This window comes from Carettochelys insculpta, chromosome 17 (assembly GCF_033958435.1).
Source record: "Carettochelys insculpta isolate YL-2023 chromosome 17, ASM3395843v1, whole genome shotgun sequence".
Classification (NCBI taxonomy): Eukaryota; Metazoa; Chordata; order Testudines; family Carettochelyidae; genus Carettochelys; species Carettochelys insculpta.
In genome coordinates, this window is record NC_134153.1 from 9,208,265 (window position 1) to 9,474,600 (window position 266,336).

General features: G+C 45.2%; 3 protein-coding genes across 5 annotated transcripts; all 3 read left to right on the forward strand.

Annotated features, from left to right (window-relative positions):
• Positions 1-41,805: 41,805 nt before the first annotated feature.
• Positions 41,806-168,568, forward strand: RBBP8NL (RBBP8 N-terminal like). Of its 3 annotated transcripts, XM_075011863.1 has the most exons (15): positions 45,979-46,080; positions 115,672-115,892; positions 136,408-136,571; positions 139,566-139,608; positions 141,513-141,608; positions 143,409-143,521; positions 146,439-146,511; positions 148,453-148,619; positions 149,650-149,732; positions 152,251-152,414; positions 155,370-156,222; positions 157,131-157,251; positions 160,196-160,257; positions 162,154-162,280; positions 167,589-168,568. In XM_075011863.1, the coding sequence occupies exons 3-15, from the start codon at positions 136,499-136,501 to the stop codon at positions 167,717-167,719; spliced, it is 2,106 nt and encodes a 701-aa protein (XP_074867964.1). In that variant the 5' UTR covers positions 45,979-46,080; positions 115,672-115,892; positions 136,408-136,498; the 3' UTR covers positions 167,720-168,568. The 3 variants fall into 3 exon arrangements, with proteins under 3 accessions (XP_074867965.1, XP_074867964.1, XP_074867966.1); XM_075011864.1 differs by lacking the exons at positions 45,979-46,080; positions 115,672-115,892 and adding an exon at positions 41,806-41,906; XM_075011865.1 differs by lacking the exon at positions 115,672-115,892 and having other exon boundaries at positions 46,021-46,080.
• Positions 168,569-179,175: 10,607 nt separating this feature from the next.
• Positions 179,176-227,763, forward strand: CABLES2 (Cdk5 and Abl enzyme substrate 2). Its single transcript, XM_075011966.1, has 9 exons — positions 179,176-179,654; positions 208,069-208,161; positions 211,334-211,411; positions 213,767-213,875; positions 214,570-214,732; positions 217,341-217,444; positions 220,395-220,501; positions 224,909-225,113; positions 225,627-227,763. Exons 1-9 carry the CDS (start codon positions 179,176-179,178, stop codon positions 225,765-225,767), a joined length of 1,479 nt encoding a protein of 492 aa, XP_074868067.1. The 3' UTR covers positions 225,768-227,763.
• A 3,518-nt stretch (positions 227,764-231,281) lies between these two features.
• Positions 231,282-235,720, forward strand: RPS21 (ribosomal protein S21). The gene is made up of 6 exons (XM_075011707.1): positions 231,282-231,305; positions 232,217-232,313; positions 233,707-233,770; positions 234,796-234,867; positions 235,409-235,464; positions 235,654-235,720. Exons 2-6 carry the CDS (start codon positions 232,264-232,266, stop codon positions 235,661-235,663), a joined length of 252 nt encoding a protein of 83 aa, XP_074867808.1. The 5' UTR covers positions 231,282-231,305; positions 232,217-232,263; the 3' UTR covers positions 235,664-235,720.
• The last annotated feature ends 30,616 nt before the right edge of the window (positions 235,721-266,336 follow it).

Sequence of the window (266,336 nt, forward strand, 5' to 3'; positions counted from 1 at the left end):
AGTGTACCATGTTCCCTTTGAGTGTTCTGGTCACTTGTGATGCATTTAGCACCTGGACAGTGCCTGATGTCCCCTCTGCAGCTTTTGTGAGCCCAGGAAATGTGCATGGTGAAGGTGAGCACAGATGGGTGTCATCAGTGATGTGGGGTGGGAGCCTGATCAGAGACACTGCATTTTTGCAAAGCAACAAGAAAAGAGGAGAAAGAAGTTGAGTAACGTCATAGAATTACTCTTCCAGTCTCTTTTATTTCTCACATCTGTATTAAAACCCTGCCTAACTGGATAGCTATTTATGGTCAGGAAGCTGTCAAGTAATAGTCCCTTAATATAGCCACAGACTAGTACAAGGCTTCCTGGAGCTGCTGTTCCTCCTGCCAGAAGAAATGGATCACTCGATTTTTATTATAAACAACAGGATAAATACAATTGAGGGCAAGTGAGATCTGGCATCAAATCATGTCTCATCTGAAATAGAGCATGGAACCTTTTCCTCCATTTAATTCTTGTTGGAGAGAAAGCAGATGCTGTCAGCATCTTGGGCAACATTAGTCCCCTTTCAACTTCACTTAACTTCAAAAGTGACGTAAATATCCATTCCCTCTCGGAAGCTCACTACCACCAGGCTTACATTGGCTTTGCCCTTTAAAGAGGCCAGAGCCTGCAATCCAGTCGTTTATCTAGAACTGTAAAGGAAAATTATTTAGCTGTTTGTTTCGGTTTAATGCAAAAGTCTTATTTGATGTCCAGATTAAGTTACGCATCAGGGCTGTGCAGTGGGTGGAAGAGACACCTTCCCCCGCTCACACCCCGACCACTTGTAACACTCCCTTGTTACAGTAAGTTAAGAATATGGGGAACCTTGCGCAGAAGGGGTGGGGCTGAGGACAGCCAGCTCCTAGCACTGCCTAGAAGGCGCCATGCCAGGTTATCCCAGCCCTTAGAGCTTCCTGGCTGGCACCACACAGCACTCTGGGGGAGATTTAAAGAGCCCAGGGCTCCAAGCCCTGCTGTTCTTGCAGTAGCAGTGGTCATGGTAGTGACCAGCAGCCCTGGGCCCTTTTGAATTGCCAGAGCCCAGGGGAAATGCCTTCTTTGCCCTGACCCTGACCGCCTTGCCCGTCAGCGGGCCTGGTTCCAAATGAACCATATGGGTGATGTCATCCACTGGTGTAAATCTGGGCAGCTCTCTTGACCTCATTGAATCTGCTCTGATTTACACCACCCCATGACGTGGCCTGCAGTGTCTCAGTGCTGTGCTGGGCTTGGCATCAAGCATTCGGGACTCTCAGGAGACACATGCCTGACAGGCCTCGTTGGCTTTCCCTGCTCATCAGCACCTGCCAGCAGAGCTGTCCCTATCAATGCTGGTGCCCTCTGCAGCCCAGAGCTGGCTACCGCCTCCATGAGGGGAGCAACTGCTCCATGGGGGAACATCTATGCTGGGTTGGCTGGACCAGACACTACTGCTGCAAATGGCGTCCGGTCTGGGAGAGCTGGCACCACTAGCCAGGAGCAGGGCAGGGGGGAGGCTCACCTGACCACCTCTGGGGCAGTGGTGAGTGGCACGAATGCAAGCAGAGCCACAGAGGGTGGCCACGCAGCTGACTAGAGAGAAGTGATGCTCTGAAGGAGAAGCAGCCACTTCTCTCCAGCTGCCCAGCTGTGTGGTCACACTCTGCTCCTCCTGAATCTCCTGGCCTGAGTTCATGCTGCTCGCCGCTGCTCAGTGGGCATGGGTCGGGTGCAACCCATGGGTGGGAGGTGGCCAAAGGATGAGGCTGGCCACTGGAGCCCATATGCAGCACCAAGCTGCACAGGACACCATGAAGTTTGGGGGTTGCCCTGCCTGCTAATCAGTGCTGCTTTCACCTGTCTGGAATCAGGGCTTAAAGACACCAGCTCCCCAGACAGAGGGTCGTGGAGAGACTGATGGGGTCAGTGGGCTTCAGCTGTATTACTGAGTGTGCTCAGTACCAGCCACCCTGCAAATCGGGGGTGCAGGGGAAGGGGCACGTGGCCCCGCCCCCCATTGCCTCTGACTCAAATGCACAGAATGAAGGCTGCTCTGGGCCTATTGCAGGTGAAAGCAGAGCCTCATGGATAGATCACTGCCACTGCCTCAACCTCTGCAACTGTAGCAGTGTAAAATCATGCAAAAACAGAAGTTCTGTTGTTTCTGATTCCTTTGTTTGCAGCTCCCCTCCCTGCCCCCGCCATCCACGGGCAGGCCTGCCAGAACAGGGGAACAAAAGGGATGATTGCATTGGGGCCCAGTGGATTTAAGGGGGAGACCCCAGGGCTGCTGCTGTCACTGCCACTGATGTACCCCTGCCCAGGTCCCAGGCCCTTTTAAATACTGCTGCTGTAGCAGAGTGGTAGACCTGTGGGGGGCCTGGAGCTCAGATTCATGGGGCTGCAAGGGGGGATCAGGGCCTGCAGGTTATAGCTGTGTGAGTGAGCAGGGAGGTGTGAGCCAGGCTGGGCAGGAGAGGGGACAGGCTGGGAAGAGAAGGAGGGAGCTGAGCTCTGGGGTAGAGCTGGGTTCAGCACTGAGGGAAACAAGGCCGAGTGGGTTAGAGGAATTGGCCTGGGAAGGAAAAACAGCAGAAGGGAGGGAAGAGAGGTAAGCAGGTATGGCTGGGAGATGGGCACGGGATTCCTGGGGGGGCTGTGATGGGGTGGACTAAGCCCCGACACGCTCTAGAGGAGGTCAGAGACTTTGCCACACCCCGCATAGAGCAGACAAGAGCAATCATGTAGCACATTACAAATCATTGTGTGTGCCCTGTTCTTAAAATAGAGGTTACAAAAAGTAAGTTTAATGTTATTTATTAAGGACCATCTTGTATTCACATGCATTGCAGCTCTTGGATTATTGAGCTTTTTACCAAATTCAAAAAAATCACTCTCCTTGCTGTTTTGGTTGCTGACTCCTATGCTAGGCTATGCCCACAGCTCCTCCCTACCAGCCTCTCCCCAGAAATATTTGGCAAGCTTTTGTTCTCATCAACACGCAACTCCCCTGACCTCAGCTCTGGCTGGTCACATTCAGAAAAAAATTTCCTCTAACCCACAAGACTTTTTTCTATGTCACCATTTATGATGCCGCTCACTGACTCAATGGAATGAGTTTCCATTGAGTCTGTCTTCACCCTAGCAATAGAGGAAGAGTTCATCCAATGACATGTACCAATCCTGCCAGTGCACCCTCTTCTTCACTTGCCAGCAAGTGAGATGAGCTGTCAGATAAACTATGAAAAACGGTGGCCAAAGTTGGTTGCATAGGGGTGTCTACCATGAGCTCAGTGACTCACTGACACTGTGATTCAATGTGAAGAAGTGGGTGTTACCCATGAAAGCTCATTACCTAATATATAAATTTGTTAGCCTTTAAGGTGCTACAGGACTGCCTTTTTTTTTCTATCTTAACCCAGGTGACTCTGTTCCTATGAAAATGGAGCACTGGTGTTTGGAGCTGTGATTTGCTGGAGTCCTACCTCCTTATTAAAGGTCGGGGACAGAATAATGTGTCCTGGTCTGTTTCACACACCCCAGAGCATAGCTGCAGATGCTGTCAATCAGTAGAAATGAAATCACAGCTGAGTTTCTGCTCTGTTGGCAACAGACCTTTTGGGCAGTGCATTGCTCCTGCACTGTGTGCTTGTAGAATTGGTCCTGCAGGGACCTACACACAAATCTGCTACCAAGTCAGCTACGGGGGCGGGGGGGTGTGGAGGCAAGACCTGAAATTCAGCACAGCCAGCTCAGTGCTATATGGCCATGGAAATGATCCAGAGAGGCCCATTACCCTAAGACCATAGGGCAATGTATCACATTAGCTCCCTCCATCAGGTCATGAAAGAAGGTGGAGGATTGGGGGCAGGACAGGACAAATTTGGAGGATTATGGGGGCCCATGTCCTCAAAGATTAGTAATTCCCTCTGAGTTCATTGGGATCTGGGCCTGGATGTTGCCAGTGGATGATGTCAAACACAGCCCTTGCCACCAGTGGAAAAGCAGCAATTTTACCAGAAGCTCATCCTTGTAGAATTGCTGCCCCATTACCTGCAGGGGGAGGGGGCTGAAGGTGCGCAGTGGGAACAGGAGCAAGGGATTGGAGTTAGATGCAGCCAAAGCTCCAGGGGCAGGTCTGGCCCAACCAAATAGGCAAATGAGGCACTCCCCATGGGTGCCAGGCTTTGAGGGGTACCAGATTAGGCAGAAGTTAAGTTTGTCTCTATTCAAAAAACCATATGAATATGTTCTCTCTTGTAAACCAAAGTATCAGTATTGCACTTGTAAACCAGTGCCTCATTGCCATGTCAGCAGATGAGTTATATTATTTATTTCATATTGTGGGGCAGGGCTGTGCAGATAAAAAAGGGTTTAAAAAAGGTGTCATGGCATAGCTCAAAAGAACGCTGCCTGTGTTTGTTGCCTGCGGATAGGGCCTGGCAGTTCTGTCATGCTCAGTAGGCCAGTGATGACGAGTCATATCGAATGGTGGGAGGCAAGGGAGGAGAGGGACAAGATCATCATTCTCATAGAGCACCAAGAACACTTGAGCCGGCCTTATCCATGGGACATGCTGCTCCTATCCAGTGGAACTGGGTTGTCCTTTGCAGGTTGTCTTGAGTTCTAGTCCCAGATCTGATGCTCTGCATCCTTGGACAATCCTCATCCCTTTTCTGTCCTGCTGTTTCCCCTCCAGCACTCCCCATCTGTCTTTTCTAGTTGGAGTATAATCTCTTCAGGTCAAGGACATTTTCTTACTACGTATGTGCAGCACCTAGTCAATGGGGCACTAATCCCAGCTGAGGACTCCAGACAGTTCTGTAATACCACCAACATTAAGCCTTAAAAATCTGTTGAATATGACACACAAAGAGAAGATTAGAGCGTTGCTTCAGAGCAACAGCCACCATCTAATTATATTCAGTTCCCCATAGCTGTGAGTCACGTGAGAGGCAGGTTTTCATCCCTGTCCCAACCAAGCATTGCTGGTTCCCCTGGTGTGGCTTCCGTGGAAGTAGCAGGGAGTTGGGTAACTAGAGTGCTACCCTGCCAGTAACCATCTGTTTGGCTTTGTCTACTGGTGCACAGCTGCTTTTGCGCTCTCACTTGCCATTGTTCAAAGGTCACCTGGCCGGATGAGTTTACGACGTGGCTACAATGAGCCGTTTAATTTTGCACATTCTGCAGATGCCATGGGCTTTTCACCAAGTCAGCAAGTAACTAATGAAATACTCGAGCCACTAATAAGTTTAGGGTCATATTAAGAGTACAATAAAACCATTGCGCACCAGCACAATTGCTTTCTTTCAGTCATTTCCTTTATTCTTTTGCATCGAAGGTGGAATGATGTCACTACATTTCTGGTTGGAAAATTCACGCCCTACACTTTCTACTTGAGTGTAATTTTTACAGTGGGCCATAGCGAGTCAGGATTTCATGATTTCACTGCTTTGCATTCGGAAGGCCTTTCCTGCAAGCTGTCTGACAGTTCAAATGTAAATGAGCACCTGTTTGAGGAGTATGGCACTTAGAAAAGGGGTCACCCAATAAAGAAGTATGGTTAAACTTGCTCATTGGAAAGCCTTTCTATAAATAATAGGGCCAGGTCTTTAGTTGGTGTAAATGGTGTAGCTCTGTGGAAGACAATAGAGTCATGCTAATATATACCAGCTGAGAAACTGGCCCTTAATGTTTCAAAGTGTCTGGTTTTGCGGAGGCTTCCCTAGCAGTGGACCAGAGGAGCCATGCTGGTCAAGAGGTGCAGGCTTTGGAAGAGTTAAAGAGCCAAGTGCACACCCACATATGCCCTGCAATCAGCTCCAGAGCTCTTCCCCAGGAGCGAACACGGGCACCACACCTATTCCCGCACTGCAATACAGGTGGCCTTGTGACTGCTGCAGGGGCTGGAATTGTCTCGAGATTATAGTAGTAGCTTCTGAATGGCTCCAGAGCATTTCTGTGGCACAGTCAGGGGAACTTTTTGGGCCTCGGGCTGCCTTTTTACTCCCAGAAGGGTCAGGACTGGGGTGGAAGGGGAATGGCTAGGGGCTAACCTCCCCCAGCCAGCCTTTTAGCACCACCCTCCAACCAAGCTACCCAGGCCCAGAGTACCTGCCCTTTTGAACCACTGCGCCTCAAAGCAGTTGCCTTCTCCTCCTCTCCCCCTTTTGGGAGGCGTGGACATGGAAAAATGAGTTCCTGCTCTCTGGGCTCATTCTCCTCTCCGCAGTTATTCAGGCTGGGTCTGGGTACTAAATAGGGCCTAGGTTAGCTGTGTCAAATCTCAACCAACCCTCCCCTGGGCCAGCATTTTTGGTTTCATTCTCGGCCAGGTGAGTAAAAAATTTCCTCTGCCTGAGATGCTTTTGTATTATTACTATTATTTATTTGGTCCCATCCTCTGCACTGCGAAGAGCTGGCAAAGGAGCTGGATGTCTCTGTCTGAGCTGCTAAATATTCATGCCAGTTGTGAAAGGCAGAACTAATGGGCCTAACCCAGGCCTGGAACAGGTCAGCCAGGCCCAGAAGAGGCTTCCCCACCTAGCCCTCTAGATGCACCTCCATCCTCTCCAGTAGCACCTTGTCTGGACTTCCTTTGACATCATTCTGCTGTGGGTCTGTAATGGAACCAATGGGCCTAGAAACGCAGTGGTGTCCATGCATCAGCATATGGGGGCATCAAAGTAGGGGGCCAGAAATTTTAAGTTGCACAAACCTGTCAAACCCTCTTTCACAATGCAGCAGGTTTGAGAGAGAGCGACAAGAGCAGTCCTGGGAGAAACTCTGATTTAACTGAAGTCAATGGCAAAAGTCCTAACAACTTCATTGGGTCCAGGGTTCCATTCTCAATGCAGTCTCCCACTTCTGGTTGCACCCTAGGCCGGATACAAAGCCCCTTGAAGTCAGAGGGAGCATTTGCATTGCTTTTAATGGGCTGTGGATGAGGCTTGATAAATCCATCACTTTCGAAGGCCTCACTGGATCTCAGCACTCAAAGGATAGTGTTGCTAGCTGCTAGCTGCTTGTCCCTACTGAACCTACACTGCATAGTTATTTTGCTGATGGCCTTTCTAGTCCACACTGAGTTCTGAGGGCCCTGCCCAATTCCCCATTTCTCCCTCCCACACAAACTCCCTCTTTAATCTCTTTTTTCACATGAAGCCCTCATTACATTGGATGGACCTGCCTCTGAGAGTGTGATGCCCCTCCCCAGGTATTTGTTGAATCTGATCATCTCACCCAGGGCTGCCTACATCCTCACCTCGGCCTCTGTCTGCTCAAGGGAAAGAGCCAGAGGCCAGTGCTGACAATCAGTCAAACCCTGCGTGATGGGTATGCAAGAAGATCTTTCATGTCAGGTTGCCACAGCAGGACTGAGCCCTGTTGTGTTTTTTTTTTTTAATCTTGTGTCACTTGCTGATAAGCGAGGTGGGCTTCTAATGTCTGTGTGCCCCAACTTTGCTAAAAGCCTGGTTTACAAATCGAAACATTGCCTACAGATTGGCACTCACACTGAGGTTCATGCCCTGCAAGTGCGAAAGACAGGACAGTTCCAGACCTGTACATATTCCTGTCTTATGTGGCCTGGTTTCCAAAGCCCTTAATGGCCTTGTTCATCCTTGATTCTTTTATCATTCAACTAAACTAAACCATAATAATAATAGTAATAATAATAATAATAATAATAATACCAAACAGGCTGGTGTGTTCTCGTACAACACGTGTACAACAACTTTGAAGAGCAGTGACGCATATGCCTCATTGATGCCCCTGAAAGGAAGAAAGCAACAGCAGCAGCCACACCAACAGAGCCAGGACAATTCCCTTGCCCCAACTGTGAACATTTATGCTGTTCAAAGCTTGGACTCCTCAGCCACATGTGAGTTCACAACCGATGAGCCTGTGCAAGCTCACGACATCATCATCAGACATGACGAACTACCTACTACTATTACTACTACTACTACTACTACTACTACTAATAATAATAATAATAATAGAGGAAGAAAGGAAAATAGGGAGGGAGCACTACATTCCAAATCAATGTGCTGCTCCATTAAAAGTCACAGCTATTTACTTCCGCTGTTGATAAACCTGATGTGAATATTTAATCCTTCCATTGTATGCGCTGCTGAGGAAGATAAACTGCATTGTCCTTTCACTGCAGGGGTGTAGGGTGGGAGAATTCTTTCTAGATACTGGTTTTTTTTCCCCTGGGGTGGTGGGGGAGGTGTTTCTCCAAGTGCCTTTTGTTTGCTGTGAATTTACATTGAATTGCCCAGAAAGCACTTAGTGAAGGTGTGCTCAAGCAGAGCACCTGAAGAAAAGTGCTTTTATATCAAAGTGGAGCCTTCTTCAATGAAAATTTGCTAGAGGTCCTACAGTGGAAGGGCCCTGCTCTGCCTTCCTCCTGGATTCAGGATCCTGGATTCCAATTTTATTCTAACCAAAAGTGGAGTGTGGCAGACAGTTACTGTGCCACTAAGGTAATAAGTCCAAAGCAAACCAGGAAAAAGAGAAAGTGCTGAATTACCGAGATATTTACATTAAAGCCATAAGATATTCTGGTATCACAGTACCTGATAATGTTACAGGGCCACATTTTTTGCATGGGCAAGCTGTTCTTGTAGAAGTTTTTTCCATGTCACAAGTACAAATTCGTGTTGGAATCTCAATCAAGGCTATGAAGGGACAGCAGGATGTTCAAATATGCTCTGTATTCCCTTTCAGTTGAGTGGGAGCAGAGTTAGACCAACACTGCAGGCATTGGAAAATCTCACCTTCTGATAAGAATCCTAAAGGGCTGTGAACAGATGTTGCTCTGAAGTGAATATTTCATCTTGTCCTTGTGTGGGTTTTTCAAGACTGTTGGAGATGAGAAAGGCAGAAAGAGAACACAGGAAGAAAGGGAAAGGAATAAAGAATTAAATGATTAAAAAGCAGATGCCCAATTATTCCAGGGGAAAAGGCACTGACCTTTTCTGGGTTTTGAAAGCTTTAGGGATGCATTCCAATATTACAGGCTAAGTGTAGTATAGAAAGACAGGTAGGGTAGATTGGAAGAAAGAAAAAGACAAGTGGGTCCATCTTTTGGAATGATTTTTCCTCCAGCAGTATATTTAATGCAGTCAGAGTAAGAAAAATCTTTCTCTGTGCTTGTGTGAGTAATGTTACTCATATGCTTAAGCATGTGCAGCATCAACACAAGAAGAGTTGTGTGAACACGCACAAGCAATGGAAACACGGCAGCTTATTATTATCGACATAACTGAAGTTGACTTAACTCTATAGTGTAGAAGTGGCCTTAATCCAAATCCCATAAAACCTTGGCAGGATGGCTGTACACTCCTATACATTTTTAGTTACCCAAGTAGTCATGTTCCAGTACATATTTGTTCACAGCACTTTTCCTTTCTTGTTGAACACCTCGCGGGGAAAAGTTTTCTCAGTGTGTGTAATTGTCCATGAAGAGCAAACAAAAGAAGTCCAAACTATCACTGGAAGAAGATCAGGCTTTATTCTTATTTGCTGTGGGACCACCCCTACTCTGATTTTGATGTGTGCTTTGAAATGGGCCCCAGCAAAACCCTACCACCACTATCCCAAAAAAATCTCCCTGGATTTTGAGAAGTTCAGCATCTAGTTCTGAGTCTTGCAGCTTAAGACTTGGCCTTTTTATAGCCTAAAAACAAGACCATGGAGGAAATTTCCAGCCTATGTCCCTATCCCACACCTAAGTTAGTATTCCAAAGTGCTGCAGGGAAAGCTAGCATCCAGAGAACATCCCTGTAGAGTGGCCTGAAAGATCAATTAAGGAAAGAAAGGAGCTGGGGGAAATAGCCCTAAAGCTACAGTATTGTTATTTCAGGTGTAAATATCCCTTTCCATCTGTTCTCTCTCTCCTTGCGCAATGAAAGCAAATGGCTGCTGATTGTGACATTCATGTAAATGGTAAGCACTTAATCACAGGAATCAAGTGCAGCATCTGACTTAAAGTCTCTGTTTAAGTGAGACATCCTTCCAGGGTCTTGATACTGAAATAATTAAGAGGGAAACATATGCCCAACACTCGGGGAAAACACACACATCTCCTTGAACAGCAAGACTAGCTTGAAACAGCGAGGTCGAATCTGTGATGTGGGTGGGGAGGCAGGAAGGGGTTAATCATTTACCCTCTCTGGGACAATGGCTGCATTAGGACCAGTGTATGCAAAGGATCTACCAGCATATAACCTTTAAGGTGGAAAACTAAAGCTCATGTGGTACCATATATTGGCCTTTTTGGGGAATGGCACATTCAAATGCATCATTGATTGTTTTGTAGGAGAGTATGGACATGCGAGTGCTAATGACCCCGGCAATTTGATTATCACAGACTATAGAATCATCGAGCATTGGAACTGGCAGGGAACTCGAGAGGTCATCGAGTCCAGTCCCTGCACTCACGGCAGGGCCAAGCATAATCTACATCATCCCTGACACGTGTTTATCTAACTTGCTCTTAAATATCCCCAGTGATGGAGATTCTGCAGCCTCCCTAGACAATTTATTCCAGTGTTTAACCATCCTGACAGGAAGTTTTTCCCAATGTCCAACCCTAAACCTTCCTTGCTGCAATTTATGCCCATTGTTTCTTGTCCTATCCTCAGAGGTCAAGGAGAACAATTTTTCTCTCTCCTCCCTGTAATACTCTTTTAGGTACTTGAAAGCTGTTCTCATGTCCCCTCTCAGCCTTCTCTTTCCCAAACTAAAACAACCTAGTGCTTTCAGTCATCTGTCATAAGTCATGTATTCTCGACCTTTAGTCATTTTTGTTGCTCTTCTCTGGATCTTCTCCAATTTCTCTACGTCTCTTCTGCAATGTTGTGCATTGAACTGGACACAGTACTTCAGCTGGGGCCAAATCATTGCAGAGTAGAACTTCTCGTGTCTTGCTTACAACAGTCCTGTTAATGCAGCCCAGAATCAGGTTTGCTTTTTTGCAGCAGTGTCACACTGTTGATTCATATTTAGCTTGTGGTCCACTATGACCCCGAGATCCCTTTCTGCCGTACTCCTTCCTAGACAGTCACTTCCCATTTTGTATGCTGCTGGTGATACTCCGCTGTTTGCCAGTTAGCCCTGCTGTGTGTATATAATAAATTGAGGAGATTTGTATGTAGAGATCACACTGTGAATGTGATCACAGGGCCTAACCTTGTCATCTTTCTTCCCTGGTTAGTAACCCTCCAACAATAAACAGGGTGTGGAGGGTTTTCACAGCAGACTATCCTCAATGTGCATTTAAACAGAAATGGGAGTGCTCCTCTTAGCCTCACAGCTTGCATAGGAGTTTAGTGAGAAGAGTGTAAGTTTGTTTTTTCTGCTGTCTGAGAGCATTTAAAATATATTATATCATCATAAATTAAGCACCTTTAAGCAACCCATCTCTAATCCATCAGCTGTGGCTCCATTGGCAGCTGCCAGCTGATGAGACACCACTGAATTTGTTCTTCAATTGCTGCATGTAATAGATAATGTGGATTTGGCCCAGCTCCTGAAAGGTATTTCAGGGACAAAATCCTATTGAAACCAATGGGAGTTAGGTCCCGAAATAACTATCAGAATCTGGGCCTTAGGGCCTCTCGAGCTCAGACAACTGGTCTCTTGAGTGCTTTCAGGCATCCCATGGACGGGAGGCTCCTGGATGTATAATATCATATATGGCTAAAAAACGAGCTGATTGTTCACAAGTATCAGAGAGGTAGCCGTGTTAGTCTGTAGCTTCGAGAACAAGAAGTCTTGTGGCATTGATACTGGGCCATTTCCACCTTGCTGAATAGACCTTGTCAGCTCTGGCCCTCCCTTTTACTGGGACCCCACTCTTTAAATACCCCTCTGAAACCACCCCCTCCCCCACTCATGCATCTGACGAAGCGGCTCTTTGCCCATGAAAGCTTATGCTCCAAAATATCTGTTAATCTATAAGGTGCCACAAGACTTCTCATTGTTCTCCAATTGTTCACAGGCTGTGCTGAGGAATACAGCAAATTTTCCATTGGTCTGAGTGGGATTTACTTGAGGTTCCCTAGTAGCTGGGGAAAAAACCCTCCTGCTTTTAAATTCTGGATGCAAAGCCCAGAGCAACTCGGGAGTGTCTCAAAGCCAGACCTGGATTCTGGGTCAAAACCCCAAATCTGAACCCGGACTAAGTCTGAATGCAGACACAAACCCAGGTTTGGATTTCAACTTAGAGCTTCAGGCCCATCATCAGTCCACCTGGAAGCTCCTCCAAGCCAGAGACACCCACAAATGTCATTGTCATTAGCTGGGGGTGCAAGTGCTCAGCTGTTCTCAAGAAAGAGACCCCAGAACAGACTGATTTTCTGTTTCCAGAAATGAGTTTTTCTTTATTGTCTTCTTTCTGAAATACATGTAGAACCTTGCAAGAGACAGGAGTGACTGAGGAAAGCAGCAGGCCCTGTTAATTCCACAGAGGAATTTCCACATGCTAATGGTAATAAAGACTGAATTTTAAAGGCCCCAGTCCTGTTATGCTGTGCGCAAAGGCCCTCACCACCTCTTATGAGATGCCAACACTTTTGCAGCCCAGATTCCAAAGTCGTCCTCTTACTCTTTTCAGACTTCCAGCCCTCTGCTTTTGTTCCTAGCCATTCTGACACCAAAAAGTGTTTCTGGCAGCAGTCATGAAGCACAAAACTTCACCTGATGTGAAAATACAACAAGAAAGGCTGCAGCCATGTAAAATACTAAATATTAATAACTCACTTCTGAGCTTCAGGTTTTAATCACAGTGGTCGCACCATGAAGGCCTGACATAATTGACTTTGACAGAGTAGTGAGGTGAGTGCGCCACTACTGAAAGGAGAGGCTTAAGGCAGGCTGGAGGGAGCCTATGCAGCTCCAACAGCCAATGAGTGATGGGCTCCTAGCCAATCAGAGGGCAGCTTGCTGCAGCAGCCCTGCATATAAGGAGCTGCTACGGGAGAGCTGTGTCACTTGGGTCTTGGCCAGGGAATGGGGAGGACCAGCTCAGAGTGAGAGCTAGCACCTTAGATAGGGCAGTGCTGGGCAGGGTAAGGGGAGATTGGAGAAGCATCCAGGCTGACTCCTGCTGGGCTGCAGGCCCCAAGGTAGAGGCCCAGAGGTGCAAGGGGTCACAGTTGAAGTGACCCAGGGAGCAAGGCAATGCCTGGAGATGACTAAGCTGCTGAGGCCTAACTGTGAGAAATGAGGCCACTGGGGCCTCAGTGACTGGGCTGCTGGGCCCCAATTTAAAGGACTAGGTTGCTGGGTCTGACTAGGGTTGCCAGACATCCTGCAATGTGTGGGACAGTCCCGAATTTCCATGAAAAATCCTACCTGGTGGTAGCCTCCCACCCACAGGGCTGCTGGTTTACACCCCCAACCCTAGCTGGGGATTCCCGCCACAGGACTGCTGGTTTTCCTCCTCCCCTACCCCAGCGGGGGATTCCAGCCATGGGGCTGCTGGTTTTCCTCCCCACACCACCCCCCACTGGATCTTGGGGCTGCCTGTCCTGGAAACCCCCCCAAAAATCTGGCAAACCTAAGCCTGACTGACAGGGTGACTAAGCTGCATAGGGCTACTAACAGGGGGAGCTGCTATGGGGCAGGACATCTTGGAAGAGGGGCAGGGCAGGAGGCGCCGTCACACAAGGTTATGTGCTTTTGTGTAAAAATGTCTAGCTCAGATCATGGTCAACGACTTTCTCATAGAACCCTGTGTTCCATGCAGCCCTGGACCACAAAAGGCCAGTATGGAATTCGCAAGAGAATTTTGAATTCATGGCAAGAAATTAAGTATCTGGGAAGGAAAAAAGCGAAATGTCACTAGAATTCTGTTCTACCTACCTGTCTCTCCAGGTTTTTCCAGTGCTGTTGACCACCACAATATTTGACTACGTGGTCCTTAACAAACTCCCATGTCCAAAAACACTTGAAAGTTGGGAAGAACATTCAAAATTCAAATCTAGCTCCAAAGTTTCACAAGTGGCCACTACCATTCATAAAAGGAATGAAATCCTGGCCCCACTGTAGTCAATTACAGCTTTTCCACTGACTGCAATGGGGCCAGGATTTCACCCAATTACCTTAAAGTGATGTAATAACAATAACTAATGAGGCTGCACAATGCCGTTCTAAAAAAGTTACCCACCACATCTGTATTTTACCATTGGATAAACTGAGTTACAGTGTGGTTAAGTGATTTGTCCAAGGTCATACAGCAAGTCAGTGGCAGGAATTAGAACAGCACTCGGTTTTCCTATCTCTGTTGCTATGGTCTAAGCACTGAGTGAAAGAATGAGGCCACAGTTCTGAAAAGCATGCAGCCCGCAGTGGTGCATATGTCGGGGGTGGGGATGCTATAACAGGCACGATGCTTTTCAGTTGATAGCTGTGCACATGGAAGTTTGCCAACCAAGTGAAGGACCTGGAATAATCCCATTGCTTTAGGCAGTGTACCTCCCTTCATTTAAAAAAAGAAAAAATCTGTCCTAGAATGCAGGATGTGAGCTGTTGCTCAGGACAGACAGTGATCGATACCGTAAGTACCTCCGGAGTCTATATTAATACCAACAGCTTTCGAGCAGAACTTCCCATGAACTGCAGTGGGGAGTTCTGCTTAAAAACCAAGAGTTCAACATGGCACTTGCTTATTACCGTTTGAAGTGCCTTGTGTTGTTTCCAAAAACAAAGGTGATGTTTAGGTCAAGTTCTGCTCTATTCTTATTAAAACACCCACAATACACTGGCAGTAAAGAAATCCCTGTCAAAAATTAAGCTGTTCCCTATTAGATTTCCTGATGCTCAGCCAAGCACTCTTTCTTTCTGTCTAAAAATATTATTTGGGTTAAAAGGCAACCACGATCCTCCATCACTTTGTAGCAAAAGAGAGGATTTTTTAAAAAAACCTAAATTTGGAAAATATTTAATAACAAAAGTTGCCTTAATTTAACAGCAGCTTTTATTAGAGTGCACTTGTCCAGTGTGATTAATGGGCATTTTCCTCTGAAACTATGGGAGTCTTTCCCAGATTCTGAGAATGAGTAGGTTCCTTCAGCTTCTACAGGATTTATTGGTGAGAGACGTAATACAATTCAGCACAAACATTTTAACCTTTCCATCTAAAACACAGAATTCAACCGTTTCCTGCATGTGCATAATTGAAAAACCTATGCTTTCCTGGGTCAAGCTCTCTGAATCATTTTATGTCTCTTTGCTCTGATTGACTCTTTTAAGAAAACACTGCAGGAGAGTACAGCCTCTTGCAGATAAATCAGAAATGTTTACTTTATGAACAAGGGAGGAAGTTAAATACTCAAATAAAGTTATGCCTCTGCGTGCCAGAAGCTAACTGCTCTCTTAAATTTTCTTGTCGTCTTGAAAGAGTCTTTAAATACAATTTATGACCTAAAAGAACCTTTACACAGTGCTAAGATCCCCATGGTCCCTCTGCCTCAACTTCATGTTCTCTGCAACATCTTGATATAAGGCTCCTGTTTGAGTCCTAGGAGAAACTATAATGTTGCTTACATGGAGTGGGGGGGCATGGCTGTTACATCTCCAAGGTGCAGCCACTAGAGGGGGACAAGGAGCCACAACATATTATGATGAGTTACATGTTTTCTTCCAATTGCTCCCTCAAGAGCGTCACATCCGTTGATTTAATTTTGCAGTTGGGATGCAAATGAACTGAAATCTAAATAGAGCGAAGAGATTACTGAATTGTACCTGGTTTATACTGCAGTCACAGGGGATCAAGAATTCAATACACTTTTGATGTTAAGCACAAAGTTACTGACTTTGTTATTGCATATTTAGCCTGTCTGTAAGGGTTCCTGTATATTTAATATGTGGGTGTATGCACCTCTATCGTAAAGCTAAACATGTAATATATTTAAATACAGGTATATATAAACAGAGGTCTACAGGTTGAACCTCTCTGATCCAGAACTCTCTCATCCAGCAACAATCCAACATCTATAATCTGGCATGATTTTAGTTACCCAGGCAACCACTTACCATGGGCGTGGCCAAGTTTACCATGGTCCCATAAAGTTTGTTTCCAGTCACCAATCCTGGCTCTCAGTGCTCTGTGCTGTTATTTAGCTCTAATTTACCCCAAATGTCTTCTAAGAGCCCAGTAAGTAGTGGAAGTGTTGGTAATGCTGCTAGACAATATTGACCTCACACGGTTTGGCACTGGTCAGGTCCTGAGAGTGCCAGACTATAGAGATTCAACAGACACAGGATCCTTTTTCCAATTATCTTATGATGTACTCACCCAATCCTGTAAACTCTTAACACCAGGTGTAGCTGTTACCTCTTTGAGAAGTCTAGTTAACTTTAATTGGTAGTTAAGCTCAAGAGCCAATGGTAAGCACTACAGCTGGTATGTAACACTTGGACTGGTCTAAACTGAGCCTAAGCAGCAGGCCTTTCAAGGAACTAGTCTGATTTTCAAGTTTACACTGACACATGAAAATTGGCGAGGTTCGTCAGCTGTTTGATTGCAAATAGTTTACAAGTCTCCAGAGCTTACTCAGATATTGCTGTATTTCAGAGGACTGTTTCTCTATTTCACAGGCAGACAAAAGCTAAGCCTCAGAAGCCCCAACATGTATTTAGGGTGACATTGATCTGGGTGTAACATGAGGCCAATGCACTACTTACCTCCCCTTAAACCTGCATGAACGGGCTCAAGTGGTTCATAGGTTCACTAAGTGAGATCATAAATGATTGAAAGAGACACCAGGCAGCTCCTAAACAGTTCAGTTCCCCTCATCCAACCTTTGGAAAAATTCATATCCAGTTTGGTTCTCATTACTGCCGCTCCCATCCGTCTCTAGTCCCTCTCCCTCCACTCCTGTAGTGTATTAGCACCTGCTTTATTTCACTGTCTTGTTATAAATTCTTGGCAAATTTGATTAAATTTTTCCTTGAATTAAAAGTAATAAAAAAGCAGGGAATGAATTAGCCTTGCACAACCCACACTCCTTTCCTCGATCAGGAGTTTCTTCAGCATTTATTCCACTGTAATAATGAATAGCCACAGTAATTTGACTGACACGTTAAATATCCCGACTTGAGTCAGAGAGATTATAGGATGATAAATATTAAAAGGCACATGTAAATGGTTTGGATTTCCTTTTCCAACCCTGCTGCTCCGCTAACGATGCACAGAAGGTCGCTTGCTGCTCTGGCTGCCAACTCGAAAGCAGAGCTCCTTGGGTAAACGAGGCTGGTGTTGGAATGCCGCGATGGCTTGGCTGCAGCATTCCTCACTGAAGCATATGGCTTTAATGTTTCTATGCTCATCATGTGGCATGGGATATTTCAGGTTCATGTCCAAATACACTTTGACAGATAGCTTTAAGTATTAAACAAAAGAGAACCACAGCCTCCTTCCATATCATATGGGCAGGGCGGTTGGATGCTGGAATGGGGCTGCTACACTTTTGGGAATGTGACTCATGGTTTTTGAGCGGCTGAGGTGAGCAACCCCTTCTTGTCAGACTCCCTTGGGAAAGCAGAATACGGACACTCAGCCGGGTCACTGGTTGGACGGACATCATTGTGCCCTAGGAACTTCTACGCTGGCAGCAGGAATCCTTGCCACAGCTGGATCTCTCTTCCTGACAGCCAGCGGCCTGCTAGGCTGGAGACCTCCCCTGCCCCTAATTAAAAGAGTTGGCCAGAGCGGGGAAAGGCTCCTTCAGTGCTGATGCTTTTCTTTTCTTTCTCCTGCTTTTAATTTAAAGGGGCAGTGGTGGTCCAGGGAGAAAGCAAGATCATTGTAGGGCAGGTCTTCTTGATGTTAGCCAGGGGTACTCCTGTGGCAATGGGCAGGACCATGCAGTAGTTAAAGCACTTGGGGTAATCTGGGTTCAAGTCTCTGCTTTCCCCACAGACTGATGGTAGGTGAGTCATTTTGCCTTTCTGAGCCTGACTACAAAAAACCAAGCAAACCAGGGATAAAACCACTTCCCAGTTCACAAGAGCATAAATCCAGTAAAAGGTTTTAAATGGGGGGGCGTGTAAATATCAAACGCTAATGGTAGAAACTCCAGTGTGACTCAGCAAGGGAAAAAGAGGAGTGGGAGAGCTCTAGAAGATGGTGCGGTGAGGTATAGGGAAATTCACTTATACATATCTCTATCTTCAAGGCCAGAAGTTCCCAGTCTGGGGCCTGTAAACCCTGGGGGATCTGCAGGGGTATAACCGGCATCCATAAAAAAATATAAATAAAATGATCATAGAAAATAAGTTTTAAATAAGTAGCAAAGTTACAATCAATTATTATTTTAAATTAATTTTTTTCCAAGAATATTATTAATGGCTGCCCAAAAACCAATGTTGTGGTTTCCTTTTTCATTTAACTAAGTGCACATAGAGACTAGAATTGCCTTTGATGGGGATCTGTGAATGGCTGTTTGGGGGGTCTGTACATGGTTTGGAGGGCTGTTTGTGGGAGTCTGCACTAGTGAAAAGGTGGGGAACCACTGTTGTAGGCAATTCCCAGCAAGGAGTTTTCCCTTCTCTTTGGCCTTCTTCTGTGGAGCCAGCATCCTAAAAGCAGAGGGGTTGTTAGGTCCATGGGGATCTGGTGAGCTCTTGCTGGATGGCTCTTTTCTTGCATTAGGGAAAACATATGTGCTGTTTGTACAGGTGCAAGACTCAGAGGGGGGAATTACTGTGGGTACAAATTTCTCTCCCTGGCATCCCAAAAGAGCCTGGACATAGAACGTAAAGCAGAGGTAGTGAGTGTTAGGAATCATTATAGCAGGTGAAAGGATGTATGAGGACAGAGAGGAGGTTGCTCCCATGGCTCAGCCTTGCCTCCAGCACATTCTGTGCAAACGACAGGCTCGCTATCATATGCTAATATTGGATTATGGTCATTACACTGTATAATGTGTTACTGATAAGGGGAGATTTTTTTTTTCTGTACCAGGCTGTTTCATTTTAACACGTAGGTGTGTCAAGTGACAGGACTATTTTTCCTGCTGCATCAGACTCTCACTCCACAGAAGCCAGCGATAGGAGCCTGTGTGCACATGGTGCAGCCAGAACACAGAAAGGAAACTCTTTTTTTTTTTTTTTTTTTTTGGGGGTGGCAAGATCCCTTAGGACACCATGAAACATGCAGATAGATGTACCTGAGATGTGAACAGATTGGAAATTGATCAAAGTAGTTAAACTGCTTTGGGACAGGGGCTGTCATTTACTATATGTTTGTACAGCACCTAGCACAGGGAAGATCAGCCTGATTGTGTTCCTTAGGTACTATCACATACTAATACTAATACTAATACTAATACTAATACTAATACTAATAAACCGAATTAATCAATATATCAACTTTTCTAGCTGCCTCAATATACAAATTGCTATAGTGGGGGGAGAACAGTCTGTTCTCATTACAAATGTGTATCTTCTCCTGGTATTAATGAAAGTTAATCATGTCTCTGGGCAGGATATCATACCTCTTAATTGTCTCTGTGCTCCTGAAACCTATCTCCTGCACTGTTCTATACAGGATGCATTAGAGGAAAGATGAGTGGGGAAAATAGCAAATTAGGATGAAAAAGCCATACATGTGATGGTCTGAACCAGACTCTTTGAGCATTATGCTTATCCTCTCAAGTAGAAACATGTCTGTGTGCATGTGACTTGCACTTCTGGCCAAAGCTAACCAAAAAACTGCAGCTTCCAGTTCTAATAATTTTGACTGATCACAATGAGCAAGTCACAAACAAGCCATAAACCAAGGCTTATTTGGAAAAATTATATGGGGCATCATTTTGAATAGTAAAAGATATTTCAAAATATTGGCAAAGGAGGCAAAATCTACTGCATAAATTATACCTCGTTCACACTTTGCCCAGTTCTACCTACAATAAATGATTTTTTGGTGCACATTAGTGGAAGTGATACGTTAATTCTGCTTTGCAATTCCATTAAAACCAAAGGAATTTTAAAGAAGTGGATAACATGATGCTTACTCGAATGTAGTAGCTCTTTTTGAATTGAGTTCTAATTAACTCATGAAATAAAATGCAAAAATACTTCATGGTTAACATTCCACAACATTTCCTCCTGAAAATCATTCATTCTAAATGCTTTTCTAACCCTTTTCACATCCTTGTCAATACTACCCACCAAAATGACAGAGGAGACAATAGCAACTAAAAATACCTCAAAGACAGGAATTTACCAGGAGTATTTTTAAGCTTAGTAGATGGCTATGTTATATATAGTAAGTGAGGGTAAATAGGTTTAGTTATATGAATGAAAGTCATATTCTTAGCAACGTTTAGCTGAATAATTAGTTTAACCTATTTAAAAATGTTTAAAAAATATTTATTGTTGTGCACTCCACCTTTGTGCTTTTGGCAAAGATCTCCTGTGGGATTTGAAAAGATTCCCATGAAAGCTATTGTGCCAAATGAGTTGTATACATTGGGCAATGTTTCTACAGGATTTCTCTATAGTGGGGGTGAGCAACTTTTTTACATCCAGCACCACTTTTTGTCCCTGCAATCAGTAGGATGCTCCAAACCTATCTAATGTCATACAAACGGATGGAAAATTCGGTTATGTTCCTATGAAAAAAACCCAAAACCTTTTGGCACACATACAGAAAGAATTGTGTAGAATGTAGAAACTTTATTAATCGGTAAATAAATGTGAACGCACTGACATAAAAACAGTAACATAGTTCAACATTTTTAATAAGATGGATGAGCCTGAAGCCTGGTAGTTGACCATGCCCTTATGAAATTTCATGCCCCCCCCCAAGGGGCCCGCCCCCACTTTGCACACCCCTGCTCTATAGACGTCCATGAGGATCCACAGAGGAAAATGCTGGATTATAATTCTAAGGGGAGCTGCCTCAGTGCGGTTCCCATGTGCTTGTGTGACAGAAGAGAGTGCCCAGGACTTTGATTCTGAAAGTAAATCTGGAAAGTTTGACAAGAGTGTGTCACTCCAATTCAATCGCTTTCCCAGTTCAAATTTCATAGCCGATCCACTTGTTTTCCTTCCTGCCCTGCAACACATACTGCAAGGCTCATGGACTGGTGGCGCTTTCAGCGCTCATGCAAAAAGTGAAGCAACCAAGCAAGGTCTGCGGTTCCCTCTGCTGAATCCATCTGAGACAATGAAAAACATTGCAAGGGCCAAATTCCCTGTGAGAGAGGCCTAAGTCACAGGACCCATAGCAATCAGGCCATTGGTGTGCACAAATGGCTGTACATGCCTGTACTAGCTTTGCTCACACCTGCGTGAGCAAACTGTGCTTATTGCAGCCTGCAAAGGAGGCGCCTCTCGGTCAGGGTTTCACCCTGCATGTCTTCCAGGATGCTCCAGGATCTTGTGTAGATGCCCACCCAGCACCCACTGAAGGAAGCGTTGGGCTCCCCTGGAAAGAGGGCTGCCGTATCCTCCAGAAGCAGTCCAAACTGCTGCAGCTGTGACAGCTGGGTGACAGGTTGGGGTCTGAGAAGGGGCAGTTTTGCCTGTATTTGGAGGGGATGATTAAACTGTCTCCAGAGGGCTTTTTGAAAAGTTGCTTAGGCTTCGTCCACACTTGCAATTGAGCCATAAAGCTTTTGCCCTTCACAGGAGCTTAACCCTTTCCACTCCACCCCCCACCCCCGCCAACAACAGTTATACTGTCCAGTAGTGCCCACAGCCTCACCAGCCCCCCACATGCAATGTGGGAGAGGGGCAGCCAGCTCTGGACTCCTGTAAAGGGCGGGGCGGGGGTGGGGGACAGCCAGTCCTTAGTGTTCACCCTTCCTCCCTCTGGCTGTCGTCACAGCTGTCCTGAGTGTGCTCCAGTGATGATTTAAAGGGCCCAAGGCTCTGCCAGAACCACTGGCCTTTTTGACTTGCTGGACCCCTGGACATTTGCCCCCTGCTTCCCCCCCCAACAGACCAGATGCTGCCTCAAGTACGAGTATAAACAGTGCTTCACTGGCAGGGGTGCTCTCAGTCCAATATAGTAAACACCGCTGGTAAGGGTGGAAAGGATATTTTCAGCCATTGTGCCGACAGTGTTTACATGGTCTGACTGTCAGCAACAGGGCTGGATCGACACAGCTGTGTTACTAAAAGCTGAGTAGTGCAGAGCTACCCAAAGCGAGGGGCATTTCCTGACAGTGTCCAGTGTCAATCAATAACGATCCACCCTGGCCTGGTACTGGACCACTGAAATCCAAGGGTGTTTTGCCACTGAGATGATTAAGAGTCAGTTCAAGCTCATAATGTCTAGCTCAGCTCTTTGTGTTTTTTCTAGAGATCCCTTTAATCCTTTAGCAACAATCTGTGTTTTCTAATAAGCTTATGTCTAAATCCACTCACTTTAAGACCATGACAGGAAAAAGGAATACTCCTTATAAACTGTGGCCAATTGCAATCTTAGGACCACTCACTCAGGAACTCCCTGGTAATAGTTGGCTCTCAAAGACTAGAGGAACAAAGCAAGAGAAGAACAGGTTTCCATCATGGTGGCTCATAGAATATTGTGTTATTACTCATGCACCTCCATATAATTAATCATGCTTTGCATTATTCAAAGGCAAACAGAGTTTTGATTCATTATCGCTTAGACATACACAACGCTGGAGACACATCAGCTCTGTCAGACACGGTTAATCTTTGCTTCGGTTATGTACATGTCTGGGTATCTGAATCACGCAGATGGCAAACATGCTTCTAAAAGGTTTGTGCCACTAACTTGTTCATAGGGGCCAGATTTGCAAAGGGGCTTAGGCACCTAAAGAAGCAAGCAGCTCATGGGCTTCACAACAGCACCTAGCTAGGTGACCTTGGTTGGGCAGTTTTATAAGTCCTCCCTTAGACATTTTTCAACAACTTTTGGTGCCTAAATCCCTTTTAAAATGTGGCTGTAGAAGAGCGTTCCCTGTAAGCTGTGCACTTGTGCAGCCACTCTGGAGAGAGTCCAATGCTGCCCAGCTGGCTATTAAAACTCCTACAGGTAGGTTTTGTTTCTACAGGTCATGCACCTCTGCACACGCCTTGGTGCACACAAAAAAATTTACTCCACACATGGAAGGAAAAAGCCTGCACAGGGATGAAAAAGACGAGGGGAATCATTGCATGTGAACCCGAGCAAAACATGCACATTTGCTTTCTCTTCTCCTGCTTTTACATTTACAGTCAGTGAAGCACTCATGAAGCATAGCAGATCGAGCTCTCACACGGACCCTGCAAGGAAACCACAAAAAAGGAAGCCCTCAGAAAAAGTGGGGAAGAGCCACTGAGATTGAAGGACAACGACTGGAGTACTCCTAGAGTCAGCTACAAGTTTTGTCCCAAGCCAGAGTGAAGTGAAGGAGACTTGTAGATGACCTCTGCTCCACTTGGAGTACAAGGGTTTAAGTCAAGTCAAGAAGCGCTCATGAGACACATCCCATAGTCCGCACGGGTAACTGGAGAGTTCGGTTTATGTAGAGACTCGTTTTGGGTTACAGCATCACAGTGCATCTCACTTGCATTTTAAGGGGATAAAACTATAGTTTAACTGCAATGACTCATTTATTCCTTGGACTCTTTAAGTAGAACAGGTTAAAAAATCTGATTAAACAAATTATCTTTGCCTGCATCAAAAATTTTCTTGGAAACTATTTGGGTTTTCACTTAATGAAGCACAAAAACTAAAGATTTCATTTGCATTTCATTGCAACACAATTCTCATTTTTGGTGAAAACAGAATTTTTGGAGCAAAAATGCCCATTTAATCTAAAAGCCATTTTCAATAGGGGTGAACTAAACAACAAACTTTAACCTGACATTTATCCATCAGGCCTTCTAAAAAGAGCATCACTTAATACCAATTGTGGAAGTGATTTTTCTGATAAATTAGAAACTGAATTAATAATTGCAGTCTCATCAACTACTAGAATTAGTGTCGTGGTGTAATGGCAATAGAAACGTGTAAATACCTAGTCAATAGCTAGCTACGAAGCTGCATGCAAAATCACTGTGACTGCCTGCATAGTCAGGGTGACCACACTCCCACTTTAGAATCCTGAATATATGGGTGAAAGTCTGAGCCATGATTTTTAAATTAAATTCTCCGAATCCCTTTACTTCTATGTTCATCTAAAAAGGAGAGTCCAACTTCCAGCTCAGCAGTCGGAAGGCTTTGTGTTCAGATGGTAATATTTTGATTATGAGCGATATAAAATGCAGCTTGCTTTATTTCCTAATTAATGGCAGTACATATGGCAATACTAAACCCGATTGCTTCATACAGACTTTTATATTTGCTTGGAGGCATTTTTCAGAAATATTTCTAGTGTCGCCGGCAGAATCTCTTATGGAAAAGGACCAACTGTATAACGATTTATATCATTTAATAAGAAAGAAAGAAAGAAAGAAAGAAAGAAAGAAAGAAAACTCACAGTACTCAAAGATACAGAAACTAATATAAACTAGCTAATAAGGCCTCTTTCTGATGCAGATGTCTTTTGTAAATAATGGAGACACAGTAAGTCAGTCCCTCTGCCGCAGAACTCATTAGAAACATGTACATCTGCCCAGAGCAATTACTTTGATTATTCCCCTGTTTCTTTTTCACAATAAATATCCCCAGAGCCAGTGGAGTTGCAGCCATTCCACTAACTTGCAGATAAATGAGAGTACTGAAAAAAGCTGCATGCGGTGTATTTACTGCTTCGGATCCCAGTCTTGTCATTATATATACCCACTTTCAGCCAAAGCAATCGCCCAAGTGAGTGGACAAAATAAACCCATTCCAAAAGGTCAAGATTTAAACCTCCACGTCCATCTGGAATGGGAGAGTTAGTGGGATGGCCTGACCCCTGATTATTTGGTATGTATTGTGTTTCATCCAGGTTTGGGAAAGAGCGCAGAGCCTATTGAATAATAATAATGATAATACAATAACATGTAGCTCTTCCAGGGGCCCTTTCATCTGTAGATCTACAAACACCAGTGTACATTTGTGAGTGTGTAACTGGTGAGCGTGTAAGGGGTCACAAGAGCAATCGAGGGAGAGAAGGAAGCCACTCCTCCTTCGGCCAACCAAACCCTCTCTGCCAGCAGCCGGAAGGAAGGTGATTTGAAGCCTCTATAACTACCCCACACCATGGAAATATGGAGGATGCCTCTGTCATGCCATGTGGCAGCAGCTCACAACCCTGAGCACCAGCCTTAGGGCAGACACCCCAAACTGGTGGTGTGTTCTATAGATTTCACGCCCCCCAAGTGACAAATGTGCACTTTCATATATGCCCAAAACAACTGCACACCTGAGGATCCCAAAGTGCTTTACAAACAAGAATTACTTAAACCAGATAACATGCTAGGAGGAGCAGCAAGAATGTCTGCTGGGATAGCCACCTGGATATGTGCAGACTAGAAGGACTGCTTCTCTGGTCTTAATCTCCTCCAACCCCTACAGGTCTTCTCGGATTCTTGGCCGTCTGGTGGGCACGTGGAAGGACTTCGGACAGCTCCTGTGGAAGCGGAGCAGCATTTAGGGCTAACTCTGTTCCCCTCCATCGAACCTTCAAGGGCTTTTTTGCTTCTTTTTACTAATGGTTCTCCCTTCCCTTCACACGGTGAGTGTGAGGACGCAGGACAGTTATCTAACATTAGTCCTATCTCATATAGAAGGAAGTGCTGGATAAAGAATGCAGGCACGGCCCCTACCAGTAAAAATGGGAACCAACAATCAAGAAAGGGATCTGATTTGAAAACCATCAAAGAATATTAGGCATGAGAGGTGGGGAAGGTTGTAAAGAAATACTAACCCTGGAGGCTTTCCCTGCAACAAACCCTGTTGCCAGCTCTGTACACATATCTATATTAGAGACACCATCACTGGCCCTAACATATCAACCACACCATCAGGGGCTCATACACCTGCACATCCCTAATGCGATTTGTGTCACCATCTGCCAGCAGTGCCCCTCTGCCATGTACTTTGGACAAACTGGACTGTCCCTGCACCACAGGATGAATGAACACAAATCAGACATCAGGAATTGGAACACACATAAACCCACAGATGAGCACTTTAACCTCACAGGACATACTATAAAGTACCCTAGGTAAGTATATTATTACAAAGAGACTTTAACACCAGATTACAAAGGGAGATATCTGATTTGGAATTCATTTGAGAGTTTGACACCTGTAACCAGGGACTCAACAAGGATCTCAATTATCTTGCGCATTACAAGGACAATTTCTCTACCTTTGATACTCACAGGAATGGCACCCATCCCACTAATTTACTCTTCTCAGAGGCCCTCTTCATGATAAGTGACTCCCCGCTCTTCCTCCCCCACTACTTTTCTTTTTCTCTTTTTTCTTTCCCTGCTTCTCCCCACCCCCACACTCCCTGCTTTTTATATTTTGCTGATTTCTCAGTTCTGCTCCACAATCTGAAGAAGTGGGTCTTACCCACAAAAGCTCATTATGTAATAAATAAAATGGTTAGTTTTTAAGGTGCTGTGGGACTGCTTTCTTTGGTTTGCGAAGATACAGATGAACGCAGCTACTGCTGTGAGTCTGTATGTGAAGTTCAGATTCATCTAAAGACTTCCCCCTAGACCAAGAGGTTCACCTGTTAAGATCTAGCTCATCTCCTGTGCTTTTCTGCTCCATACCACATCATCATTTGGGAGATAAGTTACCAAGAGCTAAAGGGTCTCACTTTGAGGACAGAGTGGGGATAATTGTTGCAGCTACTTAAATAGCCTCATTACTTGAACAAAGCCAGAAATTAAGGGCTGCCTAATAACAGAAGAGGGAAAGACAAAGGTGCTTCATTTCTAGTGATTTTACTTGAGCTTAAGAGTTACACATTTTATTGTAAATGGCTTATTAAAGGGTCCTGTAATATTCATATGTTGGTGATATATTAGGAATGGTTTATTACAGTTATAAATGGCCAACAGCTTCTAGAATTGTGTGGGCTTCATGTTAAGAGACACTTCATTATAAATAAGCTGTTTAGGGAGAAATGTGAGGCACTTGAAGCAAAAACATTAGCAGCAATTGTCAAGTTTTTATCACAGTTCTTTGTGGCAAATGCAATAGGCCAGACCAAAGACTCCAGCCAAGCAAAATTCCCATTTGGCTTCACATTTGATGGGGGCCTTAATCCTGCAAATACTTAAGCCCAGGCTTGATTTTAGACCTGCTGAGCACAGTAGCCAAAGGGACTATTTACCACATGAAAAGCTAATGTGTCTCAACCTTAGCAGGATCGGAGCCTGAGCGTGAGTTGTGAGTGTGGCCTGCAGTTGATAATACAATGTGCCTATACACTGAAGTAAGATTCCTATAGCACCTTATCACATGCCCCACCACATACTGTAATATTTAACCTGGACTCTGAAATTCAGAGCCAGATCTGACACGGAGCTGTTTGCAATAGTTAACAGAGAAATGTAGGCCGTGTGAAGCTTGGACTACAGGTTGAACCTGTCTTGTTTGGTATCCTCAGGACCTGACTGGTGCCAGATGAGAGAATTTTCCAGACCACAGAGAGGTCAATATTGGCTAACAACGTTACCAACACATCCACTGTTTAATGGGCTGTTAGAAGACATTTAGGGGTAAATTCCAACTAAATAACAACATGGAACACTGAGAGCCAGGACTGGTGCCTGGAAACAAACTTTGTGGGACCATGGGAAACTTGGCCACACCCATGACATCTGGTCATCTGGCTAACTAAAATCATGCCAGATTATAGATCTTTCTGGACAAGAAAGTGCTGGATTAGAGAGGTTGATCCTGTACTTCATTGTTGCTGTTGTTGTGTATGAAATTGAAGCACATGAGCCTGTTTAAATACAACTACACAGTACTTTGGATCATCACTCTCTTTAGGCAGAAATACTGGTACCAATGCCTGCACTGAAGGCATGGAATCTGTGAGTCTGGAGAAGACATTTGTGCTCTCAGCTGAAACTCCGGAAAAAGTCAAATTCCCTCTCCCCTAAATTGTATAGAAAATAAAGTCCAATTTAAGGAAAAGACAAAGAACAAATAACTATGACAGAAGAGCAACAAAATTAAAATTGCATAGTAAAAACATACATCTACTATATATTTTAGAGAGTTTGTCTATCCATCTGTGAGACTGGTCAAGGACTCCACCTAAAGGGTAAGAGCTAGGACCACCAAACTTCGTATGCAGCTGCCTCTTACCATAACTTTAAGCAATCTCAGGGTTTGGTTGTGTCAGGACAATGGGATGTGATGTTTTGCATCAAACGGAAAGTGGCGGGGTAAGAGCAGGGACAGTTATAGTCACAAATGACCACAGGGGTGCAGCAAGTGTCCCAGCACCAGGAAGTAGCCTTTGGCTGGCAGTCTGGCCCCTGCCACTCTGGCCTGCCCTGGGAATCAGCCACCAGCTGAGCCATGTGACCCCTGCCACCACAGGACAGCCCCCAGGAGAAGCTAGCAGGTGGTCTGGGCAGCTCCTGTGTCCTGGAAAGTAAGTCTTCCAGTGTAATAATAAAAGGAAGGTAGAATTCACCTCAGGCTTACTTGATTATATCATCTGCCTTCTATTTCCATCATTTTGGCCAGTATTTTTAAAACTCTTATAAGTAAACAGCTGAGCCAATGACCCCAGACAAACAAGAGGAGGACTAAAACTAACAGAAAGGCACAAGAGTTCAGGACCATGATGAAGAGGCACACACCATGGGAGTCAGCACTGGGAGAGGTAGGCAAATAGACTCAAATCCAACTATTTTGAAGATAAGATGGACTTTCCCTCTTCCAGTTTGCTTTTTGATCTTCCTCCTTCCAACGGCGTTTTGTAAGGGTATTACATTCAGGTAACCAATTTATCTACCAGACACAGGGCAGCTGCTGAGCGACTCACTCCTGAAACTGGCTGTGCTTACAGGGTTATTTTGTACTTGGGGTGGTGGGGCAGCTGTTTCAGGTGCCAAAGGAAGACTAATACTTGATGCCTGCGTAGTGCTTTATGGTTCAATCTAAATTATGTTGTCTTCCAATAATGTTTGCTTAACTACAGGCCTTTCGTTGTTCACATCATTAAGGCAATGGCAGGGAGACATTGTCTCCTTGGGAAAGGCTGGCAAATGGGGCCGAGGAAGAGATAAGGGCAAAACATTATCTGAAGAATATGAAGAGCAAAGACCCTAGGATCATTTAACAAAATCCACTTCACTCTCAACAACACTTCATCCACTGAAGATTCAAGACACAATCTGGGCAGGTTTGCTCAGAAGGGTTAATCTTTATGAATAGTCCCGAGAATGTCCTTCAACGGGTATATAAACTAGTTCAAAGGTTTCCAAGAAAAACAGCATACCATAAACCAAAGGGCAGTGCTAATTAGAAGCAATGTAAATTACTGTTAAAACAGCAACAGGCTCATAAGGGCAGGGGGGTTAATAACAGGAAATTAAATTTCATGTAAGCTAACCTATCATAAAACCCATGCTGGCACACAGGGAAGCAGTAGGTATAGACAGTGGGGACAAGACAGAGAAGCAAGCATAAATCACTGTCTTTTACTAACCCACATTCCCTGTTTATGGTCAGTGTTTCCACAGGACTTTTCTTTGGCCAGGTCTACACTAGGCAGGTAAGTCAATTGTAGATACACAATTCTAGCTATGGCAATTGCTTGGCTAGAATTAACTTATCTGCTATTGAATTACCTGGCCATCCTCACTGAGGGAGGTCAACAGCAGAAACTCTCCCACCGACCTCCCTTACTCTTTGCGCTATTGAGGAGTACAGGGGTCGACTGTTGACCTCAGAGAGTTTGATTTCATGCAACCCAACCGCTGTACAAAATCAAACCCCAGAAGACTGACCTGGCCAGACCACTGCTTTGCATAGTATAGACACTCCCTTTGTTCCTGGTCATTATAAACACACTTGAAAGAAATCCCGCTTGCTCGTTTTTTGCCCTTTGCTACTTCTGTCATGGAACTGACAAAGGAGTTTCTCCTCAGATAAGGGACAGAGAGCAGGTAAATGGCTCCCCAGTGATTAACCAGCAAGTCATTGGCTGAGGCTGGGGGTGGAAATGGGTGTGCCTGACTCTCAGACCGCACCTCAAATCACTGGACTCATCTGCTACCCCCACACACTCACTCAAATGACAGTGATGAAAGGTGGTGACTATTATCTAGCCTTATAGTTTAGGAAATGTAACAAATAATTAGAGGAGTGGTGGGTAGCCTGTGGCCCATGGGCTGCTGACAGCCCATTGGGGTTCTATGTGTGGCCCACAAGACATTTTATTTACTGTTGTCATGCACAGGGTTGCCGGATTCCTCTGGCTTCCATCTGCACCATTTTTTTTCCTACCAATCTTACTGACGTTTAACCACACATGAAGTGAGGGGCGCACTGGTGGCACACATTGACTGTTACACTTGTACACTCCCACAGCAGCCAATCAAAGTGCTGCTGTGGTTGAATCAGCACACCGTGCAAATCCTAGGTATGTAAGCACAGTTAGCAAAAGTAATGCATCCCAGAAAACTATCTTGATTACAACAGTGTTGTGGCCCACTGAGATGAGGTAGCACCATTCATGAGGCCCACTCACTAGTCTAGGTTGCCCCTCCCTGAGTTAGAGTCTGATTTTAATTTGTACAGTTATTTGTGCTTATTTTAAGTATTTTTATTTTTATCCATTTTAATGTTTGCAGTTACACAAAATCATAGCTTTTGTACATTTGTTTAGATTTGTATTGTTTCAAACTTTTCGTAAGTGAGAAATCCTGGAGGAGAGGCTCAGACAATAATTATCCAAAGACAGTAAACACAGATTCAGACAGTTAAACTTTTGTATCCAGTAATACACAAATTGTCAACAGCACGTGTCAAAATAGACCCAGAAAATGTATTTAAATCGAACTCCAATAAGCTCTCACACAGTGTTTTTCTTACTTTCCCTGTCAACACATTTATGCTATACTTGTTGGAAATATTTTGCAGGCATATATGAAGTGAAATTGATGTTTACCAACATTTACTGATAAAAATCTAGTTCTTACAAACCTACAGACCAAGGACCTCATTGCTAGCTTCCATTGTAATCTCTGCTGCAACTTACCTCACAGCACTTTGCTTCTTTATAACTGTTGCTTTTATTTGGGTTGCTTTCCTCAGTTCCTTTTGCTTCTGTGTGGCAGTAGTTTTACCATGATAGATAGATAGATAGAGTTAAGATGACCATCTGTCCCATATTAGGAGGGATGGTTTCACATTTGGGATGCCAAAAAGGCATCCCTACTCATTTTTTAAAAGGGACTAATTGTCCCATATTTGGCACTCCCCCACTGACCTTCTCCCTGAGCCTTGGGAAAGCTGGGGTGCGTGAGTGGCTGCCACTTCCCCCAGGGCTTGGGGAGCGCTAGTGGCTGCTGCTTTCCCACGTCTCCTGGGGAGCGCTGGGGGCTGCCACTTTCCTAGGCTCCTGGGGAGGGCTGGTAGCTGCCACTTCCCGAGTGCTGGTGGCGTCCGCCTCCTTCCCGGCTCCCAGGGGCTTGGTGGAGGCAGGAGGAGCCGCCTCTCCACTACATACCTCCCTGTCCCGTATTTGTACCCCACATATCTCCCTGTCCCATATCTAGGGCGACCATATTTGGGACAGGGAGATATGGCCGCCCTAGATAAAGTGATGGGACAGTTTCTCCACTGGAATCAATTGTTCTAACTCCACAGAAGTCAATGACAATGAACTATGAAATTTTACACTAGCTGAAGATCTGCCTCAAAATATCAAATACCTTCTCTGTTTGTTAATATCGTCTTAGAATGTCTCATCCATTTCTCAGCAACAGAGAAATGGGCTTTGAAAGAAAAGTCATTGGACCCAGTGTTTGTCTTAGGGTATGTCTGCACAGCAGCCTTGTTCCAAAATAGCTTATTTCAAAATAACACTGTTGCACACAAAAATGCATTTCAAAATAGCACTTAGCTATTTCAAAATGCATTATCTACACACAGCTGTGCCTATTTTGAAATTGAGCCCTTGAATGCACCACGGCTTATTTCGAAATAGGCTCTATTCCCTGTCTTAACAGCACCTATTTCGAAATAGGCAGGATTCCTCATGAAATGAGGTTTATCCATTTCAAAATAAGTCAACTACCATTTTAAATTTATTTCAACATAGCAGTTACATTGTGTAGACCCTAGGATAGTTATTTTGAAATAACAGCTGTTGTTTCAAAATAACTTTGCTCCGTAGTCCTACCTTTAGGCTGTGTCTACACATGCCCCTCCCTTTCGGAACTGGTTAATGAGGCACTGATATGAATATTCAGCACCTCATTAGCATAATGGTGGCCAGATGCTCTTTGAAAGTGCTGCTTTCGAAATGGAAACTGGCCGTGTACATGTGGGCACTTGGAAATGTGTTTGACTTCCAGTGTACCTTCCGAGCAAACCCTGTGGGGCATGCACATGTACAGGGGGGTCCACTGGCCCCATTGATCCTCCTCCCTCCAACTGCCTTCTTCATGCAATGTGTGGGAGGTGCTGGCAGGGAGCGGGGAGAGTAGGGATGGGGTGGAATTATGTCTGGGGCCAACAGGTGAGTTGCCCCCTGGAACTCCATGGTACTACTTGTGTGAGCAATAACTGTTTATGGGGCAATTAAGGGTTGCACAATTTCATCCAGAGCTGGGTCCATGACACCAGTGCAGAAGCAGGCTACAAATAATGGAGTCATGTAAGTGGCTTCACACAGGTTAGACAGAGGAACTGAACTCTGCCTGGGGTATCTCCAGCAGGGCCACAATTGCTCCTGGAGCAAGTAGCCCAGACTGTGGGTCCAAAATGTTCTACCTTCAGTCCCCTCTTTGGGAACACTCCTGCTGCGCCTACACAAGAGGGTTTTTACCACAAAACTGGGCTCTGGTTGAAAAAAACCCATGGAGTGTCTACACACAAAAAGCTCTTTGGCGACAGACTGTCGACAAAACCCAGCACATCCACAGGCAGTGCTGTGCCTCAGTGTGTTCAGGATAACACCTTTTTCGACAATTTCCTATCAACAAAAAAGCTGTTTCATCGACACAGGGGTCCTCCATGGGGCCAGCCAACTGGACTCAGGAGGCGTCCACTCCACTGCAACCAAGCCTCTATGGTCTTTGCCACCAGCCACTTTGAAAGGTACAGGAAGTCCCAGAAGCTCCGTACAGGAAGCTGAGGGTGTGCATACAGGCTGGCAGCTCGCGGTCAGCATTGTGCCTCCGCAGCCACACCTGATACTGAAAAATAACGGCAGAGGCTGCCCGAGACCCCCCGGTCCCTCGCAGGATGCTGTCAAGGGGCCTCAGGACCCACCCTGGGTGTTCAAAAAGGGGGCCCCATCATGGTCCAGCCCAGAGCTCCAGGACCTGCTGGCTCTCAGGGGTGAGGAGGCCATCCTCCTTGACCCCACGGCAAAGCACAGAAATACTCTGGCTATACCCAACTTGCTGGAGCCCTGGCAGAGCATGGTCACCAACCCACACCCTCCGCCAGGGCTATGCGTGTGCCTGGGAAGCATGGCAGAGGTTTGGGACAAGGATGGCCACCTGCCCTTATTATAAGGAGTTGGACCAGCTCCTGGGAGGTGAGGATGGTGCCCCCATCTGCGAGACCCAGGACAACCAGGGAGGAGCCCCACCCTGATGCAGACTGTGTTTCAGGACCTGAGAACCCAGACAGACCTGCTGCAGGGGTGTCCCTGAGTCCAGCCCCGGGATCATAACAATAGTCCTGCACTCAGGCCCCTCCAGTGCCACAACATCAGCATGGGCATCTCTGGAACTGTTCATGGACCTGTCTGGTGAGTATCACTTGTGTCACCATGCATTGGGTGGAGGCCGGGGGGGTGAGTGGGTGAAGGGATGGGTTCTGGTGGGGAGGTGGTAGGGTGGTGTCCCCTGGGGGTGCCCTGGGGATGGTCATTGAGGGCTGCAGGTGAAGCTCTCCCGTAGGGCCTCCCGGATGTGCACCCAATGCCTGTGCACCTGGTGGATTTGGGCCATGCCTGGCTGGTCATAGGCACTGGCACCATCCAGCACCCACACCAGGAGGAAGTCCTCTCCCTTCCTTTCCACCAAATTGTGAAGGGTGCGCAGATGGGCATGTCAAAGGGGACATTCTGCTCCCCCATGACCAGCCATGTCAGGAAGCAACAGAATCTTGCCTGCAGGTGCCTGAAAGTGCACTCAACTGGACTGCATGCCCAGGTGAGGCGGACATTGAAAAGTTCCTGGGTGGGGTCCAGGTGGCTAGTGTAGGGCCTCATGAGCCTGGGCATCAGTGGGTAGACCACATCGCCCACCGTGCACAAAGGCATGTCCACATCCCTGATGGCCAGGTCCTGGAGGGGGACGCAGGTGCCTGCCTCCAGCCTCCGGCACAGGATGGATTTACGGAATGCCCTGGTGTTGTGAGTCCAACCTGACTATCTGACATAGAAGTCCAGGAACTGTCCACCATGGTAATCCACCAGGGCCTGCATCATGTCAGAGTGATAGCCCTTATGACTGAGGTAGCATGTGGTGCTGTGGTCCAGGACCAGGATAGGTATATGGGTCCCATTCAGCACCCCGAAACAGCTGTGGAAGCCAGGGGCATTGAAGCCAGCCACAATGGCATCCAAGTCAGTGATGTGGATGAGCCTCCAGACCAGGATCACATTAATGTCCCTCACTACCTGTGAAGGGAGGAGACCAGAAACACACGAGAGACTGGGGGGATAGCACCCCTAGACCCAGCGGACTTTCCTGCCCATTCCTGTCCCCCCTCAACCACAGCTTTTCAGGAGCCTGCCCTGGGAGGTTGCCCCCACCCCAGCAGCAGGGCTGTGTGAGGGTGGGGCAGCATGGTTCCCTGGGAATGGGGCCATGCCCCAGCCCCTTTCCCCTCCCATCCTTGCCCCAAAGCTCTTCCTTGGGTGGGCCTCACCACCCTGTGCACAGTCTGGCTACGTCTACACATGAACGCTACATCGAAATAGCTTATTTCGATGTAGTGACATTGAAATAAGCTATTTCGATGAATAATGTCTACACGTCCTCCAGGGCTGGTGCCGTCGATGTTCAACGTCGATGTTGGGCAGCACCACATTGAAATAGGCGCTGCGTGGGAACGTCTACACGCCAAAGTAGCACACATCGAAATAAGGGTGCCAGGAACAGCTGCAGACAGGGTCACAGGGCAGACTAGCGCTTCCGGGGCAACAGCTAGCCGCTCCCTTAAAGGGCCCCTCCCAGACACACTCAGCCTGCACAGCACGCGGTCTGCAGAGCCATAGGCACACACGCCTCGAGCGACGCAGTCATGGACCCCCCAGCAGCAGCAGCAGCAGCCAGAGGTCCACACAGCCGCCCCTGTAGGAGCAGTGCTCGCCCTGCTCCATGCCATGCAGGAGGCAGCTGAGCACCTCCTTGACACAGAGGAGGAGCTGCCCGCAGGGGAGGAGGATGCAACCCCCCAACCCTGCAGCACCCCACCCTGGCCCCTGCCTCATACACCGCCGGCTGTGGAGCTACCCCACCAGCACCAACTGGTGGGAGCGGCTGGTTCTCGGAGAGTGGGACGACGACTGCTGGCTCAGGAACTTTCACATGAGCTGGCAGACATTTCTGGAGCTATGCCAGTGGCTCACCCCCGCACTGAGGCACCAGGACACCTTCATGCGGCGTGCCCTCAGTGTGACGAAATGGGTCGGCATCGCTGTCTGGAAGCTGGCCACTCCAGACAGCTACCGATCTGTGGGGCAGCAGTTTGGCATTGGCAAGGCCACCGTTGGGGCTGTCCGCATGGAGGTCAGAGGACCCACGGGGGGATGGGGAGGCAGCCCTGGCAGGGGAGGGGAGGGGAGCCCTGGTAGGGGAGGGGAGGGCAGGGGAGGGCCACACACACCCTGCACACCCCTCATTGGTGCTCTCCCATGTGCTTCCCCTGCAGGTTGTCCACGCCATCAACGCCATGCTCCTCCACAGGCTCGTGAGGCTTGGGGATCTGGATGCCGCCATCGCGGGGTTTGCCACCCTGGGCTTCCCCAGTTGCTTCGGTGCTCTGGATGGGACCCACATCCCCATCCGTGCCCCAGAGCACAGTGGAGGACGCTAACTAAACAGGAAGGGCTACCATTCTGTGGTCCTCCAGGCCTTGGTGGACAGCCGGGGCCATTTCCTGGACATTTATGTGGGCTGGCCTGGCAGCACCCACGACGCCCAGGTATTCCAGAACTCGGGCCTGTGCTGCCGGCTGGAGGCGGGGACCTACATCCCCCAGCGGGAGATCCCTGTGGGGGACACCACCATGCCCCTCTGCGTCATCGCAGATGCGGCATACCCCCTCCGGCCCTGGCTCATGCACCCGTACACGGGCCACCTGTCAGCCAGCCAGGAGCGCTTCAACATGCACCTGAATCATGCGCGCCAGGTGGTGGAGTGCACATTTGGCCGCCTCAAAGGGCGCTGGAGGTGTCTCCTCACTCGCCTTGATGTGGGCCCCACCAACATCCCCCAGATTGTGGGCGCGTGCAGCACACTCCACAACCTGGGTGAGAGCAAGGGGGAGGCCTTCTTTCAGGGCTCGGCTGTGGAGGCTGGCAGGGCTGATGTGCAGCCACCCGCTGCCCCTAGTCGCCAGGTGGACCCCAAAGGGACCCGGGTCCGGGAGGCCCTGCGGGGCCAGTTCGATGAGGCCGTGGGGTGAACGCTGGCAGCCCCCCCCCCACTGCACCCCCCCATCCTCCACAACACTCCCGGCCCCTACGCCCACACCACAGAGCACCCAAGAGCAGACCCCCCCCCACTTTTCTTGTAAATAAAAGCAGACATTTGTTTGTCAGATATACGTTGAACTCTCATTATTATTATCTTAACTAACTATTTACAGGCCAAATAAATATTACATATATATATATATATATTATAAATCAGATAAGATGAAAGAAAAAAAGGGGAAGACAAGGAAGGGGAGAACTATGTACATGGGGGGGGCAGGTATCAGCATAACAACATAACAACAGGGGTCTAATAGAAACTATTTACAAAAGAAGATAAAACTGAAGGGGATATATACAAAGGGGGGGGAGGCCACGTCCTGGGCCCCACACCCCCTAATGTCCAGCGCTGGGGGTGGGCGGCCACAACCCACGCCTCAGCCTCAGCCGGGGCAGGGGCTGGCTGGGGTCCAGGCGGACCGGGAGATAAGGCCAGCGGGTGTCAGCTGGCCCCAGGTCCCCCTCGGCGGAAGGGCCCTCGGTGGCGGGTGGCGGTGTGACGGCGGGTGGAGCAGCGGGTGGAGCAGGCAGGGCGGGCAGAGTGGCGACTGGCGTGGCATGGGGGGCCAGGTAGTCCGCGATACGCTCGAATGTCCTCATAAAGACCCCCCATGCCTCCTGGTGCCAGGCCAGTGCCCGTTCCTGAATTTGAAGGCACCGCTCCTCCACCCGCAGGTGCTGCTCGGCGACCTCCAGCTGCTGATGGTGGAGGGCCAGCAGCTGGGGGTCCGTCGCCGTCCAGGAGTAGGGCTGGCTTCACCGTCGTCCCCGCCATGGGGCTGGTCGGTGCTCTGCCAAGGAGCTGGCCTAGAGTGATGGCCCCGGTGGGCTCTCCGGAACCACTGACACCTTGCCAGCGCTCTCCAGTCCTTCCAATGGTGCAGCTGCGGAACACGGGGTGGAAGAAGAGTGGAGACAGCCGTTAGTGTGGGCCTCGAGCCGTGGCCCTTGTCCCCCCACCCCTCTGCTGCAGGTTCCCCATCTCCGTCCCTGGAAGATGCTGATGATGATGATGATGAGTGTCCCACCCCCTCCCCCCGGGGGACCCTAGGTTCCGCTCCCCCCATCCCCAGGGATGGGGCATGGCATTGTCCTGCTAGGGGGGCAGGAGCTGATGTACTCCTGTGAGGGACATGCCACTGCTGTCCTTGGGGCCATGGTCATCTGGGCATGTGGAGGGCCCTGGTCATATCTATTACCCCCACCCCTCTACCCCGGGGGTGTGCACCGGGGCGGGTACATACCTGATGGTCCGCTCCCACGGTCGGGGGACACCCGGTGGGCGGACGCCCTGCTGGAGCTCCCTGATGGCAGCACGATCCGGAGCCCTGAGTCGCTGGAGGAGGACTCCCCCTCCCCCTCCTCCTCCTCCTCCAGTGCCCCAGGGGTTGGCTCCTGGGGGGGCCCCCGGGGTGCGGGGCTTGCCTCCGGGGCGGACTCCGCCTCTGGGGCCTGCTGGGGCTCGTCGGCCGCGGTATCAAGAGTGGCCAGAGGGGAGGAGGTGTGCCGGGGGGCCCAGGATGGCCCTGAGCTCCCTGTAAAAGGGGCAAGTGACGGAGGCGGCCCCAGATCGGCTGGCTGCATCCCGGGCCCGGGCGTAACCCTGCCGCAGCTCCTTCACTTTACTGCGGACGTGATCCAGAGTGTGGGCAGGGTGACCCTGGGCGGCCAGGCCCTCGGCCAGCCGAGCGAACGCATCCACATTTCGCCTCTTGCTCCCCATTACCTGGAGCACCTCCTCCTCACTCCAGAGCCCCAGCAGGTCCCAAAGCTTGGCCTCCATCCAGGAGGGTCCCCGCTGCCGCTTCACAGCCTGGCTGCTGGTCTGGGAGCCCTGGCTCCCCTTGGTGGGGGTGCCCTGGGGGCGCTTAGGGGGCTGGGGGGTGGCCATCGCAGCGCTGGGGTGGTTCTGGTGGCTGCAGAGGAGCGTGCAGACTGTCCGTGTGGCTGGGCTGCCGCCTGCACGCTCTCTCAGCTTCCTGCACAGGAAGGCAGGGGGCGGGGACCTTTAAGGGGCCGCTGCACATGGCGACCATCGAGCTCAGGGGCTGGAGAGAGCGTCTCTCAACCCCTCGGCTGATGGCCGCCATGGCGGACCCCGCTATTTCGATGTTGCGGGACTCACAACGACTACACGTTCCCTACTTCAGCGATGAACATCGAAGTAGGGCGCTATTGCCATCCCCTCATGGGGATAGCGACTTCGACGTCTTGCTGCCTTACATTAATGTCAACTTCGAAATAGCGCCCGCCATGTGTAGCCGTGACGGGAGCTATTTCAAAGTTGGCGCCGCTACTTCGAAGTAGCCAGCACATGTAGACGCGGCTTCTGTGGCCCAGGAATGCCTTACCTGCATAAGTACAGCCTGTATGGTGGACTTCCTGATGCCAAATTGGTTGCCCATGGAGCAGTAGCTATCGGAGATGGCCAGCTTCCACAGGGTGAGGGCAACCCACTACTTGAGGGGGATGGTGAGCCACATGTTGGTGTCCTGTAGTTGGAGGGTGGGAGTGAAACAGATGCACAGCTCCAGAAAGGTTTCCTTCCTGATGCAGAAGTTGTGGATCCACTGCTGGTCATCCCACTGCCCAAGACCAGCCAGTCCCACCAGCTGGACCTCGTGGGGCTCTGCCAGATCTGCCTGGGCACCCGAGAGGGCAAGGGCTGGTGGGGCACTAGGGCACTGTGGACAGGCTCTGCGGGCCAGCTGTCAGGCTCTTTTCGCCAGATGTGGTGGAAGAGGCCTATCAGGATCATTGGCAGGGCTGGCTGCAGCTGGTCATCAGTCCATGGCAAGCCCAGGGCTTGCTCTGGCATGTAGCAGTCAGGAAAAACCTGGATCTCGCACAGACAGCTAGCGAACCCTGCAGGAGCTTTGCTTTCCCTCAAGGAAGTAGCCTCAGCCTGGGCAGAGAACATGGGTCGAGGGGGGAGCCCTTTAAGAGTGAGCCTGGCCAGATCCACTTTTATGTGTAGATGCAATCTGTCAACAGAAGTTTTGTCGGGAAATCCCTTCCGACACACTTCTGTCGATAGACGTTTCTCGTGTAGATGTAACCTCCCAGGGGCTGCCTGGGAACTGGGTGTGTATTGGGCTTACTCCTTCCATTGGCACCTTTTAACTACTTAGCTGAGGGCAAATGCCCTGTTTCCGTCATACAGCCCCAGTAAATCAAGCCTTTGATAGTCACCAGACTCCATAAGTATTGATGGGAACCTAGGGCTTGGAGCCTGAATGATCCCATGGTTGTAGCCCCAATAATGCATTCCTTTGAGTGCATGATACCTACCCTATGGGGGACTAGTGTCCCACAGAATCATAGTAACCCCCTGCAGCGGGATCGATCACTGTATTTTTAGCAAATTTTCAGCATCCAAGAGCACTCATAATTTTTTAGATAAAAGGTCACCTGACTGCTCTGTCATTGTGGTACTGAAAGGATGGTTTAATCCTTAGCAGTTCGCCATCCCTGGAAACAGGAGAATGGAATTAATTTAGCACCCAAAAGCCTCTCCGCTGCTACATGAACAGCTATTAGCGTGAATAGCCATTAGCCTGTCTATGGGGAGTGAATGAAGACCCAATCAAACTGACATTGTTTCAACACATTTACTTAATTAGTTTCTCAAGATGAAGTTTGGCTTTGTCTGATCTTCAGGAAATTGTATCTGCCATTTTAATGCAATCTGTGGAGCCCTGGGGAGGTGAGAGACCCTAGATCCTCTCTGTCTGTAGTCAATTTCACGAGCTGGAGTTCCCCCTGAGTTTTATTTTTTTTCCCTAACACTTCTCAAGATCCAGCAGTTTTAGGATTAGAACCAGAAATAGCAATGTTTTTTCTTCATTATTTCTTAAAAAGGGAACAATTTAAGAATAAAAACTATGACAGGGCTGTGGAGTAATATTAGACACTTGAGAAAATAAAAAAATTAAAATATTTTTACTTTCTTTGGGCCAGATTCTCTCTTGGTTGGTGTTACTTCCCTGAAGTAAACAGAGAGACACTAGGAAAGAATTTACTCCTGTGCTTTCTTACCTACAGACACAACTGCTCTTTGCTTACCTCTGAGTAAGAGATCTCCATCTTCATTGGAGAATACCTCTATCAACTACACACATAGTTACAGTGATGGGAACAAGAGCTTTGTGTTTTCTCCTGTAACAAGGAACTTTGTCACTTTAAGGGCAGGCTTGGGCCAGCCAGCCATTCCAACTGGCTAACTCCAAGGTTTTGCCTCTTTCAGAACAGCCCTTCTGGGACTTGTAGTCCTCAGAAGAATCACATGATCAAATTGGACGCAAGCCCTGCTGGGTAATGGGGGTAGGCTTATATAAGCCCAGCGCTTGTAACTAGCCTTGGACTGTGAAACTGAAGGGCTGATATAAGGTATACTTCCTCCACTTCCAGTCCAGGGATGTGGCCTGTGGGAGAGTAGCAATTTGTTGGACAGAGATGGGAGGAAAAGACCTGAATTCAGGAGAGGGCTGCAGGTGTTCAGTGGAGGACTGCAGAGAGGAAGGTTTCAGAGGACTGAAGCAGTGATGGTGTAACCCACACACCTATCTGTGGTTAACTGTACCTAGACCACATCACAGAGAACGAATAGGTGTCCTCTACAACCTAAGCTGAGCCTGCTGGCCTTTAGCCTGCAGTAAGCTCTGGAGGTCCAAGGTTTGAGTCTGCCTGTGGGCAGTTACATTGGGAGCCTCTGAATAGGTAGTTGCCTGTGATATAAAGTCCCAAGACTTGAGGCTGGAGTATAACTGACCTGGGCTTCCCTGTGGGGGTGTGTAAACACCCTCAAATGAGGGAATGACTTGTAGAGGAAGATGTAGTTGAGGGAATGGTAATTTGGTGCTCTGCCTTGTAGAGGGGATGAGAGAGGCTGTTGGTCAACACCTGTGGCCCAGGGAAGAAGACTCCTGGACTTTCCTTCCTGCTAGCAGAAAAGGGCTTGATGCTGGCCAAACTACTGCTAAAACCTTCAAGTTCCTGAAGCTACTAAGCGCCTGATGTTGGCTCAAGACAGCTGCAGTTACACTTAACCAACAAGGTAATGTGATATCTCTTTTTCATATACACACTCCCTTTGCTGCTTGTAGCATGTGGCTTAATAAGAGCGATGACAAAGCAGGAAGCTCAGGTGGCACTTTAAGCTGGTAGTCATCATTTGACAAGCAGCTTTTCTCTTCATTTAAAATAGAAGTCCACGAGTGCTGGGTAAGACTAGGCCTTGTGCATGCAGGTGTTGCATAGCCTCTTCTTTCCCCCTCATTGTGGTAAACTCATTTTGGTTCTCAGCAGAATCTGACCACTGCAACCACTGGCCTCTCTAGACAGAAACATTTGTGTCAAATTGCATTCTGTCTCTGATGCTTCTGCAGTATCAGGCACTTAGACTAATTAAGGAGTGTTTAATTCATCAGTTTGAAGCTTTGTGCAATAAAAATCCAAACTAGGGCTGATTTGGATTCTGCATCTCATTTTTATCCAACCCTCAAAGTGCTGGCTTACTTGGATTTGTCTTATTTAGTCAGTTCCTAGCACAATGTCCCCTCCTCCTGAGTGGAGCTTGCAGGCCCTACAATTAAACTACATTTTAAAAATATTAAAGTTTTGTGTTTTAAAAAAAAGCTTTTGTTTTGTTTTGTTTTTTTTTAAAACTGCTCATTAATTTAAAGGGTCTTCTCCTTGTTTGCCTTGCAAAATGAAACCCACAGTTGGCTGTAGGGGAAGGGCCAGTCTTTTAAGCCCAAAAACTTGGGGATGGTTGTGATCAGATATGTGGTTCTAATGTTGGCTTTCATGAATCTTAAGGATGGCATGAACAGCCCTGACTAAATTCTTCTAGTATGGTATTTGTAAGGCACTTGGAACAATGTATGTTATAGCACTTTCAACATAGTGAGTGCTATGTGATGGACTTCTTAGTTTGCAACAATGTACTGATGTAACCCAGTGAGTTTCTTCTTGTAAACATCCTTCCTCTTGGAAGAGGACTGAAAGAAGAGATCTCATGTTGTCAGCTGCTGTGCTTTTAGACTGGAGTCTATGTATTATTGTGTTAGTGTCACAATGAGCTATTGCATAAAGCAAAGTTAGTGGTAAATAACATAAGTGGTGAGAACTTCCAGGGCCAAACTCTCCATGTGGACTTAAGCTGGCTCCATTTGCCCTACATAATTTCTGCCTGTGGAGTGTTTACACTGAGATGTGACCATAGCCTTCTCAATTTTCTCCTTAGTGGTAGAGGTCCTGGATTCACCTATAAGGGTGTTTGTTGCTTCCACCCAAAGAAGCAAAGAGGGCCTGACCCTTGGGAAAATATTCTACACACAATCTCATACAGAAGTCAGTCACAGGATGCAAAAATGAAATCACTGTCCCTAGTCCCAGAGTAATAAAAACAGAATTGGGGCTTTGAGGCCTGAGGGACTCAGCATGAAGGACAACTGAAAAACATCAGGATAATAAAAGACAAAACCAGCCACATGTATATTCTATCCCTCCCAGCATGTGCAGCCTGTAGAAGCTGTTTAATGTGCAGTTCCAGCAGCTGCCTAGACAAAGAGTGAATCTGGGATCAGTCTGTGATGGGTGGTGCAGCACAAAGAGTAGTATCAAACTAAATGGGTCTTCTTGCAAAGTATCCAAAGCAAGAGTGGTTGGATTGTCTCTGAGGCTCTCCCATCTGGATTCTAACGTGCCGTTAAGGTGGCTGTTGATTGCCCAGCACCAATAGAAACACCTGTGGGAGCTCTGCTAATCAGCTGGGCAGCTCCTGATATTTTGGAGCATAAGCTTTCATGGGTAAAGACCTGCTTCATCACCTGACAAAGTGGGTCTTTACCCACGAAAGCTTGTGCTCCAAAATGTTAGTCTATAAGGTGCCACAGGACTTAGTCTGTATCTTTGAGAACAAGAAGAGCACTGCTATATCTCTGATACTGTGCTCAAAGGCAACCTGGGGCCTGTCTTACAGTGGTGAGGGGTGATGTCTGCGCAGAGGAGATGCAGGGAGGGGCGCAGCATGAGCTGGCTTCATTAGACTTCCACATTAGTTGTTTCATACAGCTATCCTTAGGGAATCAATGGATATTTAATGACTATTTTAAACTGCTTCTGTTTGCTGCAGTAACAATTGACTTTTTGAGGGGCTTTTTCTATTACCACCCACTGCCAAACTTAAATATTTTAATTTTGTTTCCAGTCCTTTCATGACCAAACTTCTACCAGCCAAAGTTCTTAATTCTTGGTGTGTGTATAAAGCATGGCAAAGAATTTCTTGTCTGTAGTGCAAATTTCTCAAACACACGTTCTTTTGTCACTTTTATAAATGTGACTGGGATATAGGCCAGGTGGGAGCAGCAGTCACTTGTATGTATCCTATGTAGTTCGATGTTTGTTCTCTTGTAGGCAGCTAATTACCAACTGGAGAACTATTGTGATGTTTGATGCTGTGTTACAACTGTCTGTTCTATGCTGGAAAATTAGGTCAGCTTCACTCTGTCCGTCAAGGATGTGAAAAATCCACACCCTGAGCAGTATTGTTAAATTGACTGAAGTCTCATGTAGCCGGGGCTACCACCTCTTTGAAAGATGGATTATTTAAACTGTCTCTCCTCAGAGCCAGATTACACTGAACTATGGCTAAGCAAGAGAGGGCCTGTGTTCCCTGTAAGCTGAGTGCTTGGATGGCCATCCAAGAGATTCAGGTGCCACCCAGCTGATTAGCAGAGCACCCACAGCTGCCCACGTGTTTCTACTGCTGGTGCTCATCCACACATGCCTTGGTGCATATAACAAAATTTATTCTGCCTGTGGATGGAAAAAATTGGAGGGAACACTGGAGAGGGCATATGGAAACTTCCCCTGCCATGCACCACTGCATGTGACCCAGGCACTTAGTCCTTGAATTCATTCTGTATAAATACCTAGAGCTTCTACAGCCAGCTACAATGCTAGAAACCACCTGGGCAATTGCCCCAGCCCTCATGGTGCTGGCCAATCGAACAACATGTCTAAAAATTGTCCCAAGCTGTTGTGTATCTGCCCTTCCCTTCTTTTAAAGCAACACTAAAGTAATGGTTAGCAAGTTTCGACCTGGTTACTGTCACTGTACTGACACTGTGGGCCATATCCTTCAGCCTTTGCTCCCATTTAAATCACTGGATCTGCTCCTTTGAATATGGGCTACATTCCCTGTGACATGAAGGGCTTAATTTATGCATGTTATAGATCACCCATTGAAATTGCATTTCCTTCTTGGGCTTTCTCAGCCCCCATTGTGTTTAATTTAGATGAAAATAATTCATATGACCTATGTGTTAAACTTAGCATTGTATGCCCAGCAATTGACTGTGAAAGGAAAATGAGTATCTACATAACTGTTCCTACCCAGTTCTTCCTAACGGGGGACAAAGGATTGAAAGAGAAGCTGCTTATCTATAGGTGCCCTTCACCTGAGTATTTCAATACCTCATTGAAATAACAAACATCTCTATCCTTCTGAATTGGTGTAGTATCACCCCACTGGGTGGCTTCATTATTCCTGTAGAACACAGCTGGAGGTGGAGCTTCTAGTAGTGAGGGGAGGGGGCTATCTGAGTCTTCTGTATAAGCATTCTAGTGCTAAGGATGGGATTGTCAAACTTTGTCTTTCAGTGGGACTTGTGCTCCTAAATCCCTTAAGGTCTCCTGAAAACCCACACCAAGCCTCAACATACAGTTTATTTCACTTTAAAAACCATTTAACTTCATGTTTTTAATCACTGAATTATACAAGAGGTGCATGCAGGAGAGTGTTCTAATCTTGTTTCTGACATATCCTGAACTCCTTGGGCCACCTCTTTTTCTTTTTTTTTTTAAAAATTAAGACTGTCCATTTGATCCTGCCTGTCTGGAATGTGGAATCTTTCTTCTCTTTCAAGAGTCGTTTATATTACTTGGTTTGCCTGGCCTGGATTACAGCGAGCATGCTTGCTAACTTGCATTATCGTAGAGGCATTAAAAGGCAAAGCAGAGATGGAAGCAGGACGGGCAGTGTTGAGTGATCTTTGCCAGGCACCCTGCTGGTGTTGCCAAAGCATGCAGAACTTTGCTGTGGTGTTTGTCTTCAGGAATGCTCCAAGTGCAGTCATGTCTTCCACTACCCAGGGTGTGGGAATGTCGCTTCTAAACCCAGGGAGAGCACCCCAATGTGAGCTGACAGCCACTTCAGCAGTCAGGTCAGGAACACCATTTTTAAAAATAAAAGATTCTGTATTGCGCAGGGAAAGGATGATTTCCCAGCGAACAGTTCAACACTTTTGATGTGCCTAGTTATTTCAACAGGCTGATGGCCATTTTCTCCATGAAAAGGACTTTGTAATTCACAAGGCACAGTTTTTCTTGACATCCTCTTTAGTCCAGGGCACATTGACTAGATGCATGTCAACACTTCTAGCTTTTTAGGATGAGCACTGTAAAAGTGACATCCATGGCTCATACCCCTCCCCTATAACAATGTCACTTCTAGGTTTGCAGTGTTGGTAATTGGGACCATTTCAGAGAGACTGGAGTGGGGATTCTGCTTTTTCAAAGAATCTGTTCATTAAGGTATGTCCTTATTTAACATGGTCAGTTTACCATTCATAACTACAGCATCTGAGCACCTCTCAACCCCTAATGAATTCATACTTCTAACACTTACCTGAATTAAAGAAGGTTCCACCCCACTGTACAGAATGGGGATGGAAGCATTGACTTGGCTCCAGTCTGACCTAAAACCAGCAAAAGTGTTGCACATATAAGCTCTGGGCCATCTGATGGGACATCAGAGCATCTTTAGTGCATTAGCAGATGCCCTATTAATACAGAGCTGTGGATCTGGGCTGGGAGGTTGACATCCAGATGCAGTGTAAATATTCCATCTATTACTTGGAAAGCCGTGACTGCAAAGCACTTGTAGAAGCCAAGTATTGGCATTGGAGCCAATGTTTGCTTTGAATTTCATTGGAAAAATAGTATATGTGGGGAGGAGCACGGGGAGGAGGGAACAAATATGTTCAAGTAGCTTTTTGGTTTTTTTACCAGTTCTAAGCATTAGTTCCATGTGTTGATCATAAATGTACTTTTAAGTGTCTCTGTAAATGTATAATGAGTGTTCACTGGGAGTATCTAGCATACTTGGAAGGGCTGTGGTGAATAGTAGTCTGGTCCTACTGGAGCATTTATTTTGGCTTCCATGGGAGTAAGGACAGGTCTCGACGAGTGTGGCATCCATAAGGTCATGTTGGCCCGCCAGACGTGACACAAACACAGTGGCTGTAATACATGAACAGTGGTAAGAATGCTCTCTCAGCTACACAGTAAATAGCATCTCTTTCTGTAGCAGTTCTTGGATCAGTCACGTTAAAAGTAATCTAAGTGTTAAACTCTTCATTTGGAAATTAAGCAAAATGAACCAAAACTTGTAGTTTTGATGTCCACACAAAAGAGTGAAAATCCATTCTTGTTCCACGCTTTGGTCCCCTGCTTGGGGTCTGTAAGGTGTGCATTTAAAGGTGCCTAGAACACTAAACAAAGAGGAGGGTTGGACTTTAAATTCCTCCATCCCAGTGTCTCTAAGATCATATCCCCTGCAGTTTGGACTAAAGAGGTGCAACTAGCAATGTGCACCAAAAAGCTACACTGTAACTCCCCCACGTGGATGCTACAGGCACAAATTTAAAGGTCCCAAGTTCACACTAATTTAGTCCTCAAAATGTTAAAGCCTGTTGACTGTTAGAACACATGTTTTTGTCTGCATCACATCTCAAAATAGACAAAGTAAATGTCCCTAAATTAAGCCATTAAGTTCTCGAGCAGCATTTTTCTTTTGTATATGTTGATCTTCTGTGGAAATGCTTTTTGTCGGTTTCTATGTGCCCAGTGAAACAGATGGGTTTACCAGTAAAAATCCAGTTCTTTCAAGCATATTTATTCTTCACATCCAAACTTGTACATCTTGGATTTCATCAACATGGCAGAACCAAGATCAATAGGTCAGGGACTGAATGGTCAGAATGCTTAAGGGAATATAGTTCCCCTGATTAAAACAAAGTGCCCAATACGCTAAATTTTCCAAAGTTGAATAGTGACTTGGATGCATCATTTCTTTGGCACCCAGTTCAAGATGCCTTAAAGAGGCCTGATTCTTGAATTGCTGAGCACCAATCCTGTGAAAACCTGGCACCTTCAGATGCCCAAGTGGGCATTCAAAAATTGAGGCACCAAATTCATGTTGTAATTAGAAGGGATAGGCACTGATTTTTTTTCTGTCCTTCCTTATTCAAGATGCAGCTTCTTTGTCTCTGTTCCAGTTTCTCTACCTAATACACATGACTGAGTGAGTGACAGATTATGTTGTCAATCAAAATGCATCTAGGGGATGACTTGGATCTAATATCAAGGGTAAAAATAGATTGTTACAGGTATGGTTTATCGGGGAGCACCAAAGTGACAGGCAGGGGATGCTGCAGGATTGGGGGGGAAGCACATTTCCGGGGTGGCTTGTGCCAACAGTGTGTGGCTCCCAACCTGTTCTGCTGGCCCCACACTCTGCCCAGAAGCAGCACAGGCATATGCCATCCCTTCAGCTTGCAGCCCCTGAACAGAAGGGAACAGCAGAGAGCCTTTGCATGCTGCATTGCCTGCATGTGCCAGCCCTGCAGCCCCAGCTCCTATTTGGCCAGGAATAGGGAGAGCACAGGGTGGGGTAACTGACCAGGACTACCCTAGCTCTGAGCCCTCCTCCACACTACCCTTATCCAACCCCAACCCCCTGCTCTAAGCCCCACAGTGCCAGTGCAACAGTATCTAAAAGAAACTTGTTACTTTCACCCGATACTGAGGTCTTTTGAATACAAGAAGTACCCTGGAGTGCTGGACGGATGGCACTCTTACATACACATTGAACCCTTTCAGAAGTTACAGGGAGTTCTGATAACTAGCTTCAGGCCACATTCTACCCTATCAGCATGGGAGAAGGTTAAGGAGCCTTTTTTGTAGGACTGCTGTAATGAAGAGGCTGGAAATGCAGGACTCCAGAGTGGACTGAAAGCACTCTTCTCCAGCCTCCTATTTCCCTGGCTCTGGGTGGCTGCCCCCCTTAAAGAGGGTGGAGGAAGGATTTTGCTTTTCAAACAAGTACTTCATAGCCTGTGGAAGATAGAGCTGAAGAAATAGAACACATATTGATCATCAAGGACAGCATGGCAGGTTAATTAAATAACTTCAGAAGTGTTAGAAATATAGGTTGGAACTAAACAGAGGGAAGAGGCAGCTCTGTAATTTGTCTCTTAACGGAAGAGACTTCTAATTATTGACTCTGTTCCAAGTTCCCTGAGGTTGCCATATTCTGGAGAACATTAAGTGCTATACTGAGATACATGTATGCATATTCATTAAATAACAATGTTAAATCCCAGCCACTTGGATTCACCACTGTGACTACAGAGCGTTTGCCTCAATTGAGTTCAAATATGTTGCCACTTGTCCATTATGTTTTCAGTGTAATGGCAAAACGGAAGACCAAATGTAGATTATTAATGGGCTGCTGTGAAAATGCATCTGACTAACTCAGGCATCTTCAGTTCTGTAGCAGGAGGAGCCTAAGTGTCATCAGAAGCCTGTCACATATAGAACTTAGTTAAATGGGACACAAATCATACACAAGACTTGCTGATGCCGATAAAGAACTGCTCAGCCACATGCGCGCATGACTCTCTTCTGTTCTGGTGCTTATGCTGCTGCCTTTGCCGTAGTATCAGAACTTTCCAGAAGCAACTGGAAGGACTAACTGCTGTGACTTGTCCCCCTGAGGCTACCTGCGTACAGTGCAGTGCTTGCGTTTAGAGGCACCGGGCTGTACATGTGAACTCTCTGTCTTTCATTGGCTCCAATTTTATTTTGCCATCTGCTGGCTTCGGTGGGAGTTCTGTAGGTGAAGTGTCTCCAGGGTTAGGCTGGAGGTCAGAAAGTAGCCACCTCTCTGGAAAGAGCAGCACTACTCCCTTAAAATTTAGTTTTGGGTGAACTGGCTGCAAGTATCTTGGATTCAGCTGGGTAGGACCTGATGGAGCTGATTTCTGAGTCAGGGGGCAGAGTCAAGAATGCAGCTCTGTCTGCATGAGACCTTGTAGTGGCCTAGCTGTACAAAAGCAGCAGCACCACTGGAAGATCTCTTGCCTAGCTACTTTACACTGAAGGGAGACCTTACGCATTGATGTAACTAATGCACCTTGTGCCCGAGTGCTGGCTAGGAAGCCTGAGCCAGAGCTCTGTCATGCCAGCTCCATCAGAAGGGTTCACTGGAGCTGGCTGAGTAAAGCCAAGCCGAACCAAAGGGCCACATGAGGAACAGCTACTGGCCCCATTTAGCCAGGGTGCTACACAAGGCTGGCAGGAAGGAGGAGCAGAAGGTTGGACTCCCCTGCTAGCCACGGAAGCCAGCAGTCCCTGAGGCCACAGGTCTCAAGCTCTCTAGATAGAAGATGGTGGGAACTGACACAGTAAAGAGCATGAGGGATTGCATCAAAGCAGAGGTGCCCAGCTGGCTTGTGGGTGCAGAAGTGGCCAAAGGTCCTGCTACAGCTGCCAAAGGGGCAGTATCTGTCAATTGCTGTGCACACAACCACTTATCTCCCTCAGCCAGGGGAAGTGGGGTTCAGACAACTTCTTAGATGTTCCATGTAAATGTTGGTGTACATCTTTTGTCCGATGCTCACCTGCTCTAAGACTACTAATGCACAGTGGACATCTGTTTCTCAGCCACCCAGACCCCAGCGAACCCTCTGCCCTCCCTCAGAGCCCTGCAGAGCGGCATTCCAGGGCAATTCAAAGGGGCCTGGGGCTTCAGCCACTGCACCTGTCACAATTACCCTCTTAACCCTGTCCCTAGGCCTCCTGGTGTCTCCTTTCCAGGTCAGATGGTCGAAGCCCTTTGTCCTGATAAAAAAGGGTTTTGAGATCAGTAGACTCATATTTACTTTACTGGTCTCTGACCCATGCCCTTGTTTTACATGAGTGGGTGCCCGCTGCTTCCTCAAGTGGCTTGGCTGTCCTGGGACACAGTGCACATTGAGCGTTCTGCACACTGCAGAGGACCCAACTGCAATGTCTTAATCCAAAACCTGAGAGTCCTCTGATCATTCAGTTACGTGTGGCCATTCTCCTATTTTAAAGGTAGAGGCTAGGGCAGGAGGATGCTACTGTGAAGTACTGGAAGCAAAATGACTCACTCCTGTTGAGTAAAGGTCAAGAGTTCAGGCTCCTACTTCAGAACAGCTGTGAAGCTACAGACCAATTCACTGAAAACCTGTGAAACTGCCCATCCTGTTGCATCAAAATGTAATTCATTCAAAGGGCCTGTTCCTTGTAAGAAGCTTCTGCTGTCCTGAAATGGTATGCAGGAAATTAGAAAGCTCTCCATGATGATATATAAAGTAGGTTGTGATTAAAAACAGCATGGGCCTGATTCTCAGCTCATGTAAAAGGGCATGGTTTCCCACTAGCCCCAGCTGAGAATCTAGCCTGGTTTTCCCATATCAGAGCTATTCCATTGCATTATTTTCTGTTTTACTTCATTTCCTTTTCAGATGATCAAATACTAGGCTCCCCTCCAATTTGAATTAGACAGAGCAAATGTATCTTTGGTAGGCTTGTTCTTTTTAAGCAGTCTTTAGTTAGCTACATTGTATCACAGATGACCTCATAAAGTTAGAGATTGATAGTGTGTCCTATTAGACAATGTCACATGGTGGGGGGGGGGGGGAACGTGGTATTTTGGTCTACTGTACACCCCTCTCTTCCATTGTCCCTTCTTAGAAGGGAATAGTGGTCACTCCCCAGAAAGACTACTAAAAGGCCCCAAATGAGCAATCCCTAGGGGAAAAAAAAATCAGATGACAGCAATCACATAGTACATGCAACATATGATTAGCAAGAGGCACCCATTCATTGAGGTACTGTTATTCCACAGCCGCCACTCCCATTGTTCCCTGGGCTATAAGACAAAGGGTTAAGTAAATGTTTTTAGAAGATAAGGTGCCCTGTTGACAACCAGCAGGCTCCAGTGGTCTCAGCAGGATCTCTCTCTGCTGTGATAAATCGGGAGGGTTTCAAAGTGAACTCAGGAGACGCCGTGAGAGGGAGGCTGCCGATGTTGCTGGCAGCACGGATGGAATCTGGAGGTGTTTAACAATCCCACGCTGGTGGAGAGTTTTTAGGTGAAGACTGAATGTCTAGCCAGAGGAAAGTCTACTGGCCTTCGTGACTGGTACGCCCATTCCATAGTGACCTCTATTGAAATGCATCCTGGATAAGGGCTGTCTGGGGAGAGTTCATCCTCTGAGTGATGTATTTATTTTTTTTCTTAAGGGAAAAGGAGAACCTGTGCTAGCCTTACCCCTCTGGCTGAGGGACTTTAAGCTGATCCTCTTTGGGGAAACTGTATTTGAACAGTGGCTCTTTTCTTGCACGTCTGTATTGTCCCAATCATTGGCTTGTCTAATCCTCAGCTAATCTAAATAGAATTTAGAAATGGTGCTGGAGGGAGACAGATAAATTAGCTACGTGATTTAAGCACTTAAGTTACTTCTGAAAGTGAAACTTCAGTTCCTCTGAAAACTTTTACACAATCTCCAAATCTGGACCAGGATATGAACTTCAGTGTGCAAGTGGGGCTGTTATGCAAATAGATTCAGGTCTGGAGTCTTGTCACTTAGCATGTGGTTGATCCCGTGCCTAGCATAAAGGTAGGCATTGACCTGCCTGAGGCCTCTAATACTCTGGAAACATCATCTGTAATACACCTCCAGCATGAGCAGTGTGCTGTACCCACCTCCTAGGGTGAGTGTTAAGGCTCCTTGTCACTCCTGGGGGGAATAGCATCACTGACAGTCTAGCCATTTAAGTCATCACATGAACACAGCATTGCCCACAGCACCAGGAATTCAAATGAGGTGGATCCCTCCCCTCAAAGTTACAAGGCTGCCCTAAAAATTGAGGTTTAAAAAATCATAATTAGGCTTTCATTGGCATTCTGGTTTGTAAGCCCTGAAGAGTCAAGATTTTCCAAGCTTTTCTCAGTAGCAGTGAGGATGAGAATCTTTCTCCGGTTTAAAAACAGAAAGAAAACAAAAGCCAGTGGCCCTCATAATGACATGACTCCAGGAACGGGGTGTTATAGTGAACAGCAAATATAAGACTCACGATAACATTCAAGGTCTTATCAAAACTGTCTTAATATCTAGTTGATATACAGAGAGATGCCACAAAAGGTGTTTTCTACATGCGCTAAGCAGAATGCAGTGGTGTTCTCTGGAGTTCACTCAGGTAGACTGTTCCTGATTGGAGCCTCACTCGGCTGTGGGATTGCCAGAGATGGAAAAAGTACCCAGAAAGTTACTTGACTAAAAGTACAGCTGCTTTGAGGGGAATGTACTTAAGTACAAGTCGATGGTGTCCTCCTGAGAAAACTGCTTGTGTAGAAGTGCACAGGCATGTGCGTGCACACATGTTGCATCTTTATTGTACTCGTGTCCAGTAGTGAAAGCAGGTGCACTTTTAAGTAACTTTCTGTGTACTTTTTCCACCTCAGGGTATTGGGATCTATTATATTTACTTTAGTGTCTTGAGAGCAAATGGAGGGACATAAAGGATGTGTCAGTGTAAGGCACAAGGATAGAACAAAAAGTTTTGAGTATAAACAAAATGATATACCTAATAGCTACCCAGAGACTCCAATGTTAGCTCCCTTCTAACCCAATCCACAGAGTTAGAAGGGAGTGCAAGGGTCATCTAATCTAATCCCCACTTGAGATGCAAGATTTTTTGAGTCTAAATGGTCCAAGACAGATGGTTGTCCATCTGTCTTTTGAATATCTCCAGTGAAGGTGTTTCCACAATCCTCCTAAGCAGTCTAGTCTTAAACAGAGAACCTGTTCAATTGAAATTTAGAGAAACACAGTGATCAGCACTCCACTGCCTTGCACTTTGTGCTGTCTCATATGCTGGTGCCGAGTAGGTGCAAGATGGTACCATTCTCCTTTGGCAACATCTCAAACCCACTCTGCACTGTCAGTGAAAACACAAAGCACAGGCAACCCAAATTCAGGCTACAAGGAACTGATGGCAGTTCTGGATGTCTTCCATTGAAGACTTTCTTCACTACACAACCATCTTGTTCCAAACTAGCCCACACCCCAAATCCATCTGAACCACAAGCCTTTCCTGTCCAGTCTCCCACTGCATTGTGATCAAAATGCTTCCATCTATGAAACATCATGAAAGGATCCATTGGGTGTGATGGGAGAACCACTGCTCAGGACAAACTACAGGGAGATCAAGGAAGAGCAACAAAAGTGGGAGTGGAAGGATAGTCTTATGGGGCACATTGAGTGGAGCTGTGTGTAACTCCAGGAAAGGCCAAATGAGTTGGAACATGAGAAGTGTACGCATTTGATTATAGACACCAGGTGGAAGAAGAATCTTTTAGCATATGAAGGGGCTTGATGGCATGAAACTAAAAGAAATCTAGGCTGAGTATCAGGGAAACCTTTCTGGCAGCAAAACCTGACACTGATGGGATGAGCACATTTTCTGGGACAAGATTAAAAGTAGAATGAACAAAGCCCTAGAAAATGTAGCAAAAAAGATAGTGCTGGCCTGTGATTGATTGTAAAAAGCAGACAGGGAACTTAATGGAATATCCTCAGTAGAAGCCCAGCCAAACAACTGATCAAGAAAAGCTTAATGGCTTAGATTTTGTTTGTGATGCCAATACACACCCACTTCTGGAGTTTGTGCAGCATTGTTTTCTGCAGTGTACTGAGCAGCCTAGATTTTTAAGCTATTCTGAACCTAAGCCTGGGAAATGAGCCAAGAGAGGTTCAAGCTGAGAGCAAATAGGATTTAGCAATCAGAAGAAGGAAAGGAATTTTGATTGCAATTTTATAATGTTCAGAAAATCTGCAGATAAACTGGGAGATGCTTTAATAAACAGTTTGAGAGATTAAAATTTAAAATAAATCTCAATTAAGTCACAACAATGAAAGAGTAGCACAGACCATTGCAGTTAGAGGAAGTCAAGGGTATTGTAGGTACTAAACAGGAGGTTTTTCCAACACAACCTGAGAAGGAGGTGAGCAGGGAACCCTTTTGTTAAGCAGTAAATTAACAGTAAAAACAGGAGCAAAATCAAATAATGAGCTCCAGAGTGTAGAGAGTTCTTCAACTAATGAAGCGTTCACCAAACATATGGACAAAGCAAACTGCTGAAAACCCCAAGTAAACTAGGAGACAGCGTAATGGTCTGATGTAAACAGTGTGGCTTGTAATTCCATATTTACAGAGGATGAAAAGATGTGCTTTGAAGGCTTGGCTTGGGTTGTGTGGCCAGGTATGGCATGACAATAGTTGGACAGTGTGCAGATATTGCACCAAAAATGCCTATCTAAAAGATTAGAAACCATCTAAGGTTTAAAAAAAATCACCCTTGTGAGCATTCAGAAAGAGCTAGACATCTTCCACCTATGTGTTTAGTAACTTTCTCGGGGAAACAAGGACTTTTTATCAAAAAGAATGTGTAACAGAACTACAGAACACCAATGACTCATGAATTTAATCATAGAATTTAAAGCCAGAATGGACTACCAGGTCCTCTGCCTTCACCTTCTTTTGTATCACAGGCCATCAGTAACACCCAACATCTGCACACTAAAGCCAAGAACTGAAATTAGACCCAAGTATTACAATCCACAGGAGGCTAGACTAGTGTATGTCTCAGGGAGAGAACAGCATGGACTGAGGTGCACCAATGCTTGAAGGTGTATCTTGTTCAACCATTTCTTTGACTGATGCAAGTAATCTTCACCTGCATGCTGCAGAGGAAGGCAAGACCTCCTTTCCCAAGGTCACTGCCAGTCTGACCTTCAGAAATTCCTGCCTGAACTCCCCACACTGTCACCCTGGGTCTTGGTGATCTTGTGACCCTGAGTGAGCAAGAGACAGTCTGCAAGTAAAAATCTCCAGTGGCACGTCAAAGCCCTGGACCTCCCCACCCCATGTGCCATCCAGCTGTGGCTGTTTGATACTTCAGAGGAATCCAGCATATGTTGTGGGAGGGGAGGATTTGCTTCCTGACCCCTGCATGGAGACACCTGAAGCATGAGCTGTTAGGACCATGAGACATAAACTAGAAGTGATCCCTGGTCCTATCCATCACAAACAAGCTCATCATTAAATCCTAGTCATGCATTTATTCAGTTCTCCCTTAAAGCTAAATAAAAGGTGTGCTCCACCCCACCACCACCCAGCAACTCCTACTGGGGCCAGAACCTCACTCCGCTGGCAGTTAAACATTCTATTTCCAGTCAATTTGTTCATGGTCTGTTTATATCCATTTGTTCTTATGTCAGCACTGTCCTTGAGCTTAAATAGTTGTTCACCCTCCCCAGTGTTTACCCGCTTATATATAAAATGAGAGAGAACAATCCACTCTCAGCCTTCTTTGTGCTAGGCTAAACAAGCCAAGTTGTTCCAGTTTTGTCTCACAAGATTGGCCCTTCATTTCTCTGATCATTCTAACAGCTCTTCTCTGTACCTGCTGCAGTTTGAATTCACTTTTCTTAAACATGGGTGACCACAGCTGTACACTCTGTTCCAAATGAGATCTTACGTGTATCTTGCAGAGTAGAATTCATACTTCTGTCTCTACTGGAAACATCACCTGGTGTATCCTAGACTCACATTTGCCTTTTTTTAGAACCTTCATAAGACTGGTGGGTCATATTCTTCCTGACCCACACATCTGGCCTTTCTCCTCCTCTGTTGCTTCCAGTTGATGAGACCCCAGTTTGAAGTAGAAATTATTAGATGTTAAATTTATGACCTTATCACATTCCCGAATGCAACCAGACCAATGAGAGGTTGTGTCCACCTGCCCCGCAACCTTGAATGCCTCACCATGCTTTGCAGTGGTAGCTTCCAACCTGGGCTGCTCACATACACCAAGCAGCACGTAAGTCACACCCGGAATGTAGGTATAGAGCTGCAGCTCTGGTCCAAGAGCAGAGACCCCAGCTGCCTGTCAGCAACACTCTGGTCAGGCTGTGGTTTCTACCAGTGTTGGTTACCACAGTGTTGGTGACTAAAGCACTCCCAGACCTGCATTTTCTTAGAAAACGTGTGATCTGCTCTGTCCAGCTACTATGGGGCTCATTGGCCTTATAAGAAATCAATATGCAACAATTTGCTACTTTAACCACAGCTAGCAAACAGCTCAGTGTAACCACAATACTCAATTATTTCAAATTGTATTAAGTTTATTTAATAATAAAGAGATTTTGAGTACAAGTATAAGGAATTAGGGTCAGAAATGGCTATAAGCTGGGAAGAGAAAATGATTTTCTAGTAGCTAAAATTTAACAAACAAGACTTGGCTCAAGGTAAAATTTGTACCATATATTCCTGCAGCACTGCTGAACAAGTCTCAGGTCAGGATCCCTGTCCCAACCCTACCCTAAAGTTAAAGGGCAGGTTCCTTTAAGTGAGAGAAACAGTATCTTGCCCCTTTGTTTTTGTAGTCTAGTTACCCTTTGAGATGCATTTCTCTGTAGACTGCTGCTAGATGAAGTTCCTTCCTGGTAGTTGATGCAGTCTTGTAGTAAAAGGTTGCTTACTAAAATGCAGATCTGTTGCTGCTCCCCTTCATTGCCAAATAATGGACACATGACAGGTGATGGCCAGTCGTCTTTGGCTCCTGGCTAGAGATCTTAGCTTGTCCTTCGTCATTGAGAAACTGGGTTATCCCCTCATGCTGTCTTGAGGACCTGATTTATTACTTTAATGTAAACTGAGGTAAACACGTTCCTTTGCTCAAGATATGTCTTTAACAACTTTAGTTGCAGCCATGTGGATTTAAACGTGCTAACAACATTATGCACAGGGAATTCATTACTTATTTATAAAGTTGCTGCACGCATTTAACTACGTGATGATGTTGACCAGGGAGTTATTGGTTTTCAAATGGTGTCTCTCATAGCACTCTTTGCACAAAGATTATTGCAATAGTGTGTAGGGTGTGCATACAGGGCTGCTTTAGATCATGCATTGTATTGTAGCTTTTCAGCCCATTTGTCACTACAGTCTTCGAAGTCATCCAGGTCTTCCTGTCTAATGTTCCAATTCTCCTCCTGCATCTATGATGTCTTCCCCTACATCCACATCAAATTTCGTTATCATACTCCTAATTTTTTGTGCCAAAGTCATTAGTAAAAATGTTGAGTAAGGTTGGTTCCAAGACTAAACCTTGAGGAGCAACTCTAACTCCTTCCAGACAGTAAAGAACCTTTCTTATGAGCTGCGAGATACAGCTGGTAGCGCTTGCAGACAGCTCACACAGCACAGGAACTGCAGAGGGCTTGGGGGGAGTCATACAAGAAGTAAAAAGCTGGGCTAAAGCAGAAATGGGTTTCAGCTAGGCTGCCTACCTTGACTAAACCTAATCATGAGCAGAGGTGGTTCGTGGACTGATAATGAAGTAGTCTGGACAAACCAAAGCGTCAGGTCAGGTGTGTAGTCCTAGGGATAGTCACAGATTGGAGGGCGTTCAGACTGCATCCAATTAAAACTTTGCTGAATAGTACAGTATTCGCCCTTTGCCCCTGGAATTGAAGTGGAGCTCCTGAGCTTTTTAATCACACAATTATTCATTCGAACATGAAATATATTTTTGGTTCAAATCCCATCCTCTCTGGTGTATCTGTTGATTAGTGAATGTGAGTCAGATCATTCCTGCTTATCAACCTTATGGGGCTGTCACTTACAGTAGATGTGAAACTACTTGAGCTGCTCCTATTGAAATTAATCGAGCTCCTGGAACCTGGGGGGCACATTTCCCTGGTACAAACCCTACCTCCAGTGCCTCTCGTGGGTCTGGAGACTGCATCACTTACCTTTCATAAATTCTGGATCTATTTCTTGTGCTTGAACTGAATCTCTCGCTTTTCCTTCTTCCACCCACGTCAAACCCCCTTACACCATCAGCCTGTATCCAGGATGATGTGCACAAATCGAAGGGATGGGACCTATTGATGTGGGGAATATTTCCACTGGGTGATTTTTTTTTCCTTCCACTCCGCAAGAGCATATCTAGCTGGGGTACACTTTAGCTCAGTCCTGCACAGTATTTAGACACAAACCTCATCTATCCTAATTTACTGATGTATTTTTAACTACCAGTGTTCCTCTACCCACTTCTGCATTTGCATTTTGTACTGCTACTGCCACCCCATTGCAGCTAGAGGTCTTCCTAACTAGAAGCAGCTGTCCAGGCGAGCCTCCCACATTCATCCATAGCTAGTAATCTCACAGAGGTACAGAGATGTGAAATTAATCTGGTTTATGTGCAGCAGCCACACATCTGCTTAAGCAAAGGCATATGTGTCACTTCTGCCACTCAACAGGTAAGAAACAAGGCTGTCATCTTAGTGCCTGGCTGTACAGCAAGAGCTGTCCACAGGCTATGCTATGCAGTATAGTTTGACTTCAGCTGTGGGGGGAACCATAAGAGTGAAGAGTAGCACAAGCTAGCAAACAGATGAAAGTATCTGGGTCTGTGCCAGGCTGGTATTACCTACACCAGTGGTTTTCAGAGTGTGGGTCATGACCCATTTATGGAATGTAAGGCATTAGGTCGCCTTGCTCAGCATCCAGGCACTCTGGTCAACACAACTGACTGGGGCAGTAAAAATCCCATCAGCTGTGCTGCCCGCTGAAGGCTGAGTCACAACCCACACTTTGAAAATCATAGGGCTAGTCCCTCCCTGGTCTGCTACCATGCTGCATCCCAGAAGTGACCAAGCAGCAGATTCAGCTCTTGGGCAGTGGGCCCTGGCCAATGGGGACTAAGGGGCTGGTGCTCGTGGGTGAGAATTGTGCAGAGCCATTTGCACACTTCTTCCTAGGAGCTAGGCCTGCTTCTGGGTGCTGCACAGCCTGGGGTGCTAAGACAAGTAAGAAGACATCTTTAGCACCCTCACTGTGATGCTGCCTGTGAGCTACTGGCAGAAAGCCTCAGCCCCACACTCCAATCCTCCCTCCATCCTGGAGCCCCCTCATCCTTACCTCCAGCCCAGAATCTTGTCCCCTCCCACATTCCAATCCCCTGTCCACTTAGAGCCTCCTCCCCAGCTCTGTTGGCTTGTGGGTATCAATTTTCTTCAACTGGGCCACCACAAAAGGTTTGAAAACCTCTGCCCTACACTGAAGCCTGTTCCACCACCATTTTGACTTTCCCATACTAACTTGGGTAAAATAAACAGCGCTCAGCTTTAGTGGCTGGACAAGTGGTCTCATACCATGCCCTTCAAAACCTTGTATCTCCAGAGTAGCAGCAGCATGGCAAAGCAATAGTCTGAGTTCATGCTGACTGGTGCCAACTTGATGTTTTATATTTCCATTGTTTCCTCATTCCCCATGCCTCTCTTTCAGTCATTCCTTCACATACATATCCCATGTACTGTGATACTTCCTTCCCCTTCACAGTTTGCTGTATCCTCCCCTTACATTCCTATGCTATCAAAACAAAACAGCAGTCATGTAGCACTTTAAAGACTAACCAAATAATTTATCAGGTGATGAGCTTTCATGGGACAGACCCAGTTCAGATCTGGAGAAGTGGGTCTGTCCCACAGAAGCTCATCACCTAATACATTATTTGGTTAGTCTTTAAAGTGCTACATGGCTGCTTTTTTTTCTGATAGAATAAAGACTATCACAGCTATCTCTCTGTCACTATTCGTATGCTGTGCTCAGATTATCTGGTTGTTCCAGCTAAATGCTCAGCAGTGCAGTAGTTAACTATGTCAACCCTTTGCCATCTTTCGGGTTCAGCGTTAACAAGCCCTTTGAAATGAAAGGGGTGTTTTGTGCTTCTAGGACCCATGGTTTTAGATTGTCTACGGGCTCATACAAACAGCTGTACACTATTACCTCCAGTTTCGCCTCTTCAAAATTATCTTCACAATTATGAAAGCCACAAACAGGCAACGAAACGTGTTTATGAAATATTGGCACTTTTAAACAGTGCTAAGGAGCACACTTCGCATGTACAAAGTGAAGCATATTACACGCAATAGTTAATGCACAGTTCATTAGCTTTACCATCCCTCCTTATGATCTGGACAAGTAGTGGAACACCCTTGCAGGGTAAAGCAAGGCACCCAATAAAGGGACCACAGCCACCGAATGAGTGGTAGAGCTGGAACTAGTAGCACGAGATCCTAACTCCCGATCCCAGGCTCAGTCACCTGGAGCATACAGCCTCGTACAGTGCTACACTGATCAACTCCCCAGGTGTGTTCTGGGAGACTGTTTTCAATCACTGCCCACTGGTTTTTGGTGTCTGCAAAGAAGGATGGAAAAGCAGACTAACAGCTGGTTCCTGCCTGTTTAGACAGCTCTGACAATGCATCCCTCCTTGTCAAGGTGACAGGAACACACAGCTGCCTAAGGGTTACAGAAGTGTCTATTCTTTCCCAGTGACATTTATTGTGAAATATCTGAGTGGGGCTGTGAGACATGCAAGGCTTTCTCCCTCCTTATCAGGCGACCCTGGTCAGTGTCCTGCTGTCAAGGACGACAATAACTTATGTCAGAACTGCAAGTGTTTACTTAACTACCCCAGCGACTGGCTCAGCTGAAATCAGCCAGACTGGCTCCTTCGTCTAACTGGCTTTTTCCTGCTAATGGGGAAAAATGAGGCACTGGCGCTATCACCGTTCTACTGAGCCACGTCAGGCTCTGGGAAAAAAAAACAATGCAGAAGGCGTAAGAAGTGGTGCCATACATGGAACAGCCCAGTCTCTTGTGGCCACACTCAAGCTGGCATGAGAACGCTGATAGTCGCCACTATGGATATGTTCCTGCAACTCTGGCTCAGATGGAAAATTTAAAGTGCCAGCTCGCAAAAGTCAGTGCTGCTCTAACACGTGACCTCCAAAATCAATCCCTTGTTTGGATGTCCAGGTATCTGTATAGCTGCTGAGCTGATGTGAAATCAGTGAAGGAAGCCATACAAACAAAATTCCCTCTTATAAATGGTATAATATTGCTTGAACAGACTTAGTGCTGAGTGTGGAATCTGTCTCTGGGAGCCTGGATTCTAATTTGGACATGTGACTGTGCAACACCAACAGGTGGACCCAAACCTGAGACCTCCTAGAGCTTAGTCTATCAGCTTGAGCTAAAAGCTAGCTGGTTGTCAGCTAAGGCTGTAGAGGGGACTCCTCCTGTCTCTCTAAGCAGTCTAAATGCCACTGTGTGGGACCGTGGATCACACTCAGAAGGCATGTGGTTTACAAATGCAAAGCAAGTGAACAATTTCAAAACCAGATGGGTTGGAGAGAACCACAGTGAGATCTGTGTTGGAAGAGTTCATTTGAGAAGTGGGGTTTTTTTAAAGGGGGGTTTGTAGGAGGAAGAAAGCACAGTGCACAAAAAAATGTGGAATTGTTTCAGGCTTAAGGAATACCGATGCAAGTTCTCATCCATGATTCCACTGGAAGCTGTGATTTGAATAAGGTCTGCAAGATAGAGTGCTATAAAACAGTGATAAATCTCTAATTCATCTTTGCTCTTGGTGGTCACATTGAGTGGTATTTAACTATTATGGCAAATATCCTCCACCACGAAAGCCCAGTGCCCATAAAGACTTTGCCCAACTTCTGCAGGGGCTGATTTTTTTTTTTTTTTCCCCCATTGGTGCTTTGTATCCACATCTTCACTTGAAGTCTATAGGAATGTGGCACCTCCTGAATATTGGGCTCATGTAATGAAAACCCATGCAAGCCCCAAAACAGACCTTGGGGACTGATCCAATAGCATCACGAAAGAGGAATGAGAGCTATGAGTACATCTGGACTAGAGACCTGGTCTATTTTCCGTAGATTTAGTTTTATAAATTTCAGAGGAAGGTTTGTTGTTCTCTTGTTATCCAGCCAGTCCTCTTTCAAGGCTAAAAACTGTCACCTGAAATACAGGGCAACTTTCAGCTTGTCACTTTGCATTGTACCTGATGAAGGCAAGATGAGTATATGTATGATTTGCTCGGATGGCAGCTTCTCTCCTTATACATGCCCATGAGGGGCAAACTTTAAGTGGTAGCTGCCTTTCTTAAACTGACCAGTTATCATATCGCGCAAGGAAGCTATTAAATACATGCACAATAGATTAAAGAAACCAGACTTATCTCTCTAAATGAGCTGTTATTGTTTTAAATTAGATTCTTTCGTAACCCAGGGCATGCCTCAAATATTCCACTGACTGATTATATTTTTCTGGACAAATACTTTTGTGAACTGTCTTCTCTCTCCACTCAGTAGGAAATGTTCAAAGGCTTATTCCTCCACTCAGAAGATACACATGGGCTGAATGTAATCAACTGGTTAGAACCAAAGTCTGAGACTATTAAACTGTGTACCCACCCACACTGTTCGTTCAGTGTGCTCTCAAGTCCTGCAAATTTTCAAGGACCTAAGGCCTGGGCTACCTTTGGGTGGATGGCAATTTGCATTTTTGCACTTCCAAAAGGCATTGTGGACATTAATGTGAGTGGCTTAGCAATCACAGATGCAAAGCTTCAGCTACATTTCCTCAAGCCAAATGTGCATAAAATTAACTGAGTGCAAATTTAGCACAACCGACCTGCAAGCATCTATAAAAGTGAGGTGACCTTCAGAAGATCATCTCCCTAACTTCTTGATGCATTAGTTCCCCTGTCTAGTCAATGCATATAGCAACCCTTTGGGTGGCCTGCAAAGGGTATGAATATGGGACTTCAGCTCCAAAGCAAGTCTGTCAGAGGCTCACAGCTCGAGGCTGATAGCCTCTTATGTAATCCAGCCACAAGAGAGTAGAGACACCTATTGAACATATTCATACTTCCCTCCCTTTGGAATATCTGATTCCTGGGAAAAAATTGTATAGATTCATCAATTAGGTTGCTGCGTATCTCTGCTATAAAAATACAGTGGCTTTTATTAAATTGTATTCTATCTTCATTTTGGATGTGTGTACTCTTGAACAAAAGATTGTTAGAAATATTATTGGAAAGAAGCAGACTGTTCCTGAAATCAATAGGCATGACCCTATGTGCTTTGGTCACATCAGCTGTAGCTATGAAACTAAGCTTGAGGAAAGTTATTATGGAAGAAGTGATTGTAGGTTATGGTAATGGGGAATGCCCAGTGAAGAGAAGAATAAATAGTATGAAATATCTCATTGGAAGATCATGCTAAGTGTGGGCAGTTAGCAATGGATTGAGGAAGGCTTCAGAAGCCTTGCTTTTTCACCTGGGAGTAAACCGACTTGGCTTATCTACCACCCCCTTCTTTCAGTGCATTTGTTATTAGGTGGAAGTCTTAGGGCAATTCTTAAACTCTTGGAAACCACGGAACACCAAACGGCATATTTTTTATGCAGAACACCAATGAAAACTTTCTTAAAAAAAAAAAAATCAGACCCAAAAAAAAGCAACATATGCAGCAAAAACAAAATAATTTAATCAGGTATCAAGTGATGAAGTAACATTGGATCTAGTAACACCTCACTAACAGCCACAGTTTATACCCCAGGAACACCAGTCCTGGAACCTTTCCAGCCAGCTTTGTCCGCATATCTTCTCTGGAAATACCATCACTGGACCTAACCAGGTTACTCACAGAATCACGGGCACTTTCTCATGCTCCTCTACTAACATCCATATATGCCATCATGTGCCAACAATGCCCAGATGCTTTGTATATTGGACAGACTTCTAACTCCCTTAGACAAAGGGTCAACGGGCACAAAACAGACACCAAAACACTCCAGATCCACAAACCAGTTAGTCAACATTTTAATGGAATGGGGCATTCTGTCAATGACCTAAAGGTATGTGTGTAACTGAAGAAGAATTATCGCACCGTTCTGGAAAGGGAAGCAGCCGAGCTGGCTTTTATATTCAAATTCAGCACATTAACACATGGTTTAAATCATGATGGGAACTTTGAGTCACTATAGGGGCTCGTCTGCATACTTGGCTCAATCTAATTCTTGACCTTCCCCCCGACACCCCTACACTCTCTGATTTGTTCACCATGATTATCTTTTTCTGATTTGCGCTCCTTGCTTACTGTTTTTGGTTCTCTGTGCCTTAAATATTGAGTCTGTTCTGGTCTGGTTATGGTCTGAAGAAGTGGGTCTGTCCCACAAGAGCTCACCTAATAAACTATTTTGCGAGTCTTTAAAGTGCTACTTGTTTGCTTTTTGTTTTGATTGGATCTAGTGTTAGTAACCGCAAATATAGCCTTATTGTAAAACTTTGATTTATTTTTCCAAGTGCTTGTGGCACACATGGGAGCTCGTGGAACACCAGTGAAACACTGTCTTAGGAGTTGAGAGAGAACATGGTCAATTGTTAAATGGTCAGAGCTGAGGTTGGTTTGGCTTAGTATTTGGCCTAAATGAAATGATACATATCTGTTTGCAAAGTCCTCATTCTTCACTTGTAATTTGTTTAAACAAATGATTCAAACAAATTCAGAGTTCGCTGGCAGCAACCCAGCATGAAGGAGGAACTAACTGAATAAGGCAAACCTATGCAGCCATGCAAGGGAGGAAACTGATTTCAGATTCACATTTTCAAGGGATCATAGGCAACAGCGAGAGATGGGAGGAACCAGCATTCTACCTTTTGGAAAGCCTGCAGCAATTGCACTTTCAAACCCTTACAGGAAAGGAGCTCCCTTAAATTGCTCAGAGCAATACATCTGTTACAGGGTGGACAGTAGTGTACTGTGTGGTCATTAATCCACTGTAAGTGAACTAAACTAGTGGATCACCCATGCTCCCAAGTTAACTGGCTTTGGAAAGTCTAGTCCTTGCTCTTGGGGCAGAGTAGCAGGAAAGCATGGAGCATGGGCTTAGCAAAGCAATCTCATTACCATATAAACTCTCTTGAGCACTCAAGAGCTACAGATCTTTACAAATAACAAGTCTTAAGGTGCCTCCTCCCCAAAGCAGAGCCCATCACTTCTGGCATGTCTGAAGTTTGTATTTCAGGCTGGACAGAGTCCATCCTTTCCTGTCCTGTCCTTACAGCTGATGGTGGTCAGAACCCCCTTCTCAAGCAGGTTGTTTCCTCTGGGTACAACAATACATGCTTAGCTGGGAGCTCAAGGCCCATTCCCCAACATTGCTTGCCCTACCTGCTGGCCACTGTATGTGGGTCGGTGGAAGTGGGAGGGGAACACTGCTGCACAAGGGAGAACTAGTAGCTGCTTCATTCAGTCTGGCTTCAGATTGTGGTCTTGGTGGCTGTCGGTCATTCAGGAGGTGTCCAACACCTTTCCTTCGCAAAGCAGATGTCAGCAGCATACAGCATAACAGGCAGACTTTGGGGCATGCCCAGGCTCGGTGTAACTCGCAGAAGGAGAGGTCACATCTGGACACAGATGTCACAATTTCTAACAAAGCGTAGTGAGCTGCTCTCATGGCCCTTCCTATTTTGCACACTCCTGGGAAGCACAACTTTTAGGCTGCCCCAGGACAATGTCTGGACCGAAGGAACAGATATAAATCCATCAACTCCGAGCAGCAAACATAATCTGAAAAGGTATTTGTATGTTAGCAGGCTTGATCAGAGGGTTCCAACCTCTGTGCCTTTCTTCACTGACTGCAATGGGAACTGGAGTAGCCCATAAGGCAGGGATGTGTGCATGCTGTGTACCAACTCTGAAGGCATTTGTGAAAGACCGCAGTGTGCACCCTGTTGTACCTGGGACAGGGTTGCTGAGGGGGTGGGCAGGCTCAGGAGGTAGTTGCCCCAGGGCCCAAGGGTTTAAAAGGACCTGGGGCTCTTGGCCTCTTAAATTGCCACCAGAGCCCTGCATGGCGCTCTGCAGGCAGTGCTAACAGCTGGCTACCCATAGCCCCGCCCATTCCATCAGGGGCCGTGCCTCCTCCCTGGGTCTTGGAGCTGAGCCTCCCTTACATCACCCCCAATCTGTCAGCAGCCCTGACCTGAGAGACCACGGACCCTTGCCGCCTGTGAGAAGTGCATTAGCAGCTAGCAGGCCTAGTCTGTAGCTGACTCATCTCTTTCAAGTACAAGGAGATTTCTTAAGTGCAGCCTGATGGTATGAAGTGTAACTCCTCATCTCTCTCACTCAAGAGCCAGCGTCACAGAGCCCTGAACATGGCAGGCAATAACACGGTCCCAGTGCTTGTTCCGCCAGCTCTGACAGAGGCTCGCCAATGCAGACGTACAAAAGACTTCTTTTTAAAAAAGAAGATATTAATTATGCCTTTGATGTTGCATAAAAACAGCACAGCTTCTGCTTCGTCTCTAGGGGCCAATTGACAATTGTTTATTAGTTTTCAAATAGCTGAAATTCATGTCAAACATTCTGCATGTTAGAAAAATGTTTATGAAGTGTTATCATGGCTTATTCAACCACAAATGTTTGGGAAACAAGTATAAAATTATAAGGGACCACACAAGGCTCTGAGCATTCTGATCATGACAAATACTTCACAAAGCATTGGTAAAAAATCATGTCACTTTAATCCACATACAGATTTCAAACCGATTAAAATATGATCAAGATATGTCAACTTTATATGATCATGAAGCCAAGTGAATGGGCAATGTGTTTCTCATTTAATTTAAAGGACATTTCTGGGCAATGTTGCTCATGGATGTCAAATGACTCTGAGGCTAAGTGTTGATCCTGCACTAAGCACAAGATCTTAAATTCAGAGTGGGGAATTTCCCAGTATGGCTACAGAATCCCAGCTGGAGCACTCAATGGAGAGCCCCCAGAATCCCCTGAGAGAACTCAGGATTATTAGTTGTACATCGTTATCTTTATAATGTGCAAAACTCTGCATTATTATGTATAGTTACCAAGCCTTGGCAAATTACTAATCTGTTTTCAGACTTAAAGTCTATCAAAAGTAACAGGTTTATGTTGTGAACAAGGTGAAGTTTTAGTCCTTCTGATTCTTGAGTTGCAACTTTAAACCCAGTAGTTTCGTTTGCAGCCAGGCCTATCTGTGCTCCTTCCTCCCCCCACCCCCCCGTTCTCCATATCTGCCATGAGTGGCCAGTCCTACCCTGTGCCTCTGCATGTCTGCCACTTGGGCCTGGGAACAGCATATAAAGCTGTCCCACCAACGCCGAGGATGGAAAAGCTTGCATTGTCCAGCCCCTCTCTTCACAAAAGCTGCATCTCCTCGGATCTGATCATTCTGCAACTGATCTTTCTCTGGAGTTTAGATGCAGGATGAGAAATTGGGTAAATAAATATCATCTTATTGAAAAAGGGGAAATTATTATGGCAGAATCTAAAGGCATTGACCAAGTCTGAAATCTCATCACGTTAGGTTGCTAGCCTGACACTTTAAACTATCGTTATCCAGAAAAGCTTGTGTGATCTAAATTGACAGCGCTGAAAATGTGGGAAAGGAAATGGGCATGGGAGTGATGTAATTGTCCATTGTCAAAGTGCAAGTTAGCAGCAGAACTGAACTAGTGCCCTAGTTCCCTGGCCAATCCCTGGGCCACTCAGCCACAGTGATCCCACAGCTAGCTCTATCTACCTATTGGAGGCCAGGCTGAAAAATTCCAGGATGAAAGCATTCATTTTGTGTCCAGAGCACCGTTAGGGAACAGATCTAAGTTGTTTCACGCCATCACGGCACTCAGCAAGAGGGGAAATGCCTGCTTAGTCTTTCCAGTGGTTGACAGAGAAATGAGAGAATGGTCAATTGTTGTTTTCAGCAACTCACATTCAAAATACTTCTCTGCACTTATCAAAGTGAACTCAGTCTTGGTTTTATTATGTGGAAACCAAGTGAATCCACTTCGTATTCCATGACATTAGAGTATATTTCTTCTGACTGTTCATGCTGCGAGGCTGCTTTGATAGCACACTCCATTTCTTTCAAGACATCCAGACACTAGTCAATTCCCATTGACTGTATTAATAAAGGTAATGCATGGGGATTTATAAAAACAAAGCAAATAATCATCTCGTAAGGAGTATATAGCTGCTAAGAGCCCATCTATTGGCAGCAGCTCCTGTTAATTTGATCGCAGGTTAGATAGCTTGCACCTCTTATCTGCAAATCTACATTCCAAGCAGAGAATCTGCACTCACTGATTCATTCCCCAGAGCAATTTCTTTTCCTTTAACATTTATATTTGACCGTTCAGCATGATTTCTCTCCCTTATTGTAAAGTTGTCTTTTGGCACACAAGTGCAGTTGTCTAAGTAGTTTCCTTCACTGTTTTGCAATGAAATTTAATTTTTATTTTCATTCATCTCCACCAGCCTCCCTGGGGGTCCTGATCCTGTTTCCATTCCAAAAAATCCCAGAGGCTCCAATCACGTAGAAGAGGAGAATAAAGTGAAGAGTTCACATTGAATGGCTTGAAACAAAACTGCAAGTTCATATGCAAAGGGGTGACCCATTCCCATCAGGGGACCAATTAATAACTCTTTGCTTTTTTTGCTCTGTTCTTTCCACATCCCCTTAATCTGAACACTTCTTTCCTTTCAATCCTAAAATTCTTGCTTTTAATATTTTGAACTCTGATTTCTCATGAAACCCCCAGTATTAGAATATCTCTGAAAAAACATACCATTAATAGATCTTTATTATGTGTAGCTGATCCTCAATGCACAGGCAATGACTTTTTTATATTCCCTGCTTGTCACTGAGGCATCTGTTAAGTCATTGTGTTTAAGGCATTTTGTTTTGACATGATATCCTTATTTGTTACCTTAAAACTTGGGTTTTGTTATCTGTTATGTCCCAATAGACAACACAGCCTTAATCCTGGTTGTAGAGCTTCTCCTGTCATGATTTTTAAGCAATATAGGGCATATCCCTCTCTTCCTCCTGCCCCTCCAGGAAAAAAACCCTGGATTGAGTTATCCAGACTGACAGCAATTTACAATCCCATTAATGGTCATATAAATTCCAGTGGATCAAGGAAGCCTCTAGTATTATATTCAGACACCGCTAATAGGCCTGGGATAACTGCCATTGCTTGTTTTTGTGTTATGAGTCTGTTTATCTCTACAAGTAAGCAGTAAAACAAGTTTTCACAGTCTGTCATTCAGAGGCCCAGTAATTGCCCATCCCAACAGCCATCAGGGGGTCGGAGGCGGCAGAACTCACTTCCTATCAGAGGCGACTGGTGCCGGGATTTTTAAAAGGCGCGCTGGCAGTGTTCCCTGTAAGTCGAGCACTTGGGTGGTTGCCCAGGAGAGGTTCATGCGCAGCACAGCTGATTAGCTGAGCACCTAGTGTCCCACAGCCAACAGCTTGCGTTCCTGTTGGTGATGCACAGAACAAAATTTATTTTGCCCATGGATGTTAAAAATGAGCGAATACCGGATATGGGCTAAGAGCCCCCCTCCACTGCTTCCCAGCTCATGCCCCTCCCCCTTCAGCCCCCACTTACGTCTTCCCGTGGAAGTGCTGTACTGCTTCTGGAGGACACAGAGGCAGTGTCTACCCTTGCTCTTCTCCAAGCGGCACAGCCTAGGAGTAGCACTTCTGGGCCATGCTGCTGTTGGGGAGGGGCGGGGACTGCTCCCATAACTCATCCGAGGTGGTCTGGTGCTCACGGTGAATGCAGGTGGAGACATGGAGGTGCACATGGCTCTCTGTGCATGCCCTGGTGTCGCCTATGCTCCCTATATTTAGTGAAAGCAGTTGTCCCAAAGACCCATCAGTTCCTTAAATCCCTTTGCGGGTCTTGCTTTCTGATCTTTACCCCACATCCATTAAAGTCCATTATTCCCAGTGACTGAGCCAATGGCTCAGACCTTTGGTGCAAAGGGCTTGCCTACACTTGAAAGACTACGACAGCACAGTTGACCAACTTCACTGTAGCTGGGTGTTCTCCTGTCAGTGTAGCTGACCCCATCCCCAGGAGGCAGTATCCTGGCTCAATGAAAGAATCCTTCCATTGACCTGGCTCTGTCTACAAAGGGACTTAGGCTGGTATAGAGACACTAGAGGCGCCATTCCTACCCATCCTGGCTAATAGCTATTGATGGACCTAACCGCCACAAATTTCTCAAGCTTTTTTGAATGTTGTTGAAATCCTGGTCTTCACAACATCCTCTGGCAAGGAGTTCCACAAGCCTCCCATGCGCTGCATGAAGAAGAACTTCCTTGTGTTAATTTTAAACCTGCTACCCATTAATTTCATTTGGTGACCCTCAGTTTGTTATGGAGACAAATAGGTTTCCTTCTCTCTTTCCACACCTATCATGATTTTAGGCCTTTATCATATCTCCCATCTCCTTTTTAACAATCTGAAAGTCTCAATCTTTTTAATCTCTTTATATGGCAGGCAACATAGTGTAACTATCTTCAGGCAGGCTCAAACCTGGGACCTTTGGAGCTTAGTGCAGGCACTTCTATAGCTTGAACTAAAGGATTATCAGCATAGGCTGTAGAGAACACTTATTCTTTCTCCGTGAAGTGGTCTAGGTACCACTACATACGACAGTTACCACACACAGGTGTGTGATACAATAGCAGAGCAGAATAAGAAACCAATAAAAAATAAAACGCATTTTTAACTTCATCTTGCAAGGAGGAGTAAATTTAACACTTGGGACATGATGCATAGGGGACTTAGATACAGCCGTGACCATTACTAGCCTGGCTGCATCGCTGCTGACAACCTTGTGAATGGTTGTTGTATTTGAACCCAAAGCATGTAAAATGGCTTTGATGTCGCTGATATCCAATTATTTAAAAATGAATATAGTTTTTCTCAGTCATTAGAGGGAACTGGCTAGCAAACACTATTTTCATTCATGCTTATAAACTGCCAACCAAATTAGCATTTTATATCCTCTTTAGCAATGGCAAGTATCATTAGCTACAATAATTTTTAATAAGCTTTGCAGATTCCTTATTGATAGACATTCACAACAGCTAAAGGACAGTGTGCAGATAAGGTTGTACACATACAGGCAGGCAACTGCACCTAACTGATAGGCAATCAAATCTCTCCCTAGGTTTAAAAAAAAAAAAAAGTTTACATAGGACCTAACATACTTATGCTCTTACTTCAGCAGAGTTAGCATGTCTGCTGCCATAGCTGACCTAGCACTGTTGACAGATGTGCAAAGAGTTGTGCCAGTGTCTTCTCTGCTGTAGCTGCAGTTAGTGTTTGTGATGACTCCTGACCAATAAACAAGAAGAAAATCAACCCTTGGGTGTGGAGGGGAAATGAATCAGTGTTTCCGGTTGAAAATAACTAACTTAAAAGGGAAGATTTAAGCACCTTTTGCAAACAGAGGTGCAGTGTATTCTCCCAGGGGGACCTTTTCAAGGTTCTGTAAAGGGGCAGAACTGGACCTGATTCATCAATGAAATTCCTAAATCTTACCCTGGAAAAAGTTGGCAGTCTGGGGGCTGACTTGAATCCCTCTTCAGATGCCCCCTTTCCCCTTGCCATGAATTCTGAACAGTGATTTACACTTTCTCTTCACAGGATGCAGGATTCAAATTGATATTGGTTCAAAAACCGCTAGAGTGTCGTGGTTTCAGCAGAATTCTGTGTTTTCAGCTTTCCTCGGAAGTGTTATAGTCTTCAAGGAAACTTCAGAAGACCTGAGTGTCTCTAACTGTAATTATAAATTCACTCAAATCCACCTTACTTTTACTCAGTGCCTTTTTTGTTTAATAAAAGAGAAAGAGGTGCTGGTACTCAGCCAGCTCCCTTCCCCCTTCTTCCAGCCAATCCCGTTGCTGGGGAACTGACAGGAAACAAAAGCACTGCCTTTACTTGTGCAAATAATGTCCCAGAAAAGCCTGTGGGGTTTTAGAATAAGGCAGGCAGGATTTGTCCCCTTTAAAAATTGCTCGAATGCCCCCAGTGCACCCTGCCATTAAAGTATCTTTAACAAAGGTGTGTTTATCAATATGCCACAGCTCTCTCAAAGATCAAAATTAACATTTCTAAATTCCTGTCATACATCCTGCATGGAAAGAGAAAAAGGAGATTCTCTTTTTGCATAAGTAATGAGGAACAGTGAATGTGCAGGAGGAGAATCTGAAGTTTAGTCCCTGTGCTGCTGCAAAAGGCCAGGTGTGGAATGAGCTGGTGAATTTCTAGGTGGCTACAGGTTAGTTATATCTCTGTGTGATACATGTATTATGCAGCCTGTGAGTACCTCTTCTGCTGTGTGTTACTGGGAAGAGGCTGTTGCATGGATATTGTAATTATGACCACAAAAAAAGCTGTTTCTCATGAGAACTTCCAAAATGGTGAAGGTAGAGTTTTACACTGAAAGCAGAGATTCAGCTGCTTCATGTGTAATAAATGCACTTTATCCTCTCTAAAACTGTATTTGAATATATTAACTATATTGCTGACCACAATTTTTTACTATATTTGCTTTTTTATTATTGACAACCCAACCCGCTCATAAGAAATATTCCACCATAAGAAACCAATTCACAGCCAATCTGTCAGGATTCATCTGCTTCATATAACACAATTCCCATTTTGCTAAGAGTGTGTGTTTAAAGATGATTTTCCTTGAAAGATTCCTGCAATATTTCCAGCGTCAGCATGGGCATGCTGTGTTTGAGAAATCGGTAAGAATCAGATTATAATTAAGTTAGGAAACATGGACATGGGAACACATACATTGTTAGGCAATTTTACGAGGAAAAGTGACACTTTTTGAAGATTTGGCTTGTTTTTCTGCTTCCAAGATGTCAATTTAAAAAAAAACAAAAAACCTGTTTTAAAAGAAACTGTCAATTTTTCATTTTTAATGGAAAAATGCAGTGTTTTGATCAGGATGGCATTTAAAATCATTATCAAGTTTCCGTATACCAAAAACCAAGCTTTTGGTAAGTGAGAAACTTTAAACTTCACAATTTTGGTGGGGAAATGGACTCGCATCATTTGCAACAAAAACAACTTAGAATTATTTTCCACCATGTCGGTATTTCATTTTGCCAGGCAGCACTAGCTAAAGCACAAGGGCTGACAGTAACACACCACAGATGGAGTTTAGCTAAGTGGATGAGACGTAACCTATAATTATATTATGAATCCACGTCTACAGTCCTATCAGGTTCTAACATTCTTCTGTAACACGGGTTGGCCCCACAGACTGGCATCCTGCTGCTAGAAATATTTTTCTTGGGGCACAGACTAGCTATTAGAGACCTACCTTGTGGCAGGAGTGGTATAGTCATAAGGGTACAACTTGCAAGTGTGTATTGCAAGTATTCTGAGTTTACCCAAAAACGTTCACAGAACAACATGGCTGAATCTTAGCAATGATCTGGCACTATGGAATCTGGCACCATAACCAGGGTTGAAGGAGTAGTCAATAAATTCTCTCCTTTTCCCTTATATGTCAGGTCCTGGGTTATCTGGATCTCTGAGGCAGGAATGATCAAGAAAAAAAGACAGCTCTGTTAGAGAGCCAGAGTAGGCAGAAGAGTAGAGTAGTGAATTAGTGGCTATTGCAGGGAGGTGATTTAAAAGGCCAAACTCCTCCCTAGCAGGTCTTGTTGAAGAAAATTTGTCTCCAGAACTTAGCTACACAATCTTTAGCTTTTTCACAGCAAGTGATCAGCCAGAAGATAAAGCAGCCCTGAATTTCCAGGACACTACATCAACCCCAAAGGTTTCTCCTTCCCCTTCTTCTGCAGCAGACGTCTTATGCGCTATCCACAGGGTCTAGATGATTCATTGTGGCTTACAACTCCCCACTGTTGTTGGCTCTCCCACAAGAGTCCAGACATCCCTTTCTCACTAAACGAAGAATCTTCTCAATTGCGTACACTTTTTCATAAATTATTTGTGGATGCTAAGCTTTCATGTCTGCAGTGTACACCAGTGGCACTTGCAGGCGATTGATTGCATCCACTGTGTTCCAGGGAGCAATTTGATTATGATATAATTAAGCCTGACAAGGTTATCAGATTAACCTCTACAAAATTGTAAAGTACTTTCCTTCTTGAGCAGGTTATAAATGAACCACCTTCTGAGAACAACACAGAAAATCAGCATGGTAAAAATACCAAAGGCTCAGTGCCGTGAGTGAGGAGAGAGGCAGAAGTCCTACCCCTTTCCAGTGCATGCCACGTTGGCAGGTGTGAATGATGAAGGTAGACTTGGGGGGTGGGGTGGGGGGCCCACTGGCTTTTGTGTTAGATTAGTTTTCAGTTCTTTTTGCAGTATGCAGTAAATTCTCATACTCAATCAATTGCCCCAGTTTCCAACCATCTTTCTGCAGTTGATATTGTTTTATAATGGTCGTATCACCTTGCGGGTGATAAAACTTAAACTTGAGAGGGGGTTGCGCTTCAGACAGTGCTAAGAACCAACTGCCCCAGCCCTGCTCTTTCCCCCTGAGGCTCTGCCCCTTCCAGGGCATGGAGTGGAGAACCCCCCAGGCCTGTGGTTGCTATCAGCCCCTCTGCACTAGCCTGCTGTGCACCAACTTGCCACTGCACGCTACAAGTTCATTAGTGTACTTCAGTGTACTCCTGTTATGGAAGATTCCATGGGGCAAGCTATTGCACTGTAGATTCATACCCTGGCTAGCGGGGCACTACCTCAATGTGTAGACAAGTATGTTCTCAGCTGGCCTTTCACTCTTACCTGCGTGCGCATGCGCACACACACACACACACAGAGTTCTTTCACATGGTATTGGACTTGGTAGAAGAGAAAATAGTGCATGTGATGGTCTATCCAAGGAAGTGCAGCTGGAACTGACTGCTCTAATTTGGTACACAGCAGATCAGATCAGCAGCAGTACTGCTCAATAGTTCATGCACTGATTAGAAACATAAGGTCAGCATCTGCAGCCAAAACAATTCTTCTGTAGGTTGAACCTCTCTATCTAAAACCCTCTTGTCCTGTATTATCCATAATCTGGCATGATTATCATAGGTGTGGCTAAGTTTTCCATGGTCCCATAAAGTTTGTTTCCAGCCACCAGTCCTCGCTCTCAGTGTTTTGTGCTGTTATTTGGCTGTATTTTTCCCTAAATGTCTAAGAGCCCAGTAAGCAGTGGAAGTGTTGGTAATGCAGCTTGGCAACATCGACCTCACGTGGTCTAGCAAATTCTCTAGTTCAGCACCAGTCAGGTCCCCAGGGTGCCAGACTAGAGAGGTTCAACCTGTACTGCCTTGTTCTGTCTGGTATGCTGCTGAGCCATATATCCTGTGTCTACGTTTGCCTGTCGCTGAAGTTTCTAGGCAAGTATCAGTGCTAGACCCTACAATTGCAATAGTTGAAATGGTTGATATTCCTGCAGTATGTGAGGCCATCTCCCTAATATTTAACTTGGACTTTTAGTAGGGAGGGACAGGATTAACTAAGACTTCGTGCAGGCCTAGCACAACCTGGTGGGCTCTTGGGACTGTACTTAGAGTGACTGAAGTGATGTATGTCACACATGAGACAACTGTTTAAAGTGTCATTTTAATGACTGCCCCATGCATCTATGGTCCTGGCTGTGGTCACTGGGTCATTGGAAGGAGATGGTGATCATTGCTCTGAAGACACTTCATTTGTATGGGGCCAGAGATCATGCTTAGAGCTTCTCTCCAGCACTGCTGGGCACAGCTGCTTTGACAGATGTTTTTATCTATGAACTTTTTTTCTTTGGTGGGAGGAAGAGAGAGTTTGTTTCTGTGCACTTCTGTGGAATCAAAACAGAAACACCCCAGACGCAATGCAAGTTCAGGAGCCGAGAAAGTGCCATGGTGGGAAAGGAGCACAAGACCATCTGACATTAGTTCTCCCCAGGCTCACATCACTTTAACACCTTCTCTGACAGAGGGGGGCCAGGCAGTGAACAAATGTGCTTGGAGTCCTTGGGGAAGGTGCCCTTAGGGCTATTCTACTCATAGATTTACATTGAAATTACCAAGTCAGTTTAATTCGGGCCAATTCTACACTTGGCCAAAAAGTCAATTTAAGATATGCAGTTCCAGCTATAACAATTGGGTAGCTGGAACTGACATATCCTAGATCTTGGGGTTTTTGTTTTTGTTTTTGTTTTGTTTTCCTGGACATCCACACAGGAGGCGGCTGACAGGGGAATTTCTCCCTTACCTTTGCTTATTTTGGACTAGAACTGTTTTATGCTCAAGTAAGTGACTTTCACAGGTTTTGTGTATAAACTGTCCTTAGTATCCATGTGATAGGTAGGGTGTACAAGCCTAGAACTGGCATGTTTCACAGTACTACCTCAAAGGATTTCCCAACACCACCTACATAAATGCATGTTTCTTTATGTACTGTTCCTATTTTGTTTCGGGAAGAAGGGTTCTTTCAAAAATGGGGTTTGTTTTTGACGGAACCCCATCTACACAGATGTTTTTGATTCCAGAAAAGGCTCTTCCGGAAGCGAGATTTCCACATTCTTGTGCAATGAGGCATGAGATATGTAAATCTGTGCTTCATTTGCATTTCCAATCTCTTATTTGCGTTCCGCTTCTGAAACTGTAATGAAGTATAGACGTAGCCTTAAAGTAGGTCTACAAAGCAAAGTTATTTCAAAATAACGGCCACTATATCAAAATAACTATCCTAGTGTCTACACTAGGCAACCGCTATTTCAAAATAATTTAGAAATAGCGGTTGACTTATTTTGACTTTGGTAAACCTCATTCTATAAGGCATAGTGCCTATTCAGCAGTAGCATTTTCAAAATAGGCTATTTCTTGTCTAAAAAGTCCCTATTTCAAAATAAGCCATGGTGTGTCCAATGGCTCTATTTTGAAAGAGGCTCTGTCTGTAGATGCTGTATTTTGAAATAGTTAAGTGCTATTTCTAAATGTATTTTGTGTGTAGCAGCATTATTTTGACATAAGCAGTTTTGTAAATTTATTTCAAAATAAGGCTGCTGTGTAGACATACCCTGATTGATTAGCTGTCTCCAACATTCTTTCTCTGAGTAGAACTGCATCAAAAGACAGTTGTCATGCAACGGCTATACACAATGCCTGAGAGCCTGAAAGGGGAGTCATACAGGGTTCACATCTGGTGGTACAGGAGGACATAAACACAACTGGAAATCATGTTAGGAGAAAGTAGCTACTTACTTTCACCCCCTGATTTCTTTGATGTTTTTCAAACCAGGACCTTGCACAATTATGTTGTGGGGAAACAATTGGTTTGCCTCTGTGGCTGAGTCCAGTGGGTAAATTGTTAGATCTCTGCACTTCTGCTCTTGCAAGTTCCATCCTCTTCATTCTTTCAGAGAGGGGTGCTGGCCAGTAGGGGTGCTGTTGAACAAGATGTGACTCCTCACTTACCCCATGTGCAAAGCACAGATTGTCACACCAGAGAGGAGGTGAGTGTGAGTCTCCCACAGGGCAGTGCAGAGTAGTTGCACTAATGGAAATGGTAAGCGGCTGAAGGCAGCAGGGCTGAGGTGCAGGCGTGGAGTGAAGCTGATGTGAAGAGACTGAGGAATGGATGGTGGGGAGCAGGAAGGCTGGACCAAATAACCAGTCAGCACAGGGCAGAGAGTCAAAATGCTAGAATGTTCCCAGTCCACATTAGCCCAAGTTGATGATAGTTTGTGTAACTGCCCTCGTTGTTAGCCATCTTGGCAAAGAGGACTGAACAAGCCTGGAGAGTGAATCACTTTCTTCACCACTCGAGGTGATTTCCCCTCAATTTCTGCCAGAAGAAATGTGAAGCAAATGTACAGAATAGTGAGGAACGTGTTACATTGTCCATCCTGCAACTCTTCTGTGTCTCTAGAGAGGTCATCACGCTGTCACCTATGCGGTGTTTTACCAGACATCAGTTCATTAAAAAATGGCAGGAGGGATGCAAAGAGTGTGTGTCCTGGAAAAAAAGCAAACATCTGAGTCTGCTTTTCCTATTCTGATGGAGGGGGAAATGGAAGCTAAGATGCAGGCAGGTCAGAGCAGATAATTAGCAAGGTTGGCTATAAGACAGCACGAGGTTTGCAAATTCTGTGCTGAATGACATCTGTTAGGGGAAGCTGAATCTCCTTTTACTGTATCGACTATAAAATAAAAACCCCGCTGAAGCAAAATGAATTCAGATTTTAAGTTTTTTTGATTTTGCAGTAAACCTAAGTTCAGTAAATTGATTTTCACAGCCATAAAAGCAGAACAGTCATAACCCCAAAAGCAATAACGATTTTACTGCTATTTAGAACTTATATTTTATTTCTAGTCTTTTTCTTGGATTTGCCCTGTGGGGAAACGTTTTATGGGCAGCTCTGGAAATGAGCAGAGTGCAAATATTTTTATTTTTTGCTTGGCCTCGACATTTTGATGCATCCCCCTGAGACCAAAGACACTTTTTAAAAAATACAGTGCGGCCTTGTTTAACAGCGACTGCAGCCAGTTTCCAGAGAGAGAGCAGCCTATCGACTGCTTGGTCATGAGGCACAGTGACCACTGGGCATATCAGATTGGGTTCAGTGACAGAGAGCCTGAGCCTCTGCCCCAAAACGACCACCTTTTTTAGGTTCACAAATATTTAATTTGATTGTAAATTACTTTTCGGTTTCATGCATCCAAGCAACTCTTGCTTCCGGCTAGAGAGCAGAGGCAAAGCTGCTGGAGCACCACAAGAAATAACATCTGCATATGGGCTGATCCTTTTGCTGTGATGATGATGTAATTAGTCTTACAGTAGTGTAGCTTCACTGGGCCAGAGTCTCAACTAGTGTAAAATTAACATAACTCTACTCTCTTCAGTACAGCTATATTGCTGTACTCAGGTCTGTTCATTTGGGGGGGCAGGTAGGGGGGCAGAGGAAACAAAGGGGACAGTTGCCCCAGGGTCTGGCAATTCTAAGAGTCCTGAGGCTCCCAGCCATCACCACTGCTACTGTGGTCACATTCCTGGCCTCCTTTAAATCTCTAGAGTGTTGGAGCACTGCACTGGGTTTCCATGGGGCTATAAGGTCTGGGAGGACAGGCCCATGGTCCAAGTGGTGCTAGCCCCATCCCTTCTGAGGGCCCAGAGCCGGGCCCACAGAGGCCGTCAGCCCTGTTGGCTGTGCTCCACTTGATGAGCTGGCCCATTGGTGTAAATTGTGAGCAGCTCCAGTTAAGGCAGTGTCAGAGAAGACTTAACAGGATTCATGGTATTTGCATTAGAAGCAGTGAGACTTCTAAGAATTTATAATCTTTCTAGGGGAATTTGTTATTGATCAGGATCCACTGGAGGAGGGTATCAAGTATCAGAGGGGTAGTCGTGTTAGTCTGGATCTGTAACAGCCACGAAGGGTCCTGTGGCACCTTATAGACTAACAGAAAAGTTTTGAGCATGAGCTTTCGTGCGCACAGACTCACTTCATCAGCTGCTGGTCTTGGAAATCTGCAGGGCCAGGTATAAATAAGCCAGATCAAGGCTGGGGATAACAAGGTTAGCTCAGTCAGCAAGGGTGAGGCTTACTACCAGCAGTTGATCTGGAGGTGTGAACACCAAGGGAGGGGAAGCTGCGTTTGTATTTAGCCAGCCATTTGCAGTCTTTGTTTAAGCCAGAGCTGCGGGCATCGAATTTGCAGATGAATTGTAGCTCAGCAATTTCTCTTTGCAGTCTTGTCCTGAAATTTCTTTGCTGTAGGATAGCTACTTTTAAGTCTGCTACTGTGTGGCCCAGGAGACTGAAGTGCTCTCCTACGGGTTTTTGTGTATTGCCATTTCTGATGTCTGATTTGTGTACGTTTATTCTTTTACGTAGAGACTGTCCAGTTTGTCCGATGTATATAGCAGAGGGGCATTGCTGGCACACGATGGCATAAATTATATTGGTAGATGTGCAGGTGAATGAACCCACGATGGTGTGGCTGATCTGGTTAGGTCCTGTAATGGTGCTGCTGGTGTAGATATGTGGGCAGAGCTGGCAATGAGGTTTGTTGCATGGATGGGTCCTTGAGTTAGAGTGACTGTGGTGCGGTGTATAGTTGCTGGTCAGGATTTGCTTCCAGTTGGCAGGTTGTCTGTGGGCAAGGACTGGTCTGCCTCCCAAGGCCTGTGAAAGTGGAGGATCATTGTCCAGGATGGGTTGTAAATCCCTGATGATGCACTGTAGGGGTTTTAGCTGAGGACTGTAGGCGATGGCTAGTGGTGTTCTGTTGGTTTCTCTCTTGAGCTTGTCCTGTAGTAAGAGGCTTCGTGGCACACGTCTGGCTCTGTTGATCTGTTTTTTCACTTCCTCAGGTGGGTATTGCAGTTTCAAGAATGCTTGGTAGAGATCCTGTAGGTGTTTGTCTCTGTCGGAGGGGTTGGAGCAAATGCGGTTATGTCTTAATGCTTGGTTGTAGACAATGGATCGTGTGGTGTGTCTGGGATGGAAGCTGGAGGCATGAAGGTAAGGATAGCGGTCAGTAGGTTTACGGTACAGGGTGGTATTGATGTGGCCATCGTGTATTAGCACCATGGTGTCCAGGAAGTGGATCTCCTGTGTGGACTGTTCCAGGCTGAGGTTGATGTTGGGGTGAAAGTTGGAGGGGCGCCTGTCTTTCTCTGAACCCTCCCAGCACATAATTAGGGCGAATAAGTTTAGGCCAGAAAAACAGAAGAGGACCCCTCACCCTAACAATAAAGACAAAGACCTATATTCATGCCTGCTCTAAATCCAGAGGCATTGGTGGTGTTACAGCCTGGCTGAGTCTGAGGGCAGGTTTATGCTACAGGGCTATGTCAACCTAAGGTATGTGACACCAGGTATTTGAATAGCAGAGCGGGAGTCAACATATGTATGACTGGGTCAAGTTTCTGCAGGGTCTCCACTGCAGAGGGTTGACAGGAGAAACTCTCCTTTTGATTTCCCTTATGCTGCTTGTTCTGGTGGAGTACCAGAGTTGATGAGATAGTGATGATAATCAGTTTAGTTGGTCTTTACTAGACCCACTAGACTGACTCCACGGGGATTGATCGTGTAGCAACCATTTCCATGTAAATGTAGACCTGCCCTGGGTCTCAAGTATATGGTGATATTACTGTGATAAATTATCTGCCCCATGCTCTGCTCAGTAATAAAAGCGAGAAGTCCTGTGGCACCTTATAGACTAACAGATTTTTTTGGAGCAGAGCATAAGCTTTCTTGGGCAAAGACCCCCTTTGTCAGATGCCTCATTACCCTCTTCCCTCTGCTCATTAATGCTTCTCCAAGATTAAACCTCTGAGCGGCTCTGAAGAGTCACCATACCTCACTGAAACACTCATATGGCAAATATGTTCCCCCACCCCTGCATGCCCAAATGGGGTGTTTCCCATTGCAATCCCAGTGGTTGTGGTGTATTGTGGGCATTCATCACCCTGGATCAGTGACAGATTTAAATTTTGGTAATGTGTTACCTTTATGAGGCCTACAGAAGGAACCAATGTGCCTCTTAAAAGAGGCAATTCTCAGAATCTCTATCGAACATACAGCACTTGCTCTGAGCTTTGGAAGGGAAAAGTTCTTCAAGATGTTTTTAAAAGTTTGTCACCTGTAACTTTCTCCTCTTGTGACTCTAGCGCAGTCTCATTCATGATGATAAAGGCAACTGGCTTTATATAGTAAAATCATAAAAACATAGGACTTCGAAGGGACATCTGCTGAGGCAGCATCACATAAATCTACATCATCCCTGACAGATGTTTGTCCAACCTGTTCTTAAACCCCTCTACTGATGGGACTCTCACAACCGCCCACAGAAACCTATTCCAGTGCTTAACTAACCTTAAAATTATCCTAATTTTTAACCTGAACCTCCCTTGTTGCAGAAAGGCAAGTATTTCTTTTCCTACCTTCAGTGGACAGGGAGAATAATTTATCACCATCCTCTTTATAATAGACTAACATACCTGAAGATCATTATCATATCCTGCTCTCGCGCTTTTTAAACATGCCCAGGTTTAACCTTCCTCACAGGTCAGATTTTCTAAACCTTTTTATCATTTTTGTTCTCCTCTGGACTTTCTCCAGTTTATCCACATCTTTCTTACAGTGCAGCTCCCAAAACTGGACACAGCTCTCCAGCTGAGGCCTTACCCATACTGAGTGAAGAACAATTGTGTCCCATTGCTTACCTATATGTCTGTGAGTACACTCTGTTATGTCTACACAGCAGTGTTATTTCAGAATAAGCTATTCCAGAAGAGATTTTTCCAGAATAGTTTATTCCATCTACACACAAAATGCATTTTAAAATAGTGCTCAGCTATTTTGAAATAGGCTGTATTGTGTATGGACTCTCTATTTCGAAATAGAGCCATCAGACACACAATAGCTTGTTTTGAAATAGCCCCAATTCTCTGTCTACACAGCCCCATTTTGAGATATCTGTTTCAAAATAGGCACTATTCCTTATGGAATGAGGTTTACCAAATTCAAAACAAGGCATCTGCTATTTCAAATTTATTGTATTTTGCAATTTATTTTGAAATAGTGGTTGTGTTGTATAACAGTCACTGTTTCAAAATAACTTTGCTGTGCACAGAACCCCAGACTGTTCTTAGCCTTTCCCACAGCTGCATCACATTGGTGATTCATTTAATTTGTGATCCACTATAACACCTTTCCCGTACTGCCATCCATTTTGAACTCGAGCATTTGATTTTTCCCTTCGTAAATGTAGTTCTTTGCTCTTACTTGTATTGAATTTTCATCTTGTTGATTACAAGCAAATTGTCTAATTCATCAAGGTAATTTAGACTTCTAATCCTGTGTTCCAGAGTTGTTAACCCCTCCCATTTTGGCATTGTCTGTAAATTTTATGAACATACTGTCCACTGCATTACCCAAATCATTAATGACAATATTGATTATACTGACCCATTCATGACCACAAGATAAGGCCTCCCAATTTGACAGCAAAACATTGAGAACTACTCTTTTTGGCTACGTCTATAATACAGCCATCTGTGGACAGAAATTACCATCGGAAGAGATCTTTCAGTAAAACTTTTGTCGATTAGATCACATCCACACAAGTGGATCGAAAGAGCAATCCAGTCTGTCGACAGAGAGCAGCCAGACTACCTGGCCACTCCCTTGACAGAAGGGCCAATCAGAAGCTCAGCAAACAGGGCTGCATGGTGAACCATAAGTCCTGTCTGTCGACAGAGGTGTCTTCCCCGCCAGCCCCAGTAGGGTCTACATGACTTTTTGTTGACAGTTTGTTGACAAAGGAGTTATTCTTCATTGTGGAGAGGCAGAACACTATCGGTGGAAGTGCCGAGTTTTGTTGGCACTGTCAACAAAGTGCTTTTTGTGTGTAGATGCTCTGAGTTTTGTCAATAAAACCCTCTAGTGTAGCCATAGCTTTGACTATGGCCTTTCAATCAGCTATCGCCCACTTTCTAGTAATTTCACCTAGGCAACACTTCCCTAGGTTTTTCTTATGAGACTATCATGGTAGTTTGTTAAAATTAAGGTATATCACATCTACTGCTTCCCCTTCCTGTACATCCTTTATGTCCACTAGGCCAATAACTTTATTGAAGAAGAAAATTAGTTTGTTTTTTAGCATGTGTTCTTGACAAATCTATGTTGGCTAATTACTGATAAGGCTGTTGTCCTCAAGGTGCTTACAAAGTGATTTGTCAAATATTTGTTTCAGTAGCTTTGCAGGTATCAAAGTTAAGCTGACTAGTCTATAATTCCTTACATCTTTGTTCCCCTTTTTAAATCTTCCCTGTGCTCCATGAGTTCTCAGAAACAATCGCTGAGATTGTTTCAGACTAGGATGGCTTTCACTGGGCCCTTCTGACGTGAATACATTTAGTTTGTCTAAATATTCTTTAACATTCTTCAGTTTTGGTTGCAGTTCCTTCACCCTTCCTGTTAGTATTAATTGTATTCAGTATCTACACAATATGCAAAGATATAAGAAAAGCAATATTTATACAAATGCTACCAGTCTCTAAAACATTTCTAAAACAATCTTTCTGTAAAACACATGGCAAATATAGATGCTTTGATTTAGTCTGAGCCAAATGACACCAGCATTTTGCCACACATGAGTAAAGGGGCCAGTCTATGCCCATGCCAATAAAATATTTTCAAAATGCCATTCCACCTTATCTATTTTCTCTTTTGCCTCTTTTACATAGAGACAACTTGAGTATTTTCATTATAAGTGAGAGACAGAAGAACCTAGAAGTCTGAGTTCAACAAACTGTCAGAACCTGATCCCTTGGAAATGTTTTGGCACTTTGTAAAGTTTTGTTTGCTGAACTGGGTGTAACCTGTACAATGGTGAAGAATTAATCAGCATATGAGATTTGGGTAAAACATACTTTACTGCACACACGTCATAGTAATTTCTTCTAGAGCACAAGGTATAACACACACACACACACACACACACACACACACACACACACACACACGCCCCTCCTGTTCTCTAAGCCAGCTCATTACTTAAATGAACTACAGCACAGTTGTTGGGAAAACCTTTTTCTAAGGAGTACCAACTTATTCAGAAGTTCAGGCACCTTATCTATGGACTACCATTCTCGTTCATGGTTGGGCAGGCTCCTCCCTTTTTTGCTGGTGATCCTGTAACAACTACAGCAATTGCTTCAAGGGAGAGCAAAATTTGGAAAGGTGTTAAACTTCCTTTGAGGTCACACAGCTGCTGGAAGCAAGATGGAGGCACCAATACATTGTGAGCAGTCAGCTGCCCCCAACAGAGAGCTCTACCCACCCTATTTTGGGAACTATAGGCCTGGACTTTCAGTTGAAGAGAACTAGTGGGGTTGTTTTCATGGCACCTGCCATTGGCTCTGCAAAATGATATGTTTAATCCAGCCTGCCTATTTGGCCTCCACACAGGAGCTTCTGGGCAGGCGGGGGGTGGGTCCATTTCCCCATGTAGCCCTACTTCTGGAGGTGAAGTCCTAGGTCAGGAATGTCTTCACTAGCTTCTCCTCTTTCCCTCTATGCTCCTGATCCTTTTACTCAGAAAACTGACCTGGACTGTCAGTCAGGGTAATTTCCCATGCAAGCTGGTCCTGGGCTTCCAGATTCCCACACCATTCCTGGGACTCCACTATAGACTCTTCCACTGTTGTTCCTCTGTCTCCTTTCTGTGTGTATGTCCACTCTTGGTCAAGATTGCAAGATATGATTTGCTCATACCAGCACCCTTCCATGAATTTCAGGGGAGTCCCTGCTGTTTTGCGCTGGTGTAAATAAGGGTAGCTACAGGCCTCCAGGAACTTGCTTGGTCTATTTGGTGCCAGCTCAGGAATTGCCGTAATATCAACAATGTTTAATAAATGAAATTTTTAATTCATGTGCATGTAACTTCTGCTCCCCAACCTTCTGCCTTGGGGCTGCCTGAGGAAAGCCAGTCCTGGCCCTTCAGAGGCTGTTCCCAGATCTGTAGGGCTGCCAGCAGACACCAGCCCCAGCACTGCACAGCTGGCCCTCAAGGAGATTGCTGGGGGGGACTCAAGCTCTGCTGCAGTTCCCCACCATATACACCCTATGCTGCCCAGAGGACACAGGCTGCACCCTCGCACCTGGCTCTCTGGACTGGTGACATCCCTCATCCTGCTGGCTCAGGAATGTTGCTGGACCAGAGTGCCATGTTTAGAGGAGTTTCAACCTGTACACTGCTGATCCCATTAGAGACCATATAAAACTAAAAAAAGTTAGCATTCATAAAGGGGTTTAACGGACTGAGCATCTCAAATGGTAGATAACATTAGTGTTCAGTGCTCAGCTTACTAAAAAAGCCATGACAGGGAGATAAAGGTAATGCGGGGGATGCTTTTTCTAACTCAAACCAAAGCTGACTTGCAGCAGGAGTAGCATCTGGTTTAGGAACCCAAAGCCCAGAAGATGATGTCCCCTCAACTAAAATAAAGCCCCATTTGTTTGACCAGCTCCTATCTCAGTTATACCTGTGTAAATTGGGGGTAACTGTTCTCAGCTGATGCAACTCATTGCGCTAGACAGCTCTTAGTCAATATTAGGTTTATACCTGTGTAACTAACTCCATTGATTTCAATGGAACTACAACAGATTGGCCCCATTGTAACTGGGAGCAGAGTGTGACCCAATGCAGTTAAAATTGAAGTGAGATCAGAATCCTTTTTTTCACGTTTCAAAATATCCATTGGCAAGGTGACAGGCGTACTCTTTATGCCCTATACTCACATGCGCAGAAGTGAGCTCATTCTTCCCTTCCCTTCTTGGTTACTTTTCTAAACGATGAGGAACCTTTGGCTCAACTCTGCTTCAATAACAGGAAGAGTAATGAGAAAAATCAGAGCATGGGAGAATATTAGATCAAATGCCCAAATGGCCTACAAATTTGTCCATTTTTTAATGTTCTCCAGTTGCTAATTTGACACCATTTGCTTCCTGCGCTGCTGGGTCTGGCACTGCTTTCTGTTAGGTGATATTTAATCTGGGTGGCGAATGTTTGGCCTGAATTTGTTTTGTCTCTAATCTGTGGGTGGCGTAAGAGCAGCTTGCCAGGAATGGAGGCATTTTTAGCCCTTCCATGCCAACATGGGGAACAGGATTCAATACTGAGCTGCTTATCTCTTCCCATGACGCCTGTTATCGCTCAGCGTGGCCGCACCCTGACGTTAGATGTCTATGCATCTCTACACCACATGGCCCATCTAAAGGGGTTCTGTAGTTAGCCCTCTGCGGCAGAGGGGAAGGGGTGTTGCATTGTTTGTGACTGTCCAGAAGAGCTATTGGCCAGGGCATGTTTGCTTGTTTAACAAGTATTCTGCCAAACAGAAAGGCACCCAAGAGAGCGCAAATTCTAAGGGCTAAATTCTGTCCTCGGCTGCCTCTCGTCGCCCTGTTAACGACAGAGAATAGGCAAGGGGAGAGTAACTGAAAATAGAATTTAGCCTCAAGGCTACACTTCTACACTAGAAGCTTGTGCTCACTGAGGTGCAGAGGCAGCATACAGCCAATGAACTACTTTAACAGTCAACCCAAACAACATAGGCCTGTATTTTTGCCTAGTGGGAGCCACGTGTTTCCCTGTGTGGGCTGGACTCCATGATGGCATGTTAGAGACATTGCTTCCTATGGGTCACCCTTTGCAGCATGCTGGATCAGGCAGGCAGTGAAGCCAGTGAAAGGGGGATTGGTCAGAGTCCTTGCTCTTTAGTGAGCATGACAGCTGGCATAATGGCCCCTAGGGGACTGGTACAACAGTACCAAGGCTGTTATATGTTGTGCTGGGTCAGGCTAAAGCAGCCCTCTGGGCTCAACCATCAACCCAGGTACTCCTGTTTCTCACAAGGAGTAAGAGAGGTTGACGGGAAAGCCTCTACTTCGTGAGATAACAGCCAAGTGGCTGGTAGTTAAGGCTGTATATCGGACTCATTAGTCTTTCAGTAAGTGGTCCTGGTGCCACTAGATGGGATAGTCCGCCTCACCCAGAAGGGGTGTGGGTTATACTAGCATCAGGATTCCCTTCCTATGTGCTCAGTTTTTGTACTGGCACCCGATTTGTCATTTCTGAGCATCTTCCATGTAAACTGCAGCAATGGCAAAATCCTGAGAGGGTAGGTGTTTTGGTTTATTTTGGTCAGTAGACATTTGGAAGAAGGTTATTTCAAGTGTAATTTTTCCCATGGAAATTTTTCTGACAGTACAATATGCAGAAAACAAAACCAAAGTCTCTCCCTGACATCCAAGTGGCTACATATGCCACAGAATGCAAGATGATTTCAAAGGCACTGTTTCTCTGGCATAAATGTTTGCAAAGAAGGATGCTTTTTGGTCTCAAACTCACATAAGAATGCCTGCTCCTTGATATTGAAAGAAAGCCAGAGGATCTGTGTTGCTAAGAAAGGGAGTGCTAAGGATCGAAAGATAGACTTTTTTTTTTAAAAAAAAGTATACGGGGCTTTGAATGGAAAAAGAAGTCAGCAATAATATTTATTTAAGGGTAAGAGTACTTAAGGGCACTAAATTATATGGTCAAGACTTTTGTCCATCTGACAACTTTCAGTCAATTGATTTCCACACTCAAGCCATTAGATGTGTCTGTCTATTTTGCAAGTGAGCAACCAGAGCTGGCCCAAGTCAGCTGATTTGGGCCTGAAGGGCTGAGGCTGTGGGCTGCTGTTTAATTGCAGTATAGACAGTCAGCGTTGAGCTGGAGCCCACGCTTAGGGGCCCCATGAGGAGACAGGATCCCACAGCCCTGGCTCCAGTCAGTCCAAACACCAACACCACTATTAAGCAGCCTGTAGCCTGAGTCAACAAACATATGCCTGCTGCAGGGGTTTAACTGAGGGACTTTAAAGAAGGGATGTGTTGGGATGCCTTTCTGCAAAGTTCTTAGCCTTGTGTGTGCCCTTCAACATAGAGAAAGAACAGGGAAAGTCACTGGAAATGAATGCAACCTTCACTCACATTAGTGAGCACCAGCATTCCCTGTAAGCTGAGCACTTGGGTGGCCACCTGCGAGACTTTCAGGTGCTGCCCAGCTGATTGGGAGAGTGCCCACTGCTGCCCAGAGCTGGCAGCCTGTATTTCTAGTGGTTTTGCACATCCACTTGTCTTGGTGCACATAATAAAATTTATTCTCCCTGTGGGTGGAAAAAATTAGCGGGAACAGTGTTAAGCACCATCACACACATTCTCCCATTGACTTTGTGCCTGAGCATCAGCACTCATCTATATGAGCATGGCACATGCAAGCACTTCAGGAAGCAATTAGGAACCCAATCTGGTTTCCCTTTTACTCATGCAAAACATCTTTACTTGTGTGTCCTTTCCTTGCAAAAGTAAGGAGCACAAAACCAGACCCTTAAATTGCCAGGTGTTGTATTCCAAACTGTATTAATGCACAGTCGATAAACCCTCGGGGTCCAGAACGGTGTCCCTGTTCTCTGCATTGCAGATGTGGTATAGGCAGCTGCCAGTCCAGTGCATTCAGTAGCATTGCATTTAAGTAGCCCTTAATCTCACACGATGACCAAATCCCAACCTTCCTCGCACCTTCAATGAAACCAGTGAGGTTGCTGAGAAGAGAAATAAGGTTTGTTCAAAGATAGCTTGGCTTTCTCCTCACAGCCTCTAATGATAGGGCAAGAAGCAATGAGCTTAGTTTTGGAGTGGAAATTAGGAAAAACTTCCTAACTGTCAGGGTGGTTAACTACTGGAATAATTGTCTAGGGAGGTTGGGGAATCTCCAGCATAGGAGATATTTAAGAGCAGGTTACATAAACATTTGTCAGGGATGATGCTGCAATCATGCCTTCTGGTAGCAGTGTAGGCATGCTCTCAGTTTTGTATTAGGGGGCCAAATCCTGCTCAGTTATATATATACTGCCCCTTTATCAACAATGAGACAGTATGTGTGCTGGAAGGCAGAATCCATTCCTACAATCACAGAGCTCGGATGCTGCTCTTAAGATTTCACATTTCAAAGTGTGTCAGGCTTATGTGACGTATCACAGAGAATTAGACAATGTGCCATCTATCCAGATAAATTAAACAAGATACTGGAAAATTGATCCACACAGCCTTCCCCCCTCCCCAGCCCCGCCCCCCCACATCTAGGAAGGAGTATTGCAGAAAGGGATCTAGGGGTCCTAGAGTACCACAAGCTAAATACGAGTCAACAGTTAGCTTAAAAAAAAAAAAAAGCAAACTTCATTCTAGGATGCATTAACAGGAGTGTCATAAGCAACACCTGAGAAGCAATTCTTCTGCTCTGCACTGTGCTGATTAAGCCTCAGCTGGAGCATTGTGACCATTTCTGGAGACCACATTACAGGAAAGATGTGGAGGAATTGGAGAAGAAATGTGGGGAGAGAAGAGTAACAAAAATAATTAAAGGGCTAGAAAACACAGTCTAGGAGGGACAGCTGAATGAACTGGGTTAGTTTGGAAAAGAGAAGACTGTGCAGGGACATAACAATGTTATAAGGAGGAGGGAGAAAAATTTTCCTTGCAGCCTCTAATGATAGGGCAAGAAGAAGTGAGCTTAGATTTCAGGAAGGAAAGTTTGGAGTGGACATTAAGAAAAACTTCCAAACTGCCAGGGTGGTTAAACACTGGAATAATTGTCCAGGGAGGTTGGGAAATCTCCATCATTGGAGATATTTAAGAGCAGGTTAGATAAACATCTGTCGAGGATGATGTAAGTCCTGTCGTAAGTGCAGGGGACTCTGAACTCGATGACCTCTCAAGGTCCCTGCCAGTTCTAGCATTCTATGATTCCATGCATCTTCTGCTCCTTTAAACGAGACACCTTCCTCAAGGAGACGTACAACAGAAATTCTTCCTTTGGCAATTGGCGAATAGTTCATCATTTTCACTGGCTTCAAATATCTTTGTAGAGCTAAGTGCAGGATTTCATATAGAGTTAAATCAGATACCGCTGAAGCTGATGTCCTGTTCTTCCAACTTGTTGCTCTCTCTGACCACATTAAAGATTTGTTGAAATTTACTTTTTGACCATGTATTTTAAGTGTGACTGAAGAAGTATTTCTATTGAAATTTGTTGTGGCAGATGCTTTTTTCATCACCTATAAGTCAGACTGGGATTTGGCTCAGTATTTTTATTCCTGATTTTGGCTGTTGTACGTGACGGGTGAAGCAGGACTAGAGTAAGTAAGTAAGAGTAGCTATTCCTGATGAGGTTTTCAGAGTGCAAATTCTAAGCCAGTTTAAAACAAAATGAAAAAAAATACTATCTTGCTGTTTAGCAGCAACTTTTATCCACCAGTCTCTAAGTGCTTTACCACAAGTAACCAACTGCCCCTGCCAGATAGGTCAGTATAGAAGTCCCTGTTCTTCGGGTGGGGAAACTGAGGCACAGAGCTGTAAAATGACTTGCCCAATGCTGCATAGCAGCAGGCCTATGGTGGAGTCAAAGTTAAATTCCATATCCCTGGAGTCTCCCTAGACTTCAATAATACCTCTTCCTTTAGGATTTTGGCATGCTGTGTGTCATTCTGAATGAGGAAAGTCTAGGACAATTATTTCTGGCTCCAAAGGCTGTTAGTTATAAAGCGGGGGAAAAGATCATTCAGAAAGGAGAGAACTCCACCGTATGCAGACATATATTAATAAGTAAACCATTTGTCTGATATGGACACAAGTGCAATTTACTGGTATTCAGGCACATTACACTTCAGTCCTACCACTCTGCTTTATCTGTCAACCAAGTAACACAAACATTTATGAAACTACGTTTTTAAGGCTTTTAAAGGTGTATTTAAAATGTGTTTTCTTTGAAGTCTTATCTTTGCAAGCTCTCGTGTACTGATAAAAGCCATGTTTAGCTGTCTCTCAAGAAGCTGCCTTGAATACTGTCTGTTCCAGAGATATTTCATTCTCCTGAGTAAGAATGACAGGGAAGAGCATGGAGCAAGCAACGGGAAGCTGATAAATATTGCCTTATATGCGGTACTTGTGTGTTTTCATGCAACGTGCTTTATGTTCGCTTTGCCAATGTTCCTGTGCAATAGAATGGCTGTTCTTGCAAGTGACAGTGTCAAGATCTGCAGACATTTGCTCTGCTGGCATAAGCCATCTTGTTCTTTGTGGAGTAGAATTTTCTCATAAGGAACTCAGACAGAATAAGTCTGTGTGTGTATGATTTACTTCTAGAAAACACCAGCCTCATCAGTCATGTTGTCTAAATGATAGAATTTATGGCTGTGATGGACCATGAAGAGGGTGTACATTATGGCCATGATGGACCGTGAAGATGGTTTATGGATATGACTGGGGAGTCAGGCCCCAGCATGAGTTGGGTTTGGGTTCTGGTTCATTTTGACACATGGATCTCTTCTGGAACAAAAGTCACACTGACTGGCAGTTTATAAAGAAAATGAAATGAGTCCCTGGATTAATTTCAGCATATTGCAATGTACAAACTGTAACTTGGGTTACAGTGATTCTCCACTGATAGTGAAGTCATGTATTTCACAGAGCCATTTAACTATCTCCAAGGCATACTTCCACCCTTTTTTCCCGCGATTTAAAATAAAGACACTGTCAACAGCTGATTGCTCATGCGTAACTCTAGAATAGCAAGCCAGCATGAATACCCCTAGGCGTTATCCTTCTGTGCATAGGGTTGGCCAAAAGCCCTCTAAGTAAGTGAAAAGGCTCCAACTGATTTCCACGGGCCTTGAATCAGAGCACAAATACCAGCAAAACTTTAATGGCACCAAAAGGAATTTTGCTAGCAACATAAACAGGATGGTCAAGCCCACAGGGGCAATTAATCAACAAAGCAGATTCCTTTTTTGAAATTTCCAAGCAGTTTCTACAACGCGTGATAAATGTACTGGTGATCCATACCTCGGTAATTGCCCCTTTAATTACAGGCAGTTCTGGACAGGTCACAGTTATGTTCATTTGGTGGAAAAACTACTTTAGTAAGGTGCAAATATCATACCCTTAGCACTCTTTGCCTTTCTGGGGCCCTGCCTGATTCCTTACAATAGTATCTTGCTAGTAACCTCCAGCCTGACCTGGCATAGAGAACTCCTCTCTGGAAAGCAGCCATGTTCTTTCAAGCTGGAGCTCAGTCACCCTTTTGTAGTGACTTTCCTTCATTTTCTTCCCCAAAGTCATCAGGTATGACTTGTCAGAACACAGGCTGAACCTGATACGCCTTTGGCAATCTCCCGAATAAACTGCTTTAATAAAAAGAAAGCTATTTTGTAAGGAAGTGCAGGGGGTGGAGGCAGCAAAATGCCAAAGTGAAAGTAATGTATAGGCAAAGGGATCATGTGATCAAGGGTGGCAGTTGAGGTGTTAGGAACACAAACAAAACATAAATTACCCCAGTCTGAGCAATCAGGCCAGACATCAGAGATGAAGGCGATTGCTAAAGCCTCTTACCTTCAGGTTTTATTTGCGTATTCATTTCTTTAAAGACTGCAAAGAATGGACACCTTTCCTATTAGTGCAAAAGATTTAACCATACTTGGTCCTTGTACAAAGCACAGCAGGTGAGAAAGATGGATCAAGCATTTGTTAGAGTTGAGGCAAAGTAGCTCTGAGGGCTGGACAGTGGCATCAGTTCAGGTGTTTCTTAGGAGGGAAACAAATTCCAGTTCCCGTCAGGGATGCCATTCCAGTCTCTGTTATGGGCCAGTGCTAGCGGAGGGCTCCTTCCCCCTCTCTTATCCACACAGCACATGAGCCAATACTGCCAGGAGTTGAGTTCTCATCAGATTCCCCTATACTCTGCCCTACCGTAGGAGACTCTCTTTGTATCAATTTGCACACCATTTGGCCCAGCTGTCTTTCCATCTGGATGAATGGGCAGATGGGCCAAATTTTGGTGGCTTTCCCAACCCGTGCACCTGGTCACAGCTCCACTCAGTGAAATTTGGCGTGGCCTCCTTTCCTCTGTATAGCAGGGAGGCTGGTTGGATTTCAGTGATATTGTGACCACGCAACCAGAACGAGGCTCACGGGACCACTGCTTAAAAATTTTTCAACTAGGGCCACCTGGCTGTGCAACCTGGAGAATATTGAACAAATGCAATGAACTTGGGCAGGAGAGAGAGATGTCCTCCCCCCAGAACCTAACCGATGGCCCTACGGCCAGATCAGGACTCTTGCTGCACTCACATGTAGAGTTTTAGACCCCCTCCCTTACTCTGTGCTTGTGCCCATATGCCAGGTGAGGGGGGAGAAGATTCTTCTCCTTCACATGCATTGGTTGATAAGGAGAAGCCATAGCCTTGGGTCCACCTCCCGCCATCAACATGACAGCTAGCCCGCACAGAGGGAAAAGCAAGCTGTACTAGGAAGAGGGCTGGCCCGGGGTTAGGCTTTGCGAAGCAATAGGTAAACAGGGACTAGACTGGGCCTCTGAGCTGTAATCCAGGCCCTGATATGCTCGTAGGGCAGCACAGTGACAAATTGCTCCTTTATTCTTTACAGACAGTAAATGTCCTGTCTAACCCTGTGTACTTTGCTATGGTTCCTTGGAGTATCCGGGCTAAGATCCTAAGTATCACTGTGTAGTAGAATCACATGCATGGCTGAATATAGCTATACAGGGTTAGATCTACTTTCATACAGAAGCATAGGAATAATATTTAATACTTTTCATCTTCCAAATTAACTAACCATGTGTGAGAGAGCTAAAGGTACATAGACTACAGAAGGTCGACCCGGTCAGGGTTAATCTTCCGGAGACTGATTTTGCATGCCTGGTAGAGATGTGTGAAATTGAACTATCTGGGATCAGCAGTCAATCCCTGTACTCCTCAATATCGTGAGGAGTAAGGGAAGTCAAGGGAGAGTTTTTCCCATCAACTTCCTTCTGCAAAGAGAGCTGGGTAAGTTGATGAGTCAATTCTAGCTTTGCAATTGCCAAAGTGAGAATTGCATGTCTGCTATTAACTTACCTGCGTAGTATAGACCGAGCCTCAGTAAATACTGAAACAAGCTGTCTAGTGTATGTACATACTTCTCCCACTTCTTGACTTGACTCTTTATCATAGACAAAATCAAGCTGCTTCCTGATGAAGGTTCTTCTGTAGTTGAAGTGATAAAGGTTGAAAAAGTGAGGCTTCAGGTATAATCTTGAGTGCCACCAGGCAATTCTGAATGGCCATTCTGTATTCCAGCAAAGTTACCTCTGTGAAGTCCTAGGCAGCCATCCATTTCTTGCCACATTATTCTGCCTATTTAATAAATAGAGTGCAGAACAGAGGTTAAGAGAGTTCCCCAAGACCATAGACATAATCTGTGTTACAACCAAGATTAGAAATAAGATTCCTGCTTCCTGGTCTGGATTTTAGGCATGAAGGGAACGAAAGAATCCATGTCCAAGTTCCAGAAAGATGCCTATTTTGCTTACATCAAAAGCCCAGATGGACACATGCTCTCCGTAAAACTTAAATTAAGGTCTGCTTTTATTGCTGCCAATTAGGCAGTAAGGAATTAAACATAAATCATCTGTCAGTACAATTCAAACATTGCAAAAGCAAAGGCTTCTCAAGGATTGTCATTAGAGACACAGCAGACTAGCAATTAGACTCTTGGGACACATCTGGTCACAGAAGAACTTTAATAGAATTTACTCCCTAGTCTAGAAAATAGTTTTCAATGTTGACCACCCAACATGTTCCAAACTAATGGAATCATGAGGTGGGACTAAAAATTGTGAGGGGGAGGGGGGTGGGAATAAGCTGTTTGTGGGGAAGGGCAGCAGGACTGTGCTCGTTGTTTAAACTGGGTTCTTCATATTTGTCCTCCCCCCTGCACCCTTTTTTTAAGCCTTTAGTATATGCTTTCAACATGAAGGCTAGAAACTTCTGTTTTCTTTAAATGGAAGCTGATATTGTCTCCAGGAGCTGGTCTTTGGTATGTTTTCTTGTATTTGGGGGACTTGGAATAAAATGCTGAGAGTTAGCAACACTGAATTTCTTAAAATAAATGTAGCCCCAATTCTGGCCTCTGCTTGGGTCCCACTGACTGCCTAAAGCAATTACTTCTTTTCCTGTAGTATTGCTGCTGGTGGGTGAAACAGATCAGCTCCGTATAAATAAAGTTTCTAAAATCTGGTTATCGCATTCAGATGCTTTAAGGACATCTGGAGTTTAGCACTTGACTCAGGACAGGTCAAGCAAAAGTAACACTGAGTGAGGAGCAGCTCCCATCTACCAACTACAATAGATGCTAGAGAGGAGGAAAATAGAGAGAAAATTGATCTTCCAGTGTTAGCAGGTTCTTTGACATTTAAACACCACTTCGGTGCTCTTCGGAGACTGAACATATTGCAAGGGTTAATACATTATGCTCTGCCAGGGTCCTGTACAACGTGTTAATTCTTAGAATTTCGGAATGCTGCCTAAAGAGTGGGACAGCAAATTAAGATAATATTGTGGATTTTCTTCCAAGCAGCTCTCCCAACAGTGAAAGTAGAGAGGGAACAGGACTTTACTCATGGGAGTGGTTACAAGGGGGAACTAGCCAGCACAAGGACTTTGGTAGGGATGTGCAGAGGCTTTCACGCTTAGGGATTAGCAGTGAGTTATTGACACAGCTGCACTTAAGATGTATTTTTAAATTCTATCCAGGACAAAGCTGGCTGAAAACATTTGGATGGAACAAGCTTTCCATTGGAAAATGCAGTTTTATCAAAACAAATGTTTTATAGAAATGTGCTGATTTTGATCACATCTTTGCTGGATAAATGTTTAAAATGAATCTTTTTGACCTCCTTGTTCCATTTCAACCTTATTATTTAGATTAATTTTGTTTTGACTTTTGTTATAAACATAGTATTGGGTTAATATTTAATATAAACAGAATGTCATATTTAATACTTTAGTCTTCTTGGGAAATCAAAACCACACAAAAACACTTAATATTTCTCATTGCAGTTCATTATTATTCATTCAATTCAGAATAGACTTTCTTACTGATTCAGGCCGAGGTGCTATTGATATATTAATTACAGTGAATAAGCTGGCTTCAGCTACAATTTTATTAGGAAAATGTTGAAAACCTGCTAAAATGTGCAGATTTCTTATTCCGTTTTGAAGAACAGAACCCATTTCAGTGGAAAAATATGGGAGCTGGGCAAAGCATTTTTACTGTGAGTTTCTTCCATGCACTTTTGCATCATTTGGAATTGGCAGAAACCTCTGTGAAATTGACTCCATTTTTATAAAACTATTTCATGAGAAATAGTTTTTCATTTGCTGAGTGTTGGGGGGAAAACCCCAAAGCAATTTTCACGCAGAGATTCACCTGTGTGAATTTCAAGGAAAACACTGAGGCAGAGGAAGGAAATGTAGTTTAAAGGACAGGTCACTTCATGGGGACTTGGAAGCTGTGACTTCAATTCCTGGTTGAGGCAGAGACTTCCTGTGTGACCTTGGACAAGTCACTTCAGGCCCATCTACAGAGGGCAAGGAGGGCAAAGGGGACAGTTTCCCCAGGGCCAGGGATTCAAAAGGGCCCAGAGTGCCTGCTGTCATTGCCACTGTGGTGGCTGTAGCGATGCCTGGAGCCCAGGGCCCTTTAAATCGTGGCTGGAGCCATGTGTGGCATGCCCAGTGTAGTGCTGCAGTCTCACTAGGGAAGGGTAATCCCGTCCCTTTCCACCAGAGGCCCTGCTCCTTTCAGGGGTGCTGACTTTCCCGCCCTTTACCTTGCACAGGGGCCCAGCAAATCTGTGGGCCCCAGAAAGTCACTTAATACATCTGATTTCTCCTTGTAATGTAGGGATAGCACTTTCCTGCTTCAGAGATGTGTCAGTAGAATCCATAGCTGGACACGCCAACAGTAATGTGACAAGGGCTATAACAGTGCATAGAGACAGGTCTACTCTGCTAATCATGTAGGCTAGAGGATGTTGCAGAAGTCTTCAAACCAAGAGACCTTGATCTCTTTTTCCCACCTGTTACCACATTAATATTTGGCACTGTATAAGCATTACTTAGTGGGCAAATGTAATTAACTCCCACACAAGCAGATGCGAATTCTCCTATCTTGTGTATCACCAAGCATCACTGAGTGCCCTGCTAGGGAGCTGTATGACTGGAGTTCCTGAGCAACTGGTCCAAACTAGTTTTTCTGCCTGTCTCAACTTATTCATGCAATGGATTTAATCTCTTTTAGTAAAGCATTTGTTATCCCTGTATGCTTCTGTCTTCCAAAGACTGTGCAGCCAGCTTCATGCCCTGCTAAATTCAGCTTGTTCTTTCTATGTGCTCAAGTTACTCAGTGGAAATCTTTCTGATGTACTGACAGCAGTCATTAGTAGATTGATTGATTGCAGGAAGTCTGGTATGAAAGTACAGCCATGAGATACTGTTAAACACCTCCCTCCAATTCCTCATGGGAAACATCAAAAACTGTACGATAACTTTGCTTTTACAGCACACATTTATTTTTCCCTTCTCTTCTCTCTTTGCTAAGAACATTTGTATGAAATCTGGATTGTACTCCTCGTCATCACTTCCTACCATTTATTATTGCCCTCACGTTATAATCATATACTCCTTAATTTCCAGTTCAATGCAGTTGACTGGATTTTCAGAATAGCTAAGTATTCATGAGCGGAGATAGATGTTTTAAAAGACCTGACTCAGGCAGGTAGAAGCAGGTGAATGCTTAAATCAGCAATGTCAAAAAAACTTAGACCCAGAATTTGCTTTTGTAAAAATAAGCTTTCACAAAGCTTAACTTAAGCTTTCACAAAGCTTAACAGACATGTTTCATCATTATTTTACATTGCAATGGAAAGCAAGTGGACTCAATTTCCACACCTGTGCATGTATACAAACTCCAATATATGTGTGCCAGCCTTGATTTGAAGAGGAAAAAACCATGTTGCAGTATTTACAGTCCAAGCATGACAGCACCCTTCTTAAGCCTGAGTAGTCAAAAACAAAAGTGAGACATGGTGAAAATGATTTGCCTGTTTCTATTCTCAAATTCTGGGAAATACATTTACAATGAAAAGAGATCAGTAGCTAGCCAGATGTTTTATGTAAGAAATAGTCAAAATATGATGGTGGGGAGGGGCAATATTTTAAATAGTTTTCAGTTTTTCTCCTTTTTTTAATTGAAATTTCAAGTGTCAATAAAAAAAATTGACGTTTCAATTTTTTTAAAAAATGTCACCAGCTCCATCAGCCTTGCTATCGAAGTGCAGTAGATCCATCCACGGGGGAGTCATTGTCATTTACTACTATTTGTTCACTTATTAGTGTAACTGCAGTGGCTAGTTTCCAAACCAAGTCCCCACAGTGCTAGATGCAATAGAAATATCTATCAAAAAGAGCAATTCCTGACCTAGAAAGCTTAGAATTAATCTGAGTTCTAGTCATGACCTTTCCAATGAACTATCTTTCCAGTGAGCAATCAGGTAGAAAAGATTTCACAAATGCTCACAGGAGACCATTTAAAATGAAGAAGGCAATTAAGGTTGAGTAGGGAGTAGGGTGTATTACAAATTGTTGTAACAAGGCATAAAACCAGTGTCTCCCTTATGTCCATGGTTGTTAGTGTCCAGCAGAGTTATGAATTTTGGTTCCCAAGCTTCACGTTGTGCCAGTTTCCACAGAGGAGGAGGAGTGAAAGGTCCAGGAAGGACAACAGAATTGCCAGACACATGGACAAAATGGGGGGCTCTGTGCTTATGGGAGGGGTGGGACCTCAGGCAGAAAGGGGCGGGGCTAGGGCCAGACTTCCACTGTCGGTAATTCAGTGCCACCTAGGGTTCTTGTGATGAATTAAAGGGCCTCAAGCTCTGGCCACTGCTGCTACCAAAATAGTAGCAGCAGCAGCAGCATGGAGTCCTATCCTCTTTTGAATCATTGGTCCCTGGGGCAGTTGCGCACTATTCCTCCACCCCACTCCCATAAGCAGACCTTGAGAGACTAGACCTGGGTGACTGCTTTGAGAAAATTACTCGCAGGTGGGCCATAGGTTGCGTTTGTCTTTCATCATTTTCCATGTGAGCTCATTGAAGAGCACAGCATTTTCTGATTTTATGTCAACTGTTGATAGGCCAGCTCACAGAATACATTTGTCCCTTATGTTTAACAATCTGTCCCACCTTGCATTTAGCTCAGAAAGACATTCTGTTTACTATCGCCAGACCTGAGTAGGAGCTCTTTGAAACTTGTCCCTTCCACAAACAGAAGCTGGCCTAATAAAAGAGATTCTTCTTTGAGTGATCACTCCTCTCCCCTCTGCCGTGAACCCCTTGACCTGTGGGATGTCATCAAGCACCAAATCCACCTGCAAGCCTCCCACCTGCCAAGGGCTCAGAACAGCCTGGCCAACCACCTCAGCTGCTCTTTTAACATCCACAGGTGGTTCCTCAGGACAGATATCATTCTCTCCATCTTCCGGAGGTGGGGGTTATCCCTACGTGGGCCTGTTTGCCATGAAAAGCAACAGGATGTGCCATGAGTTCTGCTCCTTTTGTAGCAACAGCTGCAGCTCCAGCATGGACAAGCTCCACTTTCTGTGAACAGGCCACCTGCTTTACACGTTCCCTCCCTTTCCCTGGTGCACAAAGTCTTTCTAAAAAATTTGGCATGATGTGATCTTCATTGCTCCAGTGTGGCCATGGCAACACTAGCTCATGGTGCTGCTCAGCTTCTTGGTAGACACAGCCATAGCTTTACTGCTGTACCCCAACCTTGTCACCCCGAACCATGGTGGGTTGAGCACCTGAACCTCTAGTTTCTCCCCACCTCACAGCATGGAGACTCTATGGCTAAATCCTCAAGAGCTTGGGTGCTCAGGCTCAGTTAGGGAGGATCTCTTGGGTAGCAGGAACCATATGCTAGGGACACATACATAGCTAAGTGGAAGTGCCTCTTTCTTTGGTCTCTCTAGGAAAGATTTTGGCCTCGAGTCTCTGCTACACCCTTGGTCCTCAATTACCCTTTACACCTAAAGGACCCAAGCCTGGTCCTGTCATCCCTTTAGGTTCATTTGACTGCCATTTCAGTTTTCATGGGTCTCCTTTTGTGGACTCCGCGTGAGGTGCTTTTTCAAAAGTATAGAATGGTTGTACCCTCAGGTTAAACATCCTTTACCTCCAGGGGACCTCAGCCTGGCCCTCTCCCAGTTCATGGGGTCTCCTTCTATGTCTTTGACTACCTGTCCCCATCCTATCGCTCATGGAAGGTCACCTTCCTAGTAGCTATAACTTCAGCCAGGAAGGTTTCAGAGCTCCAGGCCCTGTCTCTGCACCCCCATATATGGTGTTTTATAAGGACAAAGTTCAGCTCTGTCGCCATCCAGCCTTCCTGCCCAACGTGTTCTCCCATGTCTATGTGAACCAGGACATTTTTCTGCCTGTTCTTCTCCAAACCACATTCCACTTCAAGGGAGAGCTCCCTACACTCCTTGGATGTCGGGAGGATGTTAGCCTTCCACATTGAATGCACCAAGCCCTTTCGTAAGTCCCCAAACTGTTTGTTTCATTTGTATAATGGCTGAGGGGCTGCCTATCCCAGCATCTTTCTTCCAGGGTCACATTCTGCATCAGGACACACTATGCCCCAGCCTTGACAGGTCATTCCACTAGGGCACAGGCTTCCTTGATGGTATTCCTTGCACAGGTCCCTATTCAGGACATCTGCAGGGCTGCAATGTGGTCCTCCATCAAGAGATTTGCAATGCACTATGTCATCACCCAGCAGGCCCAGGATGATGTGGGGCTTGTCAGGGCTGTCCTTCAGATGCCTACATGGTGATCTCCAACCCTTCCTCCCAGGTACATTGCTTGCATATCACTATATCACTCAAAGAATTAAAAATGGTTACTTACCTTTTCTGGGTATTTCTGGGAATGTTCTGGGTCATTATAGGGGCTCTTTTGCATACTTGGCTTAATCTAATTCTTGACTGCCCCCACCGCCCCTTCTGCCCCTCTACTCTCTGATTTGCTCACCTTGATGATAATTTTCTGATTTGTCAACCTTGATTACTATTTTTGGTTGTCTGTGCCTTAAATATTGAGTCTGTTCTGGTCTGACTATGGTCTGAAGAAGTGGGTCTGTCCCATGAAAGCTCATCACCTAATCAATTATTTTGTTTCTCTTTAAAGTGCTACTTGCCCGCTTTTTGGCTTTAATAGTATATCGACTGGCACGGCTTCCTCTCTGTTACTTACCTTGGTAACTGTTGATCTTCAAGATGTGTGCCCGTGTCTATTCCAACTCCCACCCGCCTCCCCTCTGTTGGAAAGCCAGCAACAGGGAACTGAGGGAGTGGATAGTCAGCTGAGCTCTGTATACTGGGCCATGTAGGTGCTGTTCCAGGGGGCTCCACAACTGTCCCAATGGATAATGCTAGGTAAAAAGCCTTCCAACAATTATAGATGCGGTGCACGCACACCTGTTGGAATGCACATGAGCAACACCTCTCAAAGAACAACGTTACAAAGTTTTTTATCTCCCCCATTTTGTCTCTCTGAAAATAATATTGGTTGTCATGTTTTGCAGTGTCTATGTATTAAGCTAGTCACTGATAAGGAAATCTCTGTTTTAAAAATATGTTTTAATCTGGCAACAAATTATTGTGGGTTTTCTCAGATTTATTAATGTGGAGCTCTTAGCTCAGGGAAATGACACCCTCTGCCCTGGCTCTAAATGTTAAAGGATTTGCTAATTTTTCCTCTTTTCCATTACATATTTATTATCTGAGCAGTCCCATTCCAATCAGTGAGATTGTTCGTCATTGAAAAGTTAAGCATATGGCTCAGTATTCCCTGGGTCAAGCCTATAAGAAGACAAGCAACTCAGCTTATTTCACACCATCAATACTCTTGGAAAGGCTTCCCCTCCCCCCAGATAAATTGCTGCCTTTTTCATTTAAGTATCCTCCAGTAAGAGAGAACCAGTGAACTAGAAATACAGGGTGTGTACAATGGTACACGGGATGGGTTAAAAATCCTGATTTAGAAACAAAGTTTTGGAGGATGTTCATAAAGGTGTTTGAAGAAACTCATTCCCACCTGAACCCAGTGCCAATCCCACAAATTCAGGCCTGCACTTTAAAATGAATGTACAGATGGCCCATTACCAGGAAGCACTGTACAAATACAGGATGTCAGTCTTGTACGTGAGGGACATTAGTGCCAAAGCTCTTTCCTTGGCTGCTGTTGATATGTAAGAGTGATAAAACCTGGGAACAGACTGATGGTGCCTTTGGTACTTTGTTCCTTTAAATACCAATGCCTCCATCTTATCTGAGAAATCACTTTTTACTTAGATGCAGGAGAGGACTACAATAAATGTGAAGTTGTATAGACGTTAATAGTGATGGTCAATAATTGATTTTTTGTCTTGGCCTTTGCCTGCCACATTCTTACAGGGTCTTTGCAGTTCATGAAAAAGAACCAAAACTCCCCTCCACAATGCGACGTCAGGTAATCAAATGACGTCCTGTACCGGTTCAAATGCACGCAAGCTCATCAGACATCCAGTCAAAGGGCTCAGAAATGACAGAATGGATCTGGAGTAAAGCATCCCAAGCAAGAGCATGTATACTCCAACATGCACCTGCTGAAGAGTCTTTGTTAATGTTTCTTAGGGATCTGAGCTAAACAAAGGACAACTCTTCTTTGCCCAGTACAGATCTCATTCATAGGCAGAGCTGAGAAAATTCTCAGGATCACTCTGGAAGGTCCGGAGTTGCGGTCCTTGATTTGCACTGTGGTTTATTTTTGAAAGTTAGCTAGCAACCTCTGGTGGATAGAACTTGTAATATACAATCATCTACCAATCGCTGCCTGGTTTTCCTTCTGCATTAAGAACACGACAGAGTTTTTGCTGCATCAGTCTTAACGGAGGAGATTTTCATTAGGAAATCCTTCTATTCCATTCTCTGCAGATACTTAGACTGCTCTCCTTGCCATTTTATCTGAGCACCTTCTCGATATGCACTAATTAACATGACTAACATCTATCAGACATGATTTTGTTCTTTCCCCTCAACCTCTCCCTAGGAGGGAGAATTGTGCGTCTGTTTTTGATGGGGTCTGTGAAGGACTGCAAAATTCTTCATCCCAAAATGGAGATGCTACAAAAAGGATCCATGTCTTATTCATAATCTTGTCTGTAACTCTTTTCATGCTGAAGGTACCCCAAATACTTTACAGTTACTTACATCTAGTCCCTTTGAAATTGATCCACTTCCTGGATGGGAAGAAACTGAGACACAACCAGACCTGCGAATGGAGTAGAGAGCAAAAGAGTCAATTGCCCCGGGGCTCTGGTGGTACAAAAGGACCCAGAGTTCTGATCACCCCTGCAGCAGCAGCAGCAGCAGTGGCCAGAGCCCTGGGCCCTTTAAATCACTGCTGGAGTGCCACAGAGTGCAGTCTGGACAGTGCTGGGGGAGGTGTGCTGTGATGCCAGCAGCACTGAAAACTGGCTGCCCCAACCTACACCCCTTGCAGCAAAGGCCCATGTCCCTTCTGTGGGTGTGGAGCAAGGGCCCAGAGAGGCTGTCAGCTCCACTACACACACCTCACTAAACAACCGTGGAGGGAGGGAAATTTTAGCCAAGAACGCTTAGGGCTGGCTAACTGTTTTCACAAGAGTGCTGCAGAGTGTTTAATGTCTCAGCAGCCCAGAACAGGACTCTAAATTGCTACCTGATCAGAAAGGCCTAGTGGTAGGAAGGAGCTGAAGTGAGTTTGTTGTACGATGCTGGTTCCAGTATCTGGTTCCATCTCTGCATGATACTGGCTCAAAGAGCTGAGACCTAGCTCAAATGCTTGTTCCACCACACCAGCCATTCCCCCTCAGAGCAAACTGGGTGGTGTTCATTCTCCCTACTTCTCAAGGCTAGCTGAGCCGGTTCCACTGGTGTTTGAGTGGCCCTGGGAAGACAGCAGGTATTATTCTGACGTGAAGGTGGGGGTCAATCAGGAGAGTAACTACTGGATTTCATGGAGCTACAGCAGTGTTAGTGAGATCAGAATCAAGCCCTATAATAACTATTCTGCACCTGAACCTTAGACCATGAAGTCATGGAACGTCTGAGGAGCGTATATCACTGTGTCACCAGCAGAGATCACATACAATTTAGAGATGGAAGAACAACCCTGGCATCTAAGGAGATTCCCTTCAGAAATTCAAGAGATGCTGTGAAGTGGGATTTAAGGAGGGATTTGCAGGAGACAAGATGGGGCTTGACCCATGGGAAGTGGAATGCTGCTGGGCCAAGATCTTTGATTTAAAAATTATCCATATGTTCAAGCCCTCTGACCAGGATGTGAACCAATGTCTCTGAGTTGAGCTTCATTTAAACAGGCTTAGGTACAGCACTTCCTTCCCATCCCACCCAGTTTCCATGAAGATGTGTAGCATTAACTTAACTTACTTAAAACCGTGAACCCCAAGTGGGGTATAGGTCATCCACAAGACTCCTCCACCTGGTTCTACCTTGGGCAATGGCTTCAATCTGGCCCCATGAATATCCCAGTTCTTGTGCTTCCGTGACTGTAGATCTCCTCCATGTTATTCGGGGTCTTCCTCGGCTGCGTTTCCCCGAGGATTCAATTTTAGGGCATGTCGAACAATTCTGGATAAGGGTTTCCTCAAAGTATGTCCCAGCCATCCCCATTTTCTCCTTTTTATTTGGATCCCCACTGGCTCTTGGCCTGTTCATGTCCACAGATGTTCATTTGTGACTTTGTCTTGCCATCTTATTTGTAATATGTACCTCAGGCATCTATTCAAAAGCATCTGCAGTTTGCGTGTTGAGGACTTTGTGGTGCGCCGTGACTCACAGGCACACAGCAGGACGGACTTTACATTTGAATTGAAGATTCTCAGATTTGTTTCGACAGAGATGTTGCGTGATCTCCATACTGGCCACAGAGTTTGAAATGCTGCTGTGGCTTTGCCAATCCTGGATTTGATGTCTAGGTCAGTGTCACCATCTTTATTCACAGCACTACCTAGATAAGTAAATTGTTCGACGTCTTCCAGGGTCTCTCCCCCTAAAGTGATGTTGTCTTGTTTAGTGTGGTTGACCCTCATAGTTCTAGTTTTACATCTACTGATTTTCAGACCTGCCTTTGAGGCAGTGCTATCCAGTGCTGCAACTTTGCTGTCCATATGCTCATGCCGATGTGCCAGGAGAGCAATGTCATCAGCAAAATCGATATCCTCTAACTGACGAGAGAAGGTCCACTGAATACCTCTCTGGTGTCCGCTTGTTGTTTTTAGCATAATCCAATCCATAACTATAAGGAAAAGGAATGGTGAGAGTAGACATCCCTGTCTCACACCAGTTCGGACAGTGAAAGATTCCGTCAGAGTGCCATTATGTACAACCTGTCAAGTGGAGGGTTCGTAATTGGCTCAGATGAGATTAATGATTTTTTGGGGAATGCCATGATACAGCAACAGTCTCTGCAGTGTATTTCTCTACAATATCAAAGGCCTGTTCAAGGTCTATAAAAGTTATACACAGTGGGGAGTTCCATTGCAATGACTGTTCTGTGATGATCCTCAAGGTCATTATCTGGGCTACACATGATCTCTCTCTTGGAAAACCAGCTTGTTCATCCCTCAACAGCCTGTCAATCTCTGCTTTCATTCTCTCCTACAGGATCCTGTTAAAGACTTTCCCAGGAATAGACAGCAGAGTGATACCTCTCCAGTTTCTGCATTCATTCAAACTTCCTTTCTTGGGTATTTTAATTATATGTCCATGTTTCCTCAGTGTCCCATATTCTGCCAAAGAGTTCGTACAGCATGTCCATGGGGGTTTCAAGGTCTACCTCCACTGCTTCTGAGGAGATGCAGTCTGGCCCTGGAGCTTTTCCACTTTTCAGCAGAGAAATGGCCTTCTTTATCTCCTCCTTAGTTGGTCTGTCTGTATTTATTGGTAGTGGTATTGAAGCTGAGGGTAAGTCTCTGGTGGATCTATTGGTGCTGGGTGGAAATGTTCTTTCCATCAAGTAAGTTGCTCGGCTAGATTTGACAAGACTCTCCCATCCTTGTCCTTCATGGGATGATCTACTGTCCGTCTTGCACTTGCTAACTTCCTTGTGATATTACACAGTTCTTTTAGATTCTTCTGGCCTACGGCTTGCTCGGCTTGTTGTGCTAGTGCTTCCACGAAGTTCTTTTTATCCCTCTTTATACTTTTCTTCACTTCATTGAGTAGCATACCCTCATAAATTTGAAATGGGATTGGGATCTTTTTAATTCCCACTGATATGATGGACTGTAAGGCTCCCTTCATGCCGCTTAGGTTTATGATGTCAATAAAACTCCTGGAGCCCAGGCTGACAAGGTCTGTGATGATTGATAGCCTGTAGAAATGTTTCTAAAATCGCCATTGAAATGCCAATTAATAGGAAAAAAAATGAGTAGACTAACAAGGAATGTTACATAGAAGCTGGGAGTCTGACTTCAAACCATGAAACAAAGACATTCAGAATTCAATTCCTTCATTCTACATCATCCCTGATGGAACAGCACAAGTATGAGCTGCTTTAGATCTATTTGTCCATATTCGTTAGGTATTATTTGTACTCTAACTGTGGTGAGGGACGACAGTCATGGACCAAGACCACATTGTGCTAGATGCTGTGCAAACACAGCGTGAACAGGTGATCCTTGGTCCAAAGAGATGAGACGCAAAAGCGTAAGATGAGACAAGCAGTGGAGAGAGGCAGACAAGTACAAGAAACCAATGAGATATTGTCTGATTCTCAAACCTAGAGGGATAATATGGGCTGGAAGCAGGGCTGTCTTCATAATTTGAGGCCCTATGCAGTAATAGTAAACTGATGCCTGTAGGCCCAATGGCAGCTGGGGAGGAGGGTGATGAATTTTTAGAGAAGTGATTTTATAATCCTCCACAACACATGAATGAAATGTTTTTTAATCAAATTTTCACCTAAGGTCCTGCAGACTAACACAATAAATCCAGAAAACTGACAGTCTCTATCTGGGATTGGCCAATGCTTTTTAAATGGCTTTGTTAGCATCTGCATGGCTCTTTCACAGGTTCCATGTGCAGCTAATAGGCCGGGCAGCTTTTTCATTTAAGTTAACTAGATCCTCTCCAGAGGAAGCAGAGCCAGAGAACAGGGGTACAAAGAGGCGAGGGGGTGGACATTAAGACCCAGTAGTGCCCCCAAATTTTCAGGTGCCCCACCACGCACCTGCATATTCTGTGTGTCAGTAACGGTGTTCCTGACTGAAAGACATTGCACTGACTGTCTTTTAAAATATCTCAGTCAGAACCTTAGAACCCCGCTGTGCTTTCAGGAATGACCCTGTAAATCCAAAGTGATTCCTTTGGAGACAATTGTTCCAGTGTGACTGGCAGCAGCATTTGACCAAGTGTGAGAATTTTGGGGGGGTGGGCTGGGGCACAGGGAGGGGAGTTTTCTTGCCCTTTGAGTTAGTTTGGAAATACTGCCATCCACTTGGATGCTACAGTCCATTGTGGGCTTGACAGTGCATCAGCTCTTTTGTTTTTCATACTCCTGTCCCACGGTCCCATACAGCAGCATTCTCGGAGTGTCCAGTGGCACTGTCGGAAGTCACATCAGCTGCTTTATAGTGTTCCAGTATGGTGGAAAGAGAGCGCATTGAGAACAGTAGATCTTGCATCCTATCCACAGATTAGAGACTCAGTGAGCACTGGTAAAATCTCATTGTATTTACCTGAGTCACGGTAGTGCAACATTTCCAGTACTTGCCATGGGAAATACTAACAACATTTCTCTGAAATAGTTGTCAAGAGTTTAATAATGTCTCCTCTCATTTCAACCGTGCAACCAGCCCTGCCTGACTACAGGGCTGCTGTCTGAAGGTTTTCCTGAAATCCAACGCTCTGCCAGGCTGCTCCACAGCAGTTCCTGCTGAATGATGCTGGCCCAAGTAACGATCTTTCGTCAATACTATTGCCTTTACTTACACTACTGGGTACATGAGCCCAGCCTATTTCGCTGTCAGTCCATCGACACATCCCTCAACAAAACAGAATCATAGAACACTGGAACTGGAAGGGACCTCAAGAGGTCATCGAGTCCAGTCCTCCACCCTCATGGCAGGATCCAGTGCCGTGTAAACCACAGTTTGACAACCTGTGGATCCTGAGCCACATGTGACTCCGAGTGCTGCCGCCACTGAGTCCTCTTGCAGCTCCAAGGGCTGCGACTACTTAAACAAAACAAAAAAGTTCAGTTACCAGCTGTTAAACCAACTGAATTGAGGGATATTTTTTTTTGTTGTTGTTTATATGGCGGCAGCCTCTGGAGCCACTGAGCAGTCAGCTGTGGCAGGGAGCCCTGGAGGAGAAAGTTGTGGCAGGCCAGGGAGCCCTGGAAGAGAGCTGGCAGGCAGGGAGCTGCAGGGATGGGTAGGTGAGCTTAAGAACATAACAGCCATACTGGGTCAGACCATAGAAGCATCAAGCCCAACATCCTGTCTTCCAACAGTGGCCAGTGCCAGATGCCCCAGCTTGCCCTTACGGGAGCTGTGCTGCGGAGGAGGAGGCAGGATGGAGCAGCCACGGGGAGGCTGCGGCCATGGAGGAGCAGCGGCAGCACACAGAGCTTGTTGACAGGCAGGTTAATCCTGAGGATGGAGTGGGTGGGTTTGGGGCTGAGAGGGGTTAATCCTGAGGATCGGGTGGGTGGGTTTGGGGCTGAGAGGGGTTAAGCCTGTGGAATGGGGGACACTTGGGGCAGAGTGGGGTTAAACCTGGGGATGGGGGATTCAGTTTGAGGCTGAGGCAGGGAAAGCCTGGAGATGGGAGTAACTTAACTTTCTGACTGGTACAAATCATTGTGTGTGCGCTGTTCTTAAAATAGGGGTGCCAGAAAGTCTGATTTGATGTTATTTATTAAGGACTGTCTTATGTTCACGTGACGTGCATTGTGGCTCCTGAAATATTGCTTTTGTAACTGAATTTGGGGGAAAAAAGTCTCTTCTTGCTATTCTGGTTCCAGACCCCTGATCTAGATCATCCCTGGTAGATACTGATCTCGCCTGCTCTTCAATATCTCTAGTGATGGAGATGCCACAACTTTTCCTAGGCAATTTATTCCAGTGTTTAACCACCCTGACAGTTAGAAAGCTTTTACTAACATCCAACCTAAACCTCCCTTGCTGTAGTTTAAGCCCATTGCTTCTTGTTCTATACTCAGAAGCTAAGAACAATTTTTCTTCCTCCTCCTTTTAACGCTCTTTTAGGTACTTGAAAAGTGCTATCATGTTCCCTCTGTTGTTTTCTCTTTTCTAAACTAAACAAGCCCAGTTCTTTCAGCCTTTCCTCATAGCTCATGTTCTCTAGACCTTTAATCATTCTTGTTGTTCTTCTTTGGACCTTCTCCAATTTCTCCACATCCCTCCTGAAATGTGGTGCCCAGAACCAGACACAATACTCCAATTAAGGCCTAATCAGTGCAGAGTAGAGCAGAAGAATAACTCCTCATGTCTTGCTCACAACACTCCTGTTAATGAATCCCAGAAGCACGTTTGCTTCCTTTGCAACAGCATCACACTGTTAACTCATATTTAGCTTGTGGTCCACTATGACCCCTAGGTCCCTTTCTGCAGTACTCCTTGCAAGACAGTTGCTTCCCATTCTGCATGTGTGAAAGTGATTATTCCTTCCTTTTGCATTTGTACTGATTTAAACATCACTGCATTTACCTCAGACCATTTCTCCAGTTTGTCCAGATCATTTTGAATTATGACCCTATCCTCCAAAGCAGTTGCAACCCGTGCCACTTTGGTATCATCTGTAAATTTACTAAGTGTACTCTCTCTGCCAATATCTAAATCGTTGATGAAGATATTGAACAGAACCGGTCCCAAAACAGACCCCTGCGGAACCCCACTTGTCATGCCTTTCCAGCATGATAGTGAACCGTTAATACCTACCCTCTGAGAATGGTTATCCAAACAGTTATGCACCCACCTTATAGTAGCCCCACCTAAGTTGCAATTGCCCAGTTTGATAAGAAGATCATGTGAGACCGTATCAAATGCCTTACTAAAGTCTAGGCATATTACATCCACTGCTTCTCCCTTGTCCACAAGACTCGTTATCCTATCAGAGAAAGGTAATAGCCAACATGGATGTGTAAAGAGCAAACCATACCAAACCAGTCACCTAATTTTCTTCCAGGTGTTTGCAAATGAATTTCTTCATTACTTGCTCTATTTTCTTTCCTGGAGCAGAAGTTAAACTGACTTGTCTGTCACTCTGGGGGTGGTTATTATTCCCCTTTTCATAAATGGGCGCAATATTTGCCCTTTTCTGGCCTTCTGGAATAGCCCCAGATTTCCAGCACTTTTCAAAGATGATTGCTAAAAGCTCAGTTACCTCCTCTATCGGTTTGTTGCATATTCTAGGATGCATTTCATCAGGTCCTGGTGACTTGCAGACATCTAATTTTTCTAAGTAATTTTTAACTTGTTCTTTTTTTCTTTTATCTTCTAAACCTATCCCCTCCCCACTAGCATTCACTTAGTTAGGCATTCCTTCATCAGACTTCTTGGTGAAGACTGAAACAAAGAAGTCAGTAAGCACCTTTTCCATTGCCAAGTTTTCTGATGTTATTTCTCCCAAAATAAGCTATCTGCAGGGAATGAGCAATGGTAAAAGGGGACAAAAGAGGCTTTGTAGCTCTTTGTTCTTTTAGAATCCTCCTGTGGGGCTATGGGTCAATAGTAGGGATCCCTGAGTCATCTTTTTATAGCCCCTTTCCACGAAGACAAGCAAAGTGTTCCATGAGAACGTGGTGCAACAAATAGTCCTGACAGGTCCCTCAAGGACCACAACTGATTGGATGGCTTGTTTCCTTAGCCTGTTTCTGACCTGATCCAGGCGTGTGACTACGCTGCTTGGAAATGGCAGCACCTCCGCACCCAAGGCAACCTGGCATGACACCAGCAAAGGGTGAATTCAAGTTTTGCATCCGAGTATGGCATAAGGAATCGGTAGAGGCTGCCAGCATGATGAATTTAGGAACATCACCATGGATGGCTAGTACTGAAGCAGACTCTCTTGATGAGCCAGATCCTCAGCTGGCGTATATCAGTGTAGCAACATTGACATCAATAGACCTCCGTCCGTTTATACCAGCCGAGGAGCCTGCCAATTACCTGAGGGCTGAGATCCTCTGGGTAGCTACAGGACAGGTCTGAAAAGGACAAGAGCAGTGTAGTCTTCCCCACCCTGGCTGTTCCAGCAAAATACTTCTGCCCTATTTAGAGGAGCCTCCTTCGGGGACAACAGTGGAGTTTAATCTTCCCGCCCACTTGGTCTGGAGCTTGTCTGCACAGTTTGCACCAGTTGTGATGATGGCCTTTTGTGGGTGTTTTATTTCCTTAGACCTGTGGTGTTCAATACACTAACCACTAGTCACATGTGGCTATTTAGCCAGTTGAGAGTGACTAGTTGGCTTGAACAATAAATATATTTTCAGACAAACAGATATTTTGGAGCATAAGGTTTCATGGGCAAAGACCTGCTTCATCAAATGCATCTGGTGAAGCAGGTCTTTGCCCATAAAAGCTTATGCTCCAAAATATCTGTTAGTCTATAAGGTGCTACAGGACTTCTTGTTGTGTTTGAAGATACAGACTAACTCGGCTACCTCTCTGGTATAGTTTCAGAATAATGTGGCTAGTTTGCTGTAGCAGTAGCCTCTGTAGTAACTACCTCTTCAGAACTGGCTGGACACCACAGCATTAGATAAATGTTTTCATATGCCTTTAGCTCAATGGATGGCCTCTGCGGCTATGTAACCTGCAGGAGACCTTTTTGCCATGTCCTTTAGATGCAGAATCTCCAAGCCTACTGCAGAGGCAGTTACTCTGAACTGAAATACAACAGGGTAAGTCTACGCTCAGGAAATAAGTCTATTTCAGGTATGAAATTCTAGCTATGGCATTTTCACAGTTAGAATCAATGAATCAGAGTCAACTTACTTCTCTCATGAAGTCTGAGCCTCTCTCATCTCACCATTGATGTCCCTTACTCCACACTAGCGCATGGACTACAGGGGTCGATGGCCAAGCCCAGAGAGGTTGATTTTTGCCACGTCTTCACCAGACATGCAAAATCGAACTCCGGAAGATTGAACACCAGCATGTCGATCTTCCAGTAAGTCTAGGCAAGCCTTTAGATGCAGAATGTTACAGGAAGCAGGTCCCTGTTTGCTCACTCTGTCTTTCTCATAAGCTACGTCTACACGTGAATGCTATTTCGATGAATAATGTCTACACGTCCTCCAGGGCTGGTGCCATCGACGTTCAACGTCGACGTTGGGCAGCACTACATCGAAGTAGGCGCTGCAGGGGAGCGTCTACACACCAAAGTGGCCCACATCGAAATAAGGGTGCCAGGAACAGCTGCAGACAGGGTCACAGGGAAGACTCAACAGCAAGGCGCTCCCTTAAAGGGCCCCTCCCAGACACACTTGCACTAAACAGCACATGATCCACAGAGTCAACAACTGGTTGCAGACCCTGTGCATGCAGCATGGATCCCCAGCTGCTGCAGCAGCAGCAGCAGCCAGAAGCCCTGAGCTAAGGGCTGCTGCACACGGTGACCATGGAGCCCCGCAGGGGCTGGAGACAGCGTCTCTCAACCCCTCAGCTGATGGCCGCCATGGCGGACCCCGCTATTTCGATGTTGCAGGACGCGGATCGGCTACACTTGCCCTACTTCGACGTTCAACGTCAAAGTAGGGCGCTATTCCCATCTCCTCATGAGGATAGCGACTTCGACATCTCGCCGCCTTATGTCGATTTCAACTTCAAAATAGCGCTCGCCACATGTAGACATGGCGGGTGCTATTTCGTAGTTAGCACGGCTACTTTGAAGTAGCCGGCACGTGTAGACGCAGCTATACTGTGTCTCGCTATCCTTTCTTTCTACTCTCTTCTCCTTAGTCTGGAGTCAAAGTCCTTTAGATTGTAAATGTGCATTTTGCACATTTCCATTGTCCAACAGAGCAGCCCTCCGGAAGCACATCAGTCCTTCTGCGGTGGAGAAATCAACTATCAAGTAATCAAGAAATGCATTTTGGTTTCTTGCTTGTATGCAAGAACTTATTTGTATAATGAGCTATTTGTTTTCATATAGGGAGAAAAAGACAAGATTTCTTCCCCCAAAGCCTTATCTGTGCTATTATTTTTTGCAAAGCAGCCCACTCTGGTATTGCCTCCAACTCTGTCGGTGGTGCCAGCAATGGTGGAAGCTCTAAAGTTTTCACTGTGACACCATCAAGACCTCTGTGGCCAAGGACAGGTGGGCCAGGTGATTAAAAACATGGTCCCATCCACACTAGCATTCTCACTGATACAAGTGTATCAAAGGCGGCGCAACAAGAAGCGCTTAAGAGCACGTGGTTTAATGCAGGGGTCTACAACCTTGCTGAGGCAAAGTGCCGAAATTTGACCTTTTGACCTCTATGTACAGTCCACGTGCCAGTGATGCTTTTTAAAGTCACGAATAGTCCTATTTACAACAGCTTCTTTGCTAAATAAATTAAGATGCAGAACTTTACCATTTAGGTGGTGGTTGGGAGCATTAGCTGGTCTTTTGTTAATCTCCAGGTGACATGGCTTTGAGCAAGCTCCTGGCTGCATGGGGGAGGATGTGTGGGACTGAACTCCTGCCTCATGTACCGATGAAAATCTGCTCGCAGGCTGCTTTTGGCACCAGTGCCTGGGGTTGCTGACCCCTGGTTTAGTGGATTGTGCACTGGCTTGGGAGTCGGGAGACTCGTATTTGTAATCTTAGCTCTGCCAATGGCCTTGGGTTGGCATGCTTTGGCTCTGTGCCTCAGTTTCCCCACATGCACATCCCCTTTGTCTGTCTTTTCATTTAGATCGTAAGCTCGCTCTGGTGCACTAACTATCTCTGTTAGCCCAACGGGCGCCCTCCACCTCGTTTGGGGCCATGTGACTATTCTATTATTAGTAATGATTTTCCCCCAACAATGTCTAATGTACACAGAGTGGGGGAGTCAGCAACCTTTTAAGCAGCTTGTTCAAACTTCCCGTGAGTAGAAGGGTTAAGCAGGATGTCACTGCGCTTTCTCTGGAAAACAGCTGTGTTCTGTAAAAAGCAAAGAAAAATTCCTACTTTAATGGCCTTATTTAAATGGGATGGTTTGTTAGCATGGTTGAGTTCAACCAACAGCACAAGTTGAACTGTAATTGCAGGAAAACAATCAAATCTCTATCTGAGTTCATAACTAACTGGTCTTGCCACTTTTTTGTATTATAGCAGAACTTGTTTGGCAGCTTTGACTAAGCTGTGCTGCCTTTCTGCTGCTGGGTTAAAGAAACGGAAACCTGTAGAGCAAGTTGGACTGCAAAGAAAAATTATGGTTTATTGTCTGTGCAAGTTCACCGGCACTGCTCCCTTCTATCTCCTGCCTACCAACTGACGGGCGATTGACTGTGACTTAACGCAAGCGATGGCCAGATGGGTCGAGAGAGACGAGCAGCGTGAGTAACATTGTGCGTGGAGTGACCTCTATCTATCCAGGGCATCCTGGGCAAAGTCATAGAACAAGGAGGGAAAGAGCGAACTAGTTTTGTGCCCACAATGGAGGAAGGGTGACAGAGGAGAGCACTTAAGCACTCAGGACTATTGAACTGCTGGCACTCAGTGCCTTGTATCAGGTTCTGTTCAATGTTTAACTGAATGCGTGCAGTTGTTCAGGAATTTTGGGCTGTAATCCAGGAGGGGTGAGGGAAAGTTCCCCTTCCAATTTTGGTAGGAGGTCTAGAGCAATTTGGATTTCTACTGCATCAGTCTGCTCCAGAGGTGGAAAAAGCACCCAAAAGTTGAGTAAAAGTGCTTTCACTTCCGGATGCTTGAGTACAATCAAGATGTGACACGTGTGTGTGTGTGTGTGTGTGTGTGTCAAGTATCGGAGGGGTAGCCGTGTTAATCTGGATCTGTAACAGCAACAAAGGGTCCTGTGGCACCTTATAGACTAACAGAAAAGTTTTGAGCAAGCATCTGATGAAGTGAGTCTGTGCTCACAAAAGCTCATGCTCAAAACTTTTCTGTTAGTCTATAAGGTGCCACAGGACCCTTCGTTGCTCTGGGTGTGTGTGTGTACTTTTACTCAAGTAGTTCTCCAAAGGGGCAAGGGTAACTTGTACTGAATTATATTTCCCCCAAAACTTCCGTACTTTTGCTCAAGGCACTTTTGAGGTACTTTTTCCACCTCTGGCCTGCTGCAAAGTGAGAGGGAGACAGCTTGGCACAGCACTTGAGCTACCCACGCCAGCAAAGATCCACTTTGAGATACAATTCGATTTCCCTGGATTTTGGGCTTCGTTGTCCACATCGGTCTCTTTGCTAAATCATGCTGCAGCTGGTCAAAAACTGGAGGGCAAAAAATGGGGGGATTTTCACACACCAAAAAAAAAGCTTGAAAATGATCTTCCCTGTGGGTTTTTCAGCAACATCAGAAATTTTGGTGGTCCCTGGCATTTCCTATTCAGAACCTGTAGATCAAATCTAAATCAAGCTGAAATAAATGATCATGTCTCTCACTGGAGCAGGGTCCCCAGCAGACTGCTGCAACCTACACAAACAGAGTGGTTCGTGGGTGCCAGTGCTTGAAAAATGTATGGGGACTTCTGGAGAACCCCTTGCAGAACAGCATTGGGACAGGATGGAAGAAGTGTTAAAACGCTAAATTTAAGACAGTTGTCGTCTATTGGACGTTGTGCAAAACAGCTGCTGTGGGCACTGAGTCATTGTCTACTCCAGCCATATCTCAGCTGCTTTACTGAAGAGGTAGCATGGATGCCACAATCACAGCTTTGCCAGAATGATTTGATTTTGTGGATTTAAACCTCTGGAGAAACAGTACTCACTCTTCCACCTTTTTCTGTTTCCTTTCTGTGTAGCTCTTACAGCTCACAGCACTGCACAGGTATGTCAGGGCTCTAACAGAGCATGCAGTGTAGGCTGGTAGATGGAGCATTGGGTTGAGTTTTGTAAGAGCTAGATTCTTTTTGCAGCTCTGATTGAACTTGGAAAAGTGGCTTCCAATGCTCTGTGCCTCAGTTTCCCCATCTGCAACATGAGGGACAGTGTCCCATTGCTCCATTTGCACTTTTTAAAATGCAGTAAGTTTTGTAGAAAGCATTTAGCTGACCCAGCCAAACTGTGAATGCACTTGATAACAAATAGTTTAACGCTGATCATTGGGGTTTTCTTGTCTTCTTCCCCAGCCCTGAGTTATTTGTGTGTCTGTTCCTGGAGAGAAAAGAATTTGGTCTCCTTTTTGCTACAGGGAACTGGGAGTCTAATTGCAGTGGTTTCTCCCACGCTCACAATGTGGTGAGAAGATTCCCATACCCACTGCACATCCCAGAGTAGTATCTTGCTGTATCTGTTGGACAGTGATCGTGGGGCAGTGAAACCACTGGGTGATTACAAACTTCCTTAAAGCTTCTGATTGCTTTGCAAACATGAAAGCCCCAGATTTGGACTCTTGTGCAAGGAGCAGTCATGGGACTTTATGCACAGTGCTTCTGTGAGGGTGTTTGTCTGGGATCTTCCCTTTCCTCTTCCCTCGCTCTCCCTGCAGAAGCAAGGAAGCCACTGGGGCAATTGCTACTCTACCAGCAGTTGTCTACTATAGCCTCTCTCATGCTTGACTGTTTTGCCCAGGTGAGTGGGACTCTCCCAGCACTTTCTCCCCTCCATTCTGTGTGCTTGCAGGACTCAAAAAACCCTGCCAGTGTGCAGATGTTGTGTGCCCTACAAATGCCTATAAGTAAAATAGCCCTTTCCACACCTGCAAGGAGGGAGCCAGGCTTTGATACCATAGCATTACTCTTCCCCATCCAGCCTGTGTGGCAGGGTAAGCATTATTATCCCTAATGCTCAGCTGGGGACACTGAGTCAGGTAGGTTGGTTGATTTGCCCCAGGATACTGATGAAGGCAGTGTCAGAGACGGGAGAAGAGCTTGGGGGTTTCTGCTCCCATTTCTGTGCTCAGCCTAGTTCATGCACCTCGTATGTCCCCCAGGCAATCTGTAATGAGGCTGTTGACATGGAGAGGCCCCGTTCATAAATGATGTCTTGTAAAATTAAAAGCATACATTAGACTGAGCATTCGCAGCAGACAGGAAGGCCAGTGCAGAACAATCTTCATGCACATCAAGCCATGGCAGTGATCCTTCTCCAGGATGATACCCCTTAAGGATAAGCTGCACTCCCACTCCATCTCTGCAGTAAATGGAAGCCCACGAAGACTGGGGGGAGGTGCCTTAAGCAAACAGTCTTTTTCTGCTCTCCTTATGTCAGTGTAAATTATCAGTAGTCAATCCATTGGTGTCGGTGGATTTGCTCTGGTGTAAAACAGGTGTAAGAGAAGGGAGAGTTGGGTCGATCAGTTTTTAAAATCCTGGCACTACTGAGGTGCCTTATTAATGGGAGCCTTAAGAGCTCCTCCAGTGCATAGGCAGGGGACACCCAGGATTGAACCTTGAGGAACACCCGAGAAACTGATGACTGTCCATTATCTTCTGTGCCATTGGCTAGAAGGGCACAAGCAGAAGCAGTGACAACCTGCTTCAACAGGAGAGGCTCTTGCAAAGCTTTTCTTTCACACTTTTCAGATGTCACAAATCCTTATATGAGCCATCTGTCATGGTGCCCCCACGGAGAAGAAATCATAGAACTGTGCAGAAGAAAGAATGAATGTGCTGGAATTCAGGAAATCACTTTTAAAATGAGTGTTGTACTAGTCAACCAGTCTTTGTCATATTCCTTCATGCAAGGATGCATTTTTGCTATGTGTTAGCTACAGGTTCCCACTGCTCTGCACCTTCTCTGTTGTGTCCTCCACTTTGCTATTGTTGCGCTAGGTACATGTCTGGGGGATTTTTAGTCAGAAAAGCTATTTAATTCCTAGAAGGAGGAATGGCTGGGTTTCCAGGTGGATTGTGTCGAGAGAAGCCCAAGCTGCTGACTTATTGGATTTCAAAGCCCCAAAACTCTGCAGCTGTTTTCTGGGAGTGGGTTGCATTGTGGCACCTCGTTATAATGTCCCAAACAAAAACTAGCCACCAGAGCAAATTTGTTCTCAGGCACCTATTCAAATCTCATTGTCCCAGAAGGAACGCTGGAGGAACAGGACCTCAGTGAGGTACATGTAAAATCAGGGCTGCTTGGCAGTGGTGGGTTAAAGGGCCTCCTACCCTTTCGGTAGTTCCAGACATGCTTCCTTTCCCTAATTTGAGTAGAGAATCTTCAGCCTGGGAAGCACTTTGGTCACCTAGTCCAGTTCTCTGCAATCATGAAAAGAGGAAGGCTATCTCTACGCTAGACCAAGAAAGTCAACCGAAGATACACAATTCTAGCTATGTGAATTGTGTAGCTAAAATCGACATAACTGTGCTTGACTAACTTGTCTGTCTATACAGGGGAAGGTCCACAGTAGACTTTCTCCCTACGATTTCTCTGGCTCCTCACATCTTGCGATCAATTATGGGGTCGGCTGCAACCCCTGAGAGCTCGATTCCCTGCATCCAGACTAGGCACATGAAATCAAACCCCCGAAGATCGACCCTGAGAGGGTCAAGCATCCATGGTAGCATAGATAAGCCCTCAGTTATTACCTAGACAATCCCTGACAAACGTTTGTGTAATCTGCGCTTAAAAATCTCCAGTGGTAGAGATTCTACAACTTCCCTAGGTAATTTATTCCAGTGCTTAACCACCCTGATCATTAAGAAATTTTTCTTAATGTCCCATCTAAAACTCACTTGCTGCAATTTAAGCCCAATGCTTCTTGTCCTCACCACAGAATTTAAGGAGAAATTTTTTTCTCCCTCCTCCTTGTAACAACCTTTTATGTTTTTGAAGATGATTATCATGTCCCATCTCGGTCCTCTTTGCCAACCCAAACAAACCAAATTATTTCAATCTTCCCTCAGAGGTTATGTTTACTAAACCATTAATCACTTTTGTTGCTTGTCTCTTTTCTCGGGACCTTCTCCAGTTTGTCCACATCTTTCCAAAAATGTCACACTCAGAACTGGGCAAAGTACTCTGGTTAGGTCTAACCAATGGTAAGCAAGGAGGAAGAATTCCTTTTGTTTTTTTGCAATAATGTTACACTGTTCATTCATATTTGGCTTGTGATCTACTATGAGCCCTAGATCTTATTGCAGACAGCTTTGCAACAATGTCGTTTAGCCATAGGATTAACTGGCTGTTTTACAATACACAGTGTAAATGACACAGCTAAGGCACCTGTTTGGCAAGATACTTACGCACACGCTGAACTTAAAGCATGGTAATTGTCCCTGTGATGTCATTGGGACTTTGTGTGTGTTTACAGGTGGGCATGTGCTAAGGTATCTTGCTGAAAAGGGGATATAATTTGTCTGGCAGGGTCAGGAAGAATAGGGGCAGAGAAAGCCTGGCCCCCTTAAAGCCTTCTTCAAACATGGCATAATACAAATGTCTTTGCCTCCCAGAATTGGGTGAGGAAAGGGAAAGGGGTGAACATGTTCTAACCAGCCAGCAAATATGCAGTGGATTAGGACAACCTGAATTTAGCAGCTGCTTAGACAAGCTCCATCGTACTGTAGTAACTTTGCTTTGGATGTTGTCTTGTTTTTCCAACAAATGCAAAATCAAGCCCTTTTTTTTCCAAACCAGAGAAGTGAGCCATCTTACCCGCAAGCAGTAGAATCTCCAACTTCTTTCAACAGCAGCTGCACATGCCCCCGCAATGGACAGACAGGAAGGGCACTGAGCACCATGCATCAAAGGCGCTCAATCAGGCACTCATTCTCGCTACCCACTGCCACAAAGCTATTCTTTTTCCCAGCCAATTGAGGCACAGAGCAATTCAGTGGCTTGTCCACGGTCAAACTGCTGAGTAAAAAGACAGAAATAAAACTCAGACAACTTTACTCCCTGCCCTATGCTCGTCCCACTAGACCATAGTCCCATTACCGCCCTTAACACCTTGCTGGATCAGATGCTAAATTCAGCCGTCATACCTCACAAACTACCCAAAAGGTCCATTTAAAACAGGGATTCCCAACCTATGGGTCAGGACCCAAACCTGGGTCTCCAATATATAGATATATATTTTTTAAGGGCCACTAGCTGGGTGGCTCTGAGCCACATGTGGCTTTTTAAGGAGCCATTTGTAGTTCCTGCCACTGCCACCGCTCACGTCTCTGGCTCCAGTCCCTGCCCTGCCATGCTGAAATGGAACTCAATTTAATTGGTTCAATGTCTGGCCATTAAAGCAATTAAATTGAGTCCCATTTCAGTGTGGCAGGGCAGGGAACTGCCCACGCTGCAGGTGGGGGAAGGGAGTAGGAGGGCTGGGGGGAGCTGCATCGAGGAGGCAGTGGTAGCAGTGGTGGCCAGGTGAAGTAGCCGGGGGGAGCAGCAGCAGCGCTCGTATGAGCTAGGTGGGGGTACATTTTGAGGCTGCAAGGGGCAGGGGAGCAGTTTGGGGCTACGAGGGGTTTAAGCCTGGGGGCAGGGGAGCGAGGGGTTTAAGCCTGGGGGTTAGGGAGGGGTGAATCAAGTTTTATTTAAAAAAGAAAAAAATGTCCCAGGAGAGGAAACCCCCTGCCTTGGGTCACAAAGTCTTACTGACTTGTCAGAAAGGGTTGCCATCTCAAAAAGGCTGGGAACCGCTGATTTAGAACCAAGAGCATAAATCAGAACTCTGAGTCTCCTGTTAGCATTAGAGGGATCCTGTGAAAGTGATGGGGCCGCAATCATACAAAACTTTACCCAACACCGGAGGCGCTAGTATATCTTACTGTGAGGAACTGCTTGGGTGCTCTGGTATGTGTGTGGTGTATGTGCAAGGGCCAGGCATCTTTATGGGCCTGTGGCCCTGTTCTGTGTTTCGTGCCATCACATTCCATTAACCTGAAGGAACATGCCGCTAATAAACAGTCCGAATGAGGTATGAGAGCGGGAAGGTTTTTCTGATGCGTAGCATCTCTGACAGATCACAGCAATCTGTTTCACAACCACCGGCATGAGCAGCCCAGGGAAGCGGTGAGTGCAGGGGTGAGGTGAGGATGGAAGGGAAGGAAAGAACATACCTTACCTACCCCAGGCTGGCAGCCAAGGTTCTGTGCCAGGCAGCAATTGAGAGCACATTGGTGTGCTCACAAAGAGAGAAGGGTTTCCTGCCTAGTTAGTCTATTGCTTTTGCTGAACAATAAATGCCCCCTCTGCACTTCTTACTAAACAGATTGCGGGGGGGGGGGGTTGTGCTGAGTTTATTTAAATAATAATAATAAATAAGCCAATAGGGTGTTTTATCTCATCGAAGCGCTTTCCTTGCACTAACCGTTTACACTGCAAGCTGTAGACTAGGTTTCTGATTTGCAGCTCTCTTGTCACTCTGGGAATGCTAACCTTGATGTCACGGTGATGGACAGCAGTTCGGGCAGCTGTACCAATAAGAACAAATGTATCGATCCGAGCCAGGGGGGAGAGGCCACATTTGGGGTACTGCATCCAGTTCTGGGCCCCCTGTTTATAGAAAGGATGTGGGTGCATTGGAGCAGGTCCAGCGGAGGGCAACAAAATGGTTAGGGGGCTGGAGCACATGACAGACGAGGAGAGGCTGAGGGATTTGGGCTTATTCAGTATACAGAAGAGAAGAGTGAGGGGCAATTTTATAGCAGCCTTCAACTTCCTTAAGTGGAGCTCTAAAGAGGATGCAGAGAGGCTGTTCTCAAGTAATGATGGATGGCAGAACAAGGAGCAATGATCTGAAGTTACAGAGGGAGAGGTGTAGGTTGGATATTAGGAAAAACTGTTTCACCAGGAGGGTGGTGAAGCACTGGACTGTGTTACCTAGAAAGGGGGTGGAATCTCCATCCCTAGAGGTTTTTAAGTCCCAGCTTGACAAAGTCCTGATTGGGATGAATTAGTTGGGGCTGATCCTGCTTTAGGCAGGGGGCTGGACAAGATGACCTCCTGAGGTCCCTTCCAGCCCTAGGATTCTCTGAGGGCAGGGGGAATGTGCCTGGGGCTGTTTACCCTCTGTTTTGTGAGCAAGAATGATGGGGTATGTTCCCAGATTCTAACCTCTGTCCCCATTAAGGGGCAGGAATATTACTTAACAAAATAGTTGGATTTGGGGCTATTGAGTGAATTGGAATCTGTCCTTGGCTCTGCTTTGTAAGTCTGGAACACTGCACAGGTTCGACCTCTGAAACTCAGGGCTCACTGGTCTGACAACATCCATGGTCTGGGGGGATCGTGGATGTTGCTGGACCAAAGCCCAGTGGCTGGGGCAGGTGTCAGCTTTGAGTTCATGTCTGGGAGCCACAGCTGGGACCGGGCAGCTGAGGCCAGGCTAGGAGGCTGGTGAGGGCTGGACCACTGTGGCTGGGAGCTGGGAAGCCTTTGGAGAGCTGTGGCTGGGGGTCTGGAGGCCTCCAGATATCCATTGTCTGGGCTGGACCACTGTGGCTGGGGATCAGGAGCAGGGGAGCTGTGGCAGTGAGGAGTAGGTCTGGGAAGCTGCCAGCGACTGGAGAACATGAGCCTGGCAGGGCCAGGATGTCAGAGGCTAGGGGGCCAGTGGCCAGGGCTGTCAGCCAGGAGTGGGCTGATGCCCCAGAGGGGCCAGCAGACAGCAAGGGAGCATTGACCTCCCTTGGTCCAGCAAAATTCCTGGTTTGGGACCACTCAGGTGCCAAGGGTGCCAGACCAGGGAGGTGTAACCAGTAGCACACAAAATTCTTGCAAACAACACTGAAGACAAAAGCCACATCAGTTGAGGATTTTATTATCTGTGGTGTATCCAATGGGCAGAAATTTGTTCTGTTTATTTGCATGTTCGCTATCTAGAGTCGAGATGCACTAGTATGTCAGTGGCGTGCAGCAACAGAGGTTGCTGTAAGTTGAACTTCTCTAATCTGGCATCCTTGGGACCTGACCGGTGCTGCATGAGCAAATTTGCCAGACCACAGGAAGTCAATACTGTCTAGCAGCATTACCAATGCTCCCCCTGCTTACTGGGCTCTTAGAAGACACTTCAGGCTAAATTAGAGCTAAATAACAGTACAGAACACTGAGAGCCAGGACTGGAGGTTGTAAACAAACTTGATTTGTCTGCAGAAAAGTTGGCCACACCCATAAGTGGTCATCCGGCTAACTAAAATCATGCCAGATTATGGATGTTGCCAGATGAGAGTTCCAGATTAGAGAGGTTCAGGCTTCAGTTTGTAGCAGCACAGATGCAATTAATTGTTGTGACAAACATCTTTCTTCTTCCTTAATTATACAATCCCAGGCATTACTTGTAAAATAACGCACATGGGGAGCAGAGTACGAGCTGGAAGGAGGTGGGAATTGCATTTTGGAGCCCCATGGAGGCCATTTTTCCCAGCTGTGTTTACCAAATTGGCAAGACGCACTTTTAATGCTTGCAATTCAACTGTGGGTGCCTAGCAAAAACTTAAGCTGTGAAAAGCTTGGCTACCGATAATTTTATTAGCTGCAGTTGGGCACAAATTGTGCGTGCTGAAAAGAGGGTGAGGGCCAAGTGGCTTCAGTAGAATGCAGTTGTTTCCCCCTCCTGAATGTTCTTGCACCTTCCCTCCCCCATTCTCTGCAAGTCCTGTTTGCATACAAAAACAAATATGCCTATGTGGCATTTGGCATGCAAGAGGATTCTTGGCCTTCCGATAGCCTGCTGTCGTCGTATGGGGTTTAACTGGTGCACAAGCACATTTGCAGGAATCTGGTTTTAAACATGTGGCCCTTAGAAATGATATTTTAAGAGGCTGACACAAATTTGGAACAGGCAAACCGCTCAGAGAGGGTCAGACTCCTCCCTAGATCATACAGGCGTCTTGTCCAAAAACACGCCTCTGCTACTCGAGCTGAAGGAGAATCTCCATTATTTCTTAGCAGTATGGGATCTATGGGACAGAGTTGAGATGTGATTCTAACCACAAAAGAGCAATACAATAATCTTCTGCACCAAAAAAATTACAATCTCTCCCTGTGATTGAATGAGTTTAACTTGATAAGACAATGTGTATATTGCCCGATATTGTAGTATGCATTGTTATCAAACTTACTCAAAGTCTTTCCAGGTTATTTTCAACCTGATTTCCAGAATAGAGAAGGTTAGTTAAGGAGCTAAGGGTTAGAATATAGGTGCTCTGGTGCTCTGAATTTTCTTCCTTCTTTTGCTCCTGCCTCTCTCTGTGCCCTTGGGCTTGTCCTTAATCTTTTGCTCTTAGCTTAACCACCTGTAAAATGTGGGTAGTAACAGTTCTCTACCCTCTTCACAAAGGACTATGCGGCCTTGTTAATTAATATATTAAACTTCCAGACTCTATCACCTTTATCCAAACTGATCCTCTCTGCGCCTGCATTCTCCTCCAAAGCTCACTGAAAGCAGGGGAAAGATTCCCATTGACTTTAATGAGCTTTGGTTCAGATCCCTGCAGAGGATAGCCCATGGTCTGTATTTAATGGTATGCTTTCCCGAGGAAAAAAGCACTCATCCCCACATGTACCATGCCCATTCATTTCTTATCACTTTAGTACCTGTCTCAACCTGCCAAAGGCTCAGCATGGGATAAAGACCCCAGGGGAAAAGCATTGGTGCATGGAGCACCATAAGAAAGGGAAGCCATTTTTCTAGAGCAGGTAGAACATTTTCTGGCAGAATCTTTTTCACCCAAAAGTGTTTCAACCAAAGTACCGTTTTCCACCAGAATGGTTTGAGGTCAACCCAGTTTTGCCCCGTGCCTGCCCCCTCAAAAGCAAGTGTTACTGTGTTTGACATTTGTTTAATTTTACACTACAGGCTGAATCTCTCTAGTCTGGCACCTCCAGGACCTGGGGCCAAACCAGAGAGTTTGCCAAACCACTGGGGGGGTCAATATTATATAGCAGCATTACCAACACTTTCACTGATTACTGGGCTCTTATAAGGTATTTAGGGGTAAATTACTGCTAAACAGCAGCACAGAACACTGGGAGCCAGGACTGGTGCCTGTAAGCAAACTTTATGGAGCCACAGGAAACTTGACCACAGCCAGGCTAAGTAGACATCTGGCTGGCTAAAATCATGCTGGACCACAGATGTTGCCGGGCCAGAGAGTGCCACATTAGAGCGGTTCAACCAGGACAAAATAAATTTAGAAGCTGCGGTCGCAATGAACTATTTCAGCATAATAGAAACAGGCCATTTCCATTAACCTGAGTAGGGTTGTTTGAAATTTTCTGCTGAATGCTGTTTTTTAAAAGCTCTTTCCAACTGAAAGCAAATGTTAAAGCTGCAACATTTTCCCCAAAACAGAAACTCTGATTCCTGTCCAGCTTTACTCGTTTCCCTAGGACAGCTCTCTGCTGTAATAGTACTTCAGTGCTTTGGCTATGGTGTGGCATGCAAGGTACCATCCTTCTGCTCCATTACTATCCATGGGACTGCTCCAGTGAGAGAGACTATTGACACGTGTAGAGCTGCAGCACTGGGCCCAAAATGAGGAGTCTGCCTTTGTGAGGGGAAGACATGCAAAACTGTGCTGCTGTACTGCAGCAGAGATCCGGTAAGTCAATTGAACAATAAAGGATCTTACCTGCCACAGTGGCTGCATGCCCAGAGTTGGGGGCAGAGCTAACAGAGCAAGGAGAAAACACCAAACAGACTTTGACGTGTTCCACACTGGTCAAAGCAACACACAGGAATGGGTATGAGCAAGCCTGAAAACCAGTGTGCATTTTTTAATAATTGTTCCCATTGCTGAATGAGAGCAAAACAGATGTCACAGGATTGAAGTGAATTAATGAATGTGCAGGCTGGGGCTTGAAAATTCGGCTTTCTCTGACTGGATTTGCTTTTGGTTTGCTCCAGCACTAAAATACAGAGTGTAAGTATATCAGAGCAGCAACTCTGCCAAAGCCTGCTGTTCCATGCAGCTCCGGCTGCAAAATAACTGTGTTGCCATTCGGGTTTAACTTGTTTTGAAGCAAATGTGATGTAATTAAATGCCTCAAAAGGAAGGTGCTGAGACTTCAACCCAGCAACAGTTTGTTTTCATGGGGATCTTTAGCACTGGTGTGGCTGCACTGGGGCAGAATCCGAGTGAGGAGGCAGTGAATGGATGCAAGTTTTATTTTACATGGAGGAAGTGAATCTGCAGCAGCATCTTGAACTGATGGGGCACCATCGATGTCGCTATACAGGTGCAGATAAAACCAGTGCCTGTTCTATACCTCTCCACCCCTTATTCTCACCAGCTCCAAGTCAGGTGAAGGCCCAGCTGTGTGGGGGGCGGTAGCATTTTGCATCACAAAGAATCCTGATCCCAGGTTAGGCAAGCCCGGAAGTTACTCTTCTTGCTGCTGCTGCTGCTGAGTTCTTCCCTGGGCCTGTGTAACACCAGTGCGCAAAAATACCTTGTAGCATGCAAACCAGGAGCACCCACTGAGGGCAAATACCTAAAACGGAGGGTGCTATGGCTTGGCCCCATCAATGGCTTGCCTTTACGGCAGCCTTTACACTTGGTGGCAGGTCGACATGGCAGAGATTGATATTCTGGTGTGGACCTGCTAAACTGAATACTGAGAGAACCCACATTGACCATGGTACTCCTTGTAGAGTTTCTCCCATTGACCTCCTACTCTGGAGAGGGGGAAGAAATTCGACGTGAGATATATCAACTCTAGCTATGCTATTCTTGTAGCTGGAGTTGCAAATCTTAGGTCGAAGTTCTCCTTTTGTGGAGACCCGCCCTTCGTGTCCCTGTAAGTCTATTGCAAAAATAATGAATAGATAACCTAAATGCCCAGCAAAGCTGTAAAGGATGCAGTGCATCAAAAAAACAAAACAGTTTCTCTCTGGACTACAAAGTGCTTCTGCTGGCCCTGGCCCTCCCTGAGTGATCAGCCAGCCTCTCTCAGTATAAATCTAATTTAGGCTTCTAAAACTAGAGAACAGACAAGGGAAGCCAAGAAATGAATGTCTGGCTAGCCAGAGAAGTTCTTGTCTAGTAAGCGTATATCAGAAGGCCTCTGCATGCGTATTAGTAAATCCATTCTGACACCAGAGCACTCTTGAACTGCTGATGGTAAAACCTGTGGCTGCGCTCAGCAGATCCCACAGTGCTAAATCCTCCAAGTCCTGGAAACATCTAGTTAATTTATATTTTAAATACATCAGTTTCTTCAGCTATGTGCTTCCTTTTGAAATCAAACAATGCGCTGGGTGGAGTTCCTGCCAGTGGCACAGTCTGCCATCTGCAACCAGAGCTTCATGGAAGTCCTACCTCTTACAGAGTCCCATAGGGTGTGCTGCTCCCTTTGAATGAGATTGACACTGCCAATAAAATTAATGATAGGCTAGAAAATGCACCAAGAAACTGGAAACCACTCAGGGTTATGGTGTCAGAGATCCAGAGGATATCCACAAATCTGATAACTGCATAACAGCAGATAGTTCAGAGCAGAATTACCTGATTTACTTGAGCACTACTTTTGCCAACCCTCCAGGATTGTCCTGGTGTCTCCAGGAATTAAAAATGAATCTTGAATGAAAGATTTAGTCATGTGATGAAACCATCCAGAATTCATCCCACCAAAATCAGCCCCCCTACTGAGCACACATAAGGCTTGTAGATGCAAGCACAGGTCGAGAGATGGTAAGGGAGCAACACTAAGGCCCCCCATCTTTCCAAATTTGGTAAAAGATTAAAAGACAAATTGTGCATCTGTTTCAGTAATTGGGGAAGAAAGTGAATATGAATGCTTTGAAGAAGCTGCTGTGCCTTTAAATGGAATGCTGGTTGTAAGCTAATGTCTGTAGAAAAGACCTATAGAATTGAATGGTAAGGGGGAGCTTTCCTATTGGTCTATTGACCCAACCTGTACAATTTATTAGAGAAAAAATAGGTCTACTACAGAATTCTATAGGATGGGTCAAAAACCAATAGGAAAGATCTCATTCTCTATTGGATTCCTCTGTTTTTTAGAACAATGTCTACAGAAACCTGCCAGCTTTCCCACTGGGGATACACTTGGCTAGAGCAAGCCCTTAAGACAAGCAAATAGACACCAGGGACTTGAAAGGCATTCTGCCCATTGGCACCAGGCTTGAATTTGGCTCCAGGACTCCAGAGAGAGAAGAGGATGTAGAACCGTCCCCTCTAGGTCCCCCCCTTTGGGGCAAGACCACACTCTCCCAGGGCCCAAATGGAGTCGTTAACGCTCTGGGCCCTGCTGCCGCTGACTCTCCTGTAGCTCCTTGCCCTGCCACAGCTGAAATAGTAGAACTGACTTCAGTTGGTTTAATTGCTGGATCTCTCCCACCACCCTGCCGGCTGTTTAAACCAATGGAATTTAGTTCTACTGTTTCAGCGGCAGCAGGGCAGGGAGCCACAAATGACTCCTTAAAGAGCCTCATGCGGCTGCTGACGCCTGGCCTAACTTCAACACCAGAAAGATACTGGAACAAACTATTAAGCAATCACTCTGTAAACACCTAGAGGATAATAGTACTAGCCAGCACGGATGTGCAGTGCTTAGTTTTTGCTGGGGCTGAGCCCTGACACCTCTAGGCTTGGCTGTTCATAGCTTCAGCGCCTCTGGCCTGGCAGCCTCAGTTATGAAAGTAAAAAAAATTGTCTGAGCCCTGGTACCTAACTGCTTGAGACCCTTTGCTTAAAATTAAGCATTGTGAATTTGTCACAAACAAATCAGGCCAAACCAGCCTCCCCTCCTCTTTTGACAAAATTATTGGCCTAGTAGGTAGTTAGAACAGATGTGATATATCTTGCTTTTAACAAGACTTTTGACCTAGTCCTACATAACATTTACATAAGTATACTTGGGAAATGTGAAGAAGAAATTATTCTAACGTGGGTACCCACCTGGTGGAAAGACTGAAGGGGCAATAGTTCACCATTAAACTAAGGGGGAGACATAGCTAGTTGACTCCTGCAGGGTTTGGCCTGGGTCCAGTACTAGTCAGTATCTTCATTAATGGTTTGGGTAATGGAATGGAGAGTGCACTCATAAAATGTGTGGGTGACGCTAGGCTGAGAGTCATTACATGCTCTTTGGATGACAGGCAGGGCCCTAACACTCTTCTCTGCTCCCCTCCACCGTGGGGGGCCCCAAAATTTCAGGGCCGGGTGGCAGCTGCTCCCCTCATCCTATGCCGATGGGATGTCCCTGCTGATGGGATTAGAATTCAAAGCCACCTTCAGCCATGAGAAAACTTGTCTGAAATCAGTGAGATAAAATTCAATAAAGGCAAGTGCAAAGAAGGAGAATGCAAAGGCACAACTAGCAATGAGGAATAACTGGCTAAGTGATTGTCCTGTGGAAAAGCCCCTGCCAGTTACAAATTTAATATGCATGAATAATGTGACTCAGTTTTGGCAAAACTTATTCTGAGGGTGTATTAACAGAAGTGTTGCATGTAAGACACAGGAGGTTGTTGTCAGCACTGGTGTGTTCTCAGCTGGAGCAGTGTCCAGTTCTGGGTGTCCTGCTTTAAGAAAGATGTGGACAAATGGCTAGAGTCCACCGGACAGCTGTATGAATGCTAAAAGGGTGAGACATCCTGACCTCTGAGAAGAGGTTAAAAAAATTGGGCATGTTCGCCTTGAGATAAGAAAACTGAAATGAGGGAGTTGTAAAGAGGACAGTGATCAATTGTTTTCTGTGGCCACTGAAGGCAGGACAAGAAGTAATGGGATTCAACTGCAAGGCAGCTTTAAGCTAGACATTAGGACAAACTTTGTAACTTCAAGGCTAGTTAAGCTCTTTGGAGTTCATGTCACTGAAGGCTTTTAAGAACAGGTTGGACAGATAGTCAAAGATAGTCTAGGTATACCTGGCCTGGCCCAAGCATGGGGACTGGACTAAATGACGGCTCCAGGTCCCTTTCAGCTCTACATTTCCATTATTCTGAGTCTGGTTTTCATTTCCTTCTGAAGTCATCATGGTAGGGTTCTATAAAAGGGAAAATCAGAGTCCCTTGTCGGGTTTGTTTAATACGACTTCAGGGAGGCCAACAGCCTCTGCAGGTCCCTGGACAAGGTGCAGGGGGGCAGCTCTGTGCTCCTGAAAGGGGTGGGGCCTGGAGCTTGTTGTCCCCCAACCTTATTGCTGCTCAGAGTTCACAGCACAGGGCTCCAGCAGCAGTTTAAAGGTTCCAGGGCTCCAGCCACCTGTGCTCCTGCAGTAACACTGGTTGCAGCTGGGAATCTCAGATCCCTGTAAAGGGCTAGGACCCAAGGCAACTGCCTCTTTATGCAGTCCTCCCCAGCCCCCATCAGCCCTGCATGAGATTACCACATTTGCAAAAACAAACCAGTCCCAGATGGCAAGCTGTGTCACACGTCATAGAGGGGAGGGCTCCTGAAACAGAAATGGGCTCCTGGAATCCAGCCCCCATCCAAGTTAAGTGCAGATAAGTGAAACGGTATCATCCCAGCTCCTCGCTGGCCTCCCTGCAGCCCTGAGAGGCAGCCCTGCCACAGCTGCATTGGAGATCTCTGAGGGGCCAAGGGCAGCTGGGAGAATGTCCGTCTGTGGGCTGTCGTCTACGCTCCACATGAATATGGGAAAGTGCAGCACACAGACCCGGGTCTGTAAAGCACATTCCCCAGGCTCTTAAAAGCACTTAGCCCAACTTGTGTGTCCGGAATAACTGAATACTGGTTGTTATCACTCGCTTCGTTCTTCCCTCATCCAAGGCTGACTACCATTAGAATCATAGGACTAGAAGGGACCTTGAGAGGTCAGGTCTAGTCCTGTATCCAGCACTCATGGCAGGGTTGAGTATTATCGAGACCCTGAGCAGGGACCACAAGGCATTGCCTGGCCTGAAATACGCCAGATCACTGACTCTGTGCACCATGAAGTTACCAGACTTTTCTAGCAACTTGATTTGTTTACAATTGTTGGCACTTTTTTTTTTTCCTTCCAAAATAATGGATCCAAGTATTTAAAAGCGGGTCCATTAAAGGAGTGAGGCTGAGCCAAACCGTTATTTCCTCTGGCACTACTTTTGATGCAGGAGGCCAAGGTAACTCCCACTGTTTGCACGAGCGGTGATGTGTAACAAGCATGCTGTCGTCTTGTATTTATAACCTCGTGTTTCAGAGGCAGTGGGAGGTATGATACTGAAAAGACAGTTGTCTGCCAGGACCTGAGGAATGGGAAGGGGAAGTCAGCTGGTCTTTCCCAACTCTGCACCTACAGCAAATGCTTCCTCAGCACACTACAGTTAAACCTTACAGCTATGGTTACGCCAATGAGTTTTTGCCAACAGAACCCTGGTTTTCTCAACAACACTGGTGGAACATCGACAAAACTCAGCACTTTCCGCCTCTCAGCCATGAACGTAACAGGGCTGTTGACAGATTATGTCGACAAAAAGCCATGTGAAGCTCTAGGGAGCCTTCTCGCAACAGACAGGGCATCCAGAGCAACGGGCAGCCCTGTCTGCTGTGCTTCCGAGTGCCTGTTTTGTTGAGAGAGCAGCCGAGCGCTCTTCCAATTAGCTTTTGTGTGTGGCCACACTCTGTCAATAGAAGTTTTGTTGGGAAATCTCTTCTGACAGTAACTTCTGTCGACAGAGCACCATAGTGTAACCAGAGCCTATGTAACCACCCACAGGCGGAACCTGGGACCTCTGGAGTTTAGTGCAGAAGTTGTAACAGTTTGAGCTAAAAGCCATTGGGCTCTCAGCTAATGCTGTAGAGGAGACTCATTACTTCTGTCCGTAAGTGATCTAGGTGCCACGACGTGGGACAGTGAACCACACCCCTAGGTGTCTGGGTTACATTACACTTAGAGCTTTAGCTCGTCAAAGAATTTTACAACCAGATAGAAATTATTCCTGAGGAAGCTGCAGGTGGGAGTTTGCCATATTCTCCCGATGCATAGCCTTTCCAAAGCAATCCCGTGACTCAGGCTGAGCGTAGGTCTCAAGAACAGAGCTTGGCAAATAAAGTTTGTTTTTTAGCCTCTGGCATTTCTAAAAATGAGGGAAGTTGTTTCCAGTCCAACTGAGGAGGAATATGTTCAGCAGGTCAAAAATAATCATTTTGATTTTTAGCGATAAAGATGGTTTCTATTTGAGATAAAAGGAAAGGCAAGTTCTAAACAAAGAGCCGTTTTGCATCAAACAGTTGAACCCTTTTGTTTTGAAAATGAAATAAAACATTTTGGGTTTTGTCTCAGTTGTTTTGGGGGTTGGGGCAGGGAGGCAGACTTTTTTTGTAATGGAAAATTTAGCGAAATAGACTCATTCTCTAAGCATTTATTTGTCTCTGACTCATCATCTTTTGCTGAAAGAAAAGTTTTAGCTGACAAAAATTCACACAGCTCTCCTCGGGTGCCCATCCCTGCTCTGTTCCTTAGACCATGCTGCTTTTCTGCAGCAGCAGTTTGAGCTGAGGAAGGTTTGCTGGCACTTTAAAAGGAGGGATCCAGTTCTGCACTAGAGGACTCAGCTGTAACTGTAAATGACTGATGTCATTTTAGAGAGGCTTTGCTGAGGTAATCCATGTGTGACTTACACACACTGTTTATTAGAATACTATTATTGGGGCTTAACAGCCGTATAATAGATCTGTTCCTAATTCTGTTTTGTGGTTATTAATTTCAAATAAATGTTAGTTATGTGAGCCATAACTCCCAGCAAAGAATGTGATTAGGCTACCTCCACGTGCCCTTTGGGTGTGTTACACCCACTAAGACAGGCAGGTACACCTTCATAACTGGGCTTCAGGCTGTGGGTTATTTATTGCCTTGAAGAAGTGGTTGCAAAAGCAAATGATCACTTTAAAGCACTTCCCTGCAAGACCATGTGATCCTTGCTGGTTATGGAGAAAGTGAGACATTGGTGCTACATCTACACTAGAGCACCCTTTCAAAAGGGCACCATTCGAAGCAAGTAGCCGAAAGATGCCCTTTCGAAGGGGAGCATCTTCACAGGGGCTGGTGCTGGCGAGTCGTGCCGTCGAAAGGGCCATCTGCCCTTTTGAAAGGAGCCAGCAAGCCCTTTGAAAGAGAGCGTCTACATGTACCCACGGCCTCTTTTGAAAGAAGGGGCCAGGAAATGCCGCATCCAGGGCTTTGTGGCGGATAAGCCCTTGTGGGGTCATAGCTGGCCCCCACTTTAAAGGGTGCCTCCCCAACACCCCTGCCCTGCACAGCACGAGGCCTGCAGAGCTGGTACCAGCCCTGCAGACACAGTTCCCCTAGGACAGAGCATGAACCAGCAGCAGCTGGAAACCCTGCTTGCTGCCGCCAGCGGAGTGGGCTCCCTGCTGGCCACAGCAGTGGTGGCCATCCTGCAACTCCTGCTGGGGGAGCCCCCCAACGGGCAGTCGGAGATGCTCCAGACTCTCACCTCCTTTGTTGTCACCCCCTCATCTGGGTGCTCCACCAGCTCTGGAGCTGCCCCCACCAGTCCCCCACCTAGTCATGGGAGAGAGGGACAATGACCAGTGGCTCCAGAACTTCCAGATGCAGTGGCAGACCTTTCTGGAGCTCTGCCGGTGGCTATTCTCTGCACTGAGGCATGAGGACACCCGGATGCAGCACGTCTTCCCTGTGAGAAGAGGTTAGCAATTGCTGTCTGGAAGATGGCCACTCCAGATAGCTACCACTCCGTGGGACACCAATTCAGCAAGGGCATTTCATCTTCTGTGGCAGGTGGTAGGTTCAGCTGCTATAGTTACTTTTTTTGTGATGCTGGTTCTTCAGTCAGTACCTTTACCATGCGTATACTAAACATGCCTCCCACATAAATGCAGGCATGGTCTATCACTCCTTTCCTCCAACTCACCAAAGTTGCGTCTACACGGCCCTGCCCTTTTGGAAGGGGCATGCCAAAGAGCAAGATCAGAAATGCAGATAAGGTGCAGATTTAAATATCTCATACCTCGTTTGTATATTCCTGCATGATCTGGCATCCAAAAGCCAAAGCAGACAAAATAGGAAGAAGGGTGCTTTTGAAAGGGGGATTTCTTTTTGAAGGAACCCTGTTGACATGGCTGCTTAGTCTTCCAGAAATGGCTCTTCCAGAAGCCAGATCATGTGGGAATGTGCAAATGAGGTGCAAGATAGTTAAATCTGTGCCTCATTTGCATTTCTATCTCACTCATTTGCCTGCCCATTCCTAAAAGGAGGGGCCATGTAGATGCAGCTTTGAGGTGTATCTACACAACAGCCTTATTTCGTAATCAGCTATTCCAGAAGAGCTTATTTCAAAATAACTCTGCTACCCACAAAATACATTTCAAAATAACATTTAGATATTGCGAAATAGAGCCATTGGATACACTATGGCTTATTTTGAAACCAGCTCTATTCCCTGTCATACCATACCTATTTTGAAATAGACACTGTTCCTCATAAAATGAGGTTTATCTCTTTCGAAATAAACCAACCGCTATTTCGAAATAATTTTGGTTGTGCTGTGTCGATGCTAAGAGAGTTATTTCAGAATAATGGCTGTTAGTTTGAAATAACTTTGGAGACTGAACCTGAGAAGGCAATGCCAATTGATCAGCTCTATCTGTAGAGAAAGGACCAGCTGTTTAGCTGAGCCATTATTGGGTCTCTCTTTCCACGCCACAATTTTGCAGTTACGAATAATTCCTAGTCCTCCTTTTATGTAAGGAACTAATTGCGGCAGCAAAAGTCATGTCATTTGAGTGCTGAAAGCTCCAAGTTTGCAGATGCTGTCAGGCACCGCGACGTTTTGAAGCATTGGTGCGTGCAAGTTGCAGCGCGCAATTGTGCTTGCCGTTATTTGCGCCCCAAACAATGAGAGAAGCCAGGCTTTGAAATCTAAATCCAAATGTATTTGCTATTTTTGTAATGGTTGAGTAAACAAGGTTGCTTTCTCCGCTTGTTGTGTTTTTAAACCTTTGGTTAAATGTGAAACATGAGATACTGGGGGGACACTCCACGTTATCTTATTGTGTGTGTTTGTTTCAGGCTAAGAACTGGCCAATAAGAAAACCAACAGCCTTGATCTGCGAGCAAAAGATTCACATATTCCCCACCCCACGAGGCATGTGGGAAGACCATGAACATGGCCACAGAAAGTTTTGCAGACTTCTTGAATAAACTCAAAGAAATTCACGAGAAAGAGATCCTAGGTAAGAAGAAGCTCAGGGTCCTTTCTGCAAAGAGGCCGAGTACGTTTCTTTTTAAAGATTAGAGTGAAAATGAAGTCAGACCCTTCTGTCTAGTTCCAAATAACCTGAGCGGGGCAGGTGCATATGCAGATTAGAGAACCTGGGAAAGGAACCTACAGCTCAGCTGGAGTGTTATTTATATGGGCCAATGGGAAGCATGGAGGCAGGGTCAGATAACGAAAATGAAGGGGCTGGTGCTATGGATGCTGTGTGACCTTTGATGTTCAGGAAGCGCTGGGGCTTCAGATGTTGCAGGATGCAAATCTGAGCATTTGGCAGGAGGGGTTGGTGCCAATATACGAGCACTACTAGAATAGCCTGGGTGACGGTGTACCGGGCGGAGCCCTGCGAGTCTTACAGAATGTTAAGATTTACTGTGGAAATCAGCCACATTTCCCCTGTGCTTTGGAGTCCTTTCCACCTGGTATGATGCAGTTCTACTCCCCTCACCAACGGACTCAAAGAAGTGCAGAGTGAATCTTCACAAAAATACTACCATCCCAGCAAAACACGGCATTAAGGAGCCTGCTCCTTTCACCTGCTTTCTTCAGGGTCTGTCTGAATTTCCTAAGTTGGAAGCACTTGCTGTTGTCAACTGGGCCTTCAAACTGGTCTAGGAGAACATGTCTAGGAAATAAATAAGGAGTTGGCAGGAAAGCATGAATGGGAAGCAGTTTGCCTGTTAGGATACGGATATCTGCCTTCAGGCAGGTAGTCATTGCCTTGTCTGGCAATACCACTGGACTTTCGTAGTCAGCCATTCCAGATGAACACTAAAAGTGGTGCCAGTCTAGGGAGGTCAGAGGTCATCGGCACCTCCAGAGGAAAGTGGAACCACTCGGGGACAACAGAGTCACTGCTTGCTGGGAAAAGCGGAGCTCATGGCAGCGGGAGAGGGAGGGGAAAGCAAAGCTCCTGGCCCGTAGTGACCTCCATGGGTCCAGCAAATTCCCTGGTTTGAGACCAGTCAGGTCCCAAGGGTGCTGGACCAGGGTGGTTCAGCCTGCAGTAAATGAACAAACAGGAAGAGGAAGGAAGCAAAGATCCCTCCTGAAAAATAGCTCAGCATTAGCAGAGGTGGGAAGTCTTTGTTACAGTACAGGTTGTACCTCCCTCCTTTGGCACCCTTGGGACCTGAGTGGGATTTGCTGGATGAGGGGAGGTCAGGCCTCTTGGCTGCCCTGCAGTGGAACCACCAGTCTGCTGGTCTGAGTCCCCTCCTGGTGGCCACAGGCTCCCTGCCCTCAGGCTGCCTGGAGCGGGGCCTTGCTCCTAGAGCGCTCACCCAGGAAGCTCCTAGACTCCGCCATCCTGGCCAGGTTCCTCACGGCCACGGGGCTGCTGGTGAGGTTTTGTGCCCCAGCGGGGCTCCCAGCTAGGCCTGGGTCCCCCACATTGGAGCTCTCCTACCCATAGAGGGGCTCTCCAACCTGACTTCCTGCTCTGGTGCTGCCCTGCAGAATGCCACTGGGGCTCCCTGCCACCAACAGGGCTCTGCTCTTGCCCTGCACAGCTGGAGCTCTCTGGTTCAGGTGCTCTTTGGTCCAGCAACATGTCAGGTCCTGCCTGATGAGGGATGTTGCTGGACGAGAGAGTGCCAGATAAGAATTTCAACCTGCAGTTTTTCTTTAGAGTATGTTATTAAAAGGAAGGCCATCAAGAAAAGAAAACATATGCCACTATGTTCCATTGGTCTAGTAGTACAGGCATTTCCAGCATCAACTTTCTGGACAAAACTGTCATATTTTACACAATCCTGGATTATAAATGCAGTCCGTCTCCCTGTAATTCTATACCTTGCAACGTTTTAAAGCCGTGGCTCGCACATTTTCCAAGCTACTCTATCCCTTTCAGGAGTTTGATTTGTCTTGCGTGCCCTTAAGTTTTACTTCATTTAAAATCTATTTGCTTATGAAATCATATATTAAATGCAGAAGTTTCACAGCATGGTATTACTGACAAATTGCTGACATTCCCATTTTTACCATATAATTATAAATTAAGTCAACTGGAATATAAATATTCAGTGTGTAATAATTTTAAATTTTTAAATTTAAATAATTTTAAATTAATTTTAAATTTGTGTGTAATATATAGAGCAGTATAAACAAGTCATAGTCTTAATGCAATTATAATTCGTACTGACTTTGCTAGTGCTTTTTATGTTACCTGTTGTAAAAAAAATGGTTCAGGAGCTACATAAAAATTGGTTCAGACTGAAAAGCATGCAAATGAAACAAAAAAAAAAGCGTGGGGAAGGGTTGGGGGAAACAAAATACGTTTTTCCAGGTTTTCATTTGGTTTCATCTTGGAGTGTTTTATTGACCTGTTTTGGTTTTTTACACATAAATAGAGCTAAACTTCTAATGGAAGCATAATTTCAAAATGAAAAATCTAAATGTTTTGTCTATAATCAAATTTTTTCAGCCAAAAACGATTTTCCAAGTTCAATCCAGAATTTAGTGACCTAAAAATGCAACAACAAAAAATGAGGCAAATTTACACTGCACTGAAAATGTTTTGCCCTGCTCTAGCAAGAATTATGTTTTGTATTGAACTCAAAACAAAAGTTAAAGTGATTAGGCAGCTTTCATTGTCCCAGCAGAAAAGGATGCAAAAATAGTAAATGGGGAGAGCAAATATATATTTTTTTAATTATTTCACTTCCAAAAAACTAATAAAATGGGCAAGTAATTTTGTTTCAAAATTGCAATTTTAAAACTATTTCCCTTTATCAGCGGGGTAGTCATGTTAGTCTGTACCAGCAAAAACGAGAAGTCCTGGGGCACCTTATAGACTAACAGATATTTTGGAGCGTAGGATTTCATGGGCAAAGACCCACTTGGTCAGATGTGTGCCATGCTCTGCTAACAGTTATGACACTACATTCTGTTTCTAAACTGTCACGTAATTTTCGGTAAGTACTATCTCCTGAGCCTTCATTAATTATTCCAGGATTGCAAGCCAAGCTAACGGAACTGACAACCGAGAAGTGTCGGTGAGTAAAGCAAGTTTTGTTCTATACTCTGAGCTGTGGTCGTAAAGTTCTGTTGGAGGGGTAAGGACGGGCTCCACTGGTTACTCATAGCACTGAAGGCATCTGCCCCAGGCTGGAGACACCTTTAACAGCTGTTAAAAAAAAAAAAACCCACAAACTGGAACTAAAAATCAAGTCCAGTAGCAAACTCACTGTCTTCTTTGACTTTAATCCTTAAAGCAATCAGCCCTGTCCAATAGAAGGGGCTTGATTCATCCATCTAGCAAGGGTAGATCAGGGTTATCAAGCTGTCTGCTCAGAATTGATGAGGATGTGCGCTCGGGCACATGAAGAACCTCTTCTGAGCCTCCTGCATGGGCATGGTATAAGAGTTTGAAAACTTTTTACAATGTATCCAATCAAATTAAACCAGTGACAGTCTTCTCCAATCCCCTTTCCACTCTGACATTTTTTAACTTTTCTGTATGTGACTTTGTAATGTCACCAGGTACACACAGATTGCAGCGGGGGTGGGGGTGTTTTTCACTGTTGCATAGGGGCTAGAGGGATAGCTCAGTGGTTTGTTCATTGGCGTCCTAAATCCAGTGTTCTGAGCTCAGTCCTTGAGGAGGACGTTTGGGGCAAAGAGATTTAAAAAAAAAACAAAGAATCTGTTAGGCAGGGGACCAGACTCAATGACCTCCCAAGGTTCCTTCCAGTTCCATGAGATGTGTATCTCTCTAGTCTGCCTTGGGACCTGTCTGCTGCTGAATGAGAGAATTTGCCAATCCATGGAAGGCTGGTATTGTATAGCAGCATTACCAACACTGCTACTGCTTGCTGAGCTCTTAGAAGACATTTAGGGGTAAATAACAGCACAGAACACTGAGAGCCAGAACTGGTGGCTGTAAACAAACTTTATGGAACCATGGGAAACTTGGCCATGCCCATGATACAGGGACCCCCGGCTCAATAAAATCATGCCAGGCTACGTGCGTTGCTAGACAAGAAAGCAAGAAATTAGAGAGGTTCAACATGTATCACAATATATACAGCCTTCGCAGCATTTAATTCTGATATAATTTTGATGGCTAATATCAGTGTTTATTTTTAAATATTTTTTATTTTTTAATCCATTTAAATTTTACAATTGTGCAAAGTTACAGTTTTAAGCATTTTTTTTCTGATTTGTATACCTTTCAGGTTTCACAGTGGCAGGACATTATGTGGGAAGGCATCAGACAATAATTAATGGCAGGAAACAAGAGTCAAAAACACCAAGTGTCAGTATTATATGCCAAAATATACACAACAAATAGTCTTAAATTCAATTATAATGAATTCTCAAGCCGCATTTTTCTTACTTTGCCTATCTGTATATTTTGATTATTACCAACGGAAATATTTTTTATCAGTTTGTGTGTGTGTGGTGAATTTAACATTTTAATCAGCAATTACCAGTTAAAATCTGTTCTTCCCAGGCTTAAATATGTGGAACTGACAAACTAAGTAGTAGCAAAGATGTTTATCCTATTAAAATTTTCATTACCTGTCCCTGGGCACTGTGTCAGATTCCATCCCTTGTTGTTAAAACCGTCTTTCACTGGTGCTCCTCTGGTTCACCCGTTTTTGAGCTCAGAGGAGGCTGTGACCTTTTGTGGTCCATCCTGTTTCTCCAAGGGGACTTGCTAACCTGACACCAAATTGCTTTGGTGCTAGCATTCAATAAGTTTGTGTCCCCATCCATCGAATGCACCTACTGCTACGTAGAGCAATAGTAGTTGAGTAATAATAGTAGTGCCTGTGGCAGGACTGGAGTACTGTATGAACGCTGCCTGCCGACAGCACATTGAGAACAAAGCAGCAGGAATTTGGGGCAAATTTAGTAACCTTCTTGTTTTGTCCCATGCTGTCTCCTGAACTAGTGATGCCCAGAGAATTGAAGAGCTGTTTGCTAAAAACCACCAGTTAAGGGAACAGCAGAAGGTCCTCAAAGAAAATGTAAAAATGTTAGAAAACAGGTAAGGCAGGAGGGGGGGTGTATTTTGTGCCCCATAATGTACATGTCTACACAGAACTCCCTTTCCAATGTCTTTGCAGTGAGTGGAATACAACACAGGAGAAAAGTGAGAACCTATAGGGCCAGTCGCTGCTCTCACTCATGCCAGGGTAAATGCAGTAGCTCCTCTGAGAGGAGTGGAGTTGCTGCATTTGCAGTGATGTGATTAACAGACGTATCATGTGTAATGCACCAGAGGCAATTGTCCCACTCTTCTTGGTGTTGTTGAGACCTTAGCTTAGCTGGACTATACTGGCTGAATTTGGCAGCCACATTTGAGGAGTTGAAGAGTCCAGGGGAGAGCAACAAGAAGGATAAAAGATGTAGAAAACCTGACCTAAAGGAACGGTTAAAGAACTGGTCTTGACTGTAGAGGCACCTCCAACTATGAAAAGTTGTTATAAAGACAACAGCGATTAATTATTTGTCATGTCTGCTGAAGGTAGAACAAGAAGCATAGGAGGCAGATGGAGTGCCCTTTTGGGGAGGCCAGCCCCAGCTCTGCCCCTTCCACCCATGCCCCTCCACCCCACAGCCACAGCCCCAAGGACTCCCCCCTCAGCTGGAGATGCTCTGCTCTGGATAGAGCCCTGAGGACTGCCCCCTTATTCAGAGGAGCCCCAGGACTCCCCTCCTTGGCCATAGGAGCCCTGGGCCAGCCATAACCCCAAGACCTTTCTCTGGCTGGAGAAGCCCCGAGGTGGATGGAGCCCTGAGATCTCTTTCCCATAGAGCCTCAAGCCCCCAAGTTGGTTGAATGTGCTTCAAGTCAGCCAGAGTCCCAAGTACCTCCCTTGGCAGGAGGAGCCCTGTGGTGGATGGAGCCCTGAGATACACCCCAGTCCATGACAGGAGCCCTGATACTCCCTTCCCCCTGAAGCCATGAGACCTTACTTCAGCTGGAGTAGTCCTGAGCCAACTTGAACCCCAAGGCACACACCGCCTCACAGCCAGAACCCTGAGACCCCACTCCTGACCCTGAAGAATCGCAGGACCCTCTCTCAGCTGGAGGAACCACAAGCTGGCCAGAGCCCTCAGACACCCCTCCCCAGCCCCCCGAAACCCTGAGAGCCCCCATAAAGTGGAGGAGACCCTTGCTGGCTAAAGCCCCACACTCCCCTCCCTGGAGTATTGAGCCAACTGCAGCCAGGCCACTCCTCCCCTCCCCAGAACCTGTGCCACCTGGAAAAAGACATGCGTCACTTCAGGTCTCTTCTACAGAAGAAGTGTTTGCTATGCTCCAGGCAGGTTCCAGGGCGTCTGAGGAAGTGGTAGCGGGTACTGCCTCCACATCCACTGAAACTTGAGTAAGGCAGGATAAATCAAAAACTCCCACCCAAAAACCCCTCAATGGGGGGTTCTGCTGTCGCAGGGGAGGTATTACACCTGCTGCCAATCACCAGTTGTAATAAGTTGTCATGACCACAGGGTAGTCGCCCAAAAATTCTGAAGAAACTCAAATATGAAAGTGTAGATCTAACTCTGGTATGTAACCTGTTGATTAAATCAGCCCCCTATCATGTCACTGGAAGATAGCTAATAAATCCATGATATAACCATGCTTTCACTACTGAATTTTCTCACTGCACTAGACATGTGGATTTTTGCCTGGCATATCACTATCATGGTGTAACGAATGGCAGATTTGACCTCATCCTGATGCTGTAGCTCCACCTCCAAGTGCAGGTGGGGTTCTGTTTCATTTGCTCATATAACCATGGATGGGTAACTTAACTGCTTGACTCTGTGGTTTGTCGTTAAGGCTGAGAGCAGGGCTCTGTGACAGATGCATGGTTGCCCAGGAGCTTGCCAAGAAGAAGCAGAATGAGTATGAAAACTCCCACTTCCAGAGTCTCCAGCACATCTTCATCCTCAGTAAGTACAGAAGCTAAACAGATCTTCCACTTAGTCCTGCAGGCATTTTGCACTTTTTCACCATAAATGTCTGCTGATCATTGGGGTGCAATCCTGCCAGTCCAATGGGCACATGTTGGGAGGTGGAGACCTGAACATCTAGGCCTAGGCAAATCAACATTTCCTATAAACACTAGAGATTTTATCAGACAGACGTCAACGCAGGACATTGCTGTGGTGCATGCATGTGGGCTGAGGAACCTCGTCAGCCTGTTATAAAAAGGTCCATTTGGCAAGATGGGAGCAACACTCTGGACATTTACAGCAGCTCTGCCTTGCTAAGCAACATGTAGGATTAATCTCCTCCTGAGCCTTTCGCAACACATGAGAATTGCACAAGCTCCAAGTAATTTTCTTTCTGTCTCTGACAATGCCTGGGGATTATGGTATTTTGCTTCACTTTGCCTTTGCAAGGAAAAGTGTCAGTAACTGTGTGTTTATTTCCTCATTATGTGTTGATCTTTCTTGTTGCCTGTACCTCAAGTGTCACTTTCATACAAAACAAAAAAGCAGTTCCGTAGCACTTTAAAGACAAACACAATGCTGTATTAGGTGATGAGCTTTCATAGGGTAGACCCACTTCTTCAGCTCTGGATATAGTGCTGTACTGGAAATACTGCTTTTTTATTTTATTAAGAAACATACTAGCACAGCTACCTCTCTGTTACTATTTCACACAGAGGTGTAACAGCCAGGCCCTGGTCCCTCATATATCTCCTTTATGCTGTAATTTACTCTCTCCTGGTCCTTCATTGCACTTGGTTTGTAGCAATCAGAAAGGTAGTAGTAGGCATCCTTCAGTCTGCATAGACTATGGATCGCGCCCTTTATAGTTTCAATTGAGGACTTCATTTACAGCGTCTACTGTGACTATGAAGACCCACACGAGAGTGGCAATCCTTGCTGCATCTCTTGCAGATGTGGTGGGTGTCTGGCAAGTCCTTATTGTGCTTTCTGTGCGCTCGCTTCTCCTCTGCTAGCTGTCTGATCCTTATCTCGCTCTTCTGAAGGCCCTTGTGTAACCCCTGCCTCCATCTGCTGCGGTCGTCTGCTAGTTCTTCCCAGTTGTCCAGCTCGATGTCTACCTCTCTGAGGTCTCTATTGCAGACATCTTTGTAACACAACTGGGGGTGTCCGGGAGGTCTTTTGCCAGAGGCTAGCTCACCATACAGGATGTCTTTTGGAATCCTTCCATCGTTCATCCTGTGGACGTGGCCAAGCCAGCGGAGTCTACGCTGCCTGAGGAGGGTATGCATGGTTGGGATTCCAGCTTGCTCGAGGATGGCGGTGTTGGTCACTCTGTCCTTCCATGATATTCCAAGGATGCGCCTGAGGCAGTGCAAGTGGAAGACGTTCAGCCTCTTTTCCTGGCGGGCATACAGGGTCCAAGTCTCGCTGCCCTAAAGGAGGGTGCTAAGGATGCAGGCTCTGTAGACTTGCATTTTGGTGTGAGTGTACAGCTTGTTGTTATTCCACACACTCTTGCTGAGTCTGGACAGAGTTGTGGCCACTTTTCCAATCCTCCTATTTAGCTCAGTGTCCAACGACAGGGTGTCAGTGATGGTGGACCCGAGGTAAACAAACTCGTGGATGACCTCTAACGTATAGTTGTCAATGCTGATTGATGGGGATTCAGCAACATCCTGACCAAGTACGTTTGTCTTCTTTAGGCTGATGGTAAGCCCAAAGTCCTTGCATGCTTTGGAGAACTGATCCAGTAGTTTTTGAAGCTGGTCTTTACTGTAATTTACTCTCTCCTGGTCCTTCATTGCACTTGGTTTGTAGCAATCAGACAGGAGCACACAGTTTTCCCCTGAAAGATCCCAGCATCCTTTGGGAGAAGAAAAAGTCACGGAGACTCTTGAAAATGAGGCTCTTTTGTTCTAGCAGACAAGTATCTGTTTCAAGGTCTCATCCCAAAGATCCACCCAGAGTAAACTGCAAGGAATTTGTGTCATACTTAACATACTTTCCTACCCACATTGTTCAGCAAGCACGTGCCTTGACCATCTTTGCCATTGTGACCTGCATGTCACAGCAATACGTACCGTTGGCATGAGGACCAGCTCCTGGGTGAAGCTGATTCTGTGATGGAGAGGAGAGGCTGTTTACTAAGAGGGGTCAGTCTGAATTTCCTAGTTACTGCTGTCTCCCTGCCCATTCCTGGAAGAATCATCTCCAGAAGATGATGCTTTCAGGAGAGACGTAGAGCCAGACTCGTGGACAGATGCTCTAAGGCCCTTTCCAGGGGACATGCTGCCTTCAAGAGTCATAACTCCCAGCTGTGAGGTCCCCGGAATAATGTGTACTAAAGGCAGACCCAGGTGTTTTAGTCCATGTATTTTGTAATGCTCCAGCAGGGGGAGATGGAGATCAATGAACAGACAGGTCAACCACAGCCAGGAAGTTGATGTTGCTCAGTATTTAAGGAGTACTAGAAATTCCCACCTTTGCCACATGGGGCCTGAATGCTCACTGTGCACTTTTCTGATGGGGGCAGGGTGGGGGGCAGGAAACATCTGCAAGCATTTGACCTTACAAAGGTGTTGTGGAGAAATGCTGAGAATGTGCCAATTGGCCCTTCCGAGCCTCTGCAGCCCAAAGCACTTGGCCTCTCAGCTCTGGGGGAGTTACATTTCGATAGAGGATGGCAGGAGAGATTTCACCAACTGCCCTGGGATCACAGCAGATCTGTGCCTTGCAGTAAAGCTCCTGCCTCTGTTTACAACCAGTTATTTATTTATTTTTTAAAAGCTCCATCATTTTCATGCCCATCCAAGGCTTTCTCTTCAGGGCAGCTTTTACCTCCCACCCTATTGCACAGCTGAATCTATGTCCAGTCCCTAGCCTGCTCCACTCACTGTCTATCTCTCTGCAGATAATGAAAGGAACAGGCTGAAGGAGGAAAATAAAAACCTGAAGGAAGAACTGAAGAGGCTACGAAGCCTAGAGTAAGCGCTGTTCTGGGTTTAATTCACTGGGTGATGCTGGGCTGGCCAGATGGCTCCTCTAAGAAATTGGCACCACCCTAGACACTGTTGAGCCAAGCCAGCGTGAGAACCTCCTGGCCCAGGGAGTGGCAATGCTAGCATAATCTGCACCATTGGTTTTATTCCAACTTCCTCCTACGAGCTTCCCGTTCCTTCCCTTATCATCTGTCCACCAGCACATAACGGAGGCCTTTATGAAGCACCATTGGAACCTGGCAGGATCAATGCCTGGCACTTGTGATGGCTGGGGAAGGGGTCACACAGAGCTTCTGCTGGTTCTCTGGCTGAGACTGACGGACCAAATGACACTCATTGGTGTCCACCACTAACACACTAATTATCTGGGTTGAAATCCTGGTCCCACTGGTGTGAAATGGGAGTTTTACCATTGAGTTCAAAGGGGGGCAGGATTTAACTCTTGGTTTTTAGTATCATCAGCTTCATCTCTGTTCCGAAACTGAGTCACCTATGGAGATCTAACACCTCTTGGCAAAGCCAGAGGGCTCTTGGGCAAAGACAGAATTCTGAGTCACTAGGGTTGATCTGCAGCAACTGGATCCCGTTTCACATAGGAAAGCGACCTGAAAGAAAATCAGCAGGGATTTGGAGGGGAGAGGATGTTTGCTACAAGTTGCGACCTAGCAGAGCACTTTGGTGCAACCCAAGTAACATGTCAGGTTAGCCAAGATAGACAAACCAGCTCATTCCTTCGGGGTTTAAAGTCCACATAAATAACCACAAAGAGATCAGTGGGAGATACATGTTTGCATGGGAACCCAAACGTTTCTTCAGATGACGAGATCTCTCACCGTTGTATCTCGCATCTCTCAAATGACGACAGCAGAGGTTTCTAGGCCTGGAACTGGCTTGACTCCTTGAGCTGAAGCTGTGCAAAAGTTCGTAGCAAAATCTCCCGGCATTGAGGCTGTAGATGGCTACACTGAAATCTCTGCAGAGTCACCAAGTTTGTCCCAGAATTTTGTGAGAACATGGGCCAGGAGTTGATCTGCACTGAATTCACACCAGCACCAGGGCTTCCTGTGAAATTTTGTCTCACAGACTAAGAGGAAACTCAGCTGCTTCTACTGAGTTTTCAGGGCTGCACAGGGGTTTTGGGGTGTCTAGGGCACAATCTGAAACTGAGGCACACACACACCACACCTTCCCAAAACGTTGGCATGGATATGAAAGAGCTGAAGCAGAGGGGCGGGAATGGAAGGTCAGAGAAAGTCCAGCTGGTTGCAGTCACTGCAATCCCTGTGGGGATGGAGAAACTGCCCTGTGTTCAGTCGGGGGGCCACTCTGGGTCCCAACTCTTCCAGAGCTCCAGCACTGAAAGTGGCATCCTCAACCCTGACCCTGCTCCTACTTCTGAGCTGTCAACCTAAAAGCTCCTCTGAGGCTCAGCTTGATGAGGCTAATGGCAGGGACAGAGGAATCTGGGTCTGGCAGGGGAGGGCAAGTTGCTGCCCTCGCTCTTGATGGCAGATGTCCAACCTGCATGGCACAGCAACTCTGTGTGCCAGGTTGCTGCTACCTTCACTCAAATTTGGCCTGGCTGCCCTGCCATCATTTTGGGAGACCTCTCAAACAGATGGCCTGGACCAAACTGTCCCTGTGCACTCCCCTCTGGGTGCTCCAGGATGGTGTATTGGTTCAGAGCAAACCTTGGTGTGAAATTGAGTTGTGAGGAGCTGAAAGGGAAGATGATGTTTCCATGGGTACACAGGAAGCCCAATCGCCTTGTTTCCCAGGGCTCTGAGTTGTTGCATCTCAGTTAAGACAACCCCCTTGACCTGCTGGTGCTCAGAACTCACCACAGGGGGGCAGCCCTCAGACTGGTGGTTTCCATCTCATTTCATTTTCCCTTTATTTTTATTTGTTTCCTTTTCTTTCCAACAGTGACAGAAGCAAGCACCAAACAACCCTCCCCAGAGAAAGCAGCTCCACCCCTGACTCCCCATTGGCTTTACTCTTCCCAGAAAGCCAAAAACCCAGCACAGACGATGCAGCTAGCAGAGAAGCAGAAGAGGCACGACAGGAGCAGCCTGACCTGCCACAGGGAGAAGGTACATCCAGCAGAGGCGACTGGGCTGCAGCGGTGGTTTGTTCTAGCGAAAGGTTCTAGCTTCATCACATGGGAACAAATGCCAGTCATTCAGACCCCCCAGGGAACATTAATCTAGAGCATAATATCTGGCTCGCATGGAATTGCATATAGAAGAAGAGATGCTCTGCAGCACTTTAGAGGCAAATGTTCTCCTGAGATGCTCCTTTGTCATCCATGGCTGATGATGTGTGGGAAGTACAAGTCGTTCTTCTTTAATCCTGGCAGTTTTACAGCAGAGAACTCCTAGGGCTCTGTCTGGAATCAAAAGTGAGACAAAGACCTTCCCTTTTCAGCACTGGCCTCCAGATCCAGATGCCCACTGTTATGTGCGCAGCTGATTGAAAACCTCCCCTCCCCCTGAATGGGCAAATGCCTGGTAGCACGCAACAGAGATGGGAAAAGTACCCCCAAACTTTACTTGAGTAAAAGCACAGCTGCTGTCACTTCTGGATACTTGAGTATGCATGCATACTTTTTACTCGAGTAGTTTTCCAGAACCACACCGTGACTCAGTGAAGACTTGTACTTAAGTACATTCTCATCCCCCCCAAAGTAGCTGTACTTTCATTCACGTAACTTGGGATACTTTTTCCACCTCTGGTGCACAGGCAGCCATTTGCACAATGGACTACTGATTTGCACACACAAAACATCTATTTATGCACTTTTTTCCTTCCCCCTCCCACACCCCCACTGTCCATTGTATGTGCAACAATGAGCATATCAATTCCAGGAGCTGGCTTGAGCCTTGCAGAAAATTTGGCCCCACATAGTCAGAAAACTTCCTTAGGATGCACTTGGCATCATACATGCTTTTTATAGCTATGATGTGCTAGCTGGTCTCCAGGTCATCAGGCTGTTTGAGGAAACCTTTCAGGCTGCTGCATTACAGTGTCATGTACAGGTAGAGCAAATGGGAAAAAATTCAGAGCAACTGCAATAGACTGCCACCTTGGTTTGACAATAACTTTCTTTGCCTTTGTTTTCAGAGACGTCTGCAGGACAGAGAAGTTCTTTGGGCAGTAGGATTTATCCTGGTCTTGGTCTCCAAGAAGCATGCGCTCTGGAAATAGTAAGAGTTCCCCAGGAATACCTAGTGCTGTCAATCTGTCCTCCTCAGGTTGGTCATCATCCCCAAGGGGAAAATAATGGGGCGAGGAATGAAATGGAGGAATTATGGGGTGAAGTGACTTGACGAGGCCCCCCAGGATATCACTGGCAGGACTGAAAAGCAAACCAGCCTCTTATTGTGTCTCCTGCTGATAAAATCAACGCCTCCACCTTGTTTTCACATTTGTCTTCTGTAGGAGCCTCAGAACTTGCCAAGCACCAGGTGATCGTTATCCTGTGACAGTATTCATTCCTCTACAGACAACACTGCCTCCCCTCTTAAATAGGCATCTGGAGAAATCTTGTAGGATTGAAACATAGGGCTATTGCACAGAACCACATGGTGATACACAGCCTTATCCTGGGGGATATTTTCAGACAGGCAGGGAGGACTCCCTGCTGCTGTGTGTTTTCAGCTTGTATCTTTCCTAACCTTCCACCCCTTTGAAATGGAAAGTGCATTTCAGCAGAGGGATCTAGACTGTGATGGAGAGTCGAGGCTCATGGCCCCATCGCTCAGGAGCTATGGCATGGGTCTCGTGATGGAAACACAGTCACACACATGCTTAATTTGGGCCCTGGATCCTGTGATGTGAGCTCCACGTAGAGAGTTTTGGTCAGGCTGCAGGTGGGCTCTGACAGGAGTTAATGAAGACAAACAATAGAGGTGGGTGTCATCTGAAAGTGGATAGGCAGAAATGTGGAGCATGGTTTACTCGAAGCCTTTTTACATCCACAGAAAGATCATTCTGTACTTGGTGTGACTGGTTGGGTCACAGAAATCCCCTTGGGGTTGTCCCCTGGTGTGCTGATCAAGCCACTGATGCTCACCCTCCTGGTCTCCAGGGTGCCCCACAACCCTGTCCTGCTGAGCCAGAAGCTCTTGTCTCCCCCACCCAAGGCACAGAGTTGGGGTTACCACCCCAACTGAGCAACACAGACACCAAATCAGCTCAGCTCTGGGAGGGGTCAACTAGAAGGGCTCAGCACGCAGGAACACAGCCCCCACGGAGGACCAAATCCCCCAGTAAATCCATTTGTGCTGTATAAGTTTTACACAAACTTATAAAGCTATCCGCCCCCTTTATCAATGGAAGAGAGATATGCACAGTGGTTGCTCTCCTGCACATGCTTTATTTACACTGTCTGATAATAAACAAAAGTATTTTAAAAAGTATAAAAGAGTAGGATTTAGGTGACTGCAAGCAAAAACAGACAGACCAAAGTAAATTACGCTGTTAAACAAAAGACACCAGCAAATTCCAGCTTGCTAAGAAACTTGTTACATGCAAATTCTTACCCCAAGCCTTTCTTACCTCAAGTGAAATGCTTTATGTCAGAGCTGGTCTTTACTCCAGCCTGTATCTACAGCTTTTTCAACGGTTCTTTAAAGTACTTTGTTTTCAGGTTTCCTCATGTGTATCCTCTTAGGGAGGGTGAGGTAGTTTCAAAGGCCAGACAAAGACAAAGACCTGATTGCTTTCTATTCCTTAAAAGGACTTTCCCCAGGGCCAGAACCCTTTGTTTAGTCTCCCCATCACCATAGAAAAGAACTAGATTCAAGATGTCTTCCAGTACCAGGTGGCATGGTCACATGTCTTTCTAGGACCAAGCAGAGTTTGGGCTAACAGGAAGGAAAAAACCATTACGGATTGTTGATTTGAGTACTGACTCAAGTTCCTAAAGTATCACTAATGGCCCTTATAACCACATATAGATTTAAAACCAGATTCACACTTCATATATCTAACTTCACATACAAGAACGATACATGCATGAAAACAGGAAAGACAGATTTGGTGGATAGTAACTTTAAAATTGATATGTTACATGACCAGTTTTGCATACAGTATCTTCAAGTTATGCATATTCATATTCACTGTGCCTTTTTTATTTAAAAAAAAAAAAGGGAGCTGGTACTCAGCTGGCTCCCTGCCCCCCACTCCCAGCCAGTCCCCTGGCTGGGGCTGCTAAGGTGCTGATACTCAGTACTGGCAGAAAAAAGAGGTACTGCATATTCATAAGCCAATTTTCATAAAGTAGGGGGACCATGATATTGGGAATCTAAGGATCTTGGCTATGCTACTGACTCCTGGCTTGACATGAGACAAGTCAGGTGACTTCTTGCTCTGTAAGTCAACACAGCTGAAAAGTGAGAAATAAAGTAGGACCTGCCAAAAACAAGATGCTGCATTGGAATAGCACCTTCGTGGGGCAATAAACGTCAGATTGTTGTTTAAAATTCAAACACCATATTGAAAAAGCATTCGGCTGGTCGTTGGAAACTTAGCAACTAATTTTATCATGTTTTGAATGTAAATTGATAGACTGTGTAGCATGACCAAGATCACCAGTAAGAAGGGTTTTCTGCTGTCATTGTTTTCTAGTCAGCTGGGGATAATTTCTGAGAGCCCTTTAGATGAAACTGAGCTTTAACCTCAACAGTGCTAGAAATATAAACTGTTTTCCCCTGCCTTTAGACTTCCCAGAGGATAGCTAACCAGCTGCATGGAACCATTGCTTTGGTCAGAGCTGGCTCCAGACCGTGCCTCCCAGAAAAAATCTCTGCCAGGAGAGCAACGTCACCCTCAGCAAGAAAAACCTCCATGTTCCTGGAGCATGAGCACAGCCCCAGCCATGAAACGTGAGTAGTGTCATCTCAGTATGGATACATCTCCAACATCATGCTCTCCTTCAGCCTGCTACAAAGCCCACTGACATCAAGGGCTTTGTATGACGCAGTTCTTGTGTTACTTAGTGGGTTTTCTTTTTGCGTCTTTCTCTTCATCGCAAGTTAGTTCTTCCAGCCAACACCTTGGTCTGTGAGCCAGGAAGAGCCAGTCCTCACAAATTTGGGATCTTAAGCTTGGCTAAGGCTTCTAAAGCCTATGACTCCAGCAAACTGGGCTGGAAATGTGAGCAGATCAGACTTTGCCCACTACTTTCCGCAGCTGTGCCAGGGAGAATACACCAGGATCCCGGTTCTTGTGTTATGCTGTTATCATTGTATCAGCCTTAAGTGGTTTACTCCTTGTCTACACCAGGGCAAAGGAGAGGAGAGTGTTTTGTCATCTGCAATTGGGCAGCACCAAGAATGGCAGAGACAGCTGCCAAGTGAACCAAACTCTCACCAATCACCACATAAAGAAAAAAAAAAGTTTGATTTGAGCAGCAGATTCCCCCTGCTCCTTGTCAAATCCAGCTGGCTGTTCAGCAGGGTTCATCACAGCTGTACCTGTTCCTCACAGCCCAATAGCTTCACTGGCAATTAGGGCTAAGTGAGACCTACAGCCTCAGCCAGAGACTGTGAGTTCCCCACAGCAAAAGCTGAGCTTGGATGTGTCCTCAGCAAAGAGGGGCACTGCCATATACCAAGGACTAGCAACAAGCAGGGACTCAGTTGCTACAGGCAGGGCTTTTTGAACACAGTTTGGGAGGGATAGCTCAGTGGTTTGAGCATTAGCCTGCTAAACCCAGGGTTATGAGCTCAATCCTTGAGGGGGTCATTTAAGGATCTTGGGCAAATAAGAAAAAAAGGTTGGTGCTTGGTCCTGCTAAGAGGGCAGGGGACTAGACTCAATGACCTCCTGAGGTCCCTTCCAGCTTTGAGATGTGTGTCTCCATATGTTATAGCTCACCCATTGCTCAGGCCACTTGAAATGTGTCTGTGAGTCAGTTGAAGGAAGGAAGAAGGCCTCTGTCTGCAAAGTAAAACAATCAGGTTTTTACGGCCTCGAGCTCTGTCTTCAACTGGACAGCAAGTTCTGTCTCCACTTGTTCATGTCTGTGTAGCCATCTGGTGTTCCATTTTTTCAAATTCAGTTACAAAATCAACACTTGGAGAGCCACAGGTCATGTGAATATGAGACAGTCCTTAATAAATAACGTCACACCGCACTCTTTGTCACCCTGTTTGAAGAACAGTGCCCACACAGTGGTTTGTAGTGGTTACAAAGTTTGTTACTTGCAGCCCTGAATTGGAGAGCATATGAGGCCAAGGAAAACGCTGTGCCTGGGCATAGACTCTTAAGCAGGAAGAAGCAATGTTCGGATCAACCCTCCATGTCCCGCAGCACCGTTCCCAGTCTCTACCATCCTTGACCCTCAAACCCACGCCCCATCTCCAGGCTTCACCCTCCTCAGCCCACAAATTCACCCCAATCCCCAAGCTTTACCCCCATCCCACAAACCACGCCTCCCCAACCCCCAGACTTAACCCCTCTCAGCCCCAAACCCACCCCCTGGGACTAACCCATCCAGGGCACTGGCTGGGGAGCCTACGCTGGGCAGCCAGGTGCACCCAGCAGCAAGAAGGCTGGCGTGGAGGTGCTCCAGGGGTAGGGGTGAGCCCATCGGAGGGATGTGGCCACCCAGGTATGGTGGTGCCACTGATTCCTCTGGGGCTTCCTGCCCTGCCACTGCTGAAATAATGGAACTCAATTCAGTTGGTTGAACAGCCAGACCCCTCCCGCTGCCCTGCTGGCCATTAAAACAATTAAATTTAGTTCTGCTGTTCCAGCTGCAACAGGACAGGGAGCCACAGAGGAGTCAATGGCAGCAACATCCAGACCCACAAATGACTCGAGAGCAGTTTTTCCTAATATCCAACCTAGGCCTCCACACTGCAACTTGAGGCCAAGGCTCCTTGTTCTGCCATCCGCCATTACTGAGAATAGCCTGGCACCATCCTGGCTGGACCCTCCCTTTAGGAAGCTGAAGGCTGCTGTCAAATCCCCCCTCACTCTTCTCTTATGCCAATTAAATGAGGCCAGCTCTCTAAGCTTCTCCTTACAGGTCATGTGCTCCAGCTCCCTAATCATTTTCATTGCCCTTGGCTGGACTTGCTCCAATTTGTCCACATCCTTTCTGTAACAGGGGCCCAAACTGAGTGCAATACTCCAGCTGTGGGCTCACCGCTGCCAAATAGAGGGGAATCATTGCTTCCCTTGACCTGCTGGCAATGGTCCTACTAACGCACCCCAATATGCCACTAGTCGTCTTCACTCCAAGGGCACACTGTTGTCTCATATCGAGCTTCTCATCCACGGTCATCCCCAGGTCCTTTTCTGTAAAACTGCCACTTAGCCAATAACAAGCAGTCCTGTGGCACGTTAGAGACTAACAAATGTATTAGGTCATGAATTTTGTGGGTAAAACCCACTGAGCCAGTCAGTCCTCCAGCTGTAGCAGTGTGTGGGATTCTTCACATCAGCCTTAGTGCACAGCTGATCAGCCTGTAGGCACACACCCATTTTTGCAGGCATGCAGGCTGCACAGTTGTGCACTCAGCTTCTTGCTTTGCACACCCCCATGCAGATTTTGCACAGATGTAATTACTCTGTGTAACCTACTGTGTGTGTGTGTGTGTACGCGCGCAAAAGTGGTCAGGCAAACTTTGCTCCAACAAATCGTTTTCTGCCGGGATGAACTGGCAAAGCTCTACTGATTTCAACAGAGCTGTGCCTGTTTGTATCCATGGCACATTTGGCCAAGCAGTGGTAGCACATGGATGCTGGGGCTCGAGAGGTTAACGGTGATAGTGAGGTGACCCATTGGAAACTTGCCTTTGATGCATTTGATCTTTGTTTGTTCCATCTAGTTGCTTCAGGACAAACCAACCAGATTCCCACCAACCCACTTCAGCCTATGAAATGCTACAACGGACCACCAGGAAGGAGCAGCTCTGCCTCCTTAACCAACATTTCTCTCTGCACCAGTTTGGACTCAGGAGCAAGTGCTCTTCTGCAGACAGGGACAGTCACTGGCCAAGCCGCTTGCTGTGGGCCAGAGAGGCTGAAGACAGAGCTAGGCTGCAGAAGGAATGGGAAGACCAAGCCACCGATTTAGAATTCCCTGAGGCTGTGGTGTATATGCAGAACCAGCTTGGGGAGGGGAGGCTTCAGTTTCTTAAGCCCAGGGAGAGGCTCCAGGTTCTCCTGGCACAACGTCATCAGCAAGGATTCAGGGCCAAGGCAGAAGGCAACCAAAATACAGCTCCAGTTCCAGCTGGTCCTGAAGAAGGGCCCCTTTCCCCACAGCCAAGTGCGACCACGGAGTGCAAAGGAGAGAAGTCATTCCTGGAGGAACCTGAAGAAGTGAAGGTTGTTTGGATAAACAGGGACAAGGCAGAGCAAAGGATGAAGGCAGAAGCAGCGCGAGAGTATCTCCTGGACGCACCTCTGGACCTGTCCGACTATGGCAGAAGGAGGGAAAACCTGAAAGCTGCCAGTTGGCACAGACCCCCCCAACAGTGGGAGGCTAGTAGTCCAAGTTCAATCCGTATTGAAAGCCCCACTCCTCAGCCAGGCGGGAGCTCCAGTGTGCCGCCCAGAGCAGAGGGTGAGAACCCTCTCCTCCCCTGCAGCCAGCTCCATGCAGCCAAAATGCTGCACCTCAGCACTGAGACAGAGCACTGTGGCGCCAAAGAGCAAGAGGCCCTTGCAGCACCCCTGGTGAGTACCACTTGCAATGGCATCTGCTATTGCTCCGGGGGGAGGCTGGGCTCGAAGGGCAGCTTGCTGGGCTGATTGGAGTTTGAAATGTGCAGCAGCGGCACTGTTGCGGAAAATTCTGCCCTGATGTCTCTACCGTGACTCACCAGCAGGCTGGTTGTGCCAGTCCTGTCCCTGCTGGACGGATTTGCACATTGCAAAACCACCCCTATGACAGGCACTGATCAGCAAGATTCTGGCCCACTGGCATCTGCATAGGGGCCTGGTGTTTCAAAGGGGCCTAGAGCTCCCAGCCGATGCCACTGATGCAGAATTAGCAGCAGCAGCTGGGACCTCCAGGCCCCTTTGAAATGCAGCAGAAGTGTCACGCCACCAATCTGCCTGGCTCCTGCGGGCTGGGAGCAGGGCCCAGGGCTGCATTTCCAGCAGCACGAAAGGCAGGCAGGCTTCCCTTGGCCACATCCCCCGCTGCCTGACGCTCTGCCCCTTCCCGAGTGTGGAGCCCGCCCCAACACCTCACCTTGGCTGTCTGCCTGCCCCGCTGGCATCTTTGCTCTCAACATGAGACGAAACCAAGGACTGAACAGACTATGGAAAGTAACCGCCCTCTAAACTTCAGGGTTTAACTCCTCCAGATTAGGCTGAAGGTGCATTTGAGAGACTCGGCCCTGCCAGTGCCCCACTGAATCTATGCATCACAGACATTAGGATCTGCACCCGCATCCCACAAACACACAGAAACCTCTCTGTGAGGCTGGCCAAGGGGAGATGTGCATCTTTGCAGTTATGCTCCTTACCATGCTGGTTTGTCTCACTGCCTTAGAAGAAGGCAACATTTCTAGCAACCAAGGCATTGGCCCATCTTTCCATCAGTTTGTAACTAACCCAGCAATCACCATGTGTTCTAGGGCCCTTCCTCACAAGAACAGCCTGCTGGCAAGCTAACACCTTGTGATCCTGCAGCAGATTCTGAGATCAGGGTGAGAATGTCTCCTCCAGCGCAGAAGCAAGAAGCACATGCTCAACCAGGTAAAAAAAAAAAAGGGCAAAAGCAATATTTGAGAAGGCAGGAGCAGACGGTGTTTTGAGCCTGTGAGCTGCCAGTCTCCTTACTGGTGGGAAGATGATGGACGGGGCTTCCTAAACATGCATGCAGCATACAGCAGTTGTTTTGCAAGAGAAAGATGTTCAAATGCCCAAAGGCGACCAGGGCACCAAACTCCCGTGGCAGTCAGTGGGATTTGGACGCTTAGCTCCCATGTGTGCCTTGGAAAACCCCTTCTAGGCCACAATTTGCACAGCTGCATGTCTCAGCCTGAGAGTCCTCAGTTCATATGTAGGTACCTAAATGGAAGTGGCCTGATTGTCAAAGGTATCAAACTTCTACAACTCCCTGGCATAAAACAGCAGCCTCTGGGCTGTTGTGTTTTTGTACCAGTCAGCAGCAGACCCTCGCAAGGAGAGTTTCTGTGGCTAGGGATCACACCCACATTACACAAATGGCCTGGCTATGTCCCTTTCATATAGACATGTATCCCAGAAGGTAGCATGGGACCCATAGAGTTACTCAGTCATTCAAGGATTCCCTCATGCAGTGGGCTACAAGCTGTCAGTTTTCTGTACCACCAGACCTGGAGTCTAGGATCTGGACCAGCAATGAAAATAAAAGCTGCATATCAAATGGGGGAATGAATACTTCGCAGGGCATTGGGAACAGAATATGAAGCTGTCTGCCATGGCTATAATCACAAAAATGGTGGGGAAAGAGAAAAATACTGCTTACATGAAATACTTGAGTAGGTACTGGGGACAGATCAGGCTGATTTGTTTTGTTATAGCAATAGTATTAAGCCTCTGTCATGGTGTTTTTGAATAGTTTCCATGCAGCTTGCAGATATTTTACTCTTGTGACCATTTAACTAACAATTTAATAATTATTTATAGGAGCCCTTTGTTTCCAGCAGCTTGTCTCTCCTCCAAAGAGCAGCAAGATGCACCTTAGAAGTTAGGGGTTAGATTTAAAAGGCCCATAGGGCAGTTTAGGTGCCCAGTTCCTACTAGGTTTTAGTAAGTGACCTTTATACCTCCATAAATATGTCATTGTAGCTGTGTCTACACGTGCACGCTACTTCGAAGTAGCGGCACTAACTTCGAAATAGCGCCCGTTGCGGCTACACGCGTTGGGCGCTATTTCGAAGTTAACTTCGACGTTAAGCGGCGAGACGTCGAAGTCGCTGACCTCATGAGGGGATCGGAATAGCGCCCTACTTCGATGTTCAACGTCGAAGTAGGGACCGTGTAGACGATCCGCGTCCTGCAACGTCGAAATTGCCGGGTCCTCCATGGCGGCCATCAGCTGGGGGGTTGAGAGACGCTCTCTCTCCAGCCCCTGCGGGGCTCTATGGTCACCGTGGGCAGCAGCCGTTAGCCCAGGGCTTCTGGCTGCTGCTGCGGCAGCTGGGGATCCATGCTGCAGGCACAGGGTCTGCAACCAGTTGTCGGCTCTGTGTATCTTGTGTTGTTTAGTGCAACTGTGTCTGGGAGGGGCCCTTTAAGGGAGCGGCTTGCTGTTGAGTCCGCCCTGTGAGCCTGTCTGCAGCTGTGCCTGGCACCCTTATTTCGATGTGTGCTACTTTGGCGTGTAGACTTTCCCTCGCAGCGCCTATTTCGATGTGGTGCCGCGCAACGTCGAAGTTGAACATCGACGTTGCCAGCCCTGGAGGACGTGTAGACGTTATTCATCGAAATAGCCTATTTCGATGTTGCTACATCGAAATAAGCTATTTCGATGTTGGCTTCACGTGTAGACGTAGCCTGTGAGTCCTATCTGCATAACTGTGCTTCCAAACAACTACTTTTGGTCATTTGCATGTCCCTGTTAGCTGAGGTTGCAATAACTGTGGGCACACATGTGGTGGGCATTTGGTGTATGCAGTTACATGCCTGAAATTTGAAACATGTGGCCCAATATACAGTGGAATCCTTTTGCGGTGAAGATAGTTCTTGCCACCCCCGACCCAGCCCCGAACAAATTCACTACAGTGGAGGTTTCATTGCTTCGTGGTTTGTCCATTGCAGGAACTGTTTTGAAACCATTTAGAACTTCTGCTCCGGTTCGTTCTGGCCGTTATACTGCAGCCCATACACAAGCAAAAATCTCTATGGTCCTGTGTAGCCTAGAGAGAGAGGAAAAAGCAGTCATGTAGCACTTTAAAATCTAACAAAATAATTTATTAAGTAATAGAGCTTTCTTGGGACAGGCACACCTCTTCAGACCCACTTCTTCATTTAGTCTTTTAAGTGCTACGTGACTGCTGGTTTGTTTTGATAGAATACAGACTAACACGGCTACCTCTCTGTCACTAGAGAGACAAGTTGCATTTAAAAATTGCACACCCTCTTCCTGATTTGGACATGGCTGTGGACATCAGTGAGGGATTGGTGCATAGATACAGCAGGGTGTGACTGATGGAAGTTTACTGTAAATTGTATTCCCCACAATCATTTCTTTGATACTGGTATTGGTATTCTGACAATCAGTCCCCCTAGGGCACCAAAGCTGGCAAACTTGGGACTTAGGCCTCCTGCTAAAACCTCAGCCCTGTGCACCTTGTGACTTGGCTTTGGAACAGAGCTTATTACCGGGTTAGAGGATTGCCTAGTTCTGGGGCTGACTCATCAGTATGCTCCAGTTACAAGCAACGCAAGACAGCCATAAATCCAACCTAACTGGCCATTATTTACAGCTCCTGTGGGCAGCTGGAATGTCCTGGTGGGCCTGGCCCCTGTCTCTGATCTGTGCCATTGTTTCTTGCCTTTTCATTTTGACACATTCTCAGTTTTCATGTCCCACTGACAGTGGCTCTGATCAGGGACCAGAGCTGTGAGCATGTTTCTGTGCAAAGCCTGTGGGAGGATTAGGCATTGTTACAGCCAAAGCTAATCAGCTGCCCTTCCCCTCCTCTTTCCCTAGAGGAGGACAATGAAGAGTCTGTGAAGCAGGACTCTGACGAACCTGGCACGTCGGACAGCGAGGTTGGCATCCTTTGATTGACGCATCCACTGAGAGCAGTCCAAGTCTGGTTCCTCTTCAAGACTGGGAATTTCAATGGTGGCCCTTTTGGAGAGCCCAGACTTCTCCTATAAGGCAGAGCTATGCTATCATACCCAATAGAAAATGAGACAAAAAAACCATGATTTGCAACACAACCATGACTTCCCAAATGGGAATGGGCCCAGGAGCTGTCTTGGGTTGCAAAGAACTTCTGCTTTTGCTTCTTCATGCAGTTTTTCCTACATGACTGAGACAAGTCATGCTCCTGCTGGGATGGCAAATGCCCAGACACCTCTCTCCCACCCACCACCCACTCCAGGTCCCAGCCCATCAATAACAGAGGGAGATTCTATCTCTGATATCATTTCCTGTGCCAGTTTGGTCTAAGGCAATCCCAGACGTGCAATACCACAGTTGTAGAGACCAAAGCCTTTCTCAGACCATAGGTTATCCCTTACTTTTTGTGTCGTTTGTTAGCCCTGGTAATGGGAGAAATAAGGCACATCCAAAGATAGGCGAAAGATGCTTTACAGTAAACCCTCAGCATACGCGCAACCAAGTTGTGCGTGTCTCCAGTTAATGCGACTGCCGCCCCGACAGGAGTGGGAAGCTGCTTTTGTCAGGGGCAGCAGACTCTTGCTGCCCCTGACAGGAGCAGTTTCCCAGGCCCTGAGTGGTGGGGAGCTGGGAACCAGGCAGCAGCCTTGCTCCTGGCTCCCCTCCCCTTGCAGAGCTGGGAAACTGACCAGGGCAGCAGCCCTGGTCAGTTTCCTGGCTCCAAGGAGTAGAGGGGAGCCCTGATCCGGCTGCCCCTGGTTCCCAGCCCCTTCCATTGGCTGGACCCAGGAAACTGACCAAGGCAGCTGCCCTGCTCAGTTTCCTGGCTCTGTAAGGGGAGAAGAGAGGGGAGCCAGGCTGCTGCCTGATACCCACCTCCCAGCTGCTTGCAGGACCTGGGAAATGACCAGCCATGAGCAATCCCCATGTAATTTGAGGGTTTTCTGTGCTTTCCCTGGGACTATCATAGTTTAACACCTGGATGTTTCCATGCCAGAGAGGTGAGTTCCTTTAGTAGGACCCTCGAATCCTGTCTTTGGCCAGTCACTTCAGCGGTGACAATCTGTCACACAGGCACAGAGCATCCAGGTGTGAAACTTATTCGTAGTGGGGATAGAGAGGCGAAGCTTCGGCTGGAATGCGAGTGGCTGAGGACGGTCAACCCTTAGCGGTGACTGGAGCATGGGACTGTGCTCCACCCCCTGATGGCATGTGCAGCAGCGCTCCAGGGCCCTTTGAAATGCCAGGCCCCCGTGCAGTTGCCCCTCTTGCCTCAGTCCTGCTTCTCTGCCTTATGGCTGTGCCAATGGGGAGCGGACTGTATTGCAGGACAAGTTAATAAAATAATTGTATTGTATTGCCAAGTAACCCTAGTCCTGGGCTAGGACCCCACAGTGCTAGGCACTGCACTGCCATAGAACAGCAGCAAAGCGCAAGGAAACAATGAGATGGTGTTGGACAGCAGGGCCGCAGTGGGTTCTACAGACCCAGCAGGCAGGGCCTGCACTGGCAAACGTGAAAGGGGGCTGTTTTTGAAAGGTGAGTGCTCATTATTTGGTGAAAGTCAGGCACCTTTCTGGCAGGCCCAGCCGATCATCTAGGTTGGAAGTCTTGGGTGTAGTATTTGCAAAGAGCTTTGAGCTCCTTGGGTGAGAGGCACAAGAGACGGGCACAGTCCTGGGATCACTAGGAGCATCAAATTCACAAACAAATGCAAATTAGCCATGTGCCACAAAGGTTGATAATGAATCCAAGGGCAACAGGATGGATCATCAGAAGTCAGGCGGGCTGAACACTGACCAGTTTTCTGATTTGTCTAGGGGGCTGCCACTTCCAAACATGAAACCCACCCAGAAGAACATGCTGAAGGAGAACATTTGTGCACAGAGAACAAGGATGAGGCCTTGCAAAAGAAAAGGAAAAGAGGGCAGGATCCAGGGACAAAAGGTATGCAGAGAGGGCCTGCTCCCACCAACAGAGCCCAGCTTCCGTTGTCTGAAGCTAACAGATCAGAATCCCTCTGCTCCATAAAACACAGTCATCTACCGGAACATGCATCGGAGTCATGACCAGTGTTCCCTGAAAGCTGAGTGCTTGGGCAGCCACCCAGGGGAGCTTCAGGTGGTGCCCAGCTGATTAGCACAGCACCCACAGCTGCCCACAGCCGGAAACATGTGTTTCTATAGGTGGTGCACTTCTGTCCATGCCTTCGTGCACATAACAAAATGGGTTCTGTCCATGAATGGAAAAAATTAGAGGGAACAGTGCTCATTACTCTGTTTTGGATACTGGTGTGGTAAGAAGAGAGGGCTGGAGGAGCTGAGAATGGGGGAACTGCGATGGCCGTCATCTGATGTCCCTGTCAATCTTACAAAAGTTAGAGTCCTGCCAGCCTCCTGCAGTTCTACGGTCGAGGGCATGGTTTCCCAAACCAGGGGAAGTGTGAAGAAATTCCTGGGGGTGCGGAGCATGAGGCAACCCCGCCTCCCCCATCATTTCCCCACCCCAATAAAGAGCCAGCCCTTGCTTCCAGCTCTCAGTCCCTGCCATTTTATGTGGGCGACCATGTGCTGCCGCTATAGAAAGCAGGCAGCCTGCAAAGACCCACGCTGGAGCTAGCTGCTTCCTGCAAAGGTGAGTGGCTGTGTTTACACTGACCGGTACCGCCAACAGCAGTATGCAAATGATGCTCATTTACATATTTGCTCACTGGCAGACACTGCTATCAGCACAAAGAAAGCTGTGTAAATGTGGTTCTGCCAGTGAAATCCCCACCTATCCTTCTGTCGGCAGCCTTTTATGCCTGATTTTTTCCAGGCTTAAGAGGCTGCTGACAAAGGTGGGGTTTTGCCACCAGAACCACATTTACACAGCTTTGTTCCTGCTGGCAGCAAATGTACAAATGAGCATCTATTTGCATTTTTGAAACCTCCCATTTGCATACTGCTGCCGGCAGTTCAGGTCAGTGTAACCGTAGCCAGTGAGTGTTGATTTGTGGGAGGGGGGAAGGAGGAGGAGAATGGGGTTAGATGGTGGGGGCTGGGGGTGCCTGGCTCAAGAGAGGAGAGGAGAGGGCCTTGGGCAAGTGGCTTGTGGCTCGCGGTGCTTAGGCTGGCGGGCTCGCAGCTGGCCCCAGCAGTGCAGGGGCTCGGGCTGGCGGCTGGCCCCAGCAGCATGGGGCTTGGGCAGCTCAGGCTGGTGGACAGGCAGCTGGCCCTGGCTGTGCAGGGCTCAGGTGGGCAGCTGGCCTGCTGCTCACAGGGCTTGGGCATCTGGCAGGCTGACAGTTGGCACTTTTGCATGGGGCCCCAAAATCTGGCGGGTAGGCTTGCAGCTGGCCCCAGCGACTGGTGTGCAGCTGGCCCCAGCAGCACAGGGCTTGGTCAGCTCAGGCAGGCGGCTCTGGTACCACAGGGCTTGAGCAGGCATGCAGCTGGCACAGGTGCTCTGGCAGCTGGCAGGGGGCTCAGACAGCTAGCCAGCTGGGGCTGCACCAGGCATACCCGCAAGGGGCCAAGAAAAACTTTTTGTGCTTATTTGCTTATTTTTAATTTTAAATAACATTTTTATATCAAGTTTTTCTGTTTATTTTAAATCACAAATTTAATTTTTTGTTAAAAGGGGGTTGGATGATGGTAAAGAAGAGGTGGGGGGCGGGAGGGTTTCTCAAAAATCAGAAGGGGGCATGTTGCCGAAAAGTTTGGGAACCTCTGGTCTAGAAAAAGTCCTTCCAAGTCAGGGCACAGATGCTGTGGGCTAAAACTTGCACAGCCATCTCCATGTGCTGTGGATACAAAAAGGACTTCCCATACCAGACACCATGATGATGGGTGTGGCGTATCAGTATGGACAGAGTCTTTCAGGCAGTAAATGGACATGCAGAAATATTTTTTGAAAAAAAATTAACTTATGATAGTGCAAACGGGGAAAAGGGCATTTGAGACTGGAAACATTTTATTTTTCTTCTTTTTCTGTGTGTTTTTTCCCTTGGCTAATTTTCAAATATCATGAGCAGCAAACAAATTTGTGGTATAAACCTCTCCAGTTTCTCCAGGTCTGGAACTGTGAGTGACTGAGATGTTAATAGGCTGAGATATGGTTTGCAAATGGTAAATGTCAGTAAACACAATGGAGCCAGACTGTCAGAAGTCTTCTATTGTTTAGCGACAACTCGTCAGTATGAGCCTGCTCCACGGGGACATAAGACTTGCCAGAGTGGATCAGAGTGGAGATCAATCTAATCTAACATCCTGTCTAGCTGCTTCAGAGAAATGTGTAAAAATCCGACAGTAGCCAGTTGTTACAGATTGGCTTAATCCTAGAAACACAAAATTTCTGTTCTTTCTGAAGTTCACCATTTGCATTAAACGTGGTAACTCTGGGTATTCTTGTCCACGTAAACAGCCAATTGCTCATTGACTCTTACACAGGCTTGTCCTCAAAAACAGACTATGGCGGTGAGTTCCACAGTTTAATTACAAGCTGAGTGACAAAGTTATTTCTCAGATCAGTTTTGACTGTGCCACCTTTCAGTTTCTTTGAAGATCCCGTTGTTCTTGTGTGATGAGACTGGGAGAAGAGACTCTCCTAGTTCCCATTCCTGGGCAGTCGCCTAACCTTCAACAGGGGCTATTTTAACAAACATGCCCCACGCCATCCTCTTGTCCGCTAACCCATTCATTACTATTGTGCATTTTTCATTTCACCTCTTCTCCATCTCCCTTCTAAGGGAACAGTCCCAACTTTTGCAATCTTAAGAGCCATTTTCCTGGCCTCTGATCATTCTCATTGCCCTTCTCCGATCCCCCGTCAGTACTGCATGCAGTATCCAGATGCAGGCATTCTACTGATTCATAGAATGGCATATAGTCTCCAGCCTGTTCCTCTGTTTTGTCTGCAACCTCAATGAGATTTGGATCAAGCCCCATACACATCTATTCCAGTGACCTGCGCTTGATTAATTAGCATTTTAAGGGAACTACATGAGAGGCATTGAGCCCTATTCATTGATCCTCTTCATTGTTTGCTTCCACTAAGTGAATTTCACACTGCACAAATGTTTGTCCAAGGTGACACAGTTGGTTCCTTATGATAAGACACGCCACACTGTACACTGGTAACGAGTGTATCTCCAAACAGGGAGCCCTTTGCTAATGGTTAGCCAAGCCAGCTTGGGACAGGAGTGGCTGAGAAAGCCCGTCTTAACACCTAAGCTAATAGGTGTAAATCATAGTGTTTGTTTAGCCAGTACTAAGAGCTGCTGATTGACAGACTAGGTGAAATACTCCACAAAGTGTTATTGACATTTGGAGAAAGCTTTCACACAACTCCTGTTGATCTTTGAGCATAGCGGTAAAGGTCTCACCTTGCTAACAATGGAATGTGTTGTATTGGTATTTCCTACAGGTGAGTAAGCAGAAAATTGTTGTTGATAAGGTGAGGGATGTAGCAGCAGGCCTGCCAAGCCTTAATTGCTGCTCCCTCATAAATGGCTCCCTAGTGGCCCTCTTTGTGCAGTCAAAAAAAACGAAAGGACGGTGTTGACCTATTGAAAAATGTATAGACAGCTGTCACCCAAGCTTGAAAGGGGGTTTGTGTAACGAGCAACAGCCACCTCTCACCCCCTGCCCTGGCCTTCTTGAGAGGCCTACGGAAACAGCAAATGAAAACTTGTTCGAACAACAAAGCTCTCCTCTTAAGAACAAATGCCGAACTTCGGAAGCTGTCAAACGAAGGGCGGATGTAGCTATGCCAGTGCCAAAGCTGCTGAGAGTCTTAAAATGCCCGCTTCTGCAAGTTGGGACTTGTGCAAATTTGTATAGAATGTGGAAACAGAGAAGGCCTCTGAGGTTCGTCTGCCAGGGATTATTGATACACAATCATCTTTGGTGACGTTCAGCGTTTCCTGGGTGAGGTCCTGCCACCAGCTAGTGCTAGGCTGTTTGTGGTGCTTTGTGCAGACTTCCTCTCAGGGGTTGGATCACACAGCCAGGCGATACAAAAACATTGAGAGAATATTTGTCAAATCGGGTGCCAGATTTTCATTTGAAGGCTGCACTGTGACTGGCGGAACTCATAGCTGCCTTGTGTATGTCTTTGCATACACGTTCAGGTGCACGTTTTCTTCATTCAGGTTGTGAAAATCCAGCCCCTAATTTTCTCCTCACCTGTTCGTTCACTGTTTCCTTTTAGCATTTGACTCAGTATGGCTAATAAGGGCCACATTCACCAAGACCCATTTGTACCCGTCCAAAAAGAACATTATACACCAGGTACATTTTACACAAATTCAACATCCAAGAAAAGCTTGGTACGTGCCAATGCCTACTTGCACCAGTCTGTGCAAACAAGGAGGCTTTGCACACAAATGCAGGGGCATGCATCTCCCAGCTTTCTAAACACATGCACTAATTAGGGTGTATCTACACTACACAGCTTTCAGCAACAAGGTTGTATCGACACAGCCCTGGAGCTAAAAGACAGCGCGTTTGAATGCTTTTTGTTGGCACTTTTGCCAACAATATACTTCCACCCACAATGAGCATATCACTTTGTTGAAGATATGCTTTGTCAGCAGGAAAGTAGTTTGCTAAGCCGCATTTTGGTTTAAACTAAACCAACCAGGGGCATGTGTACCCTTGGAGATACACCAAGATCTTCTAGGGGGTACATCAATTCATCTAGATATTTGCCTAGTTTTACAACAGGCTATATAAAAACACTAGTTAAGTCAGTACAATCTAAAAGTTTATTCAGACAATGACTTGTTTCTGTGGCTTCATATGCCTTGTGCTGAAATAATATAAGTGCAATATTTCTACTCCAGTTCATGTATTTGATAATAAGGTGGTAGAAAGTCAGCAAGTTTTAAGGAGCAGTCGGTCTTCTGTGATATTTTTGCATGTTTTGTAAGTATATCGTTTTTAAGTGAAGAGTAACTTGGTGGTATGCAAAACAAATCTGACTCCTGAGAAGGGTACAGTAATCTGGAAAGGTTGAATGGCACTTGTTTCAAGAGCTCAGATTACTTTAGGACCATGTTTCTCACCTGGTGATATGTGTACCCCTAGCAGTCTGGGGGGTACTGATAATTTTTATAAGGCATACTTTATTTAAAAAAAAAAGGAGGTTGAGAAAAACTGGTTTAAACAATCAATAGCTTGGGCCCAGCCAATATTGACCATATCCCTCTAACAGTGACCTGAACAGTCCATTGCTATGTGGCTAATACCTGTGTCTCTCTTCCTATTATTAGCATATAAGAAGTCAGCGAGAGGAAGAAGGAAAATCAAAGCTCCCCAAGTGTTGGCTGATGCAGAGGAAATTACAAAGGAAACAGAGCACAGCAGCCCTGCTTCCAGCAATGATGCCTCTGAGGAAAACTAACTGCAACAGAACATAGTATCCTGGCCCAGGAGCCAGAGAACTCAGTGTTTGAACCCCCGCTCTGATAGCGACTCCCTCCACAAGTTGGACAAGTCACGTAACCCCTCCTCTTGGTCTCCCTGTCCATGAAATGAGGATGGCGACTATTTGCTAGCTTGTGGGAGCTTCTGGGGGACTAATTCCCATCTTTGTAGAAAACACTTTGAAGATCCTGTGAAGTGCTCAGTGTGATGTCTGTGTCTAAGACATGAAAACATAGGCACATGGCAGAGATCCATGTCTCATGGCAGTGGTGAACATCTGAGCTTTCACTGGTCTTAACACAAAGCCTGCAAAACAAACAGGTCTTTGTTTTCCACACTCTCGCACGAGAGCAGAACCTCACTGGAAAGCAAGTGCTGGTGATTCCTGTCCCCAACGGCGCATTGCTGACACAGCTGGTGTTGTAGACGTTGTTGCTGCTGGCGCCTTAGTGTCAGAGCTGCTTCTCCAGCACACCAGTTCTGCACTGGTGTGTCTCCACCACTGGCTCACTGCCCATTTAAGGCCTGATGCTGCACCTTGCTGGAGCAGGCCCTCAGGCTGCTGTCTGTGAAAGGAGAATTAAGGCCTTAAATGCAGCATTGCTTTGGAACATTTGAGTCAGGAGCAAGGAGCAAAGAGCAAAGCAGGATGCAATGTTGTGGCATTTCATATAAAGAGAAGCACTTCAAGGGGGTAATTACCAAGACATGCTGATGGTAACAGAGATGTACATGTTAAACCTCCCATTTTTTTGGGTTTTTGGCTGTAGGGTAAAAGAAAGTGACAAGCAGAAGCATTGCAGAGTTAAATGTACTCAAGCCCCCCTTCCCCACATGTACAGCCTGCATTGATTAAATTGCTATACAGGTTGACTCTTAACAGGTGCTTCTGTTTGCATTGTGCAAAGCTGGTGTTTTTCCTTTTCCAAGCCAGTGTGTGTGGCCAAAAAGCTGACTGTGGAGGGGAGCAGAGAGTGTAAATTCAAAGAGAAGTGGGAGAGAATGGAATGGAGAGGGGAAAAGCTGCTCGTATTCTCTCCTGCAAAATGTACTGGATCCCTGGCAAGGTCGGGGCTGTAAGTCAGAGCTGCAGCTTGCATGAGCAGCATTTACTCAGCAGCTCACACTGACCTTGGCAGCATCACCAGGTTCTTATTTTCTCCTGGAGCAATTTTTCCACTGTCTGAGGTATGAACACATTCTCTTCCCACTGACTCAGTGCTGAACAAGCCTATTCGCTTTGGCCACTCTTGCAAGGAGAGGCTCTGCCGTGCTTTGGTCGGCATTTCCCTTGGAGCATGCAGGCACAGCAACGCTGAGGAAGTGTCTGTGCCAGGTCTTTAGTGGGCTTCCCTTTGGAGACCCTGCAGGAGCAATGAGCAGAGTTGCTGCTTTACTCTGAACTGCAGTTCTCAGGGTCGGGGAATCAAGTTTCTTTACTGTAGTAGAACATGCCCTTTAGTCTGTCCCTGAAGATTGTGCATTAGCCTGGAGATGTGCCAGCATCCCAAGGAGTAGCCTCAGGCCCTGAGAAGTGGTGGAACTTGTTCCCATGCTCTAGTTTGTCCCAGGTCCTGACAGGAGGGTGGAATGGCTGCTTTGGGTCCTAGCGCTATATAAAGCCCATGTGTGCCCAGTAGAATCCATGTGTCCTTTACATGTTTAAAGAAAATGGACGTTGGGGATTGTCCATGTGGTTTAATGGAAGGTACCTGGATGTTATCCAAAGGAAAACTAGCTTAGGCAGCAATAGTGGGGCCTCTTGTTCCTGAGGAAGAGCAGAGCTGCCTGGATCAAGGGCAGAGGCACCCAGTCTCTTGGCTAGGAGGCGGGTTTAGTTCAGATCACCCTGTGCCTCACTCAGAGCTGAGCTCAGCATGGCTCTGCTGACTCATTTGTGGCTGGCTGCCTTCTCCATAGCAGCGGGGAATCACAGCTGCTGTGAAGTGTGGGGGAGATAAATGGCAGCCAAAGCTGACAAGGAGGAACAAAGGCCTTGAGGTACAGGATCATACTGACTGCACTGGGGGAGGAGAAAAGGCAAAGCACCTGGGGTGGATGGAGCAGCCCAGCCTCTAACACTGCAGCCCCACAACCACTCCCCCTGCACAACTAGAGTACAGCAGGTGGTTGCCCTATCACATCTGCCCCGTGGGAGCTGAGCCCTGCCAAGAGTCCTGGATGGTCTCTGGGCAGTGGAAAAACTCAGGGCAGGCAACCACCACAACCAAACCAAACACACCTTTGTGCAGGAGAAGGACGAAAGCCACAGCCCGAGCAGTTCACAGAATTGCCAACTGTCCCGCCTTACCTGGGACTCCCCTGTCTTTTCATGCTTTGTAACAAGAGCAGGGGCTGCTGAGTGATGCAAAAATCAGCAAGAAATACCCCTCGCAAATGGAGGTGAGTACTCATTAGTATTATTACTATAACATAATTAATGATTATAATGTTGGGAGGATGAATGGGGAGAGGAGGCTAAAATCTAGGGTTGCCGTATTTGACCTTTCAAAACAGAGGACATTGTTTCTGTATCAGTATATACCAACTCACGTTGTATTAATGTACTATATATACTATAACAAATTAATGAGGGCAATGTGAGTTGGTATAGATACACTCCCTCTGAGGGGTCTCCACATTTTTATATGGTAACCCTATTAAAAACAGCCCCTTCTTTTTGAAATATGATTTTGATAGCCCTGCAAGGAGGCATGTTTTTAGTCTGGCACTGCCACCTTGTGGGGAAAACAGGCTGATTTGATTAATTCTGAAGGGTCTTTGCTTATGTCAGGTCTGTACTAAAAGGCTTGGTCAACTCAGGCTACATCTACACTCGCCTGGAAGATTGACCTGCTCGGGGTCAAACCTTCCACGGTTCAATTTTGCATGTTCTAGTAGGGATACGCGAAATCGACCTCTCGGGTCACAGTCAATCCCTGTCCTCTTCACAATACACAAGGAGCAAAGGGAGTCAATGCGAAAAACTCCGCCATCGACACAGCAAAGTAAGCTGAGCGCATACGTCAATTCTGGCTACGCAATTTCCATAGCTAGAACTGATTATCTGCTGTTGACTTCTTTCCCTAGCCTCAGCCACTTTGCTCAGGGCAGCCCCAGAGTGAGGTAGTTAAGCCAATCTAATGCCCTGTGTAGCTAGCACAAGGTGGTTTAACCAGAGTGACAGGAGATCCCATCCAGTTGCAGCAGGCCCGCTGACTATTAGGGGACAAAGAGGGCAACTGCCCCAGGGCCAGTGACTCCAAAGGGCCTGGGGTTCCTGGCCACCACCACCTCTATTGCAGCAGTGACCAGAGCCCCGAGCCCTGAAAATCATTGCTGGAGCTCTGTGTGGCACACTCCAGTGTTGAGGGCTGCCTGCACCGCCCCACCCTTCTCACCTGCAGCTTTTCCCCTTCCAGCAGCAATGAGCCATCCCCCCAGACCTCGCCCCGTCTGTCAGCCCCTCTGAGTTGCTGTAGTGAGTGGCTGCACCCGGCAACCAGTGGCGCATGGGCCTGATGCAGCCCAGTGGGGCTCTACCTACAGACCGTGGACCCCACCCTCCTGCGGCTCTTGTGCACTGGGGCACTGCACTTCCTACAGCTCCCTCTCTCTGCCAGCACTTTTGGAGGAGTCATGAATCGCTTGATTTGCACTCTGTCCTCACTCATCCCCCTCCGGCCCAGCGCTGGAGCACCACGAACAGCTGATTCATGGTCGTTCCAGCTCTGGGAGGGAGGGAGAGGAGTGGAGACAGAGCATGATCAGGCAATTTGCATGCTGTGAAAGTGCTGGGAGGGAAGGGGAGAATTAGGTAAGTATGGAGCCCCAGTGCCCGAGAACATGAGAGGCGCATGGGGGAGGGGGATAGACAGGAGGCACCTGGGCCATAGGAGGTCTGCTGATGTCCTGGTACTTGTATTCTTTCAGGAGGCCGGGGAGGGACACGCTATTTCAGAAAGCCACAATAACCTATTACCACAAAACCAAAAGATACATATGCAAGGGTTTGAGCAAAGTACCTCTGAGCACATTCCTCAGTAAAATAAATCTTTATATGCTGCAATCCATTTAACTGCATAAAACTAGGTCCAGTGCTCAGAGACACATGTTCCTGCCCATACTAGCTTTGAAAACATGAATAATGGTTGAAGTCCATTAATTTTTGTAATTATGCCCCTCAGCCTCTCATTAACTTAATTCTTGACAGCCAAAATGTGCGTATTGATTTGGTGGGCATTAGTTATGCTGTAGACTTGATACTGGAAATGCTCCTTTATAAGAAGGCAATGTTGTCAGACTAAACCATGAGCCTGTGATTTTTCCCACATTTTTCCCACCCAATCCTGTTCATATTAACAGAAGTTAATGGGACTACTTGAATGAGTAAGGAGAATAAGATTCAGTCCTATGGGACCAACCAAGTCCTATTTGAGTCTATGGCAGGCTTTTGTTACCTGAATGGGTGTTGTTTTAAGATGTGCACATAATCTGCAAAGCCGACTAGTTTTCAAGTTGACTAAAACCTTTCCTGCAGCTAAATTTATATTCAGCACAGAAAGGTCTCCTCTTTTTTTCTTCCTTTTCTTTTCCCAACTGCACCAGCAGTTTGTTATGTCTAAGCTTGGCCTACACATAGCAAGTATTGTGGCAGAGTCGTGTCAACTGCTGTGTGAAGTTCTTGGCTGCCCAGCCCATGTGTTCTGCCCCCATTCATGCAATTCTAAATCTTAGCATGGCCCCTGCAGCCACAGGTTTGTAGGTCAGATTCAGGGGCCTTTGAAATTCTCCCCTCAACATATTTCATACTGACTATGGAACAGTGTAGTTGCACAGATGCCCTTCCACTGAAGGCAGAGAACATCTAGCAGGTTGTCCGCTCTTATTTAGCGTGGGTAAATTGTAGCTCTGATGCAATCAATAATGAAATTCTACTTTGATACAGTCATATCCCGAGATACGCCCATTCGGGTTACAAGAATTCGACTTTACAAGGAGTTTCATGTAATACCCTACTTCAGCTTATGAGGCATTTCTTTGCATTTACAAAGACTGATTTGTATTTCATGTGCGCCTCAGCGGGACGTGGCCACCCTGCAACGGGAGAAAGGCTGTGGCTCCAGGCAACGGCTGCCCGCCTGACACATCTCTCCGCAGCGCCCCGCAGCAGTTTCCCCGGCCAGCCACAGCAGGCGCCCACCTCTGGAGCTGGGAGAGGAGGGGACAGTGCCCATCCATTGAGCCGCCACCCTGGGCACCTCGGCCCACCCCTGCCTTTACCTTGACACTGCTGTGGCTGGGCTGGGTCTCCACCTCAGTGCTGCAGCAGCAGCACATCCTGGCCTAGCCGGTGGCCGCGGGCTCCCTGCGCTTCTGGTGGTGTGGGCCGGGGCCAGGCAGAGGCTGGCAGCTCTGGTAGGCAAGCACCAAGGGGATGGAGTCAGCCACGTTGGTCTTGATGGAGACGCCACGCAGGAGGGTGGTGGCGTGGGGCGGTAGACTCATCCAAGTCCTAGCAGTAGACCATGCCACTCTGAGACGTGGATGCTGGGCACGCAGCCCATCCCAGCCCCATTGCTGCCACTCACCCCCCAGGTGGCTAAGGGACCACCGCCGCCCCCCCCCATGCAGCTGTGCCTCGGGCGCCACTTGCCGCCTGCGGCGTTCCATCCCATTTAGCACCTGGCTCGTCTGCCGCTGCCACCTTAGCCGCTGCCTGTGGGGCCTCTCTGCCACGGAGCCCTATACGAACAAGGCATCGCCCCTCACCAGCTGGGGGTCCCCTGTGCCTGCCTAGCTCCCCGCGCAGCCAACCCCCTGGCACTGCCTCCTCCCCACTTAACCTAAGCTGCTCTCAGGCCGGGCTGCCTCCCCTTGCCCTGCTCTGCCCTGCCCACCCACTTGCACCGGCCCCGCTTCTGCAGCCATGGGCAGCTACGTGGCTTTGTGCCTCCCTCCCAGGCACTCTTTGATTTCCGTTCCCCTCGCAGCCCTGTCTCTGAACCTGGGACAGCCCCCCGAAAGCAGGTAAACAGCCATATTATAGAGTAACTAATGAAGGGAAAATGCCTTGTTATGTTGTGTTATGGTACTAATGTTAACTATTGAAGTAATTGTGTTTATTTTAATGGGATTTGGTGTTGTTTTAGCATAAATGGGTGTAAATTTTGGGGCTCAGGAACACAACATTTTTTCACATTGAAATTAATTGTAATTATGTTTTCGACTTACGAGAATTCACCCTAAGAGGGGTGTCCAGGAATGAATCCTCATGTCAGGATAAGAATTAACTGGAATTTTTATCCAAAAGATGCCACAGACTCCTAATCCTAGCAACCAGGAATGAATTACCCTCGAGAGGCGGGGGTAGACTGTAGTTGGACTCATTAATTGGTTTCCTACACTCTTGGCACCTGTGCCAGGGGTTGCTAATCGACATGTGCAAATGTAGAACTTGGTTTGGAAATCTTGGTTCATGAATTCAGAATGATTGTCTTTTTATAAGGCTCTCTAGCCCAATCAAGAAGGCATGGCATTACCCAAGCAATCAGAACAACACAGCCCTCACCTGACTTCCTACTGCCCAGCTTTGGAATGGAGATGCCAGCCAGCCTTCACCCTGCTCCTTCACCCACACCCCCAGCACATCCAACTTTTCTAGCTGCTCAATGAGCATTTTTAGTTTTCAGCGCCTGCCTTCCACTAAGATGTCTCAGTAGCAGAGTGGGCAGAAGAGGGACCAGCCAGGCAAACTCCTTCCAGTTCTACAAATGGTTTTCTGCCTCCTGCATTTCCTGCTCCCTTCCTGTCTCCCAGAATTGCGGGGAGCAGATACAGTGATTCAAAGCAAAGAATCCCTGTGCTTCTCCCTTTTCCCATGCATTGGTGCTCTTTGGATGACAAGTAGGTGTGCAAACAAGTTCCCCCAGCTCTGGGAGAAAACCTCAGGCAGCTGCTGCTGTAAAGAGGAGGCTAGCACTGAGCAAGGGTGGGCCTAGGGGCAGCCTGTTGAGATGCTGAAGGTGAACAAGGAGAATTGGTGGACTGAAAGGGGCTGGATCACTGATTTGCTGGAGAGGAAGAAGGATGGAGCAGGGCTGGAAGTGTATTCTTGGTGGTCACTTGATAACAAGTAGGACATCTTTTTGTCACCTTCCTATTTGTGAGTCTGTTGATGGCTGACCAGCCCAATTCTGAAGCCATAAATCTTATTACAGAAGGGGAAGGTGTTGATAACTATTGGAGGGGCCCAGGGCAATTTTTGCCACTTTTATGTTTCCTCTTCCGCCTCTCCCTGTCTGCGCAGTGGTGGGACCTCTCAAATTGCACCACACCCTTGCGGATTCCCGTTCTGCACTGGGGACAGTCCTGGGCAAGGTTGTCCCAAATGTCAACACCGACGCTACCCTTTTTCATGCGTGCCTTCAGCATGTCCTTCTATCGCTTCCTCTGGTCCCCAGTGCCCCTCCTGCTCTCTGGATTGTCACCTTCTCGTGGTGAGTGGGCTTGCGTGTTCCAGTGAACCCAAGAGCGATGCCACAGGGAGTCTTGTACTCCCGGCCAGGTCACCCACAGCAGCAAGGTCAAGGGGGATGGTCCAGATGAAGAATGACCCTAAAAGTCCTCAAGGGCAGAACAGGCAGAGGATAGCCAGGGTAATGCTACAACAGCTGTGAAAGCGGATGAGGGCTGTAGCGGACAGGAGACTCCCACTTACCATGGATCCCTAGGCCCTTTTTCTGTCAAAGGTCATGTGGTGGCTGCAGTCCCCCCATGTTATAAGAAGTCACGTGCAGATGTCTTCCTCTGTGGAAGTGTATTATGATGTAAATGGATCTGGGGGAGGGTGGGGGCAACAACTGATGGTAGCATGGCTTTGGTGAAGGTGTTGGTGGATTATCGAAGGGGGTTATTTAGGGAGTTGTTCTGATGTGGTCCTTGACCTGGGGGAGTCATTATATGTGGCTTCTTGAGGCAACATATGCAGGTCTTCTCCATGCACCCAGAGCATCCCTTTTTTTCTCCACTCACTCCATGTCTTCCTTAATTCTCCACCCCTGCCCTGACTACATCATACCCTTTACCAAGCGAGCCATTATCTATGCTGAACGCTGAATAGCTGTGCTGAATGCTGATTATTTTTTAACTACTTTTTCAGAAGACAAATTTTACAAGATCACCCCAAGAAAGTTATCAGTCTGATAGCAGCAGTCCTGTACTGCAATTCCTGTGCCATCTGATTCAGGAAAGGGTTTGATTCATTGTCACAATGTCTCATGTAAATGCCACATGCATCTTTCATGAAGTGAGCATGTAACCCTTCTTAGTGGAGAATTACATGAGTAAATCAATCGGCTCAGCCTTTTTATTTTATTTTTTTAAAGCACTTAATGTGGCAATGAAAGCTTGACTCATTTTAAAAGGCCTACATCTATTGGCACTGTGGTCCACTCAGTAGCATTTTCCCCTGGGGTGGCATGTCATTATGCTTCTAACTGGAAACTAGTGGCAGAAGAGGATAACAAATACCTGCATTAATGAATTCATCTCAGTTAGGATTCTGGGGAAAATGCCCATCCTGATCCTATAGGTGTCAAGAGGGAACAAAACTCCCAAGTAAAATTGATTGCAGTTAAACAAGATCATTGGGACATCACTTTTGTTCATGTGACTAATACACCACAGAAAGATGTCAGACAGACATATTTGGCTGTAAAGTTTAGGACATAAGACTAAATCCCCAGACAGATGGATTAGTATACAGAGTGCAAAAGAGGCACTTCAAACTGTATTAAAAATCAATTTATTACATGACTCTGCAATTGATCATAGGCAGCCTTGTGTTATATTGCAAAGACATGCATTCAGTTGAAGCATATACACTTGCAGGGGCACTTCTATTTAAAATGCATAGTTATGAGGATGCTCACTGGCATCTGAATTCAATTGTTGGACCTGTTGGTGAAGCACCAAGATGAGCTCCAAAGGATTTGGTCATGACACTGGGCATTCAGATTGGGAGGGGGTGACAAATAGGGTGAATTAAGGTGACATCCTTGAGACCCAGACTCAGCAACCAAAGAGGACTGAAGAGGTCAGTGAGTTAAACCAGGGAGCTGCTAAAGAAGACCTAGGAATACAGATGATGGGGGTAGGTTGCTAGGATTAGGAGTCTGTGGCATCTTTTGGATAAAAATTCCAGTGAATTCTTATCCTGACATGAGGATTTTCTGTTATGGCGTTTCCTTCTTCCTTTAGTAGTTAGCCTACCCCCGCCCTTAGTCTTCCTCTTGCTTCTAATGTGTTTATAGAATGTTTTCTTGTTACCCTTTATGGCTCTAGCTAGCTTGATCTCATTCTGTTCCTTGGCCTTTCTGATTTAGCCCCTACATACTTGTGTTATTTGTTTATATTCACCCTTTGCAATTTGACCTAGTTTCTATTTTTTGTAAGACTTTTTTTCTTAAGATCATCCAAGATCTCTCTTGCCATGCTTCAGATCTTTCCTATGCAGTGGAATAGTTGGCTCTTTGGCCCTTAATGTTTCTTTGAAAAACTGCAAAGTCTTCAAATGTTTTTCCTCTTAGATTTACTTCCCATGAGACCTTACCTATCAACTCCCTGAGTTTACTAAAGTCTGCCTTCTTGAAATCCCTTGTCTTTATTTTGCTATTTTCCCTCCTACCGATCCTTAGGATCATAAACTCCACGATATCATGACCACTTTTACCCAACCTGCCAGACACTTTCAAATTCTCTACTACTTTCTCCCTATTTGTCAAAATCAAACCTAGAACAGCCTCTCCCCTAGTAGCTTTTCTTCCTTCTGAAATAAAGTATTGTCCCCAGTACATGCCAGGAACTTGTTGGATAATCTGTGCCCTGCCTTGGGGTGTCTCCAAGCCTGCCCCTCCCACTAACTGTACTCCTTTCCCTAAGCAGCCTCAAAGTTTAGCAGGGGAAGCAGGGCTGGCTCCAGGAAGCACTCACCACATCTCCCAGTGACTCTTCCCAACACATGACCCACACATGCCACTGTATCAGAGAGGCAGCTGTGTTAATCTGTATCTTCCAAAACAACAAGAAGTCCTGTGGCAACTTATAGACTAACAGATATTTTGGAGCATAAGTTTTTGTGGGCAAAGACCCACTTCGTCAGTCTCATGCATCTGATGAAGCAGGTCTTTGCCCACGAAAGCTTATGCTCCAAAATATGTTAGTCTATAAGGTGCCAAGACACTCCCCTGTGTTACCCTTTGCTTCCCCCAAGTGGCTAGTACATGTAGAGTTTGAGTATGCCACATCTTTTCTGTTAGCAAAGGTGAGTTGTTCACTGCACTGTATGCTTTTAGATCCTCTGGTCCTAAATTCAACTGCCAGACAAGTCCCCCCAGTATAGTTCTTCTGCCAGCTGCTATGGCAGTAAGAATGGTGCTGTTCTAGCGGCCCTGATTAAAACACAAAATAAGACCTTGCCTGATATTTCAAACAAAAGTATCAGGACCCCTGGAACCTAACTGCAGGCTGTAATTTAAACCTGTGAGCAAAGGCTGCATTTATTACTGTCACCTGCCATCAGGGCTGAAAGTGTGTGTCGTCTGTGTTTAGAGGCTAGCTATCCTAGACTGGGAGCAGCAACCCAGCTTGATATTTTTTTTTATTCAGAATTTTTGACCCGTTCTCTAAACCCTTGAAATCTCCCTCCACAGTGTAAGCACCCCCTACCATGCTGAGTACAGCAAGGATTCTTGCTAATAAACAATACACCAAAAAACTCTGACACTTTCAAAACACAGCGGGCATGGTAATGAACTAGCCCCTCAAGGCCCTGATAGGGAGCACATTAGGATTACTCTTCCAGGTGGTGCAGGTCAGACAGAAGGTAAATAACTTGCACCATGACCGACAGCCAGCCCAGGGCACAACAAATTCGTGCTCCTCGTGTCTGGCCCTCGAGACAGGTGCCTTCCTTACCGCCCACCTTAGAGTGCAGGTACCCTTTTGCCAGTCCCAAGGCGCGCGTATCCTTGTATGCCCACGGGCTGGCTGCCTTTGAGGGGTGTGTCTCGCCTTTGTCTCCCCTATTTGGCGAGTGTTCCCTGGTGCTCCCACCTCGGGGTTGTGTACCCTTATGCCCCCATCCCGGGGGAGGGCTGGTCACTTTGTGCCCCACCCCGTGGGTTGGCGTCCCCTTTGTGCCCCCCTCCCCTTCCCTGCTATATGCCCCTTTGTGCGCCCTGAGATTAGCGGCTTTAGGACCCAGTAAAGCCCGCAGAGCCAGGGGGCGGGCCCGACAATGAGAGGAGGAGGGGGCGGGCAAGTCGAGCCAATCGGTCCGTCCCTCATTTGCATACCGCCGCGAAGCGGCCAATCGGACGGCGGCTGGCCGAGGTGCTGGGCTGGCCGCGCAGCCTGCGTCCGAGGCAGAGGATGGCGGCGGCCGCGGCGTGTGGGTCTCCCGCTCGCCGACCGCCCCGGGAGCAGCCCCCGCCGCGGAAGCGGGGCGACTCCCGGCGCCGGCAGGCCGCCCTCTACTTCCTCAACAACATCTCCCTGGACGGGCGCCCCCCCGGCCTCGCCCCGCACAAGCCGCCGCCCCCCTCTGCGGCCGGGGAGGAGGAGGCGGCAGAGCCGGCCGGAGCGCTCCCCCGGCTCCTTCCCGCCCAGCTGCCGCTCGGCGGGGCCGCCCCTGCTCACGCCGTGGGGGCCAAGGGCGAGGCGGAGCCGCCCAGGCTGGCCGCCTTTCTGCCCCAGCTGCTCCTCGGCAGCCAGGTCGGGCCCCTGCCGCCCCCCCCGCCAGCCCTGCCGGGGCCCCCCAAGCCGGGCGCCGGGCCCCCGGGGCTGCTTAGCCCCACGCAGACTGCGCCAGGAGGCGGTGGCTGCTTCACGCTGGACGTGCAGCGGCAAAGGTGAGCGCGCCGGCTGGGCCCCGGACGCCTGGGTCCCGTCAACCCCCTCATGCTTGTGCGGCCCCCCCCTTACCCCCGGAGGCCTCTAGTGTGGGCTGAGACCGAGCAGGGCCACTTCCTCGCCCCCCACCGCAGGCGAAGGTGGGGTGATCCCCCTGTGCGCCTGCACCAGTATGGCCCTGGCGAGTCCTGTCCCCCAGGGGGGCTTGGCTGAGACCCCTTTGGCCAGCTCCGTGACCTCCTCTCCAGCCTAGGAGCAGCTGGGAGGCACCTCGGTGCCGTGGGAATGAGCGTGAGAGGGGCCTCCTGGGCGTCTGAGAGCCTGGCTCAGAAAGTTGGGGGCATCTACCAGAGATGGGGGGTGTGCCCCAAAGCTGTTCGCTTGGTGTGGCGCCTTCCTGTACCGGCACCCGCTTTGCTCTAAGCGTGCGTCTCCGTCTTTTGTGGGGTTCCCTTAGGAGAAAGCCTGTAGCTGAGTGACTTGTGGTTACCGAAGTGAGAGGAGGGCTGTTGTGGGGTCGGTTCGGTTAAGTACTACTAATCCCTTTGCACCCCAGCATGTTTGTTTTTATGAGAGTGGGCGCATGTTTCCCTTTGTCTCTTTCATCACAGCCAGCCACTGAACTCTGGGGGAGGTTCCTCATCAGCTTGACATCTAGGAGGTCGTTTTCACATCTGTCTTGCTTAAGGCTGAGCACGAATCGGCTGATCTGTGTTTGAGTTCTTACCCTGAGGTGATATGTTGTTACTAGCAGGCATGCTTCTCCCAGGAAAAAAAAGCTTTTTTCCTTTGAGCCTTACAGACTACTTATTTGGATAACGTTTAGTTATTTGCTAGCACAGTGACACAGGTGCACTGAGAAGTCAGATTTTTAAATAACTTTTTTGGGGAGAGAGGAGTAGTTTTGGAACATATTTTAATCAAAAAAACATGTTTGAAGTAATACAAATCCTGGAGATGCAGTGACAAAGGTGGGGGCAGTGTTATGAGTTGTTAAAGGATTCCAACTGTTCAGAAACCAGTACACCCAGCTCCTATCATGTTGATACTATTACCTGCAACTCTGTGTGTAGTGATAGAAAAGTATAGTCATTCCCTTAATCTCAGTTCTTCTCTGGGTACCTTGTTTGAATTTTCTACTTCTTGTTCACGCTACTGTTTCACGAACAACGTTAATGACTTACATGCTATAGATGTTCTTGGGTGAACTTTAGAGATGAGTACATTGTGTTTCAGTGAAGAAAATATGACTGGACTGTTTAGGGGAACTTATATCAGAGAGGTAGCCGTGTTAGTGTGTAGCTTCAAGAACAAGAAGTCTTGTGGCGCCTTATAGATTAACAGATAATTTGGAGCATAAGCTTTTGTGGGCAAAGACCCAAACTGTTGTTGGTCTAAAAATAAGGATTGTAAACCCACGTAAAGCTAGGCTCTGAATTCTAAATTGAAACGATTATTCTAGCTATCCTGCTCTCACAAATAATCATACAGTGTTAGCATGACTATGGAGAGACAGAACAATCGCACAAAAAATAACAGCCCCTTATTCAAGGTCAGTAGTCTGCTAATTTCAGAAGTTGATTACAGTGCTTAAATAGGAATGTTGTTAGTCCTGTAATGCTGAACAGCTTCTCTGATGTACCTGACCAATGTACTCATTCAGTGCCGCTGAAGGTAATTGATATGGCCTGTGATCCAGAGGCCACTGTTACCAGGATACATGAAGGTTCCAGCATCTGTGAAGATAGCTACACAAGTTTTTATGATGTGACCCATTTCAGTCATCTTTTTCCTCACTCCTCCACTCCCACTTCCCTTCCCCTGCATGCAATACAACAGTGATAGGTGCTCTTTTAGTTCCTGCAGTAAGAAGGAAAGATGGTCCAACTGTCATGTTTAGTTTTTTTTACACATTGCAGATTATGGTACAAAATATTTATTGCATAAGATCTAAAGAAACAGTGTTGCTTTGCAATATCTTCATGCACAGCACACCTGTCTACCAAGGTTGTACGAGGCAATGTTCACAAGGTCTTTTTTTGCAGGCCCTGGCTGCCATTTGCGTGTTCGTGCTTAGGAGACAATAGACACAGGAGGGGTATTAGTAACAGAGAGAAAGCCGTGCTACTCTATATACTATCAAAACAAAAAAGCAGTAAAGTAGCACTTTAAAGACTAACAAAATAACTTATTAGGTGAGCTTTCGTGGGACAGACCCACTTCTTCAGACCATAGCCACACCAGAACAGACTCAATATTTAAGGCATAGAGAACCAAAAATGGTAATCAAAGTTGACAAATCAGGAAAAAAAATCAAGGTAAGGAAATCAGAGAGTAGAGGGTTGTGGGGGGCAGGAAGAGTCAAGAATTAGATTAAGCCAAGTATGCAAAAGAGCCCCTATAATGACCCAGAAATTTCGCATCCTGGTTCAAACCAGTGTTAATGTGTTGAATTTGAATATAAAAGAGAGTTCATCAGCCTCTCTTTCCAAATTAGTATGAAAATTTCTCTTCAGTAGGATGCAAACTCTTAAGTCATTAACAGAATGGCCCACTCCATTAAAATGTCGGCTGACTAGTTTGTGGATCAGGAGTGTTTTGATATGTTTTGTGCCCATTAACTCTTTGTCTAAGAGAGTTTGAAGTTAGTCCAATATACAAAGCATCTGCTCATTGTTGGCACATGATGGCACGTATGATGTTAGTTGAGGAATGTGAGAATGTGCCTGTGATTCTGTGACCTAACCTGGTTAGGTCCAGTGATGGTATCTCCAGAATAGATTTGTGGACAAAGCTGGCAACAGGCTTTGTTGCAAGGAAAAGTCCCAGGATTAGTGTTCCTCTGGTATAGACTGGCTGTTGGTGAGAATCCTAATATGGCTGGGAGGTTGTCTGTAGGAGAGAGCAGGCCTGTCACTAGGGCCTTCTGGAATGTGGCATCCTGATTAAGGATAGGTTGTAGGTCTTTAATGCATTGTGGTGGTTTGAGTTGGGGGCTGTAGGTCATGACCTGTGGTGTTCTGTTCTTGGCTTTTTTGGGCCTATCTTGGAGTAGCTGGTCTCTGTGTACTCATCTGGATGTGTTGATTTGTTTTTGTTTGTTTGGTTTTTTTTATTTCTCCTGGTGGGTAATTTCAGGTTTATGAATATTTGGTAAAGATCTTGTAGTTTTTGGTCTCTGTCAGCAGGATCAGAGCAAATGCAATTGTACCTAAGGGCCTGACTGTAAACAATGGATCTAGTTATGTGTGCAGGATGGAAGCTAGAAGCATGTAGGTAAGTGTAGTGATCAGTGGGTTTCTGGTAGAGTGTGGTACTGATCAGGCCATCCTTGATTTGTACTGTGGTGTCCAGGAAATGTCCCTTGCGTGGAGTAAGCGAGGCATAAATTGATGGTGGGGTGCAGATTGTTAAAATCTCTGTGGAATTCTTCTCGTGTCTCCATACCATGGGTTCAAATCATAAAGCTGTCATTAATGTATCGTAACTAGAGGAGGGGTAATAGGGGACGAGAGCTGGGGAATCATTGTTCCAGGTCAGCCATAAATATATTAGCATATTGTGGGGCCATGCAGGTGCCCATAGCAGTTCCAGTAATCTGGAGGTATAAATTGTCCCCCAATCAGAAATAATTGTGGATGAGAACAAAGTTACAGAGGTCAGACACCAGATTGGCTGTGATGACATTAGGGATGGTATTCCTGATCGCTTGTAATCCGTCTTTGTGTGGAATATTAGTGTACAGAGCCTCTACATCCATGGTGGCAAGGATGGTGTTGTCAGGAACTTTTCTGATGGTTTGTAATTTCCTCAGAAAGTCATTGGTATCTTGGAGATAGCAGGGAGTGTTGGTGTCATAGGGTTTGAGGAGAGAGTCTGCGTAACTAGATAGTCCGGTGGTAAGGGTGCCAATACCCAAAATGTAACAGGACCCTTCGTTGCTGTTACAGATCCAGACTAACACGGCTACCCCTCCGATACTTAATACCCAAAATGATGGGTCATCTGGGGTTCCCAGGTTTGTGGATTTTGAGAAGTAAATAGAATAATCTAGGATGAGGCTCATATGGTGTGTCTGAGTGAATAAGGTCCATAGCAGCAGCAGGGAGTTCCTTAAGTAGTTATTGTAATTTCTTTTGGAATTCCAAAGTGGGATCAGAGGAGAGAGGTCTGTAAAATGTGGTGTTGGAGAGTTGTGTGGCTGCCTCCTGTTCATAGTCTGTCATGATGACAACAGCACCCCTTTTGTCAGCTGGCTTGATTATAATGTCTGGGTTATTTTTGAGACTCTGGACAACATAGTGTTCAGCATAGTTGAGATTGTCTCATTTGGCATTGTTTGCGTAAAATGTCAGTCTGAGCAGTGTTGCGGAAGCATTGTATGTAGAAATCCAGACTTTCACTATGACCGTCGGGGGAGTCCACACAGAGTTCTTTTGGTGTTGGTAGGAGGGGTCGAGAGTCAGACCTTTTTTTGTGTTGGAAGAATTCCTTTAGATAGAGGTGGTGAATGAAGGCTTCATGGTCACCACAGAATTGTATTAAGTTCATGGAGGAAGTAGGGCAGAAGGAAAGACCCCGGGATAAGAGAAACTCTTCTGCTGGGCTGAGTTGGTTGCTGGAAAGGTTAACAATATTATTAGCTGAGCTGTTATTGTAGTTGTAGTATCCTGAGGTATGAAGTAATTTAGAAAATTTATTCTTTTTTTATAGGAAGTGGAAGTGTTTTATAAATTTCTTGTCTATTACAAGTAAAGCCTCATTCTGTAGGGTCTTGCATGGATGCCTGATTGTTGATGAGAATTTCAAGTTCAGAGTTCATTTTTAATCATTTTTTGCTTATTGTAAAGAATTTTGATCAAGTGGTTCCTCAGTTTCTTAAAGAGCGTGTTGCATAGGAGGGCTATTGTGTGCATGCAGTTTTGACAATGTACACCCAACAGAGGGTGAAGAAATTCAGCTGGATATGTAAATTACTGTTCAGTGCTGGCTCTTCCTCCTTCCTGTGCCAAGTTAAGGAACTAACACAGTGTATTACACAAACAGTCTTATATGTCCCTTCTTTTGTTTTGAGGTCACTTCTCCCTATTTGGTATGTAATCTGGATGGTAATCTTTATAGTTCAAAGCCTAGTCACATTTTTCTCTGAAGAGTTGTGGTACGTGTCTGTGGTGTTGTAATAAATAACTAGGCTCAGCCTTGGGACCTGGAAAGTTGTCAGTGAGGCTGCAAAGGATGAAAAATTTCTGCTGTGTATTTTCGATGGAGTAGGCTTCTACTGTTCATGTGGGATCTTTTAAATTCCATCACATACAGTGGCTGGTGCATCTTCTGCATAATATGGAACAGAAAATGTTTCACAATAGTTGCATGTTTTATCATCCCAAATCTACAAAACAATGGGGAAAGAATTGTGGAATTCTGAAACTTAAATAGTAGATATTCTATATAACATATTACATCTTCAGTTTTTGCTGGATGGTGGGGCTTGCTTAAACTATTTGTTTCATAAATAAGTTTCAAATCAATGTATTCATAACATACCCAATGCCTCTAGAATAGTTACACCACTGTTGATTCTGTGGCATTGAGACCCTTCTAAATATATTTACTCAGTGTCGGTAACTAGGATGTGGATTCACTGAAGAGCTTGTTAATATTTGAATGCTTTTGGGAAGAGCTGAAGTAAGAAGAGAAGAAAAGCCATCCTGGGTCAGACTGAAGGTCCATCTAGGCCAGTATTTGGTCTTCCAACAGTGGTCGATACAAAATGTTTCTGAGGGAACAAACAGGCAAGGTGATGCTCAGTGATCCATCCCTTCTTGCCCATTCCAAGCCTCTGGCAAACAGAAGGTAGCTGATCAGATGACTGGTCAATATAGACCAAGACTTTGTAGTCTGTGTAGAGCATAGGTCATCTAGAAATCTCTTTGACTTCACTCCGTCTCAGGACAAAACTTCTAGCTGACCCCAGGAGTACTCCAATTGTCCAGTCTCAGTAGATCTTCTCCACTTTGTTCGAAGTCATAGTCTTCCTTGTACGTTCCATGTGAGAGCTTGACAGACTATGCTGGCTGATGGTTTTCTGTGTGTGTGGCCTAGCCACCCCCACTTCTTTCTTTTGATTTGAATGTCCAGTGGTTCTTGTCTTGCTCCATTCCAAAGCTCCTCATTTATGACCAAGTCTTGCTATTGATGCGTAGGATGTACCTCGCGCATCTGTTTATGAATGTCTGTAATTTGTCATTTGAAGACTTTATAGTATGCCAGGTCTTGCAAGGCAAACCTTTTAATTTAAGCTCTACTAGGTGGATGGTTTAATGAATATTGGCTGATGTTATGAACACAGTTGCTCAGGTCTAAATGTGACTAGTCAGTGACGTGATGCTCAGTTACTCACCACTGCTATACAGTGATCAAGTAAAGATAAACCCTCAGGGTGGAAAATTCCAACACCCCCCTCATTAATATTTTGCTTGACAGAATATGCATGCGAACAGCGATTTCTTTTTTGAGCTGTTTTATAAATGTGAATGCCCAATTTTAAAATGCTGCTGGCTATACTTCTCAAATTTATGAGACTGGTGACAGAGAGCCATGTTAGTCTGTATTCTATCAAAACGAAAAAGCTGTCTCATAGCACTTTAAAGACTAACAAAATAATTTAGTAGGTCATGAGCTTTTGAAGAAGTGGGTCTGTCCCATGAAAGTTCATCACCTAATACACTATTTTGTTAGTCTTTTTTTAAAGTGCTAGTGGACTGCTTTTTTGTTTTGGTAAGAGACTGATAGTTGAAAACCTTTTGTCTTTTGTGCTTACAAGCTGGTAGAATATCTAAAACTACAAATATTGTCTTTCACCACCACCTTTTTTCTCCCTGTCATCCCGCCTCCCTCTTTCCTCCATCTTGCTCTATTCTTTGTTCTTTCAAAGAAAAAGGCTAATGAGAGGCTGGAGAGGGAGGTGAATAGGGAACAGAGCAGCATTGCCAGGTCTTAATGAATTTCTGCAGCTGTGCCTGAAATAGGCGGAGTTTGCCATGGAATGAGATAACTGAGGGCTCTGAAAATAGCCAGGTTGTGAAAGTGTGAACAATGGCAGCAGCAACTGTACATGACACTATTATGTGCTGGTGGGATTTTGGTATGGTACTAAACAGAGTATAATAGTGAAATATATCTGTGCATTTAGTGTAGGCTGCAAACAAATATCTGGGCCATATCAAAGCCCCAGCAGTCACAATGCCATTTTACTTTCTGTGTGCAGTCGCTTAACTTTTCCCAAATTAAGCTGGTTTCAGTTTAGCAATTGGGGGAACTATTCAAAATACTGATGTGTTTTTGCTGGTAAATCAGGAATGTCTTAAATTGATTCAGACCATCTTAGTAGGTGGGTGTTATTAAAATATGACTTACAGTTAAGGCAGAAAGATTTTTAAATAGCTGCTGTTAATTTTGTCAATGATAGTGACTATCAAATTAATTGTGTGTAAAGTGGCAGAAGTATCTGACCAAGCATCTGGGTCTGTTGATGTTGTGCTTTGCAGCACTGTCATTCATGCTTGAAGAAACATTTTATCTTTAAGCCATTTCTGCAAACACACATTTGATCCTTATGGGACAAAATTTTGTAAAATGCTTTATGAGCTCCTTATTGAGACCCCAGCTGCCAGAGGGATCATGATATAGACTGCTTTCTATGCCATGTGTTGTTTTTGTAAGACCTTATGTGCTTTGATACTGCACAATACTTTACAAGAAGCAGATCGCAAATAAAGTCCCTAGTTTTTGCAGAGCTTACAGTCTGCAGGCACAAGTACAATAGTGGGATGTGCTTTCTACAGATGAATTAATTGGGAAATTACACTTTGTCTAAATGTCAGGCATTAGCCCACTCGCCATTTAGCCAGTTCTTTTCTCAAATGTAACTTGTCTGTCTGCCTTTTCAGCAGTAAACAAATTGCAGGTGTAAAGGTTAATATTTGCATGGCTAGCTTCTGTGGTGCTCACCAATCATCCTAATATTCATGCTCACTATTCACCAACAAAGCAACAACAAAAATCCACTAGGTAAGCCATGTCTGTGAAAGAGTTTAGGCTGCAGAAAACATATGGTTTGCTGTACTTTGGACTCTGGCAAAAGAGTGCTTAGGCAAAATTTCCATTGTGACTGACAGTGAGATCATTTGACAACATCCTTTAAAGGGGACTAGCAGCTTTTAAAAAACTCAGTGGGGTAGTGATGTTAGTCTGTATTTCACAAATAGCAAGCAGTCCTATAGCACCTTAAAGATTAACACCCACTTTCTCAGCTTCAAGATGCTTTCAAAAGTATCTTAAGATAACAATCAAGGGAAATCTCTGTGTAGATTAATTAAACTTGCAGTTCTTATCTGTATATAGTTCCTGTAATTTTTCAAAGCAGTTATTTTCTTGTGAACATGTCATTGACAAAGACATTAGAATCAAGTATATTCTAGAAAGGATGGATGTAGTTGTGCCTTTTCTGTTGGTCTTTTTGCCCCGTTTTCTGTGCCTGTAATTCACTCATGCCATCTTGCGTCAGCCCTGTTCCGGGGAAGCCATAGCTAGAAATGAAACTAACATTGTGTCTATACCAGTTCAGTCCTTTCCCTCTTCTGAGAGAGTGAAAAGTGAAGGGTTCCAACTGAGGTGTACTCATGAGCTGTATTAATATAACCATTTTGTAATGGACAGCATAAATGGGGGTAATCTCCTCCCAATGTCTCAGCAAAATATCCTATCAAATTCTGTAGCAAGGGCTCTTTATGACCAGGACTTCATTAGCTACACAGTAGTCTTCGATAAATACATTTACTGAAATACCATAAATTATGATTGTCAGATATCTGTATTGATGGGGAATTAAATTGCTTACTTGTGAACTTGCTGCATTCAATTTTTTTTTCAGTGTTTTTCTGTCTCCACACAGTAGACAAGTGAGGTTTTACTGCAGTGGTGAGGATTTTGTTTACCTTTATCCTTGCACAGTTTCCTGATCATTAGTTTTCACCCATGTAGGGTTTTTCCCCCCCGGTATTACAAAAATGACACCCTTTAAGCAAGGGTACATGAAGTGATTGATTGCGTGTGCCGATTGCCTACAGCTGTGTGAACCATGCATTTCTTCTGCAGCCATTCAAAGCTCTGCTATGGTTCAGTTGGTACACCTTGCAAATTCTAGGTAATTGCTCTATTCTCTGAGACCATCTTGATTACCACAGTGTAGCGATCCACCGGGATGTAGGGCTACTCATGCAGCCCACTCCCTACCCTGTGTTATCCCTTGCTATCACTGCATTCTATTTTAAAATGCATTCTTGAACTTTGAAATCTCTTTGGAATCTTCTTATTTTTCAAAGCAGTGTTAATTTCACCTTTTTAAAGACTCTTTCCGCCAAAAACTTATGAGTTAGTGTCTTCCCTCAGGTTTTGGCATTTGAGTTCAGAGAGATCATGGTGTGCAACAGCTGTTTACCCCTTTCTGAGAGCTGTGAGTGTGTGGTGAGTCAGTGTTCATACAGTTGGATGCTCTTTACCATAACAAGTCTTAAAGCAGGAATCACTCTCCTCAAAAATTGCAGATAAGTGGACTGTTCATACTTACAAATGCTTAGCTAATTGAACTGCTGCCCATTCTACTTTGTGTGTATTTGAAGTACGTGCCCCAGTGCTGCTGTGTACTGTTGACATAAGATTAGAGAAATTATTGTGAGTACTCATCAAACCAATCCATGTGCAGTATTAGCTTAATAGCACTAGGATGTGTATTTCCATTTGTTGCAAGCTATTCACTAGGAGGGATGAGACAGGTAGTGCAGATTATTTTCCACCAGTTCAGAGAGCTCCTTCAAACAGTTGTGTCTGTGCCTGTTCTTTGCAATAAGCACAATAGCTAGTCTGTGACCAATATTTATGTAGTTCTATAAATTCCCTCTGAATAAATGGTTTTACTGTTTGGGTAGCTGGAAAGAAACTTCAGTATCTACCTTGTATATCTTTCACACATTGTTAAAGCTATGTAGCTGTCAAGCTAAACATGCCTGGAGATGCCTGTGATCCTCTATAGAAATGTTTTGCTCCACGGTTTATTCAGAATTTTAAAAAATACTTAGTACTCAGTCACACAAGCAAATAAAGTGAAATTTAGATTCAGTAACACAAATGGGGTGTTCCTATGTACTGATTGCCCTGAGCTAAAAACATTCTGGCTTTCCTCAAATATAGTGCTCTTAAATTCCTACACAGCTAATCTTTGGCTTTTAGCTATTATGCTTATGGTGTGTGATAAATTATTACACTTTTCCCTTGAGAAAGCAGCTGTTAAATTGAAGATCTTCATTGTAAGCAAAGTAATCATATCAGAGGGTCACTGACACCAAAATCTGTGCCCTTAATTAGGGGGTGAAGTCAGATGTTGATGAAAATTTGGGGGGGAGGGGCACCAAGACTGAGGGGTGCCAGAACCAAAGGGTTATGCATCCCCACATTTTGAAAAGTGGGAAGTCCATGTTTGCCCACTTTTTAACATGGACATAATAGCATTAAGTAAAGCAGCCGTGTCACAGGTGTAGTTTGTAGGGAATAGGGGTGTTGCTCCCTTCCCCTCCCCTAGGCATCTGCACGTCTTGGGGCAGAGCCACACATGGTGGTTGCTTGGGACACACAGCCCAGATGGGAGCTTAAGTGAGTCTGGGCAGAGTGCAGAGACCACTGTGGCTGGACTAGTAGCAGCAGAAGCTGCACTGGAGCACCCCTCACTGCCTCTCAGGTAGGTCAGGGCCTCCTCTCCCCCCAGAGCATGTTTGCAGGGGGGCAGGAAGCCAGATGGAACCCTCCACCCTTGCAGCCCACCAGCAGCAGCATGCTCTGGGGAGTGGCGGCAAGAACCAGGCTCCCTGGGCAGCTCTGATCATTGTCTGTTTCAGCCTTCCAGTCTGTCCAGGGTGGGGGAAGGTGGCAAGGTGCCAAGATTGCTTATGAAAAGCACTGGGTTATAGTTTCCACTGGTGGTTTATTGGCTTGTGTGACAGGTTGAATCATAGGGATCCCCTTGGGATTGTCAGTCAGTGTGCTAGTGGTTCTACTTAGCTCACCAGCCTGTCTCTGGCACCCCACCACCCTGTGCTGCTGGGTCAGAAGTTCTGGTCTCACCCAGGCACAGAGTTAATTACTGACCCTCAACAGGTTATCACATATGCAGAACACGCTCAGCTATAAAACTGTTGACAGCATCCATGAACACAGCTCCCAACAAGGACCAAAAGGCGAAATAAATCAGTCTTACTCTGTATAAAAGGTGTACACAGGGGGAGCTTTTAAGTTCACCCTCTTTATCAGTGAAAGAGAGGGATGCACAGCGATTGCTTTCCCCTCTCCCCCAGGTAAAAATTTTTAACACTGGGCTTGATAATCAACCAAAGTGGGTTTTATTAAGTATAAAAAGTAGGATTTAAGTGATTGCAAGTGAAAACAGGCAGATCAAAGTGAGTTACGCCAAAATAAACAAAACAAGCCAGCTAATTCTCATACGCTAAGAAACTTTGTTACATGCAAATTTTTACCCTAACATTTGTTCTAATCATCTCTTTCACAAACTAGGCAGCCTCCTAGTGTGGGCCCAATCCTTCCCCCATTCAGTCTTAGATGTTTCCATCATGCATCTTGAGTGGTAAGTGGCCGTTTCCTGGCATCTGGCCATTCCTCCCCTGTTGTTTGGTTCGCCCCCACCTTGTATTCTTTTTGCACAAGGCGGGAATTTTTTGCATTCAGTTCAGCCCAGCACATGGTAACAGCAGCCCATTTTTACCTCTGGAAAAACAACTTTCTCCAGCTGCTAGTGGAGGTTGGTAGCCCTGTGATTTACGTGGTAGACATCTGTGTTGCAGGATTTGGAGTTCATGCTGCATTATGGGAAGATGAATTAAAAACAAGAGTACACACATTTATAACACTTGATTCATTTAAAAAATCCCTAGGAAATTGCATTCAGAAGAAGCTACAAGAATATTTAAGTTGAAGAGAAGATTAAGGCCAAGTGTGTACTAGTGGGGGAAAATCAATGTAAGATACACGATTCCAGTTACAAGAATTACATAGGTGAAGTCAACATATCTTAAATCAGTTTTTACCACTGTCCTCACAGTGGGAGGTCGACAGGAGAAATTCTCCCGTCAACTTCTGTTGTTCCTCACAACTGTGAGGAGTACTAGGGGTCGGTGGCACACCCTGATTGTTCAATTTTGTGCAGCCTCACTAGGTATGCTAAACTGAATCATGGCAGATTGATCTTCCAGTAAGTATATACAAGCCTCAACGGTCTGGAAGCTGGGGAAATGGCTCTAGTATAGTTGCCCATGCAAACTTCTAAATAACTTCCTTTTAACGCTTTTTTTTTAAATGTAGCATACATGTTCGGCACTGTTCTCAACTATCACACACTGAGGCCATTCATTGTGTTTTAAGAGCTTTGTTTCCAAATGCAATCTGTGGTTTTCGTCTTCAGTGACCCAGATAGTGCACGCATTATCAGTCTATGCTTTATGTATGGACAGGACCACAGAGATGACAGTGTGAAGGTTGGAGAGAAGGTTCTAACATTGTCATTCACCCAGTGCCATCTAGAGGAATTTGTGCAATCTAAATAACCTTTGTAAATACCATATTTGCAGTTGCTCCAATATGCCCAGTGTTAGCCTCTGAGAATGCATTAGTTATCAGAAATCTAGGAGGTGACAGGTGGCATCTGGGCTTGATTTTTTTTGAAGAGAACCAGGACTGGTGGTGAAGCCCTTCCTCGTGTTTTTGGCTTTGAATAGTAGAGGATATTGGGCTGATGGAAAGATGGGGGTGTGTGCATAAAATAACTAGAATCAAAGCTCTTTACAAATGTATTCCATACAAGTGCCTTTCTTGTTCTACAGCTTGAAGATGCTGCAGTTCTATTGTTTTGGGTGCTTTTCTTTTAAAGAGGCATGTGAATGAATTACCATTTATTCCATCAGTGGAGTGCAAGTTGGCTTTCAGAGTAGTATATGCATATGAATTGTTTAGGTCATCAAAACAAATTTCCAGTGCTGGCAAATATGCATTTCAGTAAATAACTACAAAGAAAGCATTACCATTTGATAACCAGATTTTTCCACTTAGACCTGACTTGCTGCTGTTTGTTTTTGTCAAGATGCCTTGGTCCCATGTCTTCAACAGAGAGTGACTGCATTGTATAGTAGTGGAGGAGTCAGTATGAGACTTTTCTGTGAGTGGGGCCAGGTGGGGGGGTTGGCAGAAATAGGAAAGTCGGAAAAAGCCGATAACGACTTTAATGGGGATTTAGTGATAAGTGGTTGCTCTGTTTGCATGTGATGTTGCTCTCTGAAGAAAAGCTGGAATTTTCAAAACTCTCAGCATGCTTTACAGAACTGCAGACATAGCTGTGTTGGTGGTTTCAGTATAATGGATGGTTTTCATGATACTTTCAAGGTATTCTTTAATTCTTGAATTGTTGAAACACTCAGCACCAAAACTGCATGATACATAAAATGCAGTGAACCTTGAGCATGTTCTTTCCAAGCATTAGGCCTTATCTAGTTGTAAAACAATGCATACCTGGTGGAGTAATACGCTTGAACAGTGTTCACTGCAACTTTTTTCCTCTGTATGGAACAAAACAATTGTGGAATCTGACGTATCAAATCTTTTGAGGTGTAGTCTCACATTCACTTACCTGTCATTCCTCCTTATTCCTTCCATGGCAGCCACTTGTTACAGCAGTCTCTCCCTTCTACTCTCTATGCCAATCCTATCCACCCTCTCGCTGGACTCTCCCCATATATTTAGGGAAAAATGAACTCCCTGGAAAGAGGAAGTCCCTGAACCCCCATCAGCCTTCAGAGATTCGAAATCCAGACGGGATCCCTGTGAATGTTGTTTGATCACCCACATCGTCATAGAGCTTCCTCAGAATAGTTCTTAAAAAAGATCTTTTAAAAATAAAAAAAATTCTTGTCTTGATTTTAAAATGGTCAGTAATAAAAAAAAAAAAAAATCCACCACAGATTCTTACAAAGATTGCAGGTGAAATCCATCTGCATCCCATTGAGGTCCTCTTCTGAGTTATGATTTATAAAAAGCTTTTGATGAAGACAAACACCTGTATGAGTGCAGATTCAGCTAGCTTGTTTGAGATTTCCATGAGTTCTGTAAACTGTAGAAGAAACATAACCTAAAAGAAGACAGGAGGACAGGATTCACAGAGATGCACTTTTGAACCCACATGCCAAGTTGCACCCCAAAAACATACAAGTGCATAGCTAATTGCGTGGTTTGCATGTTCATAAGGTATTTGAGGTCAGGATCTGAATGTAGCATTCTAGAGCCGTGGTGTCCAATGTGTGCGCCTGCTGTAACGTGGCGAATAGAACACCGCGTTTTGACAAATATGTCTCAAGTATCATGTGGCTCTTGGAGTCTTCAAATTCCGCTCCTCCTAGGAGCTGCATGCCCACCCCATGCCCATGCTCCACTGCTTGGTGGGAGAAGTACGTAGTGGCGGTGGCTCTAGCGAGTTGCTGGCATTGAATTAGAATGGGAGGCTGGGGGTGCCTGGCTCTAGAGGAGAGCATTCAGTTTGAATTGGGGGGATGCCTGGCTGTGGGGGAGGGTGAGTGCATGTATTTGAGGGCGGGGAACAGGGGGAGCCAGGCTCTGAGTGGGCAATGGCATTTATTGAGAGCGGGGGTGGGGAATATGGCAAATATGGAAAGACAACCACAAGGGTGGCGATCTTTGAATTCCTATTGGACTCCACTGTGCTAGATGCTATGTTAATAGGCTCAAAATATCACAGTTGGCACTCCACACATCCTCCTCTGTTCGTGTCTGAGCTCTTGTGTGGAAGAGCACGGTTACTAAAACTTCTGTACTCATCTTTTGCTTGTGTATTCTGGCAATCTGTCATCTTAGAACACGTTTAAGAGTAAACTTCTGGGAGTGGATTATAGGATTACAATGCAGATTTCACTGTGAGGGCCCCACTGTGTGCTCTGACATTTTTTGCATATGCCAATGTAATAAGTTTAGATTTCCTGAGATGGGGAGAATTTTTTTGAGCTATGACAGAAAATAAGGGTTTATGTCTTAGTGGACAAACAGTCCATGCTTTTAGGAAGGTGTGCTTCTTTTGACACAATTAGATTTAAATGTGGTGTTTAAAATTACCTGGAGTCTCATGCCCAGGTACTTTTGCTGGCAGGTAAATATTTATTAGATGGCTGAGTTTTGTTCTCAGGATGTCTTTGTAGAAGCTTTAATGCAGCCTGCAGGAGTGTATTTCCTAGAACTGCTGGACATATGATGGCATAGAAAGATTCTACCTTTAAAGAAAAGTCTTGCACTTACGTTGCTATGATTGACAGTGTTTCAGACGTGTTTCATAGCCCATGAGATCATTAAAAAGAGGAGCCTTGTGCTCAGTTGCTGTCTGAAAAAAGGCAGTTGGAGAAAAATAGAGATTATAGAAATGGGATTTATTACTGTAATTTCATATGTGGTATGTTGTTGGGTCATGTAGCATGTCTGACTAAAGCAATGGGAACACCGTGTTTCTGAAACATACATATAAGTGGATAGGCAGTATTCCAAACACTTAGGCACTATATTTCTGCAGGTGACCTGCAGCTGTTCTTAAGGGGTGAGATCTGTTATGAAGCCAGCAGCTTTTCAGCAAGTTGGCCATATTTTCAGTGTGTGAAATCATTAAATCAAAGCAGAATATGGGAATATTGATTCCTTGTATTAATCCAAACATTGAGATCTGGTAGCTCAACAGTACAGACAGCAATATAAATCTACCCTATATTCTGTATTTGCACTAGTGTAACTACTAGTTTTCTTACTACACATAAAACCTAATTTTTTAGGTATTAGGAGCCTGATACATTAAATTCTTTTGTGCAACTGAAAATTGAAATTGATAGAAATTTAAAATATGGTTGGCTATGCATCGATATCTGAATTATTTTAAAAAAATTCTGCCAAACCAGTGATATTTTACTTGTGTTTATACAAGACTTGCAGCTTCATATGCAAATTGGCTATGCGAGTGTCTTGCTACCTGGTTTACATGCCGTTACTGGTAATGGACATTTTGCTTTATTGAAAATCTGGGCCCTGAAATATTGTGTACATCTAAGAAAACTAAAATAAACCATATACTATGTAAATATGAGTAGTTATTTGTTTAAAAAAAGTTTTGAGCAAATAGTTGATTTTAAAAAGACTACTTTTACTTCTAGTCAATAACGAAGTGGCAGGAGCTTGAATACTACAGTGATGAAGTGGTATAGAAGCTAAGTAGAAAAGAAGATAGAAGCTTGACTGTTTAAATACATAGCAGAGCCAATTTGTAATGTTCATACAACTTTTAAAAGTTGCCTGTGAAGGCTGTAACCAATCCCTCAATAACAGAGGTTGAAATATACCTGGTTGGTCTAGTTCAGTGTTGCACGCCCAATTTGAATGGCATATGATGCAGATGCTGAGTAGTAAATAACGAAACGTGACTGAAAGGGTCAGTATGGTCACTAAAATTGATTTCTTTACTATGTATTCTGTCATGGCCATCAGAATTTAAAACTGGGGATTCAACTGGATATATGACTTGGGCTTGTAGTTCCCATATTTGGTTAGCTGTAAAAAACGGTGCTTGGTTACCACAGAAATTAGGCTAGCTAACTAGGTAGACATATATTAGCAATTGCAGGTACAAACAGGGCAGATTAAATTCAAACCCTTTTTAAATTAAAAATCCAATTATTTTATTTAAATGAGATTTTTGATTTTTTTTACATCAATAAAATGCTAAATTTCTCATTTAAAATATCTACAGTTAAATCTTTATTTACAGACATGCTACACCTGCACTTAATCTTATAAAAATTAATGAATGGCTCCAGTGGAACCATCTCTTGCTGCTTGAAAGTTCTGAGTCTTCAGTTTCAGTTCCTCAGTAAATTTAACATGCAAAGACACACATGGGCTTGCTAGGATTGTGTGTGTTCCATGCTTATGTGGTCAGCCTTGGCCAAGTGCAGCAGATATAGTTTAGATAGAGTCTAAACACAAGGAAAAGAAATTGTATAGGAAGGGACAGCGGTAGCATGAAAAGGAACAGAGGAGTGGAGAGAAAGGAGAGACTTTGTTCAGCACATGCAGCTTTTTATATTCTGCATGTGAAGGGGGTTTCCCTGAAGTTTGCATCTGCAGAAACTCAAGAAACAATAAACAGAAGCATGATTGTTAATGCATCTTTATCAAAAATGAATCTGTTTCTCACTGTCTTGTGGCAAGTGCACAGCTTGGCAAATGCCCTAAATATGTTGAGTTGCACCCGAGCGTTGAGGCTGAAGATGGGGCAAAGGGTTTCTGTGGGCTGTTTTTTTGTGGTGTGGTTTTTTGTTTTTTTTTTTTTCTTTTTTGGGGGGGGGCGGGGAGGCGCATGTATCACTACAGATGACGAGGAACAATATTGTAAATTGTCACCATTTTTCATAGGTGGAGGTCACTGAAGTGGATATCTCACTCCTGATGGTATGCAAGGGTGCATTTTCTGCATGCATGTGTGCTAGACTGGGTCCCTGTGCTGCTGGTCTATGTGCTGCTTTGGTCCCTGCACAAGTTTCCTAGAATGGATAAGGGAAAAGAACATCTCTGCCAAGGAACCTTTGGCAGTGGACTGGCAGGTACCTCCAGAACAGTTTGATAGAAAGCTCTCTGGAGGATTCCTGTGGAATCTCAGTGTGGTCTGCTTAGCTGCATGGGGGAATGTGCCGCCCAGGCATTTACAGTTAGTCTTGTACATTTCTATCCCTTCACCCACTTCTGAAACATACAGAGCAAAGGACAGCTCTACCTGCTGTAACTGAACAGCAGCAGCAAATGTCCATGGGGCTGTTGGCAATCTGGAGTGGAGTTGCCACTGAGAATGGCATCCCTTGCCTTCTGGTGCACCTACCTCGGCTCCCTTATCTTCTCATGGTACTAATGAGCGTCCCATTCGTAGCCCTTATCCAACACGTCACAAGAAGTGTTACTGTAGGTACTGAAGCACCTGTGGCTGAAGCAGAACTGGGACTGCACAGCCTGCTTTCCCCACAGCACGAGCAGATCCACCAGGTCAGCGGATGGGCATTGTGAGACACATCCTTTTACAATGAAGCACAGTCTCTATGCTGACAGTTTGTCAATATAACTTCCACACACAGCTCTATGCCTCTCAGTGACAAAACAGAGGAGTTTTGTCGGCAGAAGGAGCGTGGTAGTACATACACCTCCACTGTTTTGTTGATGAAAGCTGACTTTAATTGACAAAACTCTGCAGTGTAGCCAAAGCCTTATTCTGTGCCAGTGCTGACGCAAAGAATCTCTTCTCCAACAATCACTGGGTGAAACTAATGTTGGACCTTGTGAGTGTGATTCCGCTGCTCCTGCTTGTGGAGTGCTATAGTATGTGTGAGAGCCCATGGGAAGGTACACACAATTCTCTTGGCTGCTATTCTTCCCTTCCCCTCTCCCCCCACCCAACAAACTCCTCCTATAGTAGCATCAGACTTTTGCTTCCCCCTTGGCTGTCTTCCTGGCCCCACAGGAGAAGATCCATGAAACTGGCAAGAATTCGGTTTCATGCATAAATGCTGGTGGTGCTTCAGGGCCCATTGTACCAGCAGCTGTACAAACTGTTTCATTCTGCTGCAGGAAACATCCTGGATATCAGGAGAGATTCAAACATGAGCCTTCTCATGAAATTCTGATGAGCCCATGCTGAGCTTAAGATCTGATGACCACTTCTGCAGTAAATGTTTTGTAAAGATAAAGCAAACATGAACTCCTCACATACTTTCAGAAAGAATAAAAGCAAGAGATACAGAAGTAAAAAGCAGCATGAGAACAGAGAATGTTGACCCAGCTTCTAGAAAAAATGGTAGCAAATCAACACAGCAGGGTTCCAACTGGCATATTGACTCTGGCAAAAGGGTGTCTTAAGGGCCATATCTGCATTTGCAATTGATCAACAAAACTTTATTTGTTCACAAGTTCTCAAATACACACACCCCCCACATTGACAAAAATTTTGCTACAGCAAGCGTAAATGCTGCTTTGTTGGCTGGAATGCTCTCCTAAAAGCTGTATAGTATAGACATTCCAAAGGATAACAAGGAAAGACTCTGACAGAAAACTAGAAGAGTGTGATGGGCATAGCACTTTTGAGAAGCGCTAACCAGCGTTACAGGAAACTTACTGATTTTGACAAAGAAATCAGAAACCTAGAACTAGACCTTTTAACATCTTGCATCACACACAAAGAAATGAAACATATGTAAAAAGCTGTAAACCTGAGAAAGCTGAAGATGAGGACCAAGTAACTGGGGAATTGGCATTGTGATAAGACCATTATTGAAAAATTCAGGGATTTCCATCAGTGTGGGACTAAGAAAACCCTCAAGGAAAATGGCTTTATATTCAAAATACCAAAGCAAGGTGATCTAAGTGACTTTAGTAGCTGGCAAGATACTGTACTCCCTTTCAGTGATCGGCAAAGGCTTCTGCAGAATGAAGGAAATAGTTGAGGCAAACCTAAAGGAAGAGCAGGCTGGATTTCCACCTGGAAGATCATGTCTCCACCATAGTTTCACCTTAAGAGTAATCACTGAAGGAGAGCATCAGGTGGCATAATCCCCTCATCATAAAGTTGATAGATTTGAAGTTGATCTGAAAAAGTGGGTCTGTCCCACAAAAGCTTCTCACCTAATACATTATTTTGTTAGTCTTTAAAATGCAACATGACTGCTTTTTTTGTTTTGATAGATTTATAACAAAACATTTGACAGCCTTCATTGCCGTTCAGTTTGGAACATCTGCATCATGGTATGCCAGCAGAAATAATTATCATCTTCATGTGGTGCAGCATGCACCATTAAAGGGAACATAGATTTGGGGGAATGATTTAACTTGGACACCGGTGTCAAACAAAGATGCATTCTTGCCTGTCCTGCTCAACTTTGCCATTGACTTCATTATTAGGAAAAGTGGAGATGAATCCAACATGACTGTGGTTTAACGGTATATAGGATTTAGATTCTGCTCATGATTTAATAAATGCTAAATGACTGTTTAACCAACATGCAAACTAAGACTGAAGACTGGTCAACATTACAAGAATCACTTTGTTTATAAAAAAAAAAAAAAAAAAAAAAAAAAAAATCTAGTAGGATCCACAGCAATTCTCAATTCAATTGAGATACTATGTTGGAAGACAGAGGCTATAGGAGGCGAATCCATTCACGTACCTTGGCTTGCATGTTTCTTCCAGTGAGGCTCGCCAGAAGGAAATAACATCATGAGCTGTCAAGGTGACAGCTGGATTCTTCATCTTAAACATGATTTGGTCTTCAAACATTTACAGCTTAAAGAACAATCTTATGAATCTTCAACTTAAATACACCGATTCTTAAAATGAGAGGATTGGGAGATGTCCCTGCTATTTTAAGAATAAGATCTGAGGATAGTTGGGATTCTACATTTTAATCTGCCTTTACTTGTCCCTGCTTGCTTGGGTTAGTTGGGTATAGATTTGAGGCACTAATGGTCTTCAGTGACTAATCCAATCATTGCTCTTGCGCTTAAAACAGTAGTAACCAGTCAATTTCTTCCTTTGTCTCTTTACTTTTTTCTCATGGTCAAATTACTGGTCAGCTAGTTCCACCATCTTCCTGTCTACACTGGGATTTAGTGGGACATCTTTACCTTCTGTTTCCTGCAGCCCTTTGCTGGAGTTTTTTCAATTGAGCAGCAAGGTGGCTGGGAGCCCTTACTCCAACTGAAAGTTCCAGGAGAATAAGGACCCTACTTAATCAGCTGCAGTAAATCTCTGTTCTTTTGCTAACACAATGAGGTACAGGACCTGAAAGGACTTTCACTTCTTCAGAAAAGAAGGGAATATTCACTAATCAAAATGCAATGTTAAAACAACAACAAGTCCTGTGGCATCTTATAGACTAACAGATATTTTGGAGCATAAGCTTTCATGGGCAAAGACCCGCCTCAGTTCCTAATGTGGACACTCAATAACAGATTTAAAAGTAGCAGTCCTACATCAAAAATATTTCAAAAATAAAACCCAAAGCAAAATTTCAGAGCTACAAGTCACTTGCAAATTTGACTCCATCAACCAAGGATTGAACAGAAACTGGGAGTGATTGGCCCATTACAGAAGCAGTTTCTTCACTCTTGATGTTCACACCTCCACATTAGTAACTGACAGTGGGCCACATCCTACCCTGACTGAACTAACTTTATTTTTTTTCTGTCTCTTGATGTTCACAACTCTACATTAACTGCCGATAATGGGCCACATCCACCCTGACTGAATAGACCTTGTCAGCTCTGGTCCTCCCTTTACTGAGACCACCCCCCCACTCAAATACTCATGCATGTGACGAAGCGGGTCTTTGCCCACAACGGTTTATGCTCCAAAATGTCTGTTAGTCTATAAGGTGCAGCAGGACTTCTTGTTTGAAGATACGGGCTAACTTGGCTACCTCTCTGAAAATAAGGATATTTACTTAAGACACTGTGTTCTTAAGTTTTCTTTAGTATTGAACCACTTTCTTGGCAAAGATACTTTCATGTAATAGTAAACTTGATTGCTTGTCACCTACAGTAGGTAGGAGCAAACAGCCAGTTTTCCCTGCTATGTAGGTCAAAAATTTTATTGGCTTGAGCTGAAATTACTTTTATTTACAATGTTGTACTTGCTACATAAAATGTTTAGTCTATGTAGGATTATGGATTAAGTAACATGCTGCTTGAACTCCTAAATGTTAAATATATGTGGTGGCTGTCTTTTAAGGTAGTTTAAAATATCTCAACGTACCAAGGTAGTTGTCTTTAAGACATCTTACTCTGGAGAATTTTCTTTACACATAGTACTGAGCACTCCAGAAACCCCTTTCATTATAATCCTTTGAAGTCCATTTCATAAAGCTCCAGGCTAGGAGCTTCTTCATCTAGATAAAGCTGCTTAAAACAGAGTAAATCATCTTAATTTGATTTAATCTGGCAGAACCTGACCAGTGGTCAGCTCATCCATGTAATTCAAGGTTATTTCTTATGACAGAGCTGCTCCATTTCACCTGATGATGAGTATGGGGAAACACAACAGGCTAACAAATTGCAAAATGTTTTATGCTTATTTTGACAATGGTGGAAAATGTCAATGTCCGCTGTAAAAACACATTGCTAAAAATATACCATAACAGTAGTAAAGTCTGTTTTTACTCTCTCAAACTCTGCTGATAGGTTCATGAATATCTAAAATAGGAGAATAAATCGGTCTTAGCATTGAATGTAGAGAGGTGGTATTCTTACTATTAAATCTCTGCACAGATTTTGTGTGCGCAAATTGTAGCATAACCAGATTAACCAGCAAACTAAGAATGCCACCGAGTTTTACTAATCAAATCTATAGGAATGTGTGTCATCCAGTTTCTGAGAGTTCTAAAAGGAGAACTGTTATCCTGCTTTGGTAGAAAATCTTAACTCTGTTTAGGCAGCTAAAATGAAGTGAAATTTCTTATTTACCCAGTGGGGTGTTGTAAGGATGTGGGAGGAGGGCCAGGCAGGACAGGATTTAAATAGAGCCTGTTTACCCAATCACCTCCACTCCAGTTCACCTGCAGCCAGTGTCAGGCCTGAAGGAGCATAAAAGGAGGGAAGCTAGCCCAGTTTAGGTCTGACCAGCCAAGAGGCAGGAGCTCTCTCTGAGGAAGGCAGGGCCTGAGCCAGTGCTGCCACTGGGTTGGCCACCGGAGAGCAGAGCCTCCGAACCCTCTCCAAATCACAAAGAGGGAGTCCCCCAGAGAACCCCTCTCCTGCCAGAGGGGAAACTAGATTCTCAGGGACACACCCCAAAGTTTTTCAGCTTTTAGGGTGTGGGCTGAAGACCCCACACCCTGGGCTCTAAGGCCTCACAAGGGGGCCTAGCCACTAGGCCACCCTGCCATTGGTGGGAACCGCTCTCAGGTGTATAGTTATGGTTCGGATTGTGGGGTAGGATCTTCATATGCTGTAGTGTTAATCTATATGTACTGGTTCAGATATGTCTTTCTGATCTCAGCTTCATGAAACTTCAACTGTGGGAAGCACAGCACTGTGGCATTCAAAAATGGGTAGTGTTCCTGAACCGCGTCAGTGTGCAAGCAAAGCACATCGAGTGTCTGAACTCGGATGTGACAGAGGAAGCACTATTAATACAAATGCATTTTTCATTTATTTTTCAAAATGCAGTCTTGTAAAGTGGATCAGCTACACATGTTCTCTCCATTCCTACCATTGAGTCAAATGGACTGGAATGGATTCTTCTATTTAGGGACATAGAAACCTCAGTTATGTTAGCTTGCCATGGCTCTAGAGCAGGCGTGTCAAGCCCGCGGGCTGCATGCGGCCCCGGACAGCTAGTAATGTGACCCCCCAAGATCGTAAACTTTTAACATTATTATGTGATTTATATACACTAATTATATTATATGCGGCCCAAGACAATTCCTCTTCACTCAATGCGGCCCAGGCAAGCCAAAAGGTTGGACGCCCATGCTCTAGAGTGACATGGACTGTCAACTGATTCCATTTTCTGTGAATTATATGGTGAAATTTCAGAAAGTGAATGTGAGGCCTTTCTCCTTTCAGATGTAGTATAAGTGGACTTTGGCCGGTCTTTTCCAGAGCAGTACACTTCTCTGTCATGGTATTTCCTGTTATCCTGAACAGGTGCTGAAAATGCATCTGCCCAGGTGGGGACGCTGCTTCCAAGCAGGTGTTTTTCCTCTTCTGACTAGAGTTGGGCATGCCAAGTGGGACTAATATTTGCTCTCAGCTGCTACCTCGGTATGAATTAAATAAGCAGTTCAAAAGTGAGCCCAAAACCTTTTTGCTCTGGTCTAGCTCAGCTAATGATGGACGATATCATTTACCAAGCATCCAAATAGGTAATTTTATGGAGATATTTAAATTGTTTGGTATCCGAGGGGGAGCCATGCTATTCTGTATCCACAAAAACAAGGAAGTCCTGTGGCACCCTATAGATTAACAGATTTTTTTTTTGGGGAATATAAACTTTTGTGGGCAAAGACCCACTTCATCAGATGCATGTTATTTTAGATTATTTAGTTGATTGAGTTGTTTTTAAAGACTATGCTTGGGGCTGAATATATCACACACTCAAAGAATGCCATCTAGGAAACTTTGAATCCTCCCATAAAGTTCAGAATGATAAGTACAGGTGAAATCTCCAGGAAGCAGATATTTTTGCTATACTTCATAATCCTAGAGTCCCAGTTACAAATCTTTCTGGAATAAAGAACAAACTTTCTTTGAGTGCCTGCCTCCTAAGTTGGATTTATGCAGTAAAGTCATATCCCTATTACAGTTACTCACTTTTTCTGAAGTGAGTTTAGCCATAGCTTGCTGCATGCAGGAATTCTGCATACCTGTATTAGCTAAACCAACATCTTTCTGAAACAATTCCCTGTCTCTCAAATGTGCAATCACAAATGCTCAGATAGAATCAGCAATTATGGCCTCGTCTACACTAACCCCCGCCCCACACACACACACTCTGTCTAACCTATGTGACATCAGCTATGTCAATAGCGTAGCTGAAGTTGATGTACTTATTGTGGCCTCTTGTGTGCAGTAAGGTTGGCAGAGTTGCTTTTCCATTGACGCTGACTACTCTTCTCATTCTGCTGGAGTACTAGCATTAACAGGAGTATGCTCGCCGATTGATTTATCATATCTAAACAGGCATGATGAATCAATGATCACTGCAGCATTGCTCCACGGTGTAATGGAGACGATCCCTATGTGCAAGTTTTGACAGGCATGGAGAAAAGGCCAAAGTAATAGGGGAAGGGGCTAAATAGCATTTCACATGCTTAAAGGCTACATGCTATAGACTCTTGTGCGAATCCTGTGATGTTTCCTAAGCTTACGTTGGGTCTAAACTCAAGATCTTAGACTGATGCATCATGGCTGATGGCATTCTCAGCACACCAGGAATTTTGGTCTATGTGGACGCCTCGGTACCTTGGATCATGTTGCCAGCTGAAATACCGCTGCAGTAGCCATGCTTCTGGCTGTGATGGTTCCAAAATTACCAAGAGTTGGATTTAAACTGCTTTTTAAAACTATAATTTTAAAACTGTAATTTGGGCAGACAACATTAGGGACCACAAGTGATCTGTGCCCCTTTAACGTATCAAGTGTCTAGCCATTTGACTGGTTGTACTCTTCAATAGTAAACAGACTGTTTTGAACAATAACTAACAAAGGAGAGGATTTAACGTTCTCTCCATTCTTGTATACAAAGAGCAACTCAAATTTTTCAGCTGAATGCTTGCTTGAATCTTCCTCTTTCTGGAGAACAGCTGAACAACTCCAGTGAGAGAAAGGAGATGTCAGATTTCCTTTCTAGTGAAATTGCCATGTTTTGTGTGGAGAATAAATCCTTACATGTATCCTTAAGCCATAACTAGTAGTCAGTCACATTTTGCTTTTGACAGTTGCTTTTGATACTCTCTACTACCAAGAGAAATATCCTGACATACTCTTTTGTAAAGAGTAGATAAGAATGGCAAATGATGATTTTTAAGGGGTTGTAGGAATATGTGAAAGTGTTTGTCTAAATAATTTGAATAAAGTGGATGGATTCACTTTTTATTGAAGTATAAACTGCTACTTGGAATTTTTCCTACAGAAAATTAAATCTAATTTTAAAATCCTTATCTGGGGCATCTTAATACATAGTGCTGTGCCAGGAGACTTCCTCTTACTACATTTATTAAAAGTGACTTTAAGTTTACCAGTTTTTCCTACTGAACTTAAGGATTTAACTTAGAGGTGCAGATATGTTCCTCATCAAAGGGTTGTTGCTTATCATGCAAACTGCAGGCCTTGTATTTGAAGGAAAAACGCTGTTTAGTGGCAACTTTACGTGATAATTTACTGCTTTAAACTGTGTCCACCATCCTGGACTAACATTTTTAGGTAGCATCTTTTGAGAAGTTGAGAAAATAAGTAACTACTAGTATGGGGAGGAGAAAATAAAAATCTTTTATAGTGGCTATCTGAAGTATGTTTTTCTTTCCAAACTTAAGAACCTAAAGTTAGATGTCTTAAGCCATATTTGGATATGTAAATGATAATTTCAGGTAGGAGCATGGAGCTTATGTGACTTCCGTGTTTGGCACTGGGTCACGATGGTGATCCAAAAATACCATGTCCATCTGGCATTGACAATTCATGAGGGTGTTGATAAATTGGAAAGGTTTGAAGAGCCACAAAAACAGTTGAAAGATTGGGAAAAGATGTGCACAACAATAGATTGAAATAACTAAATGTATTCATCTTAGCAAACAGAAGGTTACAAGGTGACATTATTATAGTCAGTAAGTATCTACAGAGGGAACAAACATTTGATAATGGATTCTTCAGTCTGGCAGACAGCTCTAACAACATTCAGTGGCTGGAAGCCAAAGATACATAGCATGTTTTTAACCCACATTGTTGATTAATGGTTGGAACAATTTATCAAGGACATCTCCATTACTGGTTATTTTAAAATCAAGGTTGGCTATCTTCCTAAAACACATGCTGTAGGTCAAACATGAATGAATTTGGGGAAATCCTATGGCTTATTGTACAGGAGATCAGACTAAATGATCACGTTAGTCCCTTCTGGTCTTATGGATGGATCTGTTGAGGCACCTAAATAATAAAGAAGTCTGACTTCTTTTGTATTTCAGTTTTGACTTTTAGGTTTCTTATATTTTATTTATGAAAGTGTGTGTAGCTGCTTTTTTTTTTTTTTTTTTTTTTTTTTTTAATGCTTGACAGAATTCCTAGCAGGAGACTAACTGAAAATGCCGAGTCAATAAGGCTCCAGTACATTTTCTAAACTGACTTCTACTGATGTAATCAATCCAGTCTGACTGTATAATACAGAACTGACAAACAGCTGTCAAGAAGAACAGACAAAAACTCAAATCTAAGTGCACAGTGTGTTCAGGCTACCAAGACAGTGGGAGAAGATATAGATTAGTAGTACTTCACTGCAACTGTAATATTTGAGTGGAGTCGTGGTACAGATTGGGTCTGACACATCTTTCTTATGAAGCACAAAGCTTCAAATTCCTTGATTGTGTTTCCATTTTCACCAGTTAACGATCTCCACCTTTGACAACAGGAGTCTGTTTCTCTGTGCAAAGTCCATTTTCCCAGTTAATGATACACCATTAGCGTTACACTATCTTGGTTTCTTTCAGATTTTTTTCCCCCCAGGTATGGTGACTTGCCTTTTGTCGAAGGCGGGAGATGGATGGCAGGAGACAAATTGCTTGATCGTTGTCTTCGGTTCACCTCCTCTGGGGCACCTGGCATTGGCTACTGTCGGCAGACAGGATGCTGTGCTAGATGGACCTTTGGTCTGACCAGTATAGCCGTTCTTATGTCCATTTTAGGATTCTATGGGCATGAAGAAACCCAAACTTCCTCTCCACTAGCCCTTTCTACAATTTTCTTAAAGAACTTCTGTTGGTTTTATTGACTCAGAACTGTTTAAGAAGGTTTTCTGAGTTTGTCTAAACTTGTGTCACAGGACAAGCACCTAATTCTGTTTTCTGAAATGAGGAAAACCACGTGTGCTGTGAGAATATTTATTTCCCCTTTCTTACCTCACATGAGGGGATTTTCCATACCTCTCAGTGTGTCCTTTAAATATATATTTCAAAGGTTCCTGAAGAGTGGTAACTTGAAGGCAGGCTTATCTGTTCTGCAGACTATATTAAGTTTTGATTAGTCAAATTACCTTTGAGAGCGCCGCCAACTTAAAAAGATGAAACCCTTTACTCAAGATGAACTGCTTGCTGTGGGAACTCTAAGGTTCTTGGCCTTTTCAGAAGTTTAAAGATGCTGAGATTTGAATATTTCAGCATCTTTTGTGAGAAGTACAGTGTGTTAAGCCTTCATAGCTCTGTTGAAGTTTCTGATCTCAAAGGCCATGAACTAATATTGTTCACTCTTCATGGTGTTGTACATTTTTACAGAAGGCGTTTTATCTCCCAGCGCTGCTCTCTAGAATTTTTAGAAGACATAGTGGAATGTGCCAGTGTACGAAGGTACTTTTTAAAAAGCAGCATTGATCTTAACTCGTTGCATGCAAGTCCTCTCCTCCCTCCACCCTCCTCAAAGCTGACTGAGGTCCTGCATGCTAATGCCGCCATCTGACCATAAGAATACCTACATCTTTACTTTAGATCACTTAATAACTCTTTTTAATTGCAGAGCCAAGCACATATCTGGATCTCCAAGACACAAAAGCTTGAAGAAGATGCACTTCATCAAGAATATGAGACAATATGATACAAAAAATAGCAGGTAATGTTTATATTCACTTGGGGGTCTGATTCTGATATCCTTACTTGCATGGAGTAGGGTTTAGCTCCTGAGTAGTCCGAGTTCAGCTGGGCTATCTACGTGAATAAGTATCAGTTGACATGAGTAAGGCTGGCAGATTTGGGTCACAAGTAATTATAACACACATGAATGTTAGAGCCTGGGAGGTAGACTGGCTTATCCAAAGATTTGATTCTTGGACACTGTGGTAAATGGGATGTTCATCTGAAATATGCTGGGGTGGGGAGAAAATAGATTTTATAAAATGTGTATGTTCATCCATTTTTAAGTGTCATATGTATTCGTACAAGACTGCCTGATTAAAATATGTGAGGATAAAAGCCAGCATGGAACCTCTGGCAGATCAGCAGTGTGACACTTAAGCCGTGTCTACACGTGCACTCTACTTCGAAGTAGCGGCACTAACTTCGAAATAGCGCCCGTCACGGCTACACGTGTTGGGCGCTATTTTGATGTTAACATCGATGTTAGGCGGCGAGACGTCGAAGCCGCTAACCCCATGAGGGGATGGGAATAGCGCCCTACTTCGACGTTCAACGTCGAAGTAGGGACCGTGTAGTCGGGCGTCCCGCAACTTCAAAATAGCGGGGTCTGCCATGGCGGCCATCAGCTGAGGGGTTGAGAGACGTGCTCTCTCCAGCCCCTGTGGGGCTCTATGGTCACCGTGTGCAGCAGCCCTTAGCCCAGGGCTTCTGGCTGCTGCTGCTGCAGCTGGGGATCCATGCTGCATGCACAGGGTCTGCAACCAGTTGTCGGCTCTGTGGGTCTTGTGGTGTTTAGTGCAACTGTGTCTGGGAGGGGCCCTTTAAGGGAGCGGCTTGCTGTTGAGTCTGCCCTGTGACCCTGTCTGCAGCTGTGCCTGGCACCTGTATTTCTATGTGTGCTACTTTGGCGTGTAGATGTTCCCTCGCAGCGCCTATTTCAATGTGGTGCTGCGCAACGTTGATGTTGAACATCGACGTTGCCAGCCCTGGAGGACGTGTAGACGTTGTTCGTCGCCACATCAAAATAGGCTACTTCGATGTAGGCTTCACCTGTAGACGTAGCCTTAAGGAATTAATTGGGATGGAAAAGAGCTTAGTGATTTCAGCTCTTGAAGTGTGCGGAATGAATGCAAAAAATCTGTTATCTGTGAAACTAGAACTACAGTCTACTTAAATTAATGGTTTTAATGCTAGACTATAGTCCTTAACTCCAGCCAATTAGAGGGCCTGTATGCTCCAGTGGGTGGGGAATGGAAGGGAAGTCTGCCCAGAACTTCCCTGAGTTGTACTTCTGGCTGTTTCATCAGTTTGTTGTATGAGCTTGTGCAAGTTAGTGTGCTGGAGTTTTCTGGGCAGTAAAATGAAAATAATAATTTGTGCCCACTTATTGTAAAGCTCTGAGAACTGCGGCAGAAAAGTGTTTCATGTAGGAGATATGTGTCCTGCCTCATAGAACCATAGAAATGAAGAGTTGGAAGGGACCTCGGAGGTCATCTCGTCCAGTCCCCTGCAACGGCAGGATTAAGTAATTTTATACCATCCCTAACAAGTGTTTGCCAGCTCTGTTCTGAAAAATTCAAATTATGGGGATTCCACAACCTCCCTTGGAAGCCTATTGCAGTGCTTAACTATTTGTAGAATTAGGTTTAGTTTTTTTTTTTTTCCTAATAGCTAATCTAAATCTCCTTTGCTGCATATTGAGCCATTTTACTACTTGCCCTGTCTTTAGGGGACAGGGAGGACAATTGATCACTGTCCTTTTTTTAACTGACATTGACAAGTTGGAATGCTGCTGTCAAGGCTTCCCTCCCCTCCCCCAACATCTCTTCTCAAAACTAAGCATGACAGTTTTTTAGGTTAGACTTTCTAAACCTTTTAGCATTTTTGTTGTTGCTCTCTGGACTTCCTTCAGTACGTTCCCATCTTAAAAGGGTGGTGTCCAAAACTGGCTGTGGTATTCCAGCTGATCCTCACCAGGGTCAGAGTGGGAGAAATATCCTCTGTGTTGAACATGCAACACTCCTGTTAATACATTCCAAATATTAGCTTTGTTTCACAATTGCATCACACTGTTCATTTATTGTTTGATTCATTATACCCCCCATTTCCTTTTTCAGCAGTACTATCAGTTATTTCCCTTTTTGTATTTATGCATTTGATTTCCCCCCCTTCCTAAGTGTAATATTTAATTTTGTTGATTTCTTATCAATTCTGTAATTTATCAAGGTCATTCTGAATTCTAATTCTATCCTCCAAAGTGCTTGCGGCTCCTCCCAGTGTGGCGCATATCAAATGTATGGATGACATTGTCCTCCATTCCATTATCCAAATATTTAATGAAAATATTCTATTTCCAAATGCAACACAGACCCCTGCAGGAACCCCCTGTGTACATCCCACCAGTTTAACAGTGAACCACTGATAACTACTTTTTGAGTATGGCCTTTCAACCAGTTGTGCACCCCCTTTAGTAATTTCACCTGGATCGCATTTTCCCAAATTGACTTACGAAGTTCTCATGCAGAATTATGTCAAAATCTTTAAAAATCAAGATTCATCTCATGCTGTTCCCCCATCCAGTAGTCCAGTAACCTAATCAAAGGAGGAAGCTAGATTGGTTTGGGATGATTTGCTCTCAAAAAAATCCATGTTTGCTATTACTCATGGCTGCCAGGAGGGTGCAAAGGAGGAAGAGGCCTGTTGCATGACTCCTTGTTAGGGTGTATTGCTTTCTGACAAAAGAAGTTGCTTTGGCATAGGTTCTGAATTATAGGCTTGCTTACAACCACCTCAGCATGCATGCTACAAATCTCCTTCGCAGAATTTATTTCCTATTTTATAAGACCTTTATAAAGTGGCTGGTTCATGCTGCTGAACACTAAGTAACTGCAAGATGGGAGTCCTGAGAACTTGATCCTGCACCTGCATTTGATCCTTTTGAGGCTTCACCTTTATATGAATGCCCTTTGGTTTTGTGGTGTTTTCTTACTGTAAACGCCAACTGTCCTAGGTTATCTAGAGAAGACATTTAAGAAAAATATTGTGTAAGCACATATAGGAAACTACATGGTTGCTAGCATAGCTGATGTTTCACAGCTGCAGAAAATGTTTTTCATTTCTAACTTTAATCTTTTCTTGTCTGCTTTCAGGATAGTGTTAATCTGTGCTAAACGAACCTTATGTGTGGCTTTTTCTATCCTGCCATATGGGGACGGCTTTCGAATCAGGTGAGACTGTATTTTTAACATGAGATCTGCGCAGGTCTCAAGTGTCTGGCGTGTGACCATACATAACAAGCTAAGTTGATAAATGAGGTAACCTCACAAGTAAGGTTTAAAACAAATGGGAGTGTTCATATGTAATCATGGTCAACTTGTGGAACTCTTTACCAGCGAATGTTGTGAAGACCAAACCTATAGCTGGGTTCTAAAAAGAACTAGATAAAGTTCATGGAGAGTAGGCTTATTAGGACAGTAGGCTCATTTAACAGCTATTGGGCAAGATGGTCAGGAACACAGTTCCATTCTATGGGTGTTCTTACCTTTCTGACAGCTAGAAACTGGGACTGGATGACGGGGTGGACTAGCCAGTTCTGTTCATTCCCTTTTGAAGCATGTTACCAGGCCTGAAGACAGGATATTGGGCTCGGTGACCCACTGGCCTGACCCAATATGGCCATTCTTATATTTTTATGAGGCATATGCTTTGTGATTTAGAAGGTGAGCCCTTTTCCTGGAGAATCATATGCGCCTGCTTAACTTCATGTATGTGAAGCCATTTCTTATTATGAGGTTATTCATGTGCGCAGGGTTAAACAAGTGCCAAAGCATCTGCAATATCCAGGCCTAAGGCATCTTTCTTGTTGCAAACCTAAATAAATACTGTACGGTGTTTGCTAAACATACTAAATAAAGAGGAAAATAAGGATTCAGGTCTCTCTTTTTTTATACAATATTTGAATGTTTTTATTGTAAAGAAGTCAAACTACTTTGCTTTTCTCCATTTGCTGCTAGTCTAAAGTAGCAGCAGTAAAAAACTGGAGCTAGGGGTCTTGAGTATACTGTTCTTGGTGCCAAAGAAAAAACTAGAGGAAGATGAAGTGCTGTAGACATTTGTCAACATAGTGCTTTTTGTTTGACCTTTTCAATTTAAAAGTATTTTGGTTTTTTCTTTATACAACGTGAGCAGAACATTTGCTGCCACCTTGACCCACTGTTACCAGCATCACCCAACTTGAGTTGGGGCGTTTCAGTCCCAAAGTTAAAGGGAGTGGCAACTGCCAGACCTAAAAAGAGAAAGTGGATAACCCCATTGGGCTGGTCATCCTTGCCCACTTTATTGCACTGTTTACAGTTAGTTCTCTTTTGGGGTTTTGAAAGAGTGCTCAGTGCCCTTTTCACTTTTTTAATATTTTGGTAATAATGTTCATTATTTTACAATTAGAGCTGATGTTCCACTAGAAATAGGTGCAACTGTTTATCTTTCCTGGCCCTTGTTTTCAGTTATTTGTAACTTGCCATAATTAAATTCATACTTTAAGATACACTTTTTTTTTTAAGTATATATTAAACCCTGAAAATAACATTGGATGTTGAATCACTGACTTTGCTGACTGACAAAAACTGAAAACACTTCATTTATGGCAAACTATATGCAACATATTTTGGAAATGTAAGAAATGTGTTCAAAATATACACATTGCAATTGCAAATACTCAAACATCAGGAACTATTAAGTGAGACAAACTAGAGTAGGATCCATGAAGGACGCTCTTGTGAGGTATGAGGACGTTTGACTTACTATATTTTCTGTAGTGTGTGTATCGTCTTTTCACCCGCCTTTGCGAAAACAATTGTGTTGTCACTTGTCCTGTGCATAACTTATGGTGGAAGGAAATGGATGTTTATTGATGGAAATTGCATTGTATGCAAACATATTTTCGACAAAAATAGGCAAAGGGAAACATTTTTCACTTGATTGGAAAGCAGCAAGATCACTTGAAAGAGTTAGATTCTGTAGCTGTCTGGTAGAATATCGCTTCTTTCAGCTTTTCCTTTTGAGATGACAGTGGCGTGACCACAGTTTTTTTAAGACTGGAGTAGCTAGCAAGGTAGAATATTGCTGTTACTAAAATACAGTTCTGCTAGAAATCCTTAGCTACAGCCCAGGAGGTGTTTGTGAATGCCTCAAGTCAGTAAAGTTTAACTGAAGGGAAGGCTGATAGTATAGGAGAACTAGTAATGTCAAATGTATTTGCTGCTTGGGTTTCTGACCCAAAGCTTGTACATTTTAGTGCAGTGTGGGTGGGATGCTTGTACAGAGATGACATATGTCTCTGTTTAAATGGTGGTAACGATAATATGGAGTGGAATTAAAAATGGGTTTTCTAGTTAAGTGAACCTCTGTCAGTTTGAGTACAGTGTTTAAAAATTGATGCTTGCTTGAAAGGGAGGGATGGGCAGAAAAGTGGAAGTTTTTCCAATGGTGTTTAATGTTGGGGCTATGGCATATGTAGCCTTTGCTGTAGAGGAAGTTAGACTTGCAGCATTCTTCCGGGGTTCACTGTCCATCTTCATTTACAGTGATCTAAAAATGGAAGGGCAGAAACAACGACATCCTTCCGGTGGAGTTTCAGTCTCTTCAGAGATGGTTCTTGGATTGGAAGGAGTGGAGCTTGGAGCTGATGGCAAGGTACAGTCCACCATTCGACTGAATGGCACTGCAGGTAGAATAGGAAATTGAGCATTGGTGGGTCTGAGTGTTATTCCCTCCTCTGTTCCAAAATGACCGTGAGGGGTGGAAATTAAACAACCTGCCTTACTTGCCCATCCGTAAAATGCAGCTTCTATCACCCAGAGATGTTGAAGCTTTATTATTGCTTACAAAGCACTTTGAGAGGTGTCTTGGAAGGAGATTCTCCTTCCCGGGGTAGCACTAAGGGGCCACAGGAATCATGCTAGGTCTGGTGAGATTGCTGGGGTGGCCCTGTCCAGTTTATTCTCCCCACTGGCAAAGAAGCCGCCTGCTCCCTGGATTCCCAGAGTAGTGTGCTGCTGCTTTGGGGTGGATATGGACTCCACCTTAGATTAGAATATTCAAGTTCATTCATTTTGGCATGCTGCCAAAATGTTGCTGACAGTGTGATCGCTGGAAGAGACGTATGTTCCTGGAGTATATATATTTCTGCCAAAACTGAATGAAATTCAGAGGGGCATAGGAATGACATTTCTCTGGCCCCTGGCTTCCTTTCTCCTCTTGAATTTACAAAGGCCTGCTGCAAACAATAGAAGATTCTCATAAACAGTTGCAAGCTTTTTTTAGGCTGGAAACCACTAGCCTATATATAGAGGTCTTGCAATTCCTAACACATGTTTTCTTTTATTAGGTTGTGTCCTATGCAAAGTTCTTGTATCCAACCAATGCACTCGTTGGGCGCAAAATTGATCATGGTGCTTTTCCCCCATGTCGATTCAGTGCGTCACGGAGTCTTACAGGGTCAAGACATAAAACTGTAACAGCTAAAGCAATACCATCAGGAACAGAAATAGGTAACAACTCAATACAGCTTTGTACTGCTTGCATGTAAGGGGAATGGCAATACCTTATGAGGAGAAAAGTGCCATGAAATGGCAGGATTAAATTAGCTTAGAACAAGGTTGGATAACTGTAGGATCTGAAGGCTGTTGGCCAGAGGGGAAAAAAAAAACCACACACCTTTAGGAAGGATTTGGTAAAGCTGAGACTTCTTCAGGAGGCCACTCCCTAAAGCTGTGGCCAAAGACTAGTGAAGGAACCAAATGAGTTGATTAGAGGCAAGTAAGCACAGAGGAGTTAAAAGCTCAGAGGAAATAAAAGACTGAAGAACAAAATAACAATGATCTGTTGAATGGGTCTTTCAGTAGCTGTTTCTGTGTAATCAGTTTATTTACATTTCCCACTGCAACACTAGGCTTTGTCAAGAGTAGCATTGTTTTCAGTTGATTTGGTCCTGAATTCTTCTAAAGAGTTTCAACACTTATAACACATAGAAAAATGTAAGACAGAACTCTGCCGTTGCCTTTCCGGCATCCTAGCAAGGCCTAACCAAAAGGAACACACAGTGATTTTTCTTAAATTCAGACTAAATATCATAGACTTCGTGTATCTAATTGGCTACCCACAAGGTTTTATTTAAGAGACTAAACAAGTGTATTGTGACTGTGCCATGTGTTTTAAGCAATGCTGTTTCTATTGTCACATGTACAAGTTTAGTTATGCCAGGAGTAGGTAGGGGAATAAATTTCTGCATGCTTCCAGAATAAAAGACCTAGTCACAGTTTTGCTCCAAATAGAGAAACCAATTATTAGTGTCTGCTTCCCTGAATTAGCAGCATTAATACTATTGAACAGCTGTCTGTGATATCTTACCTGTAAAAAATGCTTCCAGCGTCCCTTTCTCTGCAACTAAACCATCACCCCAATCTATCACCAGCTCTTGCTGTTCAAACAAGAAATCAACGTACTTAGTGCTTCTTCAGTGGTAAAAAGGTAACTGAGTAAAAGTGACACCCCTAATTCAACAGGTGTGCTCCCTGTACATATTTTCCAAACCAAACGTGTTTTTTTTTTCTTCGTCCTCGAGAGTCAATGCAGCTTTGTGAAAATGAGTTGGATTCTGTTGTGGCTCGGATCAGTTATTCTAAATGCAGAATCCTTTGTCTTGTTTGGTAATGGTTGAGCCAGGAAGAACTCAGTTGAACTTTCAGATCCAGATTTAAGGCTATGTGACTAATTATTGATGTATTCGTCTTTGGCTTGCAAAAAGAGCACATTTGGAACAGTGTAAAGAGATAAATATGGAATGATATGGATAATTTGGATATAGTTTGTTACTTTTTAAACTATAATCACACTTGAAAACATCAGTAATGGGAGAACATAAAATAAACTTTTGCATCTCTAGCTAGTATGTGCAACCACTTTGTTGTCATCCTTCTCTAAACTAGAATTTCCAGTACTGTGTAATTTCTGGCATCCTTATGCAGCACCCTCAAATAATAAGCTTTACCAGAAGAACTTTTCTTTCCGGCCTTTACCTCTGCTGCCTGAATCTTCCAGGTAGAAACAACCTGCTGTGCTGCTAATGTACTAGAAGTGTTCTCTAACAGTCTGCTGACTTCACTGTAACATAAATAGCATGACAATAGAACAGCAGGTGCTGCAGAATGCCAGTAGGCCAAAATCACTGGATGCTTTTAACTCAGCAGTTTGAGGACTAATGACGAAAGCACCCAGCCGAACCCTCTTTTCCACACAGTATGCTTTATGCTTGCCTTCTTTCTAAATGTAGAGATGGAGCCAGACTCTTTCTTGTGCTCTCCAGCCCCTTTTAGACATTCTGGAAGTAACCTGCACAGAATAATCCTGGTAGAATATGTTCCTAGATAGCGCAGAGGTTTTTTTCCTCTTCTGTTTCCACCATGCCCCTACCCTAGTGTAAATAGGAAGGAAAGAGGATGCCAGAAAGAGAATTGCTATTCCAGCTACACTTGTCTGTAATACCCAGTAGGAGGCTACTACAAGCCAAGACAATTAAGAGCAGCTCCAAGAGTACTCTTAAGTGCCGGAAGGGTCCCAGGTTGAAGCCAGAATATGGGAGGTGCAAAGAGCAATCCTGACCCTATTGAAATCTTTTAGTTTGACAGTTTAAGGTTGTCTTCTCACACTTAATTCTTTTCACTAGAACCTTGTGGTATCTATGGAGTGAGTCTACGTTGTGTGTGCCGTCTTGGTTTATGGTAGATATTGTATGCTTTTTCATATGCTGTTTGTCACATAAAATTCATTACTATTTTTAAACATCAGAAAAAGATTGCAGACATATAATGTGTGTTTAAAAAACAAAACAAAACGTCTTGCCTTTCATCTTTTGGTGTCACTGCCTGCCAACTACTGTCTTTGTGGTCTGCACATCATATACCATATTGTTTACTGGAGGATAAGCAGGTGCTTCAGAGTTTGCAGACCCAAGAATTTGGGGCATTCAGTAGCATAGTTAAACTTTCTCTTATTTGCAGATTGCCTCTAACTTCAGAGGTGCATCAGCAATCTATTTCTTAAAGCTCATTTTTGTTTACCTTACAACTTATGCTCTATTCACATCTCCCATTCTCCCAGGAAACGAAGTTGGTGAGCTATCAGAGTATAATCCAAATCTCCTGGATGATCCTCAGTGGCCCTGTGGGAAACACAAACGTGTTCTCATCTTTGCATCATACATGGTAAGAAATTGATATGCATGTTGGACCTCCACGTCCAGCACCCTTGGGATCTGACTAGTCCCGTACGAGGAAGCTTGCAGGACCAGGGGAGCTCAAGTCAGTTCCAGCCCCCCTGCTCAGCTCTGTTTTCTTGCCCCCAATCCTCCGCCTGCCCTGCTTTCTTGCCCCTTCTGTTCCTGGCCACAGTGGCTAGCCACCAGGCTCTGGCCACTAGCCCTCCCAGACTGGCTCCTCTTACTGCCCTGGCCCCACTCGCAACCGCTGCCCTGCTTAGGCTGCCCACCTCCTGGATGGGCTCCACGCTGACCCACTTCCACTGGCTGGATTACAGAGCCCAAGCCCTGCTGTCATCTGACTCCCTGCCAGCGGGTGTCTCTGGTCCAGGAATGTCCATGGTTCAGCAGGACATTGCCAGACCAGAGTCATGGTTTTTAGAGGTTCAACGTGTGTGTTAACCAAGCACCTGCCTGGCTTTCTGTGTACACTTACTGAGCATTCATGCACTGAGTATCTGTAAAGAACTACCTTGAATAAAATGTGCCAATTGTTGAAAATTTACTTTATATAGACATAGTTGTGCATCGAACTTGAGCAGTACTGAGTTCAAGAGCAGTGCCAAATTCTACATTAGTAATAATTATCAAGGTACACTATAAAATCTGTCATTAGAGAAATTTGACAGTGATGACCCAGATAAGTGTGGACACTCTCTTGTAGTGAATGTGCCAGGAATGGATGTTCAGCAATGCGTAAATTTGTTGATGTTCCTAAACCAGTAGTGTACAAAAGAGAGACACCCAATCACCCCATGCCACCACCACCCCACCAGGCACCTTCTCCCCCCACATCCGCAGCTGGGGCCATTGCCTTAGCCGTGCGGCCCCAAAAGCTGTGCAATCCCCAAGGAGCCCAAGCCAGCTGCACGGTGTCCGAGTTCCTGAGCCACCGTGTGGTGCCCAAGGATCCCCTGAACTGTTGCCCAAGCCACCACATCAGTCCACCGAACCACATTTGCCACAATACACTTAGTGAACAGGGAGCATACTGGACACTGCAGTCCTAACCAGTATTATGGACACGGGCACATTTTAAATGAGTTGCAGCAAACGTTCGTCTATAAGAACTGTATGGAAATCACCAGAGATCAGTAATTTAGAACAACATTTTGTTTTTATAGCCATTGCTCAATGACCGCTACAAAAAGTTGATTTTATGACCCCCGAGAAGTAGTTTACACATAGCCACTTTGCTTAATACATTATAGTTGGTTTTCCTGATAGTTTGTTCCAGGAGTGAACTCTGTTACTCGTTTTGAAGGCACTCTTAGAGCATGGAAATCCTGTGGAACAACGACCAAATTACCTAAAGAGAAACAGCACAAAGGTGAAAGAGTAGTTCTGGTAATGAGTGCTGATTTCAGGAGTCTTGATGTCTTATCAGGAATGTTACCACCTGGAGCAGTAGGGTTCTTTGCCACTTTTCTCACAAGAAACTGTCACAACACGACAAGACTGTACTTGGGTCATTTGGTAACTGTAATCTACTCTGCCTGAGAATTAGGATTTCCTCATTTGCTGCATTTTTGACATCTATTTTTTTTTTTTTTTTTTTTTTTTTTAAAAAGGAGTATCACAGTGAGATAGGGATTATTCTAACTTTCCTCTGACGTGGCTTTATTTCAGCTGTTTGTCCATCAGTTACTCTGCTCTGCTAACTTATATACCTCACATGTAATTCTGATGTTGGCAACAGGTGGTTACCCTTCTCAAGGCTAGAAGTCTCAGAGGGGTAGCTGTATTAGCCTATAGCTTCACAAAAAATGAGCAGTCCTGAAAATCTGTTGAAGTCAGTCTTACCCATACAAGCTCATTACCTGATATGTGTGTGAGTTTTTAAGGTGCTGCAGGACTGCTTGTTTTTCATTAAGGCTAGAAGGTTTGTTTCACCCTGCACAAACATCATTCTCTGGCACCTCTTTGTTATGAGGTCACATAACCCTGCTCACATCTCTCTTGAAACTCAGTTCTTTGGGGAAGAAGCGATCTCTTTCCTCTCACCGTATGGGCCATGAAATAACACTTGGCATTTGCATACACAAGCTTTCCACATCTTCAGATCGTTATACAGACTGACATACTGATGGTGGCGTGTACATAACATTCTGTACGGATCCCTGGCACAAGTCTATCATGACAGTTTAGTAAGGAATGGGGGGGGCCAGCAGAATTGCCTGGTCTCGGGACAAGGTGCAGAGGTGCTTTATTGTGCTCCCAGAAATGGTAGGGCTGGGGACAACCAGCCCTCAGAGCCACTTGGAGTAGGCTACACCATGCCTCCTGCCCGTCAGCCCTCAGACCTGCCCAGAGTGCCTCTCCTACCAGTCAGCCCTGCCCAGAACATGCCACATGTTGCTTCAGCAGTAACATAAAGGACTGGAACTCGGGCCACCACTGCTGCAGTAGCAGTGGCTGATGCCCCCAGCCCTTTTGAATCGCTGGGGCAACTGCTCTGGCAGGGGAGACCTTAACGATGAGCAGCATCACTGATGGCAGAATTCTAACTTCACACTTCCCTCTGCTCATAAAAGGTAAAGTATTGAGGAGCTAATGAAGCCTGTATGTCAGGCTCTGAGAAGCTTATGCTGCAAAGGGAGCCTGATCTTTTGGGTCCTATTTCTGGCTCTGCTACTTTCGATGCGACCATGGGCAGGTTGGCGACCCTCCCAGTTTCAGTTCCATAGTCTGTAAAATAGAGATAATTATCTGTCTTGTAAATTGCTGAGACTTATTTAATATTTCGTAAGCACTGGCTGTGCAGTTTTAGGAGTGCAAACTATTATTAGAGACGTGTTTGTTTTGCCACCTTATTAACAGGGAGCATGCTTGAAGGGCATCTGTAATGCCTTGTTGATGGTGAAACCGCAAATGTTACAGAACTTCTCTTGTTTCAGACCACAGTAATAGACTACGTGAAACCCTCAGACCTTAAGAAAGACATGAATGAAACTTTTAAAGAGAAGTTTCCTCACATCAAGTTAACACTCAGCAAAATTAGAAGGTAAGAAACAGCACTTGAGAACAGAAAGGGAAGAGGGAATGCCCTTTAAGCCTCTTGTACAAACTGCTTTCCTTTGCCTCTTCTATGGCATTTAGTATTGATTCTATTAATAGCATATAAGATTAAATCCTGATAATCTCTTATTGCCAGGTAAACTGGCTGTGATACAGCAGCCATCATAAGAATGCTTAGCGTGCTGGGAATGGTTCTTGTATAATTCACCATAAAAGTAGCTATATTCAGATTAGTACTGATTTATTGTTAATTTAGTACTGATGCAATGTTAGCAAATTCCAGCTGACTTAATCCTTCTGCACACTATGAATCAAAATGTAAGTAAACTTCACAGCCTACGGTGCGCTCCATCTTTCCTGTAAACTGTTTGTGCTTCTGTCTGGGAACACATCATTATCTTTCTACATGAGTAACAAGAAAATGTTCTGTGGTCTTGAATAGTGATAGGAAACAGTAGAGTGGTGGTGGAAAATCCAGGCAGCTTCACCTTCAAGTGTTTATGCCAGTCGATTCCAAGGTAGGTGTGTGTGCTTGCCACATGCCCCAGTGCCAGAGGCTTTTTTTGTTAGCAGTACCCATAGGGGAGCAACTCTGGTGTCCCCAAGAGTGGAGCCCTCAAAGTGTGATACAAGAGGCACCACACCCTCCTCCCCACCCTCAATTTCTTCTCGCCAGTGACAGTGCATGGAACTCTCATCGCTTTGGCATTGCAATCTCAGATGCTACATGTCAATAGTTTTATATTTAGTTCCCTTATTGTTAGCAAATACTTTTTGTATCCCTGGTGGGACTGAATCTGGGATGGTGCATGCCCCAGGCCCTGGGATTTAAGAACTACAAACAGTATAAGAAACCTATGCTGGTCAGTGACTCCCCTCCCCACCATACTAGCTGTCTTCTCTCTCTGGGGGATACACAGTTTAGCAACAGGTGCAACATCTGTAAAAGTTTCAAGCTGCAGACAAAGAAGGAGCAGGACATTACATTTAAAGGTGTTCCTTATGGAGATGGCACTGGTACCAGAGCCTGTATCCTTGGACTCCCCACAGAGCACCATGGCCACGATGTGGGGCGCTCAGCTGGCACCACTGTTGGGGCAGTGGAAATCTACCTTCCCGGCACTGTCAGGATGCAGAAGGAAGACCAGGAGAGGTTATTCTGCTTAAAAGAGCAAGGAGATGGCAGGAAGCAAGCCTTGGTCCACAATGAATGGCTTATTGCTTCTAAGTGGGAGTCGGGCCTTATCCTTGACTGAGTGGACACGCCTGCCTCCTAGGTAATGGCACCAGAGTCCAGCACTTGGCAGTGCTGTTGACCCTCTAGGGAGGTCCTTAGAGCAGCACGGTATGTATTGTCTCAGTGCCGCCTACATCGCCTATTACACTTCCCAAGTCTAGGGGTAAACCTGCCGTAGGACCACCCCTTTGGCCCCTGTTTGTGCAGCTCTACTTGCCACCTGAGGGAACATCCCATCAGTGCTTGCCTGCCAAGAACTACCTCATTTTACATGTCTGGACAGACAGCACCAGACTTGGGCAATGCTCCAAAGGCTCAAAGCACTGGTCACAGGCTGGGTGATGGGGCAGCAGGAGTTGAGTCATTTGACTCCAGTACTGAGGGAGGCAGGAAGGCCACTCCCCCCTGCACTCAGTATCAGTGGGAACTCTTCATTAAGACTTACGGTACAGATGCAGGTTGCCACCCTGGCACTAACACCCCCATCTCCTGACATCGGTCACATTCCCATTCCTACTCCTTGGTGCAGCACCGGTTTGAGTGTTCGACAGTGATTGCAGGATACTGCCACAAATCCACTGAATGCAGTTCCCAGTTACCGGAATTTTGGCAATGTGTGCTGTTGCCAGCCTACAGATCCTACCCAGCGTATTATGGTGAATACAGCCAGGAGCAAGACACTTTGTTTGTCTGCGCCTGTCCTGGTCACCAGAGCTTCGTCTTATGTTCCACATCTCATTCCTTACAGTTGGATCAGGTGCTCCCTTGATGGTTCAGTTACCTCCTGGCTTTTTTTGCCAAAGCTGGTATTGTCCGTACATGTTAGCCAAATTATTTTCCTTCCAGTTTTTCCTACCCTAAGCCACAACCATCAAGGAAAGGAGACTGCAGGCTTTTGGCTTTCAGGCACACCCTGGCTTTTTACCTGGAACATACCAGGCCCTTTAGGAAATCAACCCAGTTCTTCATAGTGACTGCTGAGAGGATGAAGGGTCTTTCAGCCTTCACATAGAGAGATCTCCAGTTGGATGACCTCTGCATCAAAGTGTGTTCTGACTTGGAACAGGTCCTACAACCACCCGTCATAAAAGCTCACTCATCAAGGGTACAGGCATTGCTGGCTGCAAGCAACACATACCTGAGCTTCTGCTCGGGAATCGTCCAACTTGGAATGGACGTGAGCAAGCTCTAGAAAAAGAAAAGACCAATATCTGTCTCAAAACTGGTGTTCTTTGACGTGTGTTGCTTGTGGCCATTCCACAACCCTGCCCTGTTTCCCTGTTGACAGAGTTCCTGGCAAGAAGGAACTGAGGGTGGGTGAGTGCTCAACAGCACCCCTTACTCTATACCATGAGAGAATCAGTCCAGAGGTCACAGGAGTGACTCCCCTATGGGTGCTGCTAAGGGAAAAAACTTGCGGTGCCAGCGCCTGTGGTAAGCGGCAAGCGTGTACACGCGCATGTATGCACGCACACTCTCTTACTTGGAATGGACATTAGTAACACCTCTCCAGGAACACCAGTTAAGAAACAAGTAACTGTTCTGTGTTTTCAGGAAAACTACAGTGATTTGTTATGGTGCTTTTTTAGTGAAATACAGATATTCAAAAACTTTCAGGCAGTTTTAGAAATGCCTGTTAGCACACCTCTTCAGCAGGGAAGGGCACTGTTGCCTTCTCTATTGGGGTGCAGTCTTAGTGCTATGGTTGCTCTGTGCCCCAGTGGGGGAGACTGTGACTAGCAAACTAAGGCCCTGGTTCCGCAAACCCTTATGTGCTTTAGTCCTATTCATTTCAGTGGAACTGTGCAGGATAATAAATTTCACTATGAAGGCTGGCAGGATCAAGACCAATAAATTCAGACACCGTTTGAAATTGCTGAAAATCAGTTGAGTAACTTTAACAGAGTTTTCAGTTAACTTTAAAAAAAAAAACAAAAAAAAAAACAAAAAACAAACCTGAGTTTTATTGGGACTTGAATTTGTATTTTGAGTGCTAATATGTTTTGTGAAGCTGTCCAAGATGGCAGTTTCCGGTTTTTCAATCAAATGTATTCTTATATTTACATACCGAATATTTTCTTTGGGTCTTAATCTTCTGAATGTAAACACTGCAGCTATTTACAGTCCAAGATACTACATCAAATTTTGCTTAATGTGCAGTCTCAGATGCAGATGAGGATGTTAAATTTGAAAAAAATCTAGTTCATTTTTATGCAATCACCGCACCCGGTAGTCCTGTTCTCTTCTCAGCAGCTCTCACTCCCTATTCTTGCATGTTTAGAGAGGAATCTTTCACAGCAGAGCATGATCAATAGCACAAGACAGCAAATTTTGTCTTAACACAGATAAAGCAGGACCACCTCCGTGTGACAGGGAGGTTCCATCTCATTGGCCTCTGAAAGTACCAGTTAATGCCAGTTATCCTGGAAGTTTCTGCAGTCCAGAGACCTGTCCACTGGGAAATACTACTTCACTTTTATATGCTGTCAAAATACCCTTCAGATGGTAACAGCATTGTTGAGAATTAATCTGGGTTATATGTGAACCAAATTCAAGAATTTAGGGTTCCAGTCCTTGCTTCCTGTATACCCAGGATGGCCAGCCTATAGCTGTCAAGCTGCATGCAGCTCTTTGAGCAATTAAATGCAGCTCCTGCTCAGAGCCACACACCGGGAGTTTTTTCTGCCACTGCACACGTGCCTCACTACGTGGTGGGACAAGCATGTAGTGGCAGCTCCAGTGAGTCCCCAGAATTGAATTAAAGTGGGGCGGAGGAGGGCATTGGGTTACAGCAGGGAGGCTGGGGGGTGCCTGGCTCTGGGGAATGGGGAGGACATAGGGTTCGAGTAGGGAGGGCAGGGGTACCTGGCTCTGGGGGAGGGAACAGGGATTGGGTTAGAGCTGCAGGGGCTGGGAGTGACTGATTCTGGGGGCGGGGGAGGGCTTTGAGACATGTATTATATACTGTATTTTTTGTATATCTATTTATAGATGGAGTGTATGTGTATGTGTGTAATAAATAAATAAAAAATGCGTGGGTCTTTACATTCTATCCACAGCCATTTTCGCTTTCCATCTCTAACTGGTTGGCCTCCCGTGCATTCCTAGTATTTTAGAAATCATTTAATTTGATAAAAGCATTTTGTCCCCACACAGCTTAAAGCGAGAGATGCGGAACCTGAGTGAAGAGTGCAATCTAGAGCCAGTGACTGTGTCAATGGCGTATGTTTACTTTGAGAAGCTTGTTCTCCAAGGCAAGCTCAACAAACAGAACCGCAAACTGTGTGCTGGTGCTTGTGTGCTCCTTGCAGCCAAGATCAGCAGTGATCTCAGGAAACATGAAGTTAAACACCTTATTGATGTAAGTAGAGTTCAAATTCTTTCATAGACTGTCATAAAAAGGGAGATCTTATTTACTAATGTTTCAGCCTTGTATTTTGTGAGCTCAGACAAAGACTTTTGAAAAATGAGTAACCAAATTTAGGTACAATCCTAAAATCAGGGACCTGTTTTGTTTGGCCTTTTGTTTGGAGTGAGAGGTGGGTTTGTTATGGCCTGTGGTTTTTTTGTGCTTCATAAAGCAGCTGTAAAACATGTGGGCTTGTCACTTTGAGCATGCAAAAATCTGTTGGCATGTTGGTTAGATAATTTGGCTCCCAGTTACCAAAATGGAATCTCTAAATTAGTCCAATTTGTAGTTTTGGAGGCTAACTGCATATTGGGTCCTGCAGGTAAGTATGGCTCATACCATATCATGATTACTCTATTCCTTCCTGTGCTGTGGTTATCTTGAGGACAACTGATGATCATATTCTCTTCTCTTCTGCTCCCTCTGTGCGCCCCCCCCCCCCCCAAAAAAAAATGGTCTCTGCAGAAACTAGAAGAAAGGTTTAGATTCAACCGACGAGATCTCATTGGATTTGAATTTACTGTGCTTGTGGCTTTGGAGCTGGTTCTCTATCTTCCTGAAAACCAAGTTTTACCTCATTATAGACGTCTCACACAGCAATCCTAACCAAAGCTACATTCCAGCTGATCACCAGTGGCTCTGAGGATAACAGAATTACTGAACACTTAGCTCCTGAGTTTGAGACTTGCCACTGACCTTTTCTGTGTCACAATGTGCATCGGATCATGCCTAAAGCCAGTTTGAAGACTGCAGCATGATTTTTAAACAGTCAAGATGTACATTAACGATACAGGTACCAAGTCTGCATCAGTAGGTGGTACAGAAAGGATTATCTTGAACTTTTTCTCTTTGTATATTGAAGCACAAATGATTCACAAACCAGCTGTCTTTGTGGCTACTGGTTATTCTGTATTTTCCTTTTCAGTCTAAGACATGGTCAGTTCTTCCCTACTAAGGATGCTATGCTATTGTTCTCTTAAAATGTTTCAACCTTTATTTTCTTGCTTGAAACTGAAGAGTATCACTTCCATTCCAAAAAAAAATCATAAACTTTGAATAGTGTATCTGAATTTTCTTGCAGTTTTACATTAATGTGTTGTTTGTTTGTTTGTTTGTTTGTTTGTTTGTTTGTTTGTTTTTTTAAGATGTGCCTAAAATTGACTGGTCTGGTACCAGTACTTTTTAAGCTACTTGTGTTGCATATGGTGAATCAACTTTAAATAGCAATGTATCCTTTACCTGCATTTGCCTTGCATATAGTGAAAACAATTCCAGTATATCTGCACTAATATTAGAGAGGAGATTTGTACTATAGATATATGGGTAGCAGGCCTGAAACTATTCTACTTCAACATCTTTAATACCTGAATAAAGGTTTTGTTTTAAGAAGGAAAGGAAGATTGGTTTTGGACATTTTGTAATGAAATATAGCATTTGTAGAACAAGGTAGCTGCAGCAAAGCAGCGTGAAGTGCATTCTTTGTAGTTCATTGTTCTATTGGAGATAAGATATTGGCTTACATGCAAGAGGAAATCATTTATAATTTTGATTTGTGACATTGTTTACTGCAATCTGTGACTAAGCACCTTTTTGAACATGACCTGTCTATTGTGAGTGATCTTTCTCTGCTCTTGTACACAAGTGTTTCAGCCAGTACTGCTGTCCCTTCTGAACTAAGCCAATGAAACAAAGTATGTCCAGTCTTTAAATGGCTACTTTTTTACTCAGTTCTTCCAAACGTTGTGCCACTGTGATGGGCCTTGTGGAACTGGCATTTGTTGCACATTCAATGGGCCATTCAGTTAAAAGTTAGTGTTTAGCTGAACTCTGTTTATGCAAGAGTTAAATAATTTCTTCCACTGTTGGCCAGAGATTTGGTTTAAAGGGTTCTGAAACATGGTGTACGGATAGCGTTACATTTAGCCACACTTGGTTTTTTTCCCTAAGCAATATTGTGATACAAATAAGTGCGTGTGCATGTTTGTTTTCAAGGACAAAATTAATACTTGGACATTGAGAAGGCTTGTGTGTTTGTGATTTAGATAGTAGACCTCTTCTTGAGGTGAGAAGGCTACCTAGTTTCTAATACATGGTGTACTGTAAATTTCCTCTCTGTATGTGTGTGTGTGGCCACTACAGATGAACAAACAACTGAAGTCATGTTATTCAACTGTATTTTTACCTAAGTCCGGTTTGACTTCAGTGAAATTGAACCAATCTTAGCGGAGCCTTTCTCTTTTAAAGAGCGCTTGAAAGGCAATTTGTACATTTATTTGCAGTAATGCCATTCAAGTCCTGAACCTACTAGCTGTTTAAAAATTTTAGAGCAAGTAAATACACACCTCTGGTCAGTGGGCAGGATATGAATTTTAGAAAGTTGCTTCGCTGTGCAGTTTAACGTGCATGACAATTTCTTAGTCTGGGAGAATTTTACAAACCTTTTTAAATTGAAATATTGCTGACATCCAACTTGCCAACTGAACAGAAAATTCAGTTATTTGTTGAAGTTCTGTACCGAATAATTAGTGCCAGTTTTGTAAGTTGTGTTCTGTGTTACTGATAAACTAACACTCGTGTTTTGCCATCTTAAAGAAGTAGAAATTCCAATGCATTCAGTTACTATGGCCCACAATCAGGTATGAATATCTGCAAATCAGTCAGTACCCTTTCTTTATCTAAATATGGACAAACTTAAATTCCATGTTAAGTTTTTAGGGAAGTGTTTGTAAAAATTCTCATACTGTCCAAAATTTTTAAAATCATTTGTCATGTTACTGTAAGTAATCTGCAAATGTAGTGCTCCAAGAAAACTTGTGCTCATTGTACTGAGTATAGGAGAGAAATTGCTTTAAACTAATATGTAGCAGAGAGAAGATGCTCTGACTGAAATGCAAACATGAAGGTCTAATCCTGCAGTCTTTACTCATTGTTGACTGCAGTGGATGCTCTATCAGAGAGGATGGAAATTGTTGCCTCAGTTGGTAAGTGGGCAGGCTGGGTTGATTCTTCCAACAAAATGCAGAATTACACCTTGCTGAAATAGATTCTTCATAGCAGTGTTTAAATAAATGGAGTATCTTAATAGATACTCACTTTAAACTTCTGTGCATACACATCCAAAGCTCTGAGCTCCAAAGCCCAACATACTAGGGGTGCAAATTGTATCATAGGAAGGGTCTATTACATGCAGTGTTCACTATGTGTAAATTTGTGTAACAAATTAAAAGGTTTCTATGGCATTACAGAAGTTTCTTAAGTCCAAAGATAGATAGGGTATTGATTCCTAATTGTCATTTTAACCAACAGTCTACAACTTGTATTTTGGGTACCTTTTCCTATGACTTCCTGTGCAGAAGTAAGTGATCCTGTTGGCAAAGGCAGTAACCTACCTGTGTCTGTATATGTGATGTTCTGAAGGGTAAGGAATCTAAGCCAGATGAGGGAAGAGAATACTATTTCAGTTAAGCCTCATTGTGATATATTTAGCTTGTTACAGAAAAGCTGCCACTGCGTGGTAGAAAAATATTACTGCAACATTAGCAATGTCTAAGCCAAAATGGGATCCAGCATAATATTCTGAAAGGTATTACATGTTTTCATGCACAATGTTTTTTCCTTTAAAGAGAAGTTCTGGTCTCTTACATTTGGGGGGTGTGGTTTAATTATATATCATATGTAAAATGGTGCTGTTTAGCACAATGAAAAGGCTCTTTATAGGAGCTTGTACATTTTTATGTAAATTGTTATGATTTTGTGTATTAGTAAATTAAAGTCTTGTTTGTAATTTGTCAAATTCTTTTGATGAATGAAATTGAGAGATTGAGAAGCTGTGAAATAAAGGTTTTTTATACATATTTTATAATCAGTCAAGTTTGACATATTTTGACTCGTGTTTGGAAAATATTTTAAGAACACTCTCTAGCATAAAGGGCTTTCCTTTGCCTCCTTTTAAGTAACTAGCAGAAAGTGTAATACAAATCAATTCCCTCCCCCCCCCCCCTAAAAAATGCATCTGATGAAGTGGGTCTTTGCCCACAAAAACTTCTGCTCCAATAAATCTGCTAGTCTATAAAGTGCCACAGGACCCCTCATTTTTGCAAATCTTACTGGTGGCCGCTGACGCTTTTTTCCTAAAATACTTAGCCATATCCAAGTCACTGCAATTTTGTAACAATTTTCAAATAAAAAATGTACAGTTATTTCTATTCACTGCAGTAGTTCTTTGCCTTTCCAGTCCTAATGTACCCCTTAGTCCTGTTTACCCTAGATTTCACTTGCTTACAAAACGAGACTTAAAAATGCAAATGTCACAACCTATTACTGAAATATTGCTTTCTCATTCTGTATAAAATGTTGGTTTGTACTGACTTTGCCAGAGGTTTTAGGTAGCCTGTTATCAACTCATCTAGTTCTATATGTCCCCAGAAGACCTCTGTGTACCCTAAGAGGTATGTGTACCCTGGTTAAGAACCACTGCTTTACTAAGCCACAGCAGAATAGAAACTCAGATTGGTTCTTTGCCTGTTCTTGTCTCTTCTCATTTTGAATTTTGCTTATTTTTTTAAAAAATTTACAAAATGAGTATTATCACCACACAAATATCACTTTTTACTACAGTATAGACATAATTTGTCCCTAGGCTTGGTATGGCTGAGTTTAAGCTGTGGATGGGGAAATGGAAACAGTGAGGCCAGGGCTGAAGGGGCACTGGCTTATGCAGCAGGGGCCAGCGTGATGAGGTAGGAGAGGGAGTTGTGGTTAACTTGTAGACAAAGCCCACCACAATGCAGCCAGGGAACTGTGCTCAAAGCTCTGGCTGGAGCCTCACCCCCCTGCTCTCAGAAAGGCTGCCTGCTCCTCCAGCTTTTGTCTCCCCTGGAGGCAGGGCCCAACCACTACTGGTAGTACCAGATAAGGTTCCTTTGCACTTATGAACCTCCAGTCCCTCCAATTACAACCCAAGGAGGCTGTGGCTACAAAATAAGCATCAAGTGTCCATATGCTGCCACTCTTGAAATGCAATCTAATCTGACCTGCGCATTGCAGGTCCTAAACATTGCCCACCTACTCCTGTAATAGACTGAGTTACTGAAGCCTTCAAATTGTAATTTTTTTTTTAAAGACTCCTGTTCAAACTAGTGTAAATGGTAGATTTTCTGTGAACCTGCAAGTGCCCTGTGCTTCAGAGGAAGGCAAAAAGCTCCCTGGGGTCTCTGCCAGTCTGACCCAGGAAAAACACCTCCTGCCTGATCTGAACTATTGTAATCAGACCCTGAGCATATAACATCCCGACACCTGGGAAAGAATTCTCTAATTATGCAGGAGCCCTTCATGTTGAGTGTCCTGTAACTTGTCATTGGCTATCTTGGCTGTTAGCCTTTGTCGGAAGCTGGAAAGGGGTGACAAGCTCGACTGTGTGATAACCGCCTGTTCTGTTCATTCCTTCCGGGTACCTAGTATTGACCACTGTCTGAAGACAGAACACTGGCTGACCCAATAGGTTCATTCTGCTGGGCTCACAACCCCCGGTCACCAAAGTAACCAACCAGCCAGCGCTATCCAGACATGCTTCAGCCCAACAAAGGGAGCACACAAGTCCGTCTCCTTTTAAACCGCTGATGCACCCTTCGTTATGGTGCAGTGTCACAGCTGTTCCCATCTGCCTTTCCCCTTCAGCCCACGTGGATTTGTGCCTTAGTTAAACCTAGCAGCAGGAGGCTCCACAGGCCGCCCTCTGTGTTGTAGCAGGTACAGCCACACGCTATTTGGGCTACAACGGGGCCCTCAGGGTGGCCCGCGATCCACTGCGGCAAGCCCATGTTCTCCGAGAAACCCAGCGCGGGCACTGGGCCGACAGAACCAGCTCCCCGCGGTACCGGCCCTGCAGCTGCAGTCCCGGCGAGGCGAGAGCCGCGTGCGGAGGCGCTGCAGCACGTCCCCGGCGCCGGCCCGGGAAGCGGCCGGAGCCAAAGGCGAGCGCGGGCACAGGACCGACCGGGCGGCTTGTGCTTGTCCGGGTCACACGCGGCCCGACACCCCGTGATGGCCAAGAGGCTGCCCCGGAAGCACTTGCGTCTTCCACCGGGGCTGTGGTACCGATTCCGCTTGCGGCTCCCGCCCTTTCCGGTCTGGACGGGCGGCGCGGTAGGAGGCCGGGGTGGCCGGGCTGGCGGGGAGTGAGCGGGGACGGAGGGCGGGAGCCTGTGGGAGGCTATTGAGGTATCGGGAAGGAGGAGCGGATGGTACCGCCAGATTCCTGGCCTTGTTGCCGGCCCCTGGGCCGGTCCCGAGGAGCAGCGGGGAGGCCGTAATCGCCCCCCGCGGCCGGTTCTCCCGCCCCTCCCCGTGTCCTGGGCCAGCGGTTAACCGGAGAAAGCCCGGTTGTGCTCCCTGAGTCCTCGGGGGAGGAGGAGCAGCGTGTGCCCGACCCCAGCCACGTGGGTGGGGGAGGGGCGGTCCGGCTTTGCTCCCCTGCCCGCCCAGGGGCTGGGCCCGGGTCCGAGCTTGGGGCTTAATGGTTCTAGACGCGTTTCTCTCAGAAGGTCAGTCCCCGTGCATGGAGCTGGCGCGGTGGGGATGGCGCCGGTCACTGAGCTCAGGGCGCAGCAGGCTGGGGTGGAGGGTGAAGTGGTTTTCGAGGGGACTTGCCTGTTAGATCAGGTCAGACGCCCTGAGTGTCTCTGGGATACGCTGCAGACGGTTTTCTTTTGAAAAGGTTTTTATGCCATAAGACGCACGCGAGGCTGGTGTGTTCGTGTGCTCCAAAATCCCTCCCCACAAAACAAACCCAAGTTCTCAGGGACAAAGACTTGACCACAAGCAGAGCGGTTTGTGCTGTGAAAAGGGAGAAGAGCCAGAGACTGTCAAGTTCACAGGCGACTTTGGTTTTGCTACTGATTTAATGTGGAAGCACACAGATATTACAAGATGAAATTTTACGTGGATGAATTGAGATGTCATCAAACTGAGCTGGCCCAATTCTCAGTAGGCTGGGCAGCTAAAACCTGTACCTGAGTATTTGGTAGGGTATGACCCTGTGATTTATGTCTCCTTAGGTATCTCTCTTCGCACATCCCTGTTTGGTGGCACATAGAAAAATAAGATGCAGAACGACGCTGGGGAGTTTGTGGATCTGTATGTGCCTCGTAAATGGTGAGTGCCTTTCTTTGGCATGTTTGGTATTGCATCTTCTAAGCTGACTCGTATAGTCAGTCCTGTGCAGCCTGCTCCATGCATCAGTGTCAGTATCAGCATAAGGAACCTCTCCTTTATAATCAGTAATCAAAGCACTGGTTCTCTGTGCTTTGTGAGGAGAGTAATTTAATTGAAGTACTACTTCTTGTTAGACTAACAGATATATTGAAGCATAAGATTTTATGGGCAAAGATCCACTTCAGCAGATTCATCTTTGCCCATTTGAAAGCTTATGCACTGATATATCTGTTAGTCTGTAAAGTGGCGCAGGACTTCTTGTTGTTTTTGTGGATATGGACTAAAACAGCTACCCCCTGATGCTTTCTTCCTGTTAGATTCCAAAGCCAGAAAGGACCGTTGTAATAATCTAATCTGAGCTGGGTAACAGAAGCAATAAAACTTCTCCAAAATAATTTTTGTTTTGTTTTAAATTAGAGAATATCTTTTTCAGCAAAAAAAAAAAATCCAAGCTTGATTTAAACTTTGTCACTTATACAAAAATATTTCTGGGATTTCATCACAACAGTTGATAAAGTGCTCCATTCGTTAGTTGCCTTTACTGGTAAAAGGAATGCATACAAAAGCACATAAGAAGTTAGCAATTTCCAAATTGGTGTTGGGTCCCTTTTTGGTCTAACCTCCTTCAAGAGGGAGCAAAAACTTTTAAAACTAGTTTTATATGTTTATTTCCTAAAGTTGTGGTTTGTGAGCTCTTTCTGGGTTCTTGGGAGGTTTTACCATGAACTCACGATTACTCACTGCATGTGTATTCACAATGTTTAGTCTAAATGTCACATTCCTAGGACTGAGATAGGCAAAGAATTGAAGCGCAGGGAGTTTTTTAAATAAGAAATTAAGGTAAACTGTGCAACCCCTTAAATAAACTCTGTGAAGCGCAGACAAAAATAATTTTGTGTGAGGATGCCGTTGGATTAGCCAGTTGATTGTTCTCCATCACTAGCATTCCTCTCAGACATAGCAACCAGCTACACTCCAATTTCTTAGTTACTTTCTAGAGCAGATAGGAATACATACTGCCAGTGTGAGAGTCATCTGCATTTACATGGAGTGAACACACCTACTAAATACATTCTAAAAATAAAATATGTCAACATCAGGATTATTTGCTGCCATAGCTAAGTGTAATACTGTCAGAAAAGAGCCAGATTTTAAATCCAGTGTCGAGCCTACATTGTAACTGTGTGGTCATTGAGCTGTCTGCCTTGGCTATTGCCCTCAAAATGCTAGCTCAGCTGTATCTGTTCTGTAGTCTTTAATAGTCTTTACTCAGTTAATTTAGTATTCTTTTTCCATGTTTATTTTAAATTCCTGTTCTTTCCTATTTCCTCAGCTCTGCTAGCAACCGAATAATTGGTGCTAAGGACCATGCTTCCATTCAAATGAATATTTCCGAGGTAAGTGTAAGTCACAGCAGATGTGAATCTTTATTAATTTTTTTAATTTAGAATTTTCATTTTCACTAATGTACATGCAGTGCTCAATATGTCAGTGTGAATATTATGTTATATTTCCAAATACATTTAATATCCCCTCACGATCATTGGTTCTAATTTACCTTGATCACTTGCCTTCTCCAATCTCCCTCTGGTGTGCTGTGTGTAATTGTCATTTTTTAACTTTCGTGGGAGAATTTGGCTTAGCACATGTTTAGGAACTGAAAATTAGAAGCCTTGGGTTTTGTCTCTGAAATTCGCTTTCTGTGCAGATTTGGGGAAATACCTCATCTTTTTTACCTCGCTACAATAGAAGCATTTTAAATGATTATTTCTGTTTAAAATATAAAGGAAAAGTTTCTTTTATCTAGCATATTTTGTTATTCAGTAATTGAGAGTCAGCAAAAATGAAAAACAAATCCTTGTATTTTAAGGGTTTCTGCAGGGTTTAATTTTGCACTGCTCAGTGTCCTCTTTCTGGGAGACTTCTCTGCAAGTTGAAAAAATGAGATTGTTGTATCCTTTTTCTTGTGCATTTATCTGACTCTGGAACTAGACTGTTTCTTTCTAGATTTCAGTAACGTTCTCACTCCAGATAAGTACATTTTTCATCAAGACAGCTAAATTAACATGCTTGCCTTTAAATTGGACTTGTGTCCCAAAAGAGGCTTAGACTTTATCTTCTGTCTAGGCTTTTGTTAATCTACCAGTTTATTAGTTACTGCGTGTCAGCCATGTTGTCTGACTCTAAATCCATCATAGTCCATGGCTCCTTTATGTAAGGAGAGAAACTAACCTGTCATTTTTAATGGGAGCATTTGGATCAAGTTGTGTAAATCATGGCATTCTGACCATAAGACCCATTTCTCTACAGTTTACATTTTGCCACTCGTTTGCAAACTTAAAAGATTTTAGAGGGTAAAGCATTACAAGAATTGTGTGTTCATCGAAATATCTACTTAATCAAAATCTAATTATAACTTCAGGTTGACAAGGTCACAGGCAGAGTCAATGGCCAATTCAAAACTTACGCCATTTGTGGAGCAATTCGCAGGATGGTAAGAAAGTTTTCTTGAAAATCAGCAAATTCGTGTACTCTGTTTTAGATTGCATTAGCTCTTTATCTCTTTGTGATGCGTGTTCAGCCTAAGTTTATGATCTCAGTCCAACTCCCAGTGGACTAGTGGGTCTATCACCAAATACATACATCTCATCTGGGGTGCTGTTTGGCAGACTTTGTATAGAGAACAAAGATTCTTGGCCCCATCTAACTTCTCTTTTAAAAGAAACACTGAGCGGCTTTCTCTGTACTTTAATCAGGAAGCTGTGTGTTTGTATTAACTAGATACATATAATTGAGCATTAAATTGTATAATGTTTGAAGTTAAAAACACTTTCTGGTTCTGGAAGATGGCCAAGAATTTGATGAATATTTTTGGAAAAACCTAATATAGATGAATAGCATTCCACCAACAGCTTTTGCTGTTCCAGAAACATCTTTAAATAACTGAGCCCTTCACAGCATTTATTTTATGTGTAAAAATGAGAAGCCAGTGATCATAGATCATGTTTCAGAACTCCATATTTTTGTATTTTAAGGGTGAATCTGATGACTCTATTCTGCGCCTGGCAAAAAATGATGGGATCGTTTCCAAGTAAGTATGTTTTCCTCATCCTCACAAAGGTTATCCATGTCCTTTCCTTTCCAGGTTCCTAAGTTCCAGGTCTTGATGAAAATGTGTATTCTGGATTTACACTGTTTATGAAGTTTCAGAAAAATATTTATTAAATCTGCTGTAACAGATCTTGATTTTATAACAATTATATTTGGTTTTCTTTTCCAGGAATTTTTAACTGAAGATGCTCTCTTGATATGGAACATTTTGTTGAAAAATAAACAGCTTAAATATATTTGATGTGCAGTGTTTTATTTTAATTCAGAACCATAAATACCAGTGGTGGGGTTTTTTTAAGTTGCCTAAAATACCTTCAGAGTGCATGGGTGGGAAGGTTACAGTGTTAACTGATTCTGGGGACCTAGAGATGAAACTTACAGATAACCCAATGTGTAGAACTGTGTCTTGTTTGAAAATCTGGGTTTTTCCATTTCCTTCTTTGACTCTGCTTTGTTTTGGAGATTTAGGTGATTGTATTATCCTTGATTAATTATCTAGAACGTAACTCAAGAACCGAATGTTTTCAGGTATAGCCATCTAAAAACAATTAGAAAATGTTTGATTTTTGCCTGTTCCATAACTTTTTAGGAGTAATCTTGTGGGTTAATTTGACTGAGACTATGAAAATATAGGCTCATCTTTCTTCTGCTAATATCACTGTACCATATGTCTTTCTGCTACTGATGTGCTTGTATTCTTGGCTCTCCTTACTGAAAGCTTATCATGTGTCATTGGAGATACTTAAATTTTCTTAACATGCTTTTTACCCATATTAATTACTTTGCAAGAAGTGATGTTCAGGAAAATTTCACTTGTCATGTCTCAGATGTTAGAGTAGGGCATTATGCTGGCTCAGAAACTTGTTTAAAATAGTAAACAGTATTTTAATAAATAGCTTAGTGGTCATTTTAAAGGTCTTTTAATGGCCTATTAAACTTTTTACCTGCTGTTATTTTTAGCTATCTCACTAACGGAGCCCATAGGGAGCGCAGCCAGTTGGAATGAGAATACACATGCTGACACTGCCTCTGTTATCTGTCAGTTCTCCTGTCTCTGGCTAATATCCACCACATCACACTTTTGACCTGCAGCTCACAGCTGTTCTTGCCTTTAGATTTTAAAAGTATGTTTCCAGGTTTTATCTATCATAACTCAGGTGGGTTTTTTCAGTGGTCAGTGGCTGAAGAGCATGCAACTTCAATACTTCTTTGATGAAATGGGCATTGTGAAAAGAGATTGGCTGACTGGTTTAGACTGTACAGATATCTGGTGGATATAGAAGCAGACTTTTCTAGTTTGGATCCCAGCTAGAAGGACATTAGAGTACAGCAACACCCTGCCTTCAGTATAGTTTCCAACATTTTCCTGCAAATCTGAAGTCATTAGAAGTACAGCAGTACTGCTTTATACGTGAAGATAGATAAATGCAGTTCTATAAGATAGGCATGGTTCTCAGGTGTCTGAAGTTGCTCCACACTCACATACCTTAATGCACTGCGTGTCCTGATGATCAGATACACTTTTACTTTCTCTTGCGGATTCAGAAGATTTTAATTTATAAGCTCTGGAGTGAAGGACATGGATAGTATTTACCAGTGAAATTATTTTCTCACATAGGTTTATAAAGAAATAAAGTAAATCTGTCTAGATTCTGGCCCTGTTCACTAATATCTGGTCCTAGGACCACTGGAGTCTTTGTAATCCTCGTATTAAAATAGTAGCCAATGCTTTTGTCAATATTCCTAAAAAATCAGTTTTATACTCTGCCTTGGGTAATGTGCCCTTGCAATGAATAAATCACATCAGTTTTGCAACCAGGGATTGGGGAGAATGTTATGAAAAGCAAACAAGGAATCATGAGGTGTTGGAAATTTCATTATAAGGAAAGAAAATCTTGCTCCTTTGTTACTTGCACACTTCTGTTCTTCAAGATCAATATTCAGTTGTCCTCTGAAACATGCAGATGTATTAAATTGCTTTATCGTTGATGCCTTAATGTGAGGGGTTCATGCAAAGTGTTAACCTAAAATCAGGGGATATCAACCAGACAATTTTGAGAAGTGCTGAACTATACCAAGCTAACAGGTTCTGGCCAAAGTAGCCAGTGAAGACGACAAAGAACGTGGGTAGTTTAGGATGCAGGAGGGCTAATAAGCATTAAAAGTGGCCAACATCCTTTCAATTACTACATATCTAAAATCTCAAGCTGGAAAGTAGGTTGGAAAGTTAATTGGGCCAAGGAGTTTGTGTAGCTTGGGTAGTTTCATAAGTTCCAACTGAAGAATATCCATGTAACATAAAATGAATCTCAGACGTACTGAAAAATCTGATCTCAGGACTCTTGTTTACTTTGGCTGTAACTGTATAGGAAATTAGATGCATGAAAGCTGATGTAGCAGATGAATAGCTGTTTACCAGCAAGACTTGCCACACTGATAAGCAAAAAGAAATGTAACATGTAGAAAAGGACCAGAAAGAAATGCCATTATTTGCAGATGTGCTCTTATTACTTGTTGGAAGGTTTAAACCCCTTCAGACACATTTTCTCTCAACTTTCAGTCTGGCATTGCACAACAGTGATTTCACTGTAGATCAGTTACAACAGTTAGAAGTGTTATACAGAAGTTTGACATCCGTTCTTTTGATGGTTGGTATTGCTATAATTTCCCACCATTGTGATATTTGGCACTACAGGTGCTTTTTTTTTTCGTTGTCTGCCATGTTCTACCACGGTAATGTCTGTGTAACTGGACACACAAACTTCTTTATTATTTCAGTTTCCATTAAGGCTCCTATTGTGCTGAGTATATTTCCAGAAAGTATTAAGGTGGAACACATCCGGATCCTACCCACGTGGGTCACCTTCTGTTTTGTGCATTTCCCATCTTAGCTAAATTTCAATGCATTTTTGTAGCGTGTGAGATTTTTTAAGTACTTCCTTTTGACTTGCACCCTTTGTGCTTCAGAACGTTGCTTCAGTATACCATGCCATTCAAAAGTATGTGTTTGCTGTTTTCCCATGTTTTTAGGTAGCTCTAGGGGGTATTCTGTTTACATTTAGTATCTAGCTGTGTATTGAGACTGCATGTGTCTTTGTAGATTGCTGAAGACTCGTGGGTGTGGGAAACTGAAGCCTAGGATTCTTCTCAGGCAATCTGGAGAAAGGAGCTTGTCTTGTTTTATATGCAATGGATTGTCTATATTGGCAAAATATAGTGATATCTTGTTCCAGATCTGTGTGTTTTAGAAAGCTTGAAATGCCATAGCTTTTTTCCTTTTGCGTAGGATATTGTTTCAGATGTATTTGCAGTAGCAGTCAGAGATCCCAAATGAACTGAGGAACTCATACTAGATAAGGTAAAGCAGATTGTTTTGTTACAGAACCCCAATGATACTGTATATTCAAGATTACCTTTGAACTCACTAAAATGTGATAGGATCCTCTGAATATCTTCACTAACAACTTCCTTTTGTACCTGGTAAGAGGTGATAAGTTTTAATCCACTGAGAATCTCTCTTCTGTACTGGAATCTCCTAAATTAACTACTCCTGCCTCAGCTTTAGAATACAATTTTTAGAACAACATCAGGAAACATTTAGAGATTATAAATGTCTGGTGTACCAAAGAATCCATGTGTTCCTGAGCTGTCTCTAGTCCTCTGACGTAGTCACCCATGTGAATTTCTGTGGCAATTCCCACACAGCAAATGAACTGGACACAAAAGCTTAGGAGAGACTTGGATTCTGTCCTCTTTTTAAAGCATATAAAGTTAATGTTTTTATTGACCTGTAAGTTCCCAGGAATGTCACTCTGTCACTTAGAAGCCAAAAATATCTGTACAGCTAGTATGAAGCAAAGGAAGCAGCATGTTCAAAGTATCACCATGGTGATTCATTACTGGGTTTTGTGGTCTATTACTGTCCAATTTAAGTTCTCAGCCACTTTAACGTCATGAATTACAGTACACCTGTATGGTGTGCCACTGCAATAAGGCATAAATCTATGCCATGCCGAGAGTCTTAGACTATTGTGATAGCATAAGTAGCCCAGCTAGTTACCACCCTAGTGCTATAACTAATTTGCATGCATTAATGTCATTGGTCAATTGGTCAATAAGGACAATTGTATAGAAGGTGACATGCTTGGCCCAGCTGCCACCAGCATGCACTGTCCCAAGCCCTCACTACAGCATGCATCCATCATTGGCCGCCTGCATAACCCTCTCAGTGCAACACAACAATCTCAAGCCTGCACAGCCTCTCCTGATGCCACACACCTCTCAGTTGCCACCCATACAAATAATTCAGGATTGTCTATACCTGGAAGCCTAGACTGTCAGTCAGTGCAAAGTGATGGCAACAGCTACACATATGGTTGAGACTTTTTTTTTGGAATAGCGCCAGCTTCAATCATTGCTTGGTCCTTTTGGAACCTGACAGAATCCAAAAGTCCAGCAGTGGTTGGAAAGTGACAGCTGATCAGAGGTGGGAATAGCAGCTAGGTGGGGTAGCGCTGGGTACAAACGGGGAAACGTACAGTGATGTCATTTACTGCAACAGACTAATTTCAGCTTTATACAGATAACTGTGAATTGGTGAGACAGCAAGAGCTCTCAGCTCACGGTGTCTGTTTTAAATGAAATGTGTGTGCTCAAATACGTCCTTTCCTCCTTCAATATCTGCACTGGCTAAACCTGAGATTTCTAAAATTGTATTCTCTTCTACTTGGCCTGTTTGATGGTTTCTGTATGTTGCATTTCCTCAGGTCCCAGGATTGAAACCAGGGAAATCATTTCCACTTTTGTTCCTAATCAGAACCAGGAAGTGAAATTTACAACATCGGCACAACTCTGTAATACCAGAGGGACGTTTCAAATCCAAGCCCCCTTTCACCAACGCTCTTAGTTTTCTGACAACATTGGTTGGTATCAGATTTTGTAAAATTTTTTCCGCAGAACCATAATATGGGGCCTTAAATACTTGACAGTGTCCCTTTAGAGTTGCATCTTAAGACACTGTCTAGTATCAGTATGAAGTAAAATGCCCTCCATATACTCGTGACAAGAATAGTTCAGATCTCACAGAGCCATGAAAGGGAAAGAACTGTACTCGTTCTTGTTCAGCGTTGCCCTTACATGGTTACATTGCACCAACTTGTGAAATTCTTTGCTGTTACTTACAAGGACTTGGCAGTGGCATCCTGGAGACATCTGCATTAACTGAGCCTACATCAGTATCGGCAGTTAAAATGTTTCTGCCTGGGCAGAGCATGATTGCTGACATTTTAACACACTCCCTACCTAGGTAGGAGCTTGTTACACTTCCACAGGGTGACACTGTGATTTGTGTGGAAGAGCTGCTGGGAGCATCATGGCCATAAATGTCCTGTGGTCAAAGGTACCGGTTCAGGATGATGCAGTGACTGGTAGCTGCAGCTGAGCTGCGGAGGGGGAGATAGAAAGGGACACAGTGCTGAGATATGGAGTAGAGGTGCAGAAATCTGGCAGTGGCTGTTCTGTTGACATTGCTGGCTCAGCTGAAAGCAGGACATAGCAGGGATCTTGGAGGGAGGCTGTCTTTATAATGCTCTGAACAGACTCAGGAGGTTGGGATAGTTCAGTGAAGTCTCTTGAGTGAATGTTGAGGCCCACAGCTAAAGTGGGGAGGGAAATCATTGGCTAGCTGGGTAAATATTTGAACTAAACTACTAAGCTTGACCTGGCAGCATGCTTTTTGTTGTTCGTTTTGTTTTTCCTTCTGCCATCTGGGAAAGCTGCCTGCTCTGTCCCATGCATGGATGGATGTATAATTCTCTGCAGCGTTAATCCCAGTGCACCCAGAGGAGAATGTTCTCTGTTCACGGGCATCCTTCGCATCTGGATAGCAAGTTAGGGGATTTAGGAGTCAGTGAATCCACTAGTGATTGAAACAGCTTGTCTTTCAGTATCCCAGAGTGAACAGGCGTCCCATTTCCATGAGGGACTAATCAGCCAAGAGTGAACAATAGCAAACTAATTACACACCAGTTTCCTGCTAGGAAGTAAACTATTGTTTAATAGCAGGCAGGAGTTCCCCCGTCCTAAATCCCCAACCGGAACTATAAGCACTGGGCTGAATAAGAGGGCTATTATCAAGATCAACAGGAGGTTTTTACACACAGTGCAAAGAAAATGGCAGTGTTTAATCATTGTGGCATCCGATTCCTATTAGAAAATCAAGCAAATGTAAAGAGACTGAATTATAATTGAGTGTTATTTTCCAATATATGCAGTACTGGATTCTCCAGTCTTTCAGGAGATTTTTTCTGATGTCTTATTTATTTGGCTTCAAGTTTAAAGGTACTTCTCCATAATTTGTAGGTCTGAGTTTGTGGCTATGAATAGTGATTGTTCTTTCTTTATATTTATAGCTGGATATTTGGGGTCGGGGGTATATATGTATATTTGTGTCTATAATATAGATTTATAAAATACATAATTGGTGGAGGCTGAGGGAGAGAGAAGGATTTTCATAGGCTTTGTCTCAACTAGCAAATCCCCTAGTGGGGGTGACAACAGATAGGAGCCCTGATGGAGACAGGAGTCTGATTTTTTTTTTTTTTTTAACTTACTAACCCTACCCAAGAGGGGTATGTCACATGATGGTAAAAATACTTGTGCCTCATCTACACTAGCATGTCTGCCACAGCTAGCACTTGTGAGAGAGTCCAATATCAACAATCTCTCATGTAGTGCTTTTCATTAGCAGATCTTAAAGGGATTTGCAAAGCAGGACAATATCATTGTCACCATTTGTAAAACAGGGAAACTAAGGCACATATGTACAGCGACATGCCCAAGGTCACCCAGTGGGCTAGTAGCGAAGCCAAGACTAGAAGTCCGGTCACCTGAGTCTTGTGCCTCCCACTTTAAGACAAGTGTTTTGGGGGAAAAGCTGGTGGAGACTAAGCCATAACAATGTAGGATGTTAATCTGATGTGGTCATCTGAGCAGCTAGAAAAGTGGATTGTAACCAATGTGCCCTGTAAGCCAAGTGCTTGTGCAGCCACTCAGGAGAGATTCAAATGCTGCCCAGCTGATTAGCAGAGTGCCCAGAGATAGGTTTGTATATCTGTTGGTGGTGCACATTCACACGTGCCACGGTGCACATTTAAAAAAAATATTCTTCCCTGGATGAAAAAAGGCCACATGTGGCATTGAAAAGATTAGGGGAAGCATTAGTTGTAACCCTCTGGAGGACTTTTCATCCTGCAATCTTAATATACGATCAGAAGCTGTGAGCTGAAACATGCCAAATTCTGTGGACCAGTGGCTTGTGTCTGGGTAAGAACCAGATCCTACCCTCCTTGAAATCAGTGGGACTTTGTTCACCTGCTGCCATAGGTATGGGATCAAGCCCTGGCAGACTAGCCTTTGGTTTTACTTCATCTATCAAACCTTACCACGAGGGGAAACGGTCACGCCATTATCTAGATACATTACTGCTGTTCTAACAGGTGCTTCCAGGATCTGTGACAGCCATTAGCCATATGGAGGTGGCACTCTTGGTGCACTACAATGTGTCTATTGGCATTCACATGGGGGTGAGTGAAAACTGTGTTTCGCTGGTGGAGATTGCAAGCCTCAATTCTTTCTTCAGGGGGCAGTGTGATCTTTCATCCTGCTGGAAAAGGAAGTCATGCCCAGAGGGGGTTCCCTCTAATATTTTCCACCCATGGGTGGTATAAATTTTGTGCCCCACTAGTAGAAACCCAGGCTGCTGGCTGAGGGTGCTCTGCTAATCAGCTGGGCACCACCTGAATCCTGGTTGGATTCCCAGGTGCTCAGCTCATAGGGAACATGGGTCATGTCTTGATAACTTAATCACTTTTAAAAAGAAATCCAGTAGCTTCCTGAGAGCTGTGGCCAGTCATTCTCCTCCGGGTCTCATTTGGTCTTCCCCAGCTCACACCTGGATTAGGGCCTCTAGAGGTTCTGGGCTTGGTTCTCCCACAGCTGAGCCTGGCAGGGAGACATGCCTATGACTCCATTCTGGCCAAGGGGGCCCAAGCATGACTAAATCCAGTCCTGAGCACTTGTAGAATAGGCCCGTTTGGTGCTGGATTAGTCGGCCTTGCACAGAAGCCAGATCTGACTGCATGGCTCCAGAATCCTTTGTGTTGCTGAATAGACCTTAGAAAGCTGACTCTGCTGTTAGCTGCGGTGTCTCCCTATGGGTCATTTCCCTTCTTGCCTTGTTGTACCTGCTCCCCAAAAGGTTAGAAATCCACCTCCAAAGAGCAGGGGATGCCCCATGCTTTGAATTGTTTCCAACCCCCAGAATCTCCCCACGTTCTTCAGAGAACCTGAAATTACATGCTCACCTCCTGAATGTGAACAAAGGAGAGGGAAGCCTAACCCAGCCCATGCCCAGTGATCTGCTTCCAGGTTGGGGTAGCAGCTTGCTCCCAGCTCTTGGAAGCAAGGCTGCAGAGGAAGTTCTACTGCCTGTAGGGAAGTGCCCAGCAGATCCCAGGGCCAAGGTGGGTTTGGATGGATGAGCCAGACCCCAGTTTGCTTCCTACAGGGATTAACTGCTCCCTCCCGTGCCTGCCCTGCCCAGCCCAGCCCAAAAGGAAGCTGGGTTGAATTTTGGTTCACTAGCCTCTCCTTGGCTTACAGTCAGATGAGGTTGAGGTGGGGTTGCCACTGCAGACCGAGCATTTTCGGGGGCCTCATAGCAGCAGCCCCACCAGTTCTATGGATGGGAGGGGAGATTACCTGGGGCAGGGTGTGGGTGCTGGTGGGCAGCCAGAGGCAGCAGATGCAGGGTGTTGGCTCTCCCTGGTGTTCCTCCTGCCTGGCCCCATACTTAACATGCACAGCGAGTGGCAGCTTTCTCTGCTCTGCCACTGTGGAGAAGCAGGTCTCAGTGGGCTGGGAGGCAGTAGCAGAGTGCTGGCTGGTGAGTGTGGAGTGGAAACAGACAACCTCTTGCAGCTGTCACTGCTCTCCACTGCTTTCACCCCACCCCAGGTAATCCCCAGCCTCACTGGCCAGGGAGGGGACCAGGGGTCAGGGTTGGGGCAGAGAGAGGAAGGGGCATGAGGCACAGGGCGTGCCTGGGGTCCTGCAACTGGGTGACTGGGGAGAGTTGCTCCCTCCCCCCAATAGGGAGTGTTCCCTGTGAGCTGAGACCTTGGGGGCCACCCAAGAGAGATTCAGATGCCGTCCAGCTGATTAGCAGAGCACCAGAATCTCCCATAGTGCACAGAATGTTTCTACTGGTGGTGCCCATCTGCACTACAGATGGTGCCCAGTGCACCATTCCTTGGTGCATGTAACAAAATTTATTCTGCTCATAGATGGAAAAAATTAGAAGGAACACTGTCCTCTGTGTGGAGACTGACCTGCAATGGGGGAAGGTGGAGTAGCGTTCCACTTCCCTCCCCCCGTAGGACATCTGTGCAAATAATATAGGCATGTCTATACTCAGTACACGAAAGCCTAATATTTGCATTCTGATCTTAGTGAAAGGCAAGGGCAGCTGCATTTGAATATATTTCCCCAAAACACACCTAGCTCAGCGTTCTCGTTGCTATCGTAGAGGGGGAGCCACTTTCCAAGCAGCAGCTGTGCCCTGTTTGGAGTTTCCAGTTCGTTCTTCCCAAATTTTCTCAGCTTTGTGCTTTTCCTCTCAGTCACTTAGTGTCAGCTTTCCATGTTGCTAGCTGGGGAGGTGTGCTTATGCATGCCACTGATGTCTTGGCAAATACCCACAACGTGATCTTGAACGTGGCAGGACTTGAAGTAGGTTATGTTGCTTGCAGTGTCCCCTATAATCTGCGCATTTGTGCAGCCACTCAAGAGATTCAAATGCCACCCAGCTGATAGCAAAGTGCTCACAGCTAGGTTTTTGTTTCTACAGGTGGTGCACATTTTCCCATGCTTCAGTGCACATAAACATTGTTCCACCCATGTGGATGGAAAAAATTAGCGGAAACAGTGGTTTGACTACATGGAATTAGTTGAGCTAACAGGGAATATGCACTTGCTCTATTTTCAGTTCCTTTGTTTCTTTGTTGATATTAAAATGGCTGGAATCCTTGTTGGGAATCTGTGACAGACCATTAACACAGCCCCAAAGAGAAGGACTTGATATGATGCAGCATTGTGTATGTGGAGCACTAGGTTTAAGTGACACAGTGACTCACTGCTGGTATTGGTACTCTCACGGTTGCTACCACTGTTAGAGTGGCATCCTGGTTATGGATGGCAGTGGGGAAAGACTAATGCCTTGTTGTTTGCTTATTCTTATCTAGCCGGCTAGCGTCTCCAGCACCTCTCAGTTCAGTGGAGCTGGAGCAATAAATTAACAAGATAACATTAGACCCTAAAGATTCTCATCTTCATATGTTTACAAAACACCCTACCAAAGCCACCCCTATGCTATCTAGAAGCAAACACAGCTGGGAACAGCCAAATCAACCCAAGTGAAATTCCAGCAAAGGGTGTGGTAACTGATTCTATCTGGCGATAAAGTCTTTTTTGGAGAACCTCATAAATCTCACCGGATTTAAACAATGTCACACAGCATCTAGTTCTACATCAGATGTAGCTTTGGAGCTCTTCAGGGATGTACAGCTGCTTGTTTGGATCAACAGCTTCCATTCCATTCCATTCCCAACAATTTGGGTTTCCAGAAGACAGCATTTCCTGCAGAGTTTGGCTAGGTGTTGACTCCAACTCATGCTGCTGCTGCCTCTGGAGCTGGACTGACTGACTCCCCAGCAACTACATGGCAGCACTTGGAAGAGTAAATGATCAGTTTAATGAATATAACAAAATGAATCAGAAAAGGGAGCTGGCCAGAAAATCCCACCAAGAAAAATCTTGATTTTTACTGGAAAATCAAAGACCAAAATACGTCGGCTGGAAACAATTCTTGAGGTGCCTCATTCTCCTGTTTGTTAGCATGTGGGCTTATGGGTCAGACTAAATCTTCCATGAGGCATCCTGATCTTCTCTGAGATGGAGTGCATTATCTGAGTCCCGCATCCTGTGAGTACCTGGGAAACGAAGTTCAGGTGAGGAGCCCAACCCAATCCATAGAAGAGACTAGAGACATGAGGGAACTGAACTAATGCTCCCATGAAATGTCACATGAGCATATACAAAAGGCAGTATATCTGATGTAGATAGAAAGCTTACATTTGATGAACAAATTTTAATCAAGAACCCAACTTTCTGTCAAAAAAAAAAAAAAAACCTCAAAAACCTGAGAGAGGAGGCGAATCAAAGGACCTAGGTTACCTTCCCCACTCCTTCCTTTGGCCACCTCTTCCCCACCTCCCAGCCACCACCATGTCTCTTGTCTATTCTGTATTTACAAAGCCAAAGCAAAATCCGTTCCATCATTTCCGTTGGGAGGCTACTTCTGCATGCAGAGCTCACCTGATACACCTGTCCCTTGATTTACAAACTTCCAATTTATGAATTTTTGCTGCAAAGAGCCATGTAAATTCCTATTTGTTTTTCAATTTACAAACACTTTGTCCGAGTATCCATGGTACAGCCCATGCTCTGTTGGCAGCTTTTTTCAGTTTATGAATTTTCACCTTACAGTTTTTTCATCACATGAATTACATTAGTAAATCGAGGGATTCAAAATCTCACACTTTCTTCCCATGACTCTGCGTGTTGCTCTTGTGTTAACAATTCCTATCCCTCCATGACGTGTCCACTGTTTGGGAAGAGGGCACACGTAGCAGCTAGCATAACTCAGCCAGGTGAAGGGGTGATGGATCTTCATCATGCTTGTATTGGGGCCAGCGGTTCCATCAGTGTGGGGTCTAAGCCAGGATAGAGGGATACCTGTGTGGTGACAATGTGCAGTAAGGCAGTAAGTCTGGTTGCAAGCTAGAGAGACAGGGAGAATCACAGCTGGGGCCATTGTCCATCAGCCACAAAGAAGAGCTGCCTTTGTATTTACTCAGGCTGAGTTTTGTCTCCTCTCTTCTCCACTACAGATACTGCTGTTCACAGCCCAGCAAAACTGGAGCATGATGACAGATGAGTCCCTCGAAAGTAAATCATGCCTTTTAGGTGACCCCACAGGACAAATGCCAGTGACAGAGTGGCCCCATAAAATACGGCTTGGGAAAACACAGTGTCATAGGCTGCTGGGATAATTACCCAGACTAGGATACTGGGTTTAACTCTGCAGGATGTGACAGTTGGGAGGTGCTCATAAAATGAGACCCTGGCCGCACCCCACAGCGTGGAAGAGTAGGGATGAGTCTGGATGGTGTCAAAGCAGACAGGCAATGGCAGATTGATGACTGCAGTGCAGTCAAGCACCAGCCCCCATGGCACCAGGCTGTCGGGGGTGTTAGCCCCAGGAGAGCTCTGGCCAGCTTCCAGCAGTGTATGAGACTGCGTCCCCAGCTTCCTCCCTGGGGAACTAGTGTGCAACAGCTGGGGCTGCTCTGCACAGAAAAGTCACTTGCAGTGTTAACAGAGACGGGCTGTAAATGGACCCAATTACACAGCACAGCAGCTCAATGCAACCAGGAATCCTACTGTGCCAGCTGTCTGTCCTACTGAATAGCAGAGGGCTCCACGGCAGGGAGGGGCTGATAGGAACTGGGATGAAGGGGAAATTATTGACCTGATGGGGGAATTGGGGGGGGGTGTTAAATGTCATTGGAGCCCAGGATAAAAATGCTGCCAGTGCTGAGCTCTGGGGTGAGTGGTGGGTCAGATAGGAACCTCCTTGCCACCCTGAACTGAGCTGCTTGCTTAAACAGGGAGCCTGGGCTCTTCCTTTCAAGCACTCCCAGAGGCACAGAACACAGTGCACTGTAACAAAACATGGTAGGAAGAGAAGAGAAGAAGAGAGGAGGGGGCACTCTGTGGCTGATAGCCCTTTTTGCAGCTAGAAAGGGTGAGGGAGGACAAGCAGGTTGAGCCCCTCCAGTCCAACACCTTCGGGACCTGACCAATGCTGAGCAAGGGAATTTGCTGGACCCTGGGAGGTCAGTATTGTCTAGCAGCATTGCCAACACTCCCACTGTTTACTGAGCTCTTAGAAGGCATATAGAGGTAAATAACAGCACAGAACACGGAGAGCCAGGACTGATGGCTGGAAACAAACTTTATGGGACCATGGGAAACTTGGCCACGCTCGTGATGACTGATCATTTGGGTAACAAAAAAATCATACCACACTACGGATGTTGCCAGATGAGAGCATTCTGGGCTAGAGTGGTTCAACCTGAAGGTGAGATTTGAAGAGATGTGGTTCAGCACACGGGCAGAGGTCAGAGGCTTAGTTTCACTTGTGCTGTTAACTTGCTGCATGTCCCCGGTCAGGTCAGTTAACCAGTGTGCGCCTCAGTCTCCCTGTGTGTTGCCTGAGGGATGCTGTTCTGCCTTTGTAGAAGTATAAAAACAGCAAAGATAGAACCATTCTTGTAGACTAGTTCCTGAGGTGGGAGGAGAAGGGGAGGGGTGTTGGAAACAGCTGTAGGCTAAATGTCAAAGGAAGGATACTCTGGGGTCAGAGAGAGAGCTTGTTGCATGGTGACAGAGAACCTGTCAATTGAGAGGAGTCCCTGGGAGGGGATGGAAAAGAAGCCAGCTGAGAGACAGGGATATAGGGGAATGGAAGGACAGATGGAACAAGTTCACTGAGCCTTTCAAACTGCTGTCACAAAGGCAATTTTGAACACAGTTTGACTGTCACATCACAGTCCATCCCTGCTGGGCGTGAGTGATGATCACTATAGAGCAGTGTTTCCCAAAGTGTGGCAAGCATACGCCAGTGGTACGCGAAAGGATTTCAAGGGGTACACAGCAGAAAATCAGTGGCTAAAGATCAAGAGATAAGCACTGGGACAGCACTGGGAGAGAGGGTACACTGATAAGGCCAAAGCCCCGAAAGGGCTATGTGAATGTTTTAAGTTTGGGAAGCACTGCTGTAGAGGCTTGTGAGACTGTTCTCTCCTCCCTCCATTTCTTCCAGTTATCTCCTGGTCCAGAGCGCAGTGAAAATGCCAGCTGCCTTGCCCAAGGCTGGCTGCCAGCGATGGAGAGCGCACACGCTGGGTTGCCCAGCCATGGAGTACAGAGGAAGAAGGATGTTTGACTGACTTTAAAGTGGTCTCAGGAGTGGCCTCTTCTGAAACTGGTCTTACGCAATCTTCAGAGGTTTCCTACGGCCTGTAGAATGTTTATGCTTGTGGCCCAGGCTTTCAGAACAGTGTGCAAACAATTATACAGCCACTGGTACAGATGCACTTTCAGCTGCAGTCCAAACATGCGCACAATCATACAGAATGCATATAATAGAATACTAGAACTGGAACTCCCTTGTTGCAGTTTAATCCCAGTGCTCCTTATCCTAACCTCAGAAGCCAAAGAGAGCAATTGTTCTCCCTCCTCCTTGTAACGCTCTTCTAGGTACTTGAAAACTGCTATTATGTACCCTCTAAGTCTTCTCTTTTCTAAACTAAACAAGCTCCGTTCTGACAGTCTCTCCTCATAGCTCATGTTGTCTAGACCTTTAACTATTCTTCTTTAACTTGTGAATATCAGGGCCATGGGTTTTTGTTAATCTCAGTTTTCCAGCAGTGGTAAATTTCAGAGAACAAATCTCAGATTTAATGCGTCAACTAAACCAACACAGGAGCAGAAGCCACTGCTCTGAACAGAGTGTGGGGAGCCCTTGGATAAGATCCACTATTTAGGACGGCTTCTGGGGAGGTTAGGGTTAAGACTTACCAGCTTTGGGGGTGAGAAAATGTCCAGTGCAATGAAATGTCCCTGCAAAAGAGAGCAACAACTTTTGTAAAATGATTATTGTTTAGGCTTGGCTTTTTTCCAAGTGGCTCTAATTAGGTGGTGTTCTGTTGTTAATGCAGAGAGCTCTGGAGGGACTGGCAGGCACAGACAGGAAGGAAAAAGAGTCACTCAGAGTCATCACAGCACTTTTTAATCGCATCTCCTTTGTTGGATTGTTTGGTTTTGTTTAATGGTCCCTCATAAACTCTGGTCACTGGAATCGCTTCCTGAAGCACATTCTGCTGTGATAAATCACCCAGCACATGCACTGCAGCAGCAGGGGTGGAGAGACCATTCCACAGGTCCTATGGGATCTGGAAATGTAGTGCCTCCCCATGACTATGAGTGGGCAAAATAACTTTGGAGGTGACTGGGGGAGAAATGGGGCCACTTCAGCCTGGATACAATTGAATCCAAGCTGATAGGTTTGCAAAATTAACTCTGTTCGTCTAGCTGTCTCCCATCCATCTCTGCAAATCTTTCTTCCCTTCTCTGCTGAGCTTTGTCTTTGGGTCTTGACAGCCATGGTTGTTCACACTGGGCTTTTACCAAATGCCACAAGTTCCAGGCCTTTCTCGAGGTCTGAGCAGAGTTGTGTGTTCTGTGGCCTGCCACGCACAGGGACCTGAAGGTGTGAGATTTGAAAATGACAAACCAGAGTCAGTGGGGGGAGATAGCCATGAGATTCCGGCTGGAAGAGTGACTGAGAAGGGTGTGTTTGATGGGTTTATAAAGCATTGATGCTCAATGGGAGCCAGAAACTGGATTTTTTTTATCAGGACAAACCCTCACACCTCCTGTATTGTAAAATATGTTAGCATGATTACAGGTGGCTGGCCAGTTCCCAAGAAACCAAAAGAGCTTGTGAGGATCCTGGGGCTGCCTGGACCACTTGGGTCCCTGGGAGCAGAATTCCTGAAAGGTGCATGGATTGGAATGAGTTCCTGCCTTACCAGTCTTTCAGGGAAAGTGGCTGAGCTTTCTGGGTGACCCATCTATGCTTGGCCAAGGCCTTATTAGATATCAGCGTAGATAAAATGTAAAGAAGACTTAACTGAGCTAGTAACAAGCAGAAAGCAGGGCCTCGCCTGAGAGGTTGCTAGAAGGTGGCGTAGGAAGCTTGGTGACTCATGGGTAGTGTTCTGGCTTAGATGTGTATTCTCTTTTGTTTGGAGAGTGGGAAAATGGCAGCTCTTAGGCGTGTGAATCACTAGAGAAAGCAAATAGTGTCAATACACTTAATTGGAGATGGGTTTTTTCAAGCCCCTGAGCCTTGCCAGTTGGCTACTCGGTGTGCTGAGCCATCCCTAGCTGGCCCTTGGGAGTGACAGATTGGGAACAAAGGATGCTGGGGGTCTCTGGGAGATCAACAGAGAAGTGGAAGATGTGGCTTGGGGGCTTTTGGTAGTTGAACAAAGAGAGATGGAGGTGAAAGGATGAGAAGAGGGTGTGAAGGGAGACTTCAAACCTCTCAAATAAACCTTTGAGGGGTCTTCTAAGCTTTGTACCCAGAGCTGACACCCCACAAGGCACCCAGCATTCCCTGGAAGCTGAGCAATTGGGTGGCCACCCAGGAGAGATTCAGGTGCTGCCCAGCTGATTGGCAGAGCACCCACAGCCAGCAGCGCATGTTTCAGCTGGTGGTTCTCATCTGCACATGCCTCAGTGTGCATAACAACATTTATTTTGCCCATAGATGGAAAAAATCGAGGGCTCTCTGATGAAACACAGATGGAGTTCCATCCCCCCATGTAAAACCTGTATAATGGAGCTGAGGACTAAGACCAGCGAAACCCTGCAAAACAGCCAGAGCACGGTGCAAGACCTGAATCCCGATGAAACATTTTCACAAGTGGTGAGTGCTGGGGGACACAAAGGGTAGAACTGTGCTGCAGTCAAACCTCAGCGGCTGGACTGTGTTAGCTGGCTCAGGTTGATGGGCTCAGGCTATAAAATTGCAGTGGAGACAGTTGGGCTTAGACCAGAGCCTGGGCCCGGGCACCCTGGAAGGTGTGAAGGTCCCAGAGCCTGGGGCCCAGACCAAGTCTGACATCTACACAACTGTTCTATAGCCGTGCAGCCGGAGTGAGCTGATGTGGCCGGTATTTTATTGCAGTGCACTCGTGAGATTTGAAACTGACAAATTAGAGGCCGGTGGAGACAGCACCAGCCAGGAGCTTGCTGCTGTTTGCTGGAAGTGTGGCTGAGATGGGACAGCTTGGTAGGGGGTATAAAGTGTCAGAGCTGGATGGGAGCCAGAAACCTGTGACAGCAGATCTGTGTATGGGATCCTCCTCTCCAACGCGACCTGTAATGGGTCAGTATTTACCCCTGTCCTGTTAGGCACCAGAAATACCTTTCACCAGCTCAGTGCTCCAGCAGCTCCTTGTTTAGACAATGGTCCCTGCTCCAGAGTTCAGGGCTGGATTTTAACCTGAAACCAAAACTCCCCAGTTCCCAGCAGTGTTCACACCACCCAGTGCTGGTTGGAGACTGGTTGAGAGAGAAGTCTGAGCCCATAGCTTCAGAGCCCAACTTCCCCAAAGGTCTCTAGGGTGGGTTGGCTCTCGCAGTCCTGCGTGGACCATCTCCTGCTGAAGGGCTTTTTACTCAGTGCTGTGTTAACAGGCAGTAAGTAGAATGCACCATAATCCCTAATCCCGGGAAGGGAAGTGCTGCCAAGGAGGTAGTGGTGCAGACAGGAGGCAACAGCCTGGGGATGGTTGTGGAATGGGGGCCAGATAGCTTAGGAGCTGGGACAGAGAGTCTGGGAAGCAGCTGAATGAGCGAGGTGATAGCCAGGAGCAACCTGCACACAGTGGCACCAGGTGGGTTGGCCTGAAGGAGACTGTGGTACTGGACAAAGGAGCAGGACTCCGGCCATGGCTCTGCAGGCTGTGTGACCTGAAGCCTTTATCCCTAAGTCACAGCACTCTCTCTAGTCTAGGCGATTTGCAAGACCCACCTGCCCTCGTGTAACATTGATCCAATGCAAAATTAAAGCCCCACCCTCCTGCTATTGCATCCTGTAATTCATGAACAGCCTCTTCTGCCCCAGCCTGGGCCTGTCCCCAGGCTGGGTTTTCCTCTCCACCTTCGCAGCCACCCGCTGGAGGTAATGGCTGTTTCTTCCTGGCAGCCCGAGCCAGCAATCGCTAGTAGGTGTGGCTGGAACCCCACTCCAGGCTAGCACCAGAAGGGCCTCATGTGGAGCACTCACAGCACAGCCCCTGAGCTAGGGTGACTGTCTGTCCCATTTCTGGCAGGACAGCCCCGCATTTTGGCGGCCCGATTTATTTTTCAAAAGGGGCTAATTGCCCCACATTTCACAGGGCTCACTGGCGTCCCCCACTGGGGGAGCCGGGAGCTGAATGCCAGATCGCATGGTGGCTCAGCTACCACCCAGCTTCCCCCAGCAGGGGCTGGAGCTGAGCCGGGGCTATGGGGGTTGGAGCGGGAGCTGTGGGGGTTGAGCCTGGGTGGTGGTGGTTGGGTGGGGCTGCTGCAGCTGGAGCCACAGGGGGATTGGGCGGGGGGACCATGGCCACAGTGGTGTTGGAGCCGGAGCCACCCAGCTTCCCACAGCTGAGGCAGCCGAGAGCTGGATCTGCCACCCACAGCTTGGGGAAGCCAGGAGTGTCACTGGCGGGGCAGCAGCCCTGTTCCTAGCACCCCAGATAGGGTGACCATCCACCCTGTTTTGGCCAGGGTGAGGGTCATTCCCCATGTCCCATATTTGGCCAGGGGAAATATGGTCATCCTACTCGGAGTGCACGGCAGGTCCAAGCCCATACCAGCTCTCTAGGGGCCTGGTGACCATCAGTCCCTGTAAGCTGCTGTGCTTGTGTGGCTGCTCAGGGGAGTTCACATGCCGCTCTGTGGATTAGCAGAGCTCCCACAGCTAGGTTTTTTGTTTCTACTGGTGGTGCACACTTGTGCATGCCTCAGTGCGCACAACAAAATTATTCTGGACGTGGATAGAAAAAATTAGAGGGAACATTGGTGTCTCACAGTGCTCAGAGCCTCTCCCTGCCATGTGGCTGCTTACGCTGTTAATCCTCCAGAAGAGCGTTACGGCAACTGTTCTGGGCTCAGCGTAGACCCCAAAAATCATGTGCTTTCTCATTGTATTGAAATATCAATTTCTCTTCCACGCTCTCATTCCTTTGCTAGGCTAATCTACTCTTGCTTTTCAAATCTCAGTAGAACAAGAGCACCTTAAAATATCCCTCCCCACCCAGCCATCCCAGCTCTCTTAAATCTAAAATAATTAGTACTTTTCTCTGATCCCTAAGGCCACATAGGACAAATGTAACAACTTGAAAGAGGCTGCTTTGTAATCAGTAAAATCTAGGATTTAAAAAAAAAAGGAAAGAATGAAACTGCTTTCTCTTCCTGAGCGGAGGGAAACAGGGAAGGGCCGAGCCAATGAAGATGAAACACTGTGTTCGTCCTGGCTGGGAGCCAAGGGCCTTACAGCCAAATTGGGTTTAATTTTTGATGTGAGAAACCACTAGAGTGAATCTGTAGAGAACAAAAGCTTATTCACAAGGAGCTTTAGGCTCAGCTGATGAGCAGAGCTGAGACCGAGGTAGCCTGCAAGTGCGGCCAGCTCTTGATTTTATCACCGTTAAGGATTTAAGGGGGGTGGTGGTTGAACTCCAGCTCCTGGAGCACTGTGATCATATGAGATGCTCAGCTTCCATTTTTTAAAAACTAAGTTTCAAGTCCGTGTGATTGTGGTGACAAGCTTGAAAAATATGGCCCTAAAACTCAAAAACCACAAGGGAAATAAGAAGGCTGTCTTGGTGCGGGGTGGGGGATTGTTTTATTTTAAGCTAATGGTTCTTAAACCAATCTGATGACTTTCTGGGACTTGAGTCACAGGGATGCTGGGGTTAAGATGCTTTGGGTTGCTAGTCATACATGAGGAAGTGCAGTACTGCCCCTTGGATGTCAGTCTGTATCTTGAAAGGGTCCTATTCACAGAATGTTATAATAATTATTATTATAATATTAGAATAATAGTCACAGAAACCCCAGCTGTAGTGTTCCCTTGGAAACCATGGCATCTATCAGTTCTTCCAGGACCACAGCCCTGCCTTTCATCTCCAACTTGACCAGGAATGGCCCTTAGGGGCTTACACAGACCATGAAAGAACTAGATGAGTCAAAACCAGCCTTGGCAGTCTACTCTCCCCACGGATTCTCTATCTGTGGTGTCCAACACTCTAGCCTCTAGCCATATGTGCTGTTTGGCCGGTTGAGCATGGCTAGTTGGCTTGAACAATAAATATATTTTCAGAATAATGTGGCTAATTCACTAGTGGCTACTGCTTCAGAATTGGTTCGACATCCCAGCCCTACATCAAGGGGCCTGGAGTGTTTGAAAGGGCTAAGGACACACTCATCCCTCCCAGGCCTCAGATGGGCCCTGTCCCTCAGGAGTAAATTTTGCTTTGAGTCTTTCACAATTCCCAGTGTTTCTAATGAAGTATGTCATTAGCATGGGAGTTTTTGAAGACCTAAAGCTGTGAGCTACTTGCTACAATTGCAGGGTACGCAATAGGCTAATTAAACTGCTGACTGTCAGAACATATTTATTGATGATTACGATCCATGTAATATGTTGCATTACTATGGTCAGTGAATGCTTAAGCATTTAACAGCCTTGATAATTAAGTACACATGACAGCACCCTTTGAGATATTTTTAAGTGGGATGCATTTGTTTTGTGCTTCCTGGTAGGGACATGAGATCACTCTTCCCATGGGGCTCGGTGCTATATTTTCCCATGATATTCAATGATTTTGAGTGTGGTTGTATGTTTTGGAATTCTTCCCCTGTGCTGATACAGATCCTTATTTTTGGTGTGTGGTTGTTAGGAGTTCAGCCCACTCTGGGTTGCCTGGGGCCATTCAAACAGCCAAGCTGAGTTTCAGAATGTTCTGCTTCAAACATTGCTGCTTGAGCTGAGATGATTAATCCTTTCTTTAAGTCTTGCCAGGAACTGGCCTGGGTCCGAGGAGGAGCTGAAATGTTTTGATACTGGTGGCCTAAGAGCAATTCAACAAGACAGCCGAACAAAATCCTGTCAAACTGCGTGTAGCACTTCTGTAGAGCTCTTCCTCTTCAGATCCCCAAGCACATCCCAAAGGTGGGTCAGGATGAGATGGTAAAACTGAGGTGCAGTGACTTGCCGAAAAACTCTAGCTCCATCTCCTCTGGACTGGAAGCTTTTTGGGTTAAGACAGTACAGGACTGAGCTCACTCTAAGTGCTTAACAAATAATGAAGGCCTCTCAGCTCCTAGTAAGAACATAAGAACGGCCATACTGGGTCAGACCAAAGGTCCATCCAGCCCAGTATCCTGTCTGCCGACAGTGGCCAATGCCAGGTGCCCCAGAGAAGGAGAACAGAAGACAATGATCAAGTGATTTATCTCCTGCCCTTGTACTGAAGGCTAGGGCACCATACTTTACCCCTGGCTAATAGCCATTTATGGACCTAACCTGCAAAAATTTATTGAGCTCTTTTTTAAACCCTAATAGAGTCCTAGCCTTCACAGCCTCCTCCGGCAAGGAGTTCCACAGGCTGACTGTGCGCTGTGTGAAGAAAAATTTCCTTTTATTAGTTTTGAACTACTACCCATCAATTTCATTTGGTGTCCCCTAGTTCTTGTATTATGGGAAAAGGTAAATAATTTTTCTATATTCACTTTCTCCACACCATTCATTATTTTATATACCTTTATCATATCACCCCTCAATCGCCTCTTTTCCAGACTGAAAAGTCCCGGTCCCTCTAGCCTCTCCCCATATGGGACCCGTTCCAAACCTCTAATCATCTTAGTCACCCTTTTCTGTACCTTTTCTAATGCCAATATATCTTTTTTGAGGTGAGGAGACCACATCTGCACACAATACTCAAGATGTGGGCGTACCATAGTTTTATATAGGGGAAGTATGATATCTTTTGTCTTATTATCTATCCCTTTTTTAATAATTCCTAACATCCTATTTGTTTTACTAACTGCCGCTGCACACTGCGTGGATGTCTTCAGAGAACTATCCACTATAACTCCAAGATCCCTTTCCTGATCTGTCGTATCTAGATTTGACCCCATTATGTTGTACGTGTAATTTGGGTTATTTTTTCCCAATGTGCATTACCTTACACTTACCCACATTAAATTTCATTTGCCATTTTGCTGCCCAATCACTCAGTTTGCTGAGATCTCTTTGTAGTTCTTCACAATCCCTTTTGGTTTTGACTGTCCTGAACAACTTGGTGTCATCTGCAAACTTTGCCACCTCACTGCTTACCTCATTTTCTAGATCATTGATGAACAAGTTGAACAGGATCGGTCCCAGGACTGACCCCTGGGGAACACCACTAGTTACCCCCCTCCATTGTGAAAATTTACCATTTATTCCAACCCTTTGTTTTCTGTCTTTTAACCAATTCCCGATCCATGAAAGGATCTTTCCTCCTATCCCATGACCGCCTAATTTACATAAAAGCCTTTGGTGTGGGACCGTGTCAAAGGCTTTCTGGAAATCTAGGTATATTATGTCCACTGGGTGCCCCTTGTCTGCATGTTTATTAACCCCTTCAAAGAATTCTAATAGATTAGTTAGACACGACTTCCCTCTGCAGAAACCAGGCTGATTTTTGCCCAACAATTCGTGCTCTTCTACGTGCCTTGCAATTTTATTCTTTACTATTGTTTCTACTAATTTGCCTAGTACTGATGTTAAACTTATCAGTCTATAATTGCCAGGGTCTCCTCTAGAGCCTTTTTTAAATATTGGCGTTATATTGGCCGTCTTCCAGTCATTGGGTACCGAAGGAGATTTAAAGGATAGGTTACAAACCACTGTTAATAACTCCGCAATTTCACATTTGAGTTCTTTCAGAACCCTTGGATGAATACCGTCTGGTCCTGGAGACTTGTTACTATTCAGCTTATCAATTAACTCCAAAACCTCCTCTAATGTCACTTCAGTCTGGGAGAGTTCCTCAGATTTGTCACCTAAAAAGGCTGGCTCAGATTTAGGAACCTCCATAACATCCTCAGCCATGAAGACTGAACCAAAGAAATCATTTAATCGCTCCACAATGGCACTGTCTTCCTTGATCGCTCCTTTTATATCATTATCATCCAAGGGCCCCACTGCTTTTTTAGCGGGCTTCCTACTTCTAATGTATTTAAAAAACATTTTACTATCATTTTTTTGAATTTTTGGCTAGCTGTTCCTCAAAATCTTTTTTGGCTTTTCTTACTACATTATGACACTTAATTTGGGAGTGTTTGTGTTCCTTTCTATTTTCCTCACTAGGATTTGACTTCCACTTTTTAAAAGCTGCCCTTTTCTCTCTCACTGCCTTTTTAACACGGCTGTTAAGCCATGGTGGTTCTTTGTTAGGTCTCTTACTGTGTTTTTTTACTTGGGGTATACATTTAAGTTGGGCCTCTAGTATGGTGTCTTTAAACAGTTTCCATGCAGCTTCCAGGGATTTTAGTTTAGTTACTCTACCTTTTAGTTTCTGTTTAACTAGCTTCCTCATTTTAGTGTAATTCCCCTTTTTGAAATTAAATGCCAGAGTGTTTGACCGCTGCGGTGTTCTTCCCAACACAGGAATATTAAAAGTTATTATATTGTGGTCACTATTTCCAAGCGGTCCAGTAACAGTTACCTCTTGGACCAGATCCTGCGTTCCAGTCAGGACTAGATCGAGAATTGACTCTCCCCTTGTGGGTTCCTGTACTAGCTGCTCCAAGAAGCAGTCATTTAAGGCATCAAGAAATTTAATCTCTGAATCCCGTCCTGAGGTGACATGTACCCAATCAATATGGGGATAATTGAAATCTCTTATTATTACTGTGTGTTTTATTTTGATAGCCTCTCTAATCTCCCTTAACATTTCAGCATCACTATCACTGTCCTGGTTAGGTGGTCGGTAGTATATTCCTAATGCCATATTCATATTAGAGGAATGAATTGTTATCCATAATGATTCTATGGAACATTTTGATTCCTTTAGGATTTTTGCTTCATTTGATTCTATATTATCCTTCACATATAGTACCACTCCGCCACCCGCACGACCTGTTCTGTCTTTCCGATATAACTTATATCCCGGTATGATAGTGTCCCACTGATTGTCCTTATTCCACATGTTTCTGTGATGCCTATTATGTCAACTTCCTCCTTTGATATGAGGTACTCCAGTTCACCCATCTTATTAGACAGACTCCTAGCATTTGTGTAAAAGCACTTTAAACTTAGTGTGCTTAATCTTCTGGACACCCTCTCTCTGCTGTCATGGACATATATTGGAGCAGGCATACAGATGAAGGGTGGTTCTGTGACTAGGGAACCAATGTGTGACTTGGGAGACTGAGCTTCCAAACTCTTCATTGTTACAGACATCTTGTGTTGCCTTGGGTGGCTCAGTTCTCACTGGACCTCCTAATTCCATCTCTGCAATGAATATAACTGCATTTCCCTTGAGTTTAAGTATGTTAAAGGCTGAGAGAGGTTATCACTTCATGGGCCATCCAAGTGCTTTAGATGTCACCTGCAGCTTGCCTTAATAGCTCAAGTGGGCTCAGCTTCATTGAAGTGAATGGAGCTGTGCTTTGGAGTTGGTGGCTCAGGGAAGAAGTCTGGGGTCCAGAAGTCAAGGCCAGCTGGAGGTGTAGGACTCAGGGCAGGATGCTCAGGACAGGAGCCTGGGAGGGCAGATGGAGGCTTACCTGGGCTTTCTGTGGATGCGAAGGGGGCACTGCTCTGGTGGTTGCTCCTCGCAGGGGGCTGGGCTGCACTCTCCCAACAGCAGCTCTTTGCAGCCGGGAGGGATTCAGGGTGATGCACTTGTGAGGTTGGGGCTAGGGCTCTGCAGGCAAACCCAGCCATCAGCTGCCCCCCCCCAGCCTGCAGCCCATCTTGGGGGCGCAGGCCTCTGGGGGCATGGCACACGATCCCTTGCCAGCCTTGTTTTCGACCTGTCAAAGAGGGTGTGTTCTGTGGTGGATTTGAAACACTGATGCATTCGATGCTTGTTGTGTGCACTGCCTATGTTGCAAACCTCTCTAGTAAGACTGTAACCATAATACATGTAAGTAAATGTGATGTTTACAAGCAGTTGATTCAGCTGAAAAAAGTGCTTGTCTCATTGAAGTGTCCCATGTCACTGAAAAGGTTGGGAACCACTGCTCTATGCCCCTCCCTGTCAGGTCCCTCCTCTCTTTGCCCCCTCCCTTTCCACGTCTGGAAAACAGTCCCATTCTTGGCACTTCCCAGTTTGCCAGCACACCCAGACTCTGACCTTGTTTTATGTTATGATAAGAGGAAGCTGCATACCAAATTTGCAATAAATATACACACACATGACCCTTATTTTGGAACATCATGGCCACAATCCTGTAAGTTGCCCTATTTTACTTCAGCGTAACTCAGCTTTTCCAATGGAACCCCATTCTATACTTCTGTTCTTAAAAAACCAAAAGTGCCAGTGAGTTCCGTGGTGCTTATTCCAAAATTAAGTGCACTCTCGGCACAATTAATGTTAGCTTTTTTGGAAACTTGATTTAAATCCATTTTTTGTGGTTTAAATCATGACTTAAATTAATTTTATAAATTGCTGTGATTTAAATCATGCTGCCCTGAAATTTTGCCCTAATTATAGCATAGTAAATGCAAGTGGTGTTTATCTGGGGTCTGAATAATTTCTTCTACTTGTAGGCTTTAGCAAAGGGGGCTGGGTTGCTTCTTGTGTATGGGTATGTCTATACCTATGGGAAGATTGCCATGCTGTGATCCATCTTCCAGAGTTTGGTTTTGCCATGTGTGTGAAGACATGGCAAAATCGATCTCTCTGGGCTCAGCCATCGACCCTGGTACTCCATGCTATCACACAGAGTAAGGGACATTGGCGTGAGCCCAAAGAGTCCCAGTCTACACCAGGGCAGAAAGTCTAAGACTGGATAAATTAAGAACTCCTCTTCCTTTGTATAAAAAGAAACAAGCCAACCTTCGCCCAGTTTTTAAACCTGGAGTTATTGATATCGGTTACTTTTTCACTCTCCGTTTTTTTTCATTTCTAATTTCCTGGGACCACAACCAGACCTGCTAAAATATAACAGGCAGCAATTCTTGCAAGATTGCTGGCCACATTTTGCAGGATAAAGAAGTATAGATGATGACCCAAGAGTTTGACTGCTTAGCCATCTGAGCTGCAACTGTCTTTACTGTTCACCCTCTCAAGCTATTTTAAAAAAAAGAAAAAAAAACCTAACAGCAAAGTAATCTGGGGCAGTCTCATTCCAACTGCAAAAGCTTTTGAAGATTTACATTGGCACATTCCAGTGCAGCATACCTCTCCAATCAGCAGTTTGGATAAAAATGATCTATCATGCTGAGAGCTGGTTTTATGTCACCTACATGTGGGCAGTGTGGCAGGAGCCATTAGGAATGAATGAGGCCCAAACTAGACGGATTCTGTGCTCTTCATTGTATGGGTCATTTGCACCGCTTATGACAGATAGTGGCTGCGGGAGTACACCCACTTTATTCCCATTCACATGCCAGTGGGTTTATGTTGCAGGGACACACACTCAGCACAACGGCAGCTGGGAACATCCTGTTTGCAACATCTGTGGTCATTTCAGTCATACTGTCTCAAAAGCAACTGTGGGTCTTCTGTCTGAGTGAATACAAGTCACTGTCGTAGACCTAACTTGGGATGAAAAGACCCATCTGAAGAAGGGGGTTTTGCCCACCAAAGTTCATGAGCTAATTAATTTATTGGTCTCTAATGTGCCCCATGGCAGCTTAGTATTTGTGAAGCTACAGACTAACACAGCTACCCTTCTAATCCTATCCAAAGTCATTCTGACACCTGGCTGTCTAATCATCCCCATTCATAAATGTGTCATAACACCCAAACCTCACCCCCCACTGCCAGGCAGGCAGATTCATTTTTGAAAAGATTAAATCAGGTTCCTGGGGAGGATAGAAACTCCTCATATTTAAACCTTGGCTAGAACTTCTCCCAGGGTGGGAAGTAGCCAGGATCCCCTATTGCAAGGCGCGTTGTTCTGTGGGTTACAGGCTCTTACACATGTTTATATCAAACCATTTGTAATCACATCCAACCCACTCTGTAAAGTGGCTTGTTTTTTATTACTGCAGCAACATGTATAAAATGACCAAACTCATCTGGGACAAGCAAAGAATCAGGATTTTGCCAAGACTCCAGAGGACTCCTTGTTAAAATAACTACTCTTTATAGAGCTGACCTTATAATCCCTACACAGGCAAAAATCCCACTAACCTATCCTTGGCTACAATAACAATCAGTAAACAAGGCAAGCTTTCTTTACTCACTGCCAGGGGTTAACATAATCCAACCCTATTAGTTAACAAAAAGGCTACGTGTGTGTTGGAAATGTTTCCACTTGTGTGCTGTATTTGCATTAGAGGGATAAAATAAGGCTAAAAAAATCACATCTTTTGCAAAATTCTTTGCCTGTTACTAGGAATATTTTGGTAGTATTAAATGGAAAGGGCTAAAAACCTTTCCTTCCTTTGCACAATTTATTATGGTGATTTTGTTTGGGTTGGGTGTCTCTCCATTTGGAGAAGGAAAATAGACCAGTCAGTGTAGCTTGCTGGTTCTCATGCCCTAACAAAAGGCTTTAATGTCTGGATGGAGGAAAGTTTAAATTCAAACCAGGGGGCAGATCCTCAGTTTTCACCAGATATCGCCATTGGAATTAGTGGAGCTACACCGCTTTATACCAGCTGAGCCTCTGGCCCTCTGTTGCAAATAAAAACTCCCAGGCTCTGAAATGTTTGTATAGCAACCCAAATTAGCTGTTTTTAATATAATTTTAGCATGGCCATTTCGAACTCTTTTGTAAGTGTAGACACGGCCGGAATGAGGTTTACCAATTTCAAAATAAGCCAACCACTATTTAAAAATTATTTGAAATAGTGTTTGCATGGTTTAGATGCTAGGATAGTTATTTTGAAATAATGGCTGTGTAGACTTGTCCAAGGGATTAAGGAGAATTTGTGTTTTCTTGCAGCTGGTAGAACTTGGAACACTATTCAGCCCTTTTACAGTCCCTATTTGTGTCACATACGTACAGCACAAAAGCTCAGGATGAGATACGAATGGACACAATGATGCATTTATATATACAATACTTCAAGATGTTGATTTAATGAGTTTTTTTTCCCCCAAATACTTGTCATCTGTGCCTTAATATGACATCTTCCCATGGGATGTCTCATCACACTCCTGTCTCAAAAAACCCAAGAATGCCAGGGAAATCTGCTCTGTTCTGTATTTATCTTGCGGTGCCAGCTGTTCTTTAAGTATACAAAATGCAGGTTTTTTACAGGAACACTCCTGTTTCCAACAGAACTTTTAAGCTTTATCTGTGAAATCCAAAAGTGCTCTCTCTCCACTTTACCAGACATGAAATTGAAGCCTCTATCTCCTTTATTGTTTGTAAAGTGGGTCTAAAATTCTTCTTAAGTCATGAGATAAAATTATAGCCAGTTAGCATTCTTTTCTGTCATGTGCATAAGTCAGCCATTGGCAAGCAGCCCCTCCCGTTGTACAGGTTGAACCTTTTTAGTCTGGCACCACGGGACCTGACCAGTGCCAACCGAGCGAATTTGCTGGACTGCTGAAGGTCAGTATTGTCTACCAGAATTACTAACACTTCCACTGCTTACTGGGCTCTTAGAAAACATTTAAGGGTAAATTAGAGCTAAATAACACAGAGCCAGGACTGGTGGCTGGAAACAAACTTCATGGGATCACAAGAAACTTGGCCATGCCTATGATAAGAGGTCACCTAGCTAACTAAAATCATACTGAATTATTGATGTTGCTGGAGCAGAGAGTGCTGGACGAGAGAGATAATTAACAGGACTCTAATGGGAACCACTCACCAGTTGAGTAAAGGCTTTACGTTCTGGGCCTAGGTGGGGATGTACTATGTTATCCACCCTCTGTCTTCATTACTGTGGCTTCCTTGAGTTGTTTAAATAAGTACCATTCCAGAAGGCTTAACGAGCCTGGGAGGAACAGAGAGTGTGACTGAACAGTGATATGGAGGCCTTGGGAAATGTTCCTTGGTAGCTTAGATTTATGGGCCAAGATATGCTGCAGGAACATTAGCTTGCCAGCATCAATAATCCATTCCTCATTTTGTCTGAATGTAGCACAAGCATCCCTTGAGGCCACCTGGAAATGAGGGAGGTGGGAAGGGCATCATTCCTTATGGGAAAACAGGGTGCACCATTCCATGCTCTGTAACCTCCTGCTGTGAATGCAGCCGTGTGTGTCATGTTCTGCTGCTATAGGTTTTTAGTGTTTCTAACCCCATCCCCTGCCAAGCAGCTGCAATTGTGGCAAGACAGGAAGTAATTAAGGTTGTTCAGGTTTACAATAATAATGTGGTGCCTCTCAGCCATGCCCACCCATTTTTAATTAAAAGAAGAGCTCAGAGTGCTTAGCTTCGGCCTTCTGAGTGCTTTGGGATCTTTACAGGTAGAAGATGACTGACATGTTGCTGGTACATGTGCTGGTGGCGCTGTACATGGAACAAGTTTCTAGGTGCTGTGGCATGGACTGCAGGCCAGCTGTTTGGGCTGAAGCCAAAACTCACGGTAAAGTTATCCGAGGGAACCCCCCGGCTTTCAGTTGGCTCTGGATCAGACCGCCTTCCTTTTACGCAAAGGCTGCTTTACAACCTACAAGTGGATTTAGATGGGTAGGGATCAGTGGGCTCTGAAAGAATTCAAATGCCGCCCAGCTGATTAACAGAGAGCCCACAGTGAAGTTTGGTGTTTTTGCTGGTGGTGCACATTCACACATGCCTCAGGGCATGTAAAATTATTCTGCACATAGAAGAAAAAAATAGAAAGGAAACTGGTGGGGACTCAAGTGGCATGATGTGTGGGCATGTCTACACTACAGCTCAGGAGGGCATAATTTATGGGACTCGGAGGGGTGAATAAACCACTCCCCTGAGCAGTGTAAATTATGCTGTCATAAGCAGTAGTGTGCTCCATGCTGTGTTAGCTGGAGAGCTCCTGCAACACAGCTTCAGCTGCTAGAGGAGGTGGGTGTTTTATGCCAACTGGAAGACACTCTGCCATCAGCACTGAGTGTCTTCATTACCTGCCCGGCAGCCGCACCGCTGAGTCACTACAGCTGCCGTGCTGTATGTGTAAACATGGCCACACCCACTGACGGGGTGGGGCAGGCAAGGATGGCAACTTCATAGGGCCTGGTGCTTCAAATGGGCCAGGAGCTTTGGGCCCCTTTGAAATGCTGCAGGAGTGTCACTCCGTTGCTCTACATGACTTCTGAGGCTTCAGGGGGACCCAGTGCCGTGCTCCAGACAGCCCTCAGAGTTGGCTGCCCTTAGCTCTGCCCCTTCTTGGGGTGTGGAGCCACCCCACCCCCAACTTGTCCTGAGCCGTCAGCCCAACTCAACTTAGCCTAATGGGAACCAGCTCAGTTCAGCAAGGGGCCAGGTGCTGTCCTCTCCCTCTGAGTGCTTTGGGACTGGCAGGTGCAGAACAGCCTGCAGGACTGAGTCCTTGGAAGTACTTATGAAGAGCTACCTTCTCAGCATGGCACAGGCTCTGCCAGCTGTAAGAGGTGGGGATTGTAGTGGTGAATAATTCCAGAGGCTCCTACACATACCTGACAGTTTGCTTCCTCCCCTCCTGAATGACCAGCTCATAGCACCATAAGCTAGCTGGGGAAGGCGCCAGTCTGGGTGTGACGTAAGAAATGCTGGGGGATCTGGTGCCCCTTATCCAGGTGATACGTGGAAAGCAAGGGCGGGAGAGGTCTCCTTTCCCGCTGCCCGCGTCTTTACAATGTGGTTTGTTAGGGAAACATGAGCTTCAGGGCTATCGTTGCAGCCAGGCCAGGGGGCCGGGCGTGATTTCAGAACAGAAAAATGCATGTGATTCTGGCTGCTGCTGCC

Excerpts from the sequence above, each read along its gene's own strand:
- RBBP8NL (XM_075011864.1), top strand. The coding sequence starts at position 136,499 with ATGAACATGGCCACAGAAAGTTTTGCAGACTTCTTGAATAAACTCAAA. Across the intron at positions 146,512-148,452 it reads AAGAGGCTACGAAGCCTAGA|TGACAGAAGCAAGCACCAAA; the intron begins GTAAGCGCTGTT and ends TCTTTCCAACAG. Across the intron at positions 162,281-167,588 it reads GCAGGATCCAGGGACAAAAG|CATATAAGAAGTCAGCGAGA; the intron begins GTATGCAGAGAG and ends TCCTATTATTAG.
- RPS21 (XM_075011707.1), top strand. The coding sequence starts at position 232,264 with ATGCAGAACGACGCTGGGGAGTTTGTGGATCTGTATGTGCCTCGTAAA. Across the intron at positions 232,314-233,706 it reads CTGTATGTGCCTCGTAAATG|CTCTGCTAGCAACCGAATAA; the intron begins GTGAGTGCCTTT and ends CTATTTCCTCAG. Across the intron at positions 233,771-234,795 it reads TTCAAATGAATATTTCCGAG|GTTGACAAGGTCACAGGCAG; the intron begins GTAAGTGTAAGT and ends TTATAACTTCAG.
- CABLES2 (XM_075011966.1), top strand. The coding sequence starts at position 179,176 with ATGGCGGCGGCCGCGGCGTGTGGGTCTCCCGCTCGCCGACCGCCCCGG. Across the intron at positions 211,412-213,766 it reads GGGGACGGCTTTCGAATCAG|TGATCTAAAAATGGAAGGGC; the intron begins GTGAGACTGTAT and ends CTTCATTTACAG. Across the intron at positions 214,733-217,340 it reads ACCATCAGGAACAGAAATAG|GAAACGAAGTTGGTGAGCTA; the intron begins GTAACAACTCAA and ends CCATTCTCCCAG.